Source organism: Tympanuchus pallidicinctus, unplaced genomic scaffold, assembly GCF_026119805.1.
Source record: "Tympanuchus pallidicinctus isolate F22 unplaced genomic scaffold, pur_lepc_1.0 scaffold4, whole genome shotgun sequence".
NCBI lineage: Eukaryota > Metazoa > Chordata > Aves > Galliformes > Phasianidae > Tympanuchus > Tympanuchus pallidicinctus.
The window spans coordinates 28,402,963-28,691,320 of record NW_026294758.1 but is presented as its reverse complement, the minus strand read 5'-3'; the positions used below and the strand labels follow the sequence as shown (position 1 = coordinate 28,691,320).

The 288,358-nt window shown below is 37.4% G+C and overlaps 4 protein-coding genes across 28 annotated transcripts; 3 read left to right on the top strand and 1 right to left on the bottom strand.

The window, feature by feature from the left end:
* Nucleotides 1–50,352: 50,352 nt before the first annotated feature.
* PAM (peptidylglycine alpha-amidating monooxygenase) lies at nucleotides 50,353–173,407 on the top strand. Of its 8 annotated transcripts, XM_052700988.1 has the most exons (27): nucleotides 50,364–50,476; nucleotides 103,914–103,983; nucleotides 104,116–104,624; nucleotides 105,664–105,784; nucleotides 109,778–109,835; nucleotides 116,076–116,163; nucleotides 122,682–122,767; nucleotides 124,473–124,556; nucleotides 129,069–129,117; nucleotides 129,602–129,669; nucleotides 130,344–130,424; nucleotides 130,539–130,615; nucleotides 130,911–131,014; nucleotides 136,871–137,058; nucleotides 138,250–138,318; nucleotides 149,440–149,742; nucleotides 153,931–154,060; nucleotides 158,492–158,608; nucleotides 159,144–159,216; nucleotides 159,823–160,030; nucleotides 160,678–160,875; nucleotides 162,760–162,878; nucleotides 165,942–166,041; nucleotides 167,376–167,429; nucleotides 170,595–170,798; nucleotides 172,080–172,136; nucleotides 172,590–173,407. In XM_052700988.1, exons 3-27 carry the CDS (start codon nucleotides 104,533–104,535, stop codon nucleotides 172,769–172,771), a joined length of 2,910 nt encoding a protein of 969 aa, XP_052556948.1. In that variant the 5' UTR covers nucleotides 50,364–50,476; nucleotides 103,914–103,983; nucleotides 104,116–104,532; the 3' UTR covers nucleotides 172,772–173,407. The 8 variants fall into 8 exon arrangements, with proteins under 8 accessions (XP_052556947.1, XP_052556954.1, XP_052556952.1 ...); XM_052700987.1 differs by lacking the exon at nucleotides 103,914–103,983 and having other exon boundaries at nucleotides 50,353–50,476; XM_052700991.1 differs by lacking the exons at nucleotides 50,364–50,476; nucleotides 103,914–103,983 and adding an exon at nucleotides 73,352–73,375.
* A 4,689-nt stretch (nucleotides 173,408–178,096) lies between these two features.
* Nucleotides 178,097–193,289, bottom strand: GIN1 (gypsy retrotransposon integrase 1). Of its 2 annotated transcripts, none has more exons than XM_052701016.1 (8): nucleotides 193,184–193,289; nucleotides 188,669–188,814; nucleotides 187,538–187,731; nucleotides 186,133–186,438; nucleotides 184,804–184,992; nucleotides 184,539–184,706; nucleotides 183,815–184,103; nucleotides 178,097–180,974 (listed from the first exon to the last, which is right to left on the bottom strand). In XM_052701016.1, exons 1-8 carry the CDS (start codon nucleotides 193,207–193,209, stop codon nucleotides 180,676–180,678), a joined length of 1,617 nt encoding a protein of 538 aa, XP_052556976.1. In that variant the 5' UTR covers nucleotides 193,210–193,289; the 3' UTR covers nucleotides 178,097–180,675. The 2 variants fall into 2 exon arrangements, with proteins under 2 accessions (XP_052556976.1, XP_052556978.1); XM_052701018.1 differs by lacking the exon at nucleotides 193,184–193,289 and adding an exon at nucleotides 189,387–190,392.
* On the top strand, nucleotides 190,656–243,912 carry PPIP5K2 (diphosphoinositol pentakisphosphate kinase 2). Of its 16 annotated transcripts, XM_052700978.1 has the most exons (34): nucleotides 190,656–190,897; nucleotides 191,027–191,087; nucleotides 192,031–192,190; nucleotides 200,486–200,888; nucleotides 202,249–202,444; nucleotides 203,141–203,231; nucleotides 204,130–204,215; nucleotides 207,063–207,217; nucleotides 207,710–207,811; nucleotides 210,475–210,636; nucleotides 211,626–211,747; nucleotides 213,234–213,335; nucleotides 213,837–213,923; nucleotides 214,761–214,836; nucleotides 214,926–215,035; nucleotides 216,012–216,097; nucleotides 216,739–216,864; nucleotides 216,973–217,094; nucleotides 219,901–220,083; nucleotides 221,695–221,836; nucleotides 222,915–223,138; nucleotides 225,326–225,453; nucleotides 225,640–225,754; nucleotides 227,060–227,167; nucleotides 227,253–227,369; nucleotides 228,063–228,236; nucleotides 230,563–230,736; nucleotides 231,993–232,062; nucleotides 234,071–234,190; nucleotides 235,071–235,133; nucleotides 236,776–236,835; nucleotides 238,880–239,011; nucleotides 240,601–240,729; nucleotides 242,128–242,310. In XM_052700978.1, the coding sequence occupies exons 4-34, from the start codon at nucleotides 200,745–200,747 to the stop codon at nucleotides 242,235–242,237; spliced, it is 3,816 nt and encodes a 1,271-aa protein (XP_052556938.1). In that variant the 5' UTR covers nucleotides 190,656–190,897; nucleotides 191,027–191,087; nucleotides 192,031–192,190; nucleotides 200,486–200,744; the 3' UTR covers nucleotides 242,238–242,310. The 16 variants fall into 16 exon arrangements, 15 of the variants coding, with proteins under 15 accessions (XP_052556938.1, XP_052556924.1, XP_052556927.1 ...); XM_052700964.1 differs by lacking the exon at nucleotides 236,776–236,835 and having other exon boundaries at nucleotides 190,657–190,897; nucleotides 242,128–243,912; XM_052700967.1 differs by lacking the exons at nucleotides 190,656–190,897; nucleotides 191,027–191,087; nucleotides 192,031–192,190; nucleotides 236,776–236,835 and adding an exon at nucleotides 193,063–193,175 and having other exon boundaries at nucleotides 242,128–243,912.
* Nucleotides 243,913–249,549: 5,637 nt separating this feature from the next.
* On the top strand, nucleotides 249,550–259,750 carry MACIR (macrophage immunometabolism regulator). Of its 2 annotated transcripts, none has more exons than XM_052701048.1 (2): nucleotides 249,550–249,653; nucleotides 257,313–259,750. In XM_052701048.1, the coding sequence occupies exon 2, from the start codon at nucleotides 257,334–257,336 to the stop codon at nucleotides 257,955–257,957; it is 624 nt and encodes a 207-aa protein (XP_052557008.1). In that variant the 5' UTR covers nucleotides 249,550–249,653; nucleotides 257,313–257,333; the 3' UTR covers nucleotides 257,958–259,750. The 2 variants fall into 2 exon arrangements, with proteins under 2 accessions (XP_052557008.1, XP_052557009.1); XM_052701049.1 differs by lacking the exon at nucleotides 249,550–249,653 and adding an exon at nucleotides 255,089–255,573.
* Nucleotides 259,751–288,358: the final 28,608 nt, after the last annotated feature.

The window sequence follows — 288,358 nt, the reverse complement described above, 5'->3', positions numbered from 1 at the left end:
TGGTTCGTAGAATGTAAAGGAGGAAGTTGTCTGTGTATTTTTAATAAATTTCGAAAGCTCCCAAAACAAATTCTAAATTTAATAATTTAAACAAAGTAGTATAGTAACATCATATCTAATCTGATTCCGAGTATGAAAGAACAAGAATACTTGTGTTAAAGTTATCAAGTTTATGATGTTTCAGATATCAGATTTGCCATAAGGGATGTATTACTGGATAGAGTTAAGCACTCAAATTAAACTCAGGAGCAGGAGATATTGTGAGAACTATTATCCTGCTCCACTGTATACTCACAAAGTTTTCATAAAGGGGCTTCATCTAAGGAATAAAAATTCAGTTTCTCATTTCCTAATGTGCAAGGATTCTTGGGTACTAAATTTTTTATTCACACGATTTATTTCTCCTTCTTCATGGATAAGCTGTAGTTTTTCTTTAAAAGTTTAAGTTCTTTCCAACATGCCTTACTATGGCAGGAGGTACACTATTTTTTTTAGTGTCTGTAACTGTTTATTAGTCTCGTACAAACTAGAAGTTATGGATATAGAGGGAGGCTTTCAAACATCTGTCACGGTGGTTATTTTTTGGGGGGTGTATTAGGAAAGCAAAAATCTTGAAATAACTGTAAAAGAAAGAAAAAGAAAGAAAACTGTTAGAAGTCAAGGGGAAGGAAGGAAATGCCCAACAAAGAAAGGAGAAGTGAAAGAAGTCTTTCAGCACTTGCAGTTATTTCAGTTTATTTAGGTAACTGTTGGTATTTCAGAGTTTCACCAAACCTCAAGACTAGGGATTGTCCCATATAACACAAGTTGCAGTGTCCAAAGACTTACAGAATACTAGCAGAGACTGACCATCCATGACAGATTTTATCTACTCAGCCTACCAAGATATAGCAGAGAGGCAGAAGGCCTCATCTGTAACACAGAAATCATCTGCAGAATCCTTGCTCCCATTATAAAGGAAAGCAAGCACTACACAAGAACTACAGACTCTAAAGAACAACACATTTTTCAGAATGGTAAGAGTTGTTGTTGCTTAAAATCAAGCGTATGAAAGCATATATCTGGACATTTTACACAGTATTAAATGTCTTCAGGGCAAACCACCACATCTCCAGTAGCTTGACTACTGCTAGATCTATTACAGTGGAATAATATCTGGGTGCTCTTTCTCTCTTCATTTAGTAGCATGGGACAGCATTTCAGATCTCTTTATCTTGTCAGCTGCAATAATGTAAACTGAGATTATCTCATTTATAGTTGTCATCAAAGTAGAAGTACGGAAGTGAAAGGAGGCTTAAACTGTTTCAACAAACAGAATCTAGGAGCTCTTCTGTGACCAGGATGGTTTCACTCTTATAAAGTTTTCATATTTTTTTATAAAATTTATATTTGTTGTTGTTGTTATTATTATTATCGGAATAGAAGGGCTTTGTTTAATCTCAAATTAAACTTTTGGACATTATCTCCTCAAATTGGCTGTCACAAGCTGGCTCAGTTTCGAGAAGGCTGCAATTCTAAAATCCAGCAGTCCCATTTGTATTGGTTATTACCGATTAAGCACAAGAGAGGCTTCAAATAATAGGTCTCTCTGCTACACAGTTGCTCAGAAGAAGCCCTCAAAATTGGTATCCAGGATAAGAGGATGAAGAAGTTCGTGCTGCAAAGAGAGAATAGTTGTATCTGATTCTCTGGATGTCTACTGAGCAACAAAGGGCTCAGCATGAGAAGTAGAAGGAAAAAAAAAAAAGCAGGAGATTCATAGAAGATTTAGAAGGTTTCTGATGCCTATCACTAACGTAATTTTCGTTTTCAGTTGAACTAATGAATATATCTTCCAATTTAGACAACCTTTAGAGAAAATGAAGACACAGAATTCCATTACTACTAGCATATTTACCATTACCTCTCAGCATATGTAAGGAAATGCATTTCTTAAAATTGTGCTTATCATTGAGAAGATGCAACTAAAGCATTTCATCACAGGAATTTATGTTTCTCCCAGCAAGTAACAAGAGATCCTAAGTGAAAAACAGAGTAAGAGAAGAAAATGATTGCCTGAAATATATACCTAATTTTTAATGACGAAATACCAAAAAGCCATGAGACTGTTCTGAAATTAATCAGTGTTAAAGACTCTATAAATTGTTGGGTGGTTTTTTGGTGTTTTTTTGTTTGTTTGTTTGTTTGTTTGTTTTTTTCTGTTTGGAAAATCTTCTTTTGACTTTGAAAGATAACATCTTGCATAACTAGCATTATGTTTAAAACAGAAAAGAAATTGTATAACAAACAAAGACCATTTTAAAATGGCTGCTCAAAGAAATTGATACAGTTACTTAGATCATGCGATCTCCTATATCACAAAATCTGTAATTAATAGTGTTACCTAATTTGTTTAATATGGTAAAAGCATAAACCTCAGTTAACTAAAGTCTCAGTGGAAATAGAAAAGCTAACTATAGTTATTTTAATCAAATAGTTGGAAGAAGGCACTGCTTTTGTCTCATTGAGTTGAGTGAGGTCATAGATTACTATTTTTCTGGCCAAATACTGTATATTATCAAAAGTAATATAAAAAAAAAAAAAAAAAAAGAAGTTGAAAACATAATCACTCTGTTTAAACAGAGAATGTGATGATTCCTGAATCCTTGCTTTGGTTCTTCTGCTAGTAAGGTCAGTACAACTGTTTTCACTGATCCTGGTAAAGCCAGGACTGGGTCCACTGTAGTAGTGAGTTACATGCCAAGAGAGGACCAGACAGCAGATCTGATGTCCACATCCTGCTACTCTGAATAGCATGGTCATTCGTGCAGTTCAGTCAGAAAATATGACAAACATAGCATTTACCACTAGCGGCCATGCAATATTTTAATTAAGGGATAATATCACTAGCATACAATTCTGTCCCAGGATAATGGTCTCCTGTTCCTGGATGGAAGCCAAAAAACAAAGACTGCTACTGCACATAAACACTGAGAGGCAAAAGCTTTGTGAAGAATAGACATTTATCCTTGGGATATCATTCCATTTCAACTGTTTATGTTAGAGCAGGTGGTTAAAAAATGAAACAGATCAGTGAACATGGATACATCATAGTGACAATTGTTTACTGCTAACCAGACTGTGCCCACAGGAAGGAAATTCCTCCATATTATTTGTTGCAGGGAGAGGATTTTCTTCTTCAAATAGATGTAATACATTCTGATCCAGGACCTCAAGAAGTGCTGAAGGCTGCTTTAATTTGACAAAAGCTTTAGCTGTTTTCCTAGGGCTATTTGAAGAAGCTCTGCTCTCAGCCTTCCAACATAGCTGCACATAGCAACCTCCCAAATGTGGTTCTACTGTTTTTTCCTTTAACTATTTAAAAAGCCACCACAACTGTCTACTTTATTATTTATGTAGGTCTGTTACTTACAAGGCCCTACTATAAATAGGGACCCTATTCTGTTGCAAATACATCTCCAGGGAGATTCCAGAGCTTGTGCAATTTCACTGTTTATTAAGTGTCTATATGTTTCCATATGACATACTGCTGCCTGTCTTGCTGTGTTTCTATTGAAACAAAGGCTTTATTTTTATCCATTGGTATTCAAGGTGCTAGATAGTAAGATATGAATGGTATCACTAAATGTTCCTCTGTGAGTTATAGCTGTTGAAACCTGACATGAATGCAATGAAGGAGAAGACAAATAACCTCATCACAGGCATACTGACAAATGAAATGAAGAAGCCTGAAATTATTTGGCCAGCTGATCAGTTTCTACAAATAAAGTGTTTGACTCAAACACATAAGAAGTGGTTATCTAGCTCCTTTAGGCCTTTAAATATCTCTGAGGTTTCAAGTTTTCTGTAAACATTAAGGATGATAACCTGGTATTAGGCAATCACTTAAAAGGAGTGAACCTTAATGCTTTAACATGGCAGTAAGGAGAACATAGTCTGTGTTACTGTGAAAAATTTCCTGTTTTGGAGATTTGCAGGACTATGAGATAATCTCTATACTAAAATGACAGAGCCTCATTTCCCCTTAGATGTTTAGATACTTTCAGTTGAACTGAACAGATCTCTGAGAAACATAACAATGTGGAACAAGCTTTGTTTGAAGTAAGTATTCACAATCTAGTTTTAAATTCAGATGGAATTTTGCAGTCTTCGGTAGGCTCAGGGTCGCACCTTTGATGTGGTAGACTTTCCAATCACAGCACTAAGGGTAGGAGATTTTCTTTTCATACCCCTTTTGAGTGCATAAACTGTTTGAAGCACCAGAAATTCCTGTATAACATTAATAAAGTGAAACACTGCATTTTTAAGTTTTCACTTTAGTATAAACTCAGATTTTTTTAGGGTGTGTCAACTTGGAAACAGTGTGTTTCTAATGGCATTCACAGTACATTTTTATAGCATTCTTCTGGCCGCCTTTCAAAAGAACAATAGATTCAATATTTGGAAAGGAATATTTTTTTTAAATGACAAGAATATTTGTTCCTTCTTATTTATGATTGCCTTGAAATAAGCAAACAAGATGTGTAGAAATCCCACTGGCCTTGATTTTCCAGATGCACTATGACCTTTTCTATCACACTGACTGCATGCTAGCATTTAAAATGGAAATAATAGAGTGACTCAAAATGTTCTTGTTGTAAATGAAGATCAGATTTACTGAGTTCAAAGAGAGCTGGGGAAAATTAACCCTGGAATTAAGAAAGTTAAATGCATTTCTCTGAAATACTTGCTAATCTCAGAGGGAAGTTCAAATCAGACCCTGATTCAAGGGACAGTGCACAGGAACCTAAGTGTGAGTACAGGCAGGCATTATTCATAGGTTACTACAAAACCAACAGGAAGTACCCAGACTCCTATCCTATGCCTACTGATTTTTACTGCTGCAGATGTTTGGGGTTTTTTTATTATTTTTTATTCCATATTATATGGCGTTTTTTTCATTTCACAGAAGTGATCAAAATCATGTTCTGAACCCCATCTGAAAGCCCTGGACTATCTTGAGAGCATTCAACTCACTGAGGCATTAAAAGAATTTCTGACTGCACTGTTCACAAAATTGTAGCCTTACCAGACAATCTAACAAGGGAAATGCATACCAGATTCAAAATGACACTTCTTCTTTTCTTGTCATGGAAAGTCAGAACACAGAGCAAACGGTGAGCGTTATCAGTTCTCTGAGTGTCCATAGACAGTTGGGAAAAAAAATAAAGCTCAGGATTATGGAGAATTTATTATGAATTCTGCCACCAGATGATATAATGACAGTAAGTATCCAAAAGATCACTGCTAAAACTGGCACAATTCTGAAGATTTTTTCACAGAAATGTTTAAGAAGCTGGAAAGCAGACTACTTCCTTTGTTACAAATAAATTTTCCATCTTCTGAATTTGAACTGCCCTCTTCACTTAAACTGATAGGCTTCAGAAACAGAAGGAAACACTATCAGACAGCAATTAAAACTAAAATGTTATCAGTGACTCTGGAAGAAACTAATACTACAAATCTTGCTAATCTTGACCTAATGCAAAACAGTTATGATTTATTAGAATTTTCTTTCTTCTATTTTTCTGGATATGATAATAAAAATAGTACTAAAACTTGTCTAAATCTTTTAGATACAGAGACAATTACCTCACTGATTTACATTTTGGTAAATCTTAACCTTCCAAATAAGTGAAAATTAGAGCATTAATATCAGAAGTTTTGTTTCTTCTACCTGATTTGTCTGCAGACAGTCATACATATGTGTGTATGGAGAATGTAGCTAACCTGGAGTAGCATAAAAGACATTCAGTATAGTCTATTTAAGGAAATTTTGCAAATAATTTAGAAATGTGAACCTACAGCATATATGAAGTATTGTCAATTCGTGTTTCTGAAATGACTTGGATTCTGTTCTCTATTTATGAAAAGAAATCATATAAATGTCCTTCGTGAGACGGAAGATCTTCATCCTCAAATGGGCAACAGATTTTATTATGAATTTGTTTTTACTGTCACCTTGGTGAAGCCAAGATATGTAATAAGTTATTCACAGTTTGCCAGGAGTTAGATAAGTCATTCTTGCTTTCAAAAATGACCTCAGGTATAGTATAGAAAGTAAGAAAAATTTTATTAAAATAAAAAATGAAATGAAAGATTTGTATCAGGATCATCTGCCACCTTAAAGAGGCACCTCTTTGACTTGCAACAGGGGGAGAGAATTTAAGAACGGAAACCAGCTTAAAGAAAATCTGAGAATAATGTGTAGAAAGGCTCCAGACCAAACAGAAGTTTTAAAAATTGATTGTACAAGTAGAAGATACTGGATGACTTCATGTCTTGAGGGAGCCAGTCAAATTGTACCGCGAGACTTGGCCAATGCTTGTGGAGTGGTTCTCTCTTCAAGGAAAGGAAGTAACCAACAGATTGCGTTTATGCAATCTGTTAGCTGTCTGCAATCAACTGCCTGCAGTAAGCTTGAAAATAAAATTCTGTTGAAAGCATTTACTGACGTGATACTTAAGCTTGTATTTATATAACAATACAGCATTATGATTCCAGAACATCACTGTGAACTTCATGTTACTTACTGCTTACTGAACTGAAAAGTAAAGCCCTCTCAGTAATTCAGGAGTGAAAAGATCCATTTTCCTTCCAGTTTGCATCAAGCAGTCTACAAAATGAAGTCATTTATAAGACTGTTATTGTTCCATCAGTGACAGATGAGAATAGTTATCTGAGCCCTACTCCTCCAAAGCTCGTTACAAAAGATTTAACATAATGAGTGACAACATACTCATTAAGAAATAGAGGTGTTTGGAAGATTTAATCCAAATGAGGAGAGTTTGCAGCCATTAACATTTTTGTAGAAAATGTTGCAACGCAAATCCCTACAGGAACCTTGGATTCAGATTTGTTGTCTCTGCTGGGTTATTAATGAATGTGTGCCGCTGGTGCAAATGAGTCATGCTGAGCTGCAGCAGATTTCTGTTTTCTTAAATGTCTCATTACAGTATGTGTCAGTATGGCAAGGTTACAACTGCTAGACACAAAGAGACACCAACAGACATTAACATCGGAATTTCAGCACTAATTTCTAAAGCCCTAAATATTAATCATTGTTTTCCATGCAGAAATGAAACAGAATCTGAACGTCTTATGTTTCGTTATGAGACTCAATTCTTAGGAGGTGATTGTTCAGATCACACTGGGATTACTTTTAAGGTTTTCAGAGCAAAAAATAAGATTCTGATTGTCTATAAAAGCCATCAGTGTACTTGTATCAAAATGTTATTTTTAAAAGATGCCTATATTTTTGAGAGGAATCACATTTTGTTCACATGATTTATAAAATCATTAAATAATCTTTTCTTCATAAAATAAACAGTTCTTTTAAAGAACTGTTTCAGCAATAGTCACACGAGAAGTGTATGTACAGTAGAAATCGAAGGGAATTAAATATGTAAGACCTACCTATACCAGGAATGTGAAAACAGAGAATTTTTTTGTAAATGTCAATACTGTTATGCAAAATGCAGCCATTGACAGTATCCTGCACTGAGAAACCCTACACAATGCCAATTATGTCAGACAAAGCTATTCTTTTTAATCATAAGAGCCCATATCAAGCATGAGTGACTAGTGGCTGCATTTTCCAAACATTATGAAAAAAATGTTTTGTCATGCGTGCTGAAACCATCTTCCCTCTCATAGTACATGCATTTAGTATTTCTTCTCAACCTTTTTAGAACTGAAAGAATCCCAAGGGATCTCACTCATGAAGCACTCTGTGTTTTTTTCCCATAAAACATGCAGATATCTCCGTCTTAAAGATTCTTTCATAGATGTTAACAGAATGAAACGAGATGTAAGTTAGCAGTTTTCAATGAGATCATGACAAAGCTGCAAAGAAACTGGGAAATTTAAGGAAATCATGAATATCAAGATATCGCTTTCAGAACCTAATGTGCGTATTGGAGAACACTGAAACTGTAACCTGAAAGCACACAATTCCAAGAAATAAATGGTTGAAATGAATCAGTAATATTATTTGAAAAATATTTTTCCACAAGAAATGAAGGAAAAAATTTCCATACATAAATTATTTATTAAACTTTATCTATTGAATTCTGCAAGTAAAACTAATAACTAGCGGAGAATTTTTAATGCTATCTCAAGTACAGCTATTTTTTACTGCAATAAATCTGAAGAAATGCAAGATTTTTAAAGAGAATAAAGTGTTTCAAAATGCTATGACTTTAAATTAATTTATGTTGAACACAGTAGGTACCAGAGTCAATTCTCGTTGTCATGACAACAGACACTAAAAATTTAAACATCCAGTGACAGGCTGAATTCCCTGAAAAGAAGACATTCTGCATTGGAATGATATACTCATGAAACATGGAATAAAGTGAAAGATTAAACTGATCTACATGCAAGCTATTTATTTTAAGCACACAGTTTAATTATTGCCTATAAAGCATGTGACTAGTCAGACACTAAATTTATTACGCCACATCTAAACAGTGGCCTAAAAAGCAGTAAGTAAAAAAGATCAAGAAACCCAATTAACAATGGTTCTTGAAGGCATACAAATGGCTTTTAATAGTGCTGTTGCTTTCTCTGTCTGTCACATGCACTTGATTAAAAATCTACAATTCAATACATAAAATGAAGCCTACACATGCATCAGACTGTGCTTTGTTTATTCCTTATGTGCAGAGCATCTGTGATGTAGATAATGCATAACAATTTATCAGACAATTCTTTACCAAGTTACAAAATTATTTGATTTGAGAGTGACAGTGCCCACCTGTACCCAGCAGAGATTTTGCATTAGCAAAGCTCATGTATTTTTCTAAATGCAGGATAATTTTTTGTACCTAAGTAAGAAGTTTCAATACCCGGGTATAAAGTAAATTGAGGGAAGAACATTTTCATATCTACCAGTCACACTTTCCAATGAAAGCATACAGGAAAGGTAGGCACAAAATGAAACAACTAAATAAAATTTATAATCTGAAGAAACACAAACTGTGATTGGAACAGAAGAGGCTTCTTTCAAGCTGGTGGGCAGATCCTTCTCACGATGTGACACCTTGCTTTAAGTGGCTGTCCTTTAAAATAATCATGTTAGCACAGATCACTCTGACAGAGTTGCGCCTGTTTTTGTATGATACCAAATCATAGAAAACTCTAAACTAAACAGATTTAATTAACTGTATCTCCTTCATGGTGTATTTAGTTCATACATTAATGCTGTAGAAATATTACCATGTCTACTTTTTCAGTTCCGTTCTAGTGTCCCTGAAAATCGTTCCTCTCAGTTCTTAACACTCCTTATTTCCCCATCTGCAGGACTTGACTGGAAGTTCAGAGACTTCGCAGATCCATCCTAAAGAATTCCAAGCACTTAGAAAAATAATATCATAACACCAATCAGTAAAGCCACTCACAAATGGCTCCTGCACACTATCTTCGTGCTGATAACACTTGCTGAAACAGCATAGGACTAACACTGGAAACCACTGCCAGCACCTCAACCACATCAAGAGGCTCTGCAGCCTCTTTTCTCCCATCCATCCTCCTTCCCAGCTCTGGTAAACTGCCCGTGCTGGTTCTGGTGCCCTATAGACATCCTCATGGCACAGGCTGAGCATGGAGCTGTATGTGCAGAGCTGGAAGCAGCAAGTACTTCCTCAGGACCTTCACTCAGCTCTAGATCCTGCCATGGGTCCTGGCTTGAGCTGAATTGTTGGCATTCCCAGGCCCTCTGCCCTGCACCCAGATCCTATGCATGCTTCTAGATTCATTCATCCACCAACATCTCTGCTAAGCAGAGGTGTCTTCCTAATGCTTAGGAAGCTCTCTAGGTGCAGTGCTCACAGAAAGCATAGGAACACATCACTAAAATAACATACCCAGAATAATGCACTTTTCCCACTGTAGCATACCTTTGGGTTAAACAGTTTCTTTCATAAGTGAGAATGAAGATAAGAAGCAGAGGCAAAGACTGTTTGCTTTCTCTAGACAGGGCAAGCAAAGTCTTTGAGGAAAGGCTGTCTTTCTTTGTTTGCTTGGCATGCCACCAGAATTAAAATATGATTTTTTCACTAATTGATCCCCAGTTATGCTGCAGGGATGAGCAGGTAGCTAACTATCTCTTTGCAAGAATTTCTACAAACAGAACTTAAGCTTCCAATACAGAGAAAAATTCTGTGTTTGTGGTGACCTTTTGGGAATGTTGGAAGGATGGGAAAATGAAAATATTTTATAAGCAAACAGGACCAGTTGTGAGCAGAAGCAAAGTCAGGCAGCAGATTAACTGCAGTAGGAAAACACCAGTTTTTTCAGCTGCTGCTGAAGGTGAGGTTAAGACTGGTAGAAGACCACAAAGAAGGGAAGCAGAGCATTCCTTTTAAGAAGCAGCAGTTCTGATTGTACTCCAGAAATTTCTTTAGGAATAGCACTATGAACACTTCTGAACATGAGCCGACAGTGTGCCCAGGGCAAACGGCATCCTGGCCTGCATTAGAAGTAGTGTAGCCAGCAGGAGCGCAGAGGTAATCATCCCCCTGTACTCAGCACTGGAATGGCTGCCCAGGGAGGTGATTGAGTCACCGTCCCTGGCAGTGTTCAAGAGGTGCCTGGATGAGGAGATATGAGATATGGTTTAGTTTGTGGTAGCAAGGGTACTGGGAGGATGGTTGGTCTAGATGATCTTGCAGGTCATTTCCAACCTTGTGATTCTATGATTCTATGACTGTCTGCCTCGTATGTTCCTCCTCCTTTATACTGTTACTTGCAAGGTAAGAGTGGACAAGCTTGGGTCCTTTTGCTCTAACTCCGGGACAGAAATGTCATCTGCTTGCACCATTTGGAAGTATTCAGTTGGTTCCCCTACAGCAATAAGGAGCCATCTTCACTACCTCGGACTTGCAGCAGAGAAGGATAACTTCAGGGAAGGCTACAGGGAGAACTTAGAGTGGCTTTTCCTATACTTAAAGGGTGCTTACAGGAGAGATGAGGAGAGAATTGATATCATAAAGTGTATTGATTGGTCAACTTTAAATCTAAGAAAAAAGAAAATGCAAGTAGGTTCTGATTAGATATAAGGAAGAAATTTTTCACAGAGTGATGAGGCACTAGAACAGGTTGCCCAGAAAAGTTGAGGATGCTGCATCCTTAGAGATGTTCAAGGCCAGGCTGGATGGAGCTTCAAGCGACCCGGTCTAGAAGGAGGTGTCCCTGCTCATGTCAGGACCATTGGAACAATATCATCATTAAATACCTTCCAATTCAAACCATCTTCATGAGTCAAAATTGAAATTTCATTCAGGTTTTACTATGCCAAAAATGCAGACAACCACTGCTTTTCTTTTTTTTTTTTTTTTTAATTACATTGCAAGCACTGCTATATAAGCATCACAGTAGCATAATTGATTTCATTTTCCCTAGCAAGATCACACATTCTTGTGTCTTGAACAAAGATGTTTAGACAGCAAAGAAGGTAACTTAGACACCTGTTCTTTTACTATCAGATTATGAATAAGGGTGCCATTTGCCATGACAGTCACTTGAGAAGGAAATATCTCAGTGACATTAGATGGCACACACACACCAACAACAATGATTGTTAATTGAGATAAAGAGTTGGGCTGCATAACACAGTGATAAAGTTGGATCTCAGGAACTAAACATCCATCACTTGCTCCTGATGTACATTTTCAAGGCTGTTGTAAGCAACATTAAGCCAAATAAATCCTCTCTTACTGTGAGTACTGTGGCCTTTAAGAATTCAAGAGAGTCTGGGGTTCTTCTGGCTAACTTAATCCTCAAATTTTCTACCTTTTTCCTGTTCCAAAATGAGTGCAATTCTCCAGAATTGCTGATTAAAACTGCATAGTATACATTGATACAATGTTTTGTTGTTTTTTGTGTGGTGGTTTTTGAAGTTAAACTCCTAATATGTTCACTATAAAGCTACACCAACGCATGAAGTCAAGTTACTGTAAAATAGCCCAGATATTTTAAAATAGAATTCATTTTTTCTTCTGATTTCCTGGAAATGTTAGGTATTTTATTGTCTGCAACAAAGGAATTAACCCATCAGATGACTAAGAGGCGAAACATGAGCATCAGTGATTCATTCTAGTTCAAGAATGAGCATGTTGAAAACCAAATAAAAGAAAAAGCATTTTCTAAGTACATTTTTCTGGAGATCTACTTTACAGCAACAATAGCATATTATCCAGGAAAGGCTCGCATCAAAGAACCAGTAATAATAGCTTTGCCTATTTTTTATCTTTCCTATGACTGGAGGTAATGTGTGTAATTCAAGGTTTGCTTACTCTCTTCTAAAATGCAGCCACTCCAGGGATATAACATGCTATTGCCATATCCCTTGGTATAACTGTAAATTTTCAAAAATGAAGGTGCTTTCAATCAAAAACAAAGAAAGTAGTGAAAAATATTACAATGGAAATAGAAACCATAACATTTTTTATTATCAGTTTGATGCTTTTGAACAGACACCTGTCTTTACTGAAAATACTGTGGGGTATTTCCTGAAAATCTAATGTAATCTTCAGTGATGTATATTTTGTGGAAAATACATGATTTTTTAAAATCAAATCAAAGATTTGTATTTCTTCCTCTTTTAGACTTTTTATATAGAGATATCTGCAGCAGCAGACCTTTCTTCAGAAATTATTTTATTATTCACAGGAGATGATCAAATGTTATGAACCTTATAAAAATACCTCCCCCAAAACAGAGACTTCCTTATAATGCTATATTTCACTACACAACAGTGCACTTTGAACCATGAGTCAGTGCGAGTATTTCAGATAATGTTTCTTAATCAGCCAGAATACTTACAATTAACCCGAGAAATATGCTCCCTCTCCTGATTTTCCTAAGGTCTATGCACTGCATCTGAAACACTTTCAATCTCTGCAGCTGGCCAATTTTTTTTTTTTTTTTTTTTTTTTTCTGGAACACTGTTAAAAATGGCTAGTGATATAAACTGTTTTCACAGGATAATCCAAGTATTTCTGGGCAATAATTGTTGGAAGTCAGGTCAAAATGCTGCAAAGACAGATGGTATGACAATGTTCAATTGTATTTTTGGATCACTGAAATAGAACATGCATTTCTTTGTATTTGGTGAAATGAATATTTATTATGGAGAACCATGCAGAATCTAGTACGCAATTAATAATAATGTAGTAAATAATAAATAAATAAATAAATAATGTAGAAGCTAAGTATGCTCTTACTATTTTGTAAACTTGGCTCACTGTGAAACATCTGGGGCACTTCAATTATCTTCTTCAGTGCTATGATTGGGTGCTAAATCTGAAAGAAATGGCATGAACAGGTCAATAGACTGTTAAATTAAATGAATAAGCAGCACTCGCCAAGCTCATAAAATTCCTGCCTTATCCAATATGCAATTGGCAATATATGCTCATCAACTGCGTTATTCTACTCAGGCAGGCGTATATGTGCAACATAGAGAATAGAAAAACAGTGCACAAGTAAGCTATATATTACTTTGTCACTGGGAGGCAATGTTTCATCCAGAGATCTTGAATTATTGCACTACAGTGTATAGCATTATTTATCTCACTGGCATAACAAGTCTGGAATTCATAATTAGTTTATGTAAAAGAACTATGTTCCAAAGGAGACTATTTGGGCTGTTACACCTAAGATGAAGGTTCTCACTCTTGCTGGAAGTGTTTTGGCAGAGGGCACTACAAGCACTTGCAATGAGTCAAGACTTGTACCACTTGAGCTAATAAGAAATAGCACCCATGAAAGGATTAAGGCCCATCTCACAGAATGAGTAGGATCTGTGTTTTAAAGACATGTTTTTTTATCCATCATCCATGGTCATGGGCATTCAGAGCAGCTCATTCCTTGATCTGCGAAAACTTCATGATATTTTTATGTTTGGTCACTCATGTGTTATCATATAAAATATATTAGTTCCAAAAGAAAATACCAATCTATTCCGTTAGAGACATTGTTTGTTCTAAGCCCAAGAAACAGGCAGACTTGCTCCTACATAAAGAAATAACCCAAATAAAATGCCCCTGTTATATTTTATTTATGATGGAAAAGAAAAGGGGGGGAATACTGATAGAGAAACTAACTGGATAAAGTATTTGCAAGTTCTCTAAGGGATTAGACAAATTCACGGAAGAAGATCTGTCAAAAGCTGTAAAACAACCACCCAGTGGAGGACCCTTGTTCAAAAATTTCAGCTGCTCTATGTTTTAGTGGGCATAATGATTACTCATTGCCTACTCTGTTCTACTCTTTCTCCTCGAGCTTCTGATAATTCACTGCTACAAACAGGAGTGGTGGCTAAACAGCTTGATCTGATCAGTCTAGTCAACTTTAGGTTTCAAGAATAAAAAGAATAAAGTTTCGTAACAAAGACTTCGTGAGTTCCATTTCTTTAATTTCAGCTCAGTATCTTAATTTTTCACCTCATTTGCTAGTAGTATTTTTCTTATCTTCTTTGGGATGTCCATGAGCTACAAAATTCTATCTATACATACAGTGAGAATGTGCAGCATGGACTGAATGAAAGAGCCATGTATCTCACTCACTTGGAAATGAGCTGAAACTGGAAGGCTTCAGTGATCACCGTCAACTCCTTGTGACTGTATTAAATACCAACTTTATCTTCTGGTCCTTTTGGTCTTTTCCTTGTCAGAGTAGTAGGATGCACTACCTAAAATTATACTCAGCATGTCACAAGTAAAGGAAATGCAGAGTTTTGGAGCTGTCCATGTGTTATCCTGTCAGATGAGGAAAGTAGGGTCTGGAATGCAAATTTAAAATGCCATACATTCCTGTGCAGAAAGATGAAAAATAAAGGTGAAGGCAATTCTGCCAGGTAAGGAAAATTTAAGAAACTATGGAGTCTTACATGAGGAGAAGGCTTGAGATAATTAATTTTAAAATAAACTGCAAACACTGTGGCAGCATTTATAAAGCTATATATATTAGCAATAATTTGAACAGATCTCTAGAATCTTCAGATACAGCTATCAGCAGAATCAAAATTTTACTGTTGTTTTTTTAAAACCTTTTCAGGCTTATTGAGGACGCCAAGCCTTAAAACAGAAATGAAAAATGCTGAAGGATATGTAGTGGAGGGGATAGATGCAAGCATGAAAATCCTAAGGACCAATTCCTCTCTATTCCATATCCCAGTGACCCTCTACAATGTAGGTCTCTGGGCTAAATGATAATTCATGTTCCATACTGTAGCATCAACAAGGAGATGATAAGGTGTTCAGAGTCAGATCAGAATCAGTTTTTAAGCCGAAGCTTAGCGTCTGGGCTCAAGGCCAGATCATGCTAGGGTTCATATTCAGAGACATAAATCTGATGAGTGCTTCTCATGAAGTATCAACTAAAAATGACATCCATTTGAAATAATGGAAATTTCAGAGTATATGCCAGTTGTGCCACATGTGGCCTGTGTTCCTATCCTCAGAACAGCACAGAGGTTAAAGCTCATGAGCAGAACTCTGGCCTCAGCTCATCGAAATACATTAAGTACATGCTTAAGCTGATTCGTGATTGAAAAAGCACAAACTGAATCACATGTTTATACTTAGCCATTAGTTAAATGCTTTTCCTTGTCTGGGCCTGATTTTGGAGAATGAGAGGTTCTGGTAAAACCACCTCTTTTTCTTTCAATTTTCTGTTCCATCAATGTATCACCTTGTTCAACAGAGGTTTTAGATTATGAAAAACAAATAACTATCATAACCGTTTGTGCAGTAAAATTGTATGCAAGTATAACAGGTTTATTTTAAGAATATCTAACAACAAAGAAAGCTGAAAGAACCAGGTAAAGTACAAAGTCTGTATTTTAGCTTGCAGTCTAATACTGATGTCATCTCCAAAATGCTCTGATTTATCTCAGACTTTCTCTACAGCACATAATGGGTATTTATATTTTCTCTGCTGTTGCTGCTAGCATCTCGGAGAGTGGATGACACTCATGATGCCAGATTTAGAGACTCAGCTGTATGAGGGAAAACAACACTTCACTACTCCAATCATAATAATTTTGTATTAATGAGTTGCCAATTCAAGATCTGGAAGTGATCTTCCAGCTTCCAATTTCCTATGATTTTACTCTTAAAATTCTGTCCTTGTGGTGTCTTAGTTCTGTAGTTTAAAAGCCGATTGTCTTCGTTTTCTTTTCAAGTACTGTATGATGCACTTTATGTGTATCCCACAGAACATATTTATGTCACTGCATCCCAAATGGCATAGTGGCATACCTCACCTTCATGGAAACTAAAGAAAAGAAATAAAGAAAGCAAGAGCCAAAAGTTAAGTTTTGTTTCCAAGAGCAAGAATAAGGAATGGTCACATCTCTGTGGCAATTTTCTTAAAGTAATTCAAAGACTCTCGTAGAATAATTGAAAAATAAAAATATCTAAAATATCGTAAAAGTACAAATTAGGGGATGTTCATACAGAACACATTATGCTAAGTATGAGAGAGGAAATATGAAAAAAAGAATTGAAATGGCAGGGAGCTGTACTGATTAGGAAGTGGGCAATTTAATTTCTTCAGGAGCGTGAAACTCCAGCATGAATTAATTTGCTTCATGCAGAGTCCTGCTGTTTTCTCTTCTTTCCTCAATCACTGTTTACTACATAAAGTCACATCTCACCTATCTTCTTTGATTGTTTAATTTTAGCAGGATTATCTTTTCATGGCACAATTAGTACAGCTAAACTTTACTCTGCATATAGTATATAAACACAGCACCTTGGTCCACAGGACCACTGAAGCTATTTCAAGTCTGAAACTTTGATGCAGCATTTTGCTTTCAGCAGGTCATTTCACTGAATTTTAATGAACTATCCAAGCCACAATCCAACATTATTTTTCATAGAATCATAGAATCATAGAATCACTAAGGTTGGAAAAGACCTAAAAGATCATCCAGTCCAACCATTCAACAACTTTTTTTGCAACAACTCTCACCTTCAGGGATGCTCTGGGTTTCTGAAGCATAAATTAACTCCTAAAGAAAAAACAGGGGACAACACCTCAGAAACTGAGATTAACCTCTACTAAGCTAGTAATTCTTATATTAGGAAGCAACTGAAGAGAAGTAAAAAGATCAGATCATACATATAAAACAGAACAACACAGAGAGAACTTAGAAGGCAAGTAGATGCTCAGCCAGGAAAGTAGAGCTCCAGGAAAGCAGACATTTCAGGAGAGCAGAGCTTGTAACAATGAATGGTCACGTGGGAAGACAAACACTATTCCTCTGACTGTGTCTCTCCCTTTCTCCTTTACCCCAGTTTTTATTGCTGACTGTGACACCATATGGCATGCAACATCCCTTTGGCCAGTGTGGGTCAGATGTCCTGGTTCTTACTTCTCCCAGTTTCTTGTGCACTCCCTACTCCCCACTGGCAAGACAACATGAGAAACAGAAACATTCTTGCCTTTCTGCAACTATTACTCAGCAAAAACTATAACATGAGTTGTAGTTAGTGTTATCAACTATTCTCATCCTAAACCAAAAACTCAGTGCCATATCAGCTATTAAAAAATTAAAATCAAAAACAAAACCAAAAACAAACAAACAAACAAAAAAATACAGGAAGGGCAATCAGGAAAATATTATGAAAAATATCTAAAAACATTTATGCTCATTTCCAGCTCCAAAGGTCCTTGAATTCTGTTCTCAACAACAGCAGGAAATTTTGGAGCTAGGTTAATCAGAATGTTTGATAATTGGTTGTAACAGCCTCTTCAAATAAGTCAACTGTGCTAGAACACAGCAGGTGGCTTTGTCATATCCTACATTTTGCTACCCCTCAGGTGATAAATGATCCCTTGGGAACAGCCCGTAGTTTATGCATACACAGTAATTTCCAGGCTTCTGCAAAGAATGGATTTTTCCTGAAAGATGTCAGTGGTCAGAGAATCACTGAAGCAGGCTCCTGGCAGCTTCACAATTCCTACCGGACACAACAAAAACTTTGATCTGAAGCCCTTTACATTTGACTTGTAAACCAATGATAGTAGATGTTATCAGCATAATCTCTGCACTTACATGAAGTACAATGCCTGCAGAAAGAGAAGCTGAACACAACCTTAGTGGCACTTTCTTATGCAGTATCTTGTTATAATTTTGATTCATTCCTCAAAGAAAATTTCCTGAGGAGAGCAGAGATAAGAATAAGAGCTAAAAATTATACTCCTGGAGGAATTCAGTCCGAGTCAGAAAAGAAACATACATGTACATTCCACATGAGAATACCTCTTACTTTTTATAATATTTTTTGACATCTGTAAATAAACCTAGTGGTGGAGTCATAGAATCATCTAGGTTAGAAAAAACATTCAAAACACATCCAATCACCAGTCTGACCTACCAAGTCCCATCACTAAAACAAATCTCTTAGTTCCACCTCCACAAATCTCTTAAATGCCTTCCAGGGCTGGGACTCCACCATTTCCCTGGGCAGCCTGTTCCAATCCTTGATCACTCTCTCTGTGAAGAAATTCTCCTAACATCCAATCTAAACTTCCTATGGTGTAACTGGGGACCACTAATGTCAGTGAAGACACTATCAATGTGAATACACTTAAAGTTATTTAAACGTATATTAAAGTTATATATAAAGTTATTTAAATGTATATTGAAGTTATATATAAAATTATACATTTAAAGATATTTTAATATCTGTTATTTCCTACATTTTCAAGAGATTAAAGTAAAACCTCATTAAATGAATGACCTTTTCGTTATATTGATTTTGTTTTACCAATAATTATTTCATTATAGACATTAGAATTTTAAATATTCATATATTTGGGAAAAAAAAATATAGAACTATAGAACCATAAAATTGCTCAGGTTGGAAAAGACCTTAAAGATCATCAAGTCCAACCACAGCCTAACCATAGTACCCTAACAGCCCTCCACGGAATCAAGTCCCTGAACACCACATTCAAAAGTTTTTAAACAACCACCTTCCTGGGCAGCCTACTCCAGTGCTGCTGCAAAGAATTTTTTCCTACCAACCTAAACCTCCTCTGGCACAACTTGAGGGCATTTCCCCTCATCCTGCCACCTGTCACCAGTGGGAAGAGACCAACTCTGCTCTCACTGTAAGCACCTGTTAGACATTGGAAGAAAGAAATGAGGTCTCCCCACAGCCTTCTCTTCCCCATACTAAACAGCCCCAGTTCCTTCGGTCGCTCCTCAAAATTATGATGAATTATCTGCTGGCACCTCTTTTGGTTCTCAGCAAGGAAGTTTATTCTGAACTTCGGAATGCTTTCCCAACAAGAAGCTGTAGTAACCATGATGGATGTCTCTACTTAAAACACAGAATGAAGTTTATGTATCAAACTCCCACTCTAAAGCTATAACATTAGCCCAGGAGTATTCTTATTCTTTGGTTACCTTGTTTGTTGTAATATCAGCCTAGAAAGGAAAGGAAATATTTTATACTGTAATAATTTGAGCCCGTTGAAAGATGCAGAGCATGCACTCAAAGAGGAATGATAAAAGGCTATAAATTAGCAAATAATTTCTGTCTGTTTGAAGGGAAGTCCTTATAGAAGCAACACATTATGTTCCTAATGGATTCTACTGAGCAGGTGGGCATCTCCTCACCATCTGCTGGATTTCTCAGTCAAGAGCCCTTGAAGTAGTCACTATTGCAACAGTACACTAATGAATAATTATGGACATTAATCAAGAACCACATGAGAAAAAATGAGTTATCTTTTCACAGCTTCTTTTTTATGTGCAGTTGTCCAAATCATGACAGCTCTGCAGCTTTGAAATATCAGATGTTACCTCCCAAGATCTTCAGCATTTTACCACAGAGCTTCTGATTTAGTAACTTCATTTCTGATTGCTTTGCGAAATGGGTGTTCAGCAGTTATGCCTTCATTTCAGCAGGTGCTTCATGAACATACCAAGAAGAAAGAAGATAGATAGAATTACTTGGGAGGTACTTCCCCTTTCTGTTCTAGAATCAGATAAGAAAGGACAGGAAGGATGAATTTCAACCTAAAGGATGCAACTGCCAGAAACTGTAACAGATCATTTATGTAGCAACCAGGCATTCACATCTGCATGCCTGAGGTAAAATAGAAGCCTCACATGCATGTTATATGGCTTTCTAAGAGTAGATCTGGCCTCTCCTCCATGAAAGACATGCTGTTTCTTCCTCTGATCACTAAATGGATGATTGGTGAAGGAGGGACTCATGACTGGCTCATCATTGCTCATCCTTCATTGTTTCTGCAAATACTGCAGGCAGTTGCAGATAGCTGTGTTCTCAGATCCTTCTTCCTGCCTAATTTACTCCTGTAGTTTATCTGATTTCCAGAGGGCTCCATGAAATGCACTGAATATGTATCAGGATCATTATTATCATATGCCAGATGGGTGGTTTACAGCTGTCTGCCATAGCTGGCATGGTAATACACTCCTGACATGAATTGCCCTTAATGAAAAATAGAGAATTCAGCACAGAAATGTACTGAATTTTAAGTAATGCCCGGGAGACTAAGCATCTTAATTCTGACCAAAACTTTGCATGCTAGAGCATATGGACAGTTAGCATGGGAGCCTTGGAGAAAAAAAAATTAGAAGAACTTGTCCTAGGATGAGCGGCTTTGTCACCTTCATTTCCACTGTCAGTGAAATGAGGACAAATAAAACTTATCTTACAAACCACTGAGATATGAAAAAGTACTTCTACTAAAAATCCTTTCTAAAATATCATACTTTACTAGCTTTAGTCTATTAGTATGAAATTGGCTCTCAGACTGTTCTTGGCTCTTGCAGAGTTTTGGTTCAGAGCCAAAGAAGCACATTTTTTTTCTTCTGTTTAATTTGTCTTTGCACATTTACTTTAAAGATTGCTCTTCTGTATGAAGCTTCAGCCAAGAGCTCCATGAAAATGCATGTGTTCCATATTTGCTGTCTGTGATACAGTTAACTGTGCAAACTAAATGTTATGTCGGTGGGCACTTTGCCACAGAGCGTGGATGGATGCTGCATATTCTGCTTCTAAATGTATTTTCCTTGTTTAATGTGGATGCTTTCTCCTTACTGTACTATTTCATTAAAACATAAATATCACAAATAGAAGGGTAAAATTTCAAAGAAATATACTGAAAACATTCTAGTTTTAAATCCTGTATGAAATGGCATGGGGTTTATCTATCATACCTCTAGTTCTCCTTTTACCAGCCTTCAGGCACATGATGTATTTATACTCCCCAAGCTGACTTCATCTCTTGAGCAGGGCACAGGGACAAAATATTTCAAATGCTAATCTTATACATTGGTCTGCCTTATTTCAAGCTTAATTTAGAATATCAAGAGAAAATGCTACCCATGGCAAGATTCAGAGCAGACAGTGCTGGTAAGGCACATGAATATATCAGTTTATTATAGCTTGTGTTGCTTCTGGCATGTATTTGGGATGGAAGATAGGGGAGTGTATAAAAGACCCAGTTGAGCATCCTGCTTGTCATTGTTCCAGGTATCTTTCCAGTGAATATAATGGAAACCTGAACCCAGGCAACTTCATTGGAATTAAATGCAACCCAGAACTGATGTTTGAAGATCTCGCTCAGCTTTTTTACATTTATTAATGTTCACACTTTCACTATCAATATGGGAGCTTTTATACACAAACATTTGATGAGATGTCAGGCTGTGGGTAGAAAAAATTTTGAAATTATCATCTGAAGATTATCAGAGTAAACAAAAAGACTTCAAAGTTACACAGCCATAAGGACAGATTTATCCTTATCTAAGTAATATGTAAATTGTTATCAGATTAGACATCTACTGCAGCATATGAAGTTTATGAAGTAGAGCCAGTAAGATGCTAGAAGGGATCTTGTCGATAAAAACGTTAAGTGTACTATACATGCACAGCACTCAAATTCAAGTGTATTTGAAATAATGAGCTTTCAGATTTAGTTAAAGAGATAAATTATATATACTTAGTCCTGGAAAACTCTTAGACACACACTTGAATTTGCCTGTAAATTTCATGTAACATGATTTATTACATTTCATGTAACAAATGCTTTGCTGGGTAGAAGCCTGGAAAATATCTGCATTAAATTTTGAAGTTATTACATGCTTTTAATTAATAATTTTATCCATATATACATATTCTAAAATCAGAATTTTTTTCATTTCTACCGTAAATGTTAAGAAGAAATAATATTCTAAATGCTATCTTTCTTCTCTTCTTGCTTCTTAAATGAGGAAGCAATGAGGTTAGATGAAGTTGGAACGAGGTTAGATGAAGTTCACATTACATATGAGCCTTATGTTATCTTACAAACATATGTCAGGGCATTTTAGGGTTGATTTGAGCTCACTGCTGGTATAGACTTGACAAACGATTAGCAGTCATGCTAGCCAATATACTAGTTTTCTTTTGCTGACACATCTCCATTAGATATATTCATATGCACATTTATTTCCCTTTCCAACTTGAGGAAGAAGTATAGAATTGAGCTGTTAGCACTATGTAGGAGGGCAGACTTCTCATCACATCATGGTTGTTTCCATGCTGTACACAGTAACACAGCCAGATTTTTCTATCAGGTGTAGAGATAAAGTAACTATTTTACCAATCACAAAGAGTCATTGCAAGCCATGTTTTTGAAGATAACTCCTTAACCATTATGTGTAAACTTGAGCTTATCAGAATACAGGAATATTTGTAATATTTTGATTGCTCCTTAAAATCTGTAGAGTTGCGTCAGTCTGTGCATTCGCTGTGCACGGAGACAATTTTGGCTGTCCATCTTGCTGCCAGCAAAAGGTTTTCCTTGTCCAGCTGCATGGTCCATACATTCCTGCCCTAAATAGCTATTTTCAACAACTCCGTAATTCATGTAAAGAAATCCTAAGTATGAGAGGAAAATGGTTTAGTTTAAATGATGTCATAGACTACTCCCTTCTAAGGTTTCATATTTTAGTTTAAAAAGTACTAGATTCAGACTGATCTACATTGTTATTGCATGTGTGTACAGTTTCAACACAGCTGAAATTCTTGCATCAGTCTGTGATTCAGTACAAACTCTCTATTAAACTCTCCCACACTTAGACAATTTTTCTTTTGTCAGATAGAAAAATGAAGAAAAGACAACAGGTGAGATAAGCATCGTATTTCTTCTGATGTGGTAAAGAGAGCTGTCTATTGCTAGACAACACATTTCAGCTCAAGACAAGAGAGGAGAGCTGCCCAGACACAGCATCAGCACTCCAAAGTGGTCGATGGAGCAGATCGAGAAGGCTGTAAACCTGCCACTACAAATCATTGTACAGAGGAATTGCCAGTTATGAAAGAAAAACAAAACAAAAGAAAACAAAAGCCTTCCTTTGCCCAGGATTATGCGTCACTCAAAAAAACTCTTGTGTTTCAGCAAGGCTTATAGATCACACATTTAACCACAACTGGGAGAACAGAAATATAACTAAATCAACCTGTATGCTCCATAATAATCTCATCCTTTCTTGAGACTGAACATCAAAACAAAAGCACGTGAACAACAGAAGTATACCTGTTCTTCTCCTTTGAAAATCCCCGTTTGTCCCCAGCTGGCTGGCTGCCTGATTACCTTCAGACAAGCTTTCAAAAACACTGCCCTTAATCTCTGTGAAATAATTCCACATTTTGGACCCAGGAAATTGCTATAATCGTCCTTACTACTATTAATGCCTTCACAAAATTCAAACAGAGTTTGTTTGTATTTTTTATTGCTTTTTTTTAACCAGATGCTTCTGAAGGTTGTTAATACTTTGCATTTTCTAACCCCCAGCTAATAAAAATGCTCTCCTGAACTTAAACTATCAAAACCAAACCTCTGCCTGAAAAGGTGGTTATGATGAAACCATTGATACCTGAAAATTGAGATGGAAAATGGAAATGTTAGCATACCGTTCTGAGCAGAAATCTGCTGCTGGATATCTCTGTAATAGCCTTTGTTGTGCAAAACTATCAAACTAATGCCAGTGAAACTCTCCTCATTTGTACTTAGTAGTTTCCAGCTTCATTAGCTCCTGATCCCTCCATCAGTTGAGTGGTTTTCTGTTTCAAACACTGGATGTTCACAGTTGTGCTGCTGTTTTTTTTAAATGTCAGGAAGGTGAAACATGAGCACAGTTCTCTTCTGTGTACAGATTTACCTCAAGAAACTCTCTGCAGTTTGTGCTGCAGAGCCCAGCACTGCTGTGATTTATCTTTGCATACAGGTAGCTTTTACAGCAGCTGTAGGTGATATGTTTGGAGGAGAAAATAGAATCCTATGCACAAAGAGACAATTTGTACTGATGAAGGACATACTTAGATGCCAGTGTTTCATTGGTCTAATCTTCTTACATAGCCTACTCTCTCCAGTTCTTGTTTCTGTTTACTTTATATGACGTGACAGCCATGATGGGTTTGGAGCAGTAAATACATGCTGCCAAAGCTTAAGAAATTTTTTCTTATTATCATATTTATCAGTCGAAATGTGATGACAGACGTATACCTTCTCCTAGGCTGATAATGCTGGCACAGCAGCACAAATGTCACCTCCTCTGCCTCCAGGGACAAACCTGTACTATAGATTTGGCATTTTAAAAATTCGCTTCTTATGAATCAATGAGTTCAAGAGCATTCTGTAATGTAGAGCTCTAGCTCAAGTGAAAAATGTAGTATAGGGGTTACAATAGCTTTCTCTGATATTTCTCACACTGAACTGAACTCTTATTCTCCACTGCCTACAACTTAAGAGAGCTGCTTGTAGGAACCAAGCTAGCAGCTTTGTTGACTCCAGGCTGTTTGAGAAAACATCTCCTATCTCCCATGAGGGAAAAACAAAACAAAACAAAACAAAACAAAACAAAACAAAAAACCAAGAGAAAGGAGAAATTCCATGAATTTGGAAAGCAGTTCTCATCAAAACTTTCCTAATTTAAAACAGACATAGTTATTGATTCACCTTTTTTTATTATGCAAGATCATTCACATAATATCCTCGGTGTTTACAAATTGCTTACCATTGCATTTATGTTGCTTTTAATAAAGTTCTGCTTCTGACACTGTAAATTAAAAGCGTAACTCTGAAGCATACAGCACAAGTGTTACTACTGTAGGAGTGAAAGTTATGCTCAAACAGGAAGCCTTTAGCAGAGCAAGAAATGGAAGGTTAGTTCATTGCCTTTACCACAAAACCACACTTCCCTATTTAAACATACTGGCTAAGTGTACCACATTACAAATTACTGCACTGGTCACCAAGATGAAAGCATTTCAGAACATGTGAAAGTTTCCATTTATGCAGTAATAAAAGCTTGACCAAATTTCACACATTCTCATTAATTCTGGCTTCTAGTGGCTCATTTCTGTGGTTTCTGCTAACAAAAGAGCACTTGAACAATTGAGCATGCCTGGGCCACTTGCTTTCCCAAGGAGCTCTGGCACAGGGATGTGCTGACCTGCACCCAGTGCTATGCAAATCCAGCATGCACAGGGGTGTGCAGCTGCTCCAGGGAGCACCAAGACCTGCCACAGTCCTGCAGCAACACCCAGCTCAATCCCATAGGCTTATTTGCTTCTTCTTCTTTTTACTTTTGTTTTATTTTTAGTTTACTTTTGTTTAAATAACAGCAATTCTGTTTCATATTACATAAATATTGGTATTTTGTAATCCTTTTTCTGGAGTAGATTAAAATCTGAGGAGATAAGCCACTGATTAGTGCTTAGCTTCTGTCTAATGCCTTTATTTCAGCACAGAAACTTTTATTCACAGAATGTGTACTGGAAATTAAGGTCCCACGCACAAGGCAGCCAGAACTAGGCAGGTTCCCAAGGCTGCCAGAACAGTGAACAGAAAGTGCTGTTTCAGAGCTGCTGGGTTACAGAATACTGTTTTCAATTATCTGTTTAAAACAAAGACAAAAAAAAGAAAAAAAAAAAATTATCCTTCTAATCAGAATGTGACTACAGAGTTTTTCTTCTACAGTATTTGATTATGCACTGTTTATTTGAATCTATTTGGGAGAATATTTAAATTTCCAGTTAGTGACCTGCTAATAAGTATATCGACAGCACTCATATCTTTTCCTCCTTCTTTCTCTGCCTCAGCTCCTTAAATTCGATCCTCCATTTCCTCTGGCACCACGGCTGACTTTTTCTGTGCTGCTGAAAGCCAGCCAGATGGTGTTTTGGAGTACAGATCTCATTAAGCCAGGAGTCAGTGGCTTAACAGGTCTTTATCCATGTTACCTCATGATAAAGACAGCAAAGCCAGATCAAGTATCTTAACCCAGTTAGAAGCTGCTCTTCAAGACAGCTCTGCAATTTTGTCTCATTCCTTCAGATAATAGCGTAATGCCTGATACAGGGAGTATGAGAGTGTGCATGTGCACACACACGAGCATACTTACACACTCTTTTCATGTGAATGCAATTTTAGCTTTTCAGTTATTCTACTGAGGCACAAACTGTTTTATCCAGCTGTCATATTACTTGCTCAAATGGAAAATACGGCTGAGTGAATATTGTATAATAGTATATGTTGGTGGTTTTTTTCAATTTTCTCTACATTACTACCATAATTATGTAGGTATCATCTCCGCCCTTTTAATTTTCATCTAGTGTATAAAAGTAACAAAAATAAGATGTATTAACTTTTTCTAATATAGAAATTGTTGGCTTGTTATTAATCTGCAACTCTGTGAAAGTTCTTTAGTCTATGATTAGTCTGTAAACACTGCTGAAAGCAGGTTAACTGTCCAAAGCTATCTAGTATCTTCAAATAAGAAGCCAGCCTCCTGTTCACAGAGGCAACAAATCAAAAAGAAAAGAGGTCTGTCTCCACTGACATAGCTTTTGGCTACAGGAAACTACTTCTATAGATTTGATGAATAGTTGTAGAAATGAAGAGACAGTGGGTGAGACATCGTAGTAATGGCATAACAAAACATACCTTAAGTATCTAGGTTCCAAAGAATTGTTTTAGATAATAAATGACAGCACGGCATAGTTTTTCTTTAAGAAGACATGATGACATGATTGCATAGACAACATCTATTACAAGATCAGGAACTAAGACACAACACACAGTATTTGTACACTATAATAATAATTTTATGTATTTAAAGACTGTTTACTCGTTTATGTGGAAGGTGGATCAATAGAAGATCTTTTGTCTTTTTTTTTTTGACATAGCATTTCTTTTTACATAGCATCCTAACAATTTCACCAAATCCAGTTGCAGAGGAAAGCTTAAAAGGCTGTGAACATATCTGCCTATTTCAATCCATCACCCTACAGCGAGCTCTTTATGATGAGATTGCAGAAAAGATAGGAAGGAAAGCAGTGCAAGAAAGGAAGAAAATTAGAACTGAAAAAGTAATTAGCTGAATATATATCTAATTTAATGCATCTCCTTAGTATGCTCACTGGTATGCATCAGTTTCTGACCATTCTGCTGCTGTGGTCGGGGTGGAGTAGATATAGCAGCAGGTATATACGAGGGATCTCCCATACACTGCTGACAAGGCTGCCACAGTGGCACACACTAGAAAGAGCCATGTGGATATGTGTAAAGTGTAGACGTGTTCTGCTTATGACTCACACTGTACAGGGAGAGAGATTGGAAGCAACTATGGAAGGGCAAGGAGAGCATGATAGCTGATGGCTAATCAAAACAAAAGTAGCCTTGCTAATTTTATCCCAGTGCTGGCTTGTTCACATATGTCTACGATAGGTTTCTCCATGCAGAACAAATCTAGGACTGCAATGGAAGTACAAAGTAGTTACCTCCTTCAGTACCCATAGTGAGTATATTTTGGCCCTAGCATTTGTTACTAATGTAAACAGATGATAAAATCATAGAATCATAGAATTGCCCAGGTTGGAAAAGACCTTAAAGATCACCAAGTCCAACCATAACTTAACCATATAACCCTAAGTAACAACCCTCCACTAAATCATGCTCCTGAGCACCACATCTAAATGGTCTTCAAACACATTCAGGTATGGTGACTCCCTGGGAGCCTATTCCAGTGCTTAACAACCCTTTCTGTAAAGAAGTGGCTCCTGTTAGCCAATCTAAACCTCCCTGGCATAACATGAGGCCATTTCCCCTCATCCTGTCTCCTGTTACCAGTGAGAAGACACTAACTCTGCTCTCGCTGTAACCACCTTTCAGAGACTGAAAGAGAGCAGTAAGGTCTCCCCTCAGCCTCCTTTTCCTCGGACTAAACAGCCCCAGTTCCTTCAGTCTCTCCTCATAGGACATGTTCTCCAAGCCCTTCACAAGCCTGGATGCCCTTCTCTGGACCTGCTCCAGTACCTCCATGTCCTTGCTGTACAGAGGTGCCCAAAACTGAACACAGTACTTGAGGTGAGGCATCACCAATGCTGAGTACAGGGCAGGATGACTTCCCTAGTCCTGCTCACCACACCATTCCTGATACAAACCAGGATGCCATTGGCCTTCCTGGCCATCTGCGCACACTGCTGGCTCATATTTAGCTGTCTGTCCATCAGTACACAAGGTCCCTTTCTACAGGCATCTTTCCAGCCACTCCTCCCCAAGCCTGTAGAAGTTGCCTGGATTGTTGTGACCAAAATGCAGGACCTGACACTTGGCCCTAAATATCTAGTCAAATATCTTTCTTCAATCTGGAAACATGTCTTCCAGGTCTTCCCTGGATTGTCTAAAACAGGAAAATGTTGGAAGTAGGTGCAGTGCTCCACCTCCATCTATCTGCACTGCATTCATACTGCCTACTCAATTCTCCATATTCTAGTACATTTGCTTTTGGTTTATGCAGAACAACTCTTGGAATTTCTTCTGGTATTGCCACAGCTTCAGACAAAAACATTGTGTATGTTATGTAAGTTGTGAATTCTGAAAAACTCTGAACTGGAGCACTGCTTTTTGCCTTCCTATTCTCAAAATGAACAGAACAACCTGGAAGCGATACAAGAACAGAATAGAAACATACCTGCTCATACTTTCATAGCACTCCCAAGTCACTTCCTCCACAATTTCAGAAAAGCACCAAGGTACCACAACAAAACACTGAGGATTCAATTGTGACAATAAAATTAAAATGAGAACACAATAACAGTGAATATGAATGCACACATGCAAAATCTGGTTATTTAATGAGAAATGTGCTTTCCCTCATGACTCATTCACCCATGTTTCCAAATGCCGTTAGAGCCAATGGGCTGGTTTGCTGCCTTTACCACACCCACAGCAGGACTCAGAACAGCTGCAAAGCTGTTGTGATGGAGGGAAAATGAAGCTTGTGTCTGCCCTAGCCCACTCCACCCACAGATCTGGACATCTACATTTGGATGAAGAGGAAGGCAGTACTTTTTTCATATGGAAGAACGGATGCTCTTTGCAAATACTGAAATATGATTGTCCTGTCTACAGGAGACTTCCACCCATTGCTGGCAGTATTTGATTTCATGTAATGGGTACCAGAGTGACCTTTCAGGAAAGCTCAGCAGCTGAGACCTCAGCTGGTGGCCCACATGAATGCCATGCATCTACATACACAAAGTAGGAAATCTGAAGAGTCAGGCTTGATTTTATTTGTCTGTAATCCATCACGTTCACTGCATGTCAAGTATGTGGCAGGTATATATTTTATCACATTCAAAGTAGTGTAGCGGGTTATTAAAATTCTCTCCATGGCTTTTGATAGTTATTTACTTTTCTTATCTCCTCTTCTTTCTCTGGATTCCCTCAGAGAGTAGCCAGGACTGTCCCAAAATGAAACAAATGACTCTTAATTCTTGTTGTTATGTTTTGCTTCCCTATCTTTTCAAATAAATTAAAATAATGAGATTTCTTTTTCTACTTGTCAATCCCCTGAAACAAATCCCACAGCTGATGAACAAGGCAGCTGCTGCTTCCTTACTCGTAGCCTCTGAGGCTTAGAGATCCATGTCATCAGGGCAGCCTGCTTTGTCTGCTTTAAGTGGATCTAAGCTTCTAAGAAGCAATTCTCTAATCTGAACATGGTCTAGTTCATTCTCTGTCATTATATGTAAACTGATCTCTGACTTGAACTGATCTCCTGTGTTTCCCTGTAAAGGGAGATGCGAAGTAAGTGTTTAACAGTGCTGCTGCTGTTACAGCATCTCCTGCTTATAAACTGCCTGGTGTCAGTTTGAAGTGGCTTAGTGATTTCACTTAATCCTTTGATTAAATCTTTCCAGGATAACATTTCAAAAGGTAGCAAAAGCCATGTCATGAATATGTGTACCGAAAACTAACTATGCTTATTTCAGCCCAAGTTAGAATGTGGGCAAATGCTTCTATGAATAGAAGCATGCAAAACGTCTTTTTTTTCAAGAGAAACGATGGACTGCTTCTCTTCTGCATGTTGATTTTGCTCCTGTTAAAGTCTCAGAAAACATTTTGAAATATTTTGAGTATTCAAGGGTTGCAGTTGACAAGCTTGCATAAACCTTCCTCCTTTCTTCTTAAACCTTATTGCCTGGATTCTATCGAGGATTCTTTTTGAAAAGGAACATCAAATTCAAAGTCAAAATTAAAAAAAAAAAAAGCAATAACAGCACATTATGTACTTGCCACTTATGCTGTCTCACACGGATAAGAAAGGCTGCGCAGCAACACTGCTGACATGCAATCAGGCAGAGGAGGTGGGACAGACGGAACAATAGCATCATTAGTGTCTTAGATAAGTCTGGTCCTGCTTGTTATTTGTGCCTGTTCAATTAATTATACAAGGAATAAAGAGAACTGAGACTGAGAATGACACCTGTGTTCTTGAGAGGAATTTGTGTTGCTGTATTTGATTTCAGACATCTTGATTGTTCTACAAAGATAATCACAGTGATTGTAAGCAGTTGGGAGAATGAAGGAAAGAAACATCCAAATTCACTCTTCTAGATCAGAATTGATACATTTTAAGAGATAATCACAAAAGTCAGAACACTTCATTTTAATATTTGCATTACTTAAATAGCTGCAATTTTCTCTGTTTAAAAATACAAACACCAAGATCTCTTCTCCAAAAAATACCTAGATGGCATGCACAGGTGGACACACACTGAGAGAACAAGAAGACAGAGTTGCCATAGACATGCATTTTCAGTGACTCAGGTGCTTGTCAAAGTCTCATTTTCTTCATTCAGTATCTTTAGCAGTGGAGCAGTGAACTGGATCTAATGTTTTGCTTCTCTTTTTAGAAGCTTCCTTTTGGCCTAAAGGGAGAGCACATTTTCTATAGAAAACTGTCTGGTGGAAACTCACTGTATCCCTCCCTGAGTCTTCTTACTGAGCACACTTACAATTCTGCATCAAAACTCACTCTCATTTAGTTTCGCTTAGTAACTAATTTGCTGCTCCAGTGCATAAGTCTCTTTCTTATGTTCTCAAAAGAACATGTTTTTCTTTCTCCTGTGACAACCATTTTGTGCCTACTTGTAGTCTGGTATCTTACAAGTTTCTGGAATTACTCTGACATTGAGAAGGAAAAGCTGAAATATTTGTGTTAAAAGGATTTTATTTTTTTTTAAAGCTGAGCGACCTTGTCAAAGACATCATGTTAAAATCCTCTCTTGTCATCAGCTTTATGTCTGGAGTGGCTGTTGAGGAATGTTTTTAATAAAACATTCTCTTCCTATGTTGGAAAAAGCAAGTTAAATTCTACATTTGACTGTTCTTAGTATGTTCTTCATACATAATTGCAGATATATTTCAGCCTTGCTTTCTGCCTACTATGAAGCTTTGATTTAATAACTGCTTCTGCATCATATAATGGATTGCCCTGTAAATCTTGTGTTGCAGTGAAGCAAATATTTATTTGCACAATGGTTGAGTAGAGTGAGCAATATTTAACACAGTGCTATGACTCACAGTGTATCTTTATTGCGATAACTCCTACCAATACCTTCAAATAACAGTTGCTCCGTTTTTCAGCTTTGCACAAAGTTTCTACAATGTGTGTTGCCCCCACAAGGCTCTGTACCTGCTGATAAGAATCCATATAAAAGATGGCAACAATGAGGGCAGTGTAAGAAAAACAGCTTTCAAGGATTCTCACTAGCCTTTTTCGACTGATCTCTATCCTTACAAAGTAGTCCAAAACGCTGGGTGTTAGGACAGGTAATTAGGTATTTCAGAAAAAGAGAAGGAAAACCAAAAAATCTCTGTAAACTATTTATCTGCAAATGAAGACCAAAATCCAATGCAATGCTCAAGCTGAGGGGATTCTGAACGTGCATGGAGTGTTCTTCAAGTTATTCATGATGGTATTATTCAGATTAGTTTATGAAAGGACAAGGGGATGTGGTTGCTTCTGACATCAGGTCTTTTAACACAATTTTAAATGAAGCAATACTTGTTAGACAATGTGTAGAATAAACTAATGATCTGTTCAGAGGAAAATTTTAAATGATTAATAGAAACTAGCTGTGATTATGAGGAAAGAGGCTGAAATAGATGAGCTTACTTTCTTTAACAGTACATGGAAACTCTTATAAACTAACCCACATTTCTGCAGCAGATAATGACCAGGAACAGAACTTCTCTACTTAAATGACAATAGGTTAAATAAATGCAGCAGTATGATGAAGGTGCTTGCGGACTGTTTTTTTCCAAGAAATAAACTACAGCTCCATCCTCTGGAATCTTAGCAGAGTAACCTAGTAATGTAAATTAGAGATGAGCTTGTAGACGGGATTTCACAAGACTGACAGCCTGCCTCTGAAAACTCATGTAGTATCTTTGAAATTTCCACACACATCAGTGCAATGAGCTGGTTCTAGCAAAGTTCTGCACACTTAGCAACTGAAGAAAAAGCTGATTTATGGGCTGTAACTGCCAGCAACCACCCACTTCTTTTTTTTTTTTTTTTTTTTTTCTTTTAACTGTCCTTCCTCTGCTTTAACCCACACCAATGCAATCAGAGTGTCAGGGGGCAAATTAATCTGGACTCCAGGCAGTGCTAAAATGTCAGGCTTAATTGCACCTCAGGCATTTATGGCCTCATATCAGGTTTCAGAATTATAATAGACTGACTTTTGATACAGTTAATATATGCTATACAGACATCTTGCAGGAAATTATTGCTCCAGTCTCCAGTCCTGTCTTCTCTCTCTTCGTCCTAAACTGCGACAATTCAGAATGCAAATAAGATCAATGTGGAATACTGGCAGGAAATAGGGCAATGTATTTCATTCATCTTTGTGAAGAATTACTACATGTACTTACTGATTACTATTTAAACATCAGCATTATTAGCTATTGTATGGATGTTGGTTTTTTAAATCTTTTTTTTTTCAGTATATGATGGCTCATCTTGTTTAAAAAGTAGTTGGTTGGGGGGAAATGCCTCAGTGCTTCTCTCCCTTGAACAAAAGAATGGGCAGCATTGGAGGTACAAACAGAAATAACCTGAAGACAAAATAAGATCATGTAGCATAGAAAATCCAACAGTACACATGCATCTGTGGCTTCCCCATGCTCTCTAAGTGCTGGCATTTTCTCTTTGTAGGCAACACATTCAGACAGAAGTTACTGTGTAAAGCCTTAAGAAGTTCTCTACTTTTCCCAATAGCCTTGCCAAAAGGTTTCTCTATTTCATCCACAGAATACATGGTTTTGCATTTTGACAGAAATTGACAAGTATTTTACTATCCTTGGGCAAAGGCTATACTCATTCTCTTTAAAAGTCTTCATTGAAAGCTTTTTAAAAGAAGCAAACACACGTATGCAAACAACTTCAGGAGAAAAGTTGTGAATTCTGCAGAAACTTTAGAAGCTCATTAGTTCCTAATTCAGGATTTCTGGCAAAAATATACAGCTAGCTAGTTAACTATGCTAGTTACAGAAGTTGATAAGAACTCCTTATATCCATGACATTAGTGTGAGAACACTATCGTAACTGAATCTTGCCATTTCCTAACAGAGGTTGACTAGCCTTCATACGCTGCATCACAACTAAATATGGCAACTAATGTTCCAGAACATGCTGCCACCACACATCCAGATCTGGACACTGACTGATGAGCACTAGGAAAAAAATTGGAAATGAGAGGCAACGCTGTCAAAAACAATGCAGAGAACATTAATTCACATACACATACTTATTTCTACCTGCCATTCGCACGGTAGCAGTAAATCAGCTGGAAAGAATTGACTAGCACAAATATGTACATGAGATTAATTTACTATAAAATAAATTTGGCCTTTAACAAAGGGGTGCACAGTGCCAGTATGCTCTGCTCTTTTTACTAAGTTAAGTAAGCCTGTGAATCAAAATAGAAGAAAATACGTCTAGCCAGACAACTTAATGTATGCTATGATTATCCTTAAAGATCCTTTGAAATACCCTTGATATGTTTCAAGCTACTATCTTCAGTTGTTTCTGAGAGATGAGAAAAACATTAGACTGTTATTTGGATCCCTGACAAATCTTGTAGGTTTATGGAAATAGAACTACAGGAGACCGTGTGTGTGTAAGAATATATTTGTGATGTGAGAGTTGAAGAAAATGCTGATACTCATTATCAAGCCAGCCATGTGGGGATTAAAGCAGTACTTCCTTAATTAAGTAGAAAAAAATGAGTGCAGGTTATAAAACAGAGGTCAGAGAAGATGGAAAGATGAGCTGGAAAATATCATCAGGAAACTAAACTTAGAATGATTTCTTTAATTTAGTTTGAAAGATTGGTAGAACTGCATGGGGAATAATATGACCATGATTCTATGCAGTAATACGTTATTTTTAGGTCACTCAAGCTGTGAATAAAGCAAGTACCCCTAGGGAGATGTTTCTTTTTCTTCGTAGACTTTGCCTCCTGCTAAAATGTTTTTGTTCAGCTGTGGTGGCATGGGCTTTCTACAAGCCTCTGTTCCACTGGTTCCACTTACTCCCTCTGAGAAAAAAAAAAAAAAAAAGATTTTAATTATGGATATGGTAATAGAAGTTTTGCTTACAGCATCTCAGGAAAAGAGAGAGAAATTAGCTAAAGGCTATGCAAAATACTGTCCAGTAACTGATCAATCCAGAGTACTCTAGGTAAAAGAAAAGAAAAAAAAAAAAAAAAGGAAAAATAGATTTGTCTCTGAACTTGCAGCAGTTTAATTTTCATTAAATATCCTACACATTGCATCTGTAACTAGATAATGTCTAGCTGTATTCTCCTTAAATCTTTTTCACCATATAATTTGTTGATCTAATTTATTCCAAATGATGGAATTTTGCATTGACTTTGATTCTGTGAAAATCACAAGGTTTTCCTTTTATCATTACTAAAATGGAGGGGATAAATATAAAGTTAATTTATCAGCTTCACCCAGAACTTTAATTATAAAGCATAAGAGAATCAGTTAGGACAAGACAGAACGGAATACAAGACTAGAAAATGAAAATGCCAGAATCACCTGTCATGAAACAAGCAAGAATTAAGTCATGACAGCATCAGCAAGCATCATTGACCCCAGGTCTAAGATACCGTTGTGAGACTTGAAGGTTATGGAGAATGTAAATACTACCAGTACTATTAAGAGCTTCCTGAATTCAGAAAAGCCACTTGACCCTTTATTTCCTTAGTTTTCAATCCCTTTTGCAATTAGAAGAAAAAAAAAAAAAAAGTGGGAAGACACTTCCAGCTCCCTTTGGCTACAAAGGAGTAAAGTTATAGAAGAACTCCTTAGTATGGTCTTGCACACATTCACAACAGGTTCTCCTCTTCTGTCCCATCTCAATGGCAAATACTTCTTCTGTCCCAGAGTGTTCAGAGAGGTCATGAAAAGCTAAGAATGGTCAGTGGTATAAAACTGCAAGTTGTTTGATCAAAAATGCATTGCTGAGAAGAACAGTCACATCGGCTGCTTGACCAAAAGAGAGATTTTTATGTCAACTACAGGCAGACCTGGGTAAAATCATATAACAAAGTGACTGCATATTGAAACAGTATTATATACACTATTGCTATTGTTGGATAGCTAACAAGTTTTAGTGTTAATGTTCTATCTATATGTAAGAGTACCATTCCTCCTGTGCGTGTGTATTTTCTGTGGTCCATCTGGCTTGACGTTCAATTACAGATCATCAGGAGAAGTCACAAACCTTGAACGGTTGACACAACTGAGGTTATTTTTATTTTTTATTTTTTGTCTGCAGGTAACAGTTATAAACACAGACACACACAGTATATGCATGCAACGAGATAGAGAGCATCAGAAGTCTTTCTTCAGTATCATCTCACGGACTTGATTTTTTATGTCAAACTCAAGAAATATTCTTTATCTCATAATATCCCCAACATCTCAACATCATCCCATCCAGAATCTAAAATACAAGTGAACCAGCCTGTGCAAGTCCCTTGCACTTGGAGAAACAGCACAAACGATACTCTTTTCTTCTAGGACATTTAGTTGTAATAGGTTGAAACATGGGAGAAAAGAGAAGGAAAGAAGTAAAAGCAGGAGTAAGTTTCCCCCGTTGCCTTGCTATCCTTTCCAAAACCTGTGCCACCACCACCCCAGTGATGTGGCAGGCCCGCTCCATGGTAGTGCAGCCCCGGCTGCTGCCTAGCCATCCAGGGCCAAGCACAGATTCTGAGCAGGAGAGACGAGCAAGACAAGTATCAGCCTCAAAACCTGGAGAGTAAACTCATGACAAGCCTGCCTGCTGGAACCGCGTTGCCAATGTCATCCCTATTGGATGAGCACTCCTACCTGTTTCCAACTCCTTTTATCAAAACCTCATTTCTTTTCTGTATTGCTATTCTTCATGTCCTTTACTTCCCCTCCTTTCTTCCCTTTTGAACGATATGTGCTTTGTTCATAACAGCATGTGGTTAAGCCTGATCTCTGGAAGCAATGTACCAGCATGAGTCTCACTGACAGTTTCTGAAAGGAAGAAAGATGCCTGACAGCTCAGCGGAGAAATATTTGCAATGCTCCTGAGGGCAGGTTTTCTCATTTTGGCCACGAGCCCTGGTTTGGTTGCCATCGTAAGCTAAACCCCTCCACAAAAAGGTCTATCTGACCGACGAAGCGAGCAATTAATTTGCTCTTCAACTTCAGTCTGCATGGTGTCGTTTCAATGACAAAGTTGAATTTAGTTCTTGGTCACCAAGACTACGAGAGTGTCAGAGATTTTTATGATGTGCAGTCACTTTTCACACATAGTGAGCATGTCAGTGATACAGCAGAAATATAATGACATCAGAAATGCTTGTTAGACAAGACACCTTCCTAGATTTTTAAAGTTGCGTTCACATTACCAAAAATCCTGAACAAATATGAAATTAAAACAATTAAAATTTTACATAACTACAAACCCCATGTAGCAAATGATGTAATGTAATTACTGAACTGCTGGCTAATCTGTTAAATGAACCAAAATCCTAAATGAGTAAATCTGCTGGGTATTTATATATTCCCAGGCAAGTGACTTTGCGATTATATCATTAAGGTTGGAAATACATTGCCCTTTAAATCAGCTAATGGAATGTTTGTTAAGTTCTGCTACTAATTTCCTCAGCATCAAGAATCACGTTACTATTCCAATGTCAGTTTTAAATATGTCCTCACGTTCTTTTCTGCCTTGCATCAACATGAAACACATCACATGCATATTTCCAGTACAAACACCAACAGGAGTGCCGTTTCTAAGGAAGGAGTGCCATACCCTCCTGAGATGGTAATTGTGTACTTCTACAAAATACAGCCTGTAAAGCACATGTCTGGCATAAATACCTATAGACATCAGCTGTTGATGTGAGGCACTAAAACTAAACATACCAGCATTCAGAGAGGTAGAAACAGAGTGTAGCTTGAGCACCAGCTTTCTCAGGGAAACTTGGCACTCTTTATGAGCCAGGGACCTACCAACCTTAATCCTGATATAAGAACCAGGATTCATATAAGTACCATGGAAATGGTATGAACCACTATGAACATATGCATGTTTAGGAGAATAATAAAATCTCAGAATTTCCCAAATATTTCAATATACTTTCCAAAAATAGTATGCATTTTAGCATTAAAAATGGCAGAATCAGTTAGGAAGATAAATATTTCCTGAGGTTTTTTCGTTTCATTATTCTGCAAACACAGTTCGTAGAACCAGGAAACACAGGTTATGATTGAGTTTTGAAAGTTCAGAGAGATTCAGTGAATTCAGACCATAGTGAATAGACACTTGTGACATGAAGTTATCGTACAGGTCTTCAATATGCCCCACAGTATCAGCTTATAAATGAAGAATATTTTTCAGAATATTAAGTACTATAAACATAATTTGCTCCATAAGTAATGCTTCTTTTTTTTTTTTTTTTTTTTTGTTTGTTTGTTTGTTTGCTTGTTTTACAGAAACCACAAAAGCGTAAAGAGCACAATAACACTTTAGGTAGAACGAATTCTCACCCACAAAAAACTACTTTTCAACATGATCACCACCATTAGCTATGCATTTTCACCAGCAATGAGCAAGAACCTGGATATTGTGCCTGTAAATGGAACATCTGGAATGCCTTCTGGAACATGGCTTGTATTTAACACCTCTATTGCCACTGTTGAAATAAAACACCCACTCCTCACTGTGCTCACATCCACTGGTTAGGCTCCATAAACATTCAGTAAGTGTTGATGAATGTCAGTGGGCACCATTTTTTCTACATGGAGAAATTCAATGACACACCTTTGCTGCATAAGCACTTCCATGTCAGACAACATTCTGTCAGACTGCACCTCTGCTGTCATCTATCACACAGCAACATAATGGAATGGGATACTTTTCGGAAGGTTCAGCCTCTACTGCTATACCACCACCATTTGTTTCTGAGGTCGTGGGCCCACATTGTAAAATAGGAGACACTACTTTCAGAGCAGCCTTTATATTTTCAGCATAAATTGAAAATTCCAAGTTCCGTTGGATCCTAAAACAAAGAAAATATACTTTTAGTGTTTGCAAAGAAGGGTGCTTTAGTTTAATCTCCATGCTGTATCCCAACTACTTGTGCTTGGATTAGGAGCAGGAACCCACTGTATCAGGCATCAGGCATCACATAATCCTTGTCATCTGGATCACTAGTGAAAAAATTCAGATGGCCTGCTTGAAGAAATATGGCACACAATTTTCTAAGAGGAAAAGACATGGAAGTGACTGGAAGGTTATCAGCAAAATTATGACTTTGCATTTGCTTTCATAGCTGTTGAAAGAATTTTAACAAATTCTTCATATTTTTTAACAGCCATTACCAGATAGAGCTTGTGGGAAGGAATAAGTGAGTTTTCTTAACAAGTCAGTTGCTTAAGTTTTTTTAGAGAGTGAGACCAGGCTTTCTTGAATCTCTGCAGTGTGTGCATTCCTGGAATTATGCATTCCATCCTAAGTAGAATTTATTTTGGTAAAACAGAAAATCCTGAAACTAGTACTTCAGTTTTTCTCTCCCAGAAATCTAGTGACAAAATAAGTGGGTATCCATTAGGGACTACTTAAAAACCTTTAAATATATTTTCAAGACATTTTCAAAATATACTAAAATAATTCAGTAACTATAGTGCTGTCTTTCTTTCTTTTCACTTTTTGTTGCTCATTGCTTTTTTGAGGTGGTGGCAGTGGGGAGTTTCTGTGTTTTATTATTCTTATTTGAGAAACCAGTTACTAATTTTCTTTAATAGAAACACTGGCTCCTGAAGTGAATATTTGCGTTCTTATTCACTGAACACTGCACAGTATACAATAGGGGCACCACCTCTCTTGAAATACTTTTTTATTTCTTATATGAAAGCCATACTAATACACACATTAATTCGTACTTATGAATAGAATGATTTTCTCCACCATCTTTCCCACTACCCGCTTCCCCACAGTTAAAATGAAGAATTTAATAGTAGCTTGTCTGAATAATATAACCCCAACCCTGCTGTTAGAAGAGTTTAATAGAAATGTAGCTACTTTATTTTATGAACTACAGTATAAAGTTCACAAAGAGACTGACTGTGTAAGTATTTTGTCACTGTGCCATCTCAAACAACAGGCCTGCTATTAGAAAATGTAGTTTAACAGAGCTAATATTTTCCTTTCTAAAATCATGTTTATATCTGTGGTATGAAAAAAGTTCAAGTGGGGGAAGGCTGGCTCAAAAGGACTCGTACAAATGCACTACTTTATGGTTTTAGGACAAGAACCAGCAGTTAAGTGTAGAACTCCACTTAGTGGAATTTAAAACTTAAGATTAGAGGTAGCCTCTGGGCCCCATATAGAATATAGGGAATGAGTCAGGTGACTTAAAAATAACTGCAGTGTAAAGGTGACCTGAAAAAAAAATACTGAAAAGGTAACCTGAAATATCTACATGCTGAATAGGAAATCCTCAAAATTTAAACTACAGAAAATAGAAGGAAAGGCTGAAAAAAAAAAAAAAAAAACAGGCATTCTTAACATTTCACTTCTTCACAGTTTATGTCTGAGTCAGTCGATGTAAAGGCAAATGTGTTTTTATATTCAAAGGTACAGAGACAAGAATCCTCTTTTAAGAACAGTATGTTTGTTTGTGGAACATGGCACAACTTGCCATGCAAACTTACATTCTGAGGCTCTGCTACCATATTCAGTGATACAGCCACATCTGATGAGACTCCTGGTTGGAGATACTATTGAGGCGTGCATCACTTTTCAAATAAAAACTTCAGCCACACTCTCCTAGGATCAGAAAAGAGACAATGGTGCTACTGAGGTATACTGAACTTCTGCTTAAATACAGTTCCTGTAGGCTTTGGGCTTGCAGTCATGCGACTGGTTTCACCTCTTTCAAAGAGGGAAGGAGGTCCTTGGGTAAAAGCTGGCAGGGCTCATTGGCAGAGCTTCAAACTAGATTTGGAGGGAGAGGGGAGTAATAGCAAGCCTGCCCATGATAAAGTGTGGGAAAGCATAACTAAACAGGCAAGCTGCTAGCAAGGGCCCTCAATATGCAGCCATGAGATGTGCTGGCGACACTGCAAAATACTTGAAATCTTACAACTATGAGCCAGGGATCACTGAGATAATAGAAGGCAGCAGGGAAACTCAAGGGAAATACTTTAAAGGAATTAAGAAGTTATCCTTCAAGAATGTGGCAAGGCCAGCTGTCTAGCTTAAGTGCCTCTACATCAATGCACACAGTTTGGGAAACAAACAGAAGTAGGAAGCCAATGTGCTGCTACAAAACCATGACATGATTGTTATCACTGAAACCTGGTGGGATGATTCCTGTAACTGGAGAATGGCTATCAATGACTATTCAATAGGGGCAGATCTGAAATGAGGGGAAGAAGTGTCACTCCCTACATCAAGAAAGGAATGAAGAGCTGTCCCTTAAGAATGGCCACAAGCAAGATGAAAGTTGATGAGTGAGAATTAGAGACCAAGGCAACAAAAGGAGCCCTGTGGCTGGTGTCTACTACAGTCCACCTGATCAAGCAGAGCCTGTTGATGAAGACTTCTTTCTCCAACTACAGAAGGCATCATGATTGCAGGCTTTCATCCTGATGGGGGATTTCAACCACCCTAGCAGCTTTTGGAAAAGTGGCACAGTGAGCAGTTGGCAATGCAGGAGGCTCCTGAATGCACTGAGAATAACTTCTTAACCCAAGCAACTGACAGTCCCATGAGGGGGGATGCAATACTGGACCTGTTGCTCACCAGTGCAAATAAACTGATTGGCGACATCAAGACTGGAGCTGGCTGTGCTGTGGTGACCATGCAACGGTGTATTTCACACTTTTGAGGGATACTGGACTAGAAAAGAGTAAAATTGGGAAGCTTAATCTTAGGAAAGCCAAATTCCAGCTCTTCAGAGAGTTAGACAACAAGACTCCCTGGGAATCTGTCCTCAAGGACAAGGGAGCAGAACAGAGCTCACAGATCTTCAAGGAAGCTTTCCTTCGGGAACAAGGGCTCTTCATCCTCCTGTGTAGAAAGTCAGGAGGCAAGAGACTGGCATGGATGAACCAGGACCTATTGGTCACAGAATCATAGAATAACCAAGGTTGGAAAAGACCTTCAAGATCATCCAGTCCAACCATCCATCTAAAGTGCAAGAAGAAAAAGTACAAGCAGTGGAAGATGCGACAAGTATAGGAGTATAAGGGTGCTGCTAGGCTGCACAGGGAAGGGGTCAGGAAGGTCAAGACCCAGCAGGTTTGCAGAGGACATCAAGCTGTGCAATGCAGTCAAAATGCCTGGGGATGAGATGCCATTCAGACAGGATCAAGCAGTGGGCTCAGGTGAACTTTATGAAGATCTACAAAGCCAAATGCAAGGTCTTGTACCTGGGTCATGATAATCCTGATATCAGTACGAGCTAGGGACTCGTGAGGATAGAGCACAGTCCAGCCCTGCTCAGAAGGACTTGGGAGGTACTGATGGATGGGAAGCTGGCCATTAGCCAGCAATGTGCCTTCTCAGACCAGAAAGCCAGCCATATCCTGGGCAACATTAAAAGAAGAGTGGCCAGCAGGTTGAGGGAGGTGAGCTTGCCCCTCTCAGTCTTCAGTATAGAAGAGACGTGGGCTTGTTGTACTGCATCCAGAAGAGGACCATAAAGATGATCCCAGGGATGGAACACTTCCTCTACAAGGATGGCCTGAGAGAGCAGGGTCTATTCAGCTTGGAGAATTCTCCAGGCAGGCCTGACAATGGCCCTTCAATATCAAAAGGGGGGCTTTAGAAAAAATGGAACAGACTCTTTGGCAGAGTCTTTTGCGACAGGACAAAGGGAAATTGTTTCAAACTAAAAGAGGGGATATTTAGACTGGATATATGAGAAGATGTTATTTTACAAAAAGGGAGTTAAAGAAAAAAGAACAGGTGACCCAAAGAGGTAGTGGATGCCCCATTCCTGGAGATATTCAACTTTATGCTGGAGGGGCTCTGAGCAACCTGTTATAGCTGTGGATGTCCCTGTTCATTGCAGGGGAACTGGACTACACGACCTTTAAAGGTCTCTTCCAACTCAAACAATCCCATGGCTCTATGAATATAAGACAAATAGTACACCAGCATTTTTCTTTCACAGGCATTTTTTTCTTCCCCTCACTTGTTTTCATAAGATCCAAAAAATCTATTTAAGCACACTTAATTTTTCTACTAATCATGTACATTACACTAAATTTGCACTCAGTGCTCTTGTTCTGTGTCCTCTACTTTTTTCCTGGCAATGTAAACAAGGATCACTCTACCTTCTACCTTCAGAGCTGTACAAAACCATGATAGAATTACCACTGGCAGCACATCTTCCAATAGCTCATCAGAAAAACTATGCAATCTGCAAAAGAGGACAAACTTGGCTAGCTGTGGTGGAAGCATCTAGGCTGCTCCAAAAGGAGTATGTGACCTGGAAGAAATTTACTAAGACCATGACAGGAATTTCTCTTCTATCCTTAAAAAAAAAAAAAAAAAACGAAGCTCAAAAAATGCTATTTCTGATTGCTGTTCTGGTACTAAGGCAGAAAGTCATCTACAATCTAAATCTACTTTTACAACCGTGCTTGAACTTTACATGCATAACAGCTAACTGCCATGATGGAAGCCTTTATATCTCTGCTGCCTTAGGTTGACTGAAGATGTGATTTTTGTTTTGTTGGTTTTTTCATGTTTTTTTCCTTTTTTTTTTTTTTTTTATTTATTTTATGCAAGTAAACACCATTTTGATGCAGAAACAGAGGAATTTAATAAAAGCATTTACACAAATGCCTTCTGAAAGTACATAGCATTTACATATAAAAGCATTCCCACAGTTGCATTGTTCATTCACTTTGAGGAATTTGCACTAAATGCCAAAGGAAGTTCAATAGGGATTGAGGTAATGTGGTATTTCAAATATCTGTTATGTTTGGATTGATGTTCTGGGTTTCGTGTTTTTTGCCTTGTGAATACTGGCATATAGTACACAAGATCTAGGCAATGAATGAGTTGGATTTTAGAATTAGGAGTATCGTTCCTTAATTTTTGAACTATAAGATAGGCTACTAGCAGATCTGGAAGGAAAGAAGGAAGGAGGGAAGGAAGGAAGAAGAAAAATTAGCATTAGCATTTACAAGAGGACTACAAATGTCAGGAAAAAATATTGAAATCTACATGGCAAAGACAAGTATCTCACAAGGGCTAAGTATCTTGATTTTATGTCTTCTTTAAAAAGAATCTGTTTGCAATTCAAAAACTACTGTGTCCAGGTATTAAAAACATTAACTGCATTTTAGCCAATATTTACTCCAGCATTTTCCCATGGAAATATGCAGTTTAAAATTGGATTTAAGTTGACACTGGAGTTATAATGGACTGTAAAATCAAGCTACTCCTTTTAGTTTATATTTAGAGGAGTCCAGCTACATTATAAGATGGATATATCTCCCACAATGTAAGAAATGAAAACATATAAAAAACAACTTAGTTGGCTCTAGCAATACTATTTTCAATTATTTCAAAATAATTATATAGTGAGATAAGAAATTAGTCTCGTTTTCTAGTCTGTTGCAGGATCAAGTGTTAAGATTCAGTTTCTGGAAATGTAGCTTCACTAACAGCAGATAAAAGCATGTCATGCATGCTGGGGAAATCTCAGGTACATCCAAGTATCTTGCTCAGCCTTCTTCCTGTGAGTAAGGAAATAACTGGTTTTGGTGACAGGCTGCTGAGTCACATCCCCCACATATTCCAAATTCACTCAGTTTCTTGCTATCATTCTGTGTATGTGATCATTGTTCACTTGAAGGACAGTGACCTCTGTAAAGAAATATCTAATTATTAACCCAAATGCTACCTGCTACAAATCAGCATTTTGTCCCACTGTTATCTTAATCAAGCTAGAGGTGCTTCCAGATTAATCTTCTGACTAGCAAAGATCAGAGACAAGGAAAGGAAGCAAGAAAGCAAGTGAATACATTACAAGAAGGGAAAAGATAAGTCCTTTTTTTTAGGGATTAAATCAAGTTCTAAGGATTTGTTTAGAGCAGATGGAGTAAATCCATCTGAGAAAAATGGCTATTTATCTTCCTTTCCTAAGAGTCCTCAGACAGTGCTGGTTCTTTGAACAGATGTCACTCTAAGTGAAAGCGGATATCTGAAACTGGTGGCTCTCTTCTGAAAAACAGGTAATTTGGCTATCATACTCAAACTGATCACATTGATGGGATCTGCCTTCTCTCTGGAAAAGGGAGATAGTTCCAGTTTCTGATATGATTGTTGGTGATTCTTCTTCTCTATATATGTAGAACTGAGACAAAGAAATTCTGGAATAAAGAGGACTCAGGGAAATGAGTAAACCAAGCTTTATTTAATGATAGCTTAATAAAAGAGGAATGTGTTTTTTTTTTTTTTTTTTTTTTTGTCAGGTTATCTAATTGGTTCAATATACACAACTGAGTATCTTTATTTTCAGTCCTAAAGAGCTAATAGTTGACCAGATTCTGTGGAACATGGAAGAAATGGAGAGAAATGCCTTATCTTCTTTACACTGCTGCTGCAAAGCTGAGTTAGTTAGTATTTAAATACTCTATAATAAACCTAAAATACTAAATAAACATTACATTCATTTACTGTTTCTCTTACCAGTGTCATAACTTAATTCTTTGGCATGAATTTTGAACATCAGATTGACTTCATCGAGTGAAGCACAGTAAGAGCAGGCAGACATCCAATGTCCCATTGTTTGTTGTGGCACATACGCACCTGGCCATGATATATATCTGTGGTTGAATGATGTCCCCCAGTGCTCATCCTGAGGCTAAACCCTCGTCCAGAATATCAACCTTTGTGACATTTTGTATTGCCTGTGTGTAATAATCAGCTTGTAGAGAACCTACCATCAGTTATCCCACAGTAAATACGTCTGGATCTATCTGGATTTTGAAAGGTGTGGATGCGTGACTTAACCTATAGAGAACTGCTTTAATTTCAACCCAACACCGATAAATTTACCCCTGGATAAGAAATAGCTAAACACTGACACTTTTTTTTCAATTTTTTATCTTTCAGTGCTTGTCTCTCACATTTCAAAACATAAATCAGCCCGTTCATACACACCTACCACAGTATGATTTGTTCTAGCCTCAAGCACTGCCTCTCTGTTCAAGTGCACTGCTTGCAGTTACCTTTAAAGCAATGTTAGCATAGAGCAAATTGCCTTAAAACTAAACAATTGTTTGTTCGGTGGACTTTGCTGACAGATTTTGTCTTGTTCTATGCAAACAAACATTTACAGATATTGTCAATTACAGACGTATATGCAAAGAACAATTTGGCATCACTACTCTTTCTTTTCTTTCATGTCTTCTGTCTATAACTATTCATTTTCCAAGGTTTCATAATAAAAAGCACCAGGCCTCCCCACTTGTCAGTGTGCCTATGGCTAGCTTTGTGAAACCTGGCACTATTCTTGAACTTCATCTGCAAACTGAGTAATGGGACTCCTTTTTAAATCCTTATAACATAGCATCAGCACAACCTCCCAGCAAGTATCAAAGACTACTGTAAGACTTGCTAAAAACACTTTTAAAGCTTGAGTTACTTCCACTTCTATAAGCAAGTAGTCTTGCTCTAGGAAGAATTGACATCTTAGAATGATGTATCTCACTACAGACTGCACCTCAGTCATCAGGTATGTGTGGAAGGAATTAGTGAACTGTGATCTAGTATTAGTCATTGCCTAGAACAATCAAATAATGAATGTTGAACAACTGTTTTCCTACACTGAATCCTTAGGTGAAGTTTTACAGTTGGAGTATAAGATCTGGTTTGCATATAATAAACATTTTGTCAAGTCTCCCTTCAGTGTTATCATAGACATCTGATGACTATTTTCCCAACACAACGAAAGCCACTGAGAGTTTTGGAAATAAATAAATAAATAAATAAATAAATCAGTGAGACCAACGTAGAGGTCCCAGAGGCAAAGTACAAGAGTGAGAGTACGTAAGGACACATTAAAAGCCTTAGGACATATATGGACAGTTTTCAGGAATGTTTATCTGAGTTGGCACATTCAGACTAATGACAACTAATTGAATTACTTGCATCAGGGCAGCACTAATCAACCATGTCAGATTTCTCATATGCTTCACTCTAAGATTAAAAGACCATTGTATATGTTACCAATATGTTACCAAACAGATCCAACAGATCCAACAATAAACATTTTCTCGTCTAAAGCTATGTCTTCTCACAAACCATAGAATCATAGAATCATAGAATCATAGAATCATAGAATCACAGAATCATAGAATCATAGAATGGCCTGGGTTGAAAGGACAACAATGATCATCTAGTTTCAACCTCCTGCTACATGCAGGGTCACCAACCACCAGACCAGGCTGCCCAGAGCTACATCCAGCCTGGCCTTGAATGCCTCCAAAGATGGGGCATCCATAGCCTTCTTGAGCAACCTGTTCCAGTGTGCCACCATTCTCTGTGTGAAAAACTTCCTCCTAATATCTAACCTAAACCTCCTCTGTCTCAGTAAACCATTCTTAATTGTATGTAAAATGTGGCATACAAAATAGTTATGATTAATTTGTTTTCACAGTATTGTTTTAGCTTATCATTTTACTTCATTAACGGATCATCTTTTAAGCACTGGCTTGGCAGAGCTGAAGTTTAAAACTTTCTGTTCACAGGAAAGGCATTATTATATAAGCAGCAGCATTTCAAAACCTTACTTCATGTGCAAAGTTTTGCTAAAGGTGCAAACTGAGGTAATTGGATTTGTGACATGCTCCCCTGTTCACTTGGACAAAACAAAACCTGCAATGGGAAGGTATTTGAGGTATTTTTATATTATATTCAGTTATGAGAAGAATATTATGTAGAGCTGCATCGCATATCTATATAAAAAATATCCAGCTCACTGGGACTGATTCTTAAATTACTGGAATTTATCTTGGTGTTTTAAAAAAGTCTTGGAAATAATGATGAGTAAGACTGCAGCCTGAAGGAGTTTATGGGCTGATTTCTATCCTCAAAAGAGCTCTTCAAAGACTTGCATCCTTTATGCTGCCAGCATGCTGTTCCATCTGCAAAGTAAAATCACCACAGAGCTCTCTAGTGTATATGCTGTCTGTGCTTTTCTATATTCTAGAGAAAAAAGGGAAGGGTGACATTTTGTTTTGCATAGAGGGGAGGGGAAAAAGAAAATAAGCATCTATGGCAAAAGCAGAGGAAATGATGCTCAAAGCAAAGAGTGAAAGAGCTTACAGTCATTCAATCTACTATTTATTTATGTGTTTATTTATCTAAAATATGGCATTGAGATATATGCTACTGGCCTTTACAATGTTATATTTATTATAGCTGATTGCTGGGGAAAATATTACTGTGTAACAGAAGTGAACACAAGAGGACCTCATGACTCAGAAGCTTTCTGGACAAAAATTCAAACAATACTTTCTCATATACCTATAACTGGCACGTGGCGATTGCTTACATGGCTGAGGCACTCACAGTGAAACTTTCTGAGATATGAACGAGTATACTTTCCACAACACAAAGTTTTAGGTCACAAAGTTTGGTCCATTCCTACATAAAAGGAAGTCCAAGTGCATTAAAACAAGACTGAAAGAAGAGCAAATAAATCTTATCATTTGACAGAACTTTCAACTGAAATGTTTGAATTTAGTTACTTAAGCATGTATCCACTTTCTGAAAACTTAAAATGCTTGCTTAGTTGGGCCTGATGTGGATTTGCTAGAATCAGAGCAAAGACTTGCAAGTGAGAGAAAACCCCACACTACCGTGTTTCCAACAAAAGGCTTGAAATAAATGATATTTTACTTAATAGAACACTTTGTCTTTATTAGAAAGTCATTATAGAATACAACTAATCATGTGTGGTGATAAATTTTAAACACAGTGAAGTCAGACCCAGTGTGTGACACATTTATTTTTCTGCACTTCATGCTGAGGGCTACAGTCTAACTTGCAAAATAAAACAATACACTAGGATGTATCATATTAAAAGAAAAGGGCAAAGAAGGTCTTGTCTCAGATTTCAGAAGATGAGGAGGCAAAAGTTAAACACCACATTTCAGTATATTCATTTCCTGGGTTTTGTGAATCAATACCAAATCGCTTGGCAAAGAGACATGTAATATAAGCAAAACTGAAGTTAAAAAAAAAAACAACAAAAAAACAACGTTCAAACACTCAGAGTAATGAAAGCAATATAGGGAAATGGAAGTAACTACAGCAGATTTATTTAGAGAGCCATTAAACATGAAGGTTAGGGTGGATTGCTTTATGTACACTGTCATGAAAAAAAGGAGTTGGCAGCATCTTCTCAAATGAGTGATTTCTGCAATACAATGGTGTTCATTAAAAGCCTAGATCTTAATTTCTCTAATTTTGAACATGAAACTTTTCAAAAATAAGAAGCAACATCTTAAAGGAAACCCTTGTAGGAAACCCTCTTACTGTGTCACAGCAGAAGGCGGGGGCAGGCCCAGCGTGCATCAGAGGCCTCTCCAAGCTGAAGGCCCCCAGAGCAGGCCTCTGCTCAGTATCACAAAGAAAGCCTGTGCTAGGTGAGAGGCCCGGCACAGCGACACAGACAGCCGGTGCGACATGGACGGACAGCCCGCGTGACATGGAGCTGCACACTGAAACTCCAGTGTGACTGCAACCAGGGATGAGTCATCGCTTCGCTCTGGAGGGCTCAGTACTTGTCATCAGGGAATGAGAATGCCACTGGGACAAACGAGTGACAAACTAATGACCCAACAGGGCCACGCTTTCAATTTCTTAAGGATCAGGTGTTAGAAACCAGGCCAAAAATCCAACAGCGTGCCATAATTCAGGAAAAGCAAACAGACTCTACAAGGGTGAATTCATGAATTCTGCTTATCTACGTTTCATGTGAACAAGCAAAGCCTTGACCACTGCACTGAACTTGGTCTTTGTGGAAGATTCAAGCACGCAAACTTGTTTTCAGAGTAGAGCCAGTAGTTCTTATGCATTATTTTAAGTTGGAAGTGGCAGAACAATGCCTGACCAACCAGTTTTGTGTTTTAAACCAAGGAGCACACTGGTTTGACTTCCAGCCAGTGCGGCACAAGTGCGAGCGGCTATCGGCACGGCCCGCGCCTGCTCTGAGAACAGCACCTGGAGGCACCCGGTGCCGCGTCCGCGGCGCCCCACTTCGAACGAACAGCACAGCCGGGAGCCCCACAACCACCCGCGCGACCGCGGCGCGCAGGCCGACGTGAGTAGCACCGCGTCCCTGCACAGGGCGGTGAGGGGCGGAGCCAATGCGGCCGGGACACGCCCCCGGGGCGGGGCGGCGGGGCGGCGGCAGGAAGGGGGTAGCCTCGGCGGCGGAGCGCGGTTGTTCTCTGTGTCGCCGGCGTTGCTGCCAGTAGAGAAGCGGTGTGGCCGTGGCCGGCGATTTTCGACTTGGTGAGTTCCGTGCTCCGCGCGGCCCGGGAGCGGAGCAGGGCGGGGTGGGGCGGGGAGGAGAATAGCTTTGTCCCGGCGCTTCGCCCCGGGTCCGCTGTGGGGCCGGTCCCGGTCCCGTCTCAGGGCAGGCAGTCTGGTGTTTCGGGCGGCGGCCGCCAGGCTGCATGGCTTCTCGGTCAGACACGTGTGCCGTGCCTCTGCTCTTCGTCGTGCCGAGCCGTGCTGAGCCGCCCCGAGCCGTCTAAGGCGCGGCGCCTCCGGGCCGCCTTTGCTGTCCCACTGCGCTGCGGTGCTGCTGAGGCTGTGCCGTTCCGCTGGGACTGAGGGCCGGACCGGGCGCTCCCCCTCCGGCGAAGTTTCCTCGAGCGCCCCCAGCGCGGAGCGGGGCGGCTCCGGTGGAGCGGCGGCGGCAGCGGGACGGTGTTGGGAGGTGGCGAGCGGGGCGCTGCCCGTGCCGCTGGGGCCCTGCTCGCCGCGGGTGGCACGGAGCAGTGCCTGCGGTGCTCTGGACTTTAGGTTATTTTGAATTGCGATGTTATGGCTCCCATCGCTCCTTGGGAGTGGCTTTCCTTTCTTTTTTCTGTGTGGGTTTTTTTTTGTTCTTTTTTTTTTTTTTTTTTTTTTTTTTTTTTTTTTTTTAACTCTTGCGTTAGGTCCCGCGCGTCTGTCAGTGCGGGTTGGCGCAGTTGATTTGTTCCCCTGTCCACCCTCGCTTTCCGCGAGCACGCCGATAGCCGCTGACGGGGACGCGGGGGGCGGTTGCGGGAGCCGCGCAGCGCCGGGCACGGCCACGGGGCGGCTCGAGTAGCGCATGGGTCCGGAGCGCGGAAGGGGAACCGGCGTTACGCGGCTGTAGTCCGCTGCTGCTCCGGGACTCCGTGTCCGGCACAGCAGTGCGAGTCCAGCTTTAAGGAGGCAGGCGCTGTCACGGATCTTCCCCGTTAGATGTCAATGAGGAGGGATAGGCCCTTCTATTTTTCTTTTAGATTTGGCTGTCTCTTCACATCAGTTGCAGTAGTTGAAAGTGTCAGCGTCAAATGTAGTTTTTGGAAGAGTACATCTCAATCCCATAATCTTAACCAAGTGTTCAATCCCAAAATTTTAACCAAATGCAGCGTTTTGTTTTTGGGTTTTTTTGTTTCTCTGTTTTGTTTTCCAGCTAGCATTTGTAGCTCAGATTTGGCCCTCTGAGCAGCCCAGGTTGAGTGATGCTGCAGGTGGGCTGGCAGCATGAGGGCTTGAGGGTCTGAGCCAGAACACTGAGTCACTTCTTGTGTTACTGGTTTTCTTGTCAAATAAGATAACTGCCAGTCCACTGAGAGCTGGATAGAGCAGGATGCAAAGGAATCCATGTTTTCAGATGTTGTTTCTTTGCTTGTTGTTTATTTCACAAAATGTTCAGTTTGAGGTAGATTTTGTTCTTGATTCCTTGCACATGGATCCTGGGGAGCTGTGGTGAGAAATACAAGCATGCTGAGTGCGAGCATGTTTTTGGCACCTTTCTTCAGTTTTTATGCAATGGGTATTCTTCAAAGGGAGCTGGGAGTTGGGATTACTACAGCCCTCACACAGGACGTAGGGTGGAAGTATCTGTGTTGCATATGTGAGTACAACAACAGGTATAATGAAATGAAGATTGCTTCTAAAAGTCACTTTGCAGCTTGATGGTCTTCCTTCTCTGGTATTTGAGATGAAAAATTCAGTAAAGCTCCTGGGATGTTTCTATGTGTGGTTGTGTTATCCCAGCATGCAGTCAGTGGTGCAGAGAGAGGTCTGGAGGCCTGACTGAGCCAGGCAAATACTTTCTGACAACAGAAAGCTGCAGTTTGAAGGAAATGGAAACACTTGAAATACGTGTAGGTTAAAACTGCTGAATGGCAGCCTTTTTTCCCCTCTGCTTGATAGGGCTCTCTTTCTTTTCACTTTAATTTTTTATGTCTTCTTTAAGGCAATCAGTGAGAATATGTAACACTGAAATACTTTGGGCTGCTGAAGGACAGTGAGACTTTACACCTTACTCCTTAATAAAACTCTTCATTTCTCTTTGATAAAGGACTGGTTTCCAATTTTCTGTCAGTCTTAACTGTGCTCAGGTTGAAGAAAGCTAAAACATTTTTTTTTGTGAACAGCAATTCATTACCTTTCTGCAGAATGATGCGAAGGTTTTAATATGAAAAGATATTTTGTGTCAGAATTTCTTAAAACTTAACTGATTATCTTGTAACTTGTGTTAAAACAAAGTGTGGTAACAGATTTTAGGAGAGCTGCTTTGTATGTATGATGATGACAAATTTCTGGAAGTAGGAGATGAGCTCACACAAGACTGAGATTTAGATTGTGACCACGTGAGCAAAGAACAGGTACTGACAAAGACGTAGGTAACACAGGCATAAACAGGAATCAGAATTCATGATCAGTACTGGCTTTTGAAGCACTGCTGTTCCTTAGATGTAAATCTCTATTACACTGTTTTTTGTTTGTGGGGTTGTTTTTTTTGTATTGAGAAACGAATTGCACAGAGGGCCCTTTCTTATCTCCTGTGAGAATGTGAACAAAATGTAAAAGTAGTGTTCAGGGGATGTGCATGTAGATATAAGTAGAGATGCCAACAGGAATACAGGTTTTCTGATGTAGTTAATAAAATAGGCAGCCTGACTTCTCTCTGATGAAGAGGCTTCACAGTCATCAGTTGGAAGAGCTCTGTCTTCACAGTACCATGTACTGTGAGCTCCTAATTACATTGTGAGCACATATTGTGGGTTTTTGCAGTAAATGACATACTTCATTATTTTCACATCTTCCCTCTACCCTCTCCCCGACCCCCCCCCCCCCAGTTTGCATGTAGACAATACCTGTCATTTGCAGAAATTGAAAGACAGTAAGTGGTAACCCAGGCTGTTCAGCCTGCAGAACTGAACTTCTTACATCTGATGCAGTGTATCTCCAGAAAAAGGGCATGTTTTAACATTCCATGGTTCTGCACTAGCCAGAGTACATAATCTGATGAAGTCAAACAGGTGAAAACAGTTCACATATTGTACTGCTCAGAGAGAAGCATAACTTTTTCTTTGAGCAAAACCCGTTTCAGTCATTTGCATTTATTATCTCATAGGTCTTTCGTCCTTTCCTTTCACACTTTCCTTTCATGAGTATCAGGACTGATGGTATCCCATCGGCCTGACCAGGGGTAAGAGATGCTGGCCATCAAGTCTTCATTGTGTCTTTTGGGGTATTTATGACTGATAATAATGCTGGATGATCTTTGCTCTGTTTATGTTCTCTTCTGATGAAGAACGATGAGGGTAAGGCTGAGTCACACCATCTATTTGTGGTTTCCCATGTGTGGTATGCTCTTGCATGATCTACCGGAGCCTCAGTTACCAATATTCTTTTTTGGATTTCATGACTATTCTTGCTTTCTTTATTTACAGCATCTATATCATTTGTCTTACTCCTGCTCTGTTTATTTTAGTCTGTGCTGATGAATGTTCATGCTCTTTGTATGGCGTTATAATATTTACCATAAACGTCTCTACAAAAGAAGGGACCGGGCTGTCCATAGAAGTTGTGGATGCCCCCTCCCTAGTGCTGTTCAGGGCCAGATTGGATGGGGCCCTGGACAACTTGGTCTAGTTTTAGAGATGGAGGTTGGGAACCCTACCAGTGCCAGGTTGGAGCTTGATGTTCCTTAAGGTCCCTTGCAGCCCAAGTCATTCTATGATTCAAAAGATTGATTCAAAAGAAGTGAGTTATGGATCTGAACATTTGTTTGTTGTATCATCTGTGTTGTGATCCCCAGTGTGATGGATTAGTCAAGACTTAAATAATGTATGAAAGTATTTGTTCTGATGCTCTCATTGGAGGCTGAAAGAGGCCTACTTATTTTCACAATCTTCTGAGCCAGTGTGGTCCTCAGATCTTTAATGCTTAAGAATGCAAATGGATTATTAAGAGAAGTATTTACATTACATTTAAGATTTGTGAAATCTTTCTATCGAGAATAGCTACTGTTTTTCTTAGGGGCACAATACTTCATTAATCCTGAATGACCACTATAAAACTGCATGTGTTTAGTTTTGCTTTTATTCCTCAAGTATACAGATGAATTTTTGATCAGTTGTGCATTTGCTTTCCATTGTAGGCCTGTAAATCATGTGTTCCAATCTTCATAATAAAAGTCTTACTCATATTAGGATATATTCTGGATCATTTTTGTTTTTTGTCATGTTTTTTAAAACGTTCATCGAATTTCTAGCCTGAAATAATTCTTTGCCCTCAGATGTTCATTCCTTCTGGTGTTGTATGATGTGGTAGTTTAATTCTTACTTCTTTCCTTGTTGTTTGTATGAGCTCTACCTTTTTTATAAAGGACAATCATGTTTTGTCTTAGACTTTATATTGCTAGGTTGAGTGATCCAGGCTGTCACTTGTGATGTTGCTGGGAAAATTAAGAGCTTATTGTGAACCTAGTAGCCATTTCTCCTGTATGCAGCTTAAATACATCTCTCTTGTGTATTGTGACTGGGACTGTGCCTGGTATTCCAGATGAAGACAGTAACATTAATATAAGCAGATCTGTGATGGAGTGAAGTTGGAACAGATAAAATTACTTTTTGTTATTATTTGTTGTTATGAATATGTAATGGTAACTTTCATTATGTAGTTATCAGAAATATCTTTTCAGCTGATAAAGTGGTAGATAAGAGTAAGAAAAATCTGTGTAGTTGGCATAAGAATAAATTCAAGTATTTGTTTTGATTCTCAAAATCTCCAGATTTTTTGTGATATTCTGGGCTTACTGAAAATAAAAAATATTTCAACCCTGCTTCAGCAGGTTCTGTACACATAGTTCTGTATTTCATTTCAGTTTTCTTTATACAACTATTAAGGATATGCATTTTTCTAATCAGTCCAAGTTGATTAAACTCTGTTGCTGCATTTTGAATTTGAATGCTGGATTAGACATTTTCTAATGTGGTTCCTTCTTGCTTAAGAAATAATTTTTCAATTTATGGTAGGACTGAAAATATACTCAGTTCCCCCTAGACTAGTGCTGGAGCTTTTTTTTTTTTTTTGTCTGGAGAAAGGATCTTTTATTTGTTTATGAACAACTGCCAAATATAACAAATTCCTGACTTGTTTCTTTGGGCAATCCAATTTTCATTTCTTTCTGTCTCTATTTTTTCTTCACTTAGCAATCTGTTTAATTTCTTCTTTTATTTGATTCTATTTTATTTAAGACACCTTCATCAAAACTGAAATGAACTTGCCTGTAGGTATGTAGATGCTAAATAGCAGTAGTTCCAAGGTGTATTTTCAAATACCATAAGAGAGTGGTCAACCAGTAAGAATAAAAGTTGTGTGCTACTTTCCACAATAAGTTTTGGAGGCAGCTTGTAATGTTTTGAGATTTATTGGTGATCCCATCCATGTAGGATTGAGATAGTGCTTTGCTCTGAAGAGGACAGTAACTAAGGTTGGAAGAGAATTTAAGGAGGAGTGGGTGAACCAAGGAGAAGAAGGAAAGCTGATGTGAAGATAATTCCACTGTAGAAAGCAAGCGTGCAGAAAAATGTGAGATCACTGGAACAGTGAACATGAGGTTAATGTGAAGTGAGGCATTAATCACTGTTTAAAAGATATCCAAATTCCATACTTGCAGATTATATCTATAATTATTGGATATAATTGGGTGCTTTGCTCTGTGAAATTTGTTAATAAGCAATCACAATCCAACGTTAGTGATCTGCTGTTCTACTGCTGAACTGCACTGTTCCAGGAAGCCACAGAATTTTCTATTGAATATGGATTCCTCCTTGTCCCCTCCTCAGTTGGATCAGTTCATTGGGAAACTGTATTTTTACAGATATTTAAGTTGGTTATGGCCCAATGTTTTATCTACAACAGCAGTGCTTATCTTTTTGAGATTGTTTTTGGTTATGCAAAGCTAGAGATTATTTTGCTTGAATAGACTTTGTTTCTCCTTGGATCTGGTTCATGGATCTTAAAGCTGAATATTTTAAGGAATGAAGTGAAGACTGCAGAGCTCATTAGATCACTTTATATGCATTCAGTAATTTGTTTATAAGGGAAGGGCTGGGGGGGAGGGGAGGGGAGGGGGAAGGGAAGAAGGGGGAGGGAAGCTACAGTTCACTTTATAACACCGATGCTTTGTTCCAGATTTCCATGAGATACTCTTGGTTTTCCTTGGACTGGGAAGTAGTTGAATTCAGTTGATTTTAATTCTTTTCAGTGCAATTTAAGGAACACAATTTAAGGAACTGGATTGCATGACACTAAGAGTCCTAATCTCATTGTGGGAGAGATTTCTAGTGGATTTTAATACATCTTTTTTTTTTTTTTTTTTTTTTTAATCCTGATTTAAGCAAATAGGTTTTGCTTCTTAGTTGCTTACTGCTGTTTTGGCTGAAACAGTGTTAATGTATTTTGATCATAAAATCATTAATTTTGGGTTGTCAATTTAGAGTAATCCTTTCAGAAGACCTTTCAGTGGTACCTAATTCTAGGAAATATAGTTAAAATGTGCCATGGCTTTTATTACTTGTGACAGTTGATGAGAATGTTAATTAAAGTGTTATCTATTTCTTCTCATTTCTTTTTTGACAGCAAAAATATGCTTACTGTTTTTTTTCTTCCTCTTTTGCTTCACCATTTAGAGGGGTAATTTTCTCCCAGTGAAATTTATACGAAATCACGGAATGGAAAATATCGGAAGGAGCCTTTGGAGGTTATATAATATATACAACTCCATACCCCATGTAAGGAAGGTCAGCTTAATTAGGTTACCTTGGACTGTGTCTGGTGGGGTTTTTAATACATCCATGAATGTGGATACTACGTTTTCTCTGGGCAATGTGTTCCCATGATATGCCAACTTTATAAGAAGAAAGCATCTTGTATTTTGTTTTATGCCTCCAGATGGGCTTTGTGCTAGTAATCACAGCCATTTGAGCCTGTCAGTTTAGTCATTTCACTAGACTGTTTTTCTGCACTGTTTTTTTTATCACATTAACTATGAGGATGTTATAAGAGACTGCAAAATACACATAACTGGGTGTTTTAGACTGTGTGCTTAAAATAACAGTTCTCCAAAACAGTACATTGTGTAGCTGTTCTAGAAATTCACAGAGAATGATAATGGAGCTTCTGAGTGCATCCTTTGTATCTCTTATAAGTCACAAGCTATGATGGTAGTGACATTGTGGAGATAACCTTAACTTTCTCTCCTATAAACTAAGGACGATTATGGTGATAATTATGATGAAAATAGCCATTTTTCTGACTGTAAATGGTCAGTAATGCTTAGCCATTTTTGCAAGCATCAAGACTTGTGCAAGCACAAGACTGCTGCTGTCTCCCCATTTCTTAGATTCCCATTGCTGGCACCCCCAGTTGTTGATCAGTGCAGACATCTACTTAAACACGCATATTTTAGTTCCAGCCTGAGTATCCGTTGTCCCCAAAATATGCTGGTCAGGTGAGACTTGGCACATCATTGTAATCCACAGGCTGCCGACAGGTGTCGCTGCGGACTAGGGCAGCGCAGAGACTTATCTGGGAGGGTACGATATCCACTTCTTGCAAAACAGATTGAAATAGAATCTTTTTATGAAATAAGCAGAGCGTATTAAAGAATATCAGCTGAGCGTTTCAAGATTAGGAGCCTCTGACCCTTGCACCAGCCTTTTGGCAGAGATCAGTTTGCCTGATGAAAACTTGTGTAAACAGGATTGTCTGTCCTCTGCCAAGGTAAACTTAGTTTTCAGGCGTTTCTGTATGGTGTTGGCCTAACAGTAGTTGGTAACGGTGAAACTTTGTGCTTTTGCTCTGCTATTCAGACTTAGTACTGCTTGCTCCACTGTTATTCTCCCATTCTACATGAGATGTGTAGGTAGAATAATTCATAATTGTTCTTTTAGTTAAGTATTAGTATTATCTACTAAACTAGCTCCATGAAGAAGATGAGATGTACAATAAATCCATGTTACCTGGTTTTCACTGGTCTGCATCTGGATAGCATTTCCTGTGAACCATTATCTCATTAAATATAAGTTGAGAGTATCTCACTATTGTCTTAATTGTCGCCAGGTGCAGTGGGCAGTACAGTCAGGTGCTTGCTACTTACTGGCTGTGAACCCCAACTCTTTGGAAGAGTTCCAGTGTAATGTGTATGCCAGATGTTTTCCAAGTCCAGACCCTAGAGAGGGGTTATTGTATATTACAGTTATCTGCTTAATGTCGCTAGCCTACAGTGTGTAAGGCTCTATACCATCCAGGAGTCAGTATGAAGATTTCTCTAGCTGTCAGTCCTTCCAGTGCCATAGTCACAGCCATCAATTTGACATATTGGCTGTTTCTCCCGTGCCTTCGTTAGGATAGCAAGGCTTGCTGAGCCATTTTAAAGGCTGCTGTTTCTCTTTCACATTATCTTCCTGACTGATCACTGAACCGTACATTCTGCTTCTGGTCTTGGATTAATTGCTCATGTGGCATTTATTCTGTGGCCAGGATGGAGACAGATGAGATTGTAGTTGGATGCTGTCATTATCCAGGCCAATTTGTGCAATTTTCTCCTGTAAAGAACTTAGTCTGTTTTGGCTAGTAGAGGCCATGCAGAAATGCACCACTTCCATTTCATAGTACTAGTCTATTGGGCACTCCCAGTGGACTGACTGCAGTCAATTGGCAGTACCCATGGTAAAACTGGGAACCCTATTACTGGTTGCACTTGGCTCTTTGAGTGACTCTTTGTTGCAGCTAGGACTGAATAAGCAGCTTAGATTTTTAGCTTTGCAGTGATGGATCAACCTCCAAGACCATAAGTCCAACTGTGTGTTTACCTTGTCCGTTTTGTTGTCACAGGCTTCCATGAGCTTTATTTGATGCTATGACTTGAAGCTTGAAAGGCTTATTGGCTAGTTTGTGGCCCAAAGCTGCTACCTTGGAAACAGCTTTTTTTTTTTTTTCCTCTTTTTTTTTTTTTTTCCTTGCTATATAATAATCTTAGTGTCTAGATCAAATGCAGTATATAGTGTTTCCCAAAAGGCTAGTGAGCTTCTGTATTTCTACTTTTGTCTGCATTTTTTCCATATAGATTTGGTTTGTGTAGTTGACTCAGATATCGTTCTGTGAAAACCCTACTGAATTATTCCTCCAAATTTTGCTACTTCATCAAATTTCTGAATTTTCTTGGGATTAATGTCCTAGGCATGATTTTGTGTGGTAGCAGTAGCATCACTCATTGCTTCTCCCATTTCTTACCCTATGGGGCCAGTAATCCTTATAATGATATGGGTAACATCTTCTAATGTCATAGGATGGAAGATAATCTAGTTCTACATCTATGCTGTGGGCAAGGTTTCCACCCACTGAATCAAGCTACCTAAATCTCCCCTTTTAGTTTAAAATCATTTCCCCTTGTCCTGTTGTCACACTGAAGAGGCTGCTCAAGGAAATTGTGGATGCTTCATCCCTGGAGGCATTCAAGGCGAGGCTAGATGTGGCTGTGGACGGCCTGGTCACGTTGTTGGTGATCCTGAGCATAGCAGGGGGGTCAAATCTAGATGGTCATTATTCAATCCAGGCCCTTCTATAATTCTATTACTGTCATACTGTGTAGAAATTCAATTTCACTCTCTCTCTCTCTCTTTTTTTTTTTTTTTTTTTTTTATGAGCCCACTGCATGTTCTGAAAGACTGCACTGAGGTCTTCCTGGAGCCTCCTCTTCTCCAAAATAACAAGCTCAGCTCCCTCAACCTGCTCTGGACATGCTCCCAGCAGTTATAAATCCTTTCTGTACTTGGGGCCCCAGACCTGGACACAGCACTGCAGATGGGGTCTCATGAGGGCAGAGCAGAAGATGACAATCCCCTCCCTCTCCTTGCTGGCTACTCCTCCTTTGAGGCAGCCCATGATACAGTTGGTCTTCCAGTCTGCAAGGAGCATGCTGCTGGCTTGTGCCTAGCTTTTTGTCCTCTAGAACCCTCAAGTCCTTTTCTCTTCCACGAGTTCTTCTCTCAGTCTGTATCTAGGATTGCCCTGACCCAAGTGCAACACCTTGCATTTTGCCTTGTTGAACCTCATTAGGTTCATGTGGGCCTACTTCTGCAAACTTGCTGAAGGTGCACTTGATCTTGCAGTCTAGGCTGAAGATAAAGAGCACTAGTCCTGAGATAGACCCCTGAGGTGCACCAAAGGCCTCCTCCTGGTCATGAAGCTCTCTGGCTGCACCCATCCATCCAATTTCTTATCTGCCAAATAGTTCACCCTTCAGATCCCTGAGAATGTCACATGGGATCATGGCAAAGGCCTTGAAGAAGTCTAGATAAATGATGTGCGTCAATCTTTCCTTCTCTGTAGAGTTGAATGTTTTATAATGCAGGAAGAATATTACAGTTTTCCAATCATTGGGCTGCAACCCATGGCAAACTAGGGGACAGTGCTATGTACTGCTGGCCTCGCATGAGAATGCAGATTGCTCGTGCAGTTTCTCAGCAACTCAGCTGCTGAGAATAAGCACTGGATTGAGTCATGGCTTCAGACTCAATTCTCTTGAAAAGGATGGCAGTCAGGTCCTACAACTGAGGCAGCCTGATGTGATGGTCAGTAGCCAGCTGTTGTTATCTGGTAGTTGCCGGATACTTTCGTTCACCAAGTGGGACAGATGAATGAAGAGCAGGATCCCAAAATAATTTCAGCCTCAGATGGCTGCTGTGTGGGTGATCTCAGTATCCTCTGTGCAGCCTGTACTGTTTGGAGGAGTGCCCAAATCAGTAGGAACTGTAACTGCTTCCCCATAGTAACAGTGTGAACAAACCTCTAATGAATATTTGCCCTTACCTTGTCATGGGTGTTTCTGCCTGCCAGCAAGCCATGTCCTGTATATATTCACCAAAAAAGGCAGGTAAGAGCCATTTGTATTATCACTGATCCCACAAATGGCTGCTTTTGTTGCCTCTCCTGAAGGTAAATTTTCATCAATTTATTTTTCAGCTATTGGGATAGGTCTCCGTGAAGTAATGTGATCTCAGTCGCTGCATACTTAGAGCCGTCAGCCAGTGTCCAGTGGAACACAAGGCTCATTGGCTCTCTGTTGCACTCAGCTACCCAAAACTAGTCAATTGGGGTGGATTTTTTATGCCTTGCAGTGCACCACAGTGACAAAATTGGGGTAATAAATTGGTACTGACATGCTCACCTTTTCCTCAGAGAAGGGAAAGAGTGCAATCAATCTATCAGTCTATCAGTTGTCCTCATTTTTTTTTTTTTTTTTTTGTGGTCTATTTTTTCCCTTTTGCTTGTTTATACTTTACACGTAAAGTAGGTTTCCTGTCTTCTTTGTCTTCTGGGAACTGGAATAAAGTTAAAAATGATTGCTTTTGGCTAACACTTCTCAGGTTTATCTATACAGAGTGTATATATAATATATCACCTCCTGACTTGCTTGACTGTTATCTCTTTCATTGCATATACCAGCACCCTGCATAGGGCACTGTGGGACACTTGCGCACATTTCCATACACCAGATGCCCATGCTTATCACAGAATCACGGAATCACCCAGGTTGGAAGGGACCTCAAGGATCATGTAGTTCCAACCCCCCTGCCTAGCAGGGCCACCAAACATACACATTTAGATCAGGTTGCCCAGGACCCCGTCCAACCTGGCCTTGAACACGTCCAAGGACGGGGCATCCACAACCTCCCTGGGCAGCCCGTTCCAGGTCCTAACCACTCTCCTTGTAAAGAACTTCCCCCTAACATCCAACCTAAATCTTCCCCCCTTCAACTTGGATCCATTTCCCCTAGTCCTGCTAGGGGAAGAGTTTACTCCCCTCCTGGGTGTAGGTTCCCTTCAGGTATTGATAGGCTGCAATGAGGTCACCCCGCAGCCTTCTCTTCTCCAGGCTGAACAAGCCCAACTCTCTCAGCCTGTCCTCATCGGGGAGGTGCTCCAGCCCCCTGATCATCTTAGTCGCCCTCCTCTGGACCCTTTCCAAGATCTCTATGTCTTTCTTGTACTGAGGGCTCCACACCTGGACACAGTACTCCAGATGGGGCCTCACAAGAGCCGAGTAGAGAGGGACAATCACCTCCCTGTCCCTGCTGACCACCCCTCTCCTGATGGAGCCCAGGATCCCATTTGCCTTTCGAGCTGCCAGAGCGCACTGCTGGCTCATGTTAAGTCTCTCGTCCATCAGGACCCCCAGGTCCTTCTCTGCCGAGCTGCTCTCAAGGATCACTTCTCCCAGCCTGTACGGGTGCCTGGGGTTCTTCCGGCCCAAATGCAAAACCTTGCACTTTGCCATGTTGAACCTCATTAGGTTTACCTGAGCCCAGCTTTCCAGCCTGTCGAGGTCCCTCTGAATGGCATCCCTTCCTTCCACCGTATCAACCGCACCACTCAGCTTGGTGTCGTCAGCAAACTTGCTGAGGGTGCACTCAATTCCCTCATCGATGTCATTAATAAAGATGTTAAAGAGCTCCTTATACATGATTATACATGATTATTCACAGATCTTAAGTTCAAGGCCCAAACACAGAACATCTGTGGCTCAACTGAGATCACAAGATCCTCAAAAAAAATGTCTGCCTCATAGTTACCAATCGTACCCCGTAGTATTGCAATTTTGAAATGATTAGGTTAGAGGTTAAAAAAAGAGATAATTAATGAAAATTTTCTGAGGAATGTATGTATGTATTTAGTATAATGAAATTCTTTTTTGATCCATACTCAGGTAGCTCCTGAAAGCAGAAGTACCAATAATGCATATTTATACACTGATATTGTATGGCTGAGGTTATCTGTACCTGGCTTGAGACACCATGAGAAGTGACTGGATAACATGAAGAAGAGTGTGCTGTAATGAAACCTCCTCATCCTTCCTTTAAAAAGATGGAACTTGTGGCATCTTATGTCTGTCTTTTTGTTGTTGTTGTTTTTGCCCATATTATGGTACTGTTTTGATGTGATAGGGGATTTGTGGGACGCCCATTGTATCATTTTTCACTGCTTTCACTTAATGTCATTTCATCTTTGGAACTAATTCAACTGAATGAAATGGGTGCTTGTCAATCTTCACTTCTGTTTTTCTTTGCAGAAAAACAGAATTAAAAAAACAAGAAAAAAAAAAAACCCAAAAAACCTCAATAATTCGGAGCTGCTTTTAGAGACTGACTACTGTTTTTATGCAGTGCATTGCTTTGAAAAGCAACCAATATTGTTAGTCTTCTAAAAGTAGTCTAAATGGTGTACTGCTTAGCCTTTTTTTTCCTAGGAGTTCATAAGAATAATCCAGGTAGTTAATGCAGTACTTCCTTATCTATGTTATTGTGTCAATTAATGTGCTATCGTTGCAATCATGAAGCACTTCAATGGAGATCTGAGGCACTTATAGTAAACTAGCAATAAATTCTGTCTTTATGTGTGCCCCAGTTGGCTTTGGCATTTGAATCTATGATAACTTTGTGGGTTTAATTTGTAGGAACAATACTTGTTGATACTGTGTTGTTTCTTTGCCATCCTTTAGCCTGCTGTGGAAGTATCCTATTTTTATCTGTAATAGCGAAGTTATATGTTCATTTAATTACTTGTGGTTATTTCTTGCAAGAGCTGGTGGTCCAGAAATTAATTGCAAGTGTACATTTGATATATGCTATTCTTATAGCTAATTGAAATAGATTTACTTTGAAAAATCTACCTTAAAGAGGTGTAGCTTTCCTCAAATGTCTCTGCTTCGTATTAGGCCATCAGTTGATCGTGCAAGAGGGTCTTTTATATGTGGGAATTTGTGGAGTTTTGGTTTATCCTATTCTTGTTTGGGAGTAAATAATTAGCTTCTAGCACCAGCTCTCACTTTTTAAGAAAGTAACAGAAGATTTAAATAAGTACTGGAAACCTTGTTAGTATTCTCAGTGGGTTTATTATGGGAGACTTTTGTTCTTAACTTATTGTATTTTACAGTGTTGAACTACAGTAAGAAGCCTGAAAAAAATTACTTTTTATTTGTTACTTACAGGAATCTAAACAGAATTCTGATGTAATGGGTCTTTGGCTTTACTGGAAATATCTTCATGCTTTATAAATGAATTTCTTTGCACTGTTTTTGGTGTAAAACTTACGTTTGTGCAGTGCTTACAGATATGAGCATCTAACTGTAGTTGAGATACTGTGCAGTGCAGGTAGGAGACTTAGTAGCATCTTTGAGGAAGTGTGCATTCCTATGGCGTTTTGAGAAAATGTGTATTCAAGATTGCATGAACTTTTTCTTAGGGTGGGATTTAAATGATTATCAAGGCTTTCGAAGAAGTGTGTTTATGAGAACTGTATCATACAGACTGCAAGCTCTGTTTAAAATGTTTTTTAGTGCATTAATTAAACTAAATATTTATGTAAATAATGTTTTTGTTTGTTACTTTTTACTCATTTCGAGTTAGTTGCCACTGGTTAGTTATTAGTTAAATTGAGCTATTCAGTTCATTTTTGACATTACCACTAGAACCAGAAACTGTCATTAGATAGGAAATAAATCCAGTAGATCTGTCTTACTTTTTGCCTTAGCTGGCTTTTGTGCAACTGTCACTTTAGGGGAATCAGCTTCCATTACAGATGGTTTTTTACTGCCATCTCTTATACTTGAAGTGTGTAAAATTGTTGGAAATATCCAAATAACTGATCAGGATGGTATCTCTGATAAGCAGATTTTATTTGCAATTGCAATGGTGGGCCTCCTACAAGCAGGAGAGCATGCAGAAAACAGCGTTACTTCTTTTATGTCCTATTACTCGACGCTTATCTCTTTCTCCCCTGCTTCCTCACTGGCTGAGTACTTCAGGTTCATAATCTTCCCAACACTGAACAAAACTTACGGATGCTGTTATAAAACTACTGGTACTGATATTATATATCAAAGAAAAAGGCTGGTAGAACTTTAGCAGAGTATAGCAATATCAAGATAATTCTCTTGAATCTGTATTGGTGATGAGGCATCTTAGAATATCTGTACCAAGGCTTTACATATTCCCAACTCAGAGCAAAAAGTTTTGTTTTAGTGTGAGGATTCTGGATGAGGCTAGCTGTATTCTGTAATATCTTTTGGCAAAGCCCATTAAAGTGAATCAATAGCACCTTGCCTTGATCAAGAATATTCCATTAATTGTGTTAAATTTGGCAGACTTCCTGCCTAGGGCTTCCTAGCTCAGCATCTTAATTTTTCAGGATCCTGAATGAAAGTAGAAGAATAAGGTGGTCTCAAGGAGATTTTAAAATGAATTTGCACTGGAAAACCAACTTCAGCAAAGAGTGGAAAAATGCTTCAGAAACTGCGAATTAAAGACTTTTTTTTCTTGTGAATATAGAAGCAATGTCAAAATGTTGAGGATGACTTGTATAAAATACTGCGTGTACAATTCTTTCCTAAAGTCAAGCTAAAGAGTTTTCTGAAAGTGACTTTCAAATAGAAAGGATTAATGATTTAATTAATCTCAAACTCGATTCTCTTTATTTGCATAAGTGCAATTTTCTGTCATCTTCAGGCAATTTGCAGATTTTTGCAGCTATAAATAGGGTTCTTGTTATTTAGCTACTTTATTAGGCCACTTTTATTCAGATTCTGTTCTGACTATCCATTTAGGGGACATGTTTGTACTAAATACGCCTGCAAAATAGACTATAAATAATTTTCTTGTTATACTTGAGTGATTCTTGGAGAATTCCTATTTGCTGTAAAAATATGAGAGTTTCTCATGGTTCAGTTCTTACAATGTTGGCACCTTCAACTGTAAGATACTGCCTGTAGTTACAGAGGTCTGTTGGTAGAAATTTAGTGGACGAATGTGTGCCAGGAAAGGGGTAACTGTGCCTTAAAGCCACCTTTCTTGAAGTTCTTGATGCTGCCAAGATCTTTCTGGAGGAAACTTAATGGACACTTCTGTCTGGTGGAAGAGCTAGTTGCCTCTTGTGTCTTTTATTTCCTGGCCCTGTGACTTTGATCTCCATCTTCTCTCCTGGTAGCCAGCCTGTCCTTTTATCTATGTTTCCCTGTTCCTTGATTTATTTTTTTTTCTTCAACCTTTTTTTTTTTTCTTTCCCTGAAAGTTGTTCTACTGATTATTTCTTCCCTCACAATACCCAGACAGTTGTCCCATCTGGTTTTGAACTGGGACATTTCTGTTATAATGGCAAGGGATTTGCTCCCCCCAAAAAAGACAACAACAACAAGAACAAGAACAAGAACAACAAAAAAGCACTAAGAGAAAAGGAATTTTCTGTCTGTTAGTTGAAGTACCTGGATCTGGAGCTAGACCTTGCTTCTTTGCAGTGTTGTATGTATCAAATCTGAGTATTTTTGTGGAGAATGGGGAGTGGGGGGGGGGGGAGGGAAAGCAGAGTGCTGTTCTTACAGTACTATCCTAATTCGCAATTAGGGAACACAAGAGCTGTTTTGGTTGATGTTTGTAGGCTTCTCAGTTTAATTTTTTCCTGCATTCCCATTTCTGACAGTTGCTTATTGATAAGTACTATTAATGGAAGATGATCTCATTGGTCTGCTACTTTATTGAGAACTTTATATCTTTTTATCTTTTGTTTTTCTTCCAGGAGAATTAAAAATAGCTCTCAGCTTCATAGCTATATATTCAAAATGCTCATTTGAAACAGTTGTTTATCTATAGTCAGCTTTTTCAACTTGGGCTGGTTTTCTACTGTTTTCATTTCATTTTTTTGTTCTGTTTATAGTTTGAGATTTGCACCTTTTTTTCCCACTTGTTTTACGTCTGTCATGCAGTACTTTCATTTAATATGCACTAGTTCTGTAGCTTTTCTTTAATCATCCCAGTCAGGGAAATCAAGAGTGAGGCATTACTTTGTTGAAAGTTGGAAGGCCATGATTGTAAACTGTGTGCCCTCTTTATTTAGACTGACTTAAAGTCTTGTGTTAGTTTGTACTAGATGTGTCCAGGAACAACTGTTTTTGATAAATTGAATATATTTTTGACTAGTATACAAGATTTGTTCTGTCGGTCAATGCTAATAAGCTGTATGTTCACAGCAGTGCCATGATGCCTTATGGTTATTCTGGTTTTTGGCTAAATCAAATGACTTTTTCCATTTGAGGATGTTCAAATCACGAAGATTTCCATCTGTGTCTTATTTCATTCCTGCTAAGATGTCTTGACCTATATACAACTGTGTCAGCTTGCTTAGGAAAAAATTTGAGTTCCTGTGTGTGAGTATAATTTCCATCACCTTCTTACCTTGTCACACTCTTCAAACTGAGGTGACACTTGAAGGTGTGTTGGCATACTGGCATCCGTAACTGATCTGCTTTGTTTTAGAGTTGCATAGAGTGGTCTGTGAGCAGTTTTGCCAATCACTGAGAAATGGCATGGCCTGTTTTTTTATTTTTTATTTTTTAAATCTTGATGGATTAAGTAGCTGCGTGGCCTTGTCTGGCTGCCATACTCTCTCATTCTGCCTACCGAGTAAGAGAGAAAGAATAAATTGGAAAAGCGTGGGGGTCGAGATAAAGGCAGAGAATGGCTTACCGTATACAAGCAAAAGAGACTAGACTTGGAAAATTAATTCAATTTATTGCCAATTTATTTAGAGTTGGATGGAGAGCACCTGAAAGTGCTCAGTCATCACCCACTGTAAACTACTTGCTGATGTTTAGGGGAAACCTGCTATGTTTCAGTTTGTCTGTTAACTGTTGTTGTGACACAGGGCATCTCTGAAAACAACATGGCTCTACACTACACCATCTATTCAAGTATCTGTAAGTCTCAAAGAGAGCCGCCCCTGAGTCTTGTCTTCTCCATGCTGAACAGTCTCCCATAGGACTGATGCTCCAGTCCTTCACCATCTTTTCTTACCTTTGGTGGAAATGCTCTGGTACCCATGTCTCTCTTGTAAAGAACCAAAACAGAACTCAGTACTCCAGCTCTAGCCTCACCAATCCTGAGGAGAAAATCACCTATTCTGATGAGCTGATGATACGCCTGCAGCCACAGTTGGTCTTTTTTGCACACTGATGGTTCATATTCAACTTAAGAATGCCCCATAGGTCCTTTTCTCACAAGCTATTTTCTTCCCCTTGTACAGGACTTTGCGTGCCCTTTAGCTGAACTTCATAATGTTCTTGTCAGCCCATTTCCCCAGCCTGTTGAGGTTGCTTTGGATAGCAAAATAACCCTTGTGAATATGAAAATGAGCCACTCCTTCCAGTTCTGTATTATCAGCAAACTTGCTGAAGATACCCTGCTCCATCGGCTAGATCATAAATGAAGATGCAAACCAGAACTGACCTGGTTTTGACTGCGGGGGTACACTGCAAATTACTGGCCTCCAGTTAGACACCATGTCTCTAGTAAACAGTCTGTGATCTTGTCTGTTCAGGTAGTTTTCAATCCACCTCACTGTCTGCTCATCCTGCCTAAACAACAGCTCATCTATGGCAGTTGTACTAGAGACTGTTTCAGAAGCCTTACCTTACCTTAAGGCAAGGTGCGCAATCTTTCTCTTTTAGTCTAACATCCATTCCTTTCATTGCGGAAGCCTGTGAAGCTGATAAAGTGTAATTTCTTCTTGGTGAATCCATGCTGACTTTTCATGATTTTGCCCAGAAATCGTTTCCGGAATGAGCTGCCTCACCAAATTCCCAGGGTTTAAAGTGATGATAACCAGCTTGTGGTTTTCAGGGTCTTCCCTCCTGCTCTTTTTGAAGGTGGGGATGCTTTTTGCTTTTCCTCAGTGCATTTCCCATCACATAGTGATATCTACCAGCTCCTTCAGTACTCCTGCATTCCATCAGGGCTCCTCAGCTTCAGTTTACGTAAGCATTGCCTGACCCAGTCTTCTACCATCTAATTGCTTTTGACTTTCCACCCTGGTGTCCATGCCTGGAACGTAGCTATGTTTAATATGACGTTTCTTCACATTTTCCTAATTCAGGAGAAGGCCAAGAGTTTGGCTCAAATAAGATTTGCTTCTCTGTAGGCATAAAGCATTTTATGCTGTAATTGAGTAGGTTTTATTTTGATGGTTGTGACCTCTATTTTAGTGGTAACCTTCCTGCTCTGACTTAGCATTCTTCTAGTATGTGAGAGTGGAGATGTGGTCAGCTGTCTGTCTTGGAGCACTTTCTTCTGCCTGTCACTGCTGATTTGACAATAGAAGAGTATGCTTTTAAAGAAATGTGATATTTAGGCCAGGGCGCACATCATAGGCAGGTGGTTGGGCAGTTATTTCAAGCTCAGCAGCTCTTGTCAATTGCATTTATTTTTTTTTTTTTTTGGTAGAAAATGGACTTAAGTCTTGGCAACCCTTCTGTTTCAAACTTAAACATTGCTAATGCATGCTCAAAGCATGCTCCTTGAACCCAATAAAGCAAATATTATTACAGTCTGTATTTTTGTCCTTTATTTAACATAGCTTCTGGAAAAGGGAGGGTAAGAGATTTTTGTAACGTAGCAAACTATTTCTCATAAAAGAATTCTAGCATCTTGCATATGTGAATTCTCTAAGGCCATTCACTTGCTGTACATAATCTTTGTTTGTTTTTCTCTTTTTCTTGCTCTTGAGATCTGCTACAGATAACTCAAAGCTTAAGTATACGCAGTTCTAATTTTCCATGAATTATACTCTAAGTTGCCTCATTTTTACTAATAGGGAATAGGGAAAATCAGATTGTTTCATCTTGTCACAGCATCAGATATGGTTAAAACTGGGATATCCAACTTTGTGGTTGTCATTTTTGACACATTTGCAAGCCATAACTTCAGTAGTTGAGGTTGTCATATTCACAAGTTTAAGAAGGTAGCTTATTTTTTGTTAGTATAATGAGCAGTTATGTTTGTTATATGTTTGTATATGTTACAGGTTAATAGCAGTACAGTTACATAAAACACAAAGCAGTTATGTTGCACCAAGGACAGGGAGAGTGTGATTTACCTAGTAGCTGCACACTGATCTTCAACACCTCTTTCATTTGTATCAAATTCTAAGTCACTTTGTATTAAGTGAGTTCTTGAGAGCTATGTCAGGTTTTGCTTTCTTTAGCATCTTTGTTGCTAAAATCTTAATGCATATCTATGTGGTATTTCCTGAGGCTCAAATTAAGGCTTCTGCAAATTAAGGGTAGCATGTGCACAGGGAGCATACCTTTATGATTTTGGGCCTCCCTTAAAGAGGTATGTGTTGTCCAGCAGCATTAACTCCACAAAATAAACACTGAAACTTTCTGAGGATGAGGATTTGGGCGTTGGTGTTCTTTCTATTGTTAGGAGATTACAGCCGAGATGAAAGTGCTCAGCAGTGTCTCTACATGGTGCTGCCTGAGACAGCAGTACTCTTCCCTGAAACCAAATCAAAGTATGATTTACTAGAGTAGATATCCTGGCTGATGTTGTGTGCTCAGTTTGCTACTACAGTAGCTGATTGTTTTATTTTCCAAGCAGTCTGATTAGCAGCAATTAAAGAGTGGTGGCATCATATATAGTTCTGTTAGAACCATTTGCTATTTTTTGGTGAAATTCAACTACAAAATACCCTCCTGAAACAATCAGTTTATTTAAATTGGTATTAAGGAGAAGAATTGTATGCATAAGTAGCAGAGATGGATTTAGGTTCATAGCTAAGTGGGTGTTGTTAATTTTCAAAGGAGAGCTAAGAAATCAGAGATCTTGCAGTATCTACATGTATGTAGTAAGTAAAAGGGTGCTTTGCGTAAAGGTTTGTTAAACTGCTTTTCTTAGCATGCTATGTCTTTCAAGTTTAAGAAAATATTTATCCTAATGCTGCTTACATTTTCTGTACTCTGCCAAACAAAGTTCCACTTAAATTACTTTTCCTCATCAGAAGCAATTATATATATATATATATTTTTTTTTTCACATGGCATTCTAAATTTGAATTTTTTATACCTGCATAGGTACAGTTTGTGTTGGGCAACTAAACAAATCAATAGTAACACACAATCTGTTTTCTTATATCTATGCTTTTCTTCTTAATGTGTGAACCCCTCTTGTGGAGAATGTTAAAATTGTGTATGCTGTTCTTGTGACAGTTTTGCATGGATTGAAGTAGTATAGTATTTTTGTTTTGCTATTCATGGTACAAATTTTAAATTGACTAGTTCAAGTTTGTCATCTTCTGATAATGTTGACTATTTCAAGTCATCTGTAAGGGAAAACAAAGCTTCCAAGGGAAAATAAACCTTTCAACATAATCCGTGTTTGCTCACCTGCAGGGCCTATGTGGAAAAACAAATGGCAATATGAGCTGATGATTTCACTGTCCAGTCTCCACTGATCTAATTTAGGGAGTGCCGCCTTGCTAACCTTGCTTGCCAAATGCTCCATAAGGCATTCTCTTGTCGTAAGTAAATATTAATGTTCCCTTGATCAAGATTAACCTTTTATATTTCTGTCTAAAAGCTGGACAGGTGCAAGTGCTGTGTGCACCTACTGTAAAGTATCCAGTACTGAGATTTACAAGTTCCAAAGTACTGTGATACAGTAAGTCACTTCAACATGAAAACAAAAGAATTCCAATCTCTGATGAGCTTGTCTGTTCCTCAGACTTCTATTGGTTACAGGAAAATGAATGCAATTACAATTTTTAAATTTTCTTGTGCTTTCCTTTCAGCTGGGATTTGTTTATATGGAAGACTTAACCCACTTAGTTCAGAACAATATCTCATGCTTGTCCAACAGTCTTAGAGTCTGAGGCTGGGAATATCCATGGAAAAAAAAAAAAAAAAAAAAAAAAAGTTACTCTTGTGCCACAAGCATGTAATATCCTTACTCAATTTTCTGTAAAAAAAGTTAGAGGCATCTTAAAAATGCAGTGAAAAGGGCAGGATCATTCTTGTAGAGAAAAAATTCCGATGGAAGAAAACAAAGTATGCATAAGGTATGAGACCTTTGTGAGATTTAGAAATGACAAATCTATTATGTCTCTTGAAGCAGAAGTGTTAAAAATTCTGGACAATGGTGGAGTGGATTAAGGAATAAATATTCAGTTCTTTCTAGTAAATATCTGGTTTTCAGTGTGCTTTAATCAGCTCTCACACTAGCAAAGCAGTGAAGAAAAAGTATTTAGTGGCAGAAGGATAACCTTTTTTTAGGGATAAGCAGGAATTTTTTGCCATGTGTGGATGAAAAGCTTTGCTGTCATTCCCATAGGCAGGACTGCAGAAGCTATCTTATAATTATATGTGCACACGTGACACAAAGGGAGTGGAAGGAGGTTAATATGCCTTTCTTTTTCTATATCTGTGAGGTGCAGTTGGACAGAGCAACAACGAGGTATTCTTAGACGATGGAAAATTGTGATTTGTTTTGAAATTCTTATCTGAAATGCAGAAATCTAAGAGGAGCGGTGGAACTAGTGGTGATAAGTGCCTCGTTATTCACTTTCAAGGTGTAGTGAACTGCTCCGTGCTTAGAAATATAAGTAGTTACTTGTGCGTGTTGATGTTTTCACATCCCTGATACATTTCTTCAAAGGCAAGTTTTGTTTTGTGCAGGAGTACTGCTTGTATGTTTCAAAGATCAATGTTTACAACTATTAATTGGGTGTGGGTATTACAATACAGAGTTTAAACTTAAATGTTAATCTTCAAAGCTAAGCTTGAGATGTAGAAAGGATTTACTGAGCATGTTTCTTATTACAGTTTTTCAAATATGGATATATCCATACAAGTGCCTGGATATATGTGCTGTTTGTAAATAGGTTGCGCCGTAACTGTTTTAGAGATGTGTAGTTCTGTCTCTTTCTGATTCTTCCTCTTTTGCTAATCTCTGGCTATTGTGTAAAGCAAACTTTATAAGAGACAGTCTGTTCAGAACCCGACTATCCAGTCCCTGGTGGGGACCCCTGGTAAGTGGGATTGCGGTCAAACGAGAACCAGATTTGCATGTTTCATAGTAGAACCAGATGAAATGTTTTGATTGGCTTGAAGTGGCTGCATGTGTTAGTTAACCTTTTAGAAAGAACAGAACTTAAGAATATGGTGTCATGATTGCTAAAGAATGCAAACTAATCTGTTTTCTTTTTTTTTCCATATTCTTTCTATTGCTGTTGAAATTAGATTTTGGATAATTATGAAGCTAAGAAATGTGAAGAAATGATAGCATGTATCTGCAAAAATGAAATTTAGATTGCTATTGTATACACTGATCTTAATTTTCCAATACTTGACTTTTTAGTCTAAAGAAGGAATTTGTGTGCTGTTGTCTCATTACAATTTGCAGTCTCATTCTAGCATATGCCAATGCCTTAACCTTGTGCCTGTCTAGCTGAAAATGCCATGATTGCTTATTCTTTTTCTTCTTGGAACTCACACTTAGCTTAAATTGAACTCTAAAAAGTATGCAAAATGATCTGTTAGAGTTTTGTCCTCTTTTCCTTTTTTTTCTTTTTTTTCCTTTTTTTCCTTTGTGGTTGTCACTTGTACTTTCACCTAAATTGGTAGGGATTTTGTGGGGACTTTAGAACATTGCATAGACAAACCTTCATGGATGATATATCAAGTTTGTAAGTCAACTTAGACTACTTTGCAAGGAATCATAAAATCATGGAATATTCTGAGCTGTAAAGGGCCCACAAATATCGCCAAGTCCAACTCTGGCTTCACAGCACAGCATCACCCAAAATCCAAATCCCATGTCTGAGGCAGGTGTCCAAATGCTCCCTGATCTCCTGCAGCTCATGGCCGTGCCCACTGCCCTGTGCAGCGCGTTCCCCCCACACACTGCCCTCTGGTGCAGACCCTTTCCCTGACCCCCTCTCCTGCCACAGCTCCATGCCGTGCCCTTGGGCCCTGTTGCTGTCACCAGAGGGATACCTGAGAGAAGGCTTCCATTATGGATTTTGTAAATATAAAATTTTCCTTTTCTCCAAATAATGATCTGCTGTCTATTATTATTCTGTTTATAAATCAATGAAGTCGAATAGCTTGAGTACTTGAGAAAAGAAATTTTAGAATTTGCCCAGCAAAATACACCATGGGAGATTTTAACTGAAGAAACAAAGGCAGTGCCTTTCTTAGTGAATCAAGACATGGTGGTTTTCTTGGAATTATTTTCTTTTACGTCCTCTGGGGGTATGGATTTCATTTGCTAGTCATTGCAGATAATGTTCTTCCTCTTCTCAAAACTGAAAGAAGTCTGTGGTAAAAGCATTCTAGGTGAATGTTGCTTTAAAGCCTGTGTGTAACTTGGCAGTTGATGATTATGGAGATTTTCATTTTCATCCTTTGTAACTGCATTTTCAACTTTGCTATCAAGAGTAAGAGCATTAATACGCTTCAGTTCTACTGCAGGCTTTTATGTTTGGGTGCAGCCTGGTCTGCTTTTTTTTTTTTTTTTTTTTCCTTCTCACTGTATTTGCTTGAGTATGAGTTAAAAATGGCGTGTACCTTTCTCACCCTGGCTTCAGAAGAAGTTTCACTTATCAGTTGCTGTAGCCCTTTTGGTGTTTGGGCACACTGACAAGCACTAAGTAGCTTGTGATGTCGGTCTCTGAAGGGGCAGAGAGAGGCTGTGTGGTTTTCTGTTTCTGCTTTGAGCTGCTATTTGTTTCTGCATCTGCTCATCTGCAAAGATGTCCTCTGGGGTCCTAATCCCATCCCAGCAGAGAATTAAAAATAACTAGTTGTGTATCTCTTCATGGTTGCAATTAGAGTTTACTTGAGAACTGTATGTAGAACTTTGTGAAAATTCTTCAATTCTTTCTTATTTCTGTTTTGTGCATTTTCTTTTTTCCTGATGCGTACGTAGCATTACATGCATAAAGCAATGGGGACTGTGTTGGAGAGCAGTACTTTTCTTCATATCTTAGTTCAGTGGTTCAAAAACCAGGCATGCGTGCAGAAGGCTTGCTATGATAAGTAGTCTTTGTGTATTGTAAGTAGTCTCTGTGTTGTGTTTGAAAAAAGGGCACCACTTAAAAAAAAATAAAAATGCCATGTTGAATAATAGCTAACTACAAATTTTTGAAATATAAAGGCTAGAATTCTTAATCTAACACGTCATGATTATAGTTTTCAACCTTCCTGTGGAAAGCGACACTTCCTCTCAAAGGTTTGATTAATGTTAGAATTGAAACTGTGACATACGTAAATAACTTATTCACAGCAGCTGTTCTGACATCCCAAATCAGGGAGAATCCTAACTGATAAAGCATGTCTGTGATCTCTACATATTGGTGCAAAGCTGACAGCAGCCTCTTGAATAGAAGGCAATTCTGATTTCTGTAAAAAGACGTAAATATTTCTGCATAGGCAGACTGCAATCTGGCAGAACCCTGCACATTTTAATCAGCTCAATACTGGATAATAAAGGCGTGTGTGGGTACCAGATTTGCCAGCCATACGGTTCAGCATGGTATGCTCTGTTGTCTTCCCAGGTTGGAGTATGAAACAGCCATCTCAGCTGTGGTATTAAAGAACTTGTATAATGAGTTATTTTTATAAATGCTAGGCTTTAGATTAAAAAAAACCTCAAAGTGCAGTTGCATTACTGCTGCAGAATTTCATTTACACATTTATACATTGGAAATTACTCTTTTTTTAAATATCTAATGCTTGTGGGAAAGAGAGGTAAGGATTAGGTTGAAACAGAAGCTATTAAAGATTTCTCAATTGTTGCATTTTTAAGGAAGAAAAAATGAAATTAATTTTAAGAATCTAACTCGCTGTTTTGAACAGTAGATAATAATTACTGATTCTATCTTTTCTGGGTAACTACCATATTCAGTTTAAAATTTTTAATTGATCAAAGTGCTCAAGGAGAGGCTTAGCCTAGGAGATGACTAGAGTGAGTTTGTATGGAAATGAAAACTGGAGTGTCTTCATGGATCTGTATTTTTTCTGTTTGTGTCTAGTGAAGCCTGATTCCACAGAAATACTGTAATGGTGAAGTCAAATGTACAAATTGTGATAAATTCATACCACTCTACTTCCCTAGCCAACCTGCCACTGTTCCCTATGCCTTCAAGAAACAAAAAACAAAACTCAAGCTAGTTGGAATTAAAACCTAAAACCAACATGAGTGGGTGGAGTTGTTCCCCATCTAAGCCTTACATTTTGGTTTTGTGTAATTCTGATGGAGTTGTTATTCATGTAGTTACTTTTTAGTTTCTAAAACTGGAATAAATCCTAGCTGAGCTATTTGCATGCAAAATGAAGAGACAGTGCTGCAGTTTTCTTGAAAGTTTAGTCAGAACTTCATGCTCAGCTCTCTTGGCTATATCATGTCACAGCTGTTAATATTCACATGAGCTTTTTCCTTCCTAAGCGATGCACTGACATAGCCATTGAAATTGAGGGACACTAAGATGAACACGTGATGGCCTTCTCATTTTAGAGCATGTCAGTTTATATTGTACCTGAGCTTTAGTATTAGGATTCTAGGTTTTGTTCTGATCGATCTGTCGACCCTCAGTTAGAGAAGGGCATCTGATACTTAAAGCTGTGCCATTACTTGTGAAACAAACGTCTCAATGCAATGATATCAACGTGTGCAAACAGAGAAAGCAAAACACAAATGCTTATAAAATTGCTACCTGACAGTATTATTTCTTGACCTATGACTTCTGGCAGAGCTTGCAGATGTCAGAAAGTGTCAGTAATGGATTCAGGCTGTGACACTTGTCACTTAAAAAGTCACATCACAATTAATAGATTCAGGATTCACTGAGCTTTTTCCTACATGGTGTCGCACTCGCTGCATCTGTGACAGCCTTCATTTCCTACTTAGCAAATCGAAGCCTGGTAGCAAGAGCCTCAGGAAGTTGTTAAAGCAATTAAAGGCTTCTCTCTCACAGTACATTGCGTGGTTACCATAGTATCCTCTGCCTCCAAGTCTTTACTGATGATGTCAGTATGCATACAGGGGCTATTCAGAGCATCTACATGAATATGATTCAGCCTCTGCTAAAGATTGTAAGCGTCCCTCCATATGTTCTATTGTTTAGTATCATTTTAGAAATTCATGAGGCTGGAAGGTAAGTGGCTTTTTCTTCATATTATTTTTTTTATATCCTTACACTGTGGGACATTACTTTTTTTGTCCTCAGTTCCATAGTCCACAAAATACACAGTGTTTTATTTGAAGTAATTGCGTAGACTATGTAAATTAAACTTGGCAAAGTCCAGCTAATCTCGTCAATAAGAAAAAATACAAGCTCAAAAATCTTTAATGAAAAACTGTTTTACTAAGTAACTAGAGTGACTTTTTGAGTTGTTTTTTGCTTTTTTAATAAACTGAAATTCCTTGAGTCCTTATTTTTAATCATCAGAAGAGAACACAGAATATGCAATGGTAATATCATTGAAGGAAACAAGTTCAAGCTTTTAGTAGGAAAAAGAAAACAGCAATAAAAAAGAGGAAGAGTGGGAAGAAGAAAAAAAGGGGGAGAATATATGAATAAAGGGATAATTATATGGGGTAAGTGTGATTAAACAGAGCCTACATACAGTTCTGCTTATGTAAAGTGTTTTGTTCTTACTTATTTCATTTCTTACTGAAATACACAGTCACCCTTCAGCAAAGCAGAGGTCCTGGCTTTTATCCTGAATAGTGGAAAAATGCAATGAAAGACCGGAAGAAACTGATGTTGAAAGACTGAGAGGACTCTTGCACATTTTGGCCTTGCAAACTAAGTTTATTAGTAAGCCCACCACAAAAAGCCATTAACTGTTTGGTTTCACAGTTTGATTTTTTTGTTTTTCCTTCTCATAGTCCACTTTATATGACACTATTACACTTGACTATTAATGATATTTAATGTTTTTCTAACGAAAAAACCCCCACAAATCTAAATGAGGCGAACGAGCAAAAATCACCAAAACCACCACCACCTAAAGTACACACACTAAAAAATAAAAACAAACAAAACAAACAAACAAACAAAACAAAACACCAAAACCGTAAAACAGCATTACTGGGACTAAGCTGTAGAATTATAGCAAACATTCTTTGTGGGTTTTTTTTTTTTGTTTGTTTGTTTGTTGTTGTTTTGTTTTTTTTTTAATGCCTTAGCTTCATCTTGGTTTTATAGTCTCAGCTTCTCCACCTTGAAAATTCTGTGGGGCTTTATTTCTGAAAGAAAACTTGAGTTTAATACTTACAGTGAAGTTAATGTTAGTATTATTGGTGCATAAGAAAACAAATTTGTGAAAAGTTGTTTTGGTTAGCAGCAATATGCACATTAATGGAAATTAAAACAATGGATTTCGTACAAGCCACCAGTTTCTTCTTTTTTCTCTCTCTTATTTTGACAGCTCGGAAATTCTTTATTTTTCTTTTCCTTTACCCGTTTTATTTTGCGTGCTCTGACCACGGTTTCTGTTGCTTTATTTAAGTAGTGAATTGTCTGGGAATGGCATCCAGTAGGGATATTTCTTAAGTGAACTACTTAGTATGCTGTGCCTATTGAATAAGGCACTTAAGCAGTCAAATGCTATGTCTAAGATTTGGTCTGGAAGTACTATGGTAGACAAGGTACATTAGAAGAGATAGACTGACTGCTGACAATCATGTTTTTTCTTGGATTTTTTCTCTTAGTCCAAGTAGTGTAAGGATTTTTCCTTTCTAATGCAATACTTACGCTGTTTTTCCTCTACTACTGCATCATTGTTGGATATTAATAATATAAAGAGCAATGCTTTACATGAATTTTCACATTTGATTATTTATTTTGTATTGATTACAGCACATTACATTATTTAATGAATTTAGGTGTTCTGTATTTTTGGGTTTAATCTGAAAGGTTAGCCAGCATGTAGAGAGAGAAAAATGGTTAGGAATGGAATATTGAACTGTTAACTGTATTTAACTATTACAGTTATTTTGAAGTTGCTTTGCAACTTTCTGGGAAATTATAGTGAAGTTTCCATAGCTTTAATATATAGTTAAATATAAAAATATTTATGCATTTGGGCACATTAAAGATACATTCATAAATTTCCCTGCTGAAAGGGATGGAGAAGGAACTGATGAGGAGGTTTTTGTAGTTTGTTTTCCAATTGAATTCCATTTGGGAGTTCCATATTATAGAAATATGAAAACATATTTCAAATTGCGAGTATTTCCTGTGTCGTGCAGCTCCTCATGTGTAGTTAAGGTTAGTGGTCAGTTTAAGTGTAAGCAAGGATATGATTGGGAATATTAAAAAAAAGCCATCAGGAATGCCATTTTTCAGGCAGAAACTCTTTAGAAGATGTGAAGATTTCCATCAGTGGAATAAAAGCATTTCTGGAGTGTATCTAAGCATATGAATGCACTAGAATGCATGTACACTGTTTTGTATTCATAAATCACTTTCATTAAACAGCTTTTACTGTGTGTTTCGACCTTTTCTTCAGTGGGTCTAAGTGAATCTATACATAAGTAAGTGATCTGCAAATTAGGTTATATATATTTTAAAGAACAAACCAAATACTTTTAAAAAAAAAATCTTGTGAACAGTCGTACAGTAAAATTTAGCGTAAATCATTGTAATTATTGTTTTACCTTAAAAATGATGATGAAGCTAATTTCATTATGGAAGGTATAACCTGCATAGCTTTCTTGAGTAAGCACTTCAAATCTAGAAAAGAAATAAAACAAGTTTCACATACAAATGCTTTCTCTTTTTGCAAGTCGAGTTATGTTCTAACATGGAGTACCTGCTGTGTTGAAATGTAGAAGGGATTTCCTTTACACGCAGTTGTGATTGGAAATAAAAAATTCTGGAAAATTACTAAAATGAGAATATCCTTGTAAGATCATACCAGTGAGTTCTAAATTGAGTTTATAATTTTATCCTATTTAATGTAGGTATTAATAATTATTCTTGTTGCATACTTGATCTTTTGAATGAAATTTCTTTCAAATGTGACCTTCTGTAGTATGGGCTACCAACAGTGATGTAACCATTTTTATAGTCTTCAGAACTATATTTCTTGTCCCAAAGATGTCATTGTATTAATTACCTTTTTTACTGTTGTATTTTCAACGTATGCATTTGTTTTTAACTATAGTCCCAGTTAAAAGCAAAATGCTTTTAAGGGTGTCTAAAAGGAGTTAAAATAGCAGTTAGCTATTGATTGTTGCATTTTAGATTTGGTTTTTAGCTGCTTTAATTTTTAGCTGCTTTAATTTTTAGCTGCTTTAATAAGTTTCTACCTTCTGGATACAAACAATGTTACGTGATTGTCACTGAAATGAGACAATTTAAGAAGAAAAAAAAAAAGTTCCAGGGGAAAATTTTGAGAAAGGAATGATTTTTTCCACCCACTGCAAATTATTTACTGTTGCTTTTGAGGAACTGTTGTAAGAAATTATTTTCTTTGGCAGATTAGACACAACTGTCCCAAATGTAGTGCAAGGGAGATAACATTTTCAGTTGTTTCTCTGATTTCTATTTCTGTCTCAGGATGTAAGCAGTAGTTTAGAGCTAGGGGCTTCTTTCTTCCTTGCTTTGTGCTTTTACTTCTTCCTTTTCTTTCCTATGAGAGCTCTAGGATTCATGTGCACATTTCACTGGCAAATATTTCTTAATCAAAACAAGACTTCTCTTTGTTCTTCCACTGTAATTCTGTTAGGTCGTTCACAGGGGTTCATGTTTGAGTGGACTCTGATTGTACTGTGAAATTACTTGGGATCCTCTTTTAGAATGGCATCATTAATCATTGACTTGTTTTCTCCCTTCTGAGTAGAAAATAAACAAGATGAAATGGTGGCTAGAGGAAAGGATGTATACTTAAAAAAAAAAAAAAAAAAAAAAAAAAAGCAAAGCAACAACTTTTCTCAGGTCTTTAAGCTATGTAATCATGAATTCTGTTGTAGGTAAGAAGATAAAAGTCAGATCAGTGGACATATGGAGCGCAGCACCTGAGCATTCACTTGTTTTTTAGAAACCATTATGGTGGGGTTTTGTGGCTTTTGAAATCTTTGTGTTCAAGGCAACTATTTTGTCAAAGAACCTTTAGCTGGTGCAGGTGGTCATAGGTAATTGATTTAATTGGTTTGAGTGTGAAGTTTTTGAATGTTTTTTCTAAAACTTAAGAGTTACTATTCAGATGAAAGAGAAATTTTTTGACCTTTTTGACCTTTGAACAAAAGAATTTATTTTAAGATTTGGCAGTAAGAATGTGCTGGTTTTAAATGATGACAAAAAAAAAAAAAATCTTTGAAGCAAGGGCAATGTAGAAGACTGCTGCAGCAGCATTAAATTTAATATTAATCTTGTCTGCCTCACAAAAGCCCATTAGGTTAAATGTTAAAGCTTCACTGCAGAGCAGTGAAGGAACAGAGAGGCAATAGCAGAAGTGACCCAAGCAGCCTGTGCCCAGGCCTCTGCAGAAGCCATCAAATGCCAGTCTCCATAATGCCAGATGAGCACAAGGGCAGGAGAAGGTGTCAGGGTTACCCTGCAGCGAGGGCTGGGAAGATGGACATGCCCAGTCTGGGGCTCCTTCTAAGACTGTCAACCAAGCTGAGAAAGCCAGTGGGTTAAATCAGTGCCTTTCAGAATGCAGGAAAACTGCCCAGGAGGACAGGACACAGGATGCTATGGATGTGCATTTATTTTTGAATGAGAGTGCTTGTGGGACTAGTAGGGGCAGAATCAGAGGTGTGAAATGGAGTGGAATGAGGTGGCGTAAGGATGAGATAAGAGGGAAAAAGTCTAGGGACTGTGGGTTAAAATGGCTGGCTGTGTGTAGGAGGCAGACAAGTTTGGACCCTGACTGGGTATTCCCCGTGTGTTGTACCCTGCCATCTTCTCACCTTCCCTTCCAGCCTGTTATGTGGTGAGGGCTCTGACCTGTGTGCACCGGCCTGGGGTTGTGCTGCCCCAGGACCTGACCACAGCGCCTGTGACAGGACGGACAACAGAAGGTGGATTCAAGAGCTGAAGACACAGAGGTTTTTAAGATGTTTTCCTTATTTTTGTATTCAAAGAATGCAGCGTGCCTTTCTTTTCTCCACAGGAATTAATCATAATGAAGGAAACGTGTAGTCTTTCGGAATCAATTCGTGATATTTCCTCAGCTGCCTCCTGTCTCATAAGACCTTAATTGTACATGTATGTGTGGAACACAGGAGATGAAAGATTTGCAGCTTATGTATTGACAAAAATGAGACAAACTGTGTTCTGTTCTGGCTAAGTCCTGTTTGCTGGCAGAATGTGTGTAGTATTTTAGTCTTACTGAAATAAATTTCTTAGAGATAAATGCATGTGATTTAAGAAGATTGGACTCTGTAGTCAGGAAGACTACAAAAGTAGAAAAATCCATATGGAATTCTTCTGTGTCTTCTGTATTATTCAAAAAATCTCCATGAAAACTTTTCTGCTGTCTGAGGTGTGGCATTTTCCCTCTGTAACCCTATGAAAATAAGAAATGATCTATGTAATTTTCTTAATTTTGTGTAAGTTAAATTCTTTTCTTTACCCTGAAGCCATTTGTCTTCATGTCTATAACAGAATGATGATAAAAGAAGTGGAACTGGTAGTTTGAACTTCTTTTAAATGGATTACAGAAGTTTTGGGGGTTTCATGCATATTTCTAGTACATACTGACTGATAACCTGTTTTCATTCTGTGGGTGTATTTATCTCCAGTATTACATACTCATGTTCTGAAACTGTCCCTTTTGGTGTTGGGATGATTATCATATACTCTAAATATGATTACTTTGTAATGGTGATTATTCTTTGAAACATAAAGATGAATATAAAACAAATATATTAGCATACTGAGAAAACTGTTGTAGTGTTGTAGCTTACAGTATCCGGGGTGTTTTGTATCTATGCTGTCAGAACTACAGCATCTAATTTTGGAGAACTTCTTTGAAAAGCGAAGGAATCATTTGACGCTGTTTAGCCTGTTCTACGTGAGGGAGAAGTAGGAGTTCAGTGTTTCTTGTAGGGTTTCATTTTGGATGTCCATGGGGTTTGTTTGTGCTATGATTTACCAGCCTTCACCTCTTCGCTTCCCAAGTTGCCTTATTGACGGTTTTGTGATCTGAATGGGAGTTAGTGATAAAGCCACACAATTATTTTGCTTTTTTTTCTTAGTCCTTTGGTTATTACCTCAGAACGTAAGTGGTGCTGTACTTCTAACAGAAACATTAATTTATCATTCAGTTAGGTACTTCTGTTTCTGTTGTAGAATCATGTATTACCTCAGAGGTTGAAGGTGAGCTTTATGTTCTTTTTTTAAAATCACTACCATTTTTTTCAGTGTGTTAAAATTTATATCAGAGAAAGGGGATATCCATCTGGGGTGCTGTAAGCACCATGCTTGCAAATAAATTATATTCAATTTAGTGAAAGCTGCATAATGTAAACTGAGAGTGAATTTGATAAGCACTTCTCAGAATGCAAATCTGATTTACAATGAAAAAGTGGTTTACAATAGAAAAGCATGGGAATCAGAAGGGTACTGTAATTCCAAAAATAAGCCAAACCTCCTAGACTTCTGTAGAAACAAAACACCTCTGCAAGATACCGGTATCTCTCTTCTTTAATTATTGAGTAAGTACAGTAGTTAATTTATCAGTCTGATGTATCTTTTTACATTACAGTATGTAGGATGTCTTTTACCCTATGTCCTTACGGACAACTGAAAGAAGCTTGAGTGCAGTGTTGAAAGTTAAGTCCATCATTCTCTTTAAACGCTTCAGCTACACAGAAATAATGCTGCGAGACTAGCATAAGAGAGCAATCAGATTTCTACTGTTATCATTACTGTATTACTTCCAGATACTTTTATTATAGTTACTTGTTTAATTAAAAATTGAACATAATTTGAAGGCTTTGGAGGCTTTTGCTTTATCAGTAAGGCGTTCATGAAAAAAGGATTCTAGTTTGTTCTGCAGAGCTGGACAGAATAAGTTTTCCATAGGGAAGCAGTGTTTAAATAGAGCTTTATCCTAAGAGAAGGAATGCAACAATATGTAGTTTTTCTTGAAGTTTCCCTAGAGTATCCTAACCTAGTACTTGTGCTCATTTAGTGGTAAGTCATTCCTCCCTTTGCTACCTGGGAACAGGTGCCTGCTGTACTGTTCTTGAGAGCAGAAGTGACAAAGTGACTCCTGAATGCCAAGTCTCCTCTGGCTGGCACCTTGCTGTTTCAGTCCTAATGGACATGAGGGTGTTTTAAAGCATGGACATGAGGGTGTTTAAACGCATGACTTAATTTCATGAAGTTGAAATTACTAGGAAATCCTGTAAAATGAATAAGTAGTGAATTCAGTTGGATAGGAAAATATATCAGTACAGATTTTCAGAACTTCAAATAATATTTTTCTTTTTATTTGGCTACCATCTTAACTGGCTCACCAAGGAGGGAGAAGGCTGATCCAGTTCCTGTTTCAGTCTGCAGATCAATCTATCGTTCTCCAACCATTGTTTTAAGAATAGCAAGAGGGAGTCCAAATTGTCTAAGCATGCCCTTGATTCTAAAACAAAGCACAGTGTCATATGGTACACGCTAACCCATGATTGCAGGAAATCTTAGGGAGAGAATGTCTGGTTTCACATATGCTTATGTCAAAAGAAAAACATGTATCTTGGGAGGTGAGAGGTGTAAGGCCACCACATTTGTGTTGGAAAAAAGGAATTAAACCTGTTTCTCTCTTTCTGAGAAGGCAACCACAAGCGATTTTGTACCTTTGTTGTGGAAAGTCTCAAGTTTGCTATGATACAAAACTAACTTCTTTCATCAGCTTGAAAGAACTGAAATTTTGATGCCATTCTTGGTCATGGAACCTAAAGAGCTTTCTTGAATCTGTACTTTTTCAAGGTATTAAGGACACAATGTGCTTCTTATTTTACTTGTTATAGTAGCTCAACAGTAGTAGGAGTTAGCAAATAAAAATCATGAATGATAAATATTCTATTTGTTTTCCTGTAATTAAAGTGTGATATTGTAATTGGAAAATACATACCTGACATTCTTAGCTCTAATATAATCTTTTAGAAGCGTCCAAACTAATTACAGCATATTCTAACTCTGAGTTTTATTGAGGACACTGTGACTTTACAAGAATCAGTTATGCTGATGGGTTGTGAATAACAGTTTGGTGCATGTGGAATTGATTTTCAGTTCTTGGCTTGGTCCCAGGGTGTCTTGCAGGGGACTCCTGCTTTGGTTCCCACTCTGTGTAGTGAATTAGCTACTGAATGTCACAGAAGCACTGGGAATAGAATTCTGTAATGACTGCAAATTAGTCTCTTTAGGTAGAGCTGCAGCTGCTGAGATACTTGTATGAGAGCAGAAGTGCCCACTATTGTTATTGTGTATGCTTCATGTGCTTCATCAGTGTTACTTAGAAGTGATTTTGTAACTCACCAGTGTACATCTTTTTCTTAGCTTTATTCACTATTTCAGAGCTCTGCGATGTCTGCTTTACATTTCAAGTATGATTCAATATTGTTCTTCATGTTAGGATGAATATTGCTCTTTGTGTTAGAGGTAGGTTTTGTCTTGTAGGTGCTTTTTTTTTTTTTTTTTTGTCATGTTTCTGTGACATCAGACTATGAAATGTAGCTTAACAGCTTTATGGATTTTAGAGAACAATTCAAAAATGAAACACAAATATAAGGTTGTTGTGTTTCCTAAATGTAATATTATTTGCTATACTTTTATGCACAATATAAGCCTGAAACCTGCTTTTGTATTTTGATGAGTAAATGAGAGGTTAAGTGTTTTTAATGTATGCTTTATTATCATTGTTATGATTTTTTTTCAGGAAGTTGTGAAGTTTTGTTCATTTCTCAGTACTTTAGACTTGCTGTCTGGTAACAGTGCAGAATAACTAGTCCTTTAATTAAGAGTTTATCTTTTAAAGTTACAAAGTTGTGGAATCACTGCAGTTACAGGGAATGGTTTTGCTATAGTAATTAAGTTGCAGATGGAGTTCATTGTTCGGATGTATTTGAGTGGCACATATTTAGTCAGTGTTACACGATGCTGAACGTAGGCACCATCTGTCTTCAGCCTGCTTGAGAGTGTGGTCTTGGGAGAATTTCTTCTGATTAACATGAGGTAATTTTATTTTTACTACTTAGCAAGGCGTCTGTCTCCCACCCAAAGAAATTAAACAGAAGAAGAAAAAATGAAACTAAATCTACACTGATAAGTAAGGCAGAAGAAGTGACATCATAGGGCAGTAAATTTTTTGGAACATTTTTTCTGTTGTTGTATCTAATAAATTTGTAGTACAACAAAATCACAGTGAGAAGCTTTCCAATCTTGGGCAAGTATTGTGGGCTAAACTTTTAGGAAACTTTGTATAGTTTCTTAAGTTTATTTATTTAGGAGGTTGTATGAATATTGTCTACATAGGATTTATGTACCTTATTTACCTTTTGGATTTAAAGGTAACTAAAGTATAGACCCATGAAAAATCAATCTAAATATTTACTTTGTTATTTTTTTTACCAATAGGGAATTTGTTTATCTATGAACTTACTCCTTGCCAGATTGTTTCTTAATCTCCACCTAATCAAAACTCAAATTTTATTTAACTATGAAATATAAAATCCTTGTTTATGTGCTTGCCTGGGCATCCTTAAAATGTGATTTAAGTGGAAACAACGCAGTCACATCCACTGGAGCTGACAGCCTGAAACAAAAGATTTAAGACAACCGTGAAGTATTCAGGCTTTTCATTTCAAGAAAATACTGGATTAAATCTAAATTACAATGCTTTGAATTTCAGAAGTAACCATTTCATTGCTGATCAAAACAAATACAGATGCCGTAGGCAAAGGTTCAGATAGTTAAGTTGCAGTTTACCTTTTTAAAATGTGATTTAAGTTCAAGAATTACAGCTGAGAAGCAGGAGTAGGCTATCTGGGTTGGGAAGCCTGATCTGTTTTTTGAGGCATTCTGATTTTCTTCAACTCAAAGTATATTTTGTTCATCATTATCGCAAGCTTGTTTCTCGTATGGAAATTAAAGCAGTTTCTGCTACTGAATAATACAGATTTCAAAATGGCTAAATCTAAAACAGTAACCTTTAGCTGAGGAAACACATCCACTCTGTACTATAAAAGTTAATGGCTTATTGAAAATTGAATTGGTTTTTGCACTGTTCTAGTTTGAGCTCATTGTGTCTGCTCACAGATATATTTTGTTATTTAATCTATGTTTTGTTTTGTTTCATTCATTGATTTGTATTGCAATGAAGATTACCTGTGTCCTCTTCTCTGCAAGTCTGGGAAGCTTGCCGAGGGAAGGAAGGAACTTGAGTAAGTTTAAAACAAACTTTGTGAAAGCTAAACATCTTTTCAGTGAATTCAGCTTACTGTTTCACAAAGATTTTAGTATTATTATCTCATAAGCACCATACATAAGTCAGTATTTCATTCACTGTGGTGATGGAAAATTTTGATTTGATTACAGTTATACCTGTTAGTTTTAAAAATAGTATTGAGGTCGTTTTGAGCACCAATACAACCTGTACTTTTTTGATTAGTTTTATAAAAGTGATCTTTGTATTACTTGCAAAACAAGATTTTGTTTTGTGAATAACTGACAGATATGCTTTATAACTCTTCCTTTCATAATACAAACAAAAGACAATAAGCTGTCAAACGTTAACTTGTTAATTCATTTTTTTGGACATTCTAGTACTGTACTAGTTTGTACAGCATTAGGATCAGCAAAACTGTAATTTAGTAATATTGAGCACTGCTCTGTATGCTACTGTGAATTTTTTTTTGTGACCAGTTGTCTTTGAAACAAACAAAATTTGATAGAAAATTAATCCTAATATACACTCCTGTATCTTCAGAGCAGTATCTTGGGAGGGCAGTTGTAGCTAATGCTTTACTTTCTGCATGCTGCGGAGGCACACAGATGCTACAGTGTAAATCGGTTGTCTGCATCATGTCAGCATTAGCTGCCAGAGCAGCTAATCTAACAGAAAGCTGTTAGATTTTCTACTCAACAGGGTAAAACAGAACGATATTGGCTTGTATTCATTGAATGTTGACATAGCCTGAATTAGCACTAACAAGGACACTTTTTTCCCAGAAACATTACAGTGATGATAAAATTATATCAAGCCTCTCTGAATAGCTTACTGAATAACTTAAGGACATATTTTTATTTTCAACTTAATGCAGAGTCTAACTTGATTCTCCTAAACCAAAACAGAGCCTGAAACTGGTAAATGATGCAGCTCTTGTCTGATGATTTGAGAAAAAAGAAAATTCAAAAAAGGAAAGCAAGAAACAACTTTGGAAACAATAGTATCTGTTTCTACTGGGGAATGACTATAGGCCAGTTTTTGTCTTCCCCTTCAAAAACCTCGTGGTCGCTTTTTTGGGGGCAATATTAAAATCTGTTAAAACAGTTTGAAAACAAATGGAAGATTACATAACTGCTAGCAGAATGTTTTTGGAAAGTTATTTCACGAGGCATATGTGTAGTAAGGAAAAAGCAGGTTTTCTCTCTAACAGTTACAGAATTGTAGAATTTACCAAGGCTGGAAAAGACTTCCAAGACCTAGTCCAAACATCCACCTATCACCAATATTTCTCCGCCAAACCATGTCCATCAGTACAACATCTAAACATTTCTTCAACACCTTTGCAGTCTGTGACTCCACCACCTCCCTGGGCAGCGCATTCCAGTGACTTGGAGAATAATTATTTCCTGACATCCAACCTGAAGCTGCCCTGGTGGCAGCTTGAGGAATGGCTTGAGGCCATTCCCTGTCATCCTATCAGTAGTTAAATGGGAGAAGAAGCTGACCCCCACCTCGCCATAACCTCGCTTCAGATGGTTGTAGAGAACTATAAATCTCCGCTGAACCTCCTCCAGACTAATCTATCACAGCTCCCTCAGCTGCTCCCCGTAAGATTTGTGCTCCAGACCCTTTAGCAGCCTCATCAGCCTTCTCTGAACACTCTAGGGCCTCAATGTCTTTCTTGTAGTGAGGGGCCCAAAACTGAATACAGTACTCGAGATGCAGCCTCACCAGGACTGAGTACAGACAGACGATCACTTCCCTGCTCCTGCTGGCAATGCTATTTCTGATATTTCTAGTATGTTTCAGGTGTGTGAAGACCACCTGCACCAGATGAGGTTGATCTTCCTTGCTGTGCCCCTTCCTTCTGTCAGTGCCTTCCTCCTTCTTTCCTTCCTGCAGAAATCAGCATGGTGTCAGCCCCCTGCATGTTGCCCAGCAGCACTTATCCGAGGAGCTGTGTGGTTTCTGCAAAACCTCTGGATATAGGTGTCCTAGTGGCAGTTTCATCTGATTTTTCAAAACTGCTTGTTTCTGCTTGGTCTAGGAGGTTGTCTTAGCTCAGAAAGATGCCTGTGGGATGACTACAGCTATCCCTTGCACATCATACCTTGTGCAATTCTATTTATGCATTTTGTACAGTTGCAGTACCAATAACTAAAGCTTTAATCTGAGTGAAATCCTGTGTAGATCTCCCTCACCTGTGCAGCTCAGACGTTTGTCTGCCTGTCACAGCTTACCTGATGCTGAGCTTATGTGCAGATCGTGGTGCAGCTCCGAAGAAGTGGCCATCAGCACTTTTTCTCAGGTAGCTTGTGCTGAGGAAGTGGCAGCCAACGCATACAAATCTAGTCTAGTAGTTAAACTTCTAGACAGGCTTTATTGGGTCTACTGAGGGCACCGAACTATGGAAATGGAGATTAAATATAGCTATGTTTCAAGAGTTAGCTTTGATTTCACACACTATCTCTGGTGAATTCTGCATGGAGTTATTAGCTGTAGGCAGTTTTTCTATTAGGAGCTTTTGTTTCTTTTATGTAGCTGCCTTCATCAGAGGAGTATCATCACTGTTAGAATTAAAAGTGATTGTTCCTGTTGTGTTGGAGAGGAAGGTGGTTTTGGAACTGACAGATCTCAGCATACTATGCCTCTAGCTGTGGCAAAAAAGTTGCATGCATTGCCTTACTCTGTGCAGAGCACTTACCCAGCTCATGTTTACTTTGTATTTTCTTAGAATTGCAGAATGATTGTCTTAGAAGGTCTCTGTAAGCCCACCCATTTCCAACCTGCTCCTTGACAGAGTTACCATCTGCCAGATCAGGCAGTCCAAGGCCCTGTCCAACCTGGCTTTGAATGCCTCCAGGGATGGGGCACCCACAGCTTCTCTGGGCAGCTATGCCAGGGCCTCACTAGTGTCTGAGTGAAGAATTTCTTTCTAACTGTACTACTGCTTCTTTTAGTTCAAAGCATTTCCCCGTTGTCCTGTCACGATCAGGCCATGCGAAAAGTTGATCTCCATCTTTTTTATAAGCTCACTTCATTTTTTTTCAAACACCATACAGATACAGCTTCAAAGATCTTTTAGTTGAAGTTTGGATATCTAATGTGACCGTGGTCTGACTTTGGATTTTTTTTTTTTTTTTTTTTTTTTTTTTTTTTTTTTTTTTTTTTTTGTTGATTGCTTTTATTTAACATTTTTAAACAGGAAGTTTCAGTACGTAGACATTGCTAAAATCTTCTTTTGCCTATTTGTTTAATGGCACCATGCAGTGGTTGCAGAATACAGTAAAGATTTGAAGAGAGTACTGTACAAAACTACAGTATAGGTTATTCATTAAGCAAGATGAGACTTTTAGTTGTTGCATTTTGGAAAACTGAAAAATCTCTGGCAATTGCACCAGGTAACAAATGAATGAAGAATGTAATAAATTTCCTTATTACCCATCTACATAACCCTCCTGGTTCCACAGTGTATCTCTGCATTTCCCCATCTCTATGTAGCTCTTTTTTTTGCATGCATACGTATATGCATGTATAACTAAGTCAGTTGATAGCTTCCAGGCTTAGGGAAAGATGTGTGAGAGGGAAAAAGTGTAAGCCAGAGGAAGATACAAGGAAATTTACAAGGTAATGGCCATTTCCTTTACATTCTTTTCAGTGTTTTGCCCAGCTGTTCTTACCTTGTTGGTGTTATCTTAATGAATACTTTCTTTTTTTCTTTGTAGGATATTCTTCTAAATATCATATGTAAGCATTGCCTAATCTTCCATTAGACAAGTGCACAAAAATCTGATTTTTTTTTTTTTTATTTTTTTAAGAAATGCCAGCCAGTTGCTTGGCGTTTCAGTTACCTCTGCTTTCAAGTATTATGTGGAAAAGCCACATTTGTGTGATTAATTGCAGCGCTTGATCAGATCTTTACCAGTTTTATTTAAGTGGTAGATGTGAAGTCTTTGCTGGTACAAAACATAGATTTCCCTCTTGAAAGCTTTAGTTGGAAATGGCATTCATTCGCTGCACAGAAACAGCACTCTGTGATAATTCTGTATTCCTCCCGAACAATGGGACTCTATACAAACCATTAAACAGCCATAAGAGGATGATTGTAAAAATGTTTTACTAGAGGAAATTGCAAGTGCTCAATGGACTGGCATGGTAAATCTAGTTTTGTGTAGAGAAAATCGCCACTGAGTTTTGAAGCCTGATTTTTCAGAAAGACGTTTATATCTAAATTCACTACTCCTTGTTTTTTGTTCACAAGCAGTCTCCGATGCTGGGTACCAAGTACGATTTAGACCACAGAGTATCTTGAGCTTTCCTGTGTTCCTGTTTCCAACTTCTCATTTCTATCTATTTGTGAGGCTCATGGTCCGTTTGTTCTGTAATATCTCTGGTACATGTTTCTGCTCTGTACATACAACAGTTTTTCAGGATAACAGAATAGTTTGGCTTGGAAAGGACCCTGGGGAAAAGAGTATGTAGTTCAATTGGAACCAGGGAAGAAATGTCACTTCCTCCTGATGCAGATGGTTAGCCATTAGAGTTCTGCTCTCCCATTTCTAACACTTATGATATCCTGAGGATTTCAGCTGAATTAGCCCTTGCTGGTCTTGAAGTTCCAGTTCCAGTTGTCTGTTTTTATTTTGTCACCTAACTTCCATCTTTGAATTGAAGTTACTCTGCACCTTGTTGTAATATATTCTGCAGTACCTTAATTTCAAGCTTGAAGTGCCAGAAGGCAGTTCAGGTAAAGTGGATGTGGTAGATTTGTAATTTCTCAAGTTACAAATCTTGTTGGAAGTGGTCAGTGCAGGGAAGCACTGCACATCATGTTGATTTTGCAGTCTGTATAACTCTATATGAACATCAGAGTTTTAAAAGTGCAATGAATGTGTAATGCTAAAATGTGCCTGTTCTGTCCATTACCACTGTTTAGGCTGCCCTGTTTCTGTGGACTAGCTGGTATGGTCAGAATTTTTACAAACATTTTTGGGGGTTACTAGCTAACTTTCTTTTCACACCTATTGATTTTTCTTTTTTCAGTCAGTGAAATAATCTGCCTAGCATATAATTAATAACAGTTGATTAATGTAACCCGTTGGACTGAAGTGCTTCCTTCCTTGAAACAGTAATAGTGTTGAAAACATTAACCATTTAATGTAAGTAGTGGCCTTTCTGATGATGTACCTGCCTGAAAGTGGTCTACTTCTGTTGCATGCTGAGCAAATTTTTTTGTAAAAAATTGGGATCATACTTGATATCAAAGTATGTAAGACAGTATATTGGCTTTTTTGTTAGTAGTTAAGAAGTACTTAAAGCAGGACAAGGAAACGTTTGCGTAAACGATTTTTAATGCTGATCTAAAAACTTCCATCTTACAGAGCTGTAAGCAAAACAGAAAAATTTCAATCTTAATACCTTCAAGTATGATGGAGTCTTTTGGGATTCAGTTTTGGGAATTCAGCTTAAATTATTTACTTCTAAGTAGAAGTGAAATTAGAAATAATTTTTGTGCTAAAAACTACATAATGTTTTGCTTAGCACTTCAGAAGTAGTTGTAGGGAAAAACAGCTGAAAAATAGCTCAGTATGTAGTACTTTATGTAAAATATATGTATATATGTATATATTTTTAATAGAGGATTTCAGAAGAGTCCATATTGATTTTTATTTGTTTATTTTTTCCTGAGTATTCTTGCCCTTGGAGGACTTTATGTAGGAAAACAAAATGCTTTTTTCATGTTTTATAGAGTATAAGACATGTTAGGGGGGGAAAAAAAAAAAAGCCAGCTAGGAAATATTAACTCCTGTTTTAAAAAAATGTTACATTTCAGGTGTGTGTGTTATAGGCTTTTTGTGCTTTTTGTTTGGTGCTGCTTGTTGTTTTAGGTCTTTCAGTGCTATTACTATTTAGTACGTGAGGACCTTTTATCTCTTCTTTCCCTAGCTACCACTACTGAAGCTTTCACCCTTTCAAAGAAAAATGACATTGATAAAAGTTTCTAAAACCTGGCTACATTTAATCTGAATTTGATTAAGGACACTAAGTTGTGGTGGGTAGTAGTAATGAGCTAATCTTGGAGGAAGGAGCATAGACAAAAATACGTATTATTAATGTTAATGTAGGCTATAAGTGATAGTATTGTTTAGGCTATTGTTAATTCCTTCTCAGAAAATTATGTTTCTCTGTAACTAGAATGAGAGTAGGCAGAAAGTCATATTTTTCTTCCAAGTTTGATCTGTCTTTAAATTTGAGAGGTTCTGAAAGGCTTGTTTCCTGTGATATTTACCTTTTGCCGTTGTTTATCAAGCCATGATGCCAGTAGTTCCTCTGATATCTTCTGGGGTAGTTAGTTTTTCCTGGATCACTTCATTCTTCCATACGACCTGTTAGCAAGTATCAGAATGGAGCGCTGGCCTAAATCAGTTACATGATGCTTAAAAAAAGACAGTGTTTTGACAAGACAAGTCACTGATAAAAACCCACCTGCACCCTGAAAATCAAAATGGTTACTTTGGAAATTGGACAGAAGAGAGATTGCATTCTGAAAAAAAGGGCAAACTGTATGTAATGCATACATTGATTGTCAGGTAATCTTACTTCAATTTTTTTTTTTTATTTTTTTTTTTTAAAAAAAAGAAAAAAAAAAGAAAAGGTTGAACTTTGTTTTTGCCTACCAAACTATTAGTCATATATGCTCCTGTCTGGACATGTGTAGGAATAAAAATAAGTATGAATTAAAAGTGCCCATGCTCTTAAATATGCTACATAAGCCAAGATAGATGAGTCTTATTGAGAAGTCTTGGATTTATGCTATTTTCTACATCTGTGACTTACAAAAAAAGATTATAAACAATTTCAGTTTGCCATTCAGTTGAATTAGATAAGCTTCCTAAACTTTGAAAACAACTTCTACGTAAATAGATTTTAAAAAATATTTTTTCTTAAATCCTGGAAAATAGTAATCTTTCTTTCCCAATCTTATGCAGATTCAGTTTCATATCGAGTTCTCTTACACGTATTTATTTATTTATTTGGTAGCAATTCCATTTATTTAGCAATTGAGTCTAAAAACAAAATGTTTCAAGAAAACAGTATATGGTATAAATTTTCCTGCATCACCTTTCCTAATCCTTCTGTAGCTGAATAGCATTTGCCAGCTGGGAGCACAGCACCCTGATGCGCTCTATTCTGGAAGCATATAAGTCTAATGTTCTTTCCATACATATTCTCGAATCTCCCCTTACAGACCATTCAGAGGGAGGGGGCATGTCCAGAATACTGTGACACTAAACCTGATGATTTATTTCCCCTGCTTAAGCTTTGGTCTGTTTTGTCTTGTTTTGCTTATAGAAAGCAAATACAGTGAAACTCAGTCATTACCAGCATTTATATTCTCTCTTAAGACAGAGCGTGGCTAATTTCCTTTTACTCCTACAAACATTTCATACAAAGACAAAGTAAATGTTATTGAGAGATTCTTTTATCAACATTACCTATTAAGTCATTAAGTTGGCTATCAGTTGGAATTGTGCCCAAAATTTATACAATCTTGGGGCACGGACATTTTTTTTGTGTGTTTCCTTGCTCTCACTGGATTCTAACTGCTTCACTTCTTGATTTTTGTTTGGTTTTCCATGTTAGCATGCAGTGTTCAAAATGGTTTCTCTTTGTTATACTACTGTTCATATTTAACTTGCCTGCACCTAAGGCAGGATATTGTTTTATGAGATCTTTGTGCGTATATACAATTCTTGACATACAGTCTGTTACATTTCTCTAAACTCCAATGGTAAATTCTTCAAAAACAGACGGTATGTTTACTGTTTTTAGTGGTTAAATTATTTTCACGAGACTTTGTTTTTTAATAAATGTGTTTTTCATTATTATGTCAGTTTTGTTATATTATGTATCACCTTTTTAAAGAACTACTGCTGAAATCTTAAGAGCGGTTTCAGAGATCATTCTTAACAAGGGATGTCCATTACACAGACTTATTTTTCTCTGGAAGATTTGACCTTTTCTGAGTATTAATTGGCTCTGTTAAATTTGATTGGGCATTAACAGAAGATAATTATTTCATCTGACTTGCTGTTTGTTTGAATAGATGTTGACTTTTTCCCGTAACGGAGCCTTGTATGTTCTCAGTATTTGGTTCTTATGTTGGTTTTTGTTCCTGCATATTTTTCTTATTCCTTTATTTCTCTTTCTCCTTTTTTTTCTTCTGCCCATTCCTGTGAACTTACATTCTCATGTGTAGTGGTGAGTTTTAGAAAAGAAACTCATCTTTGTCCTATACATTCCATCTCTGTAGACACTCTACAGAAAACCTGCTGCTTGTTTTTAACTTACATTTTTACTTTTAAAAAATTCCTCTGAATGTTCTGCTGAAATAGTAGTCAACTTTATTGCATTTATTACCTTACTATTAGCATTATTGTATTTTATGATAGTGGAAATTCAACTAGAAAAATGTTCATCCTATAGAAACGGAACTATAAGAGTAGAAAATTCAGTTATCTGCTTTTTCTGATCTTAAATGATCCAGCTGTTAACTACTGCTGAATTGAATTAGGTACAATGAGTTGCTTTTTCCTCTCTCACTCTTCCCATTGTTATTTAATTTGTGTTACTATCTGGCCCTTTTGGAACAAGGAAATGGTGCAAGATTAGTTTTGTATTACACTCCCAAACTTAATATATGTATATAAATGAATGAAAATTACTTGTTATTTTAATGGAGCTAAAATGCTCAAAGTCTTAGTCTATCTGCATCACATGTACTCCAACACATCCAGTCTATCTTAGACGGTAATTTAGTAGCTCACAGTGGAGACTATCCTACTACAGAAGAAGGCAAAACTGTTCTGGTTTTCTTGGTTATTGTTTTTTGGGGTGATGGAAGAGTGAGGGAGAGATGGGGGTGGGGTGTGGTATACCTACAACCCTGTTCCTTAGATTTCTCTTAAATATTTTACTAGGAGATGCCAGACTAAGAACTAAATAGTAGTTATTGCCTCACTGTACTTCTTTAAAGGCAGTTCCCTCCATTGTTTCCATCTAACAGTGTGTCCCTGCTAAAAGAGGCTTGTTCAGGTGGATTTACATGGGTTGTGCAGAGGGTCAGTGAGACGTCCAGGCTGTGAGGAGGTATTCCTTGGGCACACAGGGCACATATTTTTATATGTTTTATATTTATATGTTGCTCTTTGACTGGTAGTGCCAGGCTGGGAGAATGGCACTAGCACTGATTGCTGCCTTTCTCTCCTAGCAGCACACACTTTCCTGTTTCCTTCATCTTTTTCCAGTGCTTGTATTCATCTGTTAGCATTGTGGGCTAGTTCAGCTCAGCAGCCTAACAGGAGGAGAATGGACATCCCGTGGTGACAGGCAGGAAGTGCCTGCTGGAGATGCTGCATGTGCCAGCCTAGTAGATCACCTGTTGACTACCACCACATGTCCAATTCCTTGTGCTGCCTCTCGCATTGTGCTTTGTTGGAACCAGTCAGTTCAAAACAGTCTAAATAGCTACATGAACAAACTCCTGCACATTCTGACTGAAAAATGTTGCTTTTCATCTTGTTTGACTAGATGCACAAGGAAGCAAGATTTGAAGCCCTTTCTAGTGTACGAATATGCAAAGAATTTAATTCATTGTTCGCACGCAATGTAATGTAATGTAATTTAACTTGAATGTTTTTAATGATCTCTTCTTTGATTTATCCTTAGAGGTTAATCCAAATTCTTGAAAGATTTTTCTCCTTAGTGAATTCTTTTTTTCTCCACAAAAAAGGAGATGAAGGGCACTTCAGTGAACCTTTATCATTACTGCTTTGTGCTACTGATAATGATCTCGATACTAAAATGAAAGATGAAGATTCTCATGTGCTTTCCCTTTTAAGCAAGTAATTAGTGCCATCCAACTTGTTCTTTTTTTTTTTTTTTTTTTTTTTTTTTTTTCAGAGTATGAAATTAGCATTTAGTTAAGATGTCGTCTTTCAGTGAAAAGCATTGATCTTCCTTGACAAGAGAATTTTACTTGTATGATGGTTGGACAAAGCAGAAGGATTACAAGGTGATTTATTGTGAATAAAATGCTTTCCAAATGTGTTTAAAAGGCAGCATTGGCATTTTAAATGTGTTTTCTCTGGCCTTCGGGGTCCTGAGATCTGACTTTCACGAGAAGGAAGGGACTTTCTCAGTTTCACTCTTTTGGAAGGACTCATAAGTCCTGATGGCCTACAATATCCTGGACTGCATTAGGAGTGGCCAGCAGGGCAAGGGTTTACCTTCCATTGACCTTGTGAGGCCCCATTCTGGAGTGCTCTGTCCAGGCTTGGGGTCTTTCCTGCAGAAGGGACACAGAGCTGATGGAGCAGGTTTGGAGGAGGGCCATGAAATTATCAGAGAAGCTGAGGGAGTTATGCATGTTTTTCTTGGAGAAGACAATGGTGTAAAAGCCCTCACTGTGAACTTCTGGTTACTTAAAGGGAAATAAACCTTTTTCACATACACTTAATGATAGGACAAGACAGAATGGTTTTTAACTAAATGTGAGATTTAGATGAGAAACTTTTCACTGAGAGGGTGGTGAGGTGCTGGAACAGACTCAGTTCTGGGCTTTCTTCAGTTTAAGAAAGGTAGGGAACTTCTGGAGAGACTCCAGAAGAGGGCAGCTGAGGTGATTAGGGACCTGGACCATCTCCCTTCTGAGGGAAGACTGGGACTTGGGACTGAAGAATAGAAGGAAAACTGAGAAGGGGATCTCAGATATTTATAAATACCTAAGGGATGGATTTCAATTGGATGGGGTCAGGCTCTTCTCAGTGATGTCCAATAAAAAAATAATGAGCAACCAGCGCGAACTGGAACGTAGGAAGTTCCATCTGGGCATGAGGAAAATCTTTACTTTGAGGTTTACAGAGCACTGGAACAGGCTAACTAGAGAGGTTGAGAAGTCTGCTTTCTTGGAGACATTCAAAACCCACGTGGACATTTTCCTGTGCAACCTACTGTAGGAAACTTAATGTAGCAGGGAGTTGGACTTGGTAATTTCCAGAGGTTCCTTTCAATCCCTATAATTCTGTGGAAAAAATGCTCCACATAATAAAGAACTCACAAGTGATTAACAGATCAACGAAATCACTCAGAATGATTAAGTATTCAGGTAGTCAGGTTTTTTTTTCTTTAGCACTACTTAGCATGAATTTTCATTTAATACTAGTCATCAAATAGAGGAGAAAACATATTGTCCAAAGTCAGTATATTCTGAAAGCCTGCAGAGTATAAATGTGTTTAGAAATCATCTAATTAAACTTCTATAATATATAGAAGATTCAAGTTCTTTATTCAAATTACAGATGCTGTACTTCTTCCAGTGGAATCAACAGAAGGTTTTATTCCCACAGATTTTTATTTTAGAAGTATTCACACTACTTAAGCTCAGCTGTCAAATTATGGAAAAAATTGTTCGTAGAAACAACAATAAGAGCAGTCATATTTCTTTTTGTCCTCTGGTATCCATATTTGAAAAGGTTTTGGTAGCAGAATATGAGAATTAGGAAAATCTAAATTAAACCAAGATGCCAATTATATGTGATAACTTATGAAGACAAATATTTTTAAAATGCGAGTGATATGACACATAGTTCAGTTGCTCCAAAAGCAGAAGATTCCTTGCTATCTGTATGTTTGCATCATTTCCTTCATGATAGATTTGCAGCAGCTTCACTGGCCAGTTGATCTGATCTGAAGGTGAATATACTGATGGGGGTTGGGAAGGAGGGCATCAGCTTGCTGAACCAGTGCAGTGCAAGAGAAAGAAAATACAAGGCAGTGTGTGGTTACAGTGGGTATGGTATATGTTGGAAGTTCATTGTTGGTTGAACCAGAAGAACAGTCCAATGAAGTCTAGACTGAAGCAGCAGTTTCTGTAGAAAGCTCCTTAGTTGGTTATGTGTGGTTTTGTTTTTTTTTTTAAATGGTTTATAATCATGCCATAAATGTTTTCCTGGAAAACTACTTGAGTTGCGTCAAGGAAAATAAGAAGTTCTACAAAATACAACATTTCAAAGGTTTTTTAGGAGTTTTATAAGCTGGTAAGTGTATTATTTTAAAGTTTAGTAAAATGTGACAAGTCAGGGCATTTCATGTTTTCAAAAAGGAATCACTAAATACAGGACTGCATGTAGTTGGCATGCATGGTGTTAAAAGCTGTACTGGCCCTCTGTTTTCTGTAACCATGAGTTAATTATTTTCCAAAGAATTATAAGCTCTAAAACCAACTTATCTGGGAAAGACTTTTCTGGTCTTCCTGCCATTTTCTTACAGATTCATTTCCCTGCATGGACAATGGCATAGTAAAAGTAATGGAGACCTGTGCAGAAAGAGAACTTTCACTATTTGCTGCCAAAATCCTTACCAAAAAAATCCTTGGTACCATCTATCCTTGGTTCCTTTAATCTTCTTGGTATTGTGAAGAATGCTTCATCTTTCACAACTGTTACTAAGAAATCTTAAGCATTGATTTCTAACTATGATGTAGAAGGCATACATGCTGGTAGAGGGCTAGTTTTGTCTTATTGTGCATGTGAGCATTTCTTCTGAGGTTTTTTCTTTTTTCTGAAGTTTTTTTCTTTTTTTCTGAAGGAGTGATTGTATGATGATATGAGGGGAACATCATGATAGAGAACAAAGGAATTCTCCCCTCTAAAATGTAAAAGACTGTGCAGTAGGTTGAATATAACACTTTTTTTGCCATATTTGTCCATTATTTTTTTGCAAACATCAAATTTAATCTCAAACTATGATCTAAACGTGGCAAACTTGCATTGCTTAAGCTTCATGTTTAGTGTGAGATGAAACATGGCCTTCCCTGCTATAGCTGAAAATTTGATTCTTGCATGCTGTAGCTGGAGACTGTAATCAAGTTGTCCTGGCTCAGTTCCATGGTTTCGTTGCATAAGAATCATGAAACAAGATTCAGCTTTGAGAACTTACTGCCTTTGAACTTTCAGATCAATACTGCTTAGCTTTCTTTTTATTTTTCCTTTGAAGACAGTGGAAGCTGAAGATGAGGCTTCTCCTTGCATCAAGTTCAGTTTGTACTGTGTGTAAAATGACGAAAATGAAGCGAAGAAATTATAGTGTGCTTTATAAGGTTGTGGCTAATACAGAGCTTTCTTTATCACAAGGCATTGAGGGTTGTTTTTGGTTTTTGTTTGCTCTTTTGTTGTTTTTTTTTTTTTGAATGGATCATTGTTAAGGAATTAGTATTTTTTTAAGGTTTACAGTTGAATTTTCATGAAATCACTTTGAGATGTTGTTACTTCATTTTGCATGCTATTTTGAATTCTGTTTTGAATTCTAGCTCTTTTGGTGCCTGTTTCTTTTTTTTTTTTTTTTTTCCCCAGCTTGTTCAGTAAGATTTCTTCCTGCTAGATGCAGTTAGTTTTTTGTATTTGTGTGTTTTTTTTTGTCTTCTACTATGTTTGTATAGGACATGGTGGATAAGATAACATGCTTGTATTGCTTGAGCAAATTTCCATCTCTATTTTCTTTCCTTTCAATATAGCATTTGTCATCAATTACATCTTTTTTACTTCGCTTTTTCCATTCCCTTGGAAACTTTTACTCTAAATTGGAAGCAGAACTGTGTAGTATCAGGATAGGTCATTCAGACCTAATGAACTGAAGTAATCATGTAATCTTACTGAATCTCTCATCCTCACTTTTTTCCTCCTTGTCTGATACTGGTTATGTCAGAGTGGAGTCAGAGCTGTTTCCTCCTCCTTATCTCCATCCCTCAATCTTAACCCAACATCACAATGTGAGGACAAGCAGAAGCCATATGTTGTGTAGCCAGATGCATCAAACAAAGCACTCATACTACAGATGGAGGACTGTAAATGCTTGTCTTTTTCCATGGCTTCTTTTTATTAATCTACATACCAAGTAGCTGTGCTACTTACAAACAACTTCAGACTTTCCTAAAGCTGGAAAAAATATTTATAGTCATTGGAAGTTAATTTTTCATGTTCCAGAAAATTAAGTTAGAGCATTGTTGCAGAAGTCCCAGCACATCATAGAATCACAGAATGGCCAGGGTTGGAAGGGACCTCAAGGATCATGAATCTCCAACCCCCTGCCACATGCAGGGCCACCAACCTCCTCATTTAATACTAGACCAGGCTGCCCAGGGCCCCATCCAATCCAGCCTTGAACTTCCTACTTTGTTACTGTTTAGCATATTTGTTACATAGAATTTGAAACTTAAAGGTTTTTTTGGCTGTTCAACTTTGTGCAACAATCGAACAACAATCTAAATAGCTGATAATTTGGATAATGTGTCTGGGGACACGTTCACTAGTTTTCCAACCATGTTATGTTCACAATTACTATAGAAAGAAAGAAGCTAAAATATATTGATGAAAATCTATACGGAGAGAATTGCCACAAAGAATTGCTACAAAGGAACAAAAGAATCAAAGCATAATGGTTGTAATTCATCAGTACTCATTTTTAACTTGCTGGGAAAAAAAGAAATGCAGCAAATTCAATAAGTATTGCGCAAATGGCCCTCACTTTTCTTTTCTGGGGAGATTTGATTTTCAGCATAATTGTAAGAAAGATGAATGTAACATGGTTTTCAGTTCTTATGAGATGTAATTAATTTTTTTTTTCTTTTCTGTTTTTTTTTTTTTTTTTTTTTTTCCAAATTTTTTTTTGCATGTCTGTCAGTGAAAATCTCATCAGTGTATGTTTGTTTTTCTGCCTGGAATAACTAGCTTTCTTTTCTTACCTGGAAAGATGCTTAAGCTGTGCTAGAACTTTCAGGTGGCTTTGAAAGATGCTGCTCTGTTATAATTGCATAATCATATCGTCATGTAAAAAGTAGTGAAGCTCTTTATATTTACAGAGATATAGATATGTATAGACTTATATATATAGACTGTATAGATAGATAGATAGACAGACTTGACTTTCTGTCATAGTACAGTCCTCAACATGTTTTACAGTTTTCCATAGTTCAGTAGTCGAGATGATGAAGATAGTAGAACTGAAGGCTTAAGAATTTACATAAAGAAAAAGAATTACTGTTGTATCACTAGTTCTCATGAATGATTTTGGACAGTTTTGGCATGTTTTTGGCAACTTCAGATCTAAGAGTCTATTTTTAGTTGGTGTGACTGGATCTTCTGTCATCTTTCAGTGAAGAAAATACTTGGGTTTTGTAATGGTTAGTTTAATCAGATTTTAGAATCAGTGTCTCTTGCACATTGCTCAGTGCAAATCTGGTGTAGCTGCTACACAGGCAAGCTGCCAGTGTGAGCTTCAGTCCGGAAGCACTTTTTTTCATATAGAATCCTTTTTAGTGAGTGTGCCCTGAGATGGGAAGTGATTTTTATTAAAACTCATGAGTTTCAGAATCCTTTGTTTCTTCATCTTTATAGCAATATTTTCACCGTGTTCTCAGCATCCAAAGGATAGATTTTTTTTTGTTTATATTTTATTTAATGTTTATTTTAAACAAATTACTAACACATTTGAAGGTTTGATTTTCTTCTTCTTCAAGACTTTTCTTCTTAGATAGTTGTAAATGCTGAAAAACAAGCCCAAACATTAGTGTATATTTTCAGTAACACACACTTTTATTTTCCAACGTTCTTAAAAAAACCCTTGTGAACTTGTGAATTTGAAGTGTGTAATCAACCAGTGTAGCGATATAAGAGCCATTAAGGTTAAATTTAATTAAAGCAATATGAATAGTAATGTCTTAAGCTGAAATAGCATTAACAGAAGAATATAGAAACAGTATACAAGTAGTGTAAAGCAGTCTTGCTTTTGTATTTCTGAAAACAATTTGTTACTATCAGTTATGCACTACATAAGCAACAGGTATATTAAGACAGAATGGTATAGTATTCCATTGTTGTTTTAAAACTGAAGTATCCCAGTCTGCTACTAATGCAGAAACTTTTAGTGATAGTTCTTAAAATTCATAGAGTTCAGTTTTCGCTGTGCCAGTGTTTGGCTCTTCTAGCTGCATGAAGAACACATTATACTATACTGTTTTATATGTGAAATATATAGTTTTGCCTTTTGCTTATAAATGTTTTGTTTTGGTTTGTTTTGCTTTGTGCTGTTTTAAAATGTATTCTTGAGTGAGTTTTCTATGTCCATGTTGAATGTATCAGTTTCTGACACTGGATGAGTGGGAGAGGACTCAAATGAGGTGCGTTCTTCACTGGCTTGGGCTGTACCGTGTGAGAATACTTAGTAATGTTTCAAAAACTCTCGACAGGGATTTGCGAAGAACTGATGCTGTAATGTGTTAGTCATCTTTTATCCTCTTGTATTTTTACAGGTTCTAAAAGATGACTGATGCTGGTTTCTGTGATGCTACCGGGTGTCTCTGGCACCATGGACTGATACGAAACACACAAATCTGACTGTGCCACCTGGGGAGGAAGCATCAGGAATCTACTTCATTTTGGCTCCTTAAGTGGACAGAGGCACAGTCTCATCTGTCTCCAAGGGAAAAGCCTTCAACAGATTTTTACAGCTAGTAATAAAGACAACATAACATCATCCACCTTCTCGATTTACAGTGCATCACCTTCCAAGACAGATGGTCTGTCAGAAGCAGGAGGATGCCTGCAGAGCACATAAGAATGAAGTAATGAATTAATGCTGCTGTTGCCTAGTAGTCAGAATCACAGCTGATAGAGCTGTGCTGCCCTTTTTCTGGTCCCTTAATCAGGCCAGGAACTGCAGGGTGGACATGGCTGGCTTCGTTAACAACCTGCTAATACTGATTTTTGTTCTTCAAAACATCTGTTTGGGTTTTAGAAGCCCACTTTCTGTCTTCAAAAGGTGGGTTATGCAGAAAGACATTATGTGTTGAATGCATGATTTTTAGGGCTGCCCTCATCTTTGTATGGAAATACAATAAATGTATGAAAAAGCATGTCCTTGATAAAAATGTGCATGTTGGTTGTTTAGTTTTGCTCACTTGTTCTGCGTTCTACTTGCAAAATTTGAAGTGTCACTCTTGTCATAGTGAGGACAAACTCTTGGTTGTTTGTTGTTTTTATTTTCCCACAAATAGCTCGTTAAAATAGAAGTTAAGGATGGCTGTCATTGGGATGATAAAAATAATGAATACATTGTGTTACATAGTGCCACAGGTATATTTGAGTCTTTACACAGTGAGTAAATACATTTCCCCTGCTCTTATTAGCTTGGCAGTGTAAAAAGCTGTTCCAACAGCAAAAAAAAAAAAATCATCTTAAACTGCTCAATCCTTAGAAATATTGGAGAAGGAGTAAACATAAGTGACTGTAAGATTGAATAGACAAACTTAATCTAGTTAATACAAGAGAAAGCCTCTTAGCTCTCCAAAAGGTGTTTAACTGTATTGAGTTTTTCATTTTTCAGGTTTTTTTTTTTGTCATTTGCCATCAATATAGACCTTGATATTCATGTGAAGTTCTAAAACTTACTGTTTTGCTTCTCTACTGGCAGTGGGAATTGCTATAAATGTTATATTATTGGAAGGTAAAAAAAAATAAATTCTCCTTATTGAATTATACAGCAGATACGTATTCCTAAACAAAACATCAATCTGTCTTGAGAGATTAGTAGTACTTGACATATACTAGTGCATTAGTTCTTTATCTGTACATCTGTGTACCTAAGACAGGGATTTAGGTGAGATTAATACATCTGATTTTTTCACAGGAATTACTTCAGTAATTGCTCGATAATGGAGATGTTTTTGTGACCTAATGAAGTAGAGAATTTTCCAAATCGTTCCTGTGTTGTCAGATTTCTTTATTATTTCTAATACAGATCTTTTAAAAATATATTTTAAAATATATATTTATCTTTATGTTCTCTGCTTATTTTTAAGGTATAAAGATGCTACCAGAGCTCTTTCCAGTGAATGCTTTGGGAGCACCAGGCCAGTTATTTCATTTGGGCTGTCAGATTTTGCTTTGGACATTCGTATGCCTGGAGTGACACCCAAGCAGGTGGGAGAAGTGTAGTTTTTCTTTTTACCAATTATTCTATTTTTTTTTTCAATGGGCTAGAGAAATAAAGTCTTGCCTGAAGTATGACTAACGTGAGGTGAATGAAGAAAATGGTAACTTTAATAGTGTGTGCATGTCCAGTGAAAAATAGAAATCTGAAAAAGAATTTCAAAGAATAGAAAAATAGTTTCACCTGACAATTTTTATTTCTAATACTGATTTCTTATAATTAATTGCTAGAGCTTATTGAAACTTAAATTATGAGATTTATTAAAATGAAACTTATACAGTTGTGCTGGTAAGACAGATTAAAATTGCAGTTTACACCAAATCTCAGATAGTTTCTCTGTTCAATTTTAGTTGCAGTAAATTGAACATTATTACAACTTTGACAAGCTGAGAGAGAATGCCACAAAGCATTTTTACAAGAATAATACTTTTGATTTAACATTCTAAAACGTTGAAATATTCCAGGAAGTATTATCAGTATATCTTTGTGATTTGACATAGCTTATTTACGTCATAGCTTACTGAACCAAGACAGTAAAAATGAAGAATTAATATTTAACATCAGCATTTTTGAGATTCACATTTAAGGTCTAAAATTCTGCTGTCACTTTCAAATGAAGTTTTATTTAGCAAGATAAACAATGTCTAATTTTCATTTTCTTTAGTGAGGCAATGCAGGGAACTATATATGTCATTAAAAGACACGTCTCTTTAAAAGGGCTGCAGGTGCTTGGAAAGAGTAGGATGTTGTGCTGCAGTAGATGATGAGTCATTGTTGCAGATAGCACTTTCAAAAAATAGTGAAAGCAGAATGAGGCTCTCAGTTACAGGGGAGCAGCCTCCTGGAACATAAAATTTAGAGTAAGTGGCATCATTCCAGTAAGTACAAACAGAGAGAGAGTCTCTATTGTATTTTATTTGTCTGCAACAAAATACTGAGCATCCCTTACAGAGAGAGTGAAAAGTACTCTTAATTCTTCAGGGCGAACACTTCTAATTATGTAACTTCTAGTGATATGGCATGAGGAATCATTAGTTAAAATATTGGGAATCGTGTATGAAGGGGTGAGTCTCTTCCCATTCAAAAAGAAAAAAAGCAATACCATCAACAAAAAGCTGGGATAATTGTTAGATGGGAAATATGCATGTGTATCTGTATCTCGCAATGCTTATGAAGACAAATGTTATTCTCCCATACAGTTTTGTGAGAGGGATGGGGAAGGCAGGCAGCAATAGAAAGCAACATGCGACACTAATTGTGAAGAAGATAAGCAAAAATAACACCTAACCTCATATGTAGTTCAGCTCTTATGTTCTCTGTCTCATCTCTTTTTTTTTTCCCTTTCTCCTTCCCATCCCTTCCTCCTTCCACACTGGCTTGCTCTAGCAGCAGGAAACTTGGTTCCTGTTTATTCAAGTTATGCACAATATGCATAGTGAGAAGATATGCAGAAAAGGCAGTCTTTGTTTTCTTGCAGTTCACAGAAAGAGATAATCAAAAGCATTTTATGCCACAACAGTCAACACTGGCACTACCTGGAATGGATGTTGTATTCAGTGTTATGTCACAAGTGGAATGGAGGTGAATTATCCTCTTTAGAGAGGATATTTTTCTGTAGTGGCCTCTTACTAACTCACTATCTTCTTCATGTATTTCTTAGTCCTCTAGGTGTTCGTATGCAGTTTTAAGGCCTGTTTGTAACTCTGTATCTAGTCAAAAAAGATGCCAAAGTGAACCAGTGAGCAAGGAAACAAGTGCAGTTTTTAAAATGCAGTGATAAATGTACTGCTGTATTTGTTATGACTGCATTTAGTTCCTGAGTTCTGAATTAAAGTAACTTACGTGGGAAAGATGAAAAAATTACTAGAGAATGCATAAATCAGTTTAATTGCGAAGATAAGATTAGTATCTTTGGAGTAACACCTGTGTGTTCTATATTGTCCTTCATCATGCTTTTTTCTATGAAAAGAAAGTCTTATGCTTCAACTGGATCACTGTGATGTCATGTAGTACAAGAAAGTGGAACTTTTATTCAGATCAACAACTAGCTAATCTGAGAAATCGCATGTTCTTCACAAATGATATAAATTTGGTAGTGCTTGTAGAAAGGCTTCAAAGAGGATGAATGAACAGCCTCAGTGACATGCTGTTCATGTGGCTTCTTCATAGCATCTCCATTGGAGTAGCTTTGCTGCTGTTGAACTTGAAGTTTAAGTTTCTAAATGAAGTTCTGAATCCCAGCTAAATAGAAAATAAGCTATTTCCTTTTCAATTTATAAATGGGTGTTGTATGTTCTGTAAATGCATGTATCTGGAGTTCACAAAGGCATTCAAACTATTTGTATCAGCTGACCTATGTTTATCTTTTCTGTCTTCAAGCAAACCACCAGTGCAAATTTCTTATCTGTGAGCATCAGTGCTTTGTGTAATCACATACTTTAATCAGCATTGTACTTGTCATTCCTTCTCAGCTGCATTTAATTGTTTAAGCCTATTTTCAGTGTATTTTATTTTCTCATCAACTTGAGGTGTTTTGTAGCAGGAATTTTGTTTTCATCCATTTTGGCAAGTAATAGTGAAAGAGGACATCTTATTGGTCTTAGAGTTCATGGATGTAGTGAAGTACCACTACTATAAGATTTTCTTTTTTAAACAACCTTAAAGCTGAAAAATAATGTTTAAATTAGATAATAGCATAGCTGTCAACACACAAGCCACATCCCTGACCTTGTACAGTAATCTCTATTACATCTAAATAAAACATGGAAATGAATTAATTCCTTACAGCAATGTTGACTTTCTACATAATCTTTGGACAAATATCTCAGTAAAGCAACTAGTTTCTTTTTTTCTTCATGGTGCTGTTATAGGGAACTGGCCTCCACCTAGTAGATAAAAATAAACCTGATTGCATGTTTTGCTTTCATAGTTCACATGCATTTAAGATGAATGATTTCATGCTGTACCAATGATTCACTGTTTTGCTCATGAGCAATGGAGAGAGCTGAGAGCTTTCCTTTACAAAAATTTGCCCGGTTTTGTTTTCAGGGATATTATTTTGTGTTCCAGAATACTTGTAGAGATTTCACATCTGGGTATTTGTGATTACTGCTCTGGGTCTACTGGTTTTGTGTTTTAATTGATTTTTCTATTTAAATCCAAGAATAATTCCAAATCTGACAAGCTGAGCACTTTAAATTCAAAGTCTTTTAGGTTACTAAGGCAGCTGTAACGTCTTGCAGAAGTCATTCTTTGTATGTTTTCTGCATGGACTGCCTATTATTCTGTATCTCATCTGTACTGTTCATCCAATTGCTCCAGGAAATTGCTAGTCCTTTACAATGTTTAAGCAAGAAAATTGCAAATTGATTTTATTATTAATTTTTTAGTTAATAATGTTCTTTGTTTTGAAGGGCATGTGATGTTTGTTGTATTGTTCAGTGAAAAATAATTTCATTGATTATCATATAATTAGATGCATGAATCACAAATAAATGTATTCCTATGATTACTGTTACAATGGCACTGTATTTTTACCCTTTTTTGTCCAGTTGTATGCATCTTTGATTAAGAAGACATACGGCTAATGGTAGAAAAATGTTTAGCTCTGAGATAGTCTTTATTCTTAGAATATAGGAAGTTATTAAATGCTGAACAAATGCATATCAAGAATACAGTAAATCAGAAACTTAGTAATACTTGTCATTTTAATGTATCACACGTGGATTTATGCTGCTTATTTGGACATCATCAGAATACTGTTACCCCTTCAAATTTTTTGTCAGGCAGAGAGTGTGGTGTTTGTTAACTATTGCAAATAATCTCAGTGCCAAGATTTATAAGTGTATAATTTCTTAATTCTTTTTTTTTTTTAATATTTCAGTTTTTCTCCGTTTTCATTCTTTGAAAGAATTTTGGTACTTTCTTTTCATTGTAAGAATGCCCTATTTTAAGGGAATTTCTGTTCTTTTGTCTTTGAGCAGTCTGATACCTACCTCTGCATGTCAGTACCCCTGCCAGTGGATGATGAAGCCTATGTAGGTGAGTGTTGGTTAATTCGAAGAGCTTAAGCAAGCCATTTTGAAGAATAAAGGTCTGTTGTTGTTTTTTTTTTTTTTTTTAATTTGACTTGTATTGACTTAATCTTTGCCCGTCAGAGTTTCTAAAATGCATTCGTCATGGCTAATGCAGAAACTAACTAGAAAAAGCTACTTAGAGTCAAGATAACAAACTGTATCTGGAGAGATTCATGAGTAATAGTAGTTAAGGAGCTGCATGCAAATGCCTCTGGCAATCAATATCAAACAGTCCCATTTGTGAAGTATTGGCTTTCTGTCCTCTGGATGGATACTTAATTCTGCTCCACTGAGCAGGCTGTTTATTTACCTGCTGGTGTAGACTGTAAATCCTTTGCACTTACAGTCAGCTTTGGCTGCGGTAAGATTTTATTTATCTAAGAGGCAAAAAAGCAAATGAAAAAGAAAAAGAAACAAAATAGAGCAAAAGCAACCTAAACTCTTCCTTCTGTTTTGTTTTTGTTTTGTTTTTTTTTTTAATGTTATCACATGAATAAGGTGGCAGACAAACACTTGGAAATAGTACCAAAATGGATTTGCAAAACAATGAGTCTGTAAAGAGGCTCTTCCCTGCACTTTTGATGTTTTTCTTGCTTGTGAAATGTTCTGATAAAGAGTAAAGGTGATGATTTTCCTGATGGAAGTTTCATTATCAGAATGTTCGTTAAACTGAAATCTGTTTTTTATTCCCTGTTGCCATTTAGAATAATGTGATGGAAATTCCGTGTAGCTTTTGTTATAGGGTATTGAGGAACTGTTGTTCCATGTTAATTTCTGTGTGGAAATCCTTTGGAAATAGAATCTCATTTTCAGATTTTCTTGTTACTTTATGTTAAGTGAAAAAGACTTTTTCAATTCTTTATCCATATATTGGTTTGGTACAGAAATTGGCTTCTAACAGTGAAATTACACTTTGGCTGTTTGACCCCAGAGGAAAAAAAGTTAAACAAAAACAAACAAAACCAACAACAACCCACAAGAGTATACAATGGATTTGATGTTCATGTTAATTTTCTAATGAACTGTATTTACTATGCAGTATGTGCAGTTGACTTTTTTGCTTTCAAGTAATTCATAGAAGGGCATACCACTAACCTGTTGCTTGTGCAATTTAGATTTAGTGCTTCATTGAATTGCAAAATTGCATAGCTCAAATCTTTATTAGATTGCTGCACATTTCCATCTGTCAATTGGTGCTAACGTGTATAAAGTCTATAAAAATACGTTCTGTTATATGCATTTAGAAGGATTGACTAAAGCAGTTTTGTTAAAAGTCCAGTTTTCTGCAAAATCTCAATGTGACTCATGCCAGGCAACTCATTTCTTTTAATCTGAAAAGTGAACAGCTTCTATTCTTCAGATGTTTTGTTTTTACCAGCTTTTTATCTTCAGCTTTCCAATGATCACCATGCTTGAGTAAATGTATTGCAAAGCAGTGTAAAGTCTGGAAACAAAACCATTCTAGTATTTAGAAGGAACTTTGGACAGGAAGAGGAATTTCACTGAAAAATTAATGAGAACATTCTATTCTGTGAACATAATTGTTTCCCACAAGAGTGTTGCATAAAACCTTATATTTGAATGGCTTGAAAATAATTTAGGATTGCTTTTTTCTTTGGTCACTTCCACCAAAATAGAGAGAAATGTGGTCAATCTTAAGCATGTGATCAGTTCCTTCTGTCTTCAGGGAAGTCACTGAAAAGTGATATCAACTGAATGGATTTCCAATGTTAGAGTCAATGTTCCAATGTTAGAACCAACAGAAGTGGTCTGTTTATCAAAAGAACTAGATTGAAACTTATTTAATTGCAGAAAATGTAGGGTATATCTAACTGACCTACCTTAAGAAATACATGAATAACAAATTATAACTTCTTCTCAGGCAAGAGATTTTTTTTTGCTATAGGCATTGCTACTCAAGAAACACGATGAGTAGTGATGTTTTGTGTAATGCTTTGTTAATGTTACAAAACTTGATATTTACTTACTTGCACGGATTTATTTTTTGTGGCATAAATAAGCACAAAATTGACATGGAACTAAATTTTTATTTTTAAAAGCATCCTGTCTACACTTTTAAATGGTTTAAGCAGAGTCTGCATTCATTGGATTGGCAATAGATTGTGTAATTAAGTCTCATTAATTACTGTGATAGCATTTGACAACTAACAGATGTACTGTTGCACTGACTTGCCATTCACCAAGATATGGAAAAGATAGTGTTTGTTCTCTGGAACTTCAAAAGGCACATACATGTGAATGATACACAGAATGAAAACATAAAACTGAGTTGCTGATATAGTTCAGTGGTAAATCTGAGACCAGAACTCATGTTCCTGCCCCCAGTTCAATTTATTTACATAATACTGCCAACTAAATTCTCTCACTTATGTTTTTTCCTTTATTTTCCTGTTTGCCTCCGTTTAGTCTGTTCTTCAGAAGGGCTTGGAAGAACAAGTTCTGTCCGTTAATAGAACATGCAGCAGGGCAGTTTTGATGAAATACGACTTGTTTTGGTGTTTGTTTTTTTTTTAGCATTGCATGTAGGTTGTACTGCATGCATTAGTAAGTAGAAAATATTGTCCATAACTTTCCAGTATTTCCTATCAAATTTGTATTTGAGGACTTAGAATTCTGACTTCAGCTTTGTTATTTCCTGAAGATTTGAAACTAGCAGACTGTTAAACTAGCACAGGAGCAAGGGGTATAACTTCATACTGCAAAGCTGGGAGGGTGCTGTACCAGAGCCTACCAATTAGTTGAGGGTCCATTCTTGGGCAGTAACAAAAGAAGAAACTGAGCAAATTTAAGGACTGTTAACAAATTACAAGTAGATATAGAGCAAGTTTTGCTCTAGAGGCCTTTTGTAGAACTTTTATTTTTCTTCCTTGCGTGCTGCAAGGTTGTTTCTCTGGTATGGTGTATATGAATTTCCCTATTAAAAAGTGATAATGCCTGTGCTATATTGAAGACCTCTAATATCTGATCTACCAAACTGTGAACACTCGTGATACTCTTGTGTATGAATTAAATTATATTGAAAAAAAATTATTTTTTTAAGGATAACAACAATTATGGAGTTTTCACTCCTAAAGATGAACATCCAAGAAATCAATTTTTTTAAGCATACACCTTTACTACGCTTTGATTACTGTCCTGTTTGTTCTTTTCTGTTCCTTCTAAAGTTTGTTGCTCAAAGTAGTACTTGCAGATTCAGACTGAATTCACATTTACTTTATGTAATGAAACTTATTTCAGTAATCACTCTGTAGTGCTTATCTATGCATTAAAAATAATAAAAAAAAAAGTTATAGAAGTGTCAATTTATGTAACAGCTATAGCTAAAAGAAACTAAATTGGAAGTAGCAATGGGATTTTCCTTTTCAAACTATACTCTTGTGGGTTTTTTTTCCAAACTGAGTATTTTGTATTATGTAGAACAAGATTAACAAATGAAGTACATGTAAATCATTTGTTAAAAAAAGAACAATAAACTGTATCTTTCTAGAAGTTCTTTTATTAAAAAATGTTGAATACCTACTTCATTTTGAGGGCTTTTGTAAGTCTCAATCTTGAGTGAATTTGCAACAGTGAACAGGAAATGAACAGAAAGAATTCCAGTCAGGTATTACAGCATGTAAATAGCACTCGTAGTATGCCTATTAGTTTTCTAATTTGGGATGATAAAATTGTTTTGTTTTTGTTTATCTTGTGTAAAAACAGTCAAGTCAGGTGCTGGTATTCTGTTAGGCCAAAACCACCTTCTGCAAGTCGTCACAGTCATTTAAATATTGAATTTTGTTATGCTTCTTATTTTAAAATGTAGTGGCTGTCAACTAGAAGAATAACTAGAAGCTTTGGTTTGATATTTTTTAAGGCTTTGGTAGTAACAGATATTGTATTTGACTTGAATCTCATGCTGGTTTGCATGACTTTTATAACTTATATCATTTTTAAATTGCTTTTTTTAAAAAAAAAAAACAACTTTTTTTGAAAACAGTGTTTGTAATAGTGTTTGCTTGTCAGTGTTGCTAAGAAGATATCTACATAGGAAAGGGTAACTGACTGCAAAACTTTCTTTAGCTCACAGACAGACTGAGATGCCTTTCAGCTCTTTCTTTCAGAAGCATTGATGAGATATGAGCTAAACTAGTGCATGCGAGTGGTTCAAACACAGATGTGATTTTGCTTTGCTAATTATATTCTGTCTGTACTAGTACTACTTGTTAAGCTGTTTGAAGTACATTTTATAACAGTGCTTAAAAGTCCTAGCCGTACACTGGAATGTCACTGCAGTAGACATTGTGCAGAAATAAAGGATGTTTGGACAGTAATTAAAAAGATGAGAGGTTGGCATGGAATTAAAGAGAAACAGTGACATTTGTAATGGCTGCAGAGATTTGCAGTTGAGAGGGCCTGTGGTTGAATTTGTCTATTGAAAGCTGTCTTTCTAAGTGTTACCTACAGTACATTTTGTACAAGTATTGAGTTGTGCAAGAAAAATTGTTCTAGCTGCTTATGAACTATTTAGAAATATCCTCTCACAGATGTTGGCAACAGCAGCATAAACACTTGGAAAATTTAGTCTGCATAGTATGACATGTTATCCATCCCATGCATGAGTTAATCATAGTTTCACTTTGTTAATGACAAAAATATCAAAACAAAAGGTCTTTCTCTAATGCAGATCAATTTTATGGCTAAGGACTGAGTAAAATTTTCCAGTAAAAAGATGGCTATGTACAGTCTTTGAATTCTAATCTTTCAGGCAACTGGAATGATTCTGTAAATTCATTCTTAAGAATATGTGGTACTCTTTCCTTCCTCTCTTCCCTCAACATGTGGAGACACCCCTTATTTTTCAAACCTGACCCTCAACTCTATCATGCTTGTTTCTTAACAACCCATCCTGGCTGCATGGTTTATATTCAAGATAGATAGCTAGCTTTTGAATTCTGTGCCTTGTCTTCTGGCAATACTACTTCACTTTTCACTACAAACCTAAGCTCCAAAAAGTGGGGTTGAAAGCTGTCTGTTTGGATTTTTTGTTCCTTCTGTAGAATTGGGACAATAATCCACATCATTGTTCACCTCAGAAGCTCTGTGTCAGCTGATAAACTTGCAAATTTATGAAGCAGAAGTGGCTTATGTGGTGTACAGCTTCATTGTCTGACCATACTAAGATCCTTGAAAACTTGGAGACTCCTAAATGTCTATGTCTAATGTCAGGAGTGACTCATTTTTTGGATGTTCTGCTGTTGAATAAGGTTAAAAATGCTCCAGCCCATTCCTCTGTCACATATTAAGAAAAATTCCTTTATATTGCTTGCATCTGGCACAGCATTTCTGTAATAACAGAGGAAGTTACACAATTCAGCTTGTTTTATTTTTAGAAATTCTGTCATTGTAAGTTTATGATCAGTATTACTACATTGTGATATTGGTAACTTTTTTTCAGTAGTGAACAGGATCTTGAATATTTGAGAAATGAAAATAATGGCTTTCTGGTACTTAATGACAAACAGACATTTGAGTACTGAATGTCGTCGTTTTCCAATTTTCTAACAATGAGAAGTATTTAGGCAACAGGATTCTGTTGTCTTTTAGGGAATATTATTTTCCATTCCAGAGGGTTTGTCAACGTCAGTAAGAATAAATCATAGTTCTCTTCTTGAACTATAGTCCCCAAAAGGATGCAGCAAAAGTGTAAATCGTGAAATGCTGAGAAAAGATAGGATTTCAACTAGTGTGTGCATGATAATAGTTGCTCTTAACTCTAACTTCATGTTTGTATTTTGATGAAAAAGCTAAAAAGAACTTTAAAAAGTACTGCTAAATTACAAGTGTAAATTTTGAAACTAAATTTACATATGACTAGTTACTACAAAAACTGTGATTTGAGATTTATTGGCATGTCTACTAAGTGTTTTATTTAACTATTGGGGAAAATAGAAAGGTTTTGAGTGGAAACTTGGAATTTTTTATTCAATCACTAAATGAGATACAGTAACTACTTGGGTGAAAGGCTGTTGAATGAACGTAAGCAAAAGCTTGTAAGTGGAGTGAAAAAGGTAAATAAATGGTTGGGGGGAATATGTACTTTGTTTCCAGTATTACAGAGAACTGTTAACTCAAAGTGCTCTTTTTTGTGTAAATTGCAGTGAGAGTACGGGTAACTTATTTATTTTATCATTTTGTTTTTCAGTTGACTTTAAACCTCACGCTAGCATGGACACTGTCCATCACATGTTGCTCTTTGGATGTAATGAACCCTCTTCTAATGAAAATTACTGGTAAGAATTGGCAGCTTGCTTCCATTATTGTGTCCAGACGTTCTTGTGTTGTCTGCACATATACTGTTTCTTTTAGAAGTAGAAAAAAATCAAAGAAAGAAACATATAACATAGCAGTCTTTCTACACTTGTGTTTTTTGGTTTTTTTTCTTAATTGTATCATCTGTAATGTGCAAGAAAATTTTCACTGTCTCTGGCCTCTTTCCTGTAAACACAGTGTGCAGGGTGTCATTGGGTACCGAGAAATCTAGGCTTCTAATTAGAAGGGTTTTGTCATTTTTGTATTTAAGAGAATAACCTGCTTTTCGAAATAAATACTGAAGCACAGTTAGAGCTACAGAGAAAATGAAGTTATCCATGGGAATCATTAAGCAGGCTGTAGCTTCTTATTCAAAAGATTTATGTGATGCCAGTTAGATTATGAGAATAAAAATGGTAAGCTTTTTTTTGTTTGTTTATTCTAAATCTAGTTGCCACTAGTCTCTAGTGTAGCTGTAGCAGCTCTAATTACTATATGTATATGTACATATAGTTACATATATTTAAATATTTAAAACGCAGAGTATACCATTAATTCAATTTATATGAAGTTATGCCTACATAAAGCTATGTATATGGATATATGTTCAGAGTTTCTTTACTGAGAAAAAAGTATAGTCAACCTGCAAAAGCAAGGAAACTTTGAGGAAAATAGTGCTACATGGAAAACTACTATACATAATGCAGTTTTTTTGTCAAAATCTTGGTCAGCATTTCTTGTATTTCTGTTCTGACAGACATACCAGTTACAGTATTTAGATGAAATTCCTGCAAATAATTAATAAATCATCTGAATTCAATAGGTACTGTTTTATGAGTTTCGAAAGGACTCATGTAATAAGGATTTTTGTTTGTTTGTTTCAGGAAAACTTTGTCACCTCCTTTATGTCCTTAGAGTTCTGTCATAGTGCATTTGGACAGATTTTGTGGACTGGAAAAAGATGCAATGTTGTGCTTAATCTTCCTAGAGAGGGAGATCTGCTTTAATCTTGTAGACAAGAATTTTCTGTGGAGAGCACTCTGAGGCTTAGGGTGATTGGTCATAAAGACATACATGCTCTGTAATCTTAATTTTTGGCAGTTCTTGTGAACCAAAGTTCACACTGAAGTTAACACGTTTATCGATTGACAATTTGAGTTAAGTAGATGTAAGTCAAAGCTTCCTCTCCCTTTTTTTTTCTTTTTTAAATTACCAGCATCATTTTTTTTACATGGTGGACATACTTCAAGCTGTTTGAGACAGCAGTCAGTAACAAAACAACCTCACGTTTTGATTTCATTGATGATGGGGAAATATCTACTTTCAATAGTATTTACTCATTCTATCAGGTGTTTTTCCTACATGATACTTTTCTGAACAAATATTTTTGTATGCATTCCTCGTCTTTCTTATTTTAAAATTCTCACAAGCTTTTAGTTTATGAGAGGGGAAACTACTACTGGGAGTTTTAGAGAAAGCTTAGTCCCCAGCTTTGCTTCTCTTTATATCTGTATGGAAGAATATTTTATCAGGTGTCCAGAAGGATGTAAGGAAAGTGAAGAATAAGGAAACAAAATCCTTAAATTCCTCAAGTGGTCTGGTAATTGACCAGAATAAATAACCTCCAAAATGCCTAAGTTGTGAGAACAGAGAGAAGTTGTCAGGGCCACTAAAACCACTGATAATGTAAAGAATTAGTAATTAGAGAATGAAATCACTAATGAAATTAGTAATCTGTCAGTAACTTCTCCTTTCTTTCAAGTTTTCAGGCAAGACTAGGTAAGATACATCTACAGATTGTATAAAACTTGCACTTACTGTGACCTGTATTTAACCTAACAGGTTAAATATAGTTTTGTTTTTTGTTTTTCTGGTTGAGTTCTGTAATCTCACTCTACCCTCTATATACTTACCAAGAAGATAACTAGAGTTGGACTCTAGGGCTAATAGTATAGTGTATTTTATTTAAAAAAAAAAAAAAAAATTAAAGTAGCACTTCTAATCTTTCCATGGTGGGTGGAGATGAATTAATCAATATGATACGATAAACTTTCATCAGAAGTTTTATTTACCTTTTTCCTCTCAGCTGATGGTTCTAATATTGACAATGAATATTGCAGTCTTTTCTCACAAGAAAAATAGCTTATTTAAAAGTTTAGGAAAAACGTTGAACTCTGAAAGCATTGTTGATTTATGTTCTCAGCAGACAGTTTTTCTGCGTTCTTTGTGCCTTATATATTAGAATATAGTTTTAAAGCGTTTAGGCTTTTAACAACGTGTGACCTTTTCAAACCAATTCAAGTCTTGTGTGTCATTCAAAACCATGTAGATTGTCCTTGTAGCGTGATTTAACATGTCTGGAAATAATTTTTTCAAGATGAAAGCTTGAGGTGATGCCTCAGTCATATCTAGTTGATGTTCTAAAGATCTAGCTTAAATGTTAAACTTCTTCAAGGTGACAGAGCACTTGGAACAGGCTGCCCAGATGGGCTGTGCAATCTCCTTCTCTGGAGGCATTCAAAACCCACCTGGACTCGTTGACTAACCTAGGTGTTACTGTTCTGACCAGGGGCATTGGACTAGATCATCTACCAAGATCTCTTCCAATCCCTGACGTATTGCGATGCTGTCATGTTTGGTTCCTGAACTTTCAAATATAAAGAGATAAATCAAAAGCTGAAAAAGTTTTTCAAAGCTGAATTTTGACTCAAATCAGGCTTATGATTAGAGTTCAGGTATTGTTTGCTTCCTGACTGTATCATCACTTTTCTTAAAAAAAAATGATTGCCCAGCAAAGAGAACTCACCAGTGGCAGCGTGTGCAGTGTGGCATTCATTCTTGACTGGTATACTTAATACCAAATGATGAAACTAATTAGTGTTGTATTTAAATCTGGTATTTCTGATTTTTTTTATATCCAGGTTTTAGTCAAATATTACTATTTTTTTTCCAGTATGTTGTTTCTGAGGTCAAGTATTTGCTTTAAATTCTGAAAAATTCTTCATTCATTCTCTCATCATTTCATATGTTGTTGCATCAGACTGCACCATTTCATTTTGCACTGCCTGTAGTCATCTGCAAGGCTAGAAACATCATCACATCTGTTCTACATAATGCAGAACACAAAAGCTAGGTTTTTTTGCCTTTTTTGTATGCAAGTAATGTAGTATGCATGTGTATAGCCATGTATGTCTACATCTGTAAATGTTTCTATGTATTCCTTAATTGAATGTTCAAATGTAGAGAATCTGTTACACATTTTTGTAAGTCACTGTAGGGAGTAATAGCTACATAAGTAAGCATACTACTAATGTAAATTTGCTGGCTTAATTTGGTTTTCAACCACAAGAAACAATTTGGTTTAAGGAATTGTGGAGACTGTCCTGTTAGTTTTCCACTGTAAAAAAGCTCTTAAAAAATAATAACGAAATAACAATTTAAAATAAAATTAAAGACATCTGCTCCTTGATCATAATTGGCACTAAAAGTATCAGAGCTGATTCATCAAAAGGTGTGACTCTCCATAGGTTGTTACTCAGAATTTCAGAGCCTCTTGGCAGGACAAGGTCTAATGCAATCTCAAACCCTGTGCTGAAATGATCTCCTATTTCAGATGATTCATAAGCATAAGCTGTAATGGGATTAGGCATGACAACTATATATAGCTATCCAGTCTAAACAAATGCGTAAATTCAGGCCATAGATCACCACCCAGTAATTCCTCCATTAGACTAGTTGCTTTTGTTGGCAATAGATGATGATTTTGGAAGCTTTTAACTGGAAGAACTGCATCTTTAGTTCCAATAAAAGTTGCAAAATATGTTAAGACTGTTGATCATTGATTGAGAAGAATGTGTTTATGAAGTTCGTAAGATCTTTCAAAGTCAGTGTGGGGAAGGCATGAGGAACTAGATAAGAGGCAATCAGAAAAGCCTGTTCTCATGCAATAGGTTAATTTTTTTGTGTGTTTGTAAACTTACACTTTTCTAATTTCCTGCTAGTGTTTTCTTTTTCTTCATCAACTGTCTTATCTCTTCTTTTGAATCTACTTTGACATTGGTTTTATTATCTGAATTTACAAGATCAGCAGTGTTGCCTAAATGGAAGTTGACAGTTGTTTAAGCATAGCAAAAGAGCTGTGTATTTCTTCTTTTTTTCCTCCTGATACCCAAGAGAAGATTAGAATAGCTTATCTTTTCTTTGGTTGGTTGATTTTTGCCTAGCTGTTGTGATAGAATATCCTTATGTGACAGACCTTAGCAAGAATTGTGGTTTAATGAAGGTAAGATGGCCAGACGGTGGCTGCAGAACTGTGACTATGCTTGCTTATGGTTTCTGCTCTTGTTCCTCCCAGCCAGCCTTCCTAATGTATTCTGACCTGTGCAGCCCAGTAGTTGGTTAGATCCATGCAGTCTTCTGTTGTATTAACTTGCACCAGTTGAAAGCTGTACAGATTTTTCCCTGCAGCTGTATGGCTTTTTTGTTTTTTTTTCAATTAACCTTAAATAGGTTTCTCTTTGGGATATGTTTCACTGGAGGATAGGATGGGTGGCGAGGGGAGACATGAAGGGTTAGGAGATCAAGTTAGTTTTTTTGAAGGTCTAGAAATTATTTGCATTACAGTCAAAACTAGCAAGGGGGTAGAAGTGATATCTTCCCTTTACTCTAGGTAGTCTAGTGATCATAGCAGTGCTTTCTGTCAGAAGAAAACAGTAACACTTTGCTGCATTAAGGCTTTTGGGATTGATAGAAACTCATAATGTCCAGCTGAGCTGCTTTGCTGCTTTTTCCTATATACATCTAGAACTAGTTACCTCTGGAGGTGAGCAGACCAGGATGAATCCTCATCTGAGAGGCATCCTCAACAAAGAAGTCACAGAGCCTGCATCTGCTAAAAGCCCTTGTTTTTTATCTGTATTCTTTTTGCACTGTGTGTGAAACTTTATTTTTCCCAGTTTTTCTTTTACCAGCAGTGGTAAACAGAGAAAGCTGTGCCTTCCATGTGCACAAGGAAAACAGAGGTGACTGGTGGCAGTCAGTATGACTTCACTAAGAGTGAATTGTGCCTGATGAATATGGTGTTTAGTGAATTTGATGATTGCAGTGAGTAAGGGGTTACAGCATTAATGAATAAGGGAAGAGCAGTAATGTCAACCATTTGGACTTGTGAGAAGTGCAGAATGTTCTTGTTTGTAAATTGAAGATAGCTTTGTCAGATGGGCCACTAGCTGGTTAAAAAAATTTCTGGATAGCTACACTCAGTTGTAGTCAACAGCTCAGCGTCCACGTGGTTGACTGTATTGTTCCTTTGGGTTGGTATTGGAAGTATGCCATTGAACATCTTAGTAACATGGGCAGTATGATTGAGTGCAGTTCACAAATGATCCAAGATCTGGTGAGGCTAACATCCTGCTGAGGGGAGGAGTTGTCTTCCAGGGGGACCTTAATAAACTTGAGAGGAGTGCCTGAGTGAACCCCAGCAAGTTCAAGAATGCCAAATGCAAGGTCCTTGGCCTGAATTACGTGTCCTTGCCCATGGCAGGCGTTTGGAACTAGATGATCCGTAAGACCCCTTCAACACAAACCATTCTGAGTCGGTTTTATTGCAGGCTGCTTTCTGAGCACATTTTCTTCATCTGTTTTGTCTGTTGGTTTCTGATAAAAAAATATCCATGCAAATAGTAGATACCTTTAAAACAAACAAGGAAACCACTCAGACAAGAGGAGCTATTTCACTTGTGTTGCTGCTCAGTGGCGTTTGCCTTTGTAGGTGTTCTAAGGAAGACAGCGTTGCAACATTTTGGCCACAGAGGCTAGCATCAAATCATAATTCTTTCAGGAATTTCATGATAGGTAGCTTGACATGAACTTCTTTTTTTATAATTTTCTACTTAAAAACAAACAAACAAACAAACTGGGAAACTGTACTGTAAACTAAAAATTTACAGCGCTATGCTGGCATTAACTTCAGGAAAGAGTATGAGTGCATCTACTTATTGCTTCTTAAGCAGTCTTTTTGCATGCTTTTAATTTCCAGTGATCTTTAGATGAATTCTGAATATCGTTTTTTTATTTAAAATGATCGTATCTATGTTATCTTAAAGCTGAGGGAAGAAAAGAGTGAAAAAGATGGGTGATGTAAGGATAGCTGGGAAAGTAATCTACATTAAAAGAAACATGTCTAATCAAATTATGTCCAAAAGCATCTTCATACATCTTAGGGCGGTGAGGCCCTGGCACAGCTGCCCGGAGAAGCTGTGGTGCCCGATCCATGTGGGTGCTCAAGGTTGGATGGGGCCCTGGGCAGCTGAGCCGGTGAGGGGCAGCCTTGCCCATCTCAGGGGTTGGAACTGGGTGGACTTTGAGGCCCATTCCAACCTAAACCTTTCTGTGATTCTGTGAGCTTAAAATTAGTAATTTTCCATATAATTTACCTGTTGATTTCAGATTTCAAAATTAAAAACGTTTCCTTTTTTTTTTTCTTTGCTGATAATTTTAGGGACTGTGATGAAGGAATCTGCAAAGACAAATCAAATATTTTGTATGCCTGGGCAAGAAATGCTCCACCTACCAGGCTACCCAAAGGTATCGTACGTTTATGTGAAGTCCTTGTGTACAGGGGCAGAGGAGAGGATGTGGAGATGAGCAATGGGCATATCTAGGAAACTTGTGTGAAATCATGTTTAGTTAATGGAACGAGTATGAACCTAAATTTCATAAACTGGGAATATGTTGTGCTAGCTAATACACTTGTGGTTTCTTTTTTTGTTGTCCTTTTTGCTATATCATTATGGTCTTCAGATGGGAGAATAAAAGTAACAGTTAGTGCTTTATTTCTAAATAACATTAATCTCATATTTCTTACTGTGTCTTTTTGGAATGTATACATTGAATGTATTTTTTAGTGGCACAGTTAATGCTATCTCTCTGAAATTGAGTTGAAATATTTCTGTGTTAGGAAAGTATAGACAAATTTAATCTAAATAATTATTTTTTTTTCTGTGTTAAGTATAGTGGATAATTTTACTTGGTTTTAGTTTCTTGGTATTTCATGAAGATGAGCAACGTGCTTATTTACTCTTTTGAATGTATGAGTCCATTTTGCTGATTTACAATCAAAATCTTGTAGGCTACAAATAAGACGCGTAGAAGTTGTATCTGTCTATATACATATAACCTTGAAAGTGAGATTCTTTTTCTCTTTTACTGCCTCTTTTTATTAACCATGAACAATACATACATACTGTCATCAAGGGGTTTATTTGAAATACAATTTTCATGCTTATTGCCATAAATGTTAGTTGATTTGGTTATCAGAATGTCAATTTAAAAAAATTGTTGCTTAGAGGATTCTGTGGAAGTCTGTTGTTTGCTCTGCTGTTAAACCTCAGCTTGTAATAATTTTTCTGCCTCTAAGCTGCCTAAAAATACAAGGTATTGTTTTTTTTTTATCATAACGATATCATGCTTCTCAACAGGGAAACTGCAGTCCCTTTTATAAATTGGCTCCTGCCATGAGCAGTTTTAATCTACTGGGATTCAATGTCTGTAGAAGTTAAAATTGCTTCTGGTGCTGCTTTTCTAGAGCACTCGTATAACCAGTTTAGAGAATTCCCTTTGTGATGGTGGTGATCTTTTGCAATTTCATTATTACAAATTATTTCAGATCCCTCTATTTTCTTCTCTGCCCGCTGTTGCTTCCATTAGCAAGTAAAATAGCTTCATGAGTTCCACAAGACATTTTCAGCATACAATGTTAATTGTTGTCTTAAAGTAGTTTACCGCTGATCTTTTTTAATTACTGTTTCTTACCTTATTTTACAGTGTGTTTTCAGTTAGTCAGCCTTACTCAGTTTGTGTTCTTCACAGGTAGTAGGAGAGACTGGGAGATGAGAGGAAAATTATTCCAAATTCTGCAGGGATGACGAAAATCTGATTATTATTATTATTATTTTTTTAGTTATTACTTTATCAATTATATTATGTGCGTAATATATACCTCGAATCTGTGATCGGAATTTTGTGTTTAGAGAATTCTTGGCTTGAAATAGGTATCTGATCATTAATAACTAAATTTTGTTCTTACATTTTTAATCTGGGAAAGTGTGTCATGACAGTAGTTTTCCTGAGTTTTACGCTTCATTTATCTCAGTAAAATTATATACCCTTTCTCTCTAGGCTGTTTCAGTGATTTGTATTTGATAGATCTGTATTTTTGGTAGATATGTTCAGCCCTGGTGAACTAAATTACATTTTATTGTTTCTGAAAGCCTTGTTTTCCTACCCATAGGTGTTGGATTCAGGGTTGGAGGAGAAACAGGGAGCAAATTTTTTGTACTGCAGGTACACTATGGTGATATCAGTGCATTTAGAGGTATGTATTCTGGAACTTCATTCTGTAAGTTATATTATTTATAGCATTTCAGTTCATTAAGAATATTTACATTATCTGTACAAAAAAATTTCTCTGCTTGTACCACTCACAAAGATAGAGATCTGCAGTCATATTTGTAATAAAGTTAATGTATTAATTTTACTTCTTTAGAGACTTCCTTTCTATCTGGTAAACAGATTTATTTTCTTCAAAGGATACAGAGCAAAGGACTTAAATTAATGAAGTAGATAAATAAATCTGTGTTTAGGGAAAAAATTATTTGCCCCTATGTAATTCCTAATTGTATTTTAGCAGGTTGGAACAAATACGCATGAACACACTTAACATTAATTGAACAGCTGGTGCAGAATATGACATATTACTTGCCAATCAATTGCAGTGTCTGTGTTTGGATTGTGAAGTTGCAAATAGTGGAAATAGTGTTTCATATTTCAAAAAAGGTGAAAGTCATTTCAAGCATGGTAATGCACTTATTGTCAGTCAGTGTTTGGATTGCAATAATGTACATAGAAATATTAATGTAGTCACAGAGTGGTTTGGTCTGGGAGGGATTTTAAAGATCATCCGTTTTAAAGATCATCTCTTCCTCACCCTGCTGTGAGCCCAAAGTCCAACCCAACCTTCAGGAGTGGGAGCTCCATGACTTCTCTGTGCAACCTGTTCCACTTCTTCTCGTCTAATATGAGTTTACCTTCTTTCTGTTAAAGCTGTTATTCCATACTCCTATTCCTCATACCATCTGTGGTATGGGGAATCCCTGCCCATCTCTTCTGTAGTTCATCTTACACAGTGTAAAGCCACAGTGAGGTCTCCTGAAGCCTTCTCCCGTGTGAACAGGCCTAGCTCTTAAAATCTTTCTTCTTATGTATACCTCTTTGCTGCCAATTTTGAGCAATCTAGTGTCCTACTCAGTAGTGTCCTACTGTCTTTATAACTTTTCTGAGGTTGAAGTTTCTTCTGTGACATGAAGACATAATGTGGCATAATGGCAATAATGCTAATGTGGGAAGACAAGTAGGATGAATGAACTGAGTATACTGGAACTATTTAAATGGAAGATGTGTGTAAATGTGCATGACAGAAGTTGAAAGAATTGATTTTCATGGACATGTACAGCCTGTGATTCCTTGCCTGCTAAAATCATGCATAATTAAAGTTACAAACCTCTGAAGAAAACTTGTTAGTTGAAAGCTTGGTCTCCATTATTGCTTGAGGACGGTGAGAGTTCTCAGTGTTCATTTTCTCTTTTAAGTACAATTTATGTGTATGAAAAAAAAATGAGATTAGTAACTCCTATTGCACATTAGTTGAGGATGTGCTAAGAATTTTTTTGGGTTTGACTTGGTTGTCAAATTTCATAGTCAAAAAATCCCTTTTCTCAAAGAAAGAAATGAAAGAAATTGGCACCTGAAATAAAAACCAGCACCTCAACATGACATTCTTCCTTATTACTTGTGTGTCTTCTGTGCAGGACTCCATATAATCAGTGTCATACAAACCCCTAGAAATATGGATATTTAGAAAGTAGGAACTGATAATGATATAATTTAGAAGACAGTACCAGCTTTGTGTACTGTTTCAGTAGTTAAGGAATTTGACTGGATTTTCTCTACTTTCTTTTCAGTTTCAGAGTTTTCACTTTTTTTTCTGTGATGGCCTAAAAAATTATTCTTAAGTTTAAAAAAAAAAAAAATAATAATCGATTATTTTTTACTGTTATTGTGAGTGGAAAATATTTGATTCTGTCTGTGAAAATTACAGTAGTACAAAAATGTAATTTAAATCTAGCAATTTAAGTGTCCTAAACCTTGGTTTTTTTGTGTTCAAAGACACCCAGTAGAGAAATCTTTCTTTTTTTTTTTCCAGAGATTCTTACACACTTAAGGAATTACCTAAAGGAAGCTTTTTTTGCATGGAATGAGATGTCTATTGATAAGTTTAGCTTTCCAATATGTAAGAATATTACACTTTGTATATTAGTATATACACATTTGAAGGAGCAGAAATGATGAAATATACTCAGTTAACTTATTGTACTTTCAATGACTTAGGAATTCAGAAGTGCTGCTCAGAGTTTAATTTTGTGACATGTAGGTAATTGGAAGTATAAAATATTTGACTTGAAATAGTAATTATTTGGGAATTAGCAGAAAATTCTACTTCCTATCAGTTTCTTTTTTGAGGGGAGGGAGGAATATCATATCATAGCTAAAGTTTGTCAACTGTTATATACAACAATTTGTAAAAGAGATATTTCTTCATTTCTTGAACCATAATTAAACTAATTGTACTTTCCTTCTGTCCTTAGCTATGATCCATATTTAAATATTAATATTTAGGAAGGCATTCTATACTCTGCTATCAAAAGAAAACATTCTGTATAATGTCTGTAATTAAAAAACAAGGTGGCAACCAAAAATGGATTGAGTGAAGGTAATGGAGAGGAAGGGTGGCAGGACATGGTGTGTGTAAAAAGCTGTTTAGAAAAATAATAATTGCTCACTTTGACTTTTTCTATTTTTCTAAAAACTGTAAATGTATAAGCTATTTTGACTTCTTATTGACAGCAGATAGTTACAAGTGAAAAGTAGATCAGAAATTTGTTGCTTTTATTACTGCCTATGTGTTTAGCATTCAGATTCAAATGTAAATAAGTCTAGCCATCCTAAGATCTGTGAAGGTACCAAACTTCAGATATGAGTTGTAGAGATAAGCAGTGCAGTTGTTAAAGTGTTTATGATTTATTTCAAGTTTTACTGAAAAAATACATAGAGTCTCAATGCATATAATTTCTTTCATCCTGTATGTCTTGTACCAAAGTCTAACATGGTTTCTTACCTATCATATGATTACCTTTGTAGTTCCCAGCACATAAGAATATAGAAATATTCCCTAGTGTCAATAATAACTTGTTTTAACTTGTTACAAAAGAAAGGTAATCACGTTCTATCAATTTCTGTTTGTAACCTGTTGCATTGTTTGAGCCCAGTATTGACTGTATCTTAATTCTTGTCATTTGATGTTAACTGATCTCTCTTGGTCTTCTATTTGGTCCTTTCCCCATTACTTCTACAGCTTGGTCGTCTTCTCTATCTCCTTTTCTGCCACCTGGCAAATGGCATGCTGGGTGAATGTGTTTACTGAAGGGCTTGACTGTTTTAAAAAGTAAAGTAAAACATTCCATCTTAGAATGTGTTTATCTTGAAGTTTAGATTGCTTTATCAGTGTATAGTATGCTTCTTTACAAACTTGCATGTTAGCACAAAAATGATATAAGCAAGAATGTTATTTTATTGAAAGACTCTCTTAGAGTGTTGGAGATTTTATAAAATCAGCTGAAATATGAAAACAAAGTGACAATGACTGGCTTGGCTGTGTGTGTGATTGTAGGTGAGCTGCAGTTGTCAGTGCTTTATCAAATCCATACTAGATCCCTTACACAGAACGTAGGTACATAAGTCTTTATAACTGAGGCAGTATTATGTGTAGCTTAAGAAAGACACTCGAATTCCATCTGCTTTGAATCAGTTCTCTTTCTGCACTGCTACTTGAATTTTCAGCTGCTTTCCATCTGTTTCATCACAGTTGTTCTCAAAAAAGTTCTCATTAGGTATGCTTTCCAAGCATTCAGTTAGACTACCGGTGTACTCTGGATGGGAGAGCTACCATTCCAGTGAAAGTTTGCCTTTTGTTGTTGTTGCTGTTAATTACTGATTCAGATTTTTAGATGTGGAAGTGTTTATTATTATTTAATAATGAAAGGCTGTGTCTAATGGTTTTTAAAAAATTACTGATTCATTTTGTTCTGTATAGTTCCACTGTCGTCACAATCCTTCCTTCTGTTCAAAGACACTGGTTTTTCAGTTCTGAATCTTACCTACATATTGATAGGAGGAAAATATGTCTCAAGTTATTACTTGTCAGCAGATGCATAGCAACTCCGATCTCTTTCTTTTCTGAACTTACAGGGTGAAAGGATATGTTTCCTGGCTTTAGAGTTATACCCCTTTTCTCACTGTCGCTATTTTTTTGTGTTGACATAACTTCACTTTCTTGCAGAACAAAGATTAAAGTCCCAGGACTCCTTTTTTTTTTCCCCTATTTTTTATCAGTATGCAATTTTTCTAAAGCAAAATAGTTTTTCTAGCTATTGCAAAAAACGGCATGGCTTCATCTCCCCAAAACTTGTTCTTAAAGATCTGCAACTTTTAGTGACAAGAAATGCAGTTAGCAAAGCTCTGAAGGATGAAAAGCTATGTGTTATAGGTTTTGCTATAAATGCAATACAGTGATGTTCAGGTTTCGTCGAAGTTGAGTAATATTTCCACTGGAGTTATTTACCAAAAACAGAAGAGCTAAAGACTATTTTGTCTGTTGTTATTTTTTTATACCACAGATTAGTGTCTTTTTTTTTTTTTTTTTACATACTTCTGTATGTATTTTTACATAAATTTAGTTGGCAGTGATTAAACTATTTAATTATTTGTACAGATAAACACAAGGACTGCTCTGGTGTAACTTTGCATCTGACTCATCAAAAGTAAGTCTAATTAAAAATACTGAACCCAGTGCAATTTTTTTTATCAGAAGAGAAGATATTGAAATCGCTTAGATTTCTTTTGAAGTGTCTGAAGTAAAAATATGACAAACTTAAAATATTAAGAATTCCAAAGGAATCTGCTGGCAAAAGCTTTTTTTCCTTCCATGAGATTTGGTGATATGTTGCTGTCAGTGCAGAATTAATCCAAGTTAAGAGGCTCACATTGAGAAATTCGGGATAAGAATAGCAATTATGGAGATAATCTTATGTGTTACTTCACTTATTTTGTATAAGATGCTTTAAAAGCTGTAGTTACATGTGTAGCATAGGAGGGAAGAGAACGTGTTGTGGAGCAGGTTCTGTAGCGCAGTTTCACACGTAAACACTTAGAAATTAGTGATGTTAAACAGTATTGTGTATTGTGTCACTTCTAATTTGGCTTTACAAAGGGTTTGTTTAAAAGAGCTTGGGTTTTGCATTGCAGGCAGCCTTTGATTGCTGGAATGTATCTAATGATGTCTGTGAACACTGTAATACCACCTGGAGAGAAAGGTAAGTTGTAGCTCTACAAAGGGACATGTAGTGTCAGTATCTGATTATTATTTTTTTTCTGCTGATCATGGAAGAAAACGTATCAGAGCCATACTGGTGCAGGAGTTAATTGCTGCAATGAAATGAATTATCACATTTCATTTGCAAAGGAAATCAATCAGTGTTGTAGATAAGTGTTTTACAAAACAGCAATGATCTGTGCAACAATGGAGCTTCTGGGGTTCTTAAAAGTATTTCTTCAATTTGTTGTCCTTTTAAACACTTCTTTACTGATAAAATCCTGCCTATTTTCTCCCCTTTCCCACAAATCCATAAAATTTAGATACTTCATCTGCATTTGTATTTATGCTACATAGTTGAGGTTTACATAAAAGGTCAATTTCAATAAATGAAATAGAGCTGCTCTTTTGAAACTTTCATTCCTATGTTTCTAGTTGGTTAAGAGGTTAAAACATAGAAAATACATTCTGAAAACAAATTTCTGAACATTTTCTACTCACAGTCATATTCAGTAGATTTTATCTGAAACTTAGATTGAATAATCTCAATAAATTAAATTAAAATTCTCTCTTACCCACTTCTTGAAATTACTTTTACCCTAAATGAAGTTCAGTAGTGTAGCTTTTCTCTGTTCGGTAATTAATGTTCTTGTGTTTTTTACCGTATTTCAACAGTGGTTGATGCAGATATTGCTTGCCATTACAAAAGATTTCCAATGCACCTTTTTGCCTACAGAGTTCATACGCACAGACTAGGTAAGAATTTCTTTGCAATCTTAAGTATACCAATCACTTAATGGCATGATATGGAACCTGCAGCATCCTTTTTTAGAAGTAAACAATGTTCACATATGTATTTGTGTGTTCCAGGTAAAGTAGTGAGTGGATACAGAGTGAGAAATGGTCAGTGGACATTAATTGGTAGACAGAGTCCACAAGTACCACAGGTTGGTTATTGGATTTTTATTTTTATTTTTTACTTACTATATTTTCAATTCTAATTGTCTTCATTTAAAACTAAGAAGTTTAACTAATATTACATGCCTTAGATTTGCGTCATGTTTCCACTGGTGCACGTTATTGTGTCACTAGACATGAATACTGGCAAGCATTGCTGTGATTACTTACCATGCAAAAACATTAATGAAATTACTTTTCAGACACGTACTGTTTTTGTGTGTGTACTGACGTCAGTAATATAGGATGCTTTTACTAATTAGGGTGACTCATTCTCTCTTGCAGGCATTCTATCCAGTGGAACATCCTGTTGATGTTAGCTATGATGATATTCTTGCAGCTAGATGCGTGTTCAGTGGTGAAGGCAGAACTACAGAGACACATATAGGGTAAACTGCTTGACTTTGCCTTTCTAAACATTTTTTAACCCAGTATATTCATTATATGAAGAAATGTTTTAGTTTTATTCTTCTAAGATATTTCTATCAAACTTAAATTTTCACGGAGTAGTCTGTTTTGCCATCTTAGTTTGCAAGACTTTTATCTACATTAATCAATATTTAGGGCTTTATTTTGTGAATAATCACTTTTCTGAAGTGCTCAGAACGCTCTTCAGGTGAAGTTGTTCTATCAAACTCTGATATCTAGCTATTCTACTCTTAGATTAATATTAGAATATTAATTTTAAAGAATATATTTTGAATAAATTGAAGTTACTGGTCATTTAAAATAAAATATTCAAGCTTTGTCATTTCTCTTTCTATTTCAGAAAGAAAATTTCTGTAAGCTTTTAAGATAGTGATAAATACTGAACCATCATAAAATCTAACTTTAACCAGTTGCCTTTTTGTTAAAATGAAAATATACAAGATTTTGTGAAAAGAAAACTAAACTATAAGTGACAATTGATAATAAGTAGGAAAATCTGAACTGTTTCCATCAGTCACACCATTTCCTGAGAAGAACAGACAGTGCTATAAGACCAAGTTGACAAATGTGCAATAGGAACATATAAACAGAAGGGTGAATGGGGCTGTTTACAAGGGTGGATAGTGATAGGACAAGGGGGAATGGTATTAAACTGAGACAGGGGAGGTTTAGGTTAGATATTAGGAGGAAGTTTTTCACTCAGAGGGTGGTGATGCACTGGAACAGGTTGCCCAAGGAGGCTGTGGATGCCCCATCCCTAGAGGCATTCAAGGCCAGGCTTGACGTGGCTTTAGGCAGCCTGGTCTGCTGGTTGGTGACCTTGCACATAGCAGGGGAGTTGAAAGTAGATGATCATCCTTTTCAATCCGGGCCATTCTGTGATTCTATGATTCAGTTCTTTAAACTAACTTACTGCACGTGTAGAAAATGTATGAAAATACCCTGCTCAAATGTCTGCTTTCTGAACGTAGATATTTCAGTGCCTCAAAGGATAACTTACTCAGTGCTCTCCAAAACTGAAGATTGCATCCCAATTGAGAGCTAAGAGTTCAGTGCGAATTTGGAACAAGAACAAATCAAGGTTCTTCAATACTAAAAAAAATATATCTGAAACCTTTATTTAATACAGATTTTAAATTCTCTGTTGTGTTTCTATAACTTTCCCTGAAGTAGTTCTTGTTTATTCAGTAACCTTCACAGTTTCAAGAAACAGTCCTAGAGAACTATGTCTTTTATTTCAATGTGCTATGAATCTTCCAATACAGAAATGATAAGATCGTGTATTACTTGTATTACATGATTTCTACTGTCTGTTTTGAGGAAGAATGCAAGCATTTGAAAGAAGTTTTCAAACTGTTACGCAAAAATCAAAACACTGTGGAAGCTTAAATGATCAGGAAATACAGGGAAGCAAGTATTATCATAATATGATGTGAATGAATGAAAAGTGATGTATTCACAATACTGGGCATATGAAACGATTATAAACAGCTAAAATAAAATTTCTGAGATTTAAACAATTTTCATATAATGTTTCCCCTATATTACAAGTGTCTTAACTTCCTACTTGGAATGATTCATCCATCCAAGAAATATTGAGTTCCAAATATAAACACTGAGAAAACAGGAAGTGCAAGCACAAAAAGAAAGCTGTAAGATCATATATATAAAAAAAAAATAAAAAATTGTCTGTATGTTCACTTTCAGTCTCTATTTTTCTGCTTGTATTTTTGATTTTCCTTGAACTAGCTGAAAAATTATCTTAAACTTCATTTGCGATACATCTTTAATTGATACTAGATAAAGAGAAACTTGAGTTCACTTGGTCCATTCACCTTTCCAAAGCTGATTAATTAAAACTGTTCCTAATACTTCCTGACTGTAGTTAAAACATGATGTTTTCAGTGTTACTGCTCCTTAATTTCACAATAACTTCCACAGTAGCAGTCAAGGCACTTACATGTTACTGAACTGTTTATTTTGTTTGGTGTTTTTTATTTACTGCATGTGTTGCTTTTCATATATTCTAAACCTCTAAATTGAGTTATTTTCACAATATAGTATTCTCTGCTTTACTAAATGAAGACTATGTACAGTATAGGTTTTGTGTAGTACTTTCATTGTCTTTCTAAATGACTGTTTTGCAGTGCAGTTACTATTTCAGTCATTTGTCTACACTAACTTCCAGATAATCTCTTATTTGAAGTACTGATAATCTTTTTTATGACATAGAACTCACTTCAGTTAATTTATATTTTCCCTATATTTTTATTTGAGTATGATGGAATTTGTCATTTTTCACCAACTCTGTTACTTAATATGGAGTAAATGTTCTTGTTTTGTTTTTAAATTGCTTATATCTTTATTGTTTGTTTCTTTACACATTACATTTTTTATTAATGTTTTCATTTAGTTGTACTGGTTCGTTTTCACTATCTTGCTCAATTATTTTGTGACCTTGGTAGTTCACATTAATCTTTTTCAGCCTGCTGTTTCTAGTTTGACAAATGAAATTTGATATCCAGACATTCCTTTATATACTTAGGTCAGTCTGAAGGTAATGCCTCTTATTTTTTTCCATGGAGATTACAACAGATACAATGAGCACTGTAGTACTACTTGATACATAGAATTCTCAGCTGCAAAATACTATTTTTCTGAATAATGACCTCTGTTAGCTATGCATTTTTACCAGCTATGAACAAGAGCCTGTATTCCACACTTGTAAATATCTGCATGACCATCCAGAATGTGGGCGGTCTTTCATGTCGCTGCAGCCACGTAGAGGAATTCAGTGGCTCAACTTTGCTCCGTACACAGTTCCATGTCAGACACCATTTTGTCAGATTGCCTCTGTGTTGCCCTCGTCACGTGGCAACAGAATGTAATAGAACTTTGGTGGGAGGGTTCAAACCTCATACTGCCAGCGTGTGCTTCTGAATTCAAGGGCCAACACAATAAAATAGGAGGCATTACTTTCAGAGCAGCCCTTGTATATAGGATTTGGCAGACAAGGGGTCAGAAATGAAACCTGATTTTGCTAATGCAGTTGACTACATGTGTTTTCAGGGTAATTAGAAGATCACAGGCTTAAAATCTCTGGTGTAGAGAGGTGAGGCAAGAGTCGTCTCTTCAACAGTTTTCATAAATTGACTTTTAGCTGGATTTTTCCTCAAGCTCAAACTATTGCATAATAGAAGATTGAATTATCCTCTGTCAAGGAAATCACCAATTATACCTAATTTAAAAAAAATCAGAAGTTCTGCTTTTTTTTTTTTTTTTTTGAGGGGGAGGTGGGAGAGGCTGGGTAAAGAGCACTAAGTACTCCATGCAAGCACTTCTGTTTTATAACATAACTTGGTGATGTGTCAGAGTAAACTCTGAAGTTGATACAGTATCAAGAAGATTATTGCTACTAGTCTAAGGAACTTTCAAGGATTGGAGCCCAGTCAGTGTACAGATGGTGCCTTTGTAAAGGAAGGTGCCACTGGCCACAGTGACTGCTTGTTTATCCCATTGCAGTGCTCAGTGTATTGCATAGGACCATGGTAAATGGCGTATCTGGTATCTTTTCCTTTCAAAAGTAAACGTTTTTATTTTCAAAAGTATGAATCTCAGAAATTTATATTTTAAAAGAGAACAGATATTGTAGAATTGTGGAGAAGGTTCATATTTCGGTTGCAAAAGGTTCCAATTCAGTCTTAAAGATTTTTTTTTAAAGTGCATTACCTTGGTGATTGATGTCAAGTCTTAGAATCATAGAATGGTTTGGGTTGGAGGGGACTTTTAAGATCATCTACTTCCACCCCCCTGCTGTAGGGAGGACACCTCCCTCTAGACCAGGTTGCTCAAAGCCCAATACAGCCTGGCCTTGAATGCTTCCAGGGATGGGCCACTCACAACCTCACTGGGCAACCTGTTCCAATGTCTCGCTACCCTTACAGTAAAGAATTTCTTCCTAATATCTAGTATAGACATATCCTCATCCAGCTTAATGCCGTTTTCCCTTGTCCTGTCACTGTCTTTATAAAAAGTCCATCTCAGCTTTCCTGTAGGCCCCCTTCAGGTATTGGAAGGCCCCTATGAGGTCTCCTCAGAGCCTTCTTCAGGCTGAAGAGCCCCAGTTCTCTCAGCCTGTCCTCACAGGGGAGGTGCTCCAGCCCTCTGGTCATCCTCTGTTTCGTTTTACTTCACTGTGTATGGATCATCAACCACAATCTGTACACACTTGTAGGTACTTGTAGCTGTGGCATAAATGTAGTTTCCAGAATTATTTTTGTTTTGAATTAATTCATCAGCATTTCTACTCATTAAACTCATTCACAAAACTACAGCTTTCTCAGTTGTTCAGGTATCTAACGGTAGGATTCTGTGTTTTCCATGAGCTTACTAAAACTGTTCTTAACAGTATTTTTCTCTTTTTTTTTTTTTTTTTAAACCACAGTAAATATAAAAAAAATTAACTTGGCAGTGTTTAGACGCATCTGGTGACTGGTGTTGATGCGAGCTCCACATCCTCTTTCTTTGCTGGAGGCAATTATGGTGACAGATACTAAAGTCCAGCAGTGAAGTGAATGCTTGCTAAAAGCTTAAGCAGAGCTTGCCAAGTCAGAATCCGATTTTTGTAGTTTCCAAGGGACTGTAAATTTTCAGAGCATGGAAAAATCCCAGTTCCCCTTTTGAAAAAGTCTTCTCCCATGTTCCCTCTGTCCCCCCTCCAGCTGGTGTCATCATTGTTGCTATGGTGAATAAATGAATACTTGAAAAGTCAGCACTGACATCTTCCACAAATAGCTAATAGGCCACACCCATGTAATTTTATGAGAATAAAATGAGTGCTGATTTAAAAAAAAAACAAAACAACATAAAACTATTTGTTTATTTGGTGAACCTTTGTTTTTAAGATATAGCTTATTCTACGGTCAGAATTGTATCTGTAAATAAAAGATATGGCATAAATAAACAGAAACATATCACAGTTGCAAAGAGCCTCTGTGTAGTCTGCCTCATAAAGTAATGTTTTTCTGAAAAATTCTCTTACCAGCTGTTCCTTTTATTGATGGTAGGATTATGTAGCAGTATAGAAGAGCCTCTTCTGTTTCAAGTACATGCCTGACAAAGAATTGTATTTCGCCTAGTGTGTAATCATTCCTCTTGAACGCATTTTATTCCTACAGAAGCTTGTGATCAAGTTGTTCTCAAGATAGCAATGCCATCTTAACCTTAGGAGTTATTTATGCTGTTTTAATACATAATGAAAGCAGGTTTTGCTTTGTTAGAAACACTGTGGAGGATGGCCAATGAATTGATGTACTTGAACGTGGAAGGACTGTCTTAAGTGATAGCTGCTGAAATTAAACACAGAAATCATTTGCAATTATTTTAGATTTGATTTGCTCCAGAGTATCAGAATTATATTATGGCAACATTAATGGTACAGTTCTGCCTCTTCTCATCAGAATATGTATACAGTTGATGATATGTTGGGGAGTACGAAGACTGTACTGGAGAAAAAGAAGAGGAAAGAGCAGTTTAAATCATTGATGCAGTTTTCTGTAGAATCAAAGCATTATTCTTAGAAATTCCTGAAGTATCTGAGGAGCTTGTGCAAGGTGTTATTCTCTGTTATAGAAAGAGAGAATGTATAATGAAAGAAACCTCAAGCAGTGAAGCTATGAGAAGTTTTAGTGAGTGAGGGACTTATAAGCTCTTAATTGCAACTTTTTAAATATTCTGTTAAATTGGACAGACTGAATAGCAGTTGTATTCACCTAATTTTTCTCTTCTCACTGCTGCATGCTTTCTTTGTTCTGTAGGGGAACAGCCAATGATGAAATGTGTAATTTTTACATTATGTATTACATGGAAGCCAAGCATGCTGTCTCGTATACAACGTGCACACAGAATGCAAACCCCGAGATGTTCAGAAACATACCACAGGAAGCAAATATTCCTATTCCAGTCAAGCCTGATATGCTAAAGATGGCACATGGGCATCAAGAAGGTAAGAAAAAAAACTTGAAATCCATTTTGTGTAAAACTTCATGTTTACTGATGTGTTTGTTTTACTTTAATGTGTAAATTGTCATAGAAAGCAAATGAAATTTTGAAAGAAACACAAGTTGTTAATTCGAGAGCATCATGACCTTCTGCTCTTAATTCTGATCAAAATGTCTTCCACAGTCTTTTGTCTATTTCTTACTGTATTCATTTTCAATTTCCAGCATGGTTTTATAGCTATGTGTCCTACATATACACAAGAAAATTGAACTTGTTGCTATGGTACATAGATATCAGTGCTTTAAATAAACGTTTTCTTAATAGTTACTTTAGCTTCTATCTGTTTGGTGCAAAGTTAAAGTTTTCTAGATCCCAGTGCATTGTTATTGGAAGAATCAAACATTTCTATTACCACAGTAGCAGTATTCAGAAGTAACTTTGTTGATATGGCTGTGTTGCATAGTTCTACACAGGGCAGCAAATATTGTAAAGCAGTATGTTTAACCAGATGCTTAGAAAACTGATAGTTATTTGTGGCAAAATACTGCCTGGATAGAGCTAGATTTGTTTCTCATGCTGGAGCTGATTACATTGGAGTCATTTGCTGCACCATTGTTGGGCAGTCTTCTGCATTATATAGACACAAGAACACATGAAAGTTGGGATATATTTGATACCAACTATTAGTTAAGTTTAGGACTAGCTGGAATTATCTGTGATATTTTTTTCTCTGACATCACTGAGGCTGCCATTGAAATTGGGATTTGACCTTTGATCAAGTAGGTTTATGCTACTCTTTCACAAAGATCCATAAAAAAAAAATTCTTGGCAATTGCATATGTTGTTCTTAAACTAACAGCTTCAAAAAAAAAAAAAAAAAAAAAAAAAAAAAACACAACAAAATAATAAAATCTCTAGGTTTTACTGCAACTGTGGAACGTTTCTTTCTATGTAGATGGATAGGTGATACAGAATCTAAGTTTTTTCCTAACCTCTCCTACTATCCTGTTACAAATGTAAATGTTTCTTTTTCATTACATTTCTTTTACTGCTCTATTGATTGGAACACATATTATTGTTAAGAGGGTTAAAAAAAAAAAAAGCTGATTTCAGAAGGGCTTTGTTCTCTAGCAGATGATATTCATTTCCATTCACACGCAGAAGTTAACAGCTTATTCTAAATCCCCTTTTTTAGAAACCAAGGATACTGATAAAAGTTCTTTGCAGCTGTTAAAAGGAGAAGAGGAAGAGATTTTGGATCAGAGTATGTATTTGTTTATTTCATCTTCAAATAAGGAGCTCATTAACGTTAAATACTGCTAAATAAAATTCTGCTTATTAAAGATAAATGACATTTTAAATCTTTTTTCCTTTAGCTGATGCAATTGATTACGTTGTATTCAGTCAATACTACCAAAAGTTATGTACAGTCTCCTAGGTAAATTATTAGAATGGAGACAAAGAAATTGTGGCAGCCTAAAAGCAGGAAAATGTATTGACTGTTCTTTTTATGTGATAATTCATGTAATCTACTACTTTCTCTTCTTTTCCTTAATTTGTTTTACAATGCATATGTTCTATATATAGTATTTTATTATATAGTATTTTATATCTATATATAGTATTTTATTACTCTTCACTATCAGCAGTACATGCAGTGGGTAGAATGCTGTTAGTGTGTAATACTAAGTTATTTCTCACAACTTACACATATCTGCATATGTGCATAACAACTCATGCTTGGATGTGTACAGTACTTGTAGGAAGAAAGAAATCATGACTGTTGTAACATCTAGAAATATTCTGACATGCTTAGATTTCAGATATTTTAATATGTCTGTACGTCACAGTGCTTCTGGATTGGATCATGCGTTACTACTGGGTAGTTATTGGTTTAGTATCTTAGAGTTTTATTCACAAGGAGAAAATGTCTTGTCAACTGGAGCTCCATTTTGTTTTAGTTGAATGTTACTGAGGATATAGAACTTTGTGGTTGAAGTAGTAAAAAAAAAAGTAAGGTTAGTAGGGTGATGGTTATGAAACTGGATTGCCAAAGAAGTATGAATTCATAAAATAAGTGTAAAAGGCAATATTTTTAAAAGCTATACTCCTGTGGTATTAGTTATACTATAAATTTTCTTTCACTTGTAATGAAAGATTAGGTGACTCACGTTTTCCAGAGGTGTTAGGCTTTCTTTATACACTTTTGTCTTGAAAAGTTAGCTCAAATAATTTAGTCAGTTACATAAAAGCTAGCGTAGAGAGCATAAGAGGCTTTGAATGATAATGAAAGTACCACAAGCTGCTAGAGACAACATCTACAGTTCTGTATTTGAAACTTCCTGAGTTAATTTTAAGTTGGATTTCTTAGAAATAAATGTAATTCTAAAAATATTTTATTTTTAAGCCTGTTTCAGAGCAGAATGAACTGCGTACGAACATACGTACATAAAGTTTTATAGTGACAAGCTACTTCAAGTGCTTGAGCATTAGGTTGAAAATCTTGTTACCAGTGTGTTTTACTGAATTCATTGAAACAAAATGTTTGAAACAAGATCCTGTATCTAAAATACTTTTTGTCTTCGAAATGTATTTCGAAGGCACATTTCTGCAATCCAATTTTGTTTCCTTAGACCACTAGTTGGTATACATTCTCATCTAATTTGTTTCTATGGAAACAGACTTCTTCATGTTGTCCATTTGAAGTTAGTTGGTTTCCTGATTTCAAAATGTGGTAGCAATGAGAGAGTCTTGTTTCATCTTCTCAGCTGTTAGGTTAAGGTAAATTCTCCCATCATTTACAGGAGTCTGGCTGAAGTTTTATGTTGATGTACCTCAAACTTCAGTCCTGTTATATCTGTGTAGGCAAAGGAAAAAAGAGATTAGGTTTGGTTTTATTCTCTCCATAGAAAGAAAACTGCATGGCTCTTCCAGAAACATTTTTTGGCACTATAATCGCATGAACATGTGATAAAATATGGATGGAAAATTGGGACCTAAAAGTGGTCTTGTCAGCCTTCTTTAGTAACTTTAGTGAGTTACTCAGCATCTGAAGAAGATCTTAATCGTGTGATGGGTCTAAAGTCCAATGGGAGTGGTAGATCCTTTAATGCAACAGCAAGTAAATGATGTGTTAAAGGCCATAATATAAACTTTTTATTTATGGTCTAGCGTGAAGTGCTCATCTTTATGAAATGATCATCTTTCAGGCAATAAAGGATCCAAACTCAGGCTTTGGTTAGTTCTACTGCGTAGTAAACTCAGCCTTTAATTTTGCTGAAGTAACTTCATTTCACCTTCCTTAGCTTCAGGTAACTGAAGTGAACTTTGTTACTTTACTGAAAGTAGAATAGTCATGTTGCCCTGGAAATATTATCAAATCTGGATCTGAGGGGCTAGAGGCAAACTTTGGTGTGCCTACTATTGATCTGAGTGTTCACATAAAAAGAGAAAAACAGAAAAAAAAAACCTGCTGTTTGAAAATATCAGCATGGTAATAATGTTTCCTTAACATAATTACCTAGATAGAGGTTTAGTATATGTATTTTGCATGCAGTCAGTTCATTATATTAGTACTTGAGGAGTTACAGTTACTTTTATTATGAATTTTTGATTTCATCATCTTTGCTTATGAGAAGTGCATTAATAAATGATGTTTATATACTAGAATTGGCAGTATTCATCTCAAACTGAACCATTATTCAGCTCAAAGAATAAGCTAAATCCCCCTGATGTTAAAATTGAACTAAACTTAATCTAAGTAAAGCTGACCTCATTGTATTGTTTCTGAAGCAGTAGTGCAATAGCTTGATGAGGATAAACTGTTTATGGAAACTTAGTTATAGTTGGAAGTTCAATTCATTTAGACATTTATTCACATTTGATTGTTTACAGTTCCTGTAAACCTTCCAGCCCCCAGAAAAAAAGCTCACCACATTATTTTTTCTTCATCAATGCAAGTTAATATAAATTAGATTCAATGGATACGGTACTGAAAAAACTATTATCTCTTCATAGCATTTTCCATAGCTGTCCCTTTCCTTGTGGGGAAAAAAAAAGTTGTAAATGTGTTTCATTCTAATTGTCCAAGACTATTCCTGCTGTAGCTTGTGGCATACCAGAGACTATGTTTAGATATAAAATCATAATGCAGCCTAGATTTGTTTTAACACCAAAGCTGTAATACTCTGCCTGAAAGGTATGTAGGCACAACAGCAGGAATTGTTTCTTAATAACAAGAAGGAACATGCAGGTGATGGTGAATCAAATGTACGTTATTTTAACTATTGGCCCATGGCTTATGATATGATAGCTCATTTTGTGTGCACTAGGTTTTGAAGCATAGAAGTCAAATATTTTTTCTGGTAAGGCCAATGTAATTACAATTAAGCAGTTTGGGGAGAAAAAAAGAATATTTCTAGACTGGCTTGTACTGAAAATTTGCTTGCAATATATGAAACAAAAATTGGAGTTGACTTTTTGTTTCAGATGTGTGCATACGCATGTACATATTGTTTGCACATGCACTGCAGAGATAGAGACAGGATTTTCATTTCTTTTCTGATATTACTATTTACACTGATACTGAGAAATACATCTTTGCTCATGTCTGGCTTAATTTATAAATTGGAACTGAAAAATAGCTTGTATAATTTTCTGTTGTGTTAAAATCTGAAGTGGAAGACATGGTTGTAATTCTTTTGCTTTCAGTATTGATAATTTTACTGGCAGTATTTGTTTTTTTTTTTCCTTCATTTCTCATAATTTTGTGACTAACATGAACACAAGTTATTCCAGGATCTCAAATGGTGAAGTTCAATGGAAGGGAATTCAGAATCTCTTTTTGAGCATCCCGTATAAGCTACTGCGGTCTTGGTGGTAAGGTTGTACAGAACTCTCCACAGTATTTTGTTGTTTTGGAAATCAGGAAGTATCTAGTGAGTAAAACAGAAAATGATGTAAAGAGTAGAATACATCTTCATAGTATAAGGCAATGTCATGTTATCTTGTAAAATGGGCTTTTATTCCTACTCCAGTCTTTGAAGATCATAGAATCATAGAATGGCTTGTGTTGGAAGGGACTTGAAAGATTATCTGGTTAGAACCTCCTGCTGTGGAAGAGTTGCCACCCATTAAATCAGGCTCTAGATCAGATAGCCCAACCTGGCCTTGAGCATCTCCACAGATGGGGCATCCACAGCTTCTCTGTGCCTGTGCCAGCGCCTCACCACACTCTGAGTGAAAAATTTCCCCATAATATCTTATCTAAACCTCCCCCTTTTTTTTTTTTTTTTTTTTTTTTTTAGATTAAATCCGTTTCCCTTGTCCTATCACTACCTGCCCATTTGAAAAGACAGTTTCCCTCATGTTTATAAGCTCCCTGTTATTTCTGGAAGGCCTCGGTGAGATCCCTCCAGAGACTTCTCCAGGCTGAACTAGCTCATCTCCCTCAGCTTTTCTTCCTAGGAAAGGTGTGTTCCAGATCTTTGATCATTTTCATGGCCTCTTCTGGACTCCAACAGCTCTACAACTGGCTTGTGCTCAGGACCCCAGGCCACTGTGCAGTGCTGAAGGTGTAGCCTCACAAGGACAGAACAGAGGGAGACAAGTTTCAAGAGAGAAAGCTTCCTTTATGGATGTGTGAAGGACTAGAATAGACATTTTTAGATTAAGGCAAGATATATATGTTTGAGAAATTATTTATATGTTTTCAGTTTTGGGGTGCTTTTTTGGTGCTAAGAGAGAAATTTCTGAAATGGAGTATAGAAGGAAAAGTATCTGAATTAAAATTGGCAGAAAACGCTTCTGAGGGGTACTAGGAATAATACTTACGGTTAGAGAATTAGAATCAGGAAGATTCAAAATCTGGAATTTGTTTCAGGGATACAAGATCCTGCCATAGTTTGTAAATAAAAGATTAGTCTTCTGTTAGGTTAAGATAAGAGTATTCATAATCTTTACAAAAGCATCTTCAGCATAGCAGAGAAGAAGCAACAGATCTAAGCAAAACGTTGCAATTGGTATGGGCTACACGCCTAAGCAGGAGACAAATATGGCAAGCGTGGAAAGAAGTCACTTCAAACTGTCTTAACTGTTTTATGCTTGGTTTATCTTCTTTGCTTAGATATTTCCTGTAATGCTGAAATAATACTTAGTATGGGATGACTGCAAAAACTGGTAGTATGATCATTAATGTGTCTGAGCAAATGGAAAGTAGGCGCTGTATCAGTTTATGAAGAATTCAGAGACATGGTTGTTATTTTCACATTTTCAGATAATTTGCATGTCTTTTTTAAACTGAAGCATCAGAATTTTAGATTTAAAAAAAAAGGGGGGGGGGAGGAATTAAAGAAAGGAGAACAACTCTTTACTAAACATAATCACATACATGCAGTTCAGTGACAAGAGAAGTATTTACAAATCTGTGCTATGTAGAATAGAAATTTTAGATGAAATTGGCATTCTGTGCTCCTGAATTACCAACTTGTTTAATATCTCACTAAGCACTGCAAAATTGAGTGTAAAAGCTTTTTTATTTATTTCTGTTCATTTGGAAGTAGGTGATAGATATATTTGATTGTAGCAAAATGGTTGCTGCTTGTCAGTAACTTAGGAAGGGAAGCTCAGGAAGGGAGAGGTTAAGGCAGTTGAGAAACTAACAAATGTGGCAGTCACTTTTCCTGAAAAATGTATTAGTGGTCATTATTGTTCAGTCGTGGAGGAATGTACTATTTTGTATCCTGAGAATAAAGTTCATCAGTCCCTGAGAAGGGCGAAAGAAGGAAGGGTAAATTTAGGGTAATACATGTCAGCAACAGCTATTCATGACCAAGTGAAAGGCATACTTACATATCTTTTTTTGTTAATATTTTATCAATAATAATAATAATAATAATAATAATAATCCTGGCAAGAACATGCAGAAATTCTCCTTGCAGCACTGTTATACTCCCTGAGGAAGCATTTTGTTTTGCTTTGGGAATAAACTACTTCCAATTTGGAGTTAAAGTATCGAATTCTAACTTGATGAAGAAACCTCCGTCTGTAACAAAATGTAATTCTTAAGAGAGGATTACTTTGTCATCTTAAGTAACTACAAGGTTAGTTGTATTTCTTCAGAGAAAGGGAGAGATGCTTTAAGTTTAACCCTGTATTTGCTAGTTACAAAATCTAGTGAGCTCTTGGATTCACAAAAGCTTCGTACATTAACAGATTTGACAGTTGAATCTAAAGAAAAAAAAAAGGAAGTAAAATTGAAGAGGCTACATTTACATCGTGATAGTAGTAAAAGCTCTTCTTAGGGACACATAGACTTAGAATAAGACAGAAAATAACATTACTTCCAACAGAAGCTAATGATGTCTTTTTTTTTTTTTTTTTTTTTTTTTTTAACCTTTACTTCTACCAGGCTTTCTCTCTTGTAACCTGTTCGTTTATGGCTTGAAAGCAGATAAAGTTTCTGTTCATCAAATGTGTCAGTTTGGGTGTTCTGTCTCCTAGGGCATAGTGATGGCAACCAACAGTCTTTAGACCAACTTAGCAATTTTCACTTCCTAATAGCTATACCTCTGCTCCTAGTTCCTTCAGATCCCTTTGGAAAGAAACAACCTTACTTAATAGTAGTTAGTTTTCAGGAAACGTTTTAGTCCTTTCATCAGAATAGCAAGTCAAATCAGTATGAAAAATAATGGGTTATGAACCATTTTGAAAATTATTTTGTTCCATTATCTCAAACTATGTCCAGTGTCACCTTAAGCAGGCATTTGATTTTACTCACTTCTGTAATGTCTTTCCAACCTTTCTTCCCCTCTTTTCTACCAGCAATGTTTTGTCCTGTTTGCCTGTTTTAGTCATCTTACTGACTTCATGTTGGAACAAAAAAAAAGGCATGTTGAAACAGATACAGAAAATGAAAACTGATTTTATTAAATACTGATACATACTTATTTGACAGGCATTTAGTTACAAGGCCATAGTCACAAAGGTGACGCTGACAGCCACGTTCTGATTTCTTTCTCAGTAAGATAGCTGTTCACCTCAAAGGCACTTCGTCTGATATTGAGAGTACGTACTTTTAACGTAGTACTTATTTATTCCCTGGGATTTAAGGTGAAGTGGTGTCACTACTGCAGTACATATGATTTGGACCCTAATTTCACCACTTCAGCTCACTATTTTTGCCAAAACAACAAACTGGACAGTCCTGATAAGACAGAAATGTGCAGTTTCAGAATACAAAAGATTTTATTCGGAGTTAATTTGAAAAACTAAAGCTGTCTACGAAGGCTTATCGCGTACTATAATTGTACGACTGAAACAATGAAGTTCAGAAAGAGTATCATTACTGGCTCTGTATCTAATCAGACATGCTCAAAATAAATGTATTGCAAAACAAGTATTCTGGTTTAAAACCACCTGAGCTGAAGCAACACCCTGACCAGCCTTGCGGTAGTGGTCCCTTTTTAGAGAACTGTTTACTAGACTTTTGCTTTCAATTACTTCAATTCTGGTTATTTCTAGGCAAGATTTTGTTATGTCACAAGGCTTCGTGTTGGAAAGCCTCTTCTGTTTTATTCCTAACAGAAGTTGGAAGTAGCCAGGGTCAAAGTAAGGCTACACAGATGTTCTGAGAGAAATGCATGTTTTGGAGATGAGATTTTCAGGCACCCCTGGAATGTTCCTATCTTTTTTCTAAAATTTGGTAAAGTAAGTTTTCACCTATATGTCTTAACAGCCATGCATTCCAATATCTTAGCTTGATCTTGCAGCACCGTGGCTAGATCATCCAGATCAGAAACCAGTACTTCCAATACTATGATGGTGCAGCTTAAGAGCCATGGACAGAAATGATGGTAATGATGTTGAACCATCCAGGACTAAAACCATTAGGATTCTTTCCAGACTGTGGTGGTCAACATGATAAACTTAACATACTAAACTGTTTTGTTATCTTCAACTAATTCAGCCCTCTATAGAGGTCAGGTTCTGTTGCTAGCATCAAACTGACATAGAACTTAAGGTTAAACTAAATTGTACTATACTTCTGTTTTGTTTTTTTTTCTGTCTTCTTTTTTTTAATTATTATTCTGGAGATGTTGGTTTTAACAGCTTCTCTTCCTTTAGAACAGATAGAACTAATTATTTCTAGCCAGTTATCTCGTACTGTATTAGCTAGAAGTAAGTGTCCTGGTAGCTTAAACATAAAAGTGCATGGAAGTATCCTCTCTGAAACTAATCTAGTCAGTCAGCTTTCCTGAAACTGCACTGAGTATTGTGAGGAAAAAAATTACTCATGCTAGACTTTGGTTATCTCAACAAGAACAAGCTGTGCCTTCATCCATATTGTCTTCTAGCCATACACAGACTCTCTAAAGGTCACGTAGTCTCATCTCAAACAAAACCAAACAAATAATATGATGTATCTTGCTTGCGTTTCTTTCCCACTGAGTGTCTTCAGACAGGCAACATCCTTCAGCTGTTCTGGCTAGTACGAAACAGCTGTGAAATAACGTTAGTTCTTCTGACATTTACTGGATGTTTCTTGCTGAGATCCAACTGTTAATCAGAAAGTCTACGCGTTTCAAGTTACCTACAGTGAATTCTGAATAACTTCTTAAAATGATGCTTCTGCCATATTAGTTGGAGTCTGTATGTGGTTTGTAAAGCTGAGAAAGTCTGGTTCCAGATAATTTAGGGCCTCCAGGCAAATATATGAAATTCAGAGAGGAGTTGGCTACACTTAATAACCAGGAGTCCTCAATGCTTCCCATTCATATTTGCACACATCCTTTCTCCTTCATAAATACTGTGAGTAGTGAAAAGATGTCAACAAAGACAGCAAAACTTCAGGCTTGCTGTTTATGCTGAGCATATGGAGCTGTTGAGCAGATCTGTAGCATTCGCTTATGTCCACTGGAACCCTAGGTGTAGGGATTTCTTACTTATTTTGTCAAAGAAACTCACTTAGGCTAAAGATTGTGGTTTTTGAGCATCATCACTTCACACTGCTTTCACTCCGTGAGGCACACACTTTTTTTATACATTGAGACAGTTCCTAAATACTTTCAAGTGTGGTGATTACCATACCGCTCTATAGCACGGGTAGGACTCAGTCTGGAAAATATCTGTAGCCACTGCCAGTGACCTTCTGAAACCCCCACACTCATTACTCTATTGCTGGAATGTTGTTAACGTCTCTTACAGTTGGTGTGGGGGAAAACTAAATCAACTTATTTGGAGTTGCATCCCTTCCCCTCCTGTGAAGACACTAGAATTATCCTTGAAAACACTTTGTTCTTACAATGATACTCGGGGCTTTTATTGTTTTTGTGTCAGATTTTGTTGTTCTCTTAGTTCTTATCTTCCACTGAGCAGCTTTTTGTTTTCTTCTGTGGTAAGATAAGCTTATTTCAGGTTGTTAAGCTAATGAAGGTTGTTGACAGTTGTATCAAAGCATTAAGAATGCTCCCTTTACCATTCAGTCCTCTCCTTTGGAAATTATTGCTTAGAAAAAAGTCAGCATACTTTTTCTTCTACAGGTCTCCTTTTGTCCATTGGTAAAATCAGAATGTTTGTACTTAGGAACTTAGTTTTATTTTTAAAATAGTGGAAATATACAGTTAAGGCTAATGAAAACCACCTTAATGCCAAATGCTTTTCTATATAAAGGAAATTCTAGATACGTTCCCTCATCGTCAAGAATTCCTGGATGCTTTCAGGGACTACTGAACCTGATTAAAATAATTATGGAAGTTTCTTGAAGTAAATATGGTATTTATTTGAAATTTCCATTATATCATACTACTTAAATGTCTGTTTGTTCTTACTGTTTGGACTAGTTGAAAGACATTATATGGATTATGAAGCATTGAGGCTCCATAATTGTATTTGAAGCAAATAGTTCATATTTTTTAAATGACAGGTTTTTTTTCTCTTAACTAATTTGCTTTGCTTTGTTCTTTTGATTTCTTTGAAATTGGCCCTGTTACTTGAGTAATTATTTTCTGACAGGAGTTTTCACCTGGGATACTCCATTTGCAAGGACGCTGAGTAGAATGCTACTCAAAATCATTGAAGTAGGACTGTTTATAAATATGACAGATCCTCTTAAGGATGTTTTCAAAAGACATAATTTCCAGGGTGCGAGTGGTGGTTTCTGATTCTGATTTCTTTGTGAAAGCTGTAATAGTTATAGTTTTTCTTATCTAAATAGTATAATTTTTTTATCCTGTGATGTGTATGAAATAATGCAAATTTTTAATCATGAGTTATTTTTTCTTAAAATGAAATAGAATAGTAGAAATTGTTTGAATTGGAACTGTGTGCATATTGAATATTTCTTTCTGTTCAAGTCATGTAGCTTCTGTTGTTCATAACAGAACTGATGGTAGTTTCTGAGACTTGTTTACGCAACTCTCAAACAAGCTGGGTACCTCCTGTTTAGTAGGATATACATTGGTCATCATTTTTATTAAATTCTACCAAAAAAAGTTGAAAATGGACTTTCACCAAAACAGTTGGGTTTGGCTTGAGTATTTTGAGAAGATTGTTCCTTTGGACTTTGCAGACTTAATTTTGGGTTCAGTAAATTGTTCTGGAATTTAGTGAAATACTTAAGACAACTGTACCAATGACTGTAAATGGGAAAATACTGTTCTCTGAATTTCTAGCTGAATCTATGGCTGAAGTCCATTCTTATGGTGTAGGGAACCTGCTTTGGCAGGGGGGTTGGACTCGATGATCTCTGGAGGTCCCTTCCAACCCCTATGATTCTGTGATTTGCAGGGAGGAGAAGGGCAAGACCCAGACTGAATTAGTATAGGAATATTTAATAGACCACTCTGTGTTTCAGTTATAAGTCTGTTTGCATTTATGAAGCTTTATTCTCTTTCAGACTAAGCTTCTTATGTGGTGACAGATTTCAAAAGAATGTATTTTGGCGTGTATTGTGACTGTGTATTATTCTCTTTACAAGTGAGTAACTATAGAGTTTTTACACCTCTGTTATATAAAAACAGAGTAAGTCAGCAGTGACCTGCAAAGGTAATTGCTCAAATCTAGATAAATAATCTTATAATTATATACATCCCTTTTCTTTTTCCCAAGGGCATACGTACAGGAGTAATGAGTATTGGATGCCAAAATGTCAGGTATAAGTAGACTTCTTTGTGCAAATGAGAGATTATAATGAATTGGCATCAATTTTTCATACCACAGGATTGGCTCATTGAATTCCTGAGACACAATTCCCTCCAATGCTGCTACTGGCAATGACTGTTTGAATAACTATGTTACATGTGCTTTGCTGAAATTTTCTAAAACTGATCTGTTATAATTGTTGTTTTGGGTTTTTTTCCTCCTCTCCTCTTTTCTCTTTTCTGTACAGGTGATTTCTATTCTCTGCTTTCCAAGCTGCTAGGAGAAAGGGAAGATGTTGTTCACGTGCATAAACAAAACCCTACAGAAAAGGCAGAATCAGATCTTGTAGCTGAGATTGCTAATGTAGTCCAAAAGAAGGACCTTGCCAGAGAGATCACAAATCATGAGAGGGACAGTACTGTTCTTGTCAGAGACAGAATTCACAAATTTCACAGACTAGAGTCTACCTTGAGGCCACCAGAAAACAAACAGTTTCCTTTACAACAGCCTAAGCATGCTGAGGGAAGCTGGGAAAAAGAAAATACAGGAGGTGGGTTAGGGGTTAATTTTATACAGTGAAATGCCATTTAAGAGCTGTGATCCACATTAGCAAATCTGAAGGGAATATCAGTTGATACTTTGAAGTATTTTATATAGCAGCTTTCCTAATTGTGAAAATGTTCTGCCTTATTTTAAGAGGGGTTTCATTGTTTTCTTTCCCCTCCATATGTGAAAAACAGTACTGGTACTGTTTGGATTGTAGAGGTTGTTTTCCAGTTTAAAAGATTTTGTATCAATAATGCTAAAACTGGCTAAAACCAAAAGTACATGCTAATCACAGGGAGTGAGGAGTTTTCTTAATACAGTTAATTACTGTGAAGTAGTCACTGAGATAACTGCTGTACTTTAATTTTTTGGATTTATTTGGTTTGTCAGACACAAGATTTTTGAGATTCAGTGCTGTAATTCTGTTGGCTGTTTTTTCCCTCATTCCAAAAGAGTTGCAGTTAATGATGAAAAACTCTTCAGAAGTAAAATATTCATTACAAATTGGCTTTGGCTATCCTAATATTTCTGCACAGGCCGTTGCATTATACTAGGATTACAATTAATTCCCTTCAGGTTTCCATGACAGCAGAAACCTTAGAAGTGTTGTGTTTGTTTTAGTTGCATTTTTGTCTGTGTGATTGTGCTTAGTTTTGCTAATGTGGAAAGCCAGATAATGCAGCATGTGATCAGTATCTTATTTAAAACAAAACAAAACAAAAACTGATATGTATGCATGGAAGTCATCTGTATGCGTGAGTTGCAGCAGCACATGCTTGCTTTTATGTTGCAACCAACAAACTTGATGTTTCAAAGTACTGTTGTATACAATTATACATCATTCATTTGATTGTTTATTTCTATTCAAAATATAGTGTTATGTGAGCTTTTGTTACAGTATTCAAATTCAGCACAGTTCTAGGTATGTATTAAATGGAAAGCCAAAGCTAGGGACTCTTATTTCAGTTGGTTAAATGAAAGCCTTGTCAAAGTATTAGCATAGAGGGCAAAAAAAAAAAAAAAACAACAGGATATTGTCACTTGCCTAACAAGTTAAATGTGATTCCATAAGCAACAGTGGAGTTCAATTATTGGAAGGGTAGCATGCATATATCTGCAAAACCATTTTGTTAACTTCAAAATGATCACATGTGATGTGCAGAAGGAAAAAGGCTTGGATAAGTCTTTGTTTTAACTGATTCAGGTGAAAGAGTGTCAGCGAAGTGAATAAATGCCTTATTCACAACACCATATTATGGCATTAATTCTGACTGTAGAAAGTGTTTTCTCTGATACTTTAGTTGCTCTGTATTTATCTGAAGGGAATATGTTGGCGGAACACTAATAAATGCATTTCTAAAAGTTGCAATTCTGAGATAAAGCAAAACTGAAATGATGTTAGCGTTCTTTCCCATTGTTTCTGACTGCTAATTACAGAAATTCTGAACAGCAGAAGCTGTCAGCGCCATCTTTTGGTAAAATATTTAGTGCAATAAAGTCTTTAATCACATCCAGACTTTAGGATCTATGTGTACTAGAAAACAGAGCCTTGCTTCTTTAACGGTTTTTTTTCTCTAATAGAGAAAGAAGATTTAAGGCTTTAAGTTGTGATGATTTAATGAAAAGAAACATTGCACCCTTCATAAAACTATTATATTGAATTTAAAAAATTCTGCTTGTTACAAGACTGTGGCTTCTGCAAAATTACAACATCAATTTCATTTAACTGCTTAACCAGAATTGTAAAAATTTAATTTTTTTAGTCTTGCCAAATATTCTATTTTTTTAACATGTGACTGATGTGAAATCTCTAGTGACCAGGTAAGTAAGGTTGTTGTAATTATTATGCCTATAAGCTTAGGCCACTGCTGTTCCCGCACTGTTATATTATTACTGTATGACTGTTCATTGGTCAGTCATGTTGTACTGGATCACTGCAACAGCACAATTGCATCTCCTAATTGTAGCTTACAGCATAATTTTCCAGTTTTAAAAACTCCTTTTAGAGCTCTTGTTTACATTTGTCAAAATGTAGATAAAAACTATGGTCACGGAGAGTAAATGAAGTGAATGAATAAAATTCATAACGTTAAGATCTGCCAAGGGTTTACAGAGAGTAAGTTGTAATTTTACTGATAAATAGAGGCTTCACCCTTTCAATTCTAGGGAAATTAGAAGCCGATTTGCATTTTGGAAGTCTGTTTAATTCTTAATAATGTTACTGAATCAGAAGAATTGCCATTCAGATGTTCTGATCCTCAGTTTAGAAGTCACATTTACAACAAAACCATTGATTGTTGTATAGCTGTATTTTTAAGTTATTTTATTGGGTGTAAGTCATTGCTTGGTTTCATATGTAACTGGTTGTGGGTGCTTTTGTAGGGAATTAATAATAGTTTCAGATGTATGTGAATTTAGTATGCAAGCTTTTGTAAGAAAAGTGAGTTCCCTTTTGGATACACCTTTTTACGAGGGCTTCCTGTGTGAATCAAAGGGAAAAAAAAAAAAAAAACATAATAAATGAATTTTGAAAAACTGTAAGAAAATGCAATTTCTTGTGATTAAGAATATTTAAAGTCATTTTCAACCTAAATGATTCTATTATTTTATTGGTTTTATCTATCAGCAATCTTTTAGCCTTTTAAAAAGGACAACAAAATTTTGTATTTTGCAGGTACATGACTTTTGAGAAACTGAATTTTACAAAGACCAAAATGTATGTTTCTGTGTTTAGACTTGCAGATGTTCTAGATTTTTTTTTTTTTGAAAAGTCTTAGTGATCAAGCAACATCAAAACATTAAACATGCATAAGTATGGGATGGACAAGTGGCACTGGATTTGCATCCTTTCATTCCTTTTGAAACCCTAGTGTCCTGGTTGAGGCGAGTGTACCTCGCACTGTGCCTGCTGTTAATGATCAGTACTGTACAGAGGTGCTGTGGATTTTTTGAACGTCTGTAATTTTTTTCTTCACAGTTCTTTTAGCTTGCAGTTTTTTTTTTTTTCTAGACTAAAACTACTACAGATTAGGATATAATTTGTTTCAGAATTTCATGGTTGATTGTGTTCACAGCAGATGATGACTGTCTTAGATTTGCCTTAGATTCTCTGTAACCTACTCTGTTATCTAAAGCTGCAAAGATAAAATTGCAATAAATATCAAGATATGTTTGCAAAGGTAAAATATATGTCTTAGTTAGGTTTCAGCACTATTTTTCTCTTTTCCTGGAGTAGATTGTAGAAGGTTGTTTTCTGTCCTCTGCACCTCTTCACAGTATTAAGGGAAGTGGGGGTTATGGTTGTCAGGTTGAAGAGGTTGGGCTTTGTGTCCCATCTCATTTTTTCTTTCATAATGCAGCAGCAATGCAAACCAACCTCTTGGATTTCATATTAAGCACTTTATCTGTGAGAAATTAATTTTCTTAGTCAACACTCTGCAATTTTTCCAATTTTTTTTCTGCCTTTAATCACTCAATTTTTACATACAACATAGGTTAAAGCAAACTTCTTTTTATATTTCTAATTTTAATCTTAGTTATAGCTATGTTTTTCTTTCTTCTTCACTGGGGAGTTTTACAATTTAAGACAAGTGCAGGAAGTATCCTACTTGTTAGCATTGTTCACTTGCTTAATTCCTGTACTTTTGATTTAGTATGAAGATCAGATTTGTGTTACTTAAAAACTGCTCTGCATTTGTTCTTAAACAGTGTCCTATTTCATAAACAGTGATAGATATTATGCCCTTTGTTTCTTTCATCAAACTTAGATATCCGTTTCCTATTCATGCCTGTCATGTACATTAAAAATATTTATGTACTATAATATATATACATAATTTTATATAATGATTAACAGTTGTGTGTTTCTGTAATCGATCAGTATTAGAAAGTATTTACAGAGCTCCTCAGACATCTAGAATCTGTGTAGCTATATGCTTATAAGGCACAGAAGAATGAAGTCAGTAGAAGTCTTGAAATGTCTGTGTTCCTGCAAATAACGGATACCAGTGTTCGTGCATGCTTTACTGCAATAAAATTATGCTTGGAATTGAATTGCAGTGTTTTCATGAAAATTATGCATGTAAGGTAATATTCATACAATATTAAACACTCCTGTTTACCAATTTTATGTTTTGTTTTGTTTTTGTTTTTATAAATACACTGCATTAATGTCTTTTGTTTCTTTGATCAGATTTCCACATAGAAGAGGCTACGGAGTGGCCAGGGTTAGACCTCAAACTAGGCCAAGTTTCTGGTTTGGCTCTGGACCCTGAGAACAACCTAGTTATCTTCCACAGAGGTGATCATGTTTGGGATGAAAAGTAAGTAGATCCTTTGCAGAATTACATGTTAAAAGATCAAATTGGTGTATGCTGTTTGAGTGTCTTCTTGAAGAAACAAAGTAGATCCTTTTCTATTTAAGATTCAGCTCTTTGTACAGATCCTTTGCTACTTAAAATTCAACTCTTTGGCTGAAAGTGCCTTGAGGAGACTCAGAGCTTGTGACTGACAGGTGTCATTTATGGGGTTGCCAGAGCTTTGGACAATAAGAACATTTCTCTAAGGATTAAGATCGTTGTACATCTGGTTCCAAAACTGCATGCCCAAATTAGTGTGATCTTAATTATTCCCGCTTCTCCATGTTGTTGTCTGGATTAACTAGCCTGGAAGAATTATATTTTAGTAAGATTTACTAAATGTGTGGGTGTAAGGCATGCAGGGCTAGTTTTGGTTCATCTGGATTGAGTACATCTGTCTCTGTATCCACTGGGGCCAAAAAAAATTGATTGTTAAAGAGAACATGCTCAGAACATTTTTTCATTACTGACAATTAAAAACTAGTGTAATCTCAAAAAGAGAAGAAAAGCCATTCTTCTAGTGTTTAATACACCCATAATCTAAGGACAGAACATTCCAAATAGAGTATGGTGGCCCTGTTTATATAATGCTGTCTTTCACTTTTATTTTTATTTATAGTTTAGGAATCCCTGCGAAACCTTTACACCATTATCAGTGAATTCTAGAGTTTGACATTGGACACTGTATGGAAAAAGTCAGCTTCAAAGAATTATTGTATCTGCTAGCTAAGCACTTCATTCGATATTGTTACGTTTCCTCTTGCAAATGAAGTGCATTCATTTTTAGTTCATCTTCTTATGACTTCTTATTTCTGCTGCTTCTTTATTGTCCCTATCAGTTACCATGTTTCAAAGTTCAGAGGCCTAATATAATCAATACTCCTTTGTGTAATAATTGTGTCGTTCCTGTCGCTTTTAGATGTGGAGGATAAGAAATTAACTCGGAAGTTAATGTATTTAGTAGGAAATACATAGGTAATTGAGTATATATTTTTCTTTGCAAATCTTAAACATGATCAATTGAACCTGAAAGCTCAGAATTCTTCTATTTTAGTGCATTGTACAGGAACAGATTTAAAAAAAAAAAAAAGAATCTGTGCTATTAGAAACTGTGCAAGTGTTTCCAATGCGTTATTAATATATGCCATAAAAGCTGGATTCTTGATCAACTAAATATAGCTGAATGAATGCTTTGTGCTGTGTTGTAAGGCAGCCTTAGTCTGCTTTTGGAGCAGTTATGCAATGTCAAGTCCTGTAATATAGTAGCAGCTTTTTCAGTGGCTCTTAGCTCTTTCTTGGCATAGTTTAAAAAATAAAATAATAATAATTCCTCTAAATTATTCATGTTCTCTTACCACATACTGTTTTCAGTTTAGTCTTTCACGCTGTGTGTGCAGTGTGCAAAAAGATGGAACTATTCACCTGGTTGAGCAATTAATCATTTGAAAGCTTTTGGTTTTCATGATGAAAAAAGACTGACTGTGAGTAAATGATAGAAAAAAAAGAAAAAAAAAAGAATATAGAATCTTTCTTGAACCTTTATTGCATACCTGACAAGGTAGTTAGATTTAATTTAGTCTGGATATTGACTAAGAATAGAGCTCTGCATTGTACTTTCAAGGGTTATGAGGTCAGGTGATCTGTGTAAGCTTAATACATAGCATGCCAGAAAGACACTAGATGTGGTACTAAATTGTTTATGTTAGTATGAAGTGTCCAGCTGAGAAGCAGAAAAATAGCTGTGAAATTGGAGTTTGAAGTTAGAAGTTGCGACATTCAGCATATTTTAGTTGTCCTTTGATATGAAACTGCATAATCTACTAGAAAACAATGATGGGAGCAGAGCAATATAATGTTTAACAATAAGGTGTTCTTTTGTTTGTTTGTTTATTTTTAAATATTTTTTATTCCCATTTATCAAATAAGAAAGAAATGCTGACTACCTTGTAAAATGGTCTTAAGCCCTAGGAAGAGTGGCTCTGTAGCACACAAGTCTAACTCCTAGAGAAGAAAATTTTACAGGGAGAAGATGCAAGTAATTCCATTCCATATCCTCATTTCAGTGTTCAGTAAGCTTCTTTTGCTGAAAATACTGTACGGTCTCATATTTATGCTGAAACCACTCATTTCCCAGAAGAGCTGTGTAGTTATTAACAGAGAAAGCTTAGAATTCTGGGCAGGGCTGTTTCTAGGATCCAGAATAATAATCAGGAAAGTTGATAGTTTTTTAAGCTGTCTAACTAGTCAGTTAGAATCTCTTTTTCTTCTTGTTGTTGCTGTTGTTTTCATGGAATGCGTACCCTCACTAAGATTCTCTTCTGTGATTAGCTGTGCTGATTAATACTAATAGTGTCCACTGAGCTTGACCTTCACTTGTATCCACTTGTATCCATTAATGTGGGCGTAACTAACACATTTTAGCAAAGATAAATAGGTAGCAAACAAACATCCATCATGCAGCTGTGGAAGGCAGAGTAAGATTGTTGGCCCCAAACCTAGTCTTTGCATTCATACATAGAGATGTAATATTAGCCAAGTATCTTAGAAACTGCTGTGCTGCTGCCAAGGATTAGCTCTCTGTCCAGTGTTGCTTTTCCAGTGGTCTTCTGTGCCTGCAACAAAGTCTTAGGAGTATCGGGACCAGGGCCCCTGCCATTTACTGAAGTTAGCCAATGTGAGTTGGGCCTTTTTGGGAGACTTTGTGGGTTTGTTCTTTTTATTTTTTTCTTTAACCCAGAGTGTTGTATGTGAAGATGATAAAGGGACTGGGATATACCCTTCTGTGAGGCAGCTGGGAAGGCTGGAGATCTCATCAATGTCTATAAATACCTGAATAGAGAGTGCAAAGGGGACAGAGCCAAGCTCTGTTCTGTGGTGCCCAGCAGCAGGACAGGAGGCCATGGGCACAAATCAGAGCACAAGAGGTTCACTCAGATCATCAGGAAGCACATATGTGCTGTGTGGGTGGTGGAGCACTGGTACAGGTCCAGGCTGTGGGGCCTGGAGACCTTCAGAAGCTGCCTGAACATGGGCACAGGCACCCTGCACTGTGGCCTTTCCGGAACAGCTGTTGGACCAAAAGATGCAGAGGACCGTGCCAACCTCAAATATTCTGTGATTCTGTGCATTTCAACATAGTGTCTTGGCAAAGTGTTCAGGAAGGGCTCTGCAGAGAGTTGTAGTAACATTTTGTTCATGATTATTTCCAGCTAACAGGATATATTGATTTTTGTCAGCAGATAAATAAGTAGCAACAGATAGTCAGCGTACATAAAGATGATATCTAAACACTATTTTTTTTTTTTAATCCTATTCTATGTATAAACTTGAATGCATTATTTTACAGGTTTTTCTGGTTACAAATGAAGCTGGTGTTGCTTTTCCACAATAAAAATTCTAGACATATGAATATTTAATATTTTGGAGAGACTAGGCTGTTAGGACTATGGAATTTAAAGCCTTAATAGCTATATTCATTATCTTGTCTGTGACTACGAAATATATTCTTGTTTACCAAGTTGCATCAGTCATGTCTGGGTTTTTCTTAGGGGGATTAAAAATGGTCTTAAAAATATAAGGCAGGAGGGCAGAGCACGTCATTTATTAACATTTTTTATCCATATTCTAGTACCATTTTTTAACATTTATATCTAAATTTTGTTGATAGAATTTTAATGAAGGTTAGCAGAGCATCTGAAGGCTGAATGCGTTCAATTTGAAGTGTTGAAGGAATAGCCAGCTTCTCTGTAGGAATACAAAAAGCTGATTATTATTTTCTTTATGGTATGGTAGTTTTATCGTATGGTAGTTTTATGTCTGGAACATTAATCAGTTCTGGTTTTTAATGTCCAGAGTACATAATAATGTTATAATTGTTTAAATAATTTTTTTATTAATAAATTCCATTTACTTTGAAAATTGTGCGTGGAGCTTTGCAGGTAAGATATATATGTATGTATACATTACACTGGTTCATTCTGGTAATTATGCCCTGGTGATTTACTGTGTCTGTACTTAGACTGCATTGTTTTTATTTGCCATGGCAAAGAAAAAAGAAGAAACAACAAAGCCCAATAGCAATAAAAAAAACTCAGAAGGCTTTTTGGTTTGCCAGCTTGCTCTAGAATTATCTTTAGTTGTTGCTGAGTTGGTTGTTTGCTCCTTGAATTAGGATGTCATAACCTTAGTAGGAAATGCAGATATCCTAAATTAGAACTCCTAGGATCATAAAATAATAAAATAAGACAACAATAATACAGTAAGAAAATAAAAATTAAAAAAAATCAAGTAACCCGCACTGGAATTAAAATACATAACCTGACTTTAAGTTTCGTGTGTACTGGTCACCACTGGACTGTTCTAATACTGGCTTTGTATTCCAATGTTTTTGTTTAGTTCTTTCGACAGCAAATTTGTTTATCAACAAAGAGGACTTGGACCGATCGAACAAAACACAATTCTTGTTCTGAATCCCAGTAACGCAAAGCTGCTGCGTTCCACAGGCGGAAATCTGTAAGTTTTGTGGTTTGTGTGGATTTTGTTGCCCTTACTAATAGAACTACTAACATTTCCATATATTTGAGTCCCAAAAGTTGCCAACCCATTTTCACATGCTTGTTTTGTATTGCATTGTGTGATTGTAACCTCTTGAGTTTCTTAAACATCAGAAAAATCAGCAAATAATCTAATTGTTTACCTTCTTTATTACATCTGCTTTCTACCAATTTATTTCATTTAACCTACCAGACAGATTAGCAGAAATGCAATGTTGTTTGTTTTCTTTAAAGTCATCAAATGTTAGCCTGGCTGAGAATGCAGAGATAAAGTGACTTCCAGATTTGAGACATTCTTGTAAAGAAAATTCTGTACTGCTAGATAAATATTTTTCTTTTTTGTGAAATGCCAACAAGTTATTAGTAGAGCAGTACTTTATCAATTTTTTTTAGTGTATTGCTATTTCATGATTAAAAAATGAAATCTGCAAATCTACTTTACGTCATTATTCTCAGAAGTTTTTAACTTGATTCTTCTGTATTTATGCTTGCAGATTTTATCTACCACATGGCTTGAGTATAGATAAAGATGGTAACTACTGGGTCACTGATGTAGCTCTCCATCAGGTACGTTTGTGAAGCTGTAATAACTGAACATTAGTATTTTGCCATTATTGTTTGTTTGCTTTCTGTGAGATTTATGTGAGCTTATGATATAAGCTATTTATATAAGGTCTGTTCGTATATATATATACATATATATATAAAATAAATAATAAATTAAAATATATTTATGTAAGGTCTGTTAAGACAAACATTAAGAATGTGCCCACAGAAATAGATCCCTTTGACCTTCATGGAGTATAGTTGTGTGTGGGGTAACTTGAGTGTAGTATTCAGAAGTGGAAATGCCTGTTTTTAAAAAGTGATTCTTTCAAAAGAAGGCAGCTTTTTCTGCTAAATCTTTGCTAATCAGCTTTCTTGTGAACTCTAACTCGGAATGGCAACTGTTTTGCTCGCTGTACTCATGGGAAATTTATGTTAAAAAATTTCTCAGAATCAAAACTATTATAAAGCTGATGGTAGATGTCATAATCAGAACGTTAAGGTTGTATTTAGTATATTCAGTTACTTTATGCAGAATAATATATATACTTTCTATTGGCAGTTCTCCCTCTTCTTATTTCACCCTCCATAGTTGAAACCTCTTCTCTTTTCCCATTGGCTAAAAAGGTTTTCAAACTGGGTGTGGATGCAAAAGAACCGTTGCTGATCCTCGGAGTAGCTCTGCAGCCAGGCAGTGACAGCAGTCATTTCTGTCAACCAACCGATGTGGCTGTGGATCCGGTCACTGGCAGCATTTATGTGTCTGACGGCTACTGCAACAGCCGCGTCATTCAGTTCTCTCCAGATGGATTGTACGTCATGCAGTGGGGAGAAGGTTAGAATTCTTGGTTCTTCTGTCATCAATTCATGTTGTCATGAACTGCGAAACTGCTGGCATTAAAAAAAAAAAATTGTGAGGTTCTGTTACCATCATATGTTGAAGGCATCAGTTGATTTTTTTTTTTTTTTTTTTTTTTCCTTTATCATTGGGTTCCAGTTTTCTCCTATTTATTCCACTTTGGAATTGTGTTGTTGTGGGTATCTGTTTTTACTAAATACAGCAGCCTGTTAGCACATATTTAACATACGTGTTGGTGTGTCTTTTTGTATCAATAAAATGTTCTGACTTTCAAAAAAAAATAAGCATCTTTTTTATAAAAAATTGATCAAATTGCTTAAGCCTTTACCATTTTTCTAAGACTTGTGACATTATCTCACCCATTTTAAGTTACGTTTCAGCCTGACTGAGGAATCAGAGTAAGGTTTACCAAATATTGTAGAGGAATAGATACGGATTTGGATTTTACAAAGTTAATATTGAAGATAATCACATCTTCCCTAAATGAGTAAAACTACTTGAAGAATGGAATAATGCTTCTTCTTTTCCCAGTGCTTTGTTGCATTATGTGAAATATTATTAGAAACAAAACTGACAGTTTCACTGTGTACCTCAACAGATGTTGTGGATATTTTGTTTTGCAGAGACTTCAGGCAAAGCCGGACCTGGACAGTTTCACATCCCTCACAGCTTAGCTCTGATCTCTGAATTGAGTCAGCTTTGTGTTGCAGACAGGGAAAATGGTCGAATTCAGTGCTTCAGATTAGAAACTGGGGAGTTTGTAAGAGAGATAAAGCACAAATCGTTTGGAAGAGAGTTGTTTGCTGTTTCATATTCTCCAGGTAATTCTTTTTCCTGTTCTTGAGATTTCAGGTAGTAGTTGTAGGATTGCCAATATGACACAATACGTAACATAATATTTTATAGACTTCTATTATGTATCTTCAGCCAGATATTTATTCTCTTTCAAGGTGGTGTTGATGTAATGGAAAATTTTAGAGCTGTCTGTTTTTCCAATTTGCAGGAAGGGAAGCTTGCATAAATCTCTGCTGCTGAGAAATGACTGATTAGGCTCCCTAAATGTGATGTCAACAAGTAGATTATACTGTTTGCTTCCTGGTGACTGCACGGTCAATAATTCGTTAGAAATTATGTTTTAAAATATTCATTTCAAGCTCCATTAAGAAGAGCAAACTATAAAGCTTCCAAGCCATCAAGAAAAGTGTTGAGTTTCTTAAAACAAAAAATCTGAAAGCGAATAGTTCTAATTTAAAAGTTGTACTGTTGAAATTTGATGGAATTTGATGAAATACAATTACTGTATTAAGGTTTTCAATCAGATTATTAAAACCAATACCAAAAGTAATAGAAATGTTAAGAACTGGACTAGGAATTTTGGAATGTCTGACCCCTGACTCTCTAGTTGGTATCAGATTTAATACTGAGTTTATCTCTGTTTCATTTTCCAAGAATTTAACAAATGCTGTTCAAGTTGAGATACTCGATGTGTAAAGCCCACTGCTGTTTCTGGCAGTGGCAGCAGGAGATGTGTTCTAGGGAGGGAGTGCAAGTCAATTGCATTTTGCAGTCTGCTCCTCTTTTTCTCCCCACACACCCACAACTACTTTGTCTTAAATGTGGTAGGTGATAACTTTTGACTTTGTATTCATAGTCTCTATCTATAAACTTGTTGCCCATGAGTTTTTCTAATGGTTTTTTGAGATGCAGACAGTTAACCATCACTCAGTATTCAACATGTGGGCATGACTTCTTACCTAGTGGCAAACTTGTCCTCCTTTACTAATGTTCTTCCTGTTGTTGCTTAACATTCTTTTGAAACTGACTGCTGCTGCACATGCTGCCAAAGATTTCAGAGACCTTTTGTGGTTGCTCTTTGATCTTGAGCTGTCACTGTGAGTTCCAATCAAAGCTTCACGTATATAAGATCTAGATTTTTTTTTTTTTTCTCATAGCAGCAACATCCTGCAGTTGCCTTTGAAGCTCTTCTGCCATCTGTTTGACAATTCAATAAAAAGTCTTTCCAGATGCTTTTCATATCAACACATAACCATTGCACAGAATTCAGTATCTTCCTCAGTCTGGAAGCGTGGCTGTTAACAGAGCTAGATGACACAGTTTGGCTTGAGTTACTTAATTTCACATTTGACTTCCTTCTTAACTTCAATAGATGGCATCCATGCCCAGAGTCTTTCTAACCTCCAACTTTTCTAAAGCTTTTTATATATCTCCTTGAAGTTGAACTGGATTCTCTGCATCTTGGATACAAAAAAAAAATTGTGTGTCAGAATCCCCCCAGCATACTCAGCAGTGAGAAGTAACCAGTATTGAGCTTCCTTTTTCACATCCTTGCGGTCCCACTGGTTGCCTTTTTGATTCTCTGTTTAAAAGTTTTTACTGCCAAAGAAAACATCCATATTAAAGCATGATTTCTTTTTTTTCAACTCTTCTACGTTCCTGCTTTTGTTTACCCAATCTGTAAAAATAGTGTTCTTCATTCTTGTCATTTGTACATTTCCAGTTCTTAAATGATAAAATTTTGCCCATTGACACCTTACTTAATTTCTCTATTGTTACTTAGTTTCCTGTTGAGTTACCTCTGTCTCTGCCAGCCTGACAGGTTTTTTCATGTATACTATCTATTATCATTGATCTGCTCTGCAGTTTGCAGTTTGTGAGTTGTTACAGAAAATCCAATGTTGTTGCAGGTGGTCTGCTCTTTGCAGTTAATGGAATGCCTTATCCTGGAGAGTCAGAACCAGTGCAAGGATTTGTGATGAACTTCTCTACTGGAGAGATAATTGATAGTTTCATTCCACTTAGAAAGGTAGAGTATTGTACAGAGTTCCTGGTGTATACTTACATTCAGGAGATTGTTGACAATCTTCTACTTCTGCAACTTATGTAAGATTATTATGTTATTATTGTAGAAAATGTATTGTTTCCAAATGTATGATTTTTCAAAGGAGTTTTTTGTAATAAGCTTGGTAAGGAAGCTGAATTATCAGGTCACACTCAAAAATTATACTACCTTCAATGTAATCTCTTTGGTCAACACCATCAGTTAAGATAAGTTTAATTTATAGCTGGCAGAAAGTTATTAAAACAAATATAAAAGAAAAATAAAGGTCCAGAAATATTCATACAGTTACATGCTAGTAATATGTCTGAAAGAAAATGGTTTTCCTAAGCAGAAATAAAATTGAACATGGTTCATGGTTGCTTCCTCCCTTTGCAAAAGATTAGTGTAAAGACTAAATGGCATTTATACAGTATTATGAAAAATTGAAGTAAAACTGTTGACTGTAGATCACCTTAGACTAAAGAATGAATGTCAAGATTCCCATTTGTAATTGGCATATACACTCTGATTTGCAGTCCAGTTTCAAGTGATGCTAGAGAGAGAGATTTATTCCTGAGCATAGCAAATTGTTGTGCTGCCTACAGACTCTAACAAATACTGAATGTGTAGACTTGTAACTAGGATTCATTATTTCTGTATAAACACACATAGGAAATTTTGTCATAACATTAGCACATCAGTAGTCCTTCTGAGGATTTTTTTATCTAATGGCTTTCAGCAATGTGTTCATTTATAATTGCCAAAGTATTGTCATTATTGTCTTGAGAATCAATGTGTATTAGATTTTTTCAAGTATTTGTGCAGTTACAGATTCTTGGGAAAAAATTACTGTGTACTTGAATTTTGTCTCCAGGCAATAAACAGGTACACAGCTTTCATAATTTGATCCAAGATCAGTCTTAACTTGATCCAAGGTCTTTTACCTAGGAATATCTTGAGTGAAATAAATGAAAATTCTGCAGATTGAATCTTGAAATACTTTTGAGTTGTTTTTATGCTTTTATAAAATCTTATATGCACAAGTAAAATAGACACACTTGTTCATCTGGGAAAAAATTCACTAGGACTTTTACGAAAAACAAAAAGTAATGAAAACTGTCTTATTAATATTTGGAAAGGATGACTATACTGAATTTTTTAGTATTTATTATCTGTATTCCTAATTACTTCCATTCCATTTGGCTTATGAGAAACTTTACCCAAAAAGAAATGTGATTTAGGATGAAAGTGATGATTGTTTTTCTGGTTTTGTATGTTTTTGGTGGTGGTTTGGTGGTGATTTTTTTTGTTTTGTTTTGTTTTTTTTTGAAAGCAAGAGGGGTGATTCTTTCTTTTATAAACAGTTCTTAGTGTTAGCAATGCATAAAGGATGTAGTTTTCAGTCCTGAGAACTAAGATAGAACACTTAACAGAATTTGACCTGATAAATAAGTTCACCATATTCAATTTTCCAGGCTACTCACTAGAAGAAGAAATTCTTAATATGGCAGCCCTACTTGTCAGGAAAGTAGTTCTAGATTGAGTCAAAGCCTGCTGCTGCAAGTATCCCTAAGTCATCTGTAAAAGAAATGATACATTTAGAATCTTCTTTTAGGGAGGAATCTATAACTCCCTGTGTCCAGGCAAATACAGTAAATGTCCAGGAAAGGCATTTAGGAAAGAACAGCATGTGCTTCTACAAAAACACTACCTTATCCCAGTTTTTATTCCAGGTTCTTTGATTTCTCAGGGCTAGGAGAGTGAGCTGCCATTTACTCCTAAAATGTTTTATTCTTGGGAGCAGTAATAATAGCTGGGAAGAGACATACATTAAAAACAGTGCCTGATAACTTTTAGTTCTTCTCTGGTATATAAATTATAAGTTGCAGATGTAGTAGGTATTCCCTTGGAATGTACTCAGCACTGTGGTAGCTTATTGCTTCTCCTTGAAGTTCTTCATTTAGTTCTTCATTTCTTCATAGTCTGCAGAAACCAAGAACAATAATTCAGGTCAAAAAGTTAATTTGAAGTCGAAAGCCATGTGGAAGAGCCCATTCTGGGGAGACTTAATATCTTTGGCACCATATTTTTCCCTGCCTCTTATTTTTATCTTCACTTAAACAGATCAGCGCTTGTGTCTCTCACTTGTCTGTACATCTTATGGTTATGACGGAGAGGCCATTCATATTTTGAGATAACATAATGTATGATAGTAAGCAATATCATCTTTTAATAATTATTCTAAACAATAGTTCAAATCTTTTTATGTATTTTGATATGTCTCCTAATCTGTTTTATATATATATATATATGTGTGTGTATATGTATATATATGTATATGTATATATATAATATGCCTGTATGTAGCGTGCCCACTAAAACCATATATATTGACTGGTAAACTATGGTTTTTCCATTCATCACACTCCTAACTTGTAAAATGGGATCCTATTTCAGGTGTTACTAACATTAAACCTGTAAGCAATGATACAGTGGTAGAGCATGCCATCATGCTTCCTTGAAAAAGGAACCACTTAGCTCAGACTTTCCTAGGAGAATGAGTGATCTAGTGCCAGTGCTTAAAGCTGCTAATGGAATGTGTACATGCTGATATGTTTTATCTGGAGAATCTGTGCTTAGGAACATTAAGGTTGCTTTCCTTGATTAAAAAATAAGAAATGTAAGTTTGCACTGGGGGTAGCCACATAGCACTATCCAAAATGTCCACCTTTAGTAAACTACATTTCAATACCACTACCATTCATAGCTATATGTGCAGTATGTGTCTCATATTTCACTGGATAAAATTGAATGCTGAAATATAAATAGGAATTGTTAAGCATTAATGTATCTGATACTCTCCGTGACGTTATCCCTGGAGAAGGCAAGTGAACAATAGAGGTGTAATTTCTCTCCTTTCACTTGCATTAGATCTGCAGTATTTTCTGGTCTAAGAACTAGATATGACCATTCTCGGGCTTTAGAGTGAAAAAGGCCTCATGAATGTGTAGGCACTGAAGAGTAATCTGTTGCTGCTTATCTTCACAGAGCTTTGAGATGCCACATGATATTGTTGCTTCAGAAGATAAAACAGTATTTGTTGGAGATGTTCATGCCAGAACAGTGTGGAAGTTTGCATCCACAGAAAGTATGTTCTTTTTGTTCTTAATGTCACATCCTGACATTTCGTGTTTTCACCTCTTATCTGTTACTGGTTTAATCACAGTGATTTCAGTACACAAAATATTCTACCTGCAGAAGGTCTGTTACAAAAACAGCATTACTGTATGTTCTGACAAAGGGGAGTCCTGTGTATATGAGAAGATATCAAAATGCATTTGCCTCATGGTAGATCTGTCTCTAGTTAACATCAGTGCATGCTTACACAAAAGTATAACTTTTTAGCATTTTGTTTGTTTTTGTGTGTCATATGCTGAAATCCACTGCTTCCTTTGGAAACTTTCTGGGGCTGAAATGTAATCATGAATCAGCCTTAAACTTCTTTTCATTTGTTTGGGAATAATTATCCTTGGAAAATGAATGTAGCATCCTTTGAATTTCTATTCCTATCAAGTAGAAATATTTTCCAATTTTAATCTAGTAACCCCCAAGGTTAGATATCAGGGAGAGAAGCCTAATGAGTCAGACATCAGTTTAGCAGGATTCAGAGAAGAGAATAAATGGAATAAGGATATATAAGGATAATGAATAAACTTCAAGAGAAGAAAAATATGAAATACCATATACCAATACAAATATACCATTAAGTCATCTCAGATTAAAAAAAAATATATGAGAGAGAGAAAGTCTCAGGCCTCAGGATGTTAGGCAACCAACAACAGCCTGCTGTTATAAATGAACTTCTGACTAAGCCAGTTACTCCACATTGGTCTATTCATAATTCACGGATTTTCCTATGAGGCATTTGGTATCAGCTGCTGTTAGTAAAAGGAAATGGAACCAGATAAATTTTAGTCTGAATGGATGTACCTTCTTTTCTGCATCTGGTTACCTGAACAAGAACACTTACAGTCCTATTCAAAGAAATCTGAGAATAAGAACAAATTGATTTCTTCATCACTTATACATTCAGAGAGAAAAGTCCTTATTTTCTTTTTGGCTGAAGCTGCAGTACAGCACTGCAGTAGCTGAGGAGTTCTGGTTCAACCTATCTTTAATCTGTCATAGTTTGTGTTATAATTGTCAGTGCTAGTCTTTGTAGGGCCTCCTGGAAGCCTTGCACATATCCATAAATCATAAGAATTAATTATTGCAAATACTTTTTATGAATCAAGGTCTCTTCTTTTTTAAGGCCTTGTGTGCTGCTGAATAGTTTATTTTGACTCTACTTTCTAAAGTTCAGATGCTAATGGGATTGTTTACTATAGGGTTGTACTGTACATTTGAGAAAGCTAGCAGGAAAATGTCACTGAGTGTCCTTCTGAAATGTCAGTTGTCCTGAAGAATGATTTTGTTTTACAGAAATGGAACATCGGTCAGTTAAAAAGGCTGGTATTGAGGTGCAGGAAATAAAAGGTTAGTCTGATCCTGAATGGAAATGAAGGAACAACAGTTTTCATATAGACTCTTTCCATTTCTGCCAAACTGGTGTAAAAATAATTGCAAACTAGTTTTTTCACCACCATTTCATACATAATATTCATTGATAAAATGAATAGCACAGAAATTAAGAGAAAGCAGCTTATAACCATGTTACTTAGTAGGCACTAACTCGCACAAATCAGTAATGGCATGTGCTTCGCAAGTATGAAAAAAGGATAAAAATTTAACAAGGGGTTTAGTTTCATATCACTGTCTGCCTTGGTCCAGATTGGAATCTGTGGGTGCAGAAATAGCTCTGAAATAATGGTGCTCCTACAGCCTTCTCCTTATTCTACCATTCTCAACCAACAAAGAAGGTTTTTTTGGGACAGCAGTTGGTTCATCTTTCTGCACAGTCTTTCAACATGTAATCTCCTTGGTTGCACTTCATTGTATTCTTATCTATTTCTTTCTAGACTTATTACTTATATTTTATCTGAATGAGAACAGGGGATAAAGAAGGAAAACATAGAAATTTAGTATGAAGGTATTAGGGGATGTATATAGGTAAACTTGAAGGGGGAAAATAGTAGTTCGTGAAGATGAAAAGTAGTTTTAATAATTAATCTTATGTCCTATGACTTTCATGCTGGAGAGGAAAAGTTTATTTTTTGTTCAGCAAAATAGTGCTTGGCAACTAAGAGAGCTTTATAAAATGTTCAGCTGTTCTTATTTGGTTTCCTTTGGTTGGATTCAGTACTTTTTTTCTTTATGTGTGTATTTGCAGACAGAAAAATGTACTAAAAGATCTCAACTGCCAAATGTAGCATGTAGCAAAAAAAAAAAAAAAAAAAGTAGATGGCCGTTACAAAGCAGTGAAATTCTTCCTGTCAAAACAGTTATCCTGTTTTATCTCTATCAGATCTTTACATCAGTACTCCTGAAGCATTCAGGAGGGGAAGTGCTGACAATGAAACATCCACAGTATAAATAATCCAGGGATGTGTCAATGTATTTCAGCTTTTTTTTAGGTAGATACCATGCTAGCTGACAACTTGGATGTTACAGAGAATATTGAAATAGTTAAGAACTGTTTCTTACCCCTTGAGATACTAAGAATCTCTAAAGTGAAAATATAGAATCATAGATTCACCAACAGCTTCAAAAAGACCTCCAAAATCATCTAGTCCAATTATCCACCTAAACCATGTCCCATAGTACCACATCTGAACATTTCTTCAACACCTCCAGGGACTGTGACTCCAATGCATCCCTGGGCAACCCCTTCCAGTGCCTGATCACACTTTTGGAGAAAAAAACTTCCTAATGTCCTACCTGAACCTCTCCTGGCACTACTTGAGGCCATTCCCTCTCATCCTATTGCTAGTTATGCCACAGAAGATTCTGACCCCGACCTTGCAACAGCCTCATTTCAGGCAGTAGAGGGCTATACGGTCTCCCCTGAGCCTTCTTTTCACTGCACTAAACAGTCTCAATTCCTCCAGCTGCTCCTCACAAGATTTGTGCTCCAGACCCCTTACCAGCTTCATTGCTCTTCTCTGAACACTTTCCAGGGCCTCAATGTCTTTCTTGTAGCAAGGAGCCCAAAACTGAACACAGTACTTTAAGTGCTGCCTCACCAGTGCTGAGTACAGGGGGATGATCTCCACCTTGTTCCTGGTGGCAACGCTATTTCTTATGCAAGTCAGGATGCCACTGAGCTTCTCGGCCTTCTGGGCACACTGCTGGCTTATGTTCTGCTGAGTGTAGACACACACCCAGGTTAGTTTCTTCCACACAGTCTTCCAGCCACTCTGCCCCAATCCTGTAGCATTGCCTGGGGTTGTGGTAGTCAAGGTGCAGGGCCTGGCATTTGGTCCTGAACCTCATACAGTTGGCTTCAGCCCAGGCAATCTAGCCTGTCCAGATCCCACTGAAGTGCCTTCCTACCTCAGGCAGATTTAAGTCCATTCCCACTACTGTCTGGGCCCAGCCACGCAGACATTTCTTTACCCAGCAAAGAGTGTACCTCTCCAAGCCACAGGCTGACAGCTTCTCCAGGAGAATACTGTGGAAGACAGTTGCTGAAGTCAAGGTAGACTATGTCAACAGACTTTCCCTCATCCACCAAGTGGATCACTTGATCATAGGAGATTGGGTTGGTTAAGCAGGACCTGCCTTTTGTGAGGGCTGGACCTTGATCGACGGGTTGTCCAGTACATGCTTTGCGTTCTCTCTCTTTTTTTGGAGGACTGCAGGATTGCTCGTCGATTGGCAAGGATACAGATAGGAAAAGGAGTTCATGGCTATTGGAACAGAGAGCGGGTTATCTTTCTAATAACATTGAAATTTGAAGTGTCTGCTATTCATTCAGATAATTTTTTAATTGGATACAGAATAGAATCAATTTTTGTGATGTAGCTACCTTTTTAGACAGGCGGTTAAACATTAAAATAACATAGACAGTTTTAGTTGTGAAAAAAGTAGCATGAAGTACATGGTCTTTCATACACTTGAAACATTATGTAAGAATTTTATTGAAACTGTTTTTCTCAGCGTAGGTGGACAGGAAATAGTTGGGAGTGACTGGATAAAGTTTTCAAAAGCTCTTTACAGAGCCAGAGTTCTTGCATGAGACAGCTCTTCTGAAAATGTAACCCTCAGTCACAAGTTTATGGAAAATAACATTAAGCACTATCTTTTTTTGTCTGTGATAATATAACCCATATGAGATTTATGTATTTATTATGAGAAAGTAATTTTCAAAAGGAGATTTGCTTATTTGCAAAACAAACTTCTTTTCTCAGGATCTGTCCATATTTAAAATTAATTAATTAGTTAATTAAAGGCAAAACTCTGCCTGGCATCTCTCTTTTGTGAGAAAAGGGAAAAAGTATTCTTGCCAGAGAGTGGTATCATTCACAGTCTCTGCCTTGTTCTTCTCTGAGGTTAGAACTAAGCATTGGGAAGGAAAACTTTCTGGAGCCAGACAGGAGTGGAGAATGAAATCCTTCTTCAGTGAGAGCTAATTATGTCTGCATTTGCCTTTTGTTTCCTTGTCACTCAGCACTTAGGTGTTGTAGTGGTTATTTTCTTTAATTCCTCATTCTGTTGCTTGATGCTTATGAATTACTTACTGAAATTGTCTTCTTTTTAAAGCATCAGAAACAGTTGTAGAAGCCAGATTGAAAAACAACCCAGAATCAACAGACCCTCTAAAGAAGCAGGAAAAACAGCATTTGGTTCGACAAGCAAGCACTGGAGTTTCTTTTGTTCTTATTACAACTCTTCTAATTATCCCTGTTGTTGTCCTGCTGGCAATTTTAATATTTATTCGTTGGAGGAAGACAGCAGTCTGTGGAGGTAACCATAACTAACTATACAAAACAAGTTTTGATGGTTCCATTTCAGCACATCTCTGAACATAGGGGGATATGGGTGTGAGGAGAGGTGTGCTGTCTCCCTTTACCCTTGAATGCAGGTTCAGTGATGGTGCATGCAAACTAAGCATTGGCGCTCATATAGCAGTGACACCTGAATTTGTTTTTGCACCTCAAGCCACCGTCCTTTACCTTTAATTGGTCTCAAGAACATATTTGTTTTCTTGGCCAGAGTCTATTAACAGTGCAGTTTGATTTTCACTTTGGGATCTTCATGTTGTTGAGAACAGAGAGATGTGGGTATTACAAATGCATAACCACGCGTTGCTATAATATACCTTAATTCATTGCTCTGAGAATTTTGTCTCATGATTACAGTGCTACTTAAATTGTTTTTAATTCATATTATATAACAGCATTTTTTTCTGAGAAGCTGGTGATCTGTAGTAAGAGTTTGATAATTAGATTTTTTTTTCGTATGGCGTAATGAATTTTGTGAAAGGTAATTCTCAGTAAGCAAAGAAAATGTACGTGGAACTGGCAAATGATGGTTCTGCCATTGGCTCAGACATGGTGTGAAAGAATGGGCCATTCAGCAGTCTGATTTTACTGTGCCACTGAATTGGATATAATTTTTGATGTGTTAAAATTTCCTTTTGTCTGCTGTCTGTTTTCAAGCATGTATGGCACAGCTAGCGTGCCCTCACTACTGTTTTCAGTAGTAGCAGCATCTGCATATTCCGTAGTGATTCAATTAAGTATTACATAGAGAAATTTTAGGTATGACTTTTTTTTTTTTTTGAGATCAAGAATTGGAAGACTTACCAGAGAGGAGGATGTTCTTTGTAGGGGAGGGATTCATCTCTGAAGGCAGACTATGCCACCGGCAAATGTCAAGCCATATTTTGTTCTGTGCCAGAGAGTAGTTGTTGGTTATGCACATTATCAACCACAGGGTTCTTGTCCTTTCTGTAAGCTCTTGGTGGTAACAGAAGTGAACACTTGAAGGAATGAAATTCTCAGAAATAATTTACGTGACAATCTTCTCACTGGCTGAAGTGCCATACACTGAGTATTTGTGATGTGATTGTTTTGTTAGGAATTATCACTCTTCACCTTAACTGAGAAGTTGAAAATTCGGTGTCCTTGGCGCTCCCAATCAGTGTGTTCAATGTCTGTGCTCTGTGTTAAAAAAACAGAAATAATTACTGAATCATAGAATATAATTTTTAAGGTCATTTTTGAAATCTGTGTTATCTTTCAGCTGATGGGGAGCACAAACTTGACTCAAATTCAGGCCGAATTTTAGGCAGACTTAGAGGTAAGTAACACCTAAGATCTTTTAAGCACCCAGTAGATGAAAGTTTTTTTCTTTGGTAACTTCTAGTGGAACTTTCTCAGGGGACGTTCTGGGAAAATGTCTTTTCTAACTCCCTTCATCCAGCAGTATCTGCCCACTAAAAAGGAAGTGGAAGATCAGAGTCTGTTAATAATGTATCTGGTGAATGGAATGAAGTGCTTTGAGATGTGGGCAATCTGGTAGAGGTGCAGATAGCCTGCATAAAGACTTCCAATAAAACAGTGTTTGCTGCAAATAAATATTTGAAACTTGAGCGATGATAGATTCCATAATCCATGTGATTAGGCTCTTGTGCAGATCTCTAAGAACACTTTCTATCAGGACTCTTAAAAGAAGCACTGACGGTGTAGGTAGATTTTTGATTTTCCTCTCTCGCTCTAGAGCAATTGTTTGACAGTGATTTCCTTCCCACAGGAAAAGGTGGTGGTGGCCTCAACCTTGGGAACTTCTTTGCAAGTCACAAAGGCTACAGCCGAAAAGGGTTTGACCGTCTCAGCACCGAAGGAAGTGATCAAGAAAAAGATGAAGATGATGGCACAGACTCAGAAGAAGAATACTCGGCACCTGCACCCCCACAAGCACTTTCTTCCTCCTGAAAACAGCCTTTGCGTTCTCCATTATATGATTCAACCCAGAATGTCAGATTCCTTTTCCCTTAAGCACGTTTAAGATTTTGTGTATTTAATTGTAAACTGTACTAGTCTGTGTGGGCTGTACACTGGTTTCTTTAATTTTTGTTCTCTTTTCAAGTGGAGGAGTGTATGGAAGTTCCATATCAGTGCCGTTGTTTTTTATGTGACCATCCTAATAAAGCATAAAGTCTTCTGATTGCAGCACTGATTTAAAGCAGTAGTATTTTCTCATAAAAAATTGGGGATCTTTTCTGTATTTGTAAATAAATTGTATTACCTGCTTCGAGAAAGTATTTTTCCTATAAATATTCAGTTGCCAATTTCTTTTTTGTGCCTTTCCTCTTCCATGTCCTTAACCTGTTGCAGTACAGAGAAAATACAGTGCCACAAGAAAATGAAGCTGCTAAATCTTCTTCTATTTTTTTAAAATCACTAACATTATATTGCATTGAAGGGAAAAAAAAAAGTATCTATTTAATTGTTTTTTCTTCTTGACTTGATGTGTTTCTGGGATGTCTTATTTTTAGATGGTATCACTATTAGAACACTATTTTCAGGAACTGAATGTAATTTGTGTAATAAAGTGTTCGCAGAGCATTAGCTGGCTGAGTGTACTCTGGAATTTTTGCATGCTTTGAAGTTTTTTGTATACAACTTTTGTAAAAGTTACACAGACCACTTAATACGGAAAAATACCAAAAAAAAAAAAAAAAGTCTTCTATCAGAGGAGAAAAAGTGCTATTTTGTGTGAAAGATGGAAAATATTTTGCTGTAGCACACGGTTTGGTTTCCTTGTTTTGGGGCTTTTTGTGGTGTTTTGTTTTGTTTGTTTTGTTTTGGTTTTGTTTGTTTGTTTTAACAACTCATGATACACGTACAAAATCAAGCTTAACCATTTAACCATTCCTAATGTGCTCCCTCTTGGAACAGAAGACCTGGCGGATATTTGTCCTCCTGCCTGAGTCACCGACATGTGAATCACTGTGTGACGTTGTCATGATTTATCAGTCTGCTTTGAGGATCACAGTGTGATTAATCTCCTTCTAAAACCTGAGTTATAAGCAGAGTGTACGCAGCTGTAATTGCCACAGGGTTTTATGAAACAGCTTTCATGATCGTCATTGTGGGTGTTGTAGTGCACTGCTGCTGATGCAAAGTGCTCAAAAAATAGGCTTTGGGTTCCTTGTGGCTGCAGCATTTCCAAGGCAATAAAGGTAATTGCACAGCAGCAGAAAGCAGGATTTCTCACCCAGCCTGAGTGGTTTTATATATTTTCTCCTTAAGGAAAAAATACTTTGAATCTTAGATTTTTTTTTTCTAAGCTAACTTTCTAAAATGCTGGAATATAGGCTCCATTTTGTAAGATGTGTTCTGTGTTGCTTCCTCTCCAGATATTGTGTACTTTCCTAGTGCTGACAGTGTTTTTCTGTCCTACTTTTGGAAGCAATGGGAGGGGAGGGAAAGGCAGGGGAGGTGGCTCCTACAGGCAAAACGATGCAGAGCCATCCCAGGAGCCAGCTGTGAGTCAGCAGTGGGTAGGATTCCTTGGGAAGCACATTGATTAAGAAGAATTTTCTAATTAAGCAGTGTGCTGTAGTAGTTAATGAGGATTTATAGATCAATACTGTAAATGGCAACTGCTTCTAGTTCGTGAAAGCTGGGTTTCTTTCTTTCTTACCAAAACTTGGGTCAGCAGTGTGTGCCCTGCTGCAGGGCGTTAGGGTTCAGGGGAGTGGGTCACGGTACTGAGAACCACGAGTGAATACTATGAAGACAACCTTGTCACGATTAAAAGCTGAAGTTAAGCCACTGTATATTTTCTGTATAAAAGAGATGGTAATAAACTGAAGTTTTAGCACCCTCTTTTGCCTTTACGTACAAATGAGCGTATTTTTTAATTCTTGGAAGTGAAAATGTTGTATCTCCATTGCAAATAATCAAAATTTGTTAGCAAAATATTGCTATGATGTAACTGCTCCCAAAACAGCTCTCCGGTTCCTGTGAAAAATTTGCCTGTGTGCTGAAGCAAAACCTGCACGCTGCTGGGTTTGGCCTTGGTAGCTTCAAAACAAAAAGAGCATCTGACTGGCTTTGTTAGGCGAGCACTGGGAGAGATGCGTGGGAGCCAGGATGCAAGGGGCATCAGATTTTTCTAAATGCCAATCTGCTTCCTTCTGCTCCTTTCTGGTAATATTTCCATCAGTTATTTCCATGTGAAGCAGGACATTCTGCTAGGAACCCCCTGGCTGATTTTGTCATACAAAGTAATAAAAAAAAAAAAAAAAGCCACCACTAAATATGGAGACATTTGTTTAAGAGCCTGCACTGGAAGTATTGTTATACCTTCATACAAAGATGGCACGGAAAAAAAAATGTTTCTTGTAAATAGTTTTATTAATTAGTTGCCAATTTTAAACTAAAAAACACAGGATTTTATTTTATTTTATTTTATTTTTTAATAATTAGAATGTGAAAAATGTAGCCGGGTGGGGTAAAGCAGCTCCAGTTTCCGGGTTTGTTGCAAGCCATCGAAGGCTGAAAGTGGTTTCTGTTTACACAAGTGTTAACAGAACCCTCCCCAGTTCCTGTCCGCCACCACCACGCTTCTCACTGTGGCTTTATAACGTTCTTAGGATACAGCTGAAGAGAGAATTGTGTTAAAAAGGAGAGAATCTCTCAACACTGCCGTTTTATTTTCTCGAGATGGGTCTCAGGCTGCAGCACTGCTCTGTGAGACCTTGCCCTCAGGTTTGGTGAGTGTCCATTTTTGTGTAAGCCACAAAGCTGTATGGAATGTTTGGCACCATGGCAGTCAAGGTGCAAGCGGCCTAATGCACAAGCAGACTTTTTTGTATAATGCATATTTTGTGAGTGGTCAGTCACGCAGCATTCAAATAATATGGGTCGTGCTGCTTCCCACAATTACCATCTAGTCCCAGACGCTGTTCTGATGTTTTCCACATCCATATGCCCACAGGAAGGAGCACTCCAGGCTGCATCCTGCCTGCTGCCCACTCCAGGTCCGACTCCCACCATCAGTTCCCCTGTCTGCTTGCACCAATCCAACCTGCTTGAAAGGCTAGGAACATACTGACTCTACCAAATGCAAAACTGATGTTATGGCTGTGGGTATATTTGGAACAAGTGTGTTGAAGCAGATTTCAGTTAGCATGTTAAAAATGGCATGCATCTATGAAGTGAATACCAAAGTGCAGCCTTTGCTGAGAATGCAATCTGAGGAGGAAAGGCCTTCCTGGAAAAATGAACCACTGCATAGCAGCTTCACGAGTTGTCATACCTTGCTAATGCCCTGGTGGCTGTTGGTGCTGGGAGCAGAAACAAATGGAGCCCATGGCCATAACAGTCGCAAGAGCTGAGTCTGGCATCTGAGTGAGTACCCCACACACTGACAGACAGACAGCTTCTGTCAGGCAACAGAAGTAATCAAGCTGGAAAAGCTAAGTTTGCTGAAGCCTCTCCCATTTCTACAGGATGAGTTCCTGCTCTCCTTTTTCTGGGTCTTCAATCTGCAGATGATGCCTCTGACTGGATGAACACTCAGTGCCAAGTTTATCCCTCTGATGGGGATAGATTTATTACTGTATTACCATGTATTACGTACCACTTGTAACTGAAATTCTGCAGAGAATACAGACCTCATTTTCCTGTGGCCCTTTTTCTGTGGGTCTCCCATTGCTGTGCCTGCCAACTTTGTGAAGAGTAATGAGTACTTCTTCCAGTGTGCCTAGGGACTGACACGGTGATATGCACTTTGTACAGGAGGCAGCAGTGAGGCACAGAGAGATTTAAGGCATAAACTGACAAAAAAATTTCAACTACTTTGAAGTACAGTGTCTATGTAATCTGATTTATTCCCTTTCAACCCACTTGGATATCATTTTACACATGCAAGGCTCTGCTTCTTGCCATCAGCTGAAGCTCTGAGTATTCCCCATCTGCAGATCAAAGCTTGGTGATTCCTTCTGAGCACCCAGAAAAGGCCCACCTGAGTTAACATCTGGTTAATTATGGAAAGCTTTATCCACATCATTTCAGGGCCATCACATTGGCAACTTGCAGTGAGGCAGCACAGTCTGCAGCTGGGGATGCTGTCCTGCTCACAGCCTACTCACAGCCCACCTATATCTGCTATCAAGGCAGCACGGCTCCTGCAGGCCCCTTCCCCACAGTCAGGGGATCCAGGAGCCCTGCAGGCAGAAGGACACCTACAGGCAGTACCCATAACTGCAGTATGGCTTCTGCAAGTGCGGTGTTGGGCTGTGTAAAAGCAGAGGGGAGGAAAGGGGAACTTGTTAGGGAAGACAGCCCTCAGGCAGCTCCTGAATTACAAATTTTAAAATAAAGTTACTGCCTGATTTGCTGTTACTTCTTTCTCAAGAGGCTTCTATGCCAAATTAGAACTTATGTTCTGCACTGTTGTGCACTGTTCTTCAACTGAACAGCTGGGGCTCTTCAGCCTGGGGAAGAGAAGGCTCTAGGGAGACGTTATAGTGACCTTCCAGTACCTGAAGGAGGCCTACAAAAAAAGCTGGGAGGGACTTTTTATAAGGGCAGGTAGAGACTGGATGTGGAGAGATGGTTTTAAAGTGGAAGAAGGTAGGTTTAAACTAGATATTAGGAAGAAATTCTTTATTGTGAGGGCGGTGAGATACTGGAACAGGTTGTCCAGGGTTAAGCTGCAAACACCCTCTCCCTGGGGGCTTTCAAGGCCAGGCTGGATGGGGCTTTGAGCAACTTGGTCCAGAGGGAGGTGTCCCTGCCTATAGCAGGGGAATTGGAACTAGATGATCCTAAAGGTGCCTTCCAACCCAGATCATTCTGTGATTCTATGATCATAAATGTCTACATACCAGGATTTCCATAGTAGGACCACAGGCCTACTATGTTATTACTGGTAGGTTATCTACTGTGTATAAAAGGGATATCAATCATCTCCTGAAGACATTGCTAATTCCCATTTATTCATTCAGCCTTCTAATTGTCTGTCTGGTCTTATTGACTTCTGTTGGATTCGTGTGCAAGCAGCATCCTCTGTGCTGATTTTCTACTGCCTGGTGAGACTGCAGTGCTTGCGTGTTTTTGTTCTAGTTAGTCCAGTGAGTTAGCTGAAAACATCTATTTAACTGCTGCAAATAGTAATATAATATTTCTTCTCATTTCCTGTTTTGAAAACACCAAAGAGGTAACTGTGCAAACAGATTCTGATGTCATTAGAGTAACGATGTCAGCCATAGCAGATCACTGATACAGACATTGCACAGCCATGAGTAAAGGAAATTCATCTATTTTTCAAAAGCAGTGGTTCCAGAAGATTTGTCAACGGCTCGCTCTGAAAAGCAGCTCGTAAGTCATTGCTGTCCTTCAACAGGGAACATTCCGTTCTTGGGAGAAGGAGGGAAAAACTTTAAAATATCAAATATTGTCTAGACCTGGAACACATTAGCCCAGGACGAGCAAATGCTACACAACAGTTAAGGAAGTATTCAAATATGAGATATGGTTCTTCATTCAATACTTTGAGTGTTCATACAGAGGCTTTTCACCAGCAAATTGTTTCTCTTTTTTTGTTTGTTTTTCCTTGACGCGTTTTTCATCTAACTAGTTGCTAGCTGATAATTGGTGCCAAAATCAAACCAAAAAATGCTGGGAGGTGCGAGCAAATTAGCTGTTATTTCATGCTGTGCTCTTCTATCTCCTGAACAACTTGTCACGAGGGGGCACAAACTCTATTAAAGAACAGAATTTCTAAGAATTCTGACAGGGAATAAGAGTCTTCTGCTACTGTCCCACATAAAACAAGCCCTCATGCCTGGTTGCAGATGGGCACTTTTGCATTCACTGAGAAGGTTTGTGCTCACCATGCTGACAAGCGTGCACTGTGCAGCGCTTACCCAGGGCGAGGGTGGAAGCTTCCTCCAGTTTCCCAGAGCACCGTGTGCTATTTGCCATGTCTCAGGTTTCCTGGTGGTATCCTTTCCACAGTTTCCAGTGATTGTTTTTCGAATCATTACCTTGAAAACCCTCTCCTTTTTTCACTAAACATCCTATGTGCAAAGAAGGCCTCATTTTAGTGCACCCAAGGGGCACTAATGCTTGCCTGTTAATGCAGTAGACCATCATTACCAGGAAACTTGAATGATCAGCATTACACAGACTGTTAAATGGGTACTGTTTTTCCTATTCTACTGTCAGCTTAGCATTTTATTTTTCTCCAGTGTAGCTACAACAAGCACACAGCATGTGTTATGCCAGAGCTCCCCCATGCACCCGCCATAGAAAAGAGCTCCACGGAACTGTGCACGAGTAACAAATAGAGCTTTGCTGGCACAGCCTGTGAGCCTGGCTCCTGCCTTCTGAAACAGTCTCAACAGGGAAAACATACGCAGGGAAAAGAAAGCATTTTTAGATGGATTTTAAGATCAGATCCTGGAATATTGTTCTTTCACTTAGCTTTGAACCGTTACACCACAGGCACGCCATGTAAAAGGTATGAGTTCCTACATGAGCTGGGTACCTAATCAGACTTGTGGATAAAGTCTTTTTACCTAAATTTAATAAAAGCCTTTAATAAATACTACTTTCCTCTTCCAGGTTTTCTCTACAGACTACCATTATAACTAGTCCTTTAATCTAAAAGCCACCTGCATTAAATGCCATATGGTAGTCAGCAGCAGAGACAGTAAGGAATGCCAGGTGTTCAGAGGGCAGGAGAAGAAAGTCTTCTGCAGTATCAAATGGATGCTGCTCCATTTCTAAATTCAGCCCCTTGCTAGCATTCTTCTTCTTCCTGTCACTCCCCTATAAAGGGAACAGCTTGCACTCATCAGTTTTCCACATGAGAGTTTTTGCTCAGCTGACTTTAGGAACAGCCACATTTTAATCTTACCAAGAAATACAGTCTTCCTGGCAGGAAGTCCAGGCCTGCAACAACTTATCCAATGAATTCAGAGAATGAACAACACCATTCCTCACCTTTCCCTGGGCACTGTCAGCAGTAATCTCCCAATCTATGCTAGCTCTGGGAAGATGTATCACTCAGGGAAACCAGATGCTTGTGAGGAAAGAACAAATAAATGCTGACTGCTCTTATGATTTTGGCATACGTGAGGAACTGAAACTGCTCTCCTAGCAGAGTTTTGATGAGCAAGGGAGCAGCTGAAGGCCTTGCTGTTCCATATGCAAAATATTACCTGTACTTTTGGCAGCTTTACAGTTTTGTGACACCTTAGAGCTATGGACTAGAGTATAAATTCAAAGACGTAAAAATCAGAGCTTGCAGCTTCTTACGAACAATAAAAAACAGTTTTATAAAAGGAAAAGAAACTTCCTGTTCCTGTTATATCAGTTTCTTTGCCCTTCTACAGGGAAGACAGAATTTCTGTTGTTTAGATTATGTGCATCCCACAACACTTCTGCCTGTTAGGAATGAGTCACATGAGGACTAATGAAAAGGTCATTACAGCGAAATATGTTGTGTCCTGAGAGGGTAACAGTAAAGCTGGGACTTATAATCATTTTACTAACATAAACTGAGCTACAAAGGCATGATGAGAACACGTGCTTTTACCATGCTGTGACAGTACTGGTAATTGAATGCTTACTTCTCAATGTCCATTTCAATTAACGCTGGTCATTTACTTGTTTTTAAGTATATACAGTAGAACACGTGCTTTCACCAGGTTGTGCCTACATTTTGTTAACAGAGTGATTGCTTTTTAATGCCCACTTCAGTATTCTTAAATTCATACAGCAAAGTGGATTTGGCTGAGGAACTTGGAACTATTCAAACTTTGTCTGTCTGCCACATGTACTCCAAACTGTTTGTCAATGAAAAGCCATGAGCCTGCTTAAGAATCTTCTATCTTGGTCTGAAGTGTCCAGCAAGGTGAAGGCCATTGTGCTGGCTTTGCATTGTTTGGTTCAACGCAATGATCTTCTGTCATCTCAGACTGATGTCCACCATCTGCTGATTCTTGGTCTTTGCAGGCTGAAGGTGGTGTTTGCACAGCAGACGTGACACTTCTCACATAGGCATTTATTTCCTCTTCAGCAGCAGGCTCCTGCTGGCCTGCGTTATAGGATCTCTCAGATAAGCCTGTGTAGTCATGGTCAACAACTATTGCATCTTGTAAAAAGTAGTGGTCATCTGCAAAACAGAAAGCACCCTTTAATGCAGATCCTTCTAGTTCACTGAAAGCCATAGTGAAGATGACAATGGGGTGCCACCTGTATTACTGGAGCAACAGCAGCCTGATTATGTGCTTTTCTTAATTCTACTAAACAATAAATGTCTGGTTGCATCTCATATATCCACGAAATGATGGTTGTGATGTTTAGAAGAGTTGTTGGTTTTTTTCTGCTGTGTTGTAGACTAGCTTGAAGACTGTCATAGTCACCTACTGAGCTAGTAACTTAAATGAATAGACATGCACATTCTTCTGCTTTGTGCACCAACATTCACAGAAATGTGGCATCTCCAAACTCTTGCTGGGAAATTGCAGTGCAGCACAATAGCTTCTTTTTTTGGGGGGGAGAAGAGAAATAAAATAGAATTAAAAATTAAAACAGTTTTATAGAATTTTATGACAGCAGCATTGATTAGTACTGTATAGTTCTACTGAACTTTTCTTACTGTGTTTGATTTTTCCAAGGGAGATATAATAAAATTAAATGCCAAATTAAATGCACGTCAGCATGAAATTTATACTTTTCTCCTGGAATATGGCATTAGGACCTATCTTCTCGCTCAGATGAGGACACTATTGGGAAAATAAGTTTTCTAGGGGCTATGAATTCATTCAGGAGTTACAATTCTCAACAGATGTGTCCTCAATCTGTCTATGCGCATTCTTGAATCACTTGAGCATTGGAACCACATGAATTCTCCTGAGTTTAGTATTTAAACTAAACGACATTAATGCATGAAAAAAATATTGTATTGCTTCAGACACAAGAATGCTTGTGTACACAGGGTGCTCTGCAACCTCTGCCAGGCATTCAAACACCTAAGCAACCCAGGTTTGCATAGATTTCTAATTTGTAATGCTTCTGCCAAGAGTATATACTAGTGCACTGATTCAGGATTTATCTTTAGACCAAGAGTGTTACAAAAGGCCAGAAAAATGCTTTGCTTCTACTTGCCCTTTCTTCACTGCATACAACTTTAAAATCATATAAAAAAAATAAGCACTCAATTTTCAGCCTTTGTCTTTCCTGCTAAAAAAGCTCAAACGCATACTTCTAGTGCAATACACAGAAGAAAACCTGCTCTAAAAATCTGAAGTGTAAGCAAAATCTGTAGCAGTACTAAAAGGTCATGGACACCTCACTTAAGCTGCACTTTCCCACATTCATTTCAGAGAGACAGCTGCAAATACTTTGTCCCCACTCAAGGTTATGCAAAGGGACAGCTATCAGTCTGCCACACCAGAGCTAGAGGAATAATAAGTTAGTTGCTAACAAAGAACAGTCCTTTGTTAAAATACAGATACTTGTGTCTTTAAGGATGAAAAAGCTGTAATTCACTGCCAGGTTTCACTGCTATTATTCTAATGAAGCTTTGCTTCCTTTCCTGACTTCTGCTAGGCCATTTAGTAAAGGCTGTCTATTACTTTGGACAAACCTAATTTACTTCTCTCCGCAGTGTAAATATGTATGAATATAAAAATATAATTTTAGAATTCATACATATGCATAACCCACTGATTCTCTCTCCCCCGCCCCTCCCATCCTGTGTCAGACAACAAATCTTCAGTTACTCCCTGGGAAAGGGAAGAATCCCCCCCTTTGCTTTCCGCTTCTGCAACGTTTGTTGGTGAACCTGTCAGACTAATCCTACAAAGACGGCTGCACTTTGCTTTCCAGACTCAGATACAATTTACTCAAGCTGCTGAAGCAGCTGCACAGGAACTGCTTGCAGGCCAAGCACGTGACTCTGCATCTCAGCTCAGCAGTTCAGCCAAGAGCTGGAAGCCACAGAATCACGGTCCTACAGCAACAGCAGCATCCGAGAGAACCTATGTGACACTGCAGTCCTGGTGACACAAGCTGCAGCAGAGGCTGACAAATGGCCTTGTTACCAGCTCCTAATGTGAAAATCCAGAATAACTTTCATCTCTGTAAACCCTCAGTTTTATGTGATGAAAGCAAGGGCTGTCTCAACATAACTGATGCACTTTAAAGAACTAGCGCTCAACCACATGTGCTGAAGAGGTGGAAATCCCTCCACTTTTCAAGAATCCTGAACAACAGTGACAGAAGTCTTCCAAACGCTGGGAATTCCTTTTCCTACAGATGCCTGAAGTGACCCACAGGCAGCATCAGCAGAACGTAAATGGCTGCTGTTGTTTGATTAATACAGACCATTGTAAAAGGGTACATAGAATGTGCAAGAGAAATAGTGGCAGCTGGTCACCTAAGTGTTTAGGAATTTACCTCTTCATGACAGCAGTTTAAAACAAACTCTCTGCAAGTCAGGTTTTTGATGTAGTTTTTGTAGTTCAAGGTTTTAGAGGACAGGTTTTTTGTCTAAACAGGTACTATCTGTACCAGCCAGAGTAAGCACAAACAAACAGACAAACGTTTCCAATGCACAGAGACAATTAATATGGATCCTGTCTGTATCAAAACAGGAACACAGTCAGAAGATGCTCTATGAATACAGTTCAGTCTGATTATACTTCTAGAATATTTCTGTCAACCAGCACGAACAGGGCCAAACCACATATTAGAAGCAATTAAATGGAATTCTTTATTTTAAAGACTTCAAACACGATGCATTAACTTTGCTCCACACTCTGCATAGGTTTGAAGACATTAACACACTCTGTTCTCATTTAATAACAACTGTAATGATTTCTCCACTAGCTAGTGTTGGTTCCATTCACCATGGTATCTGAGTGATACTTTTTCATTGTGACAACCTCACCTAACACTCCTGGCAGTAAAAGTTAACAGTATACAAATATATAAAATATACACACACACCTTTTTCATTGGACCCTCTTACGTACGGCTTGAGGTGAGACATCTTGATGGGCCTTTTCAACCTGGATCCTGTGGCATCTCTTAATATTGCACAGCCATTTTCTGTAATATAATCTATAATACAAGGACCAACCCATTCTGACTGGAAACGACCATCTTTCCACCAATTTTTTCTTTGTCTGAGGACTTCATGACCAACTTTAAGTCGAAGGGTACTTAATTGCTTTGGCTTTCTTCTGATGTTGATTTTATTTCTAGGTTTCTGTTCATCTGAAGTGGTTTTCTCCACCTGCAATAGACATTTAAATGAATTACATTTTCTTTATCCAGAAATAATCAAATATTTTCATAACATTGATTAATAATGCAGAAGTTTAACATCAAATGTCTTTGGATGTCATCATATGTAGAACAGGAGTGTTCTGAAGAAATGTATTTTATCTTCATGTCCTAAATCAATAGTCCATAGGAAATGTTTTTCAGTTTCCTCGAATATGCAGTCCTATAAGTCAAGCACAAACCTTCTGGAAACATATTTATTTTCTTACACATAAGCATACATACACTGGACCCCAGGGATTGCAAGCTGAAGAAAAAAGAAAAAAAAAAAAAAAAAAAGCATTGCTCTAAAGGTTGGTTATACTTCAAACTTAAATCTCTCCATCTTGTGTTTCTTTTCTCATCAGTCTCCTTCCTAGTAAAGGTTGAAATTAAAAACATGTACCTGGCCATTTGAGGTTTTCTCTTCTTCAAGTGCTCGATTAGCTCTTCTAGTTGCTTCAAATATTTTCGCAAACATGTTGTCTTCTCCTTCCACACATATGTTCATTGGTTCAACAACATACGGGTTACGACTAAACATTTGGAAATAAGGGGTGTTTTCATCTGGCTCCTATTTATTTGGGAGGCAAGAAGCAAGCCAATTTAGTATGCAGTTTTTGCACATATTTTGTGGGACTTCAGTCAAAAGAGGAAGAATGCTTACTTACCAAATTAGTCAAATTGAAAGCATAGGCAATAGCAGACAAATGTTCATCCCAATCGTTTGGATGATCTATGCAGTATTTGTTAAGAAAAGCTTTGACTGTCTTGCATGTTCTTTCACTCACTTCATTGGTTTGAGGATAAGACAATACTATCTGTTTCATTCCAAACAGTGCAAATAGTTCTTTGTTTATCTTGGAAAGAAAAATAAGACAATTACTGAAATTTTCCATTTTTTGTATGCAGTTAATGTAAACATACTCAGTGGTTTTCTGAGTATTTTGCTGGTGAGGTGGCGAGTGAGCAAAAGTCTTCTATACAAAGATTGTTCTGAAAGTAATGCCTCCTATTTTATTACATTGGCCCACAGTGGCTGTTGGTGGTAGGGCAGAAGACGTTGGACCTTTCCACCAATATTCCACTATATTTTTTTGACACGTGACAGACTGAAGCAGAGGGGCAGTCTGATAAAACTGCGTCTGACATAGAAGTACGTGCATATAAAGCAAAGATGTGTCATTGCAATCCACCATGTAGGAAAAAATAAAAACAAAAAATGGCACCCACTGACATTCATCAACACTTGCTGAATGTTTACGGTGACCCAACAGTGGATGTGAGCACAGTGAAGTGGTGTGCTTCAGCAGTGGTGACAGTGGGTCACTTCCATTGGTGCAGATTTTGATAAGCACAGTATGCAGGTTCGTGTTCATAGTGTAGTTAATGGTGCTATGTTGAGAAGTTGTTCTGTGAAACAAGAGCTCTATCAAAGAGACTGGTCACTGTACTGTTGTCATTTCCATGGATATAAATATGAGGCACTACTTTTGGAGCAACCTACTCTTACATAACAGTCTAAACCTAGGAGTGAGTGCTAAAGGAATCAGTATGGGTCAGCATACAGTAACCAATGGTTTCTAAATGTATTTCTGCCACTAATTCAATTTATTATTTTTTTCATATCAAAGCCTCATGATTTCATAATTTCTGTGAGGATCAGACAAAGTTCACTATATCTAAGTGTATTTTGACATTGGTTTATCTGCCATATTGGGCAACATGAAATACTGGATAGATGAAGTACAGTGGAATGTTGGTGTGTAAAATATTGTGTCCAACTAAATGACAAAATATGCAGTACGACTATTAAAAAGTCATTTTGCTTTGTTTTTTACCCAAAGAAAACAGTTCTGGGAAAAGAAAAGAGAATAAAGAGAATAAGCATTCAAGATTTACTTTTTTTTTTTCTCCTCACTAAAGGCCTAAAATGCAAATTTACTGAGGAGAAAAATACATTTTTCTTGAAAAAACAAATCATCTATGTAAAGACTTACCTGGTGAACAAGCTCCTTCCCTTGGTCAATAGGCATTTTTTGAGGTGGTCCATATAAGAAAAACACACTGATGATTGCCCTAGCTATTTCAGCTGCTGAAGTATCACGCAGAGGCAAGATAACAGTCCATTTTGTGAACAAATCTATCATGACTATGACATACTTGTGGCTTCTTTTGGTAGCTCTAAATGGACCCATTAAGGCTACAGTGACTGCTGTCCAGGGGTCTTCTGCTTTGATAGGGTATGGTTTGAGTGTGGTGGTGGTTGTACTCTTTGCCACTTGGCAATGCTGGCACGCATACACCTAGTGAAGAAGCAAGGGAAGATCCTGTCAATAAAAAGTGATGGTAAAGGTTTACAACAATGAAATATCATAAATCTCTACTATTCCTCTGTAAGTCAGGTCAGATCAGATCACATCAAATTCATTTTATCATCTTTCTTATGATTGGCTACCCTTAGATTTTTCCAGCCCTAGGATAAGAAAAATAAAACCAAACAAAAGCACAGTGAAGACCAGGGTAAGGGTGTGTGCAGCAATTCAGGGCTGAGCTCCCCTCATCCCAAAAGCACTGTGCTAGTTCAGGTGTATAATATCAAATTCAGATTTCATCACCATCAGTAAATACTAAAGGAAGCATGAAGCACCCAAGCTTGAAATAAAACAATTTCAATCATTTCCCTTATGCTTCTGTTGCAATTGCTGCAGGCAGTAAACAATGGCAGTGAGCAAAATCTGCCACATACAACACAGATCAGCTCTATCTACAGGACAGAACTCATTTTCCAGGTTTGAGAGAAAGCAAGACTCATTTTTGGTTCATGTTACAGTTGCACTAAGTACTCAGGTGATGCAGCAAGCTGATAGCAGCAATAATTTGGCCACAAGGAACAACGTTCACATACAGTTTGCTCAAGGATCAGCTTCTGCCTAAGGATTATGTCAATGTATCTTTGGGTAAAGGAGAAGGAATATCCCAAAGTAGTGATTTGTTTAACTGCTTCCCCAGCACACTAAGTTGGAAGGCAGAGGCCCATTCTCATCTGCCAGCAGTCACTCTGGCCAGCTGTGCACTCAGGATGGTATGTTGCAGCCTAACAAAGATATGTAAAAAGGCTTGCCAGAGAAGTGCCCAGTACACTGAAAGAAGTCACGTCTCTCTACCAGTAGCTAGCATACTACATAGCTGTATAGCTATACAATATAGCTGGCTACACAGTTGAGACGAAAAATAACAAGTAGCACTGCACTTTGACATAAAGGCTACTTAAAGTTTGATTGTAAGCTTCTGTAACCTCATCATCAAGCAATGATGAATGCCGTATCACAGTCATACAGTTACAAAATGTTTGCAACAAAGACTACATTTAAAAAAAAGTATCCTGTAGCTGTGTGACCATACCCACTGTTTGACATCATTTGTAACAGAGGTCCAGTAATAATTAGCTTCCACTAAAGTCAGCGTCCTTGATATGCCGTGATGAGTGCCTGCAGCATTTTCATGGCATTTCTGAAGCACCTTTTTCTTTTCTTCATCTGAGACAATTACTAGGCGCATTTGTTTTCTGTCTTTTCCAACATAGAACAATTTATTTTCTGGAAAGAGAAAAATACCAGCAAGTTACAATCAAGAATATTGCCTTCTATAGTTGGTCAGTTTGCTGAACTATTGGGAATGATTCAGTGCAGAATTTATTAAATCAACTTCATTTTACCTTTGTGTGAAAGTAGATTTGTTGTGGGTGGTGTTTTTTTTGTTTTGTTTTGTTTTTTGTTTTTTTTTCCTCTCTCCCTGATTTGTTTGATTTAAAAAGACTCTCATTATTTTCTCTTAAGAACCAGTTGTTCACCAACATTTAACTATCTGGACATGAGGTGTTAAAAGCGCAGGTCAGAATGCAAACTGTTCCCACAGATCTTCAATAGTAACACAAGATAGTCCTGGGGGTGTGAAAGGGATGCAGGCAGTATCATGAGGTGCATTGAGTGCTTGCCAAGCAACCACACATTGTGATCTGTGGCTTTAACCCCTTCCTGTCTTCTCTCTAAAAAAAGTTGGGTGGATTGGATGTGACTGAGAGCACAAAGCAGACGTAAAGGCTCCCTATGTCTTCCCAGGGATACAACAAAGCTGGGGTGGGTCAGGAGGCTGTAAGGTAACAGAGCAAAGTCCTGCTGCCCAGTCACACACAAAATGTTTCAACCAACCCAAACCTTCCTTGTCAACAGCCACAGAGCAGGACTTCTACTGTTGTCCTATAAACAAGGTGTTGCAAAAGAAAGTTCCCCAGTATCTAAATTAATGTTTGTCTTTCTAACAGATACATAAAACTTTTGAGCAAAAACTGGAGGAGACTAAGTTTCTGTAAACATTCTGTTATATATTAACAAGGGACAGGCAGGCTGCTTATTCATGGAAGATGTATATTAAAAATTACAGCATGCTGCACAGCAAGATATCACTCTCTGTTCGTATCAGTAAATCTTCACTTAAAAATCAATTTCTCAGACTAGTTTGGAAGAACATGTTTACCTTTGAAAACAAATTTTTTGGCTGCTCTTCTGATTCCACTTCTTTCACTTGATAGTGTTGTGGGATGATACTCCCCCGTTCTTTTGTAGTATGCAATCTGCTTCAGGTGGAGTCCACCATTTTTTCCACTACGGACCATTGTTAACCTGTTCAAAATGCACAGCATTTGTTAGTTGGAGCAGCTATGAAAGCAACACATCTTCACTGGTTTAACTCATAAAATTACTGCAGTTTAGACACAGGTACCCCAGTGAAGTAGCAAATTAATTTATCTAATTGAGCTTTTCCTCCCAAAAGCAGCTGTATTTCAATCCCACAAATTGCTTCAAGTGCTGTTAAGCTTTGTACACCTGAGGGCCTTTTGTACCACTCATTGCATGTTATCATAGAATCTCTAGAGTCAGAAGGCACGTCTAAGGGCCATCTAGTCCAAATCCCCTGCAGTGAACAAGGACATCTAGATCAGGCTGCCCAGGGCCTGCTGCAGCCTTGCCTTGAAAGTCTCCAGGACGGGGCATCCACCACAACACTGTGCAACCTGAGCCAGGGCCTCACCATCTCACTGTAAAAGAATTTTTCCTTATATGTAACCTAAATCTACCCTCCCTGAGCTTGAAGTCATTTCCCCTTGCTCTGTTGCCACAGATCCTGCTAAAGAGTCTGTCCCCTTCTTTCTTGTAGCTTCCCTTTAGACACTGAAAGGCCACTATCAGATCACCTCGCAAGTCTTCTCTTCTACAGGCTGAACAGCTCCATCTCCCTCAGCCTGTTTTCATAGGTGAGGTGTCCCATTCCATCATCAACACGGGCAATCATGAGCGCCACCTGACACACCATTTTGCCATACACAGCACTGGTTTTGTCAACCTGTATTTTGAAATTTCTAAACAATAGGATCTTCCATTATATTCACTGGAGTATGACAGGTGAAATTAAATCAGAAAAATTGATTGTCTCACTTTTAAACATTTAGATAGCTTTCACATGGAGGTGTGCTGCGGACTAGATGCGTCCAAACAGTCACCCTGATCTGAAAAAAAACCCACACAGACAAATGGGAAAAAAAACAACTTCCCAGACAGAGACTGACACATTTATTTTCTTCATTAATTCATTTGACAACCGGATTCTGAAGCCCCAAATGAGACTGTCTGCAAGTTAATAATTAATTCCCTGACATGGGCTGACTTCTCTGATCACATTAATAAACTAAAATGTCATTAGTAAAATGCGTCACTGGTACAGGAAAAGCTTAGGTGTACCACTGAATAGCCTAAAAATAATTACCAATTAATGATAAGCAGAAATATTCGCACAGGCCCAACAGGCTCATGATTTCTTTTCTTCAGATCTGCTCCTGCAGTAATGAACGTGTAGATGGAACAGCTTTTTGATCCTGCTCTAATTGACCTGTACTAGAGCAGGATCAGGTTTAGAGCCTGCCACGTTGTTTTAAATGAATGCCCGTTATCCACAGCATTAAACCAAACTTCTTTCTCATCTTTCCAGCAGCACAAGACCAGACAATGTGACAACATGCAGCCTGCTAAAAGGAATAGTCAGATTGTCTGCCATATCTGCTAAGCAGCACATAATTATTAAAAAAAGTGACAGTATCCAGCCACTCCAGAATCCTCCACCTCTTTACATGTCGATGTTATTTGAAAGCACAGTGTATAAGCTAAGATATTTAGCTTCCGATTTCTAGATTCTCACCTGCCTTTACTATTTTTAGGGTGGTGTCTAGAGTAGTATCTTACAGGTGGGAAAAAGGTAAAGAGCTCCACTGTGATTATAGCTGTTTTTAATCACTGTTTTCCTGAGAAAGTGAAATGCTGTATCTGATTTATAGAATATCTTATTCCCTTTATGTAGCTTGGCTGTGTTATCAATGCCAAATGCATGCCAGGAACTTCTCATTCAACCAATGACAAGACCTTTGACCCACTGAATATTTCAGTTTGCATAACCTAGATCCAGCTTGCAAAATAGCCAAGTCATCATTCAACATTACAATTTCAAAGTAAAATTGTCATAATTGAGAGAATTTCCACAACTAAACAACTGTTCCCATCAGAAAGGAGAGCATTTCAGGAAAGGGAGGAGTGAATCCAGAAGACAGTACTGTTTTTAGCTATCTTGGCTGGCATTCCCTTTCTTGGAAATTTATATCTGATAGTACAAGCCAAAGCAGCTGAGCTGGTAAACTGGATAACAGCAATAAGAAAGGTGAGGCTACCATGATACATGTATTGTTTCTGCATTAACTAGCATATCTGATAGTAAAAGATTACTGGTAAAAGAACAGTTAAAATATTCCATCTGCTAAGCATATGCATTCAATGTGTCTTCACTTAGGGCAACTGCTGAAGGCCAGCCTGAAGTTACAAGAGCATGCCTGGAAGTCACAAGTGGCTGGGTACAGTTTCTGAAGTAATAGCAGAGATGCTGGTCCATTTTGGATGGTGACAGATTTTCATATGCTGCACGAAAAGATGTTCCAGAACAATCTTTATTCTTTCAGCATGAAAGATCTGATCACACATGCCTTGCTTGAGACTGTGAAAGTTCCCTATGTAATATATGGTTATAGGTTCTAAAAAAATAAAGTTGCACAGCAGTAAGATCTATCTGAGAAACAGTGCAGCTTATACTTCAGCTGAACAGAAGTTTTGACTTAATTCCTGCAATGTCAGTTTCTGTTATAGAAATGTGGCAGAGTGCACATAATCTTATGAAGAAAGAACACGTTTATGTATCTTGTGTAGCATCCACAAGCATTTAGAGTATTGCGTGTAATCCTGAACCAGCAAATTTAAGTGCTTCAGCAGGCTGCTGGACTCCTGCCTAAAAGGAAAGCATTAAGTGAATTTCCTTCCGGCATATTTAGCTTGCTGCGTCCCCACTCACTTTTAGGTCTGTGCACTTGGTCTAATAATAAAAAAAAATAAAAATAAAAGAAAAACCAAAAACATGTTACACAACCTTCTGTTTCAGTTATTTTAGAATAAACCATTACCACAGATAATTTACACAATACTTCTATCAGTATTCATACCATAGCTAGTACTCTATGCAAATGAATTAATTATATAATGAGTCATCAGTCCTCAGTACTTTGAAGTAGGGAAGGAATATATGGTTTTACAGTGAAGGAAGAGGCTGATACTTCCCTGTAAGCAGAGCTGCTCTTGTGTTAGCATCTTTGTCAAAACAGCCATGGCTATTAATACTTCACTATTTTGCCTTTTAATGTCCATCTTCCATCCCCACACAAACTGCAATAAGATTCTGAGATCCTGTAAATGAAATGTTTTTTCAAGAACATTTGTGTTTCTTTTCCCCCTTTTCCTGAATCACAGGATCGTAGGGGGCTGGAAGGGACTCCTGGTGTTGACCTAGTCCAAACCATCGACTAAACCAGGTTCCCTCCAGCAGGTTGTATAAAACATCCAGGTAGATTCTAAATATCTTCAGAGAAGGAGATTGCATGACCCTGGGCAGCCTGTTCGAACCTTCATGGTAGGTAAAGTTCTTCTTCATATCTGTATGGAACTTCCCGTGTTGCAGGAAGTTTGTGCTCATCACTTCTTGTCTTGTCTCTGTATACAACTGAAAAGAGCCCAGCCCCATTCATTTGACTTCACTCTTCAGATATCTGTAAGTATTGATAAGATCCTCTCCCAGTTTTGTCCAGACTGAGCAGCCCCAAGTCTCTCAGCCTTTCCTCAGAAGGGAGATGCTCCAGACCTCTCATCATCCAGCCCTCTGCTGGACTCTCTCCAGAAGTTTCCTCTTTTTTCTGAGAGGCAGGAGCCCAGAACTGGCCACTATATTACAAGTGTGGCCTCACCAGGGTGCAGCAGAGGGAAAGGATCACCTCCCTCGACCTGCTGGCCGCTCTCTCCATGGTACAGCCCAGGATACATTGGCACTCTTGGCCACAAAGACATGCTGCTGGCTCATGGCCGACCTGCTGTCTACTAGGATCCCTAAACCCTTCTCTGCAGAGCTCTCTTCCAGCAGATCAACCCCTAACCTGTACTGATGTGCCTAAGCAACCATAAATCAAAGCTGTTTTCATCCAGACCAAGCAGCACCAGAAGCAGGAATTCTCCGGATAGCCTTACATGATCTCCTCAGAACCAAAACCCTCCCTGAATGGTAACAGACTTCTGCCGCCCCGGGGCATGCTTGCAATTAGGTCCCCACGAACGTCTCATGTGAGAAAGGAGCCGCTCCCACCTCCTCCGATAGGACTACAGCTCCCATGGTGCACTGCGCCGCTCAAAGCACGCTGCGCAGCCCGCGCAAAGCACGCTGGGAGCCCCGAACAGTCGCTATCCGCAGAACGGCTCCACCTGGCGAGGCCCGCGCATGCGTGAAGCGGCGCCGGCGCGATCTTTTTCTTCCCCCCCCCGTCCCGCTCTTTGGTACTGATTCGCACCCCCTTCTTCGGGATCCGCAGCCAGGTCAGCGTCGCACTGGGCGCTGCGCAGAGCCACAGGTACGCACCTGTTCCTGCAGAGGTACTGGCGCATCCACAGCCTTCTCCCGGTCGCTCAGGAGCAGCAGCGGCAGCGTCGCCACCCCTCTGGTCGGGACTTATGTGGCGCCCCCGGAAGTGCGGCGGGCAGGGTGGGGGCGGGGGCAGGCCGCCGCGGAGGGCGGGGCGGCGGCGGCGGCGGCTCTTCAATGGATCGCGGGAGCGCGAGCTGCGCCGCGGGCAGGTGAGGCGGCGGTTGCTAGGTGTTGCGGGGCGGCGACGGCCGGGCCGGGAATTTGAAGGTTAGCGGTTCTCACCGGGACCTCGGGTGGCCGGGACTGCGGGGAGTTAAAGGACTGTAGAGACGGACGGTGGCAGGAGGGATTGGGCCCCACTGTGTGCGGCGGGCGCGGCTCTGCGGAGCACGGTGAGGCCGCCTCGGCGGCGGGCGGGGCTCCGAGCGCAGTGCTGCGTGCGGGGCGGCGGTGTGTCTCCCGAGCGGGCCCGGACACCGCTGTGAGTGCGGCGCAGGGCTCGGGCAGGGCGGGTTGCCGTTCCCTCGGCACCTTGTGGCGCGGCCGCGCTCGCAGGGAGCTCATGTGCGGATGAGGCGGAGGTAGAGAGCCCGCGTCACGCTGCGCTTTGTCCTGGTGAGCGGCGGCGATCGCGCAGCGCGCTGCCCATCTGCACGAGCGCTGCTGTGTGAAACTGCTTTTGGCGCGGAAGCTCCGTGCTCCTGGTGGCTGTGCCGAGAGCGGAGCCTCAGCGAGTTGCACCTGCTGCAGCCTTGGTGCTGAGCTTTTTCCCCTTTGCAAGCAGTTGGTTGTCTAAACGAAGTCATGTGCTCTTTGTGAGGGTATGGAGAAGCTTTTTTGACAGGCTTGAGCTTGAGTGGGATCTCTAAAGAAAGACACTCTTTCTTGGAACGTTCAAAGTTGGCACGAGTGTAGAGGTATTCTTGTGATGTGTTTGACAAGATTTGTCGTGGAAATGAACATGAAAGTCAAAGGACAAAAAGGTTATCTGCTCTGTGGCTGTGCAGGACTCTTGTGCCTAATATAACTTTGTTTACCTGCTTAAAAAATACTACCCCTCTATCTTGAAGGGATGACAGTGATATTTACCAGAAAGCTTTTTTTAGCCTTCTAAGGCGGTTCAGACACTTGTTTTGAAGTATTGTAATATCACTTTCTAGTTTACACTCTCCATGCTGAAGGGCTGTAGGCTGCCCAGCTGTAAGTGCAGTGCATAGAATGGCTCAGCTTAAAACTTGGAGTGAGTTTTAGCAGACTCATTGCAGATGGAGAAAAGTCACACTTTTGGTGGATGAGATGTTAGGAAAGCATCGTTTTTCTCAGTAATGAAAGTTGTAAGGGGAAAATACTTGTTTTGAACAGGCTTTTCATGTTGTTTGGTGATTCTGAGTGTCTGGAAATTCTTTGCCTAGAAAACTGCAGTTACTAGGGAGGAGAGTAAACATCGGGAGATCAGCCAGAAGGCTGATGCCTGCAAACTATAGCAATTGTGCTTTAAGACCAGAAATCTAATTCACTACCATCCTCAAAGGCGTGTTTATTTCTCGTCTGTAAGTTGGCTTTATGACAGTGTCCTGGTTCATACAGCACTGTGCAACTGTCAATTTTCAGTACATGATAAGAAGATGTATGCAACTGCTGTTATTTGGCTGGCCAACCTGCACAGCACTTCCAGAAATGTCAGTGCTCTTCTAAGTAGCACTGTCCAGAGCTGCTTCCAATGGGAAACACTGTTAAGATGGTTGTTCGTGGATTCCTGTAGGCATCTCACTGGGGAGGTATTGCACATCAGGTACCTCCTGCTTGAAATCTGAAGCATTGAGCCTTCAACACTAAGAAGGAGCCCTTAGCTTCAAGAGAAACTGCAGGTGAAGTTGTTTTATGGCAGCTTAATGATCAGAGCATTTGGATGGAACAGGTCAAAGCACAGTTTATGTTCCCTCCTGTCTTCGTGGTTTTGAGTCCCAATTTTCTGTGTATTGGAAGAATGTTTTTACCTTCTCCCTCCCAGCCTCCATGATTCTGTAACCACTGAGATGAAAAAAAATGTGAATAAAAGCACCTATACTCTTCACAGCTAAAAATGGACTGCAGGTAACAACAGTACAGTAGTTATTTGGCTAGGGAGAACCTTTGGAGCACCTGGTTGAGGGAGGAAGGCTTCTGGCTCCTCTTCATTCAAGTGCATCTTGTGATCTCAGTAGCACTCAGTGGAGCGAAACTGAAAAATTGGTCAGTTTCAGTTGTGCAGTGGGAGCTGTTATAATTTTTCTGGTGCATCCTAAAACTTCCTGTTCATGACAACATGGTACCTCCTGGCCAAAGCAACAACAACAAAAAAAGAAACAAACAACAGGTGTTTGGAGAAAATTGGTTACTTTAAAATAAATGTATATTGGCTTTTACGTAAGAAGTCAGATGGTACTAAAATAATGCATTGCAAAGGAGATCTGTAAGCTCTTAAATTTCATTACTATTATGGGCATTTAGTGATGGAAGGTACACAAAATCATCCTAATTATTTAAAACTCTGCACACAAATTTAAAATTAATAGACAAAAAGAGCAGTACTTGGATCACACATTCTGACAGCCTGCTGAGCACTAGCAGTACAGTGCTCACTCCAGTGGCACACTACTTACTTTCTCCTTGCAGAACATATATTCTAGTAGAATATATGCATGCAGAATGCATATTCTAGCAGAAGAACACTAAGAAAATAGACCTCAACAACAGTTAATAGGTATTCACCCAGTTTTCCTGTTTCCACTCTGCATGTTTCAACAGCTCAGGAATCCAGCCTTGGTATTTCCCAAATTTACTTAGACCACGAAGATTAGCATTCCAGGAAAAGCCAGCATCAAATCCGCTCAACACAGCAGCAGTGGTCTGAACAGACATGTAAAAGAGGCTCAGTATTAACAGCTATGTTATGAACACTGATAAAAGCACAGACAAGTCCTCTTGGGTGTAGTGACACCTATCAGAGAACAAATACTACCTTCACTGAATTCTAATGGATGGTAATGGAACAGAAATTGAATAAAAATGCTTCTTGTCTGTTATCTCAAGGTAAAAAAAAAAAAAAAAAAAAAAAAAAAAAAAAAAAAAGCACACATCATACAAGAAATAGCTACCAAATGCTTATAAACCAGGAACCACTCAAACATGCTTCTTTTGGGAATGCCATGAAAACTACAGAACACTTTTGTGACATCTTAGCATTTAGCTGTACAAGAAGTGTCACTGGTGCTCATCTGTTACATCATTCTATACATAAAACAATAGAATTACAAATGGTTTGCGTTGGAAGGGACCCCAAGGATCACCAAACAACTAGAAATCCATTATGTTTCATCCAACTCAAATTAAGCAGGGAAAACCTGAACAGTTTCCATAACAATTTTCCAGGTTGTTTCAGTGAGGTGTCAAAAGACTTCTTCCTGTTACAGCTGTTGCAACTACCGTTTGCATTAACAGCATTAACAACAGCAAAAACATTTGCCTTACTGTAGCTAAAAAGTATTTTGTCTGTTTAGAATTTCAATTCTGCAACCCAATTTAAGGCACAAAAAAAAACACAGAAGGTGGTTGGTTTGTTGGGTTACTGGTGGTGTAGAAAGTACAGTAGGGGGTAGCAGAAGTGAGATGGAAAGGAGAACAAACTGGTAGTCATCTGCATTCTGAGAGCTGACAGCACTGATACAGGATCTGCAGGGGTAAGAGCCTAAGCACTTCAAAAATCTGCCAAAAAACAGTGACACAATGAGAATTATAGTGAAAAGACAATTCTTCAGCTTCTCTGTTAGTTGCTTTTAGTAAGCCAATTGGTTGTACACAAAAGCCTAGCAGAGCTCTCTGTCAGGTTAAAAGCCATAACTGGTGTTACAGACAACTGTGAATGTGCCAAAGTCTTTGCTTACAGGAACACCTCAAATATTTTGAGCAGTGTTCCAAAAGCATTCTTGCTTCAGGTGCCTTCTCCAAACAGCAATGAAACATCTCTCTGACAGTCCTTCTGAGGTAGCTGGGACTATTTCAGAAGAGAGTTCCATCCTTTTGCTCTGCCGTTACTGTTTCTACATGGTATACAATTTGAGAAACAGCAATAGTAAAATTATTACATAGTAGTTTCTGCATTTTTTTTTTCCCATCTCAGCTAACTATAGATGTGTTGGAAGGCTTCTGTAAGTTATTCGCTGTATTCACAGTTAGTTACGCTCAGATTTCTCTTTCCATGTTACTTTCCATGGGCTCTTGTTACTTTACGCACCATGGGAATGGAGTAAACTCCTCTATTTTTACTGTAGCCAAAGTATTTGAAGGGAAAGAGTTTCAATTCCAGTCTTTTAAAGCATTTATTCTGAATATAAATTATTTATATCCCAACCCAATTTTATGCTAACGAGAATGGCCTGCAGCATCTGCTGTCTGTAAGATAAGCTGCTATCCATCAGTAGTCAGAATGCCAATTTATATGCAATTCAGTGAGTCCATGAAGTAATTTGCAAGAGCATCAATAGCTTTTTTTAATCTTTTGTCTTTGGTCCTATTTTTACAAACTGTGTGGAAGCTTTGGGGTCCAGTGTCAATTGTAGATGTCAATTAAGTAACCTACAACTGGATAGCTTATGAGCGAAATTGATTCCAAGATTTCTTTCACTTGTGTATGCTCTCCTTAAGATTGCAAGCTGCCCTTCATAAAAATCATAGAATGGCCTGGCTTGAAAAGGGCAATAATGATCATCTAGTTTCAACCCCCTGCTGTGTGCAGGGTTACCAACCACTAGACCAGGCTGCCCAGAGCCGCATCACATGCATTCTCTTATCTTTTCAGCTAGGAAGTAATCTGTATTTTGAGCTGGTGTTCATGTAGCTGTGCCCAATTACTTCTGAAAATTTTATCTCTCTTTCCCTGAAGAGAAACGAGAACAGCAGTTGAAGCTCTGCCAGTTTTCATGGCATTTTATATTTTTCCAAGTTGCACATTTTATGTATTTGGGATAGGAAGACATCTGTATTCCTAAGAAAAAAAACATGGACTTCAAAGTCATTGTCTCCTTCCCTCTAGACTTACAGACTTTCTGCAGTAATGTTGAATATAAACTTTTCCACAAGAGTTGGAGGAACTTGTGCAGTTGGAAACAATGTGATGACTAAAAGAGTTCTCCAAACTAGTGTCTCCGAAGTCATGGTAGAATGCTGCATAGGATACATGGGTACAGAAAGGTAGATTTATGTCTTACAGGATAGTTGTTAAAAGATACCAGTTGTGGAAAAGGCACCACCTTCAGAGGGGTGGACAATGCAGCTTACCTTGCAGAAGATGTTAACTCTGAAGAGAGTAGGGTGGCTGCCCAAAGTCTGCTTTCTGCAAAGCTCTGCTTGGCAGGTTTACTTCCTGCCATTGAAACCAGCAACTGCTCTCCAGATTCTGAAGAATGTAGAAACGCACTAAGTTTCGGATCTGCTGACAAGTTTAGTTTTGTGATTTGTCGACAAACGTGCTTTCTCTTCAGTATTTATTTTAGGTACCTGCTTTGGGAAGTGATCTTTTCAGACTGGAGAAATCTGGCTGAAAATCGTCATGAAGTAACTAGTTGTTAATTGCTTGACTGTGCAGCTTCTAGTGCTGTTGCAGCATGCACTGCAGGAATATGTAGGGAAGAGAAAGCCTACCTTTTCTGATGACCTTCTTCTTATCTGCTTCAAGTGAATGTTTTTCCTACTTTAATAACTTTTTCAATCTTAAAGTTTCCTCATGAGACATTTGTTTCAAAATTACATTGTCTGGCTAGGGAGAGGGAAACAGACAAAACTGCTCCAAGGGGAACTCTTAAACTTATTTTTCAGGCTCTACCAGATGGAGATGTTTTGTTTTGTCAATCTTTAATGCTATTTCAAAATTTGTATTACTTGCCTGTATCTGTTAGCAATAACCTTTGCCTTTCTGAAGCCTGCTGGAATTATGATTTAGACACCTTGTTTTCTCCACCTTTTTGTAAACAAGGTTGATTTATTGAAACCTAATTTCTAACTCTCACAGGAGCAAGGTGATGCCAGGTGTTTGAAGTTTTGTTTTGTTTTGTTGCTTGAAGGACAGATAGGTACAGTTTAGCAGGATAAGAGAAGATAATCTTTTATCAATGAAATTGAAAGAGCCTTTTGTTAGTCTGGATCCTTATGTACCTGTTGTTCAAATCTCAGCTTCAGAGTCTGAAACAGCTGTTTTGTTTATCCATGCTTAACCTATTGCTCCCTCACAGATCCTTTCTGGGTAACTTTTGCTCCATTTACCACCCTCTTTCTGAGGAAGCTGAATGGCTGACTACTGTTGGAATTTACTATTGCTTCACATGGTTCATGGAACAGTCATTTTGACAGATATTTAAAGATAAATTCAGTTCTGCTGAGACATCATTATTGAATGGCACATAATGATCTGTGTAATGGGCAGTCTAAAGCATCAGATCAGCTTCTGAACAACTGCTTTATTAATATCCTAAATAACTGTAGTAGATTATAATTAATGGCATAGAGCTGTGCATAGCTTACAGCAAGAAGAGAATTAGCAATTAATATGTCAGAAGGCTGGATGCTGGGTTGTTGTTTCTGTAGCCGACTTACTTGGTCAAGAATTTATTTTCATGTGACTATTGGAAAGTTACAGAGTGCTCTCTTCACTGTACAGTGCTGCATCAAAGTAGAAGGTAGAAGGCAATGGTAGTGCATACCTCTAACTATTAGCTTCCAATGTGAAAATGAAACAGTGTTTTCCTGGAAATGAATATGCACGTAATATCAAGGTAGCACATTTTGCTTTTAATCTGATGATCTGCTTTAGAATGGTTTGAGTGGCAGCTTTACTCCTTTCAGATGGGATTTTATTTGCTTGCTGTTTCATTTGATCAGCAAACTTTGGGGGAAAACAGCTGACAGAGAGTTAGAAATATTACGACGAAAGAACAAAAATATTTAACATATGGTCTCAACTTTACTCTTCTGAAGTTAGGAAAAAATGCAAGTGACGGCTTTACTTTCCTGAGTTATATTGTCTGTTTTTAAAATGTTGGTCAGTAGTTTGAAAATCTCTGGAAGGTATTTCCAAAATACTTTTTCTCTAAAGACATGAGTAAAAGCAAATCCTGTACTTCGTAGCATTTCCTTTCTGATGTTTTCCTCAGTGGTATATAAATGTTCAAATGCTTTTTATAAGTGAGAGGTTTATTTTTGTGTATCTTTATCAAGTGTGTGAGTTTGTTTGTTAATTTGGATTTTTTTTTAAATTTTTTGTAGGTTCAGAAGCAGTACCATCTCAGGGAAGCAGTAGCCTGTTGTGGGTCTCCTGAAGCAATAACTTAAACCAATAATAAGCAGATGATACCAGGTTAATGGTGTTTGGTTCATGTCACAGTGCCATCACTGTGGCAACACCGCTCAACAGCATCAACAAGCCAGGGACTTCTGCGCTCCCAAGTCATTAGGAAACATGCCCAGCATCTCAGCTGCCAAAGTGACTGTAGTCTCAACATAAATATCTGTAGATCTCTTAGCCATGTCTGTTAGTGCAACAGAGAATGATCCTCCTAGATTCTTCGTTGGTGGAGAAGATGGAGAAGAACTGTTGGATTCAGCCAGATCTACGGATTGTGAACATTTCTATGACCATGGGGAAGAAGAGGAGGAAGAATATGACTCGGTAAGTACTGTAATGTGTGTTATTTGTATGCTCTCTAGCATTGTTTTACTTTGAGATGATGTTAGATTACAAAAATGTAATACTGAGGTGATGTTCTGAATGGGGAGATAATGTTAGTAGTCAATGATCTTGTTACTTATGTTTGGAAATGTGGCACACTTGGGAAATAAATGTACCTTGAATTTAGAAGTAGATGTACTTTACCTTATTGCAGTTTCAGATCAGCTGAGCTTTGCAGGCCTGATTAAGCCTCTGTTATTGAGCTTGATGGCCTAAACTTTCATTATATTTATTTGTACAATTAGTTGCAAAAAAAATATGGATAATTTTTCTTTAGTGTATGTTGTCAACTGATGCAGTGTCCTTTTATCTTCAGTTTGAACAGACTCTTCATATCTCTTTCTTCATCATATTGTTTTCATTAAGACCAAATATGCCAAGATAAGAAATTTTGTTTCTTATCTTGGTATATAGAAAGTGTACGGTTAAGGTTAATCTTATGGCTTAGTACGCTCTGCAAGTTTAATGAAATGAGTTTATTAACAGGTCTTTGTCCAACTCTTAACTTTATCGTGAGTTGCCATATTGTAGGATTTTTAGCTGAATTTTACTATTTTTTTACTCTATAACATTCCACTTTGGGAAATGTGATATTAAATTTTCACTGACTGCAAGTGTGTCTAGGAAGTTTGAAAGCAAAGAAATGTTAACACAACATTTGACAGTGATTAAGCTTAACTGGGGAGTGCTATGAAGTACTGCAAGATTCGTAGCTCAGACTGTTCAGTGCAATCAGTGTACTTTAAAGGAAAAGTAATTGCCTACCTTTTAAAGAGCTTTCATTTGAAATAAAAGGTTTTTGTACTTAGTCTATTTCTCTCTTTTAAAACAAATAAATACATTGGCTGTTCTCTTATGAATACCACCAGTGAAGGTTGTTTTTATTTTTATTTTTTTATTTTTTTTTGAAGCCTCACAGCATGAAATAAAACAGACTATAAAGAAGAAGTGCATAGACAGCTTCATTCTGAAATACAGACTAGTAATTCTTAGCTTTAATTTCCTTTCTTATTAGGTAATGAGCTGAGAGGCCTTGTGACTATGAGATTTAAAAATATTAAACAGCTTAAAAACAAATTGCTGGTTAATTTCACAGGAAGTTATAGCACAATTTAATTTCTAGGCACATTTTTCATAAGGATGCAGAGAGACATGTTGTCTTATTGCAATGTTGTCTTCTAGTAAAAACTAGCTTAGAGGTAGTAAGTGAATTTTATCAGAAAATGCCTTCTCTAAAATTGTGCTGCTCTAACACAATTGCATTCTGAGAAAACCCAATATTTTTTCCCCTTCTCTTCAGCCACCAGAAAGACAGATTGCAGTTGGAATTTGTTCAATGGCCAAGAAATCAAAGTCTAAACCAATGAAAGAAATTCTTGAACGTCTCTCCATGTTTAAGTACATTACTGTTGTAATATTTGAGGAAGATGTTATTTTGAATGAGCCAGTAGAAAACTGGCCATTATGTGACTGTCTCATTTCTTTCCATTCTAAAGGTAAATATTTTAATAATACCATAAAAATTTTTGACATCCAAATACTTTGTTCCTAACTGTTGTTGCTGGGTTTTTTGCCTGTCAAAATCAGTAGGTTATCCTAGTTGATTACTTCTGTCTTTTTGAACATCAGTTATATTACTAATTGATGCTGTTTTAATTCCTTGAGAAAGTGCTGTCCGATGTGGTATTTTAAAGTAGCTATTCTTTTTGTGAAACCAGTGGAAATGATAAGGAGTGTTAGACCAATGCTTACTTTGTCCATTAATTCTCAATGCGTGTTCTTCTCTCTGTGGAGTGTTGGCTCTCTTGACCTCATCTATCTGTGTTAATATTTACCTTTTTTTTTGTGGGTTTGTGAAGTGAGCCTAAGATGACCAAGTGAAAGTTTAAATTTTATTTTATTTTATTTTTAATTAGGCTAAAGTAATAGAAGCCTAGTTCTGGCTCTAAGAAAATAGAGGGAGTCTGGAGGAGGGAATAGAAGTCAAGATCTCTGCTTTAACCAGTCTACACTGAAGTCAGGATGCAGTTTTGTGATCATCTTAAGGAAATGTTAGTGTTATCTGCAGCTGAGGGAGGAACCATACCCCCTTTTATGCCATAAGATTTCTAACTAAAGCTTGAAAAAAAAATGTTCCAAACTGTTTACTGGTGTTTTGTCTTGTAGTTTTAACTTATTTCTTGATGTTTTAGGATTTCCACTGGACAAAGCGGTTGCCTATGCAAAACTCAGGAATCCATTCATAATCAATGACTTGAATATGCAGTATCGCATACAAGACAGGTAAGCGGCGATTACCTCTAAAAGTACATTTCTAAGTTAGAATATGAGGATTTGTTGGCATTGCATAACACTGCTTCTAATGTACTGTACCGTAGAAAAATTTTTGAATTTTGTTTTCCTAATATGCTTCTAGTTTTCAGTGATATGCATTTAGATGTTCTTTTTCTTTTAGTACTTTTATTTTGGTACTCTGAAGGTTACCAAGGTTGTAATTGAGTAAAGTGTTAGTTTAATGTCTAGCAAATGTGAAACTTAAGCTTTGGAAAAACTAAGTGTAGCATAGATACATACAGTCCTCCATTTGTAGCTTACTTAAGGAATTTATGTTTTTTTAATGTTCCATGAGAACTTCTGGGAGTTGTTAATATTAGGAGACTGTGTGGTCATTCAGAGTCAGTTTTCTTCTGGGGCTTTGATCATGCACAGCAAATAGTAACAAAACAATAGCAAACGAAGTACATTAACACTGGACACTTTGGACAATATGTGGAATTGCTATTTTAGATGCCTTTATTTGTTGTCATGCATAAACATTTTCAGTCTCTGTTCATGTCTTTGACAAGAGAGCTATTAAAATTGTTTCTCTTGTCAGAGTGGAGAGGACAAGACTGGCACAGCAAATGGCATTCTTACTGCTACTGGTGTGGTCACAACAAAGGAACCATTGTGTCAGTGACCTTTAAAGTATGCAGAAGTACAGTATTAAATATATAATAGTAGTATGTTCACTGTGTAGTGGTGGGTTTTTGTTTTTTTTTTTTTTGTTTGTTTGTTTTTTGTTTTTTGTTTTTTTTTTAGAAAACAGTTGTATGTATTTTCCTGCTCCCTTCCTCATGGTCTATAAAAATTCAAATACTGTCAGGTTTTGCTGTCATGCTTTGGAACCTTCTTCTTCTAGGAGAGAAGTGTATGGTATTCTTAAAGCTGAAGGCATTTTACTTCCTCGTTACGCAGTTCTGAACCGTGATCCAAACAATCCACAAGGTAAAAATTGATTACAAAACTGTTAACTAATGGCATCTCTTTGTTTTCCACTGGTGAGTGGTGGATACATAGCAGGAAGCTATTTCACTTCCTGGAGGATTAATTCAGTGCCTCAGAAATTTCTTATGCAATGCTTAAGAGTTAACCCACAAACTTACTTTTGCTGCTTGCCGCCAGGGAAGTGTGAGAAACAGAAAAGACATTGACACTGTGTAAGCCCTGTTCAGTCATACTTCAAACATGCATTCTTTGATCACAAACCCAAGGCATAGCATTGTATGACTTCCTATGAAGTTCATTAGCTCTGTCCCCACCAAAACCAGTACAGGTGTGCATCTGAAAAGTTGTGGTTCTAAATTACGGGTTCACAGTCTTCTTTAGCCTTCACAGACCAACTAGAATACAAAGACCTTCCAGCTTGCACGGAGACAAAATTTGTCACTGTGGAGAGCAGTGTTCATGAACTTAACATTGCCCACAATAAACTGATAAACAATAAAATGATTTCAGTTAGGCACTGGCAGAAACTACTCAGGCTACTGAATGCTTTCCTTTGTAGAATAGAACGGATTAGTTTGGTTAGAAGGATCTACAAAGATCATCAGATCCAATTGCATGACCTCTTCAGGGCTAACCAGAAGTTGAATGAATTATCCAAATGTCTCTTGCACATGACAAAGCATGGAGCACAACACCTCACTAGGAGGCCTGCTGGACAACTCTCATGGTGAAGAATTTTTTGTGTGTGTGCACTCCGAGCCTCACCTGTTGCTACTTTGTGCCGTTCATGTGTGTCCTGTTACCGATTACTGGGGAAGAGGAACTGACACTTCCCTTTGTGCTTCCCTTCCACGGCGGGCTGCAAAGAGCAATGATACTTTATCTTGGCCATCTTTTTTGCAAACTGGACAACCGAAGTGCCCTCAGCCTCTCTTTACGGGACGTGCCTTCCAGCTTTCTTATTAGTTTTGTTACCCTCCTCTGCTTACAAGGTCCTTAATGTCTTTTGTTTTATAGAGCCTGAAAATATGTGCAGTATTCAAGGTGTGGCAGCCCCAGTGCTAAATATAGCAGAAGAATCATCTCTTTCAGCTGACTGACTGTGCTGTATTCAGTGCATTCCAAAATGCATTTTGCCTTCTTGGCTGTAAAAGCACGCTACTGGGTTTATGTTGAGCTGCTTTCAGCATCACCCCCAGGTCACTTTCTGCTGAGCTGTTTTCCAGAACTTGTCTCCCAGCTTCTACCTGTGTCTGGCATAACCTCAACTAAGCTGAAGAACTTGGCATTTTCCTGTGTTGAATTCCATTCTATTGCTGACTACCCAGTGTTCCGATCTATGTAAATTCCTCTTGTTCAGCCAGGGAATCAACAGCATCTTTTTGTTATCACTTGCAAACTTGCTGAGGACACATTCTATTCCTGTGTCCATATCATTGATAAAAATATTGAGCAGGACTGGCCCTGGAATTGAGCCCTGGGGAGCACTGCTGGTGTCCAGCCACTGAACAAGTATACAGTTTGAATTGCACCATTGAGCCAGGTCATTGCTCAGTGTAGTGTCCACCTGTCTTCAGAGCTGGACAGCTTTTACGGAAGGATGCTGTTTGGGGTGGTATCGAATGTGTTACTGAAATAAAAAAAAAAAGCACATCTGTCCCCTTCTTTATCATGCAACCTTATCATAAGAGGAGATCAAGTTATTAAAGCAAGACTTTCTCTTCATGAGCAAATAAACAGATGTATAAGGGGAAAGTCAAATCTGCAGATAATGTGCTCTGAATATCAATTGCAAACAGCAAACAAAAAGATTGATCTATTGTATGTTGAGGTAGTTCTCAGCCTCTTGAAAATATTGCATCTAGCACCACAGTGTTTGCTGTTTGGCTGTCATACCTCTGATGTTTCAAAAAAGAGCTCTAAAGAAAAAACAAACAGCTGGGGGTGATTTCACACTGATGGGCAGCTCTGCTCCACCATATTGCTCTCTCATCCTTCCTCCTCAGCAGAAATGGGGAAAAAATATGATGAAAATAAAATGATCATGGGATGAGATAAGAGTAGGGAGATTATTCACCGTGTATAAGCATGTGCGAAACAGATGCAGTTTAGGGAGATTAATGTAATTTATTGCCTGTTGCTAGCAGACTAGTGCAGTGAGATCAGAATGCTTATTAAAAGCATTACCTACTTCTGCCTCACACCGTTCCCTGGGCAATGCAGGGGAATGAGGGCTGTGGTCAGTCAGTCCATAACACTCCATCTCTGCCATTCCTGCATGGTCCCTTTCTGTTGCTCCACTTAGATTCCTTCCAGAGCATGCCATCCTTCCCCGTCTGATTATGCGTGGGCTTCCCACAACCTGCAGGTCTCCTGGCACAGCTCTGACACAGCTCTGTACCAGGGGCCCACCCTTTCAGGCGGTGGGGGGACCCTGTTGGAGCAGCTGGAGTGGTGCTGCTCTGAAACAGCTGGGCTCTGTGAGCACAGATCCCCCTCCAGCCCACTTTCCACCCCTATTACCAAAACCTTGCCACATTAGCCTAGTGCCCTATCTTAAAAGCTTTTTTTTTTTTTTTTTTTATTTTATACATGCAAAATCTGGAGGGAAAATTTCCTGTGTGATGCCACAAGAATCTACAGAAAGCCTAATAATTTAACACAATTGAGATGTGGTACAGCAGGTGTTCAGCAAATGTTGATTAACTTTTTGTGCATTAATAACAAAGCAGTGAACCAGAGGTTCACAATAGCCTTTTTATTTCAACCTCCAAAATCACTCCAAGTCCCTAATAATTTTGTTCCGTGAAAATATTATTACATCTGTTGTTTGCATTGTTTCTTCAGAATGCAACTTGATTGAAGGAGAAGATCATGTGGAAGTGAATGGGGAAATTTTCCAAAAGCCTTTTGTAGAAAAGCCAGTTAGTGCTGAGGACCACAATGTTTACATTTATTACCCAGCATCTGCTGGGGGTGGAAGCCAGAGGCTTTTTCGAAAGGTGAGGATAGCGCGCTAAGACTATGGAGATTCCGTCATGTTAAGTGACTATATTCTTGGATATGTTTTAATGACTATAAAAAAGGTGAAATTAATTGATGTTGAATTTGAAAGCTAGTCTAGCTTCCCTCCCCTGCCCCTCCTTTTTTTTTGTTGTTTTTATTATTTTATTTTATTTTTTTTTAAGATTGTAGATGACCAGCAGAATTGCTGAGTATGACCTGCCATTGTAGGGGTAGCAGCAGATAGATAAATGTTCTTCAAGGAAACCTATAGAATGACTGAAGACCCCTGTTCTGTTCAGTAGACGTTCAGCAGCTGCTAATACTTACAGTAGAAGAAGCATATGTTTTCAGTGCATTTGAGTTTGATCAAAACCTACTTGCTATGTTTGGTACAGGAAATGTTTTCCCAGTATAGGTTTGTTATTTTAAGGAGTTTTGCAATTTCTCAGTAGCTTTCGAGTTTATTAATAGAAAAATATTTGTTTCAGATTGGCAGCAGAAGCAGTGTTTATTCCCCTGAAAGCAGCGTGAGAAAAACAGGCTCCTATATTTATGAGGAATTTATGCCTACGGATGGCACAGATGTGAAGGTATGATAACTGCATATTCTGACTTATATTTAAAGCACTAAAGTACTCCATGAATTTCTCAGTTTTAAAGATAAAAGTAAATCATTGTGTTGAGGATTAATTTTAGTTAAGTTTTGATAGAGTTCATAAGAGAAGAATGACAGTTTTATCTAGCTAAACATAGTACTTATAATATACAGAAGTTGGGTTACGTCACTGGAATCTGGTGCAGGAGGCTTATGTAATGTAGAAGCACCAGCACTTCTGCAGAAGGATTACTCATCCCACAAAGACAGCATGCGGAGACAAATTAACATTCATCAGTTTAATAGAGAGGTACTCACGTTAGTGGAAGTGGCTCTCAGCTACAGTGTCTGCCCTGGAGTTTCCCCCAGCAGATACTGATGGCGACGGACCTGCAGAATGCCCACACTACCTCTTAGCACCATGGCTTATTAACTGCAGGCAGTTTCCCAGGCTAACACAATTCCTTTCTTGTGAGTTGGTCTCCTATTCAGGCCATGATCTCTATTTTTCCATACAGCTTATAACCTGACACTTTTTTTTTTATAGTATTAGTATCGTATATACTTTTCTGTGTGAACAGACAGATACTGTCCAGATGTTTTGTTTAAATGTTAAAAAAAAAAAAAATCTGTAGCCGAGATACATTTTACCAAATAAGGTATTCTTCTAATTAATAATCAAAAGTTATTAAATAAAATGATATGAAGTTGGAAAAGTAGCGAGTTGTGCTTATCTGTAATTATTTTTACTCTTTTGTTTATTTTCTAAATAGATATAAAGAGTAAGCATCATAAAAGAGTGAAAAGCAGTAACAGCACAGGTTCCACCTATTGGGATTGCCTGCTTTGTGTTAGTTCTGGCTGTTTTAAGCCCAGCACTGAACAAGTATAATGAGTGTTTTATCATGTACATGAGAGATCACCATATTTAGGCAAAAAGTGGAAGTTAGAGTATGTGATCTAATCCAGTCTTATGCCAAATAAGCCCTTGAGAAACTGCAGTCAACTTCTTCCATCTGGAGATACATGAGGGTGATGCTAATTTTTTGTTCGCAGGCAAATCCCCCCCTTCCTAAAGATGTTCTGCTTAGTCTTCATATGATTTTAGTGTGGAACACTTTAATCTGAGTCTATGTAAGAGCTTTACAATATGTTTCCAAGGAGAAAAGTTTATAGGAACTTGAAGAGATGCATATGACTTGAGGGTGCAGCCTGTTTTGACAGCTGTTAAATGGTAGACATCAAACAGCATCTGCAGACTTGAACACCGTGTGTAAATAGTGGATTTATTTTTTTTAATAACGAGACTGTCAGCTTTATGCTGCAGTTTTATCCAGCTCATTTTCGGCATCTGTTTTCTGTCTTCCAATATCAGCTTGCTAGCAGCATAAGTATTGCAATTGTCATTCAAACAGGAGATTCTCATTCAGGTCTTCAAGGATACTGATAATATTCCATGCCTTAAAGTCATTGTCTAATACACATTTGTTACGATCTCTTTTTCAAATGATGTCCTGCAGGACTTTGCATCTAGGAGCTGTCTAAGGAAGCATAGCTGCCTACTACTGCTCCCTTAAATCGAACACAAAAGGAAAACCTGCTAGAGACTAGCCATATTTAATATACATACTCTCAGTATCACTTTATAATCTCACACTGTTGAAGGCATTATATGGATAGAAGGAATGTTGTCAGCTTAGACTTCCAAACATCATGCAGAGCTAGTCATGCAGTCACATCTAGTCTATCTACATCATGCAGTCACAGCTAGTGCAGTTTCTTCATCTAAACCAGGCCATTACTCTACTTTGTAAGAACTAAGAAGTTATCAAGAGTGTGGCAGTTCTCATGACAGCACTCTTCAGTGCTGTTTGAAATTGGTTATAATGTTTGATAGCAGTCATCTGTTTTACCTGAGTACTTTTTTTTTGGTCGAAGATTAACAGTCTTATTTTCAAGTACAGTAACAGTATCCTATTTACTGAGGGCTGTTGAGTGTCTTAATGCACAAGCCCAGCTACTTGATTGAAGTGAGTATTAAAATTGTAGCACAGGAGGTAGTACAATCATTCTCTCAGGCTGCTGTCTTGTAATGCCAAAACTGGGCAGATTGTCGCTTCGTTCAGTCTTACCTAAAATATGAAAGTATTTTTTTAATTAATCATTTACTCCTGCCACCAGGACTGGTGATTCTATAATCAGTGGAGCTCAAATTATTCTTGAGTTAATCTGCTTTCCAAGTACTGCAGATGATTTGAAGAAAAAGAACATTCTTTACCTTTATGTTGCCATAATTAAGGAATTGATTTTTGTTCATTAAGTTTTATGTTTTATTTTCTTTACATGTGCTTCAGCTTCATCCTCAATGGCCTCTAAATAATGGGTGCTCTCTGAATGCCATACCCTTGAGAAGGGTACTTCAGAGCAGAATTATCAATAACAACTGCTAGTATCTTCACAGAATCATAGAATGTAAGGTTGCATAGGGTCTCTGAAGGTCATCTGGTCCAAACCCTATGTGTAAAAAGGGACATCTAGAAGAGACTGTGCTGTGCGATTGCAGTGATTATCACATCTGAGATAAATTCAGAAGGATGTATGGATAAGTGTGATGTAACTTAATTACACTGAATCAGGAGTTGTTCTTTTTCAATAAAGGTGTACACAGTAGGTCCTGACTATGCTCATGCTGAAGCCCGGAAGTCTCCAGCTCTTGATGGTAAGGTAGAGCGGGATAGCGAAGGAAAAGAAGTGAGGTATCCAGTCATCCTGAATGCAAGAGAGAAGTTAATTGCTTGGAAAGTATGCCTTGCCTTTAAGGTAAGCTGATTACTTTCCTATCTGATCAAACATTTAATGCTAATTAATTGTTTACTACCTGAAACTTCTGTAGTGTTTAAATGTCCAAAGCTAGCAGTGATATTGTATGCTCTGTGCCCCTGATAGGGCATATTTTAGACTTTGAGCTGAAGATGAAAAAAAAAAATCTTTAAATGCAGCGAGAAGTTCCGGATGTGTTGCTTAGTTGCATGAGTTTCCTGTATGTTTCCTTACATGTTACTCTTGTGCTTTGCTAGTCCACAGTGTGTCTGTTCTATGCATAACCATATTAGTGGTTTCTAATTAGGGAAATGCATCTTCAGTAGTCAAGTTTTTGCTGCTCTTGTTACCTGGTGTCTGGTTGGGCTTTTCTTTATTCGAAGTGTTTGGTAGAGTCCATTTTTGTATAGTTCTATGTTTCCTGTATTAAAACTTCATTCAGTCTTTTCTGTCCTTTTCAGACTTCTTATTGAAAAGCTGTCTTTTAGTCCATTTCATAAAGGGTTGCAACCATGGTAGTTTACACTAGAGATTGTGGACAACTGTTACCTAGCAAAAGGGACTTTGAAATTGCATTTAATATCTTTTACTAACAGTATCAATACTAAGTCTTTAGCAAGACTATCCTATCAAATTTAAATTTGGGCAAAAATGTCTTTATTAATGTTTTATCATTTCTTGCCTACTGCTCTTAAAAACAATGTATAAGGGGAAACTCTACTGTCCAAATGGGAACTTGTAAGTCTATAATTGCCTAAGCTATATATTTTGAAGGTTGAGCTTGTGTGCGTGTGAATCTGATGCAAAATACTGATTCTGCTGTGGTCATGTAGGAAGATTTAATTCAAGTTGGGGGTACAAAGTTAATAGGTAAGAAGATGTTTACATGCTGAGCGAGCCTGACATGGAATTGAAAAGAAGTTTTAAGTGTAAAGTAAGAAAATTTAAGGAAAGTGATCAATGACTTGAACTTTTATTCTTAAAAACAGCAAACAGTTTGTGGCTTTGATTTGCTGCGTGCTAATGGACAGTCATATGTCTGTGATGTGAACGGCTTCAGTTTTGTGAAAAACTCCATGAAATACTATGATGATTGTGCTAAGATACTGGGGTAAGAGTTTATTGATTTACTTCAGGAGTTTTGCCTCTTCAGTGTGTAACTATAGATTATATACTAGTTACTCCTTATTCCTAAGTAATTATTTAAAATTAATTATTTAATAAAATAAGTTAAGATTTCAGATAAGTACTGAAGAACTAAGAACTGTAAATAAATCATAAATCATCTAAAACATCTGAGTGTTCTGCAGGTGCTGAAAGCTAACTAAGTACCATGACAGGATTAGTTTTTTAAAGGTAGTTGAGATTTTTTTCAAGTAGAGAAGTACCACTGCATAATTGTGCATGCTGCTATTTAGTATGTGCCCAAATTGATTTGTTTTTTCCTTGATCTGAAGCTGGTGTGTATGTATGTATTTCATACTCTTATATCCAAGTGGATGTAGTATTTATCATACTATGTTTCCTTTGTTGTACTGAAAGCAGGAGGAGGCAGAACAGTAGATCAAGCAGAATTGTACTGAACTTTATAACAGTGAAATGCAATCCTCAAATAGGACTGATCCTACTTTGGCCAGCTAAATTGCTATTACAGGGAGATTGCACTGATAAGATAGAGAATGACCTTTCTCGTTATCAAATGGTCTGACATCATCCCTAAATTGAGGAAGAGATAAGGTAAAATCATAGTTAACGATTGCAGTCCTCTTGTTTTAGGCCATTTTTTGAGTTAAGAGTTAGAATTCTGAGTTCTCAATTATTTAAGCTGCTGTTGATGTTGAATTCTCTTAAAAAAAAAGTTTTCCTACCATTTTTTCCTCATGTTTACATATAGTATAGTACAGTACATGTAATACAAAAAAGTAGATTTTACTTTTCTACCTTTTTATAAATGAAATCTTGAGTAGTTCTAATTCAAGATGTACATTTTTTCTTGATGCTACTGTTTTTTAATGTAGATATGAATTTGAATTCAATATATTTTGATAAAATACTCGGAAATAGAACATTAGCAATATATAATAAACTCCTGTATGCGAAAGCAGAGTTATCATTATTTAGTTAGGTTATTCACATTTTTTCCAGTTTTACCAACAAACTTTTTGAGAATTGATATTATCACTAAGGCTACCAGTTACTCTTTGATTAGCACGGCTTGCTGATTTTCAGGGATTTTCAGTTTGATAATGGAGTCAGATATCTGAATATTTAAATAAACTAGACCAACCTGTTTCCATGGAACAATTTTAGGAACTGGAATTCAAAGACTGAAGTTTCTTAAATATCCTGTGCTGTTAGGCTACTGTTAGCTCTGTTGCAATTTCAGTAGCTTTACATTATTCTGTAATTACATTTTTGTGTGTACAGTTAGAAAAAAAGCACTTATTTTTCCCTTTAGGAGAGAGATACTGTGATAAGTACTCTAAAACTACATAGATAAAAATGCAAATGTATAAATATGTTTGTTATGGAGTGCATGTGTGTTTTGTAAGATCTTCTCTAAACTTTTTTTTTTTTCCTTTTTAATTTTTCTGTAGAAATATCATAATGAGAGAACTTGCTCCCCAGTTTCAGATACCATGGTCAATTCCATTGGAAGCTGAAGACATCCCTATCGTGCCAACCACCTCTGGGACAATGTAAGAGAATAGTAGCAACACCTGAATTGTGGAAAATCCTAACATAACTCTTGTGTGCATTGTTTTTTCTCTTCACAAGGTGTACCCATTTTGATGAAAACAAGGAAGGAATCACAATTGCTATGCCAGCAATCAGAATTTCTGATCCTTAGTCAAGCTGAGTATAGAACAGCAGATTTTCAAGTGTAGCATCCTTCTGTGCATAGCTTCCTTCACTGCTAATCATTTTTCCAGCACCAGCTTAATATGCACTTCTAATAAACATGCTCTCTCATTTAATGAACTTCAAAATCATTTTAAAATATTACACAAGTAGTTACTCAAGTCTTAAAATCAATATGTGTATTTTATACTTCACATCACTTTCAGTTAACCTTATATTCTTGCATATCCTTCTTTCACTTTTGTAGTTATGTCAGATAGTGACAACTTTGTCAATAGTTCTGATTCTTAGTGGTTTTAATAATAAAATTTCATTTATAAAATTGTGAAACATTTCAGGATGGAGCTTAGATGTGTTATAGCTGTAATACGTCATGGAGACCGAACACCAAAACAAAAAATGAAAATGGAAGTAAAACATCAAAAGTAAGTTGAACTTCGATAAAAGCGCGTTTCTTGGGGATATGCAAGCAATGAATTAAGCAGGAAGTCCATCGTATAAGATATTCTTTGTTCTATTTTTTCTGTAGCTGTTGTCTTTCCACCTAATAAAGAAGCATGAACCTCTTTATAAGAGGACTGTCAGATTAGGTTTTCAGACCTCCTTCATTGCATTGCTTTGTAAACAGTCTTGTTTGATTTTAATGTTAATGAAAATATATTTGTTTCCATACATTTCTTTGTGAGTAATCAATAGAGAATATTTCTGGTTCACCGTTTGACTTTGACTTCTGACTTTGTTTTTATTGTTTGTTTTTTGTGTGACTTGCTTTCTTGCTGCAGTGCTTTTTTGTCTCTTAATTTTGTCAGTTTGATTACTGTGTATTTCTGGTAGATACCAGATACAAAGTGTCTGGAATTAGATGCAATGTCTTTATCTCGTATATTCACATACATCTGCTTTAAATGTACATATGAGTGCGTGTGTGTGTGTGTTTATCTTAATTCTGTTGAGGATTGTTCTTGAATGTTAAGGTGAATCACTGCTGTATATTCTTTCCTTTTTGTATTTAACACTTAGCAACTCAGTAAGAGAATGTCTTTTTGTACAACAAAAATTTCTCTTTCTCAAATTTCTCTGAAGTATTGAGGACTTTCTTGAGAAATGAGATTTGAATAAAAGATCACTTGAGCTGTTCAAATTTGAATATGCTTTTCAAATAATGCGAAGCTACTAATCTCAGGCCATTTAAGGTTTAAAAGCTATGTGTTTGACAAATATTTTAGGTTATTAAATGCTTATGTATGTTCTTTCTCCTAAAGATTTTTTGATCTCTTTGAAAAATGTGATGGATATAAATCTGGAAAACTAAAACTGAAAAAACCAAAACAGCTGCAGGCAAGTTTGTCTCTATTTTCTTGCTCTAGTGTTTTATGACAAATAGAAAATAATCTGTCTTAAATTAGTCCTTTGTTTGCTTTCTTTAGGAAGTGCTTGATATAGCAAGGCAACTCCTTGTGGAACTTGGGCAGAACAATGATTCTGAAATTGAGGAAAGTAAAGCAAAACTTGAACAGTTAAAGACTGTGTTAGAAATGTAAGTATGTATTTGCAGTCTTCATAGCAACAAAGACATATCTGTTATTTTGACCTGTTTGACCAGTTACAACTCAGCAGCAATGATTATCAACTATGTAATGTTCATGGGTCTTCAGAGAACAAGAAAGGATGTCCTGTTTGACTTTTTGAAGGAGACTGAGCCCTCTCTGTGTTTTCTCATTATCTTTTTAATGGAACTTACTGTTCAATCCATCACGTATCTCAGTGTGCTTTCTACTTGAAAGAGGTTATGTTTTTTGTTTTGGTTTGTTTTTTTGCATGCTTGAGTACTTGAGTGTAGGGTTTGCCTCTTAGCTGTGTGTGGTGTAATGAAGTTTCTTGGAGCCTGTAGGCTCTAAGACTTTCACTGTCTTCAACAAAGTGTACAAACTGAGGATTCCAAAAAATAAAGCTTTGCATATGAAGCCTGAAGTATTTAATAGAAGGAAATAAAGGCTTCAAGGTTTGTTAATATTCTGGGGTCTCAAGACACAGTGGAAGATAACTTTAACTTTTAGAAATCGGGACAAATAGAATTAATTATTCTTGTAATTTATGAAGATTACTTAAAATACTGAGTTTTACTTGAGAACTTTTCTGGCTGGTGAGTGGCCATACACACTGCCAGATCAGATTCTGTGTACTTATGGCTAACATAGTTGTAAATTGCTCATGCAGTCTGCAAATGCATAGGCAGTTTTATTTTCACTTCTATACTTGGTATGCTGAAAATAAGTAGTGTATGATAACATTTGGAAATGTTTCATCATGTAAGGTTTATTAGGTATGTAGTTTCATGTGCTTCATGAATAAGGCTTAATTTAAGATTGCACTGCGAAATGGTGGTCAAATGCTCAAATGAATGGCCCGTGTAGATTTATTACTGTTTCAAGAGCACAGCAGCTTTGAGTTTGTACAGGAGAATAGTTTTTTTTTCTCATTTCCTTTCTCATTTCACCCTGTTTCTTCTTCAGGTATGGGCATTTTTCAGGCATAAACCGCAAAGTTCAATTAACGTATCTTCCTCATGGCTGCCCAAAGACTTCCAGTGAAGAGGAAGGTGTAGTATTACTTTAGTGTATATTCACTTAAGAGCATATGCATTTACATATACTAGTGGTATAATGTCTTGATATTAAGAAGAAGCAGTATGTTGATTTGAATGAATGTTTGTGCTGATGGCAAACACTCAGCAGTCTCTAACCCTACTGAATCATACACCTAAAATTATGTAGTAAATTTACATTACAACACTGTTTTTGTTTGTAACGGAAAACGGGGAAGGTGCTTCAGTTATTCACCACAGATGGAGTACTGGGAGAAAGATGAGAAAATCCTGCTTATTATTTACTGCTGTCTTTAAAATTTTTTGAGCTCCTTCTGATCGTTGTTCCACAGTCATTAACTGAAATAAGCAAGCTGGAGTATTTAAAATCTTTTTTGACTCAGTATTTGTTTTAGGTTTCTTACTCAGTATTTTTCATTTATTTTTTCTATGTAATGCGATTATTTCAGGTTTCTCTGTTAAGTGCCATTTTAGTTCTGTGGTTCAGTATCTTCTTAGTGTTAGAAAGCTAGTAAGGATTCCTATTGTTAAAGAGGCTCTTTACTAGCCTTCATAGTTCCAGTATTTTTGTTTATGTGCAAAAAAAAATTTACAATATACTTCTCTACTAAACTCCTCTCTGTGTGTTTAATTAGATAACAGAAGAAATGAACCATCCCTCCTACTGGTTCTAAAATGGGGAGGAGAACTGACCCCTGCAGGCAGGGTTCAAGCAGAGGAGCTTGGAAGGGCATTCAGGTGTATGTATCCAGGTGGACAAGGTAAAAAAATAAAAACAAAAAAAATAAAAAATGTGCTGAATGGCATAAATCCCTTTTGAAGATAATAAAGTGCAAAATGAGAATCTGAGAAAAATGTCTGTTTGTTAGGAGATTATGCTGGATTTCCTGGCTGTGGTTTACTTAGATTACATAGCACTTACCGACACGATCTCAAAATCTATGCTTCTGATGAGGGAAGAGTTCAGATGACTGCAGCAGCTTTTGCAAAGGTACTGTGTCAATCATAAAAGGTACTGTGTCAATTATAAAATTCTGAAATTTTCTAGCTTATTACTTCTAAAAATGTATGGAGACTTATTATTATAAACACAGAGGCTATGTGTTTGGTTTTTTTTTGTTTGTTTTTTTAAAAAAGTATTCTGAAAGATTATTTAGTAATATGCAGGAAAGTTTCCAGTTAATGTGCCATGCTTTGAAGTTCTTTGAGCCATTGCAGTCGGGTTTTCATTGCACAGTCATAGTACTATGCCATAATTCTTTTGCAGTAAACAAAAAACGAAACAGAGAAACATTTTTTGTTTGCATCTTTCTTATTTCTTTAGGGCTTACTTTCTGAAATATTCAGGAAATTTGTCAGATTTCTTTGACAAATTGTATGTGTGATGGGTAAGAACTAAGACATTATAACTGAGTTAATACATTAATTTTCCCTGAGCAAAAAATTTTCAATTGATTCAGTGCACTGAACCAGAAGATCTGGGTTTTTTCATAGAAACCATCTTTCTCTTATTGGCTAATAACCCTACAGAGAAAGCTTTTGAAGCTATCAGAAATATGGAATTAATAAACTACTTTGAAAATATTTAAATGAGAAATTGTTGAAACTAAAGATTAATTTGATTTGGGTTTTGTTATTGTTGTTTTTGTATGTGTGTGTTTGTTTCTACCAGTTGAAATAATTTATGTAAAAGGATACTTTTTAATTTTTAAGCTCAGAATTTCCTACCTCTCCAGAGTTTGTAAAAGTGTTCTTTTACCCCTCTTCATACTAGGCAAATTCCTTTTTTGCTCCTCTTCCCAAGTAGCTTTTTTCATGTATAATACTTCCATTATTAATAATTTTGCTTCCTTCTTGCAGTGATACAAATCTTGAATCATTCGAGAGAACTCAGAGAAAGTGCTACTGTGAATGATTTTCATAAATACAGAGTGATAAGAGTGAGTTAGGTGAGAGGGAGCCTCTGTAGGTCATGTAGTTCAGCTTCAGACAGCACAAGGCTAGCCTGAATGAGGTAGCCTTCAACTGTATCCAGTCAAGTTCTGAGCATCTACAGGAATGAAGATTCCACAGCCTCTCAAGTTTTTAATTACATCCTTCATTCTCAGGTAGTTTCTCTATTTCTTCTAGGTAGCCTGTCCCTGCCTGTATTCCTTTTTAATCCATGCTGACTTTCTACATGACTTTCCATATCTCAGGTTGGACTGCTTTTGTATTTTGAGGATTTTAAGGGACAGCTTTTCTGTGCACCTTTGCCCTTTGGGACACTCTTCCCCAGGATTTGCATGAAAAGCTTAAATATAATCATTTGCAGAGGCCCTGATACAATTATTTGTTGTCTTCTCTAAGAATTTGTCACAATATCATGGTTTCTATTGCCAAGGCTGCCGCTGACCTTCACTTTCCTGACTTTCTGAGAAACAGCTCCAGGAAAATGTCTCAGCTAGATAGTTAATCAGTATCCTTTGCCATGGAATTGTCCTGGATGTTCTTCAGACATCTGGGATTCTTGTCACATGCAATATTGCTCATGCATTAGGTATCCAGAATTAAGTATTAAAAAAGGTATGAAATCAGGAGACATTCTTAGCTTTAGTTGGGTGGTCTGTAGCAGAGGCCTGCCTTGATATTACCGTTTATCTGTTCTTTCTGAACTGACTTATAACTGGTTTGAAAGCAAAAATCTCAGTGGTCAAGTCACTTCTTTATATAGAATCCAGCTCTTCCTCCATGCCTTCCTGTAATTGTAGCAAAGCTCCCCTCATGTGAACTATTCCGCCTGTCTCTGTGATCTTCGTAAAATTAAACCTTTGCAGTGTTCAGAATTTCTGTTCCCCTTTTTGTTTCCATGCTGTTTGTGCTGGTGCACAGGTATTTCATGTGGACAGCTATCTGTCCTGCTTTCTCCTCAATCAGCGGACTTGAGGGGAACACCAGTCCATTTCTGTACTTACCTCAGTACCCTTCTGTTGCCAGAGGAGTCACAAAAGTTTACTTTGAAAGTCTCCATCCACCTTTTGTTCAGCTATAGAATTTCATTGTCCTTCTACGCCACACAGGGCGCCTCTGCAAAGGCTTTGTGTGTGTCCTCTGTCTTCCCAGATCATACTCAGTCTCTTTCTATAGCTCCTTCATCTGGTTCTTTGGACCAGGGCATGTTGCCCACAAATTGGGTTGCTGTTGCACCGTGCACTCCCTTTTAACTGAGACCTGGACAGCCATGGCCTCCCAGAAGCACTCTTGGAGCTCACAATGGAGCTCACGCTGGGGATCACACTCTAAGGGCACATCACCATCACTGTTGCACCAACTGAAGCAATCCTACACACCAAGGCAGTGCTTTCATAGAATCTTGAACGGAATCACAGAACATCTTGAGTTGAAAGGGATCTTAAAGCTCATCAGGCTCCAACCTTTCTGCCAAAGCAGGGTTGCCAACTGCTAGATCAAGCAGTAGATCAGATTGCCCAGGGCCCCATCCAACCTGGCCTTAAACACCTTCAGGGACAAGGCATCCACAGCTGCTCTGGGCAACCTGTTCCAGCATTTCACCACACTCTCAATAAAGAACTTCCTCTGTTCTAATCTAAATCTCCCTTCTTTAGTTTAAAACCATTCCCCCTTGTCCTAACAAACCATTTGCCCTTGTCCTAATGGCTAATTCCCTGTATATCTAAGCTATAGGCAACTAATATAATTTTGAGTTTAAATTAGTTTTTTGAGTGTTTTTTATTTTTTATTTTTAAGGTACTGTTATTATCGCATGTTTGTTTGATTAATTACATTATCTGCTTCAGGGACTACTGGCCTTAGAGGGCGAGCTGACTCCTATTCTTGTCCAGATGGTAAAAAGTGCTAATATGAATGGTCTATTGGACAGTGACAGTGATTCTTTAAGCAGCTGTCAGCATCGTGTTAAAGCAAGGCTCCATGAAATTCTCCAGAGAGACAGAGAATTTACTGCTGATGACTACGATAAGGTTAGAACATAAGTAGTTTTCAGTTAAATGAAATAAATGGAGAAGTAAATACTTACATTAAAATAATGAGCAGTTGTTTTATGTATGTCCTCTGAAAAACCATGTATGTGTTTGCAAATAGTTTGGTCTGAGAAGGAAGCTGTAGCTATTGTGGTATTAGATATTCTGAGCTATTGAAATTTGACTAATCAGAATGGTTATGGTTAGAAACTTCAAAGTAGGAATATAATCGGTGGTAGGGACCATATTAGTAAATCTTTTTCACTGGCTTTTTTTGAATTATTCAAGATATAAAACTGTGTTTTTAGACTTTTTTTTTAGTCTTCACTTTGACCTTTTTAATAAGTTTGTGATACTGTATCCTACAAGGTGCTGCTATCCTACAAGGCTTTTTTTCTGACTATAAAAGCAAAAAAAAGGTAGAAAATCAGTAGAATAATTCCTTACCAGTGAAAGGAAATGTCTCATTATCATAATAACCTAATGCATAATGAAGTAGTTAATGTTGACATGGTATGATCTGCATGATTATTTCTAGTTTAAATGAAGGTACCTCAAATGTGGTCTCTGTGAGTTTTAGCTGATATTTTCTAAAATGCGTTGAGAGCAAATTATTGAAAAATAATTGTACTAGCTGTATGTATGCTCTTTGTGGACTTATTTAAGTGTGTAGATTAAAAGAATCCGTCAAATCATTGCCAGCAGTGGATTTTGCAGTACATGGAAAAAGTGAGAGGGTACAGGGTTTCAAATATTTGTTTTATTTTCCCATTTTTTGCTCTGTATATATAGTGGGATGTAAAAGAAGACTGAAACTATAGTGTGTTCTCCTTTAAGATAGTGACTAATGCTTGAATTTATAAAGCGATAATATCTTTTCTGTATTTTTCTTATTTTCTTTCTTTTTAACTTACCTGATTGCAGGTAAGTTAACAATTTGCTTTTGCTATTTTGTTATATTTTGCTCTCTCCATGCCAGGGTATTATTCCTATGGATATAACAGGGAGGTAGGAGCTGCTGTGAAGAAGATTTTGAGATACCTTTGTGCTTAAAAGAGTTTATTTTTTTCTGTGTTTGTGGGGGTATGTCCTATCCAAACAGAAAACTAAACCAGGAGGAATCAGCTTTTTTTCCAGGTGTTTTATTCTTCCTTCTACTCAGGCTAATAAAGGTACTGCATAGAACAATGTGGCTTTTATTGAGTTACATAGGTTAACTGTACTTTCTTATAAATCTTATTAGTTGAACAAAAGTTACAGAAAGTTGATAAGTATATACAGAATCAGAAGAATCCTTAGAATTTTCTTATAATTTTGTACATCTTAGAACAAAGTGGAGTTTTAGGAACTCTTGAAGCTGCTCTTGTTTACTGTATGAGAGTACTCATAATTTCTTGACATCTTTGAATCTCTAGCAAAACTTAGAACTTTTCAATATATTTTTGATTCTTAGTTTCTTTAAAGGAGTAGGTGATTGAAAAATGGTTTCAAAAATTAACAACCTGCATCAGTGTATTTCACCTGATACTTAGAATCTTTAGTACTTTCCATCTTATTTCCAGAGTTTGTTTTTTTTTAATCTAATCAGTGTGTGTTTATCTCAAATTGCAGCTTACACCATCTGGAAGCATCTCATTGATAAAATCAATGCAGGTTATTAAAAATCCTGTTAAGACATGTGACAAAGTCTACTCCTTGATCCAGAGCTTGACTTCTCAGATTAGGCAAAAAATGGAAGAACCAAAGTCTGCAGGTATTTGAACAGTTTTTTGTAGCTGTATGTAGTTTCTCTTGTTTGCATTTGAGAGAAAACTGCAATATAACCCTTCTGCAGTACAGTGGCTTTTAGCAGAACTTTTCAGCTATGGCATATGGATTTTTACAATCTGTTTCAATATGCATAATTTTACAGTAAAAAGCAGGAGGAACACTTGGTCATATTGCAGGTAAGAACTCTTTGTGGTATTCAGAAGTTCAGGCTAGTTGTCACATTTTTACAGAAATTCTTTACATAAAAATTTGTAACTCAGCAGTCCACAGAAGAAATAGGCAAAGCAGATGGTAAGAAAGCTAAGTTTTACAGGTATGCTTTTACATTTAAATATCTTTGCTTAAGATTTGCTACTCTCTGCAGATAATGCACAGAATTACTGCATAGAATTATGCTCAGTTTTAATGGTATTGAACCAGTGAAAAAGGAAAACTGAAGCTGGGAGCAACCACATTGCATTTTCTGCTTTAAGCTAAATATTTGAATATTTGTTATCTGGTATTCTTTGCAGTGCATTGCATACAAACAACTACTCTTCTGAGGTTGAACCCTGAAATTATATCACCTGTAGACAGTATCATTCGTTTTTGTCTGTTTGATCCAGTCTTCTGTCCTGCTAATGAGGATAGTCCATTCTTTCTGCCAGACTTTTATTGTTGAAGAGAGCAATAAATTGGATTTGTGTTCTGCTCTGAAAAAGAGATGTTGTCTTCTTCCTCTTCCTCTCTCTTGGAATTTTCTAATAGTGTGGTTTTATTTTAATCTTTTTTTTTAATAATTATTATTTTAATTATCATATGTTCTGTAGGACACTTTATTCTTTGTGTTGTAGCTTTTATTAAAGGCAAGTGGTACAGTACTACAGGGAACCATCTGCTGTCTTGATGTATCTAGATGATTTCAACAGTAAAATTAACCATATGCACATCTGTTCTCTCAGAAATAGTATAGTTATTTACTTTTACTCCTTTAAATATACAATTGTTTTCAATTATTATTATCATGTAATTAACCTTTTTTCTGTTATTTGGATACTCCTGATTACTTACTGTTTATCCAGATATTCAGCTGTACCACAGTGAAACACTAGAACTGATGCTGCGCAGGTGGGCCAAGCTGGAAAAAGACTTTAAAACAAAGAATGGAAGATATGATATTAGCAAAATTCCTGATATTTACGACTGTATAAAATACGATGTGCAGCACAATGGCTCCTTAAAATTAGAAAACACAATGGAATTATACAGACTTTCAAAAGCTTTAGCTGACATTGTGATTCCTCAGGTAAACATTTTCAGTTATGAAATAGAATACTTTATCATCTTTTAACAGACTGTAAGATGTAGGACTTTTCTATTAAAAGCCCCTATAACTTCACCTTTTATTTTCTGATCACAATAAGATTATTTTGTGTAAGAAAAATTTTGATTCATAATTCACTGAAATGTGGTAAGAGTGATTTCTTCCGGCAACTTAAGCTGTGAACATGTCTGCCTCCTCTTCTACAGTTTATTAAAGTGATGTGGTTCATCTCAAACATTCTTCATGGATGTAAGCAGAGCCCGTGTGGACAACTATGTACTCTTAAATCACATTTAATTTAATTCTTGCTCTTTTCACAACTTTGTTTTCTGCACAATTTTTATTTTCTGGGCTTTCTGCAACTGACATTGAATCCTATTCTATCTAATTTTAATTTACTTAAACAAGTTACATTTAGAAAGACCTTTCTGCTACTTCAAAATACTATCACTCCCTGATAAAAATGTACACTTTAAATTTCACAGAATTGAAGGACAGATGTACTAGTTAAACTTCTCAGTACTGCAGTCTGTTAAATTCAGATTAGTGCTAAATGCTGTAGACTACAGGAAATGAAATTGTATTGTAGTGTAGGACAGAACATGCAAAAGCTGTCCAGAAGTGTCCTTGAAATTATATAGTGCTGTAACAGGGAGGTATTACTCATTTTCTGCAGCAAGTGAGGGAGCTTCTTTTCATGCCCATTTCTCAAACTGTCTGGCAGCAGGGAGGATGAAAAGAGCAATAATTCTAAGTGTACTGTGTGTATTATGTGGGTCTGCTAAGCTTAAGTTTGAATAGAGTATGAGGGAAGAGTAAATAAAAATAAAAGGAAGGAAGAAAATAAAAGAAAGCTTGTAAACATGCATAATTCTTATGGAAAAGCGCTTACACTGCTTTCTGGTGAAACCAAAAGATCCATGAAAATGATGCAAGCACTTTCATACCATTTGTGGCACAGACTGAGAAGCTTCTCAAATATGTTGTTTTTTACCATTGTAAAAACCGTAACAGATACTGTATGTTCCAGTTGTGTTTAACTGCCATTTTAGTGCTATTTGAGGTGAATAGGAGATCCTCTGTGGGGTATGTTAACTCAGACTAAAGTAGACATCAAATAAGTAATGTGCCTGTCTTCACTAACTGGGAAAAAAATAGCTAATTGAAATGAAACCCACCATACCTGTCTAAATCTGTATGGGAGAAAGAATAATCTTTTTTTGATCATACCAGGCAGGAAATCCACTTTTGTGGATGAAGAAGTGTTTCTCTGTTTTATCTCAAATAGGAGAAAGGAAAACCTCTTCTAACTTAAAAGTGGGTCAGATGTAATAAAGATATTAAACAGAATTGTTTAACTGTTTGCAATCAGAACAATAGTAGGTAGCTAACTGAATAACTGCATACTGGTTAGAGGCTGACCTGCTAGCAAGGAGATCTGCAGAGAAGCATCTGGAGGTGCTGCTGGACAACTGGCTGATGCCCTTGTGGCCAAGAAGGCTAATGGTATTCTGAGGTGGATTAAAAAGAGTGTGGCTGACAGCTTGAGGGAGGTGATCTTCACCCTCTGATCTGCCTTAGTGAAGCCATATCTGAAGTACTGCATCTTGTCCTGGTCTCTTCAGTCCAAGAAAGAAGGGAACTTCTTTAAAAAAAAAAAAAAAATGTCCAGAGGAGGGCCACAAAGATGATTAAGGGTCTGGAGCATCTCCCTTCTGAGAAGAGGCTGAGAGGGCTGTTCAACTTGGAGAAGTCTCAGAGGGAATCTCTTTGCTGTTTATAAATATTTAAAGTGCAGATGTTGAGTGGATGGAGCTAGGCTCTTCACAGTGGTGCCCAACAACAGGGCAAGGTGCAATGGACAAAATGTGGACACAGACTGATATTCCATCTGAAAATGAAGAAAAACCTCTTTATTATGAGGGTGACAGAGCACTGGAACAGGCTGCCCATAGAGGTCGTGGAGTCTTCCTCTGGAGATAATCAAAACTCAGTGGCACTTTACTGTGCAAGGAAACCTGCTTTTAGCAGGAGGTTAGACTAGATGATCTCCAGAGATCCCATCCAACCCCATAATTCAGTGATTCTGTGATTTTATTATACAAGCCTTGTCTTAGAATGTATGTTAATCTTGAACTGGATTTTAAGACTTTTTTTTCCCTAATATAGGAATATGGTATTTCTAAGGCTGAGAAACTAGAGATTGCCAAAGGTTATTGCACTCCTCTAGTTAGAAAAATCCGTTCTGACCTTCAGAGAACTCAAGATGATGATACTGTAAATAAGCTTCACCCTCTGTAAGTCTTCTAATATTTTATATGATTATGTTAATCCTTATAAGACTTACTCCGTACCTTCTGTACTTGAAATATCTTACTGCTTCAGAGTAATTTAAAATATATGATTCATTAATTAGTTGATGGCTAATTCTAGAACAGCCACATGTCATTATGGTCTAATAAGACTTTTTTTTTTCTTTTAAGTTACTCCAGGGGTGTTATGTCCCCTGAACGCCATGTTCGTACACGACTGTATTTCACCAGCGAAAGTCATGTTCATTCCCTGCTATCCACCCTTCGTTATGGTGCCTTATGTGATGTAAGTTGAACACTTTTTCTGTGAAAACTGTGATATTTTTCTGTGATATTTTAAGAAAAAAACAAAATAACCTGCTTTTACTAAAACTGTATTATGTGAAAGCTTAATTTTTCCAAGTGTCTTTGAAGATTATTACACTTTTTGAAACATTGGATTTCTTTGAAATATGGCCCTGCATATATACTGACTCCTAATGTGATAATTTGTTGGAAAAGAACACGCTCTTTTAAATTAGTGCTGGGTTGCACTGGCTTATTCAGTTATACAGCTGATACTGTGGTCTCAAAAGGGTTTGCAAAGGACAGATAACTCATTTCTTTGTCTTCTGTTGTCACCTTTCCAACTCTTTTTCCTTCAAATTGCAGTTCAGATGTCTCTGAATTCATTTTTTGGATTGGCTTGTTTTTGTGATTGTCATATTTTCAAGACCTTTCTGCCTGCCACTGTTGCATAGTATTTTAAAGGATATGCTTTATTTTCCATCTGATTGGTTTGGAAACCAAAGCCTTTTAAAATAAATAAATAAATAAAATAAAAAAAAACCCAACTTTCAGGTTCACCAGTTGCCCAGATAAGCTCATGGAGAGGACAAATGTAGCACCACAGGGCCTATACAACTGATTCTAAGTTTGATGTAAATTTAAATCTATTTTTTGTAGTGGCTGTATTGGCATACTTTCTGCTGGTAACAGATTAGTAAACTCATTGGTTAAACTCATAAACCCCTGTGGTGTGCCGTAGGGGATACACATGTACTTTTAAGCTTATAAACTTTTTAGTTTCCTTTAAAATAAATTACTAAGTGTAGCAGTTCTTCATTATTCATGAACATGTTTTTAGAACATGAAAAAGATGAATATTCATATTAAATAATTCAGAATGAGATGATTATTTTTCTTTTGTATTTTGGAAGCCTTCTCTATCTGCTTAACTGCCAGAGAGATATACCTAGAAATATTTCCTACAATATGCCCACACTATTTGAAGGGGATTTTATTGCAAAATCAAAAACTCCAACCAGAAAAATGTCAATGGTACTTCTGTTTACAAAGCATTCAACATTATTAACAAAATAGCCAGAAAGGTACTCTGAGATAAATCTACTTTTTATTCATTTTATGCATATTTTTACTTCACTTTTTTCTAGATGTATCTCTAGTTTTTCATTAGCTGTAGTAAAGCTTCATACTTCTGCTGTTAATATAAAAACCATCTAAAGGGGTGAAAATGGAAATCATCAGTCTTTCTAAAGAAAATTGCTGGCTTTGATTTGTCAAGATTCTAATATTTTTTTCTGTTCATAAGGAAACAAAAGATGAACAGTGGAAACGAGCTATGGATTACTTAAATGTTGTCAATGAACTCAATTACATGACACAGATTGTTATCATGCTCTATGAGGATCCAAATAAGGTATTTGAAATGTATGAATGCCTTCAGAAATGAGTAGTGCTAAGCCTACATATTAAAGTGTAAACCTATTTATCATTTTCTTCAGGAACTTTCTTCGGAAGAACGTTTTCATGTAGAGCTGCACTTTAGTCCAGGAGCCAAAGGCTGTGAGGAAGATAAAAATTTACCATCTGGATATGGATACAGACCTGCCTCCCGAGAGGTAATAATTAGGCCTTTATTTCAAGCAAAAGTTAGATTTTCTGAATGCAGAAAACAAATAGTGGAAATTTTTAGGTTAAAAATACAAGTGTGATTTTCTTTTTGGTCCACTTTAAATGGACACAGATAATTTAAGCCTCCTGTGGCTTTGCCAGTCTGAACTAGGAATACAAAGTACTCTATAAGAAAGGTGGTAGCAATGCTAGTGTCAGATCAATGATATTCTGGCAACTGAAAGAAACATTCAAGAAAATAAGGTAGTTTAGCGTGCTTATAAATACAGATTATTGGGGAGTGCTTAATATTTTCGAGGTTGTATGTATAGGTGTGTGGACTTACCACATGATTTCTGAGAACTGAATGAAAGCAAGGCGGGAATTCAAATATTGACTTACAGGGCTAGAATTTGACCACCGTGGAAACAGAAAATTGAAGTGGGATATGTTGGCTGAATGGTTTGACTAATTAGAAACCCACTGTACAGACAGTGGTTAGTTAGGAGCAAATATACATGGGTTATTAAAGTCTATAACAATATTTATTTTATAACTAGTTGTGCGGTAATATGTGATTTATTTGCATCTTTAAAATCAGCTTGTGTTGTGTTTTTCTAGAAGGTTAATTTAGTAACCACTTCTGTCTACATGATACAAGGTGTGCAGCTAAATTGGAAAGAATTATGTATTGTTTATAGAATGAAGGCTCGAAGAAAACCTCACATAGAAATGATAGTGATGAGGAGGCACATACTTCTAAAAGGGATGAAACAGATCGGTCAGTAGTGATGTTCAAGCCAATGGTATCAGACCCAATTCATATACACAGAAAGTCACCCCTTCCGAGATCCAGGATGATTGGTTCTGTTGAAGTAAGTGTTTATGTTTTGGAGAATATCTTTCACAGAAGTTAACTTCTGTTTTTCTTAACAAATTGATAACAAGGGTAATTCTGTTTTCAGTTACACGTAATGTTAAATATGGTGTTCCTCAATAGCAGTAATTTGCCTGAAGGATTTTGTTTTTATGAATGATTATTTTTCCATGAAAGACTTATGTCCTCTTTTCTTTTCAAGCCATATTAGAAAAAAATCCATATTTGAAGATGTGTTTAGGTTGAAAAAGTCTTCATCTTCAAACTAACTTGTATTGTTTTTGTATTCATCCTTACAAGACATCTGGTACTGGGAATTGAGAAAACCTTCAGGGTGATCTTGCAGAGAGGGAACAGAGGGATTGGTGGGGTTTGGGTTGGGGGGGAGGAGGAAGGAGAGGAGAGAGAAAATGTCTTCAGCTGTATTTGTTTTCATGTGGAGTGGAAGTGACTCCACTTGTGCAGCATTTGCATTTGAAGGTAAGAGAATAAACTGTAAGTGGTTTTTTTGTTATTGTTGTTGTTTTTAATGGATGGGGTTTGCATTTCATGAATTCTTTAGATAACAGCTTGAACAGTCTAGTCTCCTGCCTTGAAGGCCATGACATCTAGGTGTGCTTCACGGATATGGCTTTAATGTCACAGAGGTGGGGAATGCATAGCATTGTCACTGACACCACTTGCGCGATTGAGTGGCAAAGCTTCAGTTGGTGCATAGCGGCACTTCTGGGACTTTAATGCTAGAAGCAGACTAACAGCTTCTTATTGCCTCATTTTTAGTTGCTTAAAGCCATCAGAACTTAAGATTCACACCAAAACCTTTTCCTTTCATGTTTGTATTGGGAATGGACTGTTTGTATGCGCTGCAAGTATTACAGAAGTAAGATTTGCAAGTTATTAGTTGGTTATTAGTAGCACAGAGAGAAAAAGGTGCATGGTTTCCTCCTGTAAGGATATCTGTATAACTTCATGTGACTTTCATAAATTAACAAAGATAATAAATGTGAATGTCTTACATTTCCTACTTCCGAGTTTTATCATAAACAAATGCTCACAACATCAGTATTTTAGATTTTTAAATGCTGTTTTCAGTGTGATCATGCAAGCTCCCCTCCTAGTTATGAGTTCATATACACAAAATTTTTTAGACTATGTACTTCGAACCTTTAACCTTTTTGATTTTTGTGAATATAGAAGTTACTTTCAAAAGATATCAATAACATGAATTGCTAAATTTTGACTGTGTGAGTAACAGATGTCTGGATACTGGATAGAACATGTTCCAGCTTTCAGTGATTGTCTATTAGCTGGAATATTCAAAGAAGACGTATACTGTGAGGGTTGGTTTTTTGTTTGTTTTTTTTTTATAAGGAAGTTGAAAGTTTGATCTGGCCCACTGAAATCTGCAAAACCAGTATTTGGAATATTTATACCAAATGGTGTTTTTCAAGTGTTTTAAAAAAGTGATTTTACTGAACCTTAAACTGCAACTGCCTTGAACTTTTTTTTTTTTTTTTTTTTTTTTTAAGGCAATTCTCTTTTCCTTTATATCCGTTAATTTGAAAGGACACTGTCAGGTGTTAGATGGAAGTTTAAATCTGGGACATATTCAGCCATATTCCTAAAAATATTTCAACTGTGATTGAATAATGAAAAAAGAGTTCTAGGATTGAAATCAGAAAGTAAGGCTCATCAGTGTTTGAGATCAAAATCTCAATTGCCAAAATTGTTGTTCACTAATGATATGTGTTATTTTTGGGCTTGTGGGACTCAGCCTGATGCTGTCTTCTCTTTAAGTCTTACAGCTGTCTAGCTTCAGATAATGTTTAGATGGTATTTGGGACTGGAAATCTGCTAAAAGTCAGGCTGTATTGCCTACCAGCCAGTTAGAAAGTCTCAAAGGCAGTTATAAAAATTGGTCTATTAGATAAGACTATACATAAACTAGAAATGAAAACTCGTAATTAAATAGGCAAGCTCGATGTATTTAGATGAGAAAAACTTTTAAACAGTACGTCAAGGTTACCAGTTACTGGTGCCCACTCTTTTTTCTCTCATGCCATTTAATAAGTAATCTACCAGAACTATGATGAAAGTGATGTATTAAAAGATAGTTGATTGAGTGGAACTGGTAACTTCCTAGTATTTTAATAAAATTCTTCCCTACTCTCTGTTTAATAGTTTAAGAAGTACTACATAAAAAGGTGCAAGCAGACTGGTTTTTCTGGTTTTGGTTTTTTTTTTTTTTTCTTTTCTGTTCATTTGGCTCTGTTGAATCTAACTTTGCATGCTTTGCTGTTTTTTGCCCCCTTTCTCACTTCCAGGAAGAGAGCCCCCTGAGTGTGTCTAGCCCAGAGTGTATTGGTACCTGGCTGCATTACACCAGTGGTGTGGGTACTGGGCGTCGAAGACGCAGATCAGGGGAACAAATCACTTCTTCCCCTGTCTCCCCCAAATCATTGGCTTTCACATCCAGTATTTTTGGCTCATGGCAACAGGTTTTTAAACTTTACTTCATTAAACATTATTATGCATTCCAAGCAACAACCAACTGTCTTTAAGGACATCTAATCCCTTGTTACGGATTACATTTGAAGCAAATTCTTCCACTTTTTAAAATTACTTCCCGAGAATGTTTGGGGGAAAAAGAGCAAGTGCATGTTTTTCCACTGAATGTGTTATACACTTTCCTGAAAAATTGGTTTCTTTTTAGGAATTGCAAATGTTACCCCAGTAGAAAAGACACTAGACATTAGTCTACTGCCTAATAAAACAGATTTCTGCTTTGGTTTAGTTGTCCTTTAAGACTTTAAAAATGGCATTGCTTAATTTGGTGGTAGGTAAATTGAAATTTAATTTTTTTTTTTTTTTTTTTTAATAATTGCAACCAATACCATTTAAAATAATTTATTTGGAACTTCATACTGCTGTTCAAAACTTGTTTTGCATTTATCATATTTTCAGTGGCCTGATATTAACTATTGCAGGGAACAAACTCTAGCACTAATAATTCTTGCGTTCTGTATCTGGAGGTATCTAAAACTCCCAACGCAGTACATCATCCATTGTCCTGTACAATATTTTGAAGATTTTTCTAATTATGTGGGGGAGGCAGCTGGAAAAAAAAAAGGCAATTTTTTAAAATGACAGTGAAAATCCAAGATTCTTTGTATTTCAAGATATTGTTTACCTGTATGACACTGGATGGTGTTCTGTTAATCATACACTTTTTCTTTGAATTTTTTTGTAATTTCCCTTTTGTGGAAGATTATAAAACTATGTGCATAGGAAAAGTTTATATCAGTAAAGGCTGTGAGCATCTGAAGATTACACTGATTGAGCCCGTGCATGGATCAGTGATTGTATGGTGTCCTCAATAGCCTGTCTGTCTTTCCTTCCCTCCCCTCCTTTTTTCAATACAGGCGCAGTTTAGGAGAGTGAATTTGGTAAAACTAAAATAAAATGTCTCAAACGTCTGTTCTCATATCTGTCTTGGTCTGTGTCCCTTCTCATTCTGAATGCTTGCTTTGTATCACTCCATTGCAAGGAACTCATATGTGAAATGGACTCCCTTCAGAAGGGGATATTGCATGATCTTTCATGTTTCCTTTACATATTTTTACTAACACTTATCATACAGCTTATTAACACTTGTCTGTATGAAACAGGCTGCTGTATCAAGATTAAATGGATATTTCATGCTGCTGTTCTACCTTCCCTTATTTTTCTGTTGTTTTGTATTTTTTATATTCAGGTCCTATCAGAAAGCAATAGTAACTTACGAACACCAAGAACTATTCTGGAACAAAAGCAGAGCAGTCTAGGTATGTACATACAATTGAAATTTTCTTTATGTTAGCAGTTTTTCATCTGCCTGTTGTTCTGCACAGTTTACATTCTTAAACTTCTGTGTAATAGGACCTGGTAGTGTTTTGCTATCAATAATGTATTGAGTGTCTACCTATTGAACTGGACAGTTTTCTGCAACAGTAGTCTCTAAGTAAACCACTACTGAAAAGAGCAAATTGTTGGCGCTACTGACTGAAAGAGGTAACAGGATTATTTTTAACATAAAGTAGATTTTTTAGATGTAATTTGACACTGAGGTTTTAGCAAGAATCTTTTGAATAGAAGTGACCTACAGTGGAAACTTAAAACACATTTCTTGAGGGTGCTTTAGCAAGACGAGGAGGAAAGAAGAAACATCAAGTATTGTGAACCACTGGGGTTTTTGATTTTCCCTCTCCTAAAATCAGTTTCTTCTTTTCAGCGTTAGAATGAATCATGCTATATTTCAATCGTATCAAATTCTTTCAATTCACATGGTATTTTTCTGTTACTTCTTGGGAACTGGCATTCATATTGCTGAAATATAAAACCATGAGATCTTGCACTGATGCAAATTAATACTATATCTTTTTCTCTTTTTTTTTTTCTGTGTGTCCTTTCATGGAAAAAAAAAATAAAGTATACAAAGTGCATAAGCTATATATACATAACTGAAAGTAGCTTTTTAATTCTTTGCAAAGATCTGGTTTTGGGGTTTTTGTTTTGTTTTGGTTTGGTTTTTTTGCATGTTTAATTATTCTGTGATATTTTCCTTTCTACTATATTTTTCCATTAGTAAAATGCATACATCTTGTTTAAGGAAGTAATTTTTTTATTGTGTGCTTGCTAAAGTTAAGTAACTTTCTTTTGCCAATATGACACAATATGTCTTGTGGAAGTTGATTTATTTCTATGCATAGGTCAAGGTATTACATTTGATGTTGAAAGCTGTTGCCACAGACCAGGCAATTTATTTTGGCTGTGATTAGTCACATGTGCTAGTAATGTTTCCTTTTTTGGATCATCAAAAGCAATAAAAGGAAGTATTATTGGATAGATAGTTGGTCTTCAGAAGCAGCCTATCTAAAATTCAAAAGATGAGTCCTGAGTGAAAACACTTTCTTTCAACTAATAGTGAAGAACTGAGTAAAAAATAAAGCTGGTTTTTTTGGGGTTTTTTTGGTTTTTTTTTTTTCCCATTTCAGTCAATGTCCTATGTAAATTCCAGATACAGTGAATTATGAGAGTTATTTTTCTCTATGTGGCTTTCAGTGATTTGTCAAAACTTCCATTCCAGTGGCAGGATTGTATGACTGTTACAGTGGACTGTAACAAGTAACAGTGGACTGTTACTTGCGTGGAGATGTACAAATGTCTTCTCTGGAAAGGAAGTCAAGTTAACACTGTGAAACTCTTAGACGTTTTCAGTTTCTGACCTTGTCAGTGATGGTAGATGGACTGTGAACAGAGTATTTCCAATTTGATATACTTTTTGTTTGAGTTAAAGGGAAAATATTTCCATGTCTGTGGAAGTGCGTGCATATTTCATTGCAGCCTGTCATCTCAAAAGCTGATTTGGATGAAAGCAATGAGAAGTATTTTCCTAGTTCATATTTGTTTCAGAACTGCAGGTTTTAAAGCACACAAGACTCACATCATCACCTTGCTTTTGTTTTTTTTGTTTTGGTTATATTTACATTAATGCTAACTAGTAACTTTTCTTTACCAAATGTGAAAACAGGATAAGAAGTCACTGTGTTAAACTCAGTCCTCTCTTTGCAAATATGGCAGAGAGTGCTGTCTCATGAGTAGAAGCACAATAAATTATGGTAGTTTCAGCCTACAAGTACCTCTGACATTACAAGCATATTGTGAACCTGTCCAAGGCACTGCCAAAAGCTGCCTTTTGTGTGGTAAGAGCCATGTGCTTGCATGCTGCATGCATCCCCAATGTGAATGGACGAACACCTGGTTGTTGTATGTATTTTCTCTAACTCCCATCAGGGTCTCACTGTGCGGGCCTGTTTAGCACCTCAGTGCTCGGGGGTTCTTCAAGTGCACCTAACCTACAGGATTATGCTCGTACTCATCGTAAAAAGCTGACTTCTTCTGGCTTCGTAGATGGTATGTGCACACTCTCGCACATGCACGCACAAACCCATGTGCCACATTAAACTTCTAAAGATAAATCTTTCTCTAATGGAATCCTAGAATCCTTTGCCTTAGTATTAGTTATATGAGGTTCTGTTCTTTCGTAATTGCCCATACCTTGCTTATGTGTAACAACAGCATATTTAATTTCTGTCTCGAGCATTAGCTCACAAAATTGTAACACGTGTCAGATAACTTCAACAAATGCTTTTTTCTTTTTTTCTTTTTTTTTTTTATGAAAACTAAGATTTTAGTTTTGAATTTCTCATTTTAAATGTCAGGTTTTATCATCAATTATTGATCTTGAAGTAAATTACCTGGAGCAAGAAATGAAAGAAATGACAAAGTGATAATTTAAATACTGATGGTGAAAATTTTAGGATTCCTGACTTCTTTTTTCAGTGGGGTTTGGATTACAAAAGAGCAGGAGGTTTTCAGTTTTTAATAATCTGGGGTAGAGAAGGAAGTTTTTCACTAGATTTCAGAACATAAAAGTGCCAAAGGACACCTTTATAGCTCTGAGGTGAGAAGGTATTCATGCTGTTTCCCCCTCTCTGTTCACTACTCAATGTTCAACTCAAACTTGATATAACGTTGTATGCCAGAATCACCAGCTCATTCTGCTTGTTTTCATACACTTCATTACACATCTTGTAGTTAGCAGCAATCCAAATTTTCTTCTTTTTAACCTCTATTTAGATTTTAGTCCTTTTCCGTGGTCCCCTCTGCATGCCACTCAGTTCTAATACCTTCTCATCTTTTTTTTTTTCCTTTCCTCTTCTTTTCCTTTTTTAAAATGTCCCTCTTTTGGTAGCTGTTACAAATTTCAGGTACCTGTTTTTCTCTTTCTTAGACACCACACGCGGTTCTGCTGTTAAAAGGTTTTCTATCTCATTTGCTCGACACCCAACCAATGGTACGTTTTGCTTTTATTTTAAAAACAAAAACAAAAGGTTCCTCGCTTCATCCCTTTTATTTTTATTTCAAATATGGGGTGTACAGTATCATCCAGCCGTCTGTCATTCCTAACTTCAAGCACAATTCCAAATATATTTGTAATCATTAGATATCCTACTCCCCTTCTCTACCATTCATTAGTTAAAATATAACATCAAAATTCATTCCTCAGAAAAATTCTTGAAAAAATTGAAGTGCTGCTGTTAATCATGATCTCTGTAATAAATTATTGTCCCTGATTTCTCATGTAATCAAGACTGTATGGAGCAAGATAAAAACAGAGATAAATCTGATCTTTATTGGGCATATGCTTCTTGATAGCTGCTGCTGCTTCTTCTTCACCTTTCTTCTGCTGAGCTGTTTCCCTGATGCAGAATCAGCCTCCTGATTCTAAAATAAATCACTGAAATGACAACTCGAGTTTATGACTATCTTCTTGAAGTGATGCTAAATTAAAAATATAAAGAAGACATTTTATTTCCATTCCTGCTTAATCGCTGTATTTATCGTCAGACAAAAGTTTATTTTACCTTTTCATGTGTCTCATCAGATGTGCAAATTATTATATCTTGCACTAAAAAAGTCACAGCAAGAGAACTGCCTGTTGCTTACATTGACCTTTCAAGCTTCAAGATAAGAGTTAGATTGTCTTCAGACTAATATGTTTGCAAAAAAGATCTCATATAACACGTATGACTGAGGTATATCTTCCTCTTTCTCAGCAAAATATTTCCTGCCTAACTTTATACGTGATTAAATAGGACCAAAATATATCCTGTTCACAGAAACCAAACTCAGTCTTCAGTATCCACCTGATCTTAAAGTAGCTATTCCAGATTTCTTAACTGTAGTTTTAAAATAGGTGAGGCCACTGGCTGAGCTCAGTGATGATGACATCACTGAAACTGCAGTGGAAATCATCAGCATTTTTGTGTTAGACTCAAAATGAATTTGTTTAGAAACAAAGAAAGAGTATTTTTGTTTTGCTTTGCTGAGAAGCAAGGTGGTCTTTTACTATATTCACTTGGAATACATAGGAATTTTTTCACACTGCAGTGCTTATTGAAGAAAAACTGGTATACTAGGAAAAGTAGGAACCCATTATTTATCTTTAGAATCAAGTAATATTTCCAAAACATACAGGGTCAGAAAGGGCTGCATTTGAATATATCAATCTAATAATTGGTTACTTTCTGTTCCATTTAGCGCTCTCTTTTTGTGACTGCATTCTTTAAAAATAGATCTAAATTTCTTTTAATGAATGCATTGATTGTTCTGATTCATTTAACACAGATGTTTTCTCACACATCTTTTACAAGACTAATGCATGCTCCATGAGCTCCTATAGCATCTGCATACATTGCAGATTTCTGAGTTCTCTACTAACGTAAGGACATATTGGTGTTGTTTTGTCTGTCCTATGGACTGTCATTTTTATTCTCTTTGTCCCTTTCACTCTGTTTTTTCTTACTTTTATGTTGTTATCACACCCTTTAACTCATATCAGACTCCTCCCTCTCCCACCATCTTTAGTTCAAGGAACATGGTGAAACAAGTATCTTCTGACAGTGCTTTACCTTATTTTCTGGGCCTCTGTGCAGAACACCCACACCTCTTTAGGTGCTGGTCCATTTCCTCTGTGGAATTTCTAGGCTCCAGTGGTATGTCTCTACAGCTTTTAAATGTAAGGCAGCAGGGTGGCTTTTTGAGATGCCGCGTAACCCTTTCATTGTCTTGCATTTTGATGGGGATGATGTTTTATGAGTCAACATAGACAAAACTCAAAAGTTGTCAGCTTACAGGATATTGCTTTTTGAAGGGGTACTGTCAGGCTTCTTTATCTTTAAAATTCAAACTTGTTTGTCATAAAATTATATTAAAAAGAGGTTTCATAATTTATAAAATATTCAAATAAAACACTGCAGAAAAATTTCCAAGATGTTTTTTAAGTCGTATCAGCTGTGAAGATATTGCAGCAACATGCTGGTATCAGCAGAATTGTGAAAACCGAATAAAAAGTTATGAAGGGGCAAATTCCTGAAAGAAAAATGGTTTTCTTTCTCTTTGTGTAGACTGTGAGTGCACTTGAAATTCATTTATGGTTTTCTATAACACTGCACTGTCACAGTAATAATTATTAAAAAGTTAGCCTGACATTGTCCCACTGCTTTCACTGCAAAATTAAAAAAAAAAAATCATTCAAATGATTGCACGACTGTGATTTTTCTCTCAGTGTAAAGAGAGAAGTCTTAACCTTACTGTAATGCAAAGAAAGGGTTTGCGCTTTGCATGCATGCGTAGTTACTTAAGATATTAACATGTATGCGAAACATATTTTGGTGCTTACACTGAAACTTAAGTCGTTGTGTTTACATGAAAATAGAAACAAAATATGTGGAGGTGTTTCTTTTGTACTTGAAAACAAAGTTTCCATGAAATGCATAATTTTATTTGAAGCCAACATAAGTATGCATTGATTGATTAGATATTTGGAGTGACTGTCCCTCCAGCTTTATGGCCAAGGTGGATTCAAATATAAATATAGGCATTTTCAGGATGAAATTCTTCTTCTTTGTGCAAAGCACTGAATGAGTTTATGGGAAACACTGGATAACAGAGGAATATTGATGCTTATTTGTCTGGGGGGAGGGAACAGTTCATAGTCATAACGCTATTGCTAATAAATGTACCTTGAACTGAAACTCTAAACATTATTTCATTCACTATTGTTTCTTCATTTAAATATATCTTTTTAAGTGTAGCAACTGTAAATTTATAGTATTTAATTTCAAAGTTGTAACGTTATAGCTGTATGTTGAAAATACTAATGGATGTATTTTCTGCTTTTGAAATGCAATTGAATGAAGAGCTGTTCATTGAGTTACCAAGTATGCAGTAGTTTACAGAGCTGCAGGGTGGGTTTTTTTCCCAAGATGTGTTTAAGTACTTGTCCTTACGTTAGTAATAGGAATATACATGGTTGCCTTATACTAATATAGAAAAACAAAGTCTAAAGAATTTTTAGATTTTGGTTTGGAAATACGTACCTGGACCAGTGTATGAAACTTCTGGTATTTTAAGTAAGGTTTTAAAATGCCAAAAGGTAGGTGTAAAACTGTCTTACAAAGTTAAAACTCATTAACAAAAGGCAGAAAAGTGCAGATAGTGGTTTTCCTTTGATACATAAGGCTACAGTTTGTTTTCACAGAATAATGAAGGTGATAGAATTTGAATTCTGAAAATATATTTCTTCCAAGAAGTGGTAGCATTTGTAGTTCTTATTTTGGCTAACTGTTTACGACATAGCTGTCTTACTGCACTTACATGAATTAGTCACCTACTTGTTCTGTGAGGAATGTGAATGAGTAGGAGAAATACTGCTATACCTGACTGTTTGTTGTTTCTTTTTTTTTTTTTTAACTACATCTGTCTTAGAGGAAGATTATCTTTCATTTAGAAGAGTACAACGGTAAAGTTTGCAGACTTGCACATGGGCTTTATATCCCATGATATGCTGTATGGTACCCTGAGTTTTGTATATCCTGGAAATTGGCACATCTTGTTCCAACTCCTGTAATATTTAATATGATTTCAACAGTACTATGTCTGCATGTGCTTTGTCATGGATTAATTCTTGCTGATGCAATAGCTTAAATCCTGTCCTAAGTCTGGAAATCTCTTTTTTTATTATTGTTTTTGTTACAGGTTTTGAACTATATTCCATGGTGCCTTCTATTTGCCCTTTGGAAACTCTTCACAACTCCCTGTCTTTGAAGCAAGTGGATGAATTTCTTGCCTCTGTTGCTGCTCCATCAAAGGAAAACCTACAGGAGACATGTACTGATTTGAGTTTGTAATTATGCTCACATTAAATTGTTAGATATTGTCTAGTGAATCTGTCTAGTATTCTACAGCTAATGAGCAAACTAAGAATTTTGCTTTAAAAGGGGGACAAAAAAAAACCAATGATACTGCAAAAGTTTAAAGTTACAGTGTATCTCACTGTATGTACACTGTTATTATCCAATGAATTAATGCTTCTATTGACTGGTATAGTAGATCAGGGACTTTGCAAAATCATAATGCATTTATTTCCTCACATTAAGAACTTGTCTGAGCTGTCCACATTTTTAGTTGAATGATAAGGAATCCTTTCTAGTGAGCACGCGGTATATCTGCCTTTGTATTGTATCGTTCTGCCAGAGTAACCTCAGGAGATCAGTTGCCTTTCATTTCTTAAAAATGTATCATTCTGTATTTATTTCAGTAATACTTAATGTTTAGCGTGTCGACTGCTTTGCCATTCTCTATTTATTTCAGTACTACTTAGTGTTTAACCTGTGGAGTGCTTTGCCATTACTCCGTGTTTTTTTTTTAAATGATTTGTGCAGTATGTTTAATGCTTAAGTGGTCTTGAAGCTAAATGAAAACTGAATTTTCTGCGTGTGTGTGTCTCTGGGAAGATGGTTTCCCACTTGCAAATCTACTGCTGTTTCTTCAGAAGCAGTTTCAGTTGGGTCCAGTTGACCACTTGTTAGCACAGTTATAATTTGTATGTCAGCCGAGTGAAAAACAATCTTGAGGAAATTCTTACAAACTCGTGCTTTGATGAGGAAAAACTTGTATTCGCTGATGAGAAAATTTGTTACGTGGGTGCTAGGATTTTTCCTTTTTTTACTATTGCTTTAGGTTTATACACTCCATATTTGAAACAGTAACTAATTTGATAGCGTGGGGCTCCTATATGTAGGAGGGGAGGTCAATTAAGAAAGCTGGTTTTACTGGAAAAGATCTCAGTAGGTCATAAGAATGTCAGAGTTCTCAGCTATGTTACGCTGGTTGGGAAGACAGCGTTACTTCAGTAGCAGTTCAAGTTTTCACAGTACACAAGGCGTGACAGTATTTTTAAAATATTCTCTGGTGGTCTGGTTATCACCAGATGGAAATCTGACCTGACAGAATTGAGGGCATATGTGCTTTGTTCCCCCTCTGCTTTCTCTACAATGCATGCAGTTGTTTGGAGAGTAATGTACTGTACACACATTTCATTCACTTTCTGTATTAAATATGCATTCCAGTGCAATCTTCATCACCTGTGGGAAGTAGCATTAATGCTATTGCCAGTTTTCTGTCAAGGCAGTAATTCCTGAAACTTGGATTAGTGGCAGCATGAAGTTATATCACTTTCCAAACTAAATTTTTAAAGATTTTTTTAACTGGCAATGCAATAATCAAAAATCTGTAGTTGAGTTGCATGTTGAATAACAGTGGCTTTTATAGAACATGACAGACAAACAGATAATATCAGACAGACAACAGTTTTGTAGTACAATTGTTTGCATTTTTTTGAAGCTGTGTTTTTACTGTTAATGGTTTTTTTTGTTTGTTTGGTTGGTTTTTTTTTTTTTTTTTTTTTTGCCTTTCAGCTTCTCCAACTTACATGAGTCCATTGTCAGGAAGAAAAATTTCATTGAATACATACACCCCTGCAAAAATCCAGCCAACACCACTTGAAACTTTGCCAGAAAAGCCAGCAATAGAGAAACCAGCTTCATGTAAGTAACTTCTGTGAGGGGCAAAATTGTAAAATTTCACTGAATTATTTCCAGCAGTATTTTCAGTTGGTTCGTTGGTTTTCTTACATATTACGTTGTTTCTGAGGACAGCTATTTCTTAACATTCCTTGTCTGTGAGGTCATTTTATGGGTCAATTTGAATTCAGTGCTGTTGCACAAATAGTTTTAATAATGAAACCGAACTAGTCATTATTTTCCCTTTTTCTCTGAGATGTTGGAAAGGATTTCTGTGGCATCAAAATTGTTAGTTTTTCATTTTGAAGTGTGACAGTAATATCTGGCTATCCCCAAGAGAGACAAGCAAAGGAAAATTGTTTAAATGCTAGAATTTCTAACATGAAGTATAGTAATGGTCTAGCAAAAAAAAGTTGACTGTTTCTAACTGAAGATCTCCTTTTGACAAATCTGAAGAAGGAAGAAAAATGAAGAATAATTCAGACACTGTTGCTGTGTGAGTGAATTTTGATCACTTAAAGAAAAACTTCCAGACAAAGCTTGTAGAAGCAGAAATTTTATATACATGTACACAAGGTCAAAGGAAAATAACATTTTTAATGCTTTTTAAAATAACATTATCTTGCCACATACAATATATTCTTCCCTTGGTAATTAAAACCACACACATGAACACGGTAAAAAGCTTTCTTTTTTTAAGTGTTGGGTTTTTGGGTTTTTAACTGAGCTCAGCTGCTCATTTGCATACAGACCAAAAGCTGCAAAAATACTTGCAAAAAAAGAAAAAAAATACTTTTTTACCCTTTTTTACCCTAAGCTGAAAACGTTACCACAGTGGATTTTTCTTTGAGTTATTCAATTTGTGGATACAATTTGTTTGCAGTATCTCGGGCTTTGTATAGTAGCTGGGACCTAATGGTCCTTTTCCTGAAAAACAGTTTTAGAGCCAAAGTCATTTCATATATTTGCTTTACAAGTGCATTTTGTGATATATATTTTATACTGAAAATGTTTTTTTTTTCTTAATATTAGTCCTTTTGCATATATTAAGAGGTCTTCAAAATAGAAAATTACAATACAAAAGTAGTTTGTTTAAACAAGTGTAAGATAGTACATAAAAGATTTTCTGAAAGATGCTGTCTGAAAAGGTGTAAATGCATCACCTGAGAACATCAAGGCCTTTGTGAGAAAGCTCACCTTCCTGTGATGGTACATGAGGCAAGAATGTTTTGTTGGAAATGTGAGATGCTGAGATCAACTGCAATTCCTTTGCTTCTTTCTGCATCTCATTGCCACTGTCAAAGCAGTATGCTATTTCTTACGAAATAACAACACTTCCCTCACATTTTTCTTGCTTCTGATATTTTAGCATGGATATTCTTAAATGTAGAACCTAATAATTTATTTTCTTTATCTGTACAGCTTCCAGTGAATCTTCTGTGTGTGTACCTGATGTTAAGCTATCTGTTGAAGAACCCTCATTAGGTGAAGAACTTAGTAGTGACACTCTTTCTGAGAATAAGTGCATTTGATCAGAAAAAACTGGAAAGAACTTCTTAAATGATTTCTTAGTACTCATTCAAACAAATAATTGATCACGCAAAAGCCATTCATGCCTGCAATTTATAGTGCATTTAAGAACCTTCTGTTTAAACAAGATTGATTAATGTGCATTGTACATATGTTTGTCAAATGTCTTTTCTCATTTTCTACATATTTCAGGAAATGCATTTATTTATCAGTTTGAACTGCACACCTCTAAAGAAAAAGCTGCACATGAACCTTTTCATTGTCTTCAGATATTGACTGTAAACTTGTTCAAAAGTAGTACGTGTTACAGAGGCTCTGCTGATGTCACTGTAATGAAGTATTGTCCGTTGTCATTATGAACTTCTATTTTCAGGAGTTTATAATTTGCCCGCAAATTTCTTTTGTGGGCTGAAATGTAACACACATCTTGGCTAAAAGCTTTTTTCTTTTTTCTTTTTTTTTTTTTTTTTTTTTTTTTAAAGTTAACTACATATCCAAAGAAATCTCTTTTGGCTGTTTTTAAAAGATAAGCAGGTGATTTCTGCATTTGAACAATTTTATATCGTATATGCTGCAATAAGTAGGCATGATGGAGTGAGTCAATGTACTTCTACTTTTGAGTCTCCTTATTTTTAATTTCTGTTTACATCAGACCTGTAACATTCAAAGTACCTTCTCTTTTGTTGTGTAGTATACATGCTTGTATACGGGTACCTGTATATCATCCAGCAGATAAAACTGTCTTTTATATGTTTTTATCAAAAGAAATCTTTTGTTTACCAAAAGGACAGCTTTATTTGCTTTGCCATATGTTTCTACAAAAAGATGATGTTAAAAAGCAGGGTTTATAAAAAAGAGAAAAGGTTACAGCTGGTCTTCTAGTCAGTTTACCCTAAAAATTGTAAATATTCTGTCTATACTGTATTCCCATCCCTTCAAAGTAAAGAGAGAGTGTGATCTGCCAGGACTCAGCTGCTGACGTTGCAAAATACTCAGGCTTGAGCATGGCATGGGGATTTCCATAACCCTGTCCTTTCAATCTAGGGGATAGACAGCAGGTCTTATTAAAGGACATTGATTATTTTGTAAGATTTGTGAGAAGCATTACCATACCAGTGGAACCTCGCGTTACTGGATTATATACAGTAATCATCCAGTCTCAGCAGTTCTGTCATTTTCTGTGGCATGACAAACCATTGATGATTACACTTATTCCAAATGTATGAAAACAGTGTCCACTTGTTTCAGTTCAAGTGGAAGACATTTATTACTGACTTAATAAGCTATAAGTTAAAGTTTCGTGTTTAAGTTGAATAGCTTCTGAGTAATACTTTTCAGTAGGGCTCTTTTTCATCTCCAGAGCCAGTGCAACTGTAATTTTTATTCACCTTGCCACAGGGTCTGTGTCTTTACTACATGTGAAATAGCTTCAGCACTCTGATTATAAAAACTGCTGGTTAAATACCAAAAATATGAAGGGTTTCACAGCTATATACTTAAAACATTTCATTTTTGTAGTTAACTGTTATTGACAGTGTTTGTCTCGCACACAACTGAATGTACACATTGTTTACTATTTAAAAAATACTGTTAGAAGTATGCATACCATTCCAGTCAACCAAAGCTGTGGCATAACTTTTTTTATGTGCTCCTAAATAAAAACAAGGCCATTGGCAACTTGTGTCTGCTTTGTTTTCTCTTTTAAGAGTATCTTCAAAGTGTTGTCAATCGATCTTAGTGGAGAAAAAAATGCAAGTATGCCAGTCATGTACAAATGAGCCAGATTTACTCCTGGTGGTTGAAGATGTAGTGCATTTACCACTTGATGCTGAAAGCACTCCTCACAAAGGCACAGTGGCAAGCGGTCACACTTTCTGCTGTGCATCCCGATGTTCCAGAGATAACATTAAGCACAGAACCACTCTGAGTGCTTTTCTGTTTGTGCATACTGCTCTGGCAGAATAAGGACTGTACCACACAGACGCCCTGTGCATTCTACCCTTCAGAACCTGTTTCATTACGTAATTGAACTTTCTCTCATTAAGTTTTTTGAACTGTACATCCTATTGCAGCCAGATATGACAGAAGTCTCAAGGATTGTGTTCACAGAAGATCACTGCTTAAATTTGGTAACTCCAAATGCTATCACACAGATAACATAGTTACAATAAACATTTAGTGTTTCCTCCAAGAGAACAAAACCAAAGAATATTCACTAAAACTTGTGCAATTTTAAATATCTCTTTTTTTTTTTAATCTCGTTTGTTTGTCGCAATAAAGATGTATCTTTGACTTCTTTTTGTACTACTAATTAGTCTTTCCTAAGAGAAGTCAACCGTGCTTGCATAGTTCAGTTTTGTAGGAATCCATATAAACAGGTCTAAGGAGAAAGGAATAAGGGGAAAGGCAAACAAAACATACTGATCAGATCATACAGATCACATCTGATAGATCTGATCAGTAGTATCAAAACCAGTGGAGTTCAAAGGGAAGATAGCAGAAGAGCGATAAGTAGCATTTTAAAGACCCATTTCAATGCAATAGAATATTCAAGTGGAAGAATGTAGTGATCCTACCAGTGGTCTGTTACCCATGAAGCATAAGGTTTCTCTTGTTCCTGTATAATGTTTTTTAATCGGCATACACCTAAAGAGAAAGCAGTGAAGACCTTTCTGAATGGTCACTGAAGAAATTGAGAGGCATGTAAGAAGCAAAGGCTATTAGTAGGTATTTATCCTCCTTTTGTTATTCGAATAATGGCTTTCACTTTGCTTGTTGATACATATCACTGTTAAAATCACTTGACACATTTCACTATTTTCAAATAGAAATTAGTCAACTCCCACACTTACCCCCACGAAATTCAAATGAGTTGTCTGCTCTGAAATAGAAAAGCTAAGGTAGTGACAAAACAATCCAGTTTGTATTTCTATGGAAAAGAGATGCCTAATTTGAAAATAAAACTAAATTAGATTACATTGAAATTTTAAATGAAGAAATAAATCCCATAATACTCTGGGGTTTATTACTCTGGACCATATACTGTAATACCTCCATTTGCACTGTGACTCATTATTTTTAAATCTAACAGTGCTGCAATCTAATGGAATACAAGTTCCATTAAGGGTAGCAAGGAGTTGGTATTCCAGCACTGGCATTCCCTACAAAGTAGCCTGTGGGAGAGTCCTCAAACAATGTGCAGGTCTGTCTCTGATGAGACATTCTTCCTTCAATGAACACGTAGAAGAATGACACTATGAGAGCCTTGCAAATGATCAGTACTTTGGAGACAAATTCTATCTTTGCTGCTCATGCTGTGGAAGAATCTCGGAGAGGTCAGTGTGTGTGTTTGCTGTGTGTGTGCTGCAGCTTGTTTGGAGCACGGGCTACTTCCACTACTGCTCTTTCACGTGGGCATGAATGATGCTGGAAGCCAGAACATGGGCAGAATCAAAGACGATCATAAAACCCTGGGAGCGCAGATGAGGAATCCTCATGCCCTGGTTATCACCTCTTCAGTTTTCCAGTTGAAGAAAAGAGGGAAGCCAGAAACAGACGCACAATGCCTAGCAGTTCCTGGCTACGTGGACAGCGCCCATGCACTGTTTTGGTTTTTATGACAGTTTTTATGACAGGACTTTCAGTGAAGATTATAATCTATTAAAGAGGGATGGGATCCACCTGCCTGGAAGAGGCAGGGCAATCTTTGGCAGCAGGCTGGCTAACCCAGTGGGGGTGGCTTTCAGCTGAAGGCGTTGGAGGGGTGAAGTCAAAAGTGGCAATGTTCATGCCATTGCAACAGACTGGGGAATGAGCCAGGACAACTAGAACAGTGACAAATGCTCCTTAGCTGCCTTCCTTGAGCCAGAATGCCAGCTGCCTCAAGAGCAGGTATATTTACAGGGAGTCCTTGTGCATCCCTCTAGGAATACCTGCATCCTCTGCTCCCTTTTCTCCTCTAAAGTGCCTGCATACCAATGCATGGAGCATGGGGAATAAACAGGAAGAGCTAGTGCTAGTGCAGTTGCAAGGCCATGATCTCACTGTAATCATAGAGACACAGTGGGATACCTTACATGACTGGAATGCTGTCATGGATGGCTACAGATGTTGCAGGAAAGGCAAGCTAAGCAAGGCATGGCAGAGGAGTTGCTCTGTATTTGGAAGAGCAACTTGAATTTCTAATCTCAGCCTAGATGTGAATGAGGAACAAATTGAAAGCTTATGAATGAGAATTAAGGGACAGGATAATATGGGTGACACCACTGAGGGTGTTCACTACAGGCTGTCTGATCAGGAGAAGGAAGTTAATGAGGCCTCCTGCAGATAGCTGGAAGAAGCCTCATGATCACAGGCACTTGTTCTCATGGGGAATTCAAAAAATTTTATGTTTGTTATATTTGTTGGAAAAGCACACATAGACCAGGAGGTTCCTGCAAAGCACTGATGATGACTCTCTGATCTGAGGTGGCGGAGGAGCCACTGGGGAGAGATGTGCTGCTAGGTTCACTTAACAGATCCAGATTATTATTTGAACCCAGTGCATGTCATGTGAAAAACATTGTTTTGTTGTACAATAAATGTCGAGTTATACTGTGAGACTTCATTCTGCATCCTTACATTACATAGTGGCAAAAGGCTTGTGTGAAGTTAGTGACCTGTAACCAAAGAATTTTTTAGCTCAGAGCTGGAAGACTTCCAGCTGGAACACCGTTAGCAAGAACTTTCTGCTGCCTTCTCCTATATATATGTGCCTTCTCCCACGCATGCTAAATGCATCATTTCTCCCAAACTGCTCCAAATCTTTTCCCTTTCACAATTAAGTTTTAAATCCTATTGTGTAGATAGAACACAGTGCACCTTTTCATGTTGGCTGGGTGTAATAATTTCTTTGAGATATTCTGAATTAGAGTGGGTAGTGACTGAACATCTGCAAAACATATACAACTCTAAAAACACATCCTATTTCAATTACTTTCCATTGCTTACCTCCTCCATGAAACATGAAGAAATAAACTCAGCCTTGCACAAGTAGCCAAGATTCCCACTGAAGTCAGCTTAATTGTGCAAAAAGGAAATTTGTCTCAGAAAGCAAATTAAGGAATACTTTTCATGCTCTCTGAAAATCATTTTTAACTTGTATATAAGAAATAAAGGTGGGATTAATGAATTATGTTCTTAAGTTCTTTAAGTTCTAAACAAATTGTTGCTGTAGTTACATTTAAGTTAGCCGAATATCCTTTTAAGATCTGTTAAAAAAAGATGGAGATTTAGGTTTTGTACAGCAAATCTTGCTAAGTTATATTACAATTACTCATCACAGAATTACAGAAGACATAGTTTTAACTTCTAATATAAAAATACTCTGGATTTTAATGTTTTTTTCTTCATCGTAAATGTAACCCTACTATTTCAACTGTACCCTCTCAGAATTGTTTTTCTTTTTTCCTTCCACCTCTCCCCAGAATAAAAATATTTTGTATTTTATCTTGGATGTCCTTGTGGATTACCAGCAAAGTCCAGATTTTCAGAATAATGGCTACAATCCCCAGTAAGGAGAAAGAAAGTGAACATATTAAAAATGCTTTCTCTATTAAGCACTGGAATTTAATTCATATGCACTGAAGTATTATCCATTTGAATTTTTTTTTTAAATATTCTTCTAACTGATTGTCTTTGCATTCTTGTGGTGTAGTAGCTTCTTTAGTGGTCAAATCAACATAGCAGTTCCCAGCGTGCAAGCCCAAAACACGCAAAAGCAGAGAGAAAAACATTTTGATAAAATTCCTCTAACGATAATAAATAAGGAAGAAATCACAGATAATAAAAGAAAATGAGCACTTTTTCTGTGTGTTTCACTTTTAATATTATGATTATTTTTTTTTAAATTGAGTTATACTGTTGGCGAATTCACTGTCATCAGTGCAGGAACCCACTGGTGTAGGTTAACTATTTAGTCAGAGTACCAAGACGCAGAAAATGGTTTGTAATAGTCTGTGATTTTTTGCTGCCTTGAAGCAGCACTAAAAAGTTTTAAGCAGTTTGTAAGTAGAGAAAACAAATACCAAGCACATCAATGTGTCTTTGTTCAGCATGTAAAACCTTGGGTGATTTTGAAAGCACTGCAAAAATACGGTGAAAAACAGTTGTCAGTCTAGGGAAAACCTGAGCTTGCTGTGCTGCATAGAAAAGGACTAAAAGGACTACAGTTGAAATTCCTTACAAAACTGTTGGTTTTTTTTCCTGTGTTGAGTAGTTCCAGCTAAAACTTGCAAGAAGCAAACATCAGGTGCATCTCAGTTCATACTGGTTGGCAAAGCATGTGAGCGTCTTATGCTGGTTCCTTCCTCGGCAATCACGGCCATGCAAGGCCACTGCAACTAAGATGGTTGCAGCTTGACCACAGGAATCATAAGAAGACAGGAGCAGGGTCTTTCTGCAGAGGACTTCTGTGCACTCCCAAGGAGGGCAGCAGACGTTAGCTGTGTACTGAAAAGCATGTCTCTGGAGAGATTTTAGGAACAAAAGCTGGCTCAGCTCCAGCCCATTGTGATTAGAAATTCCTGTGACCCAGCTGCATGGTTCAGCTCCCAACAAAAATAGAAATAATCACTATGAAGTTAATGTTTTCTGTTCGCTTTGTTTTTTCTTACTTGAAGAATCTAAGTTAGGCAATAACTCAATAACTGCTGTTAGGTAGTTAGGTGCAGTAACCGCATCTCAACCTGGTCCTGTACCAAACTGAGTAGGGAAATGCTGAAACTGGTTGTTGGCAAAACCCCTGATAGAAGTTTGTTTCTAGTCAGCATCCACGTTTTACGGATGTGGAAATACCGCAGTGGTTTGTAGGCTGAGATTAGCAATGCTTCAGTCCACTGCTGCCAGGAGGTGATTACTTGGCTTCTTTTTACGGCTATGTGCACAGTGAAAAGATATCTGTAACAAACAAACAAACAAACAAAAAACTGTAGTAAAATTTTACTAGTTTGGAGAAGGCTCAGGGGAGGTCTCATTGCTCTCTACGACTCACTGAGAGGGGGTTGTGGGGAGGAGGGGATCGGCCTCTTCTCCCGTGTAACTGGCGATAGGACGAGGGAGAGAGAGGCCTCACGTTGTGCCAGGGAAGAGTCAGGTTGGATGACAGGACAAAAACATTCCCTGAAGATCGCCGCACCTCCACTACCGCTGCTCACACCCGGCGGCCCAGGGCCCGGAGGAGCGGTGCGGCAAGCGGCAAGGCGGAACGGGATGCGGCCGCTAGATGGCGGCCTGCCCACCGACAGCACGCCCCGCCCCCGGCGAGCCGAGCGGGGCGGGGCCGCTCCGGGACGAGCAAGGGAAGCGCCCGGTCGCTCCCTCCGCCATCCGCCGTTTCCCTCGCTGCCGCCCTGCGCCGAGCCCGCCGCCCTGGAGCGCAGGTAGGAGGCGGGATGGGCTCGGAGTCCGCGCCTCCCGCGGCGGAGTCCCGGCGGAAGAGACGAGGGGGCGGTGGCAGCCGGCGCTGCGGGCGCTGCAGGCGCTGCAGACACTGCGGGCGGGGATCCGGCTGAGGTCCGGCTGAGCTCGCCTGGGCCCGGCCGCGGCGCTCCCGGTGGGTCGTGCTGGACTGGGAGCCGCCGGGAGGGCGTCCCCGGGCCACTCGCGCGGAAGGCGGGCTCGGCCCCGCGGCTCCGGGCGGAAGACGAGGGCTGTCTTTCGCGCCTTCGAGCGGGAGCCCAGGACGTGCCTGCGTCCGCGTGCGGCGGCGTGGAGCGACGGGAGCAGGAGGGCGGCTGACGCTCCGTGCCGGTGTTCGCCTTGAGCCCTGCAGCCCGGTGCCTGCGCGATCCTCCCCGGCTGCACCTTGCGGCCGGCGGCGATCCCCGCGCTGCCGTGTGCGCCTTTTTGCAGGTGGCACCTCGTCACCGGCCAATGCTCCGCGCAGTGCCGAGCGCTCCACGGGTCCGTAGCAGTGCTCTTTTCCGTGGGGGATTTGGGCGGTGTAAAAAGGACTGCGTGTGCGTGCGTACCTATTGCACAGAAAGCAGCGAATGATGTGCGAGGCATGTTTTCTGTGAGCGTGTCCTTGCTCGCCTCTGCGTTTGTTCATTAGGCCTGTGCGCCCCGCCGTGCGTTGATGCTTCCCGTGGGAACGGGTCGTGCGGCGGCTCGGCGGGAGCGGCGCAGCCGTGCTGGGAGCGGGACACCGATGCGCCCCGAGGGCCGCCCCGGGGTGGAGGCCGTGCTGTGCGCTGCGCTGATCCCTCTGACAGCCTTCCCTCCCGTCCCCGTCCTGAAAGCTTCTCTTCCCGCTGCCCTGCTGCTGGGTTTTTTTTTTGTTGTTGGTTTTTTTTTTTGGTTGTTGTTGTTGTTTGTTTTGCCCTTCCTCTAAGAAGGGCTCTTATTAGAATAATAAAGATGGAGGAGGGAGTTTCTGACTTTGAAATGGAGGGAAGGGAGGCAGGGGCAGTGTGTCCGTTGAAGTTCTTGCGTAACAGTACCTACATCGTAGCCATTTATAATTCCCCCCCGCCCCCCCATTTGATCAGCCTTACTCCTCGGGTCTGGCCACCAGCCTTGCATAATCGTGTGATTATGTGCAAGTGTATGTGTTAGGGTAAAGTCAAACAAACCCAGCATTTCTGGTCAAAGTTTTCAGTTGCCAGTTGTTGTAGTAAAGAGAAATGCACTGTACTTAAGTATGCCGTTGGACATTTATTAATATTCACCCCTATTTGTATTATACTCACACAAACACGTGTTTAGCCAGCAGTAACTATGGGAAGGAGCATGTAAGAAGGAAGGAGAGAATAAAACTTAAAAGCCGTTGCGTTTAGGAAGCTTAGAAACTGGCCTTTTTGCAGTATGGATGATACAAGCGAATGAGATGTAACTTTTCAGCAAATACTTAGATGTCTGGTGCAGATTACATCACCTTGAGACAGAGAGCTACTCGTCTCAAGTGCTCCAGTTAAACGAGAAATCCAGCAAAGTAAATCGCATGAATTAAATATAGTATTTTCCCCTATAACTTAGAGAGTGCATCTTGTTTTTAACTAGTGTCTTTGTATTGCCATTCCTAATCAAAGCTGAATACAGAACTGTTGTTTTCAAAATGCTATCTGTGGAGCTGTGTTTTCAGTTGTGGAAACAGCACGCTGCTTAACACACCTATTTAATTTCAGATGTAGGAGCAGTGGGTGCCCTCATTGCTGTTCACGTTTTCTTTTTCTAAAGGTTAAAAAAAAAAAAAAAAAAAAAAACAATGCTTATTCCATGAAATCTGCAATATCTTTTAAATTATCCCATCTTTCCCTTTTCAGTATTAAAAAAGGAGTTTGTTTTTTTTTTTTTTTTGACAAGTTGAGCTGTGCAGTGCGGTAGTTTTTTTTCTGAAGTCAACTAACCTAAAACTTGTGAGAAGACAGTACTTATTTTGGTTACTAAGGCGGAAAGCAAAGATGTGAAAACATAAGATGCAATCATAAGGAGTACTTCTTGGTTTTTGGCTGTAACTAACTAAACAACGCAGTGTTTTGTGTCAGGAACTTTGTGTGTCATACCACTCAGCCTTTCGATAAGCAGTAATAGCAAATAGCTGCTCTGTGTTGGCTTGGTGGACTGAGGAGTGGTATTCCAACTTGAAGGAAAGGGGCACTGCTTATTTAGAGAGCTGTACATATTCCGGAAAAGGTGCTCTCTCAAATGCTTCTCTCTCTTCTTGCTTGGCAAAGAGATAGCAAATGGCCGGCTTTCCTACCATCTTCTTTTACGCTTTCTGCTTAGTAAGCCTCCTTATATAAAATTCATCAGCCTGGACCTGCTTTTGAAATTCCTCTCATCTCTGCTGGGCATAATGGCGCGCTGTGGTGCTGACCTGGTCTGCTGGCTGCCTGTCAGCCAGGGGAGCTCATTGCTGGGGCTGCTGCTGTAGTTTTTCAGCACTTGCTTGTGGCCCTCTCCGTTCTGATGAATTATTTCTGGATCAAACTTGCTTTCTATTTAAAGCTAAACTAGTAATAAGAGTTAACAAATTAGTTAATTGATTCTCGCTTCTTGCAGTATGAATTTTGCTGGAAATTTGAAGTGTGCTTTTTTTTTCTTTTTTTTTTTCTTTTTTCTTTTTTTTTTTTTTTTGAAAACAGTTAGCAATCTGTTGTTCTACACAAACTGTGTGGTACAAGAGATGTGTTGATGCCCCATACTTGGGATTGCTGGAGATCTTAATCCTTCACCTGCTCTTGGCCCCAGTAACTTTGCCACAGAAATGATCTGTGGAATGGAACACCTCTCCTGTGAGGGCCGACTGAGAGAGCCTGGGGAAGAGAAGGCTGCAAGGTAACATGATAACTGTTCAGTATCTGAAGGGGGAGCTGCAGGAAGGAAGGGGATAGACTCTTCAGCAGGGTCTGTGTGGATAGAACTAGAAGAAATGGCTTAAAGCTCAGGAAGCGTGGATTTAGCTTAGGCATGAGGAAAAAATGTTTTATGGTGAGACACTGGCACAGGTTGCCCAGTGTTGTGGTGGGGGCCCCATCCCTGGAGACTTTCAGGGTGAACCTGGATGAGGCCCTGGGCAGCCTTATCTAGCTGTGATGTTCCTTGTTCATTGCAGGGGAGTTGGACTGGATGGCCCTCAAATGTCCCTTCCAACTCTAAATATTCTGTGGTTCTGTAGTTGTCATTTTAACTTGTTTACTGAGAGTTGTTAATAACCTGATTGTTACATTATGAAATGCAAGAGTTTAACATTACTTCCAGCTACTTTTTCTTTGGCTTGGATTAGTTTAGCATGTCTTAGGGAACAGAAAGTGTTGTGGAATGTTTACAGTTCATCAGTACCTGTCTTGAGCTTGTCCTGTGCCTTTTTTCTGTTTCTCTGTCTCTACAAAGGCAGTGTTGGTCTGTAAGATACAATGTTTTCACTAAACACTTAGTGTTTTAATCACAGATTGGAAATAATTACTTCCAGAAACTTTTGTTCTGCAAGTGTGTAATTCCATCAGCGTGTCCACCAGTGACAGCAGTACAAGATGATATTTCAGGGTATAGATATTGCATGCATGTGATTATTTTATTTTTTTTCAGACTGTTTTGGCAAAGACGTGGACCTTATTTTTCCCCTTCACAAATACAGATGGTTAAAATACATCATAAAAAGGTGACTTCACAGATGCTGGGTGACATTACTTTCCGTGTTCTTTCCTAATGTTTAAGGACATATGTCTTCAATGCAGTGTGTGTATTAAGTAATGGAAGCACAGAGGATGGGAAACATGAGAACTGGTACTGCTTGAGTTAGTGTCTCTGCCTGATATGTCTGATGCTTGTACTCAACTGGGACATGCTACATCTATTGCCACTTTCCCTTCTTCCATGTACAGATTAAGAGATTTTTTTCAGAGAGAGAGATCTAGGTGGTTCTTAACAGATGGTACCTCCAGCAGGCTTCTTACCCAGAGAAAAAGAAGAAAAAAGAAGGATTAAAAACAAACAAAACACAAACAGCAGTACTCGGGCAGGAATCTAATGCTCATCTAAATAAGCAATAGCAAATAAAATGCATCTACAGGGCATGTTCTCAAATTACTTCACCTCCTGATAGATAGACAAATAACAGTGGAAAAATGCTAATTTACAGAGAACCAGTTTGTTTTCTGAGAGCAGCATATTTTGGTGGTTTTGAAATAACACAGGTTGTGTATATAGCTTAGGACTGTCAGGGAAAGCCCTGCTTCATCTTTCTTTGTATTTAGATATTGAATAATTAAAGGTGGTTTATTTTTAAGACACTTACCCTCTTTTTGATGAGGAGACAAATGTGAGTAACATATTTAACAGAAAAAAAAGCATGATTAGAACGGGGGAAAAAAGGCAAAAAATGTTATTTGGTGCAGTGAGGGCACATGACTAGAGGTCATTTCAGGGCTCTAATCCAAGACAACAAACAATTCAGTGTGTGTATATTAGTGTGATGTTAATGCAGAATACACTTCTGGCTTTTTATTTGCTACATGTCAGTCCTTGAGTGGCATTTGATAACTTCTGTGAAGTATTCAGAAACCAGATAGGTATTTGTGTAAAAAGCAGAGGCTGGTTATTTTGTTGGTTATTTTTGCTCTCAAATATCTATCCCAAGCATGTTAGTGCATTCATTGAGGTAATAAAATTATTTGTAATAGTAAACCTTTCATTTCTATTCTTTATTCTTTCTTTGTGGCTTAGCCAGCCTTGTCAGTATTTAGCTGGATTTGGCTAGATTTCTTTATATGCAAAGCCTGCTTTGTAATTTAAAGGTAATTGTTATAATCTTGTAAAAATCTCATTTAAATGAAGTGCATCTTGGAACCACTTTTAATGTGTATTGATCGAGTTAGTCCTCTAGTTTGCTGAATTACCTTCAGTAATTTCCTGCTGCTTTAAGAAGTACAGAGTGAAGCAGCAGCAAAGAAAAGTAAATGCCATCTTGTTTATCTTCTCCTTGTATTGATTCTATAGTGGATCTTTAATTATAAATTATCTTGAATTGGCAATCCCTGTGAAGCAGGAAGTCAGGGAATCTGTGATCTGAAGAATTAATCTTTTTGAACTAAAGTGCTGTTTTTCTTCAGTACTATAGCCGAGGCTGATAATTATTGACAAGGTTACACTATTACTCAGCAACAAACCTAGTAGTAGTCATCTGATGTACAGAACTGTGGAGATAGCTTAAAAATTCAGTCTGGATGTGTTAAATGTATTCGTAGGTACTGTTATCTATATTCACAGATACTGTGAAGCTATCATATGACTTTTTTTTTTATAGAAGTCTTAAGTAATGCCACTCTTTTTTTTTTTTTTTTTTTTTTAACCAGATAAAGAAACAAAGCATATTGAAGCCATATGGCAGCTTGAGTCAGTCACATTAAATCTTGGGAGAGAACAGCTGAACACATATATGCTGAGTTTTGGACCTCTGCCTGTGGAGCTGGCCAGTCATTCCTCGCACCAATGAGCCATGCTGTTCCCTTAAGCTTCTGATGTTTATGGCACCAATTCCTGCAATTTGGCTTCTGATGCTACTGTTGTGTTCAAATGTCTGTCGGATTTCTGCTTCATGCACCACAGTGCAGACATGGGAGTTCTGCAACTTCAGACTAAGTACTAGGCTGGAGCTTGCTCACTTGAAGGCCTTTTTCTCCTCTGATTTTCCCTTTGTACTGTTTCTGGACAGTTGAAGGGTCGTTATTCTTTCTTCTCCTGCTTCTAGATGTTCTTTGAAGTTGATTGCTTTCAGTTACGCACCCATATTTCAGGCTGAAGTAAATTAACTTTAAAAGCTGTTCCTAGAAGAGAGATTTCCAGTTCTTTTTTAACTCAGTAAGTGCACATAGGCACCCTTACTTCACTCTTTCCTTAGAGCATGAATTATTTATTGATTTATTTGATTGCTGCTGTTTACATGTGTCTAGATAATTATTTGGTTCTAAACCTGCTGTGATAATTCTATTTATACATCTGTGATTAAGCTTCACTTTTTCTAGCATTGTTTATACTTTTTAACAGAGCATTTTGAATCTTTCTAGAATGCTGTTAGTGCAGTTTTTGAACTGCAGGGTAAAAATCAGGAATTAAAAGATCAGGAACAGTTAAATGTTTGTTTCTCAGCTAAAGCATATGGTAGCCAAAAGTTTCAGTGCAAGATTTTACAGTAATCTTGGGATTTTCCTGACTGTAGCTTCCTGGCTGAAAATCTTACCATGTTAATGTCTTACTGGCAGGTGCTGTGCTACAGAGACACAACAATCTCTCTGTAGTACACGTTTGTCAGTCTTTAGTACACGTTTGTCCTCTTTAGCAAACCTACGGTGATTGGTTTTACTTCACATTTATTAGAATTAGGGCTGGAGTAGCAATGTTAATTTGAGATTAAGTGAGGAGGTAGAGGTAGGAGCATTACCTGTTCTGTTCTTATTCTTGAGTAGAAACAAGATAGGCTTAAGTTTTTCATATGGATGGATATTTTGGGTTTTTTTGCAAGTTAAATCTGCACACATTTTTCTCTCGTACAGTAAGATTGAGAGTCATCTTGAATGGGTTTTTTTTAGGGTATCTGACTGGGGGGAAGAAAAAGTGACCTTTCTGTTTTCTGCAATAGCTGTGATGTGGGGATTGTGTAAATAATACTTGGAAGATATGATATTGAAAATAATTGATTTCTCTGTGCCTGAGCATTCATTGGCGTATATTTGCTGTGATATCGATCTTATCTTTTTATGTTAGAGGTGATGCTGACTTGCAGCAGAAAGTTGTTGTGTTAAAAAGACACCAAATTGTGTGTTAGGAGTAGTTGTGGGGGAAGGCAGAGAGCAAAGTATTTATTTCTAAAACAAATAGGAAAAAAATGTAACACGGAAATCTGAACATAGGTTATTTGTGATGCTTATTTTACACTGTTTAGTGATCACCAGAATACTATTTCTACTGTTAAAAATAGGTTAGATTGAATAAAGTATTTTTGTTGGATTAACTGTGAATAAGGTGATGGTTTTTGGGAGGGAGAGACTTCCTGAGGCCCTATAAGCATGCTGTTGAACAGTCAGGATACTGCTCTTTCAGTGTAAAATGAACTGTTCCCACATCTGCAGTGCCTGCTCTGTGATCATGCCCTGGGTAGTAGCTGTTAGACAAAAGTTCTCCAAAACTGTGTTTTCAGACACTATTGTCAATGGAAAAAATGTGCAGCTGAATGCGGGAGAAACTACCATGGGTGTGGTAATGGCTGACCTGAAAAGAGGGAATCTAAGGGATCAAACGGGCTAAAATGAGAAATGGAGTGGAAAGATGCTTGTTTTTTGTACAGTAATAATCAGGAATGTTTTGAACACATTATCAGGAAAATATTTTGCGTATCTGTTACTAAAAACCACTTGAAATTATTTTAGAAGGCAGATGTCAGTAATTGCTTTGTTAGGAGGCCCCGCAGCTCGTAAGGCAGCTGAACAGACAGATATTGGTGCTGACTTCTGGCTGATACAGGCTCTCATTTCTACAATCCTCTCTCAGCCTGTCGTACTGTGTAAAGGCTCCATTTCTGAACGAGCTCTGTTTTATTCTAGGAGAACAGCATTGTGTCTAAAATGGAAGTTGACATCAACGGAGAGTCCAGAAGTGCCATATCCACGCTCCCAGTGCCCCTGGCAGAGGTGGGCGCTGCAGGCCGAACGGAAGCTGAGAAGCCACGGTGCTCCAGTACCCCCTGCTCACCCATGCGACGGACGGTTTCGGGGTATCAGATCCTCCACATGGATTCTAACTACCTGGTTGGCTTCACAACCGGAGAGGAGCTGCTAAAACTCGCCCAGAAGTGTACAGGAAATGAAGAGAGTAAAGGGGAATCTGGGCCTAACTTGCGCTCCAGACAGCTCGATTCAGGACTTGCACGCTCCTCCCGTTTGTACAAAGCTAGAAGTAGGTATTATCAGCCATATGAGATTCCAGCAGTGAATGGAAGGAGGAGGAGACGGATGCCCAGCTCAGGGGATAAATGCACTAAGGCTTTACCATATGAACCCTACAAGGCACTTCATGGTCCCCTGCCTCTTTGCCTTTTAAAAGGTAAAAGGGCTCACTCAAAATCTCTGGACTACCTCAATTTAGACAAAATGAGTATTAAGGAACCTGCTGACACAGAAGTGCTACAATACCAGCTCCAACACCTTACTCTTAGAGGGGACCGTATGTTTGCGAGAAATAACACATGAGCTATCTTAAATGTAGAGCCAATTTCTGATTGTTTATCTGTTGCTGCAAAAATCCACTATTGTACTGTGTACATGACTGTCCACACTGTAGGTGGTTGTATCAGCTAAATGTTATCAGAAATTTTATTTGAATGAAATCTAAACAATGCAATGTGTTAGAAATACTTGGGAGGAAAAATCTTTCCCGAAAAAGCAGCTTCTAATGCAAACTTGACTGCAACTAGGGGATATTTCTTTGGACATCTTTTAACAGCAAATTATGAAATCTTAAAAAAAAGCTTTTGTTTTTTTGGGTTTGAGATTTTTTTTTTTTTTTTGTACAGTTAGATTTAGCATCTACAGTAATTTAACACTGAAAAAATCGGTGATGTCTGCTTGGTTGTTGCTAATTTTGGCTTGATGTTAGAAATTGCTCTTGGATAAGCACTCAAATTTGGGGGTCTTTTGTCTTTGGTTTTTGTTCCTGCATTCTACAGTAGAATATATGTATGAGTTTAGTTTAGGTTTTGTTTATTTTTTTTTTTTTTACGTAATTGAAACAAATGTGAGCTTGGCTGAACTCTATAGTTTGATATTTAAGCAGTCTAGAAATTGGTGTCACACTGCTGATGAAGGGGAAATTCACTCATAAATGCAGGCGTAAATATGGAAGTTGGAACTGATAGATCTTTGGATTCCTTCCTATTCCTGCAGTTTTAGGAAAATAAACTTTAGTTCATTTGCTACTTTAATCACGCTAAATTTTTTTGAATCTGCATGAAACTAACTGCTTTGCCTCCTCTGTTCTACAGAATTTTTCAGGATGCATATTTGAATACTATAAAAATCTTTTGGGGAATCAAGGTTTTTTGTTAATGGGATTTTTTTAAACCTAAGCAAGGATTCACTTTAGATTCCAGGAAATACACCAGAATGTCTGCATTGGTGTGTCAGTGTTCTAATTCATTATGTCTGTAACATATATATTAATAGAAGATATCAAATAACTTTGTCATTGCTTTGGAAATTTAGTTGATTTGAAGAACTGAACTCTTCTACAGGGATTTGTAAGACAGATTATTTTTCTGATGGAGTGCAAGCGAAGTATTCCTATGTTAGCCTTGAAGAGATGATCCTGGATTATTGAGGGTAGACTGAATACACTGGCTTACTTGGTTGCTTAAGAAATTTTTATCCAAACGTGACATCAAAAGCAGTTTTGACAGCTGTATTCTTAGATGTATTTAAAACGCTTTAGTAACTTATGTTGGAAAATGAAAAATAGTTATTAGACTTTTTTTAGGTGCAATCTCTTACTTGAATCAGTGTGTGACTTGGTTTTAGTTGATTACCTCTGTAGAAGTTAAGATAACATTGTTTTGAAACATAGCTTATTTGATCAGTTGTTTCTGGTACAATGCAATATATTTTTTTTTAACTTTCCTTTGTTCAGAGTGAATAAGAAGCACTGGTTGGCTCGTGCTGTGGAAGGTGGGGAGTTCGTATTAATCCAGTAGTTACTCCACAGCTGTAAAAGAAGGCAGCCTGGCTGTCTGCGTTTTACTGGCCTGGGTTTTCTTTTCTGGGTTTGTTAACTGATGTGTATGTTTAGGTTAACTACACCTCTGTAAATCTAATGTATTGAACAATTATCTGGAAAGTAAAATCTTCCTATATAGTCTTTTGTTTGAAAAATATTATGGTCAGATGCCAAAGAAGTTGGGGATATTGCTTAAGGAATAAACACCACTATTTATTGAAATACCGTATGAAACTGTATTTCTGGCTGAAAAAAATAAAAAGGATGCTAAATATCTGTTGTTGTGGAGTCTTTTGCTATGAGGACATTTAGGAAAAGTACAACTGGGGCCAAGAAATCATTTGAAAACATAACTCTAAAGCAGGAATCTTGGATTTATGTGACAATGCTTAGGACTATGTTATGTCGGAAAATAGGACATGCAATTATGTAAGTTTTGTGTGTGTTTCTTAATGTGGACCAGTGCTGCATTCATAGAAAGGCTGAAGGCTGGTCTGTTTCGCCAAGTTCAAATGTGAAAAATGTGTTAGAGGTTTTTCTGTTCTCTCTTACTTGCCACAGTGCTTGCACAAGATGATATCGTTTGCAGATCTCACAGACTAGTACCACTTAAGACACTGAAGTTTTGGTTTGTAAAGTTCTCAATCAGAACTGCTAAATCCTTAAGGAGTGCCTGTTTTCTGCATTTTAAAGAGGAACAGTCTCTGCCAAATGAAGAGTTTTGATTTTATTCTTGCTGTTCATATTATCTTCCATTAATTTATTAAAATCTAAGATGAGATGAGTCTTCTGGCTGCTAATATGAGCAATATGAATGACTTTTCAAAGTGAGATTTGTCAGGAACGAAGCTCTCACTATTTTTATAATAAATAAAAGAATCATTGTTTTGTTCTTTTTTGTTGTTGGCATAATGTACCTTCTAGAGGATCAGATAGCTGAAGGTAGAAATTATACAAGATACTAACACAAATTTTCCATAGATAATCAATACCACAGTAGACCTGGTATCAAGTACATAGATTCAAGGTGGGATATTGAGGCAGATCTTAAATCAAGGCATATGGTTGTTCTTACTTTTTTAATATACTAGGAAATTAGGGTTTTTTCCAGTGCTTTCTCTCTTTTCATGTGTGTGTATATATATATATATATGTGTAGATAATGCTGTCCTGCTTTATTATGGTCACAGTGTTAATTTGCTTTGTTCATCCACTGCACTCTGACTTAAAATCGAGTCTTCTGGGAGGTTATGTTCTTACTGAGCACATTTACTGTGGTGGGATTGTTAATTGCAGGTGAGGGCTATCAAATAATATGACAAAACAGGTAACTGGCTTTTGGAGCTGTTAGAAATGTTCTCCTGGAGAGAGTATTTCTTCTTGGGAGAACAGAGATACAAGATTTTAAACTGCTCAGAATGCAGAAGTTGTCTGGGTGAGATATAGCTGATGAGTTGCTGTTACTTTATGGATCAAATATGTATTTGGAGTAGAAGGACAGGAGGTATGACCTAGAACTTTGACTAAACAAAGAATTATTAGTGCATATTGTCATTATTTTCCAATTCTTTCAGAGGAGCCAAAGAATCCTTAAAGGAAATTTTTCAACGTAATGAAATACTGACAGTTCTGATGGTTGGGAGATTGGTCAAGTTTAAGTCAGTTATTAATGTTACACTTCATTTTAAAGAGAGATGTTTGCCTACAAAAAAAGAATAGCAGAAATGATCTCTGAACATATAAGGGAAAAAAAAAAAAAAGTAGAAAAATTTATTTAGGAGGAAGAATGAACTTTAAATGGCACTGCAGCACTACAGTAGAGAAATGTAACTAGGTAATAACGTTCAGCTGTAGGAAAAATGCAGAACGAAAATTGGAAGAAATACAAAGTTAGTAACCCTGCTAGTAACTTTAAAGATGCACTGAACCTTTACCAACAGTAAAAGTACCAAAAGCAAAAGTAAATTATTTTGCCTGCCCTTTTCCCCTCTCCCCTTGTTATTATGCACTGAGGGAAGATCCAGCTGTATCTTCATGACTAAAACATGGAAAGCTTCAATTTTAGGAAGGAACAGGGAAGTCCTAGTTGTCTGCAGTAGTTGTTTCTGGTCTTATCTGGGTATATGATACTTTAGGAATTTTTCTGTGAGCTGCTTTTGTAGGTGTCTGACTCTAATCATGGGAGTAGCATGAGGGAGCACAAGTTGAGTTAAGAGATGTAGGTAACTTACCTACAAAGCATAACAGATTCATGTCTTGTGTTTCTGGAGTCATTATCAGACAGTCCCTTGCATCAGAGTGATAATTTCAGTCAGTCAACAGCCACCTCATCTAGTCTAAGGGCCAGTTGATCAGTCTCGATAACACCATTCCCTCTGAAGTTGTCTTTGGTTGTTGGATTTGTCTGCTTCAGAATAGAGCTAGTTAAGATTCAGTGCTGCTCCAATATTGAAAGTGTTATTTGTAATTCTGGGCATTTTTGTGGTGTGGCTCAAGCTGATGTTTCAAAAAACAGTCGGTTTGCCTTACATTCTCCTTAACTTGCTAGCTTGCTACTTAGGCTCTAGTGGTTTGGTGCTAGAGAGTGGCATCGGTGGAGGTAGGCCATATAGATCACATTAGAAGATACTATAAAGGACAACTGGACAAAAATTCAGAATCAGACGGCACAAAAAATAAAAGGAAAGCTAAGGGTATTAATTGATCCCTTTCCAGACTTAGGAGATAGCTGTCTGAATTTATAAATGCTGTCTTAATGAAGCATTAGTCTGGACTGAGAATGTGGAGGAAAAAGGATGAGAGCTTTGTGCTGTGATTTTATTTCTGTAAAGAGTAGAAGGGCAGAAAGAATTCAACAGAACTTATGAGGGGTAAGGCTGAAGAATAAAACATTCAAAACCCTTTGGGGCAGTTCTGCAAGAAGAGAAGAGTGAAATTGTATGGTTTCAGTGTCAAAACAAGCAAAGGTGGGGGGTGGAGGGGAGTTTGGATTGTGCTGATCTCATATCTGTCCAGAAGGCACTTTTGGTTATCTCAGGAGGACTGAGGAGGTGTGGGACACTTTAGCAAAATGCTCTTGGCTGGAGATGGGCTGCAGCAAAGATTGAAAGAAGGAGCTTGAGGCTACGCATGCAGACTTTCATACTGATAAGCTCAGATGAAATTTTTGAAGAATGTTCTGGGGGAATAAAATTATAAGCTGAATAATTTATGCCATTCAAATATGATCTGAATTCAGATCCCACAGTGCAGCTGTATGCTGTGACAGCAGGCAGTTGGTGCAACTTCACAGTGCTCTTTGACAAAGTAAAGCATAAGAAACAAGAACAAAACCTTTTATCTGTAAATTTTCTTTACTGTTATTTTCTGTTTAAAAAAAAAAAAAAAAAAGAAAAAAGAAAAGCTTCTTTTGTATGCCATTGTAAATACCAGTGATGATGTCTGGTGAGATTATTGCCCCATTTCATTTTTTGCTAGACTTGTGCCTGCTAGAGCTCCCGATGACCTGTTATTTCTGTGAAGGAGACCTTAGTGCTAAAATATGCAAGAACTTTCAGAACAGAAGAGCTCTGGAAAACTTGAGCAAGGCTTGATTCTCTGTAATGTTTTACATTAACCTATTTTTCAGAAACCTCCCAAAAAAAGTTGAAGAAAAGTGTTAAGTACTGAGATACTTTTAGAATTCTATTTCAGGCCAGAAACGTTGCAGTGTAGAGATTTGCTCTGTGAAACAGACTTCAAATGAATAAACAGAGGGAAAGGAAATGTCATAGTGCACTAGAATATTTAGTGGCAGAGCACCAAGTTTTTAAGCTAGATGGCTGAAATTAAGCATAGAGAATAAAGAGTAGATGTAAGATTGATTTTTTTTTTTTTCTGCCATGATTCCATGATTTAATGTGGTTTTTTTTTGTTTGTTTGTTTGTTTTGTTTTCTATTTCAATTGGGATAAGTATCTTCCTTTCTTTTTTTCCTTTTATTTTTTTTTTTTTTTTCCCCATGTTATGGAGAGTCGAAAGATATCCAGAATGGCTGCAACTCCAACAAGTGGCAGCATGCAAGATTTCTACCTGTCTATCCATATTATTCTATGGAATTTAATTATCTTGATTTTTCTCAGCATTCCAATGTTCAATTGATATTATGTCAGAATTACTTTTGGTAAAAAGATGATGGAAGAAGTGTTTGGTATTTGAAATGTTGTTGTTGGTATCAGTCAAAATGATGTAAAAAGCTTTACCCTAGAGAACAAATGGCACAAAATGATCTGTAAAGACCACTCTGATCTATGAGTTCTGAGAGATGCAGTCAAGTTTTACAGTTGATCTAGTGCTTCATAAAACCGAATTTTCACATTTCAGAAGGGTTTTAGAACTCTGGATTACTCACTTCTCATCAACTAGATCAATTCCCGTGTACTCGCATCTCATGGTAGTATGGCATTTCAGCAGCCTCCGGTACCTGGGGCATCTCGGTAATCTTAAGTCTGAATTAAAAATAGTCCTCTTTAAGACATCTTCAAAGGCTAAGTGGCTGGCTGTGGCAGAAAAGGAGCATAAAAGTGAGGAATCTTCATGGTTTTTTATGGGATTTATGATAACTGCTCAGGGGCATGGATTTTAGGATGCTTTATCTTGGAAAAAGCTTTGCAGAATCAAACATGTAGTGGGATGAAAAAGAAACACAAATACCGAGATTTCTTCCCTCTCATACTGATTTTACAAATTTAACCAAATCCTCTTGTTTCAGCCTGAGCTTCTAGAGAATGCCTAAGTCTTGTGGGAAGTAGTGTTGATAGTGAAGTGAGCAGCTGATAGCAGTAAGATCAGATACACCCATGAATGGTGATGCTGGGACCTCATGTGCAAGTTAGAGGAAAATGGAGTTCTCTGATGTTAATGCTGTATTTTTCAAGATGACATTTGTATTTAAGTTTGAAACTGAGCAAAAGTCTGAACATTCAAACAATTTAAGAAGGATTTGCTCCCGATATTTGAATATTTTTATCTTCCTCCCAGCTTTAGAAGTGCAGCTCTTTTCTGTCATCTTACATCTAGATTTGTTTTAGATAAAAGAAATCTTCTGTTCTTATTCTTGAAATATAATGTACACTTTATCACGTACCAGCTGCAGAGTAACACAAGGTTTTAAATAAAATTACGGGACTTGACATTTAGCTGCTTCTGCTTCTTTCTGATACTACTCTCTGATAGTCTTCATTTGGTTTGGTACTGCCTGTATTGCTATTTATGCAGCAGCAGACCTTTTTTAAAAGGAAGATGCGGATTTCAGGAAAAAAAAAAGAGTGATTATTAGCATACTGATCCTTTAAATTAGCGTTGAATCCAGGATGTTAATCAGAATGAAAATTGTACTCATCAGTAGCATTTTTATCTGGCCTTGAAATGAGAAATTCCTTTAAAAAGCATTCAAATGATGTCATGTTCCCTGTTTGTATAATTTAGCTTTACTTAATTCCAAGTCAATTGGAAAATGACCATTGATGTTGCTTATACAGGATCTAGACTTAGAAAACCAAAGTTATGATGCTGTGTCAAACCTTCAAGAGCCTGCCTTTCCATTTCCTATTCTGTGGAGGTTTCATTAATTAATTTAGGAGAATATCAGCCAGAAGGCAAATCATTTTTTGGAATGAAGAGATACTCTCACAAATCAGCAATTTTGCTGAAACTTGCCTATATCAGGAAAAGCCGTTCTTTGGGAGCTAATGGCTTTTCATTTTTATTTGACAGTGAGATGTGGGAAGATGGCAGAAACCTTAGTGTGACTATTAGTGCTTAAAAGTAATTTAGAAAATTGTCCTGCCAGAAAAAAAGTCATTAACAGTATGCCATTACCCGTAGGAGGCAATGACTTCAGACAGTACCTGGAGCCACAGCACGTACCCAGTGTAGCTTTTGAAGATAAAGGAAAACAAGTCTGGAGTGGTAAGTATTAGCAGCATTTTAGAACACACTTCTTGTAGAAATCAGAAGGTTTTTCGGTTAGCCCTAAAATGGTCAGAAAATTGGACTTTAAGGGTCCTTCCAACTGAACTAATCTGTTTTTTTTTCTTCTGTCTATGGTTTGGAAAGTCCATATTTAATCCTGATCTTGAGTGAAATGGTAGTAATTCTGACTGGTCAATTCACAGAAGCTTCAATTTCCTGCAGAAGGAAGGTCAGCAGCACTGTTCACTCGGGCAATTTCAATACAGCAAGTAATCATTCTGATTAAAGCTCCTGTTGAGGCTGAATGTTTTGTCTGATTGGAAGACTAAATCTGACCTAAATCACCCAGATAAGATGACATCACCAGGATGGTATAAACTGTCTAAAAGATTAATGCCCACTATCAAATGCAAACTTAATCCTGAAGTTGGAAAAACAAAAGTCCACCTTTTTTAATTCTATGATCACTGTTAGCTAACATTAACTATATCTAAAAACCACAGCTAAGAAAATTATCTGTATCTCCCTCTGTGATTCTGTAATTTAAGGGTAGATGCTCTTCTACGCTTCTTTGAGTTGTGTTACATTAAGACATTATAGTAACAATTAGAAATGTAGTTAGATTGACAGTCATAGTAAGAGAGAAAAAATGAGATAAATAAAGGGTGCAGACCTTATCCAGATAAATCCATCATGTATTTACTTACGTAAAAATAAGGCAATCTGGAAAGCAAGAACTGATAAACAACTGGAGATCACTAAGAGTATACTGGTCGACATAAAGTGTGCTACATTTCAAAAAGAAAAAGTGAACTAATAAAAACATGATCCAGTAAAGTCACTGGAAGACTCCAAGTGGCTGTTCTGAGGGGAAAGGCTGATTTTTAAGAAATGAAAACCTTAAAGACAAGAATAAGGTAGCTAATACATGACAAACTGGTCAAATGTAAACAGGAGTCCAAGAGTTTAAAACTTCTTTGTTGAAGAAACTAAAGCTTGCAGTGAAATGTTCTGTAAATATGTACATCAAAAGTAGAACACTGGTTTTAAGTCAGTAAGACCATGTGAAGAAAAGGTGCTGGGGGCACTTGAGGGATGAGAGCCTGACGGAGAACCTCAGTGAACTCTTCATAGCAGTTTTTATGGCTGGGGAGATTTCTCACACACACAGTGAATTCTTTTGCCCTTTGAAGGGTGACAGAAAGGTTATCAAAACATATTAGGCAATAATTCACTTACAAATAATTTGAACTCTGGGTATTCAGGCTCTCAAATTTAGTACTATGCGGAAAGAATTCCATGAAAGCTAAGCCTGAGGAAATTCAATTGAAAATCTGGCTTTTATTTTTAACTTTCTGAATTAATTAAACCCAAATCACTGACAGAGTCATCTCATTTTAAGAAGAGGATAGAACCCCTTTTGAGAAAGTGTTCTGGCTGCTGACAAGTTGCTGTGATTAGAACCAGCTATTTTGCATGGGCAGCTGCCCACAATGACTGAGGTAATACCAGGCTACATTTATTTGCAGAGTGCCTTTGGCTTGATGAGGAATACATTTAAGTCACAGACAAGTCAGACAGCAGCCTTTTATGCGCTGTCACGTGATGCACAAGTGTCTGCCTGGACTGAATATGAAGGTTAAATCAATGGCACATACTGATTATGCCATTTGACTACATTATCCCCACTTCTGACATCGGCTTGGTAGGGACGTGGTTGGAGGAGCCACGTTGACTTGAAGGAAGCCCATTCAAATGTTGAACCATACAGAAATGCAGCACAAATAAGCGTCCAGATCTAGGTAGCATTTACTTAAGATACCTAAGTGCACATGTAAGTGTGGTCTGTTGGGGCCATGTGGTCTCTCTCAAAGGGCATCCTTGCTAACAAAATAGTGAGCGTTCATTGAGTGGGAAAGCATGCAGATAAAGGAGCCCAGTGGATTTTATGAGACATGTGCAGTTGAGGTTATCAAAGTAAGGAAGTAACATCACCGCAGGGCTGGGTGGTCACAGTACAGGATGCAAAAGCAGAGATTGGAAAGTGTGGGAGGTTTTAGAAATCTGTTGGCTTTTGGGGGCAGGCCTTAAGATGAAGCCATCCTTCTTCATAGTGAAAAGTGAAAGAAATGCCAGATTGTTCAAAGATCTTTTAAAAATGAAAGAAAACTTAGGCATGAAGTACTTTTAAGTAACAGGTGGCAACTTTCACATACCAGCCTCGTGCATATCTGTGATAGCATTGCACTGATTTATGAGGAAGAGGAAATTATTAACAGCAGGTGCAGTATCTTTTGGAAGTTATAATGGAAAATGGTGAATAAAATCAGTTGCTCTGTACCTTTGGCCTCGTATCAGACATAGCAGACCTTACTCAGGCCTTTTGCCCCATAGCAACTCAAATTATTTTTAAGTCTAAGGTTTTATTTGCACTTAACCACCTCAACTCTGAAAATTAATGATGGTACAGGAAATATTTTTGAGTGAGCAATTAGAAGTTCACATTGGATGAAATGCCTGCCCTGATATAAATATATGTATGCTTTATAATAGTTTGTAATATTCGTTCTAGTCTTAAAGATGCATCTGGAGGCCAAACTGTGTTTTTAATTGGCTTGAACATTGAGTTGGTTCTCTTGGTGAATATTGAATTGCTATATTCTTTCTATCTTAAATTTCTTTCTTGCTTTCCCAATTAGATTGCTTCTTTCTTGATTTGCATTTCGTTCTGTTTTGTTATCAGTCCAAAAGTAACTAGGATCAGAAATGCTGAACTAAATTTTATTACTATGAAAAGTGCTTGTTAGAAACAAATCTTTTTTTTTCAGTAGCTATCCTTGGTAGGGCAGCCTGTGTGCTAAATGGCTAGAAACACACTTGCCTCTCACACATGCACAAAACTCCGTTCCTATTATCTAAGTACTGCACCAATAGCATAGAGCTATGGATAAATTTGAGAGATCGTTTTGTCTTTCTGGCTGGTTCTTATGTAGTAACATCCAAACTCACATTCTGCCTGCTCTAGGGAGGCAGATTTATTTTAAAGAGTATTTAATGTGTGAGATACTTGTAGTGTATTCTGTGCTAATTTACATTTGGACTGAATATCTACCTGTAAGTGAATGCCAGCACCCGATTTTCTGAGTGTACTATTTGAAAAAGTGTAATTTATTTTTTAAGATAAACTGGCTTATGCTCTTTTGTTGTTGTTGTTAGAATTAAAAAGTTGTGGTATTCTGTGCTGCCAAGGCCATGAAATGTGGTGTTTTGCTAATTATTGTGGATCAGTATGTCACATGAATTCAAGCTTTAACTCTCTGTTCCTTTTGTCTCTTGCTCATGTGTTGCTACCACTCACTTTGTGTTAGTTGTCACTCTGCTTGATTGCCTGGGAGCTGCTTCATCTTCCTTGAATGACATACAATAGTTCCACCGGGAAAAATAGTACATATTCTGCTATTTCAGTGGTTTAAAGTACTTAACTGTAGCATCTGCAGCTGGAGCCATAATTAATGAGAACACTGGGAGGTCGTTGGGAGCTGGGAAGAGAAAAGCAGAGGTTTCTGTGAGAAGCAAAACACCAAGTCTGCTCTGCTGCTCAAATCACTGTAGCTGCAGTGTTTTTTGAGAACCCTTGTTCTGGAAGGGCTGAACAGACTGCAGCTTCAGGCTGCTGTGTTCTTGTGCAGCTGCAGTTCTTGTGCCTCGTTCATCATCCAGCTCTGAGCACTGACCTCCTGAGAAACCTCCTCTTTAATGTATGATGTTTTTGTTAAACCTTGCTGTGTGTGACTGTCAGGATGAAAGAGGAATTTGTTTACTTTTGCTCTGTGGTGCCATTCTGATTGTGAGTGTTCTCTCATGCCTGAAAGCCTCTCAGAGCATGAACCAGTGCAGTGCACGTTATTGCAGCAGCTCACAGCACTGGTGAGGCACATGCTCTGTCTCAGTCCCATGGGCACTCTGATACCACTACTTGATTTACCCAGGCAAATATTTTACTCTAGAATTGAAAATCTGGAATTATATGTTTATTCACTATTATTGTGTTGAGAACTCTCTACTCTCTGGAGGGATGTGTGTGTGCACATATTTTTAGAGCGAGAGATCATTATAGAATAATGCAACTTATTTTTCCAGGTGGTCTTCTGCTTAGTTCTGTTCTCAGTTTGATATTTAATCACTGGAGAAGTATTTGCAAACCATTTATGAGGCAAGGTCAGAAAAATTCCTCATGTCTGTAACCATGATGCCAGTGATTTTTGGTTTGTATTTGATTGCTAGTAAATATAAGCTAATACAGATATTTAAAAAATAATAATAAATTTTAATTATTTACATTAAGACTTCTGCTATCTGCTCTGAAAGTAATGTCTCTTATTTTATTATGTTGGCCCACAACATCAGAGGTGGATGTGGGTGGTATGGCAGTAGAGGATGAACCTTCCTACTACGATCGCATTACATTTTGTTGCCATGACAGATGGCAGAAGAGGGGCAGTCCAACAGAATGGCATCTGGCGTGGAAGTGCAGATGAAACAAAGGTGTGTTATTGAATTCCTCCAAGTAGAAAATAATGGCACCGACTGACATTCATCAACACTTGCTGGATGTTTATGGTGACCAAACAGTGGATATAAATATAGTGAGGCAGTAGGTGGTGCATTTCAGCAAGGGTAACAGCAACAGTGTTCACTTCCACTGGTGTAAATATTTAATAATGCTGCATGCAGGCTCTTGTTCATGGTTGGCAAAAAATAGCTTTAATAGCTTTTGGTTCCATTAGCTTTTGCAAATTATATCTAGATGAGGGGAGAGACTGATACTTAATTCTGCTGCAGAACATATACAGCTGGTAAGACGCTCTAGAATGGATCTGTAGAACATGAGGTGTAAGTCGTTTTTGCAAAGTACTTCCAGTATACCTGTAAGAAATGGAAACTGAGGGAAATGGGAAGTGAGGAACTGGATGAAGGGAAATTACTCAGAGCAGGTTTTTCAAAGCTGTCTTATTTCATGTAGGTTAAGTACCTTTAAAATGTTGCTCTACTGGGCAGGGGAAGAGAAGATATCCATGAAATTACATTTATCTCGTCATAGCTGTTGCTATGTAAATAAGTGAAGAATACTGTTCAGTGAAGTTTAATAACAGCCACGTCGTCAATTAATGAGAGTGTCTTTTAAAAGTCAGTGAAAAACCTGTCACTAACTTTTTTTGCCATAAAGACATTATTGCTTACAGGAATTAAGTGGAACTGTCAGATAGAGAAAGGATTCGCAGATAAATTATTTTAGACCAAGTAGCACACTGTTGTAACTCTTCTGAAATACGTCTGCACATGTTATTCCCACAGCATATTTGGCATTCTTCTCATTACCTTCATGATCTCAGTTGGTACTGTTTTGCTCTGTGCCAGCGTAGCACCGATTTCATCTCAAATTCAGAGCCAATGGATTACGCAGCCAGCTCTCAAACAGAGCTTCAGAACCAGGCAGGAACAGAGGAAAGCACGCAAGGTGTTAGCTGGAAGTGTGGCTGTGCTTCGTGCATCTCGCGGTGTGCCTGCACTGCTGAGCGTGAGCCGCTGCTGCAGATCAGAGCGGGTGAGTTTCCTGACAGTGGTAGGCCTGGAGGCGGAAGGAGTCCCATGTGATGTGGCTGTTGCCACAGTAACAGCTTTATTCCTCGTGCTGAGTATTACAGTTTCTGTTTATTGAGTCAGAGGGTTCTTCTTTTTGTCTTTCCTTCTTCTCTTTTTCCTTCCTGTGCAACGTGGAGCCCCGTTTCCGCCCTAGTTTTTGGGGTGACTCACGACAGGGTGCTTGACCCCTATCTTAACAAAAGAGGGAGGTGAAGGTGCCTTCCATGTTGCGGTCTCATTTACATGCAAGTTGCATTGGATTTTAGAAAGGCTTATTTGACTTTTCCTTGTGCTTTTCTATGGCAGTAAATTTTACTCCTGCTGACAGCAGGAATGCCCAAAGCAGAATAAAATTAACTGGAAAATGTTGAGCTCTGTCATCTTGTTTCTTATTATAATTCACAGTGTGGAATTCAAAGCTAACAGAAAAGCCTTTGCACGAGAAGCGAATGAAACATAACCATTAATATAGATTTTTTTTACATTAGTAGTTATGGAAAAAAATTACAGTGTTCCACATGTTCACTGCAGAAAAGTAAGAGAGGGCTACAGTCCATGCAGTGAGTTTGCTTTTAATCCTTTTCTACCAAAATCTAATTATTACCAATTTTAAAACACATTTGCAAGGCTTCTGCTTAAAAATGGTACATCTATTTCTGATCCTTTTTGTAAAAATTCTCACTTCAAATATTTTCTGTCAAAAACAACAAAATTTTTCAGTCAAATTGGTAAAATTGTACCATTTGACACAATTTTGTAGCTAATGCAGCATTCTGTTGCCATTTGATGAAAGCACATTGGTAGGGAACTTGGAAAAGCCTGCTATTTTCAGTGCAGCCTTAGCAACCAACCTACTTGGTTTCTGAAGATATTGCAATTTGTTCTGCTTATATGAAAAGTAGATGTCACAACAGTTTCTTTATATAATTAGTGAAATAACTACTCTCCTTTCCATCTTTTATGGTGGAATTTGGTTCTCAGCTCATATGTCAGTGATTTTTGTAATCCTATAGAATAAATAAATTGAATAACTTCTGCCATACTTAATGCAGCACTCAGCAGAAGTGAATCTTAATTAATATTGAAAAGAATCTTAATTAATATGAAAAGCATATTATGTAGAAGAGCTTCTGGGAAGTCACAGTGTTAATAACATTTTGTATTTGTGATTGTGGGCCCATTGTCCTAAAAATATATACAGTAATTTGGTATTAAGAGCAAATAATGCCTAGACATACCTACAATAAATACATACCAAAATGGGCAAAATTTCATTTTATTGTAGTTCTTTTGGATAATTTTCCTTCTCTGGCATTACAAAACTCAGCATCTGATAGATGCTGTCATCCCTCTCTGTTGTTTGCAGAAATACAGGCCAAAGCATTCTTTATTGTGAAAGTTCTTTTTGCTTTGTCAGGGTAGTTAACAAATTTTTAGGCTCACTGAAAAGGAAAAAAAAACAAAATTGCAATTAAGTGGCATTTTTTCTGCCTATCCTAAGTCACTGAGAAGCAGCTCAGTGATGAGATGCTTTTCAAATGATGTGTGTAGAGAGGTTAATTGTTAGTGCAGCAGGTAAGTAGATTCACAATAAAGAAAGGTAACCACAACTTTTCTTTTTTTATTTCCCCAGAAATGTGGTCTCATCTTGAATGTGACTGAATCTCTAGAGATCTCCAGCAATGATCTGACAGCCATTTTACAGAATTGCATTCTTTTCTACCTATGCCTTGTCCCTTGTGTCTTGCAGAATCCATATTTCTTCTTTGCAGGAGAATAATACGTGCTGCCAAGATAGCAAGTTAACATAGCTAACATATTTTTTCTGAATGGGTTCATGGGTAATTATTTATTACAAATCTAGTCCATGCAAGTGTGGGCAGAGCCTATTCTCTTGCCACTTGCCATGACTGTATTGCTGTTGCTTTTTAACTTGAGCTGTAAGCTCTCTTTTTTTCTTTTTCTTTTTTTTTTTTTTTTCTGCCTGATCTCTTTTGAGAAGTTTCTACTGCATCTCTTCCTTTCTAAGATTCAAAGCTTTGTGAACTTTATTGGTAGCAATAGCTGTAAAAAAAAAAAAAAAAAAAAAAAAGGCAAAAAAGCCCAGTTAAATTAATTTACCCCTCATCAGTTTTGTTGCCCTTCTCTGGACATGTTCCAGGGCCTCAGTGTCTTTCCTGTAGTGAGGAGCCCAAAACTGAACACAGGACTCGAGATGCATCCTCACCAGTGCTGAGTACAGGGGGATGATCACCTCCCTGCTCCTGCTGGCCACACTGTTTCTAATGCAGGCCAGGATGCCGTTGGCCCTCTTTACTACCTGAGCACACTGTCGGTGTGAAGGACCCCCAGGTCCTTCTCCTCTTCACACTCATCCAGCCACTCATCCCCAAGCCTATAACGCTGCATGGGGTTGTTGTGGCCAAAGTGCAGGACCCGGCACTTGGCCTTGTTGAACCTCATCCCATTCACCTCACCCCAGCAATCCAGCCTGTCTAAATCCCTCTGAAGGGCCGCCCTACCCTCAGGCAGATCAACACCACCTCCCAGCTTGGTGTCATCTGCAAACTTGCTGAGGGTGCACTCAATGCCCTCATCTAGGTCATCAGGAAAGATATTAAACAGGATGGGCCCCAGTACCGACCCTTGGGGGACACCACTTGAAACGGGTCACCAGCTGGACTTCACTCCATTCACCACGACCCGCTGGGCACAGCCCTGTAGCCAGTTCCTTACCCAAAGTAGTGTATATCTGTTCAGACCACGGGCAGCCAGTTTCCCCAGAAGAAGGCTGTGAGGGACCGAGTCAAAGTCTTTGCTGAAGACTAGGAAGACTACATCAACAGCCCTTCCCTCATCTACCAGACTGGTCATCCAGTCATAGGAGGAGATGAGGTTGGTCAAGCACGACCTGCCTTTCACAAACCCGCGCTGGCTGGGCCTGATCCCCTGGACACTGCGCACATGCTGTGCAATCTCATCCAAGATGATTTGCTCCATAACCTTCCCTGGTACTGAGGTCAGGCTAACAGGCCTACAGTTCCCCAGATCCTCCTTACGGCCCTTCTTGAAGATGGGAGTCACATCAGAAAGCCTCCAATCCTCTGGGAAATCCTCTGGCATCCATGGCAGCATTCAAGGCCCGGTTGGAAGTGGCTCAGAGCAACCTGATCTGGAGGGTGGACACACTGTCCAGGTAGGGGTTTGGAACTGGATGATCTTTGGGGTCCCTTCCAACCCAAGCCATTCTATGATTCAGGCACTACATAAGCAGTGAAGCAGCATTAAGTACATCTTTCCACATCTTTGCACTTGCTGAAGGAAGGGGACTTTGATTTGTGCATTCAGACTCTAAAAATCCCACATTAACCACAGTGGTGGCAGAATAAAAACTAGTGGCTTGAGTCTATTTTTAAAAAAGCTTAGCACCACAGTGATGCACAGAATGGCTGAGGTTGGCGGGGACTTCTGGAAGCTATCTAATCCAATCCCCTACTTTTAGAGCTGTTTGCCTGGGACTGTGTCTCTACAGCCTCCTAGGAGCAACCTATGCCAGTGCTCTGTTGCTCAGTATAGGAGTGCTTCCTGATTTTACAATTTGTGCCCATTGCCATTGGCCTGACACAGGGTTCCACCACTGCAAAAAGCTTGGCTCTATCCTCTTCACACCCTAACATTTTTTAACACCTTTAGCTTTAATATCAATGCATGCCAACTCTCTCTGGAGAATGATCTTCCTTTTTTGAAAGAAAAACATGTGATATATCAAAATTGTATATTCAAACATATGAGCTTAAAAGAAAAAAAAAAAAAGTAGTTCTTTTGCAACTACTTAGTTAAAACTACCTGAGACAATCATGAAAATAAAACAATTTTTGATGTAGTGTGTGATCAAGTTTAAGTTTGGGACAAGTTTAATAAAAACATATAGAAAACAAGACTGTTTACTTATGAAACAATATTACTGATGCAAGCTATGTTTATCTGACCTTAAGTCTGGAGAGTAACAGTGCAGTCTTGATGCATTACTATCACTTCTAAGTGCTATAGTAATAGCAACAATATCATGCAACAAAAGTTTGTATCAATTTGTTGCTGACATTAAAACTATCGCAGGGTCCTATGATTTATCCAATCAAGGGATTATAGTGCAAACTATAAGTAATATCAAGGTAATGAGTATTGTGTCTTCTTTTGATACTTTAATGTAACGAAATAAGCTGATACAGCTGTCATTTACCTTATGAAAACAAACACACTGGTTGTATAAGTGTGTTGACTAGGAATGAGTCTGTTGGTTAGATGAGTTAATTAATGTCATCTGTGAGTTAGCACCAAGTTTATGCTAACTGTTGTTGCTGCTTGGTTAGTGAGAAAACTGCTTCCACTAAAACTGAAATAAAGAAAGGGGAAAGGAACTGATACCCATTCATTTTTAATTACCAGACATCAGTTTTCTACTGCTGTGTTCTATGGACAGTGTTTTCCTATGCATATCCCATTAGTTTCAAGACTGGTGAGAATTTAAAAGAAAAAACAACTACCTGGAATAAACAGAAATGCTAAGAGACCAGCCTTTCTGTCCTTGGATACTAACTTTTGTCTGTGTTTGGGACTGGAAATGTGTTTCTACAGAGGAGAAGGAACCTGAGATGAAATGAGCACAGATGCCCCAGCCTGGCACTCTATCCTGATGGTGTGGAGGTGCTCTGCAGCAGGAAACTCTTCTGGTTTTGACTTGGCTGTGTGGGTTATCTCTGTATACCTACAGTTGAATGTTTCAATGCCTCTTAGCATTTGCAGCTGAACCACCTCATGTTTGCTTCGCCTTGTGAGGCCTCCGGGTAATTCAGGTGAATGCAAGAGCATATTGGTACTGGGGTGAACAGAATGTCTTATGCGTCTCAGCAAATTACAATCCCAACATGTTTTATTTAAATTAGTTTGAAATATACACCTAAAACCTGCTTGCTAAAGGCTTGATTACTGGAATGTAGAAGTTCTTAGTTGCTTGAAGATTTGTCATCTGAAATACTTGTTTTTCTACTTTGTGGTAATTTTGTACTTTGGTTTTGATGAAAATGAAACCAGTTTAAGTTGAATGTTATAGTAGTTTTCTTGTGCCCATCACTCTAGCATTAAGATCGTGATAAATATAAGTTTTCCTCTTTAAACACTTATGTAAGTCAACTGTGAGCAAGTTATATCAAGTGATGACTTGAGAATATCTAAAATAAAGAGAAACTTTGTTTAGGAGTTGGGAACAAGAAGATGCAGTGATTGTTAGGCTACTAGTCCTTGTTGAAATGTTTTTCTGGTTCCTGGGGCTGGAGACAAAGTATTTGCTGTTTAGATCTCCAGATATGGGTACTTTTTTGTCCTTGTAACCAGAGAAGTCTGAGGAGACTGGAAGCTGAGGCCCAGCTGGGCACTGGGAAGTGGTCTCTTCAGTTCACAGATCACAAATGGATGCTCACCTTTCTCTTCCATCTGTTTAATTTAAGAATCAGTAGCATTAAGTGAACATAAAATTGTTGCAATAATGATGTCAAGCTTATTTCAGTTGAGTATATATGAGCAAACAAATGATACCTCTCCTAAAAGACCTTAGATTTTGATCTAGATATCACAAAGGAGTAATTTTGTTTGGAAGGACCTCCTAGTAATGGTTTTTCATTTCTATTGCAGCACTTCTCTTTTATGCCTTTTTTAACTAGTTAAGGAAATATACAATGATAAATTAAAATCCTTACTGCAATAAAAATTGTATGAGTTAAGATAAAAATACTTAAAAGGAATGACTCCATCCCGTAATAGATGTCGATCTCTCTTCCACAGCACTTCAGCTTTTAGAGGTCTCACTGATCAATTATTGTTTAAGACTGCTGTGAAATTATTCCCTCATAGTGCTACAGCAATTTTGTGGGTACTTTTTATTATGTGGTATACTCAAATTTACTTCCCCAATGCCATCTAATCATCTGTAGGTCCACAATTAATTTGGCTGCTTCAATTTAGCGTTTCTTCCAGCTAAAATATCACAATTATTTTTAGGCCAATTATGCCTCCAAAGATGTAATTATTAGAATTCTCTGTGTAATTATGACTTGAGTTTCCTGTTAACTTGTTATTAATTGCATCTTTTCATGAGGAACAAACACCTCAGGACTCAGATTCAAAATTTTTTTAGCTCGGGGTGTAATTGTTTCTGATAAATAGAAAACAGTTCACTTTGAAAAAGTTATTTATCCAGGCCATGTTCATAAAGAGGAAGCACCTTATTATTACTCAGTTAAGAGATCTAAATTAGTTCCTCCATTAGCAGAAAAAAATATTTGAGATATTTGCTGCAATGGTCCTCTTTGTTGTCAGGGACTGAGGACCTACAATGCAGTCTAGTATCTTTTTGGCTGCTTGTGTTTGTGCTTTGTGGTAGCAAACTGTATGATCCTGACAGCTTTGGCAGGAATTGGAAGCTGGAGAGAAGCACTGTGCCTGGTTGTCCCACCTGTTCCTTGTCCTGTTTGTCTTCTGCATCCCAGAGGAACATTGACACCATGGTGGAGTGTTGGTACTGCCATGGGTTTTGTTATTTTCATCCAACTAGAAACACAAGGTATTAAATGGGATGTAGGAAATCTGTCGTAGTAAAAGTAGCACGTTCCCCAACATGCCTAGGGAATTCTTAGTGAGAAAAGAGCCAAGCAGCCAAAAAAACAGTCAGGAGAAAAAATGATACCTTTGACATGGGACCATCTTGCATCTGTGATGCAAGAGCGCAGAGAACTTTCACATGAATGAAATTTAGAACATTTATTAAAAGAAAGGCTAATATAGTCCTACATGAAGGAGGCAGGGCAGGAATAAGTAATGCTTAAAGGAAAGAGGAATTGTATTGGAGTAGACATCAAATGGAGAACCAAGGTATTGGGAGGGCAAGGGTAGATCTGGGGCAGAAAGTAGGATAAGAGAGCACCTCAAACCCTGACTGAAACTCAACACATAGCTAGTAAAAGGGGGAAACTGGGATTTCCAAGAAGAGAAGAAAGTGCCTGGACAATCTAGGAGAAAGCAGAAAAATGGAAAATCAAAGTGGAGGTGTGAATTGACCTGAGCTTTCAGAGGAAACAGAGTGCTCAGGTCTCTCATCAACATCCCTGATGGAGGAATGGGGCATGAAAGTGGGGTCTGTGGACTGAACTGCTGCAAATAAGTAATTTTATACTGTGTATGACAGAAGCAAGACATGCAGTGGCTTTACAGGGAAAATTGGGTGCTGCTTAAAGTAGTATCTTCAGAAAACTTACCTGTTTGTTTTTTTAAACAACAACAAAAAATCCCAAACATTTCTTATTATCCAGAGATAGATGTTAAACTATTGGAGAGTTTTTCATAACACACCCTTTCCTACCTATAGATGTTTAGGGAGAAACTTCCATTTCCTTTAGGAAACCTGGAACAGAGAATTTTCTATTTGATTTAAATCAATGACAAGTGAAGAAATGAATGAGATTATCATCTGAAGTATAATCTTAAGCGCATATTCAAAAATTTTAATAAACAGAAAGCTGAGCACGAGGTTCGTAGATGATGGAATGTGATCTCTGGATATAGATGACATCCTCCATTATCAGAGTAGAGGGTTGTGTTTTGTTTAGTTTACCATTCACAGGCTAGACTAAAGAAAGTCTTGTCTGAATGAAATATTCTTCTCCGACCATTTTGATTTAAAAATGTAAATGACATCTAAATGTTTTACTATTTATAACGATGAAAGATCTTTCAATCTGAAAAATGGCCTGTTTTCTTATTTTTAATGTCAATTTGACATTAAAAATGCATGAAAAACAATAGAAATCCACTTGAATTTTCAAAGTATTTTTGTCAGTCAGGTTCACATACTTTGGAAAAAAAGAAGTTTAATTGAAAAGTTCAACTGGGTAGGAAAAAAAAAAAAAGACAATGGAACTGTCTTCAGTAATCTACTAATAAAGTGATCTGTGGTCATACAGTTCAGATTATCACTTTTTCCTGTGCTATTTCTATTATACATACTAAAAAATTAAACAAAAAAAAAAAAAAAAAAAAAAAAAAAAAAAAAAAAAAAAAGTAAAGAATGAAATTGAAAAGCCAAAATATTCAACTAAATATATTTGCTTTTGACTTAAATATATTTGTTTTATGTGCTCATAACTTCATTGGCCAGGTTAAAATGATTAGGATACATCACCGTGAATAGCTAAGAGAGAACACAAAATAAAGATGGTTGTTTCCACCCTTTTATTATTCTTGTGCCAGTGTAGTGTAACACAGAGTTAGAGGTTTTGTCTTGGGCTCAGGAACTGATCCATCCTGAATGGGTGTGAAACTTATTTTATACTGCCAAATGGAGATGTGTTACCTTCCTGGACTGATGATATAGATCATTCCTGAGGCAATTTATTATCACATGTTTAGTCACCTGCTCCAGGACACAGGGTTTGGAGCACACCAATGTTAATATTAGTGGATTTGGGTCTGGCATAAATACAAACTTGTCTTGTTGGCTGAGGTACAAGAATTCACTTGTGATTTCATTTGTTCATACAGGAATGCATATCTTAACTATATGATTTTTATTTGTTTTCCCATTGAATGGGAAATCCTGTCTTATGAGGATAGGAGTCTGAACAGCTGATATAAAATGTATTATGAAAAGATCCAGGATAGACATAAAGTTTTAAATGGGGCTTAGAGAATAAAGTAAAATTCACCAATTGTGAAATTAACTCTTAAACTCATAATTTCAATGAATATGTAAGAGATTTTACTGATGGAGTCTGTATGTGTTTTGAGATAACATGGAGAAATATCTGGCTAGTACCCACACTCTCTGTAAACAGAGTTACTATAAAAATAACATATTTCAAATTAAGATAGTAAATGTAAAGGAATGAACATCTTGAAATGGAGTAGACTAAAGTGCTTTGAATCATTCTACACGGGGAAGACTCATGAAGACATAAACTGGGGCATAATTATCATAATGTTTTTCTATAACTTACTTACATCCATTTGGGAACATCTTATAAAACTGAACAGATTATGTTAATTGCTATTGTTAATATCTTAAAAGAGCAAAGCAATTTGCAATTGGCTGTATAACGGAAGGTGTTTAAAGCATGCTAGAAAATTAGTAGTTTGAGAACCATCTGAAAATGTATTTTACTCACCATGTTAATATACCTGCTTTTGGTTTAGTATTCAAGTGGTTAAATTGCATTTCAATTATCATCACAATAACAACATACATAAGAAAGAAATCATGCGGCTTTCCATTCCTCTGTCAGACAAATAACATACACACACTTACATGTTGTATATATTAACATATAAGTTCATTAAATTATCACATTGATACAGAAGACTAAAAACACTGACAACGACAAAAAAAAAATGGGATACACATAACTTTAAAATGGCATCTCCACATTTGTGAGGGATGTATTAAAGTAGTTTTAAAATTACTTTTTCGAATTATATTTGCCTTTATTTAACTTTCCACTGAGGCTTGATTCAATGAGCCATTGTCTGGCAGCTGATTTCTGCCTTTTGTCTGAGATGTGCTACTTCATTGTCTTCAGCCTGCTATTTGGTGCTTCTAATTAAAGTGATTCTATTAGGTAAAACAGAACAAAAATTAAGTGGATAGATAGGCATTAATCCTCCCATTCAATATTTGTGTACATAGGTAAATATAGTACAGTTATAAACTTCTATCATTGAGTTTGGAATGATTGTCTTTCAGTGTTTATGCAGCTGTATACATTAAACCACTCTCCAGCATGTTTGAAAAGGCTGTCAGGTGAAGCTCCAATTGACTGGAAGAAGGGAAACATTACTACGTCTTTAAAGAAAGAGGAAACTGCAGGCCAATGAACCTCAAGTTTGTGCCTCAGAAGATCATGGAAGAGATCCTCCTGGAAGATATGTTAAGGCACATGCAACATCAGGAGGTGATCCAAACTAGCACCATTTCAACAAGGACAGATCATGCCTGAGCAATCTACTGACCTTCTCTGACAGAGTGACAGCATTAGTAGACAAAGGACAAGTGAGTGATGTCATCTATATGGATTTCTGCAAGGCCTTTGATATGGTCTCACATCACATTCTCATGTCTAAGCTGGAAATATGTGGATTTAAAGAGTGGATAAGAAATTGACTGGGCAGTATCAAGCAGAGGGTTGTGGTAAATGGATCTATGTCCAGATAGAGAATGGTCAAAAGAGGTGTTCCCCAGGAGTCCATCTTGGAACTTGCGCTCTTCAACACCTTTATCAATGACATAGACAGGCTTGGACAGGTACACTCTTTCCTGGGTAAAAAGCTAGTTGCATGGCCAGGCCCAGAGAGGGGTACTGAATGGAGTTAAACCCAGATGGCAACTGGTCACAAGTGGTGTTCTCCAGGGGTTGGTATTGGGGCCCATCCAGTTCAGTATCTTCACAGATGATCTGAATGAGGGGATTGAGGGCCCTCTCAGTAAGTTTGCAAATTATATATAAGTTGGGAGAATATGTTGATCTGCCTGGGGGTAGGAAGGCCCTACAGAATGATCTGGACAGGCTGGATTGATAGGCTGAGATAAGTGAGATGAAGTTCAACAAGACCAAGTGCAGAGTCTCGCACTTTTATCACAGTGACCCCATGTAATGCCACAGGCTTGAGGCAGAGTGGCTGGAAGAAAAAGATCTGGAGGTGTTGGTTGACACTCAGCTGAACATGAGCCAACATGACTGAGAAGACCAGTGGCATCCTGGCTTGCATCAGAAATCATATAGCCAGCAGGAGGAAGGAGGTGATCATCCCCTTGTATTAAGCACCGGTTAATGGCTGCACCTTGAGTATTGTGTTCAGTTTTGGGCTCCTCACTTTAAGAATGACGCTGAGGCCCTGGAGTTTGTCTAGAGAAAGGCAACACTGCTGTGGCATGTCTGGAGCACAAGTGGTATAATGATCAGCTTAGGGAATTGAGACTGCGGAGCTGGAGTTGATCCTTGTGGGTCCCTTCCAGCTCAGGAGGTTGTGGTGAGGTGGGGGTCAGCCTCTTCTCCAGTGTAGAGATGGGACAAGACAAGACAGAACAGCCTGAAGTTGCACCAGGAGAGTTTCAGACTGGATATTAGGAAGATTTTCTTCTCAGAAAGAGTGGTAAGATTCTTGGAAGGAGCAGGAACAAATTGCTTAGGGACAAGATGGAGTCACCATCCCAGGAGATGTTTAGGTAAAAAGATGTCGTACTTAGGGGCATGGTTCAGTATGCAATATTGGTGATAGATGAGCAATTGGACTAGATAATCTTAGAGATCTTTTCCAACCTTAATGATTCTATGTTTTTATGAAGTCATCTGAGATAGATAAAAAGAAAGAAGTAAAAATAGTACACGGCAAAATATTGTGTTCCAAAACATGCATTTCCAATAGATATATATTAAAATTACAAAAGGATTTGCTTAATTTGGCTATGGTATGAAGTGTTCAGGGCAGTGAGACAAATGTATTAGAAGAAAAACACTGCCTACCCAGAAAAAGTCACATTTCCCAGTTGAAAATAAATTGATACCCACTCTGTGCAAGTATGCTCTAGTACTATCTGTTGCCAGATAAAAAGAGCAGAGATTTTCTTTCTTTTTGTGGAGTGCCAGGCATGTCACTGCCTTTGGGAATGTGAATGGTCTGTGCCCCATTCCTCCCTTGCTGATCAGGTGAGAAGAATCTTTTTTAATTTGCTTCTAGGATGAGCCAGCCATATAGTACCTCTTCTTCTGTATTTAAGAAAAACATCACTGCATCTCAAAATTCCTTATTCTGTAGAGGCTAGTTCTTTAGGAACAGGATTATTCAGCTTGTCTTTTCACACATTGTTCCAGGAGAATTTTCAAGAGTAGTCATGATGGAAAAGGAAAAGAATATCTCTGTGAAAGACTGATCTCACTTCACTTTGATCTCAGAAGAGCTAGCAATAGTGAAGGCTTTGGCAAAAGTCACAGTCTATATGGGTCAAATACACAGCAGTATCTATATGGAGAGGATGCATGCAATCTGGCCAGCCTTATGAGTCGAATGCTTTTATGAATTATTTGAGCGCTGAATGCGAACATACTGTGAATGATGTATTTTAAACACATTCCACAAATAATTGCTGAAAAGCCTGAAGATAGATATATGCATATATAGATACATAATCTATATGAATCACTTTTACCCTAACACACAGGATTTAATTCCTATGTATTCTGATACTACTTGTGAATTCTGCCAACAGCTATTCAAGTAATTAATTAGATGTATTTCACACAAACATATGCTCTTGCACATTCTAGGATTTTTCCTCCATTAATTGCAAGAATAAACAGAAAAGGAAGGACAAAGTCTATCTCCTGTAGATAGGAATAGAAGTGTTTATCTGACCTGCAATTCAGAACCCAGTTAAAAAACATGTGACGAACAGGTTTGTTGCAAAATTGTGGTCTTGATAACTGAAGACTGTCTCTTTTCTGTCAGTTAAAAATGGAAAGAAGATTTAACATCTTGTTCCACCTTCAGGGGTTTGACTTAGTTTCTGCTGCTTGTTGTCTGCATAGGCAGCTGATTATCATCTAATGCACTAAGGACTGACAGCATTTATGAGAAGCTCATAGTGCATTTTAATATCTATGATTCCTCGGTCATGAGTGTGGCAGCATTTGATTGAATTTGTTCATGTCATTTTTACTGATAATTCCGTATAGAGGAACATTTCACAACTTTAAGTGCTCTGACGAACATGCTGTATTGATTAACAACAGCATATCAGTCACAATGCAGAATTTCTACCTACAGGCAATAGTGCTGTATTTTGAAAACAGTCAGTTTAGCTTTTGTCGAAGTATCATTATCAGGCTCAGTATCAGTTTCCTATATTCTCTGGGACAAATAATGTGTTAATTATGCTTTCCACAAGGCACATTTATACTCTACGAAAAATTGCTAGCAGTCATTGTTCTTTTTCAGGTTTTCATACATATTCATTCAATAGATATATAAATATGGTACGTGTATGTATGTTCACATTGCATTAAATTGCAATGCATTACATTTAGCTTGTTAAGAAAAAAAAAATGTTATGCCAAGATTGAAAACAATGTGTGATAATAAAAGGTCAGTGACAATGTGGGTAGAAATTGTGACATATTTTAGCTAGTAACAATGGAACATTGAGAAAGTCTAGTGAAATTTATAGCTCTGCTTTTTAAAGGCCAAGTGCTTGTGCCTGCAGCTCCTGCTGATTCCAGCCTGCTGGGGTGGGCATTCAACACTCCTGAAAACCTGGCTGTAAGTATCTGTCATAGATATCTTTTAAAATAGCTGTTCCTCGTTTGCCGCGAATGTGAATGAGAAAGGCACTGGCCCTCAGCTGAGTAGCTCCCAGAAAGAAAACATGTATTCACCTCCTAGGATTCTACAGGAACTATTAATGAATAAACACTCTTCTCACCAAGCCTCTGCTGATATCACTGATAATTCTGTTGCAAAAATGTGTTTTTGTATGATAAGGGGCTAGGAAAATTACAGATTTTTTTTTTTTTAAGCCAGAGGTGTTTAATTTTTCTCATTCTCAATTTTATTTCCTTTCATGCTGCTTATCTCACCCACCTAGAAAAAAACATTTAACATGAAAATAAGGAAGATGATAAACTTATTTAAATCATATGTACATCAAAAGGAAATTAAAATTTGAAGAGAAATTCTGTCTGAAAATTTTAATCAAAATGTGTTAACACAATGTCAGTGTAAATATACATTAGATCTATGTGAAGACAATTAAAAGCTATGATATATTTCTGGATGATGTATGCAAGTCACACTTAACTGAACTACAATCTGTTATCCCTTGTTTCAGTGGAAAGGAAATGTTCCTATTTGCCATTGGAAAGCTATGTCAGGAGACAGTTTCTTAGAGTCTCATATCTCTATTAGTAGCTATGAATCCCAAGTTTAAGGCAAGATCATTCAGCCAAGCTAGTTCAACGTACCATAGAAGAAGCCTGCTGCCTTGCATAGCTAGTCTGTAATTAGAGATATTTTTTTTTCAAAGTTTATCAATGTTCTTTATGGCGGCTGCCAGACTTGTGCCAGACTTCTTGCTGTAAAGGCCAGTGCAGTATGTAGATCAGCTTCAATGATCACAAAAATGCAAAGCCTTTTGCAGTGCCTTGGGAATGCAGTCTGCAACTTCAACTGTATATATATGACAGGTAATCTTACTTGTATTATCAGTCTAGTTTCTTTCCCCTTCTTTTGTCTTTGACATTGTCCCTGCAGGACTCCCATCAAGATCTCTGCCCTTTCATGTTTAGGATTTTATTGCTGATTTCCTTTGAAGAAGGTTGAGGAAGGAGGCTCGCCTGATTGTAATCTAGTATTTCTGGTTACAAGATTGAAAGTGAAATATTACCTATCACTACGGCACATGGTATTCTTGTGGAGTTCAGCCAGTTTGATTTTGGCCACAGAAGTTCAGACATATTACTTTCTGCCGCTTTTAAGAATAGATATCTGTTATAACCACTGCACTGGTTCTTTGCCAAAATGCATTTAATGTAAAATTCCACAGCAAGCATGAAAAGCTTTCCTTTGGTATCAGAGGTGTAGAAATTCTTTAACATTTCTCACCTCTTTCTCATCATTTTTAAAGAAGATTAATCCTGTTTTTAACGTTCAAGGACAGAGCTGCAGAGCCTCCCAGCATACACTCTTTGTTTTCAGAGAGGCCGTGAGGGAATGATGTAATACCGGAGATGATCTGTAGATCTGAGATAAAGCATTTCCTGATGATCACTAATGTCAATAAAGGCAAATGAAGAGTGCACACAGACACGATTGGAAGATACAAGTGATTGGGAATAATGCTGCTCTGTAAAGCAGGTGATCTGTTTTTGCCAGGCTTGTTCATAAGCAGCTCACTACATCAAATAGTGCACTCTGCCGCCTGTAGTCTGCTGTCATCTGCACATATTCATGCTGACACACCAAGGTCATCTTGAAGCTGAAATAGGAATTCAAGCATTTATTCCATGAGACACTATTTAAGTAAGCTAACCTACTTAAATTAAATAGGTTACACTTCTAGTGGCTATTTTTCAGACGTTGCTGTGCAAAGGGAGGCATGAAGGGATTTTCTAGGTTATCAATTTCTTCAGGTTCCAGTGGCAGCCACCATTATATGAAGATGATAATATATCTCAAATGAGGAGAATCTGCCAAAACAGAATGTTCCCCTCTCCCATTTCTGCCTGAAATACTTAGTCTCTCTTCTGCATGAAATAATTATAATAAGTTTCTTGCTTGCTAAGCACTTTTGTCAACATTGCTATTTCTGCCCATATGAAGCAGTGGCTTTTGTAGAGGAATTAAGCGGACAATACCACCACTTCTTTGGACATCTTCTCTGCCTCCTTGTGCTTCCTTTCCTTTGCACTGTGTTTCCCCATACCTCCAACTTGTTCTTTTACATGTGGTTTTCTTCTCCTTTCTATTCTGTTTCTGGTCCTGAAGCTCCTTTTATTTTGCTGCTCCTCTTTGTCTGCTCCAGTCAGCACTTCAAGATTTAATTCTGACAGTTGCCTGCTTGGTCAGTTGGCCAGCATAGTGACTGCCACACAGATATTTACAGAACTCCTTCCACTGTCACCATTGGCTATTTGAGTAAGAAGAAATCGGAGAAGAGTACACTGGTCTACACTCAGCTCTGACCAAGTTGTTCCATAAAATCCACTAAACTCTGCTGTATGTATATCTGTATGTCCGTCCGTCTATCTATCTATCTATCTATCTATCTATCTATCTATCTATCTATCTATCATCAATCTATTTATCTATCTATCCATCTATTTCTTTTCCTGTGCTGGGATGCCATAGCTGGGATGCCATATCTGTGGGCTGGTGTTGGGGCTAGGATGCCAAAAACCTGTAGATGACTCCTTTAATTGTTTCTTACCACATACGTAATACACTCTTTCTTCTTTGCCTACACTCTAGCAAGTCCTTCAGGCCTCTTTGAAGTCGGCATACAATGGTTTGCCTTAGTGGTGAGAATGTCTCCATTTAGGTTTCACCCTTGAAGCTGAGATTGTATGTATGTAGAGTTTATTTTTGATCAACAAATGATCTATTTTAGATTGGCACCTGTGAACTGTTCAATTTACGGAAACCAACATGCTTTTGCAGCTCAACATATATTTGAGTTTATCTGTATCAAGTTGTTTGTTCCTGTTCCACAGTCTGAGTGTGTTTAGGTTACTAATGCATAAACATTTCCATAAACTGTGTGATCTGTCTGGCATTCTTTGTACGTGCCCCACATTTGACTTCAAAGACTGATGCGAGTTCTTTCCCTGCATGCTTAAGTGAAATATGTTAAATTGCTGATGGTTAGAAAATTCTGTACAGGTTCTCATGAACGCTTTAATTTGCATAGGAATAAATTATTTTAAGGTGTAATTTAGGGCTCAGCATTTCCTAATTTTCCCTCATAGTTGTGATCATTTTGCATATTAGAAGGGAGATAAATTGATGGCAAGAAAAATCCAAAATCACATGGAGGAGAAAGAACCAGCAAAAGTAGCAGGTTTATTTCATTGTTAAACAACTGCAACAACAAAAAGCTAACTCCAGATGCTAATGAGTCAAAATGCGTGATTTCAGTGTTATGGTATCAGATATTCATGACCAGTGTTTTGAGAAGTCACTGTTTTGAGATTTCTGCTGGCACAGGTTGTTACAAAGATTTTTTTCATAACTAGTAAGTAAAATCACACTGTGTGCTCTCAATCTAAATTTGTTTAGCACAAAAGATTTCTGAAAGCTTTCAAATCTTGAGCAAAAGCTTAAATTATTATAAATTCTATTCATCATGATATCAAGAAAAGACTCACCCAGCCAGCATAAAACTGCAGTTCAAGAGTCCCTTTAATGAATTAAGAAAGCTTTTATGATTTGGCAAGGTGAACACTAGTACGTGTAAAAAGTTGCAATGTCTGTATGAGATTGTTCTTGATGTTAAATGCTTTCAAATGTTCTTTTCTCTGATCTTTGCTAATTACATCACTTGTCACAGCTGAATAGTCCTTCAGTGACCAGGCTCCAATACCTTCCTTATTTTACATTGCAATCTTATCTCCTACAAAGCAAGAGCTTTATTTTTCATTGCAGTGCCATTTACAAGATGTCAAGGGCAAGCAGCTGCACAGTGGATATGTATAGAT

Coding starts and splice junctions, on each gene's coding strand:
- PAM (XM_052700987.1), top strand. CDS start 104,533: ATGGCTGGCTTCGTTAACAACCTGCTAATACTGATTTTTGTTCTTCAA. Junction 130,425..130,538: donor AGTTCATACGCACAGACTAG/GTAAGAATTTCT, acceptor TGTGTGTTCCAG/GTAAAGTAGTGAGTGGATAC. Junction 160,031..160,677: donor CGTCATGCAGTGGGGAGAAG/GTTAGAATTCTT, acceptor TTTGTTTTGCAG/AGACTTCAGGCAAAGCCGGA.
- GIN1 (XM_052701016.1), bottom strand. CDS start 193,209: ATGCGCCAGTACCTCTGCAGGAACAG. Junction 184,993..186,132: donor GGAAGGAGCTTGTTCACCAG/GTAAGTCTTTAC, acceptor TTTCTTTCCAAG/ATAAACAAAGAACTATTTGC. Junction 180,975..183,814: donor AAGAGGGTCCAATGAAAAAG/GTGTGTGTGTAT, acceptor TCTGTTTTGCAG/ATGACCACTACTTTTTACAA.
- MACIR (XM_052701048.1), top strand. CDS start 257,334: ATGGAAGTTGACATCAACGGAGAGTCCAGAAGTGCCATATCCACGCTC.
- PPIP5K2 (XM_052700978.1), top strand. CDS start 200,745: ATGTCTGTTAGTGCAACAGAGAATGATCCTCCTAGATTCTTCGTTGGT. Junction 211,748..213,233: donor GATTGTGCTAAGATACTGGG/GTAAGAGTTTAT, acceptor ATTTTTCTGTAG/AAATATCATAATGAGAGAAC. Junction 236,836..238,879: donor GGAATTTCTAGGCTCCAGTG/GTATGTCTCTAC, acceptor TTTTTGTTACAG/GTTTTGAACTATATTCCATG.